We start from the raw sequence: 284,763 nt of genomic DNA, 5'->3' as shown, positions 1-284,763 counted from the left end.
TTATTAAAGTGGCCAGTGATTTCAAGTCTGTATATAGGCAGCAGCCTCTAATGTGCTAGTGATGGCTATTTAACAGTCTGATGGCCTTGAGATAGAAGCTGCTTTTCAGTCTCCCTGTCACAGCTTTGATGCACCTGTTCTGACCTCGCCTTCTGGATGATAGAACAGGCAGTGGCTCGGGTGGTTGTTTCCTTGATGATTTCTTTGGCCTTCTTGTGAAATCGGGTGCTGTAGGTGTCCTGGAGGTAGTTTGTCCCTGGTAATGCGTTGGGCAGACCGCACCACCCTCTGGAGAGCCCTGTGGTTGCGGGCGGTGCAGTTGCTGTACCAGGCGGTGATACAGTCCGACAGGATGCTCTCAATTGTGCATCTGTAGAAGTTTGTGAGGGTTTTAGGTGCCAAGCCAAATTTCTTCAGCCTCTTGAGGTTGAAGAGGTGCTGTTTCGCCTTCTTCACCACACTGTCTGTGTGGGTGGACCATTTCAGTTTGTCAGTGATGTGTACACCGAGGAACTTGAAGCTTTCCACCTTCTCCACTGCGGTCCCGTCGATGTGGATAGGGGGGTGCTCCCTCTGCTGTTTCCTGAAGTCCACAATCAGCTCCTTTGTTTTCTTGACATTAAATGAGAGGTTATTCTCCAGGCACCACACTCCCAGAGTGCTCACCACCTCCCTGTAGGCTGTCTCGTCATTGTTGGTCATCAAGCCTACTACTGTTGTGTGGTATGCAAACTTGATGATTGAGTTGGAGGCATGCGTGGCCACGCAGTCATGGGTGAACGATGAGTACAGGAGGGGGCTGAGCACGCACCCTAGTGTTGGGGATCAACGATGTGGAGGTGTTGTTTCCTACCTTGACCACCTGGGGGCGGCCCGTCAGGAAGTCCAGGAACCAGTTGCACAGGGTGGGGGTCAGATCCAGGGCCTCAAGCTTAATGATGAGCTTTGAGGGTACTATGGTGTTGAATGCTGAGCTATAGTCAATGAACAGCATTACTATATAGGTGTTCCTCTTGTCCAGATGGGATAGGGTAGTGTGCAGTGCGATGGCGGTTGCATCGTCTGTGGATCTATTGGGGTGGAAAGCAAATTGAAGTGAGTCTAGGGTGTCAGGTAAGGTAGAGGTGATATGATCCCTGACTAGTCTCTCAAAGCACTTCATGATGACAGAAGTGAGTGCTATGGGGCGATAGTCATTTAGTTCAGTTACCTTTGCGTTCTTGGGTACAGGAACAATGGTGGCCATCTTGAAGAATGTGGGGACAGAAAGGCTGGGATAGGGAGAATATTTCCGTAAACACTCTAGCTGCAGTGAAATGCTTATGTTTCTATCTCCAACAGTGTATATAATGGTGTGTATAGACAGCATGGACAGTATATGAATAGAAAAGGTGTGGACAGCAGTAGTTATATAGGATGAGCCTTAACTAGAATACAGAATATAAGTATGAAGTGTGTAAAACACAGTAATGGTGCATGGGTAAAATCACTTGGGAAGCCAAGCCAGAAAAGAAGCCATATTACAACCTACTGTATGTGTTGTGATAATTGCATTGTTTGCACTATAACCTGTTAGTTCATATGCCTTGCGACCGTGATATGCCTAAGGCCGAGATAAGAAGAAGACACAGTATACATTTGTTTCATCACATAACCGGTGAGCAACCTCTGTCCGGTGAAGTCCACAAAGCATATACTGTAGCATATAACAAACAGTTACATTACCTATATTATGGTCAAGAAACAATGTTTCCGACCTTTTCGGACTACTAAACAACGATTGATTTAGAACCACGGAGAGTTATTGCAAGTTGCAAAGTTAAACAGGAGCTGCCTCCACTATTCCAGCACCCTTTCAACATCAACATTTCAACATTTCAACATCATGAAATCATCTATGCTTAGTCTATTACAGTGACATCTAAAAGATACCAAAACTATTTAGTCCAATCAACGTAAGCTAAATATGATGTGTGTGTGTGTGTGTGTGTGTGTGTGTGTGTGTGTGTGTGTGTGTGTGTGTGTGTGTGTGTGTGTGTGTGTGTGTGTGTGTGTGTGTGTGTGTGTGTGTGTGTGTGTGTGTGTGTGTGTGTTTTTGTGCAAGTAGAAAAATAATGTTGACTCACCTTACTTGTAGAGAAACTCCAATGCCATCCTCCTCTCTTTCATGTTGACGAAACGGTCTATGACTGTCATACAGTACACACTTACATTTTTTGTTGTCCTTGGCTACCTGGCTAAAATGCCTGCTCAGTAGCCAGTTAACATTAGCCTTCTACATCTAGCTACATATTGAACTTTCATTCTCTCAGTCCAGGGGCACAAGATATTTTATGGTTGGGTCAGAATCGCTGTTATAATCATTGGTCAGTACGGAGAATTAAGTAAATTCACAAATCCAAATCCCTATCTCCATCCATGGCTAATTTAGAAAAGGGACAATTTTAGCTAGCTAGCTAGCCACTGGAGAACAACAACACAACGAGATGCAACAATTCAAGTTGTTTCTTTCAATGATTTATATCTCTGTGATAGGAGTGAAGCCAAATCAAAACTGGCTTCCCTTGACACGTTTTTGGTGCACCAGGACCCTTCACAGTTGAGCTCACTCAGTTTAGCTCAACCCTGATTGGCTACTATTGTATAACTTTTTTATCAAGGGATGCCAAATGCTTTCTGGCTTCATTTGCATTCAATGCTACAGGCAGCAACAACGTCATATTCTTTATGACCAGCCTGCCTCAGATAGATGGCCTACACATACAGAGGGGCGCTGTTTCGCTCACTCGGATGCTTTCTCTGGTGAGATACATTCAGCCTCTTGCAAATTGAAGGATAATTATTAAAACACAAAGACACAAAAGATAAATAATGTAATGTTTTTTTCTTGGTACATTTTGTGGGGAGGCCTGGCTTCCCTTGGCATCCATGAATACACGCCACTGGTAAAACAGTTTGTAAATATTATTAAAGTGTTCAATGACTATGTACATAGGTCAGCAGTCTAAGATGCAAGGTAGAGTACCTCGTGGTAGCCGGCTAGTGACAGTTACTAAATTTAGGGCAGGGTACTGGGCATAGGTGACTATTTAGTGGTGACTATTTAAAGGTGAAATATGCAGTAATCGCTCCTACATTTCCTGGTTGCTTTATATTATGCTAATTAGATTTCAGCGGGGCCGCGGAAATCGACTCTCGGTGACATTTTTTTTTTATAGTTCACCTAACTAAACAAGCATGTATAGTGAATCATTGTGCCAGATAAACCTCTGTGAAATATCTTTTAAATAACCAAAAATATTGTATTTTCAACTGTTTGAAGCTGGTGTAGAAAACAAAAAGACACAAAAATGTAACTTAAGAACGGGAAATATAGAAATATCACACATATACCAGATCTACCGCTTCTTAGACTTGCTTTCAATGAGAAAGACAGATCTATAACTCACATTTCTATGTGAATTTGGTTGGGTCACCCAAAAGGTTACATATTGCAGCTTTAACAGTGTGATGGCCTAGAGATTGAAAAAACGCTTCTATCTCTCAGTCCCAGCGTTGATGCACCTGTACTGTCTCCGCCTTCTAGGTGGTAGCGGGATGAACAGGCCGTGAATCGGGTGGCGGAGGTCCTTGATGATCTTCTTGGCCTTCCTGTGACACCGGGTGCTGTAGATGTCCTGGAGGGCAGGCAGTGTGCCCCCAGTGATGCATTGGGCTGATCGCATCACCCTCTGGAGAGCACTGAGGTTGTGGATGGTGCAATTGCCGTACCAGGTGGTGATACAGCCCGACAGGATGCTCTCAATTGTGCATCTGTTCAAGTTTGAGGGTCTTAGGTGCCAGGCCAAATTTCTTTAGCCTCCTGAGGTTGAAGAGGCGTTGTTGTGCCTTCTTTACCACACTGTCTGTGTGGATGGATAATTTCAGGTTGTCAGTGTTGTGCACAACGAGGAAATTGAAGCTTTTCACCCTTTCCTGTCAATGTGGATCGGGGCGTGCTCTCTCTGCTGTCTCTTAAAGTCCACGATCAACTCCTTCGTTTTGTTGATATTGAGGGAGAAGTTATTTTTCTGCCACCACTCTGCCACGGCCCTTACATCCTCCCTGTAGGCTGTCTTGTTATTGTTGGTAATCGAGTTGGAGACGTGCGTGGGCACGCAGTGGTTCACTGCAGGGATGGTATTGGCCAGGTGATGAGCGGTGCCTGCATTCCTCCAGACGTGGCGATTGGCATTCAGGCCAAAGAGTTCAAACTTTAGGGGCATTTTGGCAAACTCGGAGTGGGCTGTCATGTGCCTTTTACTGAGGACTGGCTTCCGTCTGGCCACTCTACCATAAAGGCCTGATTGGTAGACTGCTGCAGAGATGGTTGTCCCATCTCCACAGATGAACTCTGGAGCTCTGTCAGAGTGACCATCGGGTTCTTGGTCACCTCCCTGATCGAGGCCCTTCTCCCCCGATTGCTCAGTTTGTCCGGGCGGCCAGCTGTAAGAAGGGTTTTGGTGGTTCTAACCTTCTTCCATTTATGAATGATGGAGGACACTGTTCTTGGGGACCTTCAATGCTGCAGAAAGTTTTTGGTACCCTTCCCCAGATCTGTGCCTCGACACAATTCTGTCTCTGAGCTCTACGGACAATTCCTTCGACCTCATACCTTGGTTTCTGCTCTGACAACTGTGGGACCTTATTTAGACAGGTGTGTGCCTATCCAAATCATGTCCAATCAATTGAAATTACCACAGGTGGACTCCAAGTTGTATAAACATGATGATCAATGGAAACAGGATGCACCTGAGGTCAATTTCGAGTCTCATTGCAAAGGGTCTGAATACTTATGTAAATAAGGTATCCTTTTTTATTTTGATTACATTAGCCCCAATTTTTTTTTAACTTTTCGTTATGTCATTATGGGGCATTGTGTGTAGATTGATGAGAAAAAAAAATCTTTAATCAATTTTAGAATAAATCTGTAACATAACAAAATGTGGAAAAAGTGAAGGGGTCTGAATAGTTTCCGAATGCACTGTATATTCCCTCAAGCCGATACCACAACGGCCCTCAAGGAACTACACTGAACTTTGTATCAAACTGGAAACCATATATCCCAAAGCCGCATTTATTGTAGCTTGGGATTTTAACAAAGCAAATGAGGAAAACTCTACCAAAATTTTATCAACACATTGAATATAGTACACGCACTTCAAAATCTCTCAAACATTGTTACTCTCCCTTCTGTCATAGCTACAAGGCCCTCCCACACCTTCCCTTTGGCAAATCAAATCATGACTCCATTCTGTTCCTCCCTTCCTATAGGCAGAAACTCAAACAGGAAGTACCCATGCTAAGGTCTATTCAACGCTGGTCTGACCAATCGGAATCAATGCTTCAAGATTGTTTTGATCACGTGCACTGGTATATGTTCCGGGTTGCCTCTGAGAATACCATTGATGTATACACAGACACAGTGACTGAGTTCATCAGGAAGTGTATAGGGGATGTTGTTCCCACTGTGACTATTAAAACCTACCCAAACCAAAAAATATGGAAAGATAGCAGCATTCGACCCAAAACTGCGAACCACGGCAAGGTGTCTGGGAATTTAGTCAAATACAAACAGTGTAGTTATTCCATCCGCAAAGCAGTCAAACAGGCAAAATGTCAGTACAGAGGAAATGGAGTCACAATTCAACGGCTCAGACACGAGACGTATGTGGCAGGGTCTACAGACAATTTTGAGAAAACAAAGGGAAAACCAACCACTTCATAAACTCCGACATCTTGCTCACGGACAAGTTAAACACCTTCTTCGCCCGCTTTGAGGATAACAGAGTGCCGCTGACGTGGCCCGCTCCCAAGGAGAGCCCGCAGGTTTTGGTAGCGGGCTGTGTTGGTGGCACTGTATTGTCCTCAAAGCGAGCAAAGAAGTTGTTTAGTTTGTCTGGGAGCAAGACATCGTGGTCCGCGATGGGGCTGGTCTTCTTTTTGTAGTCCGTGATTGACTGTAGACCCTGCCACATACCTCTCGTGTCTGAGCCGTTGAATTGCGACTCTACTTTGTCTCTATACTGACGCTTAGCTTGTTTGATTTCCTTGCGGAGGGAATAGCTACACTGTTTGTATTCGGTCATGTTTCCGGTCGCCTTGCCCTGATTAAAAGCAGTGGTTCGCGCTTTCAGTTTTGCGCGAATGCTGCCATCATTCCACATTTTCTGGATGGGGAAGGTTTTAGTTGTCACTATGGGTACAACATCACCGATGCACTTGCCAATAAACTCGCTCACCGAATCAGCGTATTCATCCATGTTATTTTTCGACGCTATGCGGGAACATATCCCAGTCCACGTGATCGAAGCAATCTTGAAGCGTGGAATCCGATAGGTCGGACCAGCGTTGAACAGACCTGAGCACGGGCGTTTCCTGTTTTAGTTTCTGTCTATAGGCTGGGAGCAATAAAATGGAGTCGTGGTCAGATTTTCCGAAAGGAGGGCGGGGCAGGGCTTTGTATGCGTCGCGGAAGTTAGAGTAGCAATTTTTCCAGCCCGGGTCGCGCATTCGATATGCTGATAAAATGTAGGGAGCCTTGTTTTCAGATTAGCCTTATTAAAATCCCCAGCTACAATGAATGAAGCCTCAGGATATATGGTTTCCAGTTTACATAGAGTCCAATGAAGTTCTTTCTGGGCCGTCGATGTGTCTGCTTGGGGGGGGGGATATACACGGCTGTGATTATAATCGAAGAGAATTCTCTTGGTAGATAATGCGGTCGGCATTTGATTGTAAGGAATTCTAGGTCAGGTGAACAAAAGGACTTGAGTTCCTGTATGATGTTATGATCACACCATGATTCGTTAATCATAAGGCATACACCCCCACCCTTCTTCTTACCAGAGAGATGTTTGTTTCTGTCGGCGCGATGCGTGAAGAAACCAGGTGGCTGTACCGACTCTGATAAGGTATCCCGAGTGAGCCATGTTTTCGTGAAACAGAGAATGTTACAATCTCTGATGTCTCTCTGAAAGGCAGCCCTTGCTCGAATTTCATCTACCTTGTTGTCAAGAGACTGGACATCGGCGAGTAGTGTACTCGGGAGCGGTGCGTGATGTGCCCGTCTACGGAGCCTGACCATCTGCCCTTTCTGCAGCGCCGTTGTTTTCAACGATCCAGTCCATTGTCTTGGGTGGTGGTCCAAACAGAGGATCTGCTTCGGGAAAGTCGTATTCCTGGTCGTAATGTTGGTAGTTGACGTTGCTCTTATATCCAATAGTTCTTCCTGGCTGTATGTAATAAGACTTAAGATTTCCTGGGGTAACAGTATAAGAAATAATACATAAAAAAACTAAATACTGCATAGTTTCCTAAGAACGCGAAGCGAGGCGACCATCTCTGTCGGCGCCATCATTCATTTTTGTTGTCTTCTACTTTTACCCGAGCAGATGGGAAAATGGCCACCATTCCTTCTAGTGCCTTTGCATCGTCACAATCACAACTATGTGGGAGAAGCTGGCGAAATCACCACAACACTAGGCAGACAATCTAGCAGCCGCATCACAGGCCACTAACAGGGGCGCAAAAGGCCAACCAGAACTTGCAGTATATGTTAAGTTCGTATAAGAGCACGGCCAACCCGGATGGGAGGCCTAAACAGCATCAGAAGTTCGGGTCGAACACAGTGCGTCTGCTGCGACCCACCACCCTCTGACAGCGTCTACAGGTGAGTAACACACACACATTACATGAACGTGTAATGTAGGCTACAGTGTTTGTTTTGTAGAGCAGTAGCCTAGGCCTACTGTGTGTCAAAGACGATTTTTCCGTCTGGAGGGGACTAAGCAGGGATGCTTGCTTAGACGACAATGAGACAGCCTACAGGTCGTCAGAGACCTGACAATGTGGTGCCAGGACAACAACCTCTCCCTCAACGTCAGCAAGAGAAAAGAGCTGATCGTGGACTACAGGAAACAGAGAGCCAAGCACACCCCCATCCAAATCTGCGGGCTGTAGTGGAGCAGGTCGAGACCTCCAACTTCCTCAGAGTCCACATCACTAAGGAATTATTATGGTCCAAACAAACCAACACAGTGGTGAAGGTGCACAATTGACAGCATATTGACCGGCTATATCAACTCTTGGTATTACAACTGCTTGGCATCCGACCGCAAGGCGCTACAGAGGGTAATGCGTACAGCCCAGTATATCACTGGGCTCGAGATCCCTGCCATCCAGCACCTCTATACCAGGCTGTGTCAAAGGAAGGCCCAAAAAATTGTCTAAGAATCCAGCCACCCAAGTCATAGACTGTTCTCTCTGCATAGCAAGCGGTACCGATGTACCAAGTCTGGAACCAGCAGGACCCTGAACAGCTTGTACCTCCAAGCCATAAGACTGCTAAATAGTTAGTACGGGTAGCTATTGGTTAACAATTTAACTATCTGCATTGACCCTTTTTGCTCTAACGCTGCTGTTACTGTTTATCATCTATCCTGTTGCCTAGTCACGTTATCCCTATCTGTATGTACTGTACATATCTACCTTAATTACCTCGTACCGCTGCACATCGACTCGGTACTGGTATACGTGTATATAGCCAAGTTTTCGTTACTCATTGTGTATTTATTCCTTGTGTTATAATTGTTCTATTATTTCTCTTTTTTTTCTCTCTGCATTATTGGGGAGGGGCCATAAGTAAGCATTTCACTGTTCGTTCAGACCTGTTGTTTACGAAGCATGTGACAAATACAATTTGATTTGATCTCTTTGTACCCGTTCTTTCTCTTTGTCCCTCCCTAACGACTAAGATTATCGTTCTTCCATTTTGCTTATCAATGGACTAAATCACCTCAGTTATGTTCATTGCTCTCTCTCTCTCTATCTCTCTCCTCTGTCTCTCTTTCCTTCTCTCTCTCTCTGTCTTTCTCTTTACAGTTACCTGGCCTAAAGCCCAGAGAGCAAGCAAAGCAGAAGCAAAAGCACTCAGAGAAAACTTCCTGTCCGTTTCTGTTTTGTTAAAAGTACAATATTCAAGCTAGAATAAAGTAATTCAAGTTAAGTCACATTCATTTATTTTCATAGTAGTTGTATTGGTTTTGTACATCCTTTTCTTATTTTTATTTATTTATTTATTTTACAACAATTAGCATGTGCCATGCATGCTTACAGTCAACAGCACAGACAGTTCTGCTTTACAGTAAGTTCGGTTGTTCTTGTATAAACAATTCACTCAAAATATGTCTATTCTGTTCTTCCAAAGGTTGCATATGAAAATACAAAATGTTAAGAGACTGTATGTAGATAGACTACACTACAGGCCGGTGGTACATAAAAACAGAAAATCTGCAGTTGTAATAAAAAAAAAACATGTTTATTTTGTATTGCACATTGTTTCATGTACAGAGAGGATGCAGATATATATGGGTATCTATGGCAACCATGTAGAAGTTTAATACAATAAATAATATATTCTAAGGTATAATGGATTATATGTACCTTCAAAAAGTATTCAGACCCCTTGACTTTTTTCACATTTTCTTGTGTTATAGCCTAAATTTACATTTAGATTTTGTGACACAATACCCCATAATGTCAAAGAGGAATTATGTTTTTAGAAATTGTACAAATAAATTAAATATGAAAAGCTAACATGTCAATAAGTATTCAACTCTTCTGTTATGGCAAGCCTAAATAGGTTTAGGAGTAAAAATGTGTTTAACAAGTTGCATAATAAGGTCCATGGACTTCTGTGTGCAGTAATAGTGTTAAACGACTACCCCATCTCTGTACCCCACACATACAATTATCTGTAAGGTCCCGCAGTCGAGCAGTGAATTTCAAGCACAGATTCAACCACAAAGACCAGGGAGGTTTTCATATCGTTCAATATGGTACACTTTGTATCCAGTCACTACAAAGATACAGGCAATTTTTCTAAATCAGTTGTCGGAGATTTCACCATGAGGCCAATGGTGATTTTAAAACAATTACAGAGTTTAATGGCTGGGATAGGAGATAACTGAGGATGGATCAGAAACACTAACATAAATCCACAATACTAGCATAAATGACAGAATGAAAAGGAAGAAGCCTGTACAGAAAAAAAGTATTTCAAAAGATGTTTGCAAAAACCACTATTAAAGTAATACTGCAAAAAATGTGGCAAAGAAATTAAGTTTTGTCTTGAATGCAAAGCGTTATGTTTGGGGCAAATCCAACACAACACATCACTGAGTACCACTTTTCATATTTTAAAGCATGGTGGTCGCTGCATAATATTATGGGTATGCTTGTTGTCGGCAAGGATTAGGGAGTTTTTGGGGGGATAAAAAGACACGGAATATAGCTAAGCACAGGCAAAATCCTAGAGGAAACCCTTAAGTCTGCTTTTTAGCAGACATTGGGAGACAAATTCACCTTTCAGCAGGACATTAATCTAAAACACAAGGCCAAATATACACTGGTGTTGCTTAACAAGATGACATTTAAGTTCCCGAGTGGCCTAATTACAGTTTGGACTTAAATCAGATTGAAAATCAATGGCAAGACTTGACAATGGCTTTCTAGTAATGATCAACAACCAACTTTTAAAGAATAATGGTTAAATGGTGTACAATCCAGGTGTGGAAAGCTCAGAAAGACTTACCCAGAAAGATTCACAGCTGTAATCACTGCCAAAGATGATTCTAACATGTGTTGACTCAGGGGGTTGACTACTTGTCTAATCAAGATATATTAGTTTAATTTTCCATTAATAAAAATATATAATTTTTCTTCCACTTTGACGTTACAAAGTATTTTGTGTAGATCATTGACAAAAAATGACAATAAATTAAACAAATTAAAAGTCAAGTGGTGTGAATACTTTCTGATGGCACTGTAGGCCTATGCATGATATCAAATAGTATAAAACAAATATTCATTTTGGTGCTGTTTTGTTAAACCACATAATTCCCGAACTTGAGACTGGTTGAACCATTCAAAATATATTTTTTTATATAAATACCTGTTTAACTACATAAACACATACAGTACATCAGTATCTGAAAATGATTTAAATGTGTTTCTATGTCAAATAAAATTAAAACGTGAGCATGTATAAACATGAAGTGGAATAGGCTGTCACAGAAGTGGTCATTGGCAAAGACAGGAGATGAGGTCTCTAGTACATCTCTATGTGCATAAAACATCTGTTCTAGGGTTCAAAGTCAACTTTGCTCCATGTCTGTTCTTTTCATTCTATCTTTCCTTCTTTCCATCTTTCTTTACATTATTCTTTACATTTTAATGTATTTTTTTGCAGAACAGATCTAGTTGACCATGTCATTAGCACTATCAAGTATAATACATGTACTGTAAAAATGTATTGCATTCTGATAAAAAAAACGTGTTGAAATTCAGTCAAAATGATACTGTATATCAGACCAAGTTCATGTACACATTTCTAGATGACAAAGCAAATATAGTCACCATTGCATTAAATGTCCTAGTGTATAAACATTTAGTAAAGCACCTTGGAAGACTATCGCCCTGTAGCACTCACGTCTGTAATTATGAAGTGCTTTGAAAGGCTGGTCATGACACATATTAACACCATCATCCCAGACACTGTAGACCCACTCCAATTAGCATACCACCCCAATAGATCCACAGATGACACAATCTCAATTGCTCTTCACACTGCTCTCTCCCACCTCCTGGACAAGAGGGGAAATAACTATGTGAGAATGCTGCTCATAGAAGACAGCCCAGCGTTCAACACCATAGCCCCTCCAAACTCATTACATTTACATCTACATTTAAGTCATTTAGCAGACGCTCTTATCCAGAGCGACTTACAAATTGGTGCATTCACCTTATGATATCCAGTGGAACAACCACTTTACAATAGTGCATCTAACTCTTTTAAGGGGGGGGGGTTAGAAGGATTACTTTATCCTATCCTAGGTATTCCTTAAAGAGGTGGGGTTTCAGGTGTCTCCGGAAGGTGGTGATTGACTCCGCTGACCTGGCGTCGTGAGGGAGTTTGTTCCACCATTGGGGTGCCAGAGCAGCGAACAGTTTTGACTGGGCTGAGCGGGAACTGTACTTCCTCAGAGGTAGGGAGGCGAGCAGGCCAGAGGTGGATGAACGCAGTGCCCTTGTTTGGGTGTAGGGCCTGATCAGAGCCTGAAGGTACGGAGGTGCCATTCCCCTCACAGCTCCGTAGGCAAGCACCATGGTCTTGTAGCGGATGCGAGCTTCAACTGGAAGCCAGTGGAGAGAGCGGAGGAGCGGGGTGACGTGAGAGAACTTGGGAAAGTTGAACACCAGACGGGCTGCGGCGTTCTGGATGAGTTGTAGGGGTTTAATGGCACAGGCAGGGAGCCCAGCCAACAGCGAGTTGCAGTAATCCAGACGGGAGATGACAAGTGCCTGGATTAGGACCTGCGCCGCTTCCTGCGTGAGGCAGGGTCGTACTCTGCGAATGTTGTAGAGCATGAACCTACAGGAACGGGTCACCGCCTTGATGTTAGTTGAGATATATATGTGTACGGCTTACTCCTCATCATCAAACTAGGTACCCTGGGGCTGAACCCCTCCATCTGCAACTAGATCCTGGACATCCTGATGGGCCAGCCCCAGGTGGTGAGGGTAGGAAACAACACCTCCAGCTTGCGAAAGTATTCACCCCCATTTTTCCTATAGTGTTGCCTTACAACCTGGAATTAAAATAGATTTTTTGGGGGGTGTATCATTTGATTTACACTTCCTGCTGGTGAACCTCCGTCCCAGTCTCAAATCTCTGGAAGACAAACAGGTTTCCCTCAAATTTCCCTATATTTAGCACCATCCATCATTCCTTAAATTCTGACCAGTTTTCCAGTCCTTGCCGATGAAAAACATCCCCACACCATAATGCTGCCACCACCATGCTTCACTATGGGGATGGTGTTCTCTGGGTGATGAGAGGTGTTGGGTTTGTGGTAGACATAGCGTTTTCCTTGATGGCCAAAAAGCTAAATTTTAGTCTCATCTGACCAGGGTACCTTCTTCCATATGTTTGGAGAGTCTCCTACATGCCTTTTGTCGAACACCAAATGTGTTTGCTTATTTTCTTCTATAAGCAATGGCTTTTTTCTGGCCACTCTTCCGTAAAGCCCACCTCTGTGGAGTATACGGCTTAAAGTGGTCCTATGGACAGATACTCCAATCTCTGCTGTGGAGCTTTGCAGCTCCTTCAGTGTTATCTTTGGTCTCTTTGTGGCCTCTAATAATTAATGCCCTCCTTGGATTAGAATGATTTCATTCCAATCCTCCTGGTCCATGAGTTTGTGGGCAGCCTTCTCTTGGCAGGTTTGTTGTGGTGCCATATTCTTTCCCCCAAAAAATCTATGTTTCGGATATTTTTTTATAACCCAAACCTGATCTGTACTTCTCCACAACTTTGTCCCTGACCTGTTTGGAGAGCTCATTGGTCTTCATGGTGCCGCTTGCTTGGTGGTGCCCATTGTTAACTGGTGTTGCAGACTCTGGGCCCTTTCAGAACAGGTGTATATATACTGAGATCATGTGACAGATCATGCGACACACAGATTGCACATAGGTGGACTAATTATGTGACTTCTGAAGGTAATTGGTTGCACCAGATTTTATTTAGGGGCTTCATAGCAAAGGGGGTGAATACTTATGCCAAATGACCATCTCTTTCACATATGCGATTCGCTTCCCAACGTTCACTAAAAAGAGCCATTCAAAAAGAGCTGTTTGTTTGTGAACGACCCATCACTACTGGCTACATGCGAAGTGATAGACGAACGCCCGCACCACACAGAGAAAAGTGGCAATATTGCTGGAAATTAATTGGCAGATATTGTGTTAGGCTTGGCTTTTTAAGCCAATAGTGGCTATCCTGGGGTGGGATAATGTCAATGTTGCATTTGTTAGATAATAGCTGGGAGCTTGCGGTGTCTAATATTCACAAGATTTGTTTATGACAGTTTGCATTGGAACACGTAAAAATTGCATGTACTTTCAGAATTGTTTGGCGAGCTACTGGCCTACAGGGAGGTGGTCAGAGACTTAGCAGTGTGATGCCAGGACAACAACCTCTCCCTCAACGTCAATAAGATCAAGGAGCTGATTGTGTACTATAGAAAAAAGAGAGGAGAGCACGCCCCCATCCACATCGACGGGGCTGATGTGGAGCGGGTCGAGAGTGTCACGCCCTGGCCATAGAGAGGCTTTTATTCTCTATTTTGGTTAGGCCAGGGTGTGACTAGGGTGGGCATTCTAGTTTCTTTATTTCTATGTTTTCTGTTTCTATGTTTTGGCCGGGTATGGTTCTCAATCAGGGACAGCTGTCTATCATTGTCTCTGATTGGGAATCATACTTAGGCAGCCTGTTTTGCCACCTTAGTTGTGGGTAGTTGTCTGTGTTAGTGGCCTGTATAGCCCTAGTAAGCTTCACGTTCGTTTCTGTTGTTTCTTGTTGGCGACATTCATAATAAAGGGAAATGTACGCTCACCACGCTGCACCTTGGTCCGGTCATTTCCACCCTGACGACGATCGTGACAGAGAGCTTCAAGTTCCTTGGTGTCCACAACACTAAGGACTTAACATTGTCCACACACACTCACACTGTTATTAAGAGGGCACAGCAGCACCTCCCCCCCCTCAGGAGGCTGAAAAGATTTGGCATGGGACCTCGGATACTCAAAAGGTTCTACGGCTGCACCATCGAGAGCATCTTGACTGGCTGCATCATCGCTTTGTATGTTAACTGCTTGGCATCCAACCGGAAGATGCTACAGAGGGTAAATCGTACCGCCCAGTATATCACTGGTGCCGAGATCCCAGAGGAAGGCCTGAAATATGTCCAAAGTATCCAGCCACCCAAGCCATAGACTGTTCACTCTGTTGGACAGATGCATCGGCTCGCAGACCAACAGGCTCTACCCCCAAGCCAACAGCTTGTACGCCCAAGCCATAAGACTGCTAAATAGCCAGACAGCTAAATAGTCAATTAATGGTACACAAACTACAGTATCTGCACTGACCCTATCTTGCAGTCTAAGCACACTCACTAGACTATCTATAAACTATCTATATATATATATCTATATATATATAGATATATATATATATACCTTTATATAACTAGGCAAGTCAGGGATCCTCCCGTTTTTAAATTTTCGCCTAAATTGACACACCCAAATCTAACTTCCTGTAGCCCAGGACCTGAAGCAAGGTTATGCATATTCTTGATACCATTTGAAAGAAAACACTTTGAAGTTTGTGGAAATGTGAAATGAATGTAGGAGAATATAACACATACAATCTGGTAAAATATAATACAAAGAAAAAAAACATGCTTTTTTTGGTATTTTTTGAAATGCAAAAGAAAGGCCATAATGCATTACTCCAGCCCAGGTGCAATTTAGATTTTGGCCACTAAATGGCAGCAGTGTATGTGCAAAGTTTTAGACTGATCCAATAAACCATTGTATTTCTGTTCAAAATGTTGTGTCAAGACTGCCCAAATGTGCCTATTTGGTTTATTTATATTTTTTCATGTTCATAACTGTGCACTCTCCTCAAATAGTAGCATGGTATTATTTCACTGTAATAGCTATTGTAAACTGGACAGTGCAGTTAGAATAACAATAATTTAAGCTTTCTGCCAATTTCAGATATGTGTATGTCCTGGGAAATGTTCTTGTTACTTACAACCTCATAATAGTCGCATTAGCCTACGTTAGCTCAACTGTCCCGTGGGGGACCCACCGATCCTGTAGAGGATATTATGCCTACACCGGCCAAATCAGGACGACGCTGGGCCAATTGTGCACCGCCCTATGGGACTCCCAATCACGGCCGGTTGTGATACAGCCTGGATTGGTGTCTGTAGTGACACCTCTAGCACTGAGATGCAATGCCTTAGACCACTGCACCACTCAGCAGCCCATATATATATACTCTACACACTCACTCACACACACTACATTGACACTCCCACACAAAACCCACACACATTCACATACACTACATACGCACACACATAACACACACACGCATACTGACACAACACAAACATTACACACGTACACTTCAACACTCATAATTTGATGGTGCTACGCTGTTCTTTATTTCACTTGTATTATTATCGATCCTGATGCCAAGTCACTTTACCCTGCCTTCATGTACATATCTACCCTTAAATACCTTGTACCACTGCACATTGAACTGGTACTGATACTCCCTGTACATAGCTCCATTCTTGTATTTTATTTTATTCCTCTTGTGTTAATATTACATGTTTTAACTCTTTATTGTTGGGAACGGCTCGTAAGCAAGCATTTCACGGTAAAGTCTACACCAGTTGTATTCGGTGCATGTGACAAATCAAATTTTATTGATTTGATTTGTTTAGGCACTATGATTTGTTGTCACCCATATGAAATCTTAGTAGAAATGTTAGAAACCTCATATGTCACCTGTATGACAAGCAAAAACCCATGTGGATGTGACACTTGTGTGGCATCCATTTTGGTAATGTCAAAAAGCTTACATACAACATCAAGTCAAACCATCACCTTGCATAAGAAAAAGAAAGATAGGTGGATTTTCATTCCAATCCTAATCAAGCGCACCTTATTTTAATAATTAGCTGGTTGATAAGCTGAATTAGGTTAGTTACAACTAGGGTTGGAGCGAAAACCTACAGGAGGGTAGCACTCCAGGGTTGGAGAGTCCTGCTCTAAGGAATATCTTTACGCCTGATTTAAGATATCTCAACCCTTCATATACTAGAGATATACCTTTTGCATATCATCGACTTTGGTGAAGTCAAAAAGCTAATATACAATCTTCCAAACTCATTGCTTATTAAAAATCCTAACCCTTACGCTTGGATGTTTTCTTCAATAGAAACCAGCCATACCATAACTAATAATTGGCTCTGTGGAGGAGAAGGAGGGTTGAGGGGAGCGATGATATATCCCTGGAGAACAAGTCCATGAAGAACTGATTGGGAAAATGTTGAACATGTTTCTCTGTCATCTCTTCTAGGACTTGATGGCTTGGCTGAACATACAGTGACCACGCCTGGAGAAGAGATGAGAGGAGAGGAGATGAGAAGAGAGGAGAGGAAAGGAGAGGGGAGGAAAGGACAGTAGAAGAGAAGAGAGGAGAAGGAAAGGAGGCAATGAGAAGAGAAAAAGAGATGAGAGGAGAGAGTCAAAAAAGTGTTTAGAATGCAACAAGATCTCACAGTCTCACTTCAGTATTCAACGTTTGTCGAGGGGGGATAAACATCTATGGGTGAAGTAAAAGTAGGCAAGGGTTAATGTTAAAACAGAAAAAAACTTGACGTTTAAGTGAAGGCATTAATTCTGACTGGTTAATGTAAGGGTTATGGTTAAAAAAAGAGTGCCTAGCACAGGGATTGAATCTGTGATACTCAGAGCCAAAGCACACAGTTTAAGCCCTTACACTATACCCATCCACAATGCTCTTGCAAGCCGCGAGCCTACTAGATGTAATACAGATTCATGTTGCCCCTAGTGGACGGTATTGAAGGCATCTCCTGATGTCCTGTGGACCTGGATAAAAGCCAAATAGTGACATCTATCTGGTGTGAATAAATCAATTTCATCCATTTGTAGAATAAATCAACTTCATCTATCTGTAGAATTAAACAACTTCGGTTCTCTTCAACTGAAAACGATAAAAGTGGAAACAGACATGCAAGGCAATAATGTAACGTTGTTGAATCGTACTCCAACGTTTTGGCACCTACGTCATACACTGTAGCTAATGATGGAACATTTTGACCCACAGATGTTGCTTAGGTGTGTGTGTGTGTGTGTGTGTGTGTGTGTGTGTGTGTGTGTGTGTGTGTGTGTGTGTGTGTGTGTGTGTGTGTGTGTGTGTGTGTGTGTGTGTGTGTGTGTGTGTGTGTGTGTGTGTGTGTGTGTGTGTGTGTGTGTGTGTGCGTGTCTGCGCGTGTATGTTATTTACCTGCAGTTTCCAGTGGAGCATTCGTAGTAGTTCTGACAGTACGCCCCATAGGGTTTAGTACCCATGGTCCTCCACAGCGGGGTCATACGTGCCGTCCTCCTCAGTACCCTCTGCCCCGGACCCAGCTGGAGCTGACCAGAGTTGGGCTGGACGTCCGCAGAAGGATCAGGGCTAGAAGACACCTGAAAAATATACACAGACATAATCAATGAGCTACGGTTGTTCATACCGTTGTTTGTAAAATAAAATATTAAAGAGAGAATAGGGCTGGCAGACAACTGATACAATAGAAAGTCAGGCTGAGTTTACACAGGCAGTCCAAATATGATCTATGGCCAATAATTGGAGGTAGTTGTAATTGTAAAGGACAAATGTTGTAACTTTACTTTACCGTTGATATGTCATCATGTTGACTGTTTCCATTTTCTACATCGGAATGGCTGCAGGTCCAAAGTTCCATAAACTCGCAAGCATGCAAAATAATGAATAGAAGTTACAGTATAGGAAATGTAAAGGTTTTCAGTCTTACCTGTTGAGCGAGCACCAGACACACCAGACACCATGCAAAGGCTGTCCTGCTACTGAAATAGTGGTGATGGTCCTGCATGTTTGACTGATGAAGTTGAGGTCCGATGATACAGATAGACAGAGCTAGATACAGGCTAGAGACAGGCTAGAGACACAGGCTAGATGCAGCTAAACACAACTAAAACAGGTAGACAGAGCTCGAGACACAACTAGAGACAGGTAGACAGAGGTGCTATACTGGTCTGGTGAAGCCTAGTCTATGTTCAGTAGTTTTACAGAGTCTGTTTAGCTCTGGCCGGCGTCGTCTCTCTCCTCAACTCAGTCTCAGTTAGCAGTGACAGCAGAACTAGACTGTTTCTCCTCCTCCTTATACTCTCCCATCAGGTCCTCAGAGAATTGTGTGTGTGCGCGCACATGCGTGTCAGCTTATCAGTTTGACTCCCTCTCCCTCTCCCTCTCCCTCTCCCTCTCCCTCTCTTTCTCTTTCTGCACTTGGCCTTTTTATGCCCCCTCTATGACATCATGTGTTTGTTCAAAGCTTGAAGATCGTTCTGATCAGCCGTAGCTCTAGACCGTGAGCCAACAGAACAGCAGTCACACACACACATACGCATGCACGCACACATACCTGCTGTGCAGACACTGCTAGCATGAACGTGGCGTGTGAACTTGAGATAGGGGAAGGGGGAAGTTGAAGGGGGAGTGTTGAGGCAGAAGAGAGTTTGAGTCATTCCTTGTCATAAAAGATAAGGCCCTTAAGGGAGGGCATGTGAAAATGACTGTAAATCAGTGTTAAGCTTGGTTGTCTTATAGCACTTTAAAATGTTTAATACAACAGGGAGGCAACCTCCAGGATAGAAGCATAGAAAATGTCTAACTCACTTTCTCTAAGCAAGCGCTTATATTCTTTATCTCACAGCACCAAAGTTCTGTAAACACCCGCCATTCACAATCAGTGTCCTCGGTCCTTTTACCTACAGTCTGGCATGAATCATTATCAACAGATATGAGAACAATCCATAACATTCAGTATCAAGTCTAGTGACCTTCAAACCGTACACAAATGTGTCACAAAATAGAACACAGGAAATAATGTGTATTACAGAAAGGGACAACATGTAAATATAATAGGCATTGTGTTAATTACTCTTAACTGAATATGTACTTTATTCATCTTAAATATCCTCAACAGTAACGGTTTCCAAGCAAGCTGATGCAGTTACGCGAAATTACAGGATATTTTATGAGCACATATGGTATAGATTCCTGGAATGTGTGCATCATAAAAGCATGAGTGAGAATCCATGTGAGTCACCACATCTGCATCATGAAGAAATCATGAGGCGAAAAGACCTCAGAACTCTTTATTAGAACCGGGTCCGATTCCAAAGCCAAACAAAGGTCCTGACTTTCTGTCTTACTAACTCTGTCATCTGGATCGAACATGGAACATGCTATTATTTGTGTTCGTCAAAGGGAAAATTATTTTACCTTTCACATATGTTGGAACAACACAGATTAATTATTCCAGAACATCAACCCATATAGGCCTGCTATTATGTAACTGGATGTAGCTAGGTTTATCTCTTGCATGTTATTGTTTCAGAAACAAAAAAACACGCAATCACATTGATTTTGACATGCTGAATCACATTGATTTTGACATCTCTTGCCAGGACAACAGCATATTTAATTTAAGGAGGTTTCAAAGTATTCACTATAATGATAGTCCATAGTTCTGAGTTATATGTTGTGAGTTCTAATTTCTAAGTTAGTTTATATAAATGTTTTCTTATATTTGTTTTTACCCCTTTTTCTCCCCAATTGGTAGTTACAGACTTGTCCCATCGCTGCAACTCCCATACGGACTCGGAAGAGGCGAAGACTGAGAGCCGTGCGTCCTCCGAAACGCAACCCCGCCAAGTCGTACTGCTTCTTGGCACAATGCTCACTTAACCCAGAAGACAGCCGCACCAATGTGTCAGAGGAAACAGTGTACACCTGGTGACCATGTCAGCGTGCATTGCGCACTGGCCTGCCACAAGAGCCGCTAGAGCACGATGGGACAAGGACAACCAAGCCAGTCAAACCCTCCCCTAATCCAAACAACACTGGGCCAATTGTGCGCTGCCTCATGGGTCTCCCGGTCACAGTCTGGGACCAAACCAAGATCTGTAGTGACACAGCTAGCACTGCGATGCAGTGCCTTAGACCTCTGCGCCAATCGGGAGACCGTTTGTTCTAATTCCTGATGTCTTTCCCAACTGAAAGTGCTTGATTTGCAAAAAACGCACTCAGTAAAGAAGTGACGAATTCGGTACCACTGCAATGTTGGCCTGATTATCGTCAAATGGTTTTTGTTATGCTCTTGGGAGTGATAAATCTAAGGAGTTCAGATTCTTCAGCTGGGGTAGTTTCAACACATCTCTGTTTGAGAGAATGGGAGGAATGGGGACGGAGAGAGAGAGAGAGGAAAGGAGAGCAAAAGTGTAAGAATGAAGAGCGGAGATAATGAAGAGTATGAGGGCACATAAGAGACGAGAGAGAAAATAATGATTTGACACGTGGCTAATAAAGTACTGTTTTGTCCTAAACCCAGATGAGAAAAACATACAGTTCAATACATTTAAGTCACATAGAATGTATTTGCTAAAATGCATGTAATGGCTTAAAATGCATTCCAGAGATTCATGGACATATAGCACAAGTAAAACGTTTGGACACACCTCAGTACGCGGTTTTTCTTTATTTGTACTGTTTTCTACATTGCAGAATAATAGTGCAGACTGTGAAATAACACATATGGAATCATACAGTAACCAAAAAAGTGTTAAACAAATCAAAATATATTTTATATTTGAGATTCTTCAAAGTAGCCACCCTTTGCCTTGATGACAGCTTTGCACACTCTTGGCCTTCTATCCAGGTAGTCACCTGTAATGCATTTCAATTAACAGGTGTGCCTTGTGTGAGCGGACCAAGTAATTGGGCGTCACTCTAAAGCGGGAAGGTGGAACAAACGAGTCAGGAGTAGGTTTTCTTGATTGAACAAAGTTCTATATTGAGGGCATTTGGTCAACACAAACACTCCAACAGAATCAAAGAAACTCTCCAAAGGAAAAAAAACATATATCTTCTTCTCCAGAGCAAAACAGGAACACAATACGATTGTCTTTAAACTACCACAAAAAGTCACGACATTGTCACCGTCTTAATGGTTCTTCCTAGATAGCTCCTCTGTCTCGGTGGCCATCTTCCAGAGATAGTTCCCTTCTTGCTGGTTCCATACTCTCTCTTATAGGGGAAGGAGAATATCTCATTAGTAGTGTCAGCTGTGCTTAATTGCCTCTGGTTCACTTGTCTCCCATGCCTTGTTTGGCTACCATCCGTGAGCCCAGCCTGCCCTCTGGTGGTCCTTCCACACTTGTTAAAAGTTAATTTGTGGAATTTCTTTCCTTCTTAATGCATTTGAGCCAATCAGTTGTGTTGTGACATGGTAGGGGTGGTATACAGAAGATATCCCTATTTGGTGAAAGTCCATATTATGGCGAGAAAGAGAAAGAACAGTCCATCATTACTTTAAGACATGAAGGTCAATCAATGCAGAAAATGTCAAATAACTTTCAACGTTTCTTCAAGTGCAGTTGTAAAAACCATCATGCGCTATGATGAAACTGGCTCTCATGAGAACCGCCACAGGATCTGCAGCAGAGGATATGTTCATTAGAGTTAACTGCACCTCAGATTGCAGCCCAAATATATGCTTCACAGAGTTCAAGTAACAGACACACACAGTACAATTCTGTCCCTCATGTGGTGTGTAGACCGGCCTTAATTTGTGTTCAATGGGGCTCATTTATAATTTCCATAAAATACTGTAAAATGTAAAATGTAAAATGTGTCCTTCCAATTTGTTCAGTTCAAAGCAATAAATATCAATAGTGATGTAACGAGTGCGCTGAGAGTTGGGAAGCAAGTTCTGGGAGTGAGTGTTTAAATAAATAAACGTAACACAATACAAAACAAGAAAACACGAACAATGCACATACTTCACAAAGAAACAGAAACAATAATGCCTGGGGAATGAACCAAAGGGAGTGACATATATAGGGAAGGTAATCAGGCAAGTGATGAAGTCCAGGTGAGTCTGATGCGCGTAACGATGGTGACAGGTGTACGCCATAACGAGCAGCCTGGTGACCTAGAGGCCGGAGAGGGAGCACACATGACAGTACCCCCTCCCCGACTCGCGGCTCCGGCCACAGGACACCGACCAAAATGACGATCCCGGGGATCAGGAGCGGACCAGTCACCTCTGCACCTCTGCACAGGAAACCTGTCAATCCGGCTGAGATGTGGGAGCATGGTGACCGAGAGCGCCGGAGAGAGAGCATACGTGACGGTACACCCTCCCCGGCGCGTTCGGTTCCAGCCGCAGGACACCAACCAAAGGGACGATCTCGGGGATCAGGAGCAGACAGGTCACCCCTGTCGCCGACTGGGGCGCGGGAACCTGTTAGTCAGGCTGAGGCAGGGAAGCCTGGCGATCCGGGTGAGGCATGAGAGCCTGACGAGCCGGTGGAAACAGGAGAACCTGGCGATCCGGCGAAGACATGAAAGCCCGACGAGCCGGCTGAGGCAGGGGAGCCTGGCGATCCGGCTGAGGCATGAGTGCCTGTGGATCTGGCTGAGGCATGAGAGCCATTAGCGGCTCCCGGACCCGAAGTCATTCCCACTGACACACAAAAAAACAAAAAACACTCCCTTAGGTGAGGCGTTATTTTGTAACGAGTGCGCTGAGAGTCGGGAAGCAATTCAGGGAGTGAGTGTTTTAATAAATAAAGGTAACATAATACGAAACAAGAAAACACGAACAACGCACAGACTTGACACAGAACAAAAACAATAACACCTGGGGAAGGAACCAAAGGGAGTGACATATATAGGGAAGGTAATCAGGCAAGTGATGAAAACCTTTATTTATATTTGTTCAAGATAAAAATGATTTATTCCACCCATGTCTTGATGATAATTGATAATAGAAATGATTAGCACTTTTATTTATAAATGTGATCTAGCAGAGGTAAATGGCAAATATTAACCTGTATGCTGTCTATACTGCTTGCAATTGATATAAGTCAACATCTAAGTATTAAGTACTAAGTATTTTATGTAAATGGTTATGGCTGTATTGTTTTATAAACCCAATAATGTTGTGGGTCCATCAGACCCTCGGACATTGGGTGAATTACAAAAACATGAACACCACACAAGGGTTATTAACGTCCTTATAAATCATATTAAATTGAGGCTTCACAAAGAATGTTTAACCCTGTCATGCATCTTGGTACAGATTCAAGGGACCACTCTTACGTAAAAATGTTTAGACGCTTGACTGTAAGTCGCTTTGCATAAAAGCGCCTGCTAAATTTGATATATGATACTGAACAAAATGATAAAACCAACATGCAACAATTTCAATGATTTTACTGAGTTACTGTTCTTCCGGCGCTGACAGAGATGGCCGCCTCGCTTCGCGTTCTCAGGAAACTATGCAGTATTTTGTTTTTTTATGTATTATTTCTTACATTGTTACCCGAGGAAATCTTAAGTTTTATCACATACAGCCGGGAGGAACTATTGGATATAAGAGCAATGTCAACTTACCAACATTACTACCAGGAATACGACTTTCCCGAAGCGTATCCTCTGTTTGGTCCACCACCCAAGACAATGGATCGGATCCCAGCCGGCGACCCAAAACATCGGTGCCGCAGGAGGGGCAGAAGAAGCGTTCTTCTGGTCAGGCTCCGTAGACGGGCACATCACGCACCGCTCCCGAGTTTACTACTCGCCAACGTCCAGTCTTTTGACAACAAGGTAGACGAAATCCAAGCAAGGGTTGCCTTCCAGAGAGACATCAGAGATTGTAATATTCTTTGTTTCACGGAAACGTGAGTCACTCGAGACACGCTATCGGAGTCGGTACAGCCACCTGGTTTCTTCACCGACAGAAACCAACATCTCTCTGGTAAGAAGAAGGGCGGGAGGTTATGCCTTATGATTAACGAGACGTGGTGTGAACATAACAACATACAGGAACTCAAGTCCTTTTGCTCACCTGACGTAGAATTCCTTACAATCAAATGTCGACCGCATTATCTACCAAGAGAATTCTCTTCAATTATAATCACAGCCACATATATCCCCCCCAAGCAGACACATCGATGGCAGTGTTCATTGGACTCTATGTAAACTGGAAACCACATACAGTATCCTGAGGCTGCATTCATTGTAGCTGGGGATTTTAACAAGGCAAATCTGAAAACAAGACTCCATAAATTTTATCAGCATATCGAATGCGCTACCCGGGCTGAAAAAATCCTGGACCATTGTTACTCTATCTTCTGCAACACATACAAAGCCCTGCCCCGCCCACCTTTCGGAAAATCTGACCACGACTCCATTTTGTTTCTCCCAGCCTATAGATTGAAACTAAAACAGGAAACGTCGGTGCTCAGGTCTGTCCAACGCTGGTCAGACCAATCTGATTCCACGCTTCAAGATTGCCTACAGCAACTATTAAAACCTTCCACAACCAGAAACCGTGGATTGATTGCAGCATTCGTGCAAAACTGAAAGCGCGAACCACTGCTTTTAATCAGGGCAAGGCGACCGGAAACATGACCGAATACAAACAGTGTAGCTATTCCCTCCGCAAGGAAATCAAACAAGCTAAGTGTCAGTATAGAGACAAAGTAGAGTCACAATTCAACAGCTCAGACACGAGAGGTATGTGGCAGGGTCTACAGTCAATCACAGACTACAAAAAGAAAACCAGCCCCGTCGCGGACCACGATGTCCTGCTCCCAGAAAAACCAAACAACTTCTTTGCTCGCTTTGAGGACAATACAGTGCCACAGACACGGCCCGTTACCAAAACCTGCGGGCTCTCCTTCACCTCAGCCAACGTGAGTAAAGCATTTAAACGTGTTAAACCTCGCAAGGCTGACGGCACAGACGGCATCCCTAGCCGCGTCCTCAGAGCATGCGCAGACCAGCTGGCTGGTGTGTTTACGGACATATTCAATCAGTCCTTATCCCAGTCTGCTGTTCCCACATGCTTCAAGAGGGCCACCATTGTTCCTGTTCCCAAAAAAGCTAAGGTAACTGAGCTAAATGACTATCGTAGCACTCACTTCTGTCATCATGAGGTGTATTGAGAGACTAGTCAAGGATCATATCACCTCCACCCTACCTGACACCCTAGACCCACTCTAATTTGCTTACCGCCCCAATAGGTCCACAGACGACGCAATCGCAATCACACTGCACACTGCCCTAACCCATCTGGACAAGAGGAATACCTATGTAAGAATGCTGTTCATCGACTACAGCTCAGCATTTAACATCATAGTACCCTCCAAACTCGTCATTAAGCTCGAGGACCTGGGTCTCGACCCCGCCCTGTGCAAATGGGTCCTGGACTTCCTGACGGGCCGCTCCCAGGTGGTGAGGGTAGGAAACAACATCTCCATCCCGCTGATCCCCAACACTGGGGCAAGAGTGGGGCAAGAGTGCGTTCTCAGCCCTCTCCTGTACTCCCTGTTCACCCATGACTGCGTGGCCATGCACGCCTCAAACTCAATCATCAAGTTTGCAGACGACACTACAGTGGTAGGCTTGATTACCAACAACGACGAGACGGCCTACAGGGAGGAGGTGAGGGCCCTTGGAGTGTGGTGTCAGGAAAATAACCTCACACTCAACGTCAATAAAACAAAGGAGATGATCGTGGACTTCAGGAAACAGCAGAGGGAGTAGCCCCTTATCCACGTTGAGGGGACAGTAGTGTAGAAGGTGGAAAGTTTTAAGTTCCTTGAGCGTACACATCACGGCCAAACTGAAATGGTCCACCCACACAGACAGCGTGGCGAAGAAGGCGCAACAGTGACACTTCAACCTCAGGAGGCTGAAGAAATTTCGCTTGTCACCAAAAACACTCACAAACTTTTACAGATGCACAATCGAGGGCATCCTGTTGGGCTGTATCACCGCCTGGTACGGCAACTGCTCCGCCCACAACCGTAGGGCTTTCCAGAGGGTAGTGAGGCACAATGCATCACCGGGTGTAAACTACCTGCCCTCCAGGACACCTACACCATCCGATGTCACAAGAAGGACAAAAAGATCATCAAGGACAACAACCACCCGAGCCACTGCCTGTTCACCCCGCTATCATCCAGAATGCGAGGTCAGTACAGGTGCATCAAAGCGGGGACCGAGAGACTGAAAAACAGCTTCTATCTCAAGGCCATCAGACTGTTAAACAGCCATCACTAACATTGAGTGGCTGCTGCCAACATACTGACTCATCTCTATACACTTGAATAATAAAAAATTGGATGTAATAAATGTATCACTAGTCACTAGTGTGCCACTTTATATAATATGCCACTTTATATAATGTTTACATACCCTACTCTACTCATCTCATATGTATATACTGTACTCTATACCATCTACTGCATCTTGCCTATGCCATTCGGCCATCGTTCATCCATATATATTTTTATGTACATATTTTTATTCATTCCTTTACACTTGTGTGTATAAGGTAGTTGTTGTGAAATTGTTAGATCACTTGTTAGATATTACTGCATGGTCGGAACTAGAAGCACAAGCATTTCGCTACACTCGCATTAACATCTGCTAATCATGTGTATGTGACAAATAACATTTGATTTGATTTATAATGAAATCAGTCAATTGAAATAAATTCATTACTCCCTAATCTATGGATTTCACATGACTTGGCAGCAGCGCAGCCACTGGGGAGCCAGGCCCAGCCAATCAGAATGAGTTTTTCCCCACAAACGGGCTTCTTTACAGACAGAAATACTCCTCAGATTCATCAGCTGTCCGGGTGGCTGGTCTCCGATGATACCACATGTGTGGTTACACATGATCTGCGTTTGTGAGGCTGGTTGGACGTACTGCCAAATTATCTAAAATGGAGTTGGAGGCAGCTTATGGTAGAGGATTCTCTGGCAAGAGTTCTGGTGCACATTCCTGCAGTCAGCATGCCAACTGCATGCTCCCTCAAAACTTGAGACATTTGTGGCATTGTGTTTTGTGACAAAACGGCATATTTTAGAGTGGGCTTTTATTGTACCAAGCACAAGGTTCACCTGTGATCATGCTCAGCTTCTTGATTTGCCACACCTGTCAGGGGGATGGATTATCTTGGCAAAGAAGAAATTCTCAATAACAGGGATGTAAACAAATTTGTGCACAAAATTTGAGAGAAATAAGCATTTTGTGCTATCTGGGATCTTTTATTTCAGCTCATGAAACATTCGACCAACACTTTAAATGTGTATAAATATTTTTGTTCAGTATCTATTATATTTCAATAAAACATTTCTAGGATGTCCCAACCTCTTTTCCTCTTGGGTGCAGAGTCAATATTGGACCTGACCTCAACTTCCCCCAAAATGCTGTGCTGCAGGATGAAACAAAACATTGTTAGGGCCTTTAAAAATCATTTTTTTCCCCAACATTCTGTTTTCTGGGTTTTGTTTTTCCAGGTTTCGGATTTCCCAATTTTTTTCTGGTTTACCACATTTCTTTCAAATAATTTTCAAGCAATTGCAGCTAGCTACAATTTTGCTAGCTAGCAGGCTCAGCTAAATACAAATCCCCCTAGATACAGCCTCTTACGGCAACTGCACCGCCCGCAACGCCCGCAACCGCAAGGCTCTCCAGAGGGTGGTGTGGTCTGCCCAACGCATTACCGGAGGCAAACTACTAGGACACTGTTGGTTCCGTTTTTCTGTGGTCCGTTTTTTTACTTAACAAATAAGGAAGAGTGTTCTTCAGCCCTCTACCCTGTTGTAACAAGGCAATCTTAATTTTGTAGTGAGTTAGCCTAGCTACTATCAGACAGGGCCTTCCCTACCCTCTGCCACCAAAAACGATGAGCCCTTGAAAATCTATTGTTCGTCCGTCATTTTGAGATGACGTTTTTGTAAACCTTGCCTTTCCTCCGTTGGCTGATAGTTTTCATTTAATCTTCCTTTATTCCCATTATGGCAATATCATTCCTCATCCTTCTGCACTTTAGATCAAGTAATTAGTGTGCTATTAGTGTTTTATTATCATACAGTAGCCTCTCCGTAGTGTCTTTTAAAACTTCTTGTGAATAGGGGAGCGCTGTTTTCACTTTGGAAAAAATCGTGCCCAAATTAAATGGCCTCGTACTCTGTTCTAGATCATACAATATGCATATTATTATTACTATTGGATAGAAAACACTCTGAAGTTTCTAAAACTGTTTGAATTATATCTGTGAGTAAAACAGAACTCATTTGGTAGCAAACTTCCATACAGGAAGTGAAAAATCTGAAAACGAGGCTCTGTGTCAGGGCCTGCCTATTCAACTGGCTTTTATTTATGGATCTGTATGCACTTCATACGCCTTCCACTAGATGTCAACAGGCAGTAGAAGGTTGAATGGGGTGTCTAGCTTGAAGTGAGGCCGAATAAGAGCTTTTGGAGTGGCAGGTCAGCTCTTTTGTCAGTTTTCGACGGCGCGCGGGGGAACCTCACATTGTCTTCTGAAAAGCGTTCGGTATACACGGCGAATTGCTCCGGCTCTGATTTTATTTGATACATATGAGAAAAACATCATAAAGTAGGATTTTTTTCAACCGAGTTTGATCAGTTTAATTCAACGTTTATTGGGAATTTTGGAATTTTTCGTTCCATGCGTCAAGAGATGATGGACACGTGAGCTCGACATGGCTAGCCAAAGTTGCTAATTCGACAGAAGAAATGGACATTCTAAAACCAAACAACGATTTATTCTGGACCTAGGACACCTTGCACAACATTCTGATGGAAGAACAGCAAAAGTAAGACAACATTTATGATGTTATTTCGTATTTCTGTGTAATATGTTGACTCCAACACCGCGGAGAATAGGTGAGCGCTGTCTCACAATAACGCATGCTGTATGTTGTGGTAAAGTTATTTAAAAAAATCTAACACAGCGGTTGCATTAAGAACCAGTGTATCTTTCATTTAACATACAACAAGTATTTTTATGTAAAGTTTATGATGAGTTCTTTGGTCAGATTAGGTGAGTGTCCAAAATATCTCCGGACATTCTGGTGAATTGTTGCTACGTATTCACAATGTATAACCACGATTTGCAGCTCTAAATATGCACATTTTCGAACAAAACATAAATGTATTGTATATCTAGATGTTATAAGACTGTCATCTGATGAAGTTGTTCAAGGTTAGTGATTAATTTTATCTCTATTTTGTCGGTTTTGTGAAAGCTATTTTGGCGGGGAGTAAATGGCGTTGTGTTTGGCTATTGTAGTGAGCTAATAGAAATATATATTGTGTTTTCGCTGTGAAACACTTAAACAATTTGAAATATTGTCTGGATTCACAAGATGTTTATCTTTCATTTGCTGTACACCATGTATTTTTCATAAATGTTTTATGATGAGTATTTATGTATTTCACGTTGCTCTCTGTAATTATTCTGGCTGCTTTGGTGCTATTTGTGATTGTGGCTGCAATGTAAAACTATGATTTATACCTCAAATATGATTTATACCTCAAAACATAAATGTATTGTATAACATGAAGTTATAAGATTGTCATCTGATGAAGTTGTTCATGGTTAGTGATTCATTTTATCTCTATTTCTGGGTTTCTAGGATGTGTTATTTTAGTGTTCCCTTAATTTTTTTGAGCAGTGTATTATTTTGATTCTTGTCACGCCCTGACCGTAGAGAGCATTTTATGTCTCTATTTTGGTTTGGTCAGGGTGTGATTTGGGTGGGCATTCTATGTTCTTTTTTCTATGTTTTTGTATTTCTTTGTTTTGGCCGGGTATGGTTCTCAATCAGGGACAGCTGTCTATTGTTGTCTCTGATTGGGAACCATAATTAGGTAGCGTTTTCCAACATGGTTTTTGTGGGTAGTTGTTTTCTGTTTTGTGTCTGCACCAGACAGGACTGTTTCGGTTTTCATTCATTGTCTTTGTTAGTTTTGTTATTAGTGTTCAGTTGTAATAAAAAGCATGAACACTTACCACGCTGCGCTTTGGTTCGATCCTTCTTCAACAGACGAACGTTACAGAACTACCCACCACAAGCGGACCAAGCAGCGTGGTATGGAGGAGCAGAGGGTTCAGGACTCCTGGACATGGGAGGAGATATTGGATGGACAGGGACTCTGGAGACAGACTGGGGAATATTGCCGCCCGAAAGAAGAACTGGAGGCAGCTAAAGCTGAGAGGCGGCGATATGAGGCAAGGCAGCGCAGCAGGCAAGAGAGGAGGGGGGCACTCCCCGTGCTTACCGGAAGCAGCGTGGTACTGGTCAGGCACCGTGTTATGCGGTAAAGCGCACGGTGTCTCCAGTGCGCGCTCATAGCCCGGAGCGCTATATGCCAGCCCCCCGCAAGTGCCATGCGAGAGTGGGCATCCAGCCAGGGCGGATTGTGCCAGCTCAGCGCGCTTGGTCTCCGGTGCGTAGTTTCGGCCCAGGGTATCCTGCGCCGGCTCTGCATACTGTGTCTATGGGGCGCTGGGATGGTTCACTTCGTCCTATGCCTGCGCTCCGCCCGTGCCGGGCTAAAGTGGGCATTGAGCCAAATGGAAAGGTGCGAGTGGTAAGCACCAGATCTCCAGTGCTCCCCAAATCCCGGTTCGACCTGTGCCTGCACTCTGGAGGGGCCGGGCTAAAGTGGGCATTCAGACTGGAGGAGTGGTGCCAAGGCTGCGCACCAGGGCTCCAGTGCTCCCTCACAGCCCGGTTCATCCGGTGCCTCCTCTACGCACCAGGCCTCCTGTAGGTCTCCCCAACCTGGTGGGCCCTGTGGCAGCCCCACGCACCAGGCTGTCTCTGCGTCTCCTCCCTCCAGAGTCGCCCTCCAGTCCGGATCATCCAGCGACGCCCTCCAGTCCGGAGCCTCCAGTGTCGCCCTCCAGTCCGGAGCCTCCAGAGGCGCCCTTCAGTCCGGAGCTTCCAGCGACGCTCTACAGTCCGGAGCCTCCAGAGTCGCCCTCCAATCCGGAGCCTCCAGCGTTGCCCTCCAGTCCGGAGCCTCCAGTGTCACCCTCCAGTCGGGAGCCTCCAGCGACACCCTCCAGTCGGGAGCTCCCAACAAGGGTCCCCAGTCCGGGGCCCGCTACGAGGGTCCCCAGTCCGGAGCGCGCTACGAGGGTCCCCAGTCCGGGGTCGGCGGCGAGGGTCCCCGCTCTAGAGGCGCCACCTAAGTGGGCCGAGCCAGAGGTGGAGCGGGGTCTACGTCCCTCACCAGAGCCGCCACCGCGGAGAAATGCCCACCCAGACCCTCCCCTATGGGTTCAGGTTTTGCGGCCGGAGTCCGCACCTTTGGGGGGGGGGGGGGGTACTGTCACGCCCTGACCGTAGAGAGCTTTTATGTCTCTATTTCAATGTCTCTATGCAAAAACAAGATCCCACAAACTAAGGTGGAAAACAGGCTGCCTAAGTATGATCCCCAATCAGAGACAACGATAGACAGCTGCCTCTGATTGGGAACCATACCCGGCCAACAAAGAAATAGAACACAGATTGCCCACCCAGATCACACCCCGACCTAACCAAAAAGAGAAATTAAAAGGCTCTCTAAGGTCAGGGCGTGACAATTACATCCTGTTGTATTCGACGCTTAAGTACTCTAAAGTGTTACATTTCTAACTCAAGACCTCATGCAACCACAAAATGTCGGACAGCTATATAGATTGCAAAATAGTTGGGAAGAGATTCCATGGCACATGGTTTATTAATTGTTACACAACTCTTCATAGCCCGGCTGCTGTAGGTGAGAACAGTTCTTCATCAACATCTTTATGCTTTAAAAGTGCATTTCCGCTCAGACACAATCTTGTGGATGTGATGGATTTTGATGGATGGATGTGATTTTGATGTGCAGGCAGTCCTCGATTGATTTATGTGAAATCTGGTTCCTGTCGTGAGCCTATATTGCGTTCATAGAGGAAAATGAGGACTCGCAGGTGTCAGCACATAAAACGCAAGTTTCTTTATTGTGCTGTATTGCTCTGAGCAGGCCACCCACAACGCACACAGGGACTCGGCACTCCTGAAGGTATAATTTTCTTAGCAAGGGAGGAGAATTCTCCACCTGGGCGGACTGTGAGAGGATCACGTATTAACGCAATGATATCCTTGGGCATGCTGTAGTTTTCAAATCTGGTGGATAAGTGGTCCCTCAGCTGCTTGATGAAATCTTCCATCACCTCTGTGACAATGCTGCGTCCTGGTCCCTCTGCCTGTCATTTCTTCAGTGTGCTGAAGTGCAGTAGCCTTCCAGATGACAAGTCCAAATCGAACAACTCAAGCTTCCTAGTCAAGGCCTCAAATTTCTCCACCATGTCCACGACTGTTTCCCTCTTCCTTGTAACTGCAGATTTAACCCGTTTAAGTTACGGAATATGTCCGCAAAAAAAGCGGTGTGTGCAGCTTGAAGTTAACGGTTTAATGTTTCTGCGTCAGGGCCTCTATATGGGGCGGGAAGGCCACTGAAAGTTCTATGCTTAGATTCATAATTAGTCTGAGATTGAATTATTTCCAAACAGAGATATTTTCTATGCAAATAAGACTCGGTATTGGGAAAAGATGGAGAGATTTCTCTGTACATTCTTCTCTGAAATTTCGATTTTCATTATCCACCTTTCTTCTTGATACTTTTTGAGAGCCACATTTTATCTTGCTATCAAGCAAATTGTTCTGACCAAATGTTAATGTTACAAAAAGTAGTGTAACCTACAGTAGGCTACGTAAATTAATTGTGCTAATATTATATACTTATTATGTTCTGGCCCGCCGTCATCCAATTGTTATAATAGGATTTGAAGCAATATGTCACGTTCTGACCTTTATTTCCTTTGTTTTTGTCTTTATTTAGTATGGTCAGGGCAGTCTGTTTGTTAATCTATGTTTTTCTATTTCTGTGTTTGGCCTGATATGGTTCTCAATCAGAGGCAGGTGTTAGTCATTGTCTCTGATTGGGAACCATATTTAGGTAGCCTGTTTTGTGTTGGGTTTTGTGGGTGGTTTTTTTCAGTCTTTGTGTGTCTGCACCAGATAGAACTGTTTCGGTTGTCACATTTGTTGTTTTTTTGTATTTTGAGTGTTCACTTTTATTAAATCAAGAAGAACAATTACCACGCTGCACATTGGTCCTCCGATCCTTCTAATTTCTCCTCCTCAGACGAGGAGGAAGACGAAAGCCGTTACAGAACCACCCACCAAAAAAGGACCAAGCAGCGTGGTAACGGGCAGCAGCAGCAGCGATCGGAGGACTCCTGGACCTGGGAGGAGATTCTGGACGGCAAGGGACCTTGGACTCAGGTTGGTGAATATCGCCGCCCCAAAGCTAAGCTGGAGGCAGCGAAAGCGGAGAGGCGGTGGTATGAGGAGGCTGCACATAAGCGCGGATGGAAGCCAGAGAGGCAGCCCCAAACATTTCTTGGGGGGTGGCACACGGGGAGTGTGGCTAAGCCAGGTAGGAGACCTGAGCCAACTACCCGTGCTTACCTTGGAGAGAGAGGGACCGGGCAGGCACCATGTTATGCCGTGAGGCGCACGGTGTCCCCGGAGAGCAGGCATAGCCCGGTGCGGTACATAGCAGCGCCTAGTATCGGCCGGGCTAGAGTGGGCATCGAGCCAGGTGCCATGAAGCCGGCTCAACGCATCTGGTCTCCAGTGCGTCTCCTCGGGCCGGGGTACATGGCACCGGCCCTACGCATGGTGTCCCCGGTTCGCCAGCACAGCCCAGTGCGGCCTATTCCACCTCGCCGCACTGGCTTGGCTACGGGGAACATTCAGCCAGGTAGGGTTGGGCAGGTTCGGTGCTCAAGACCTGCAGTGCGTCTCCATGGTCCGGTCTATCCGGTGCCACCTCCCCGCACCAGCCCTCCGGTGGCAGCCCCCCGCTCCAGGCTGTCTCTCTGTCTCCTCACTACAGGTGCTCCCGTCTGTCCAGCGCCACCTGAGTCTTCCATCTGTCCAGCGCCGCCAGGGTCTTCCATCTGTCCAGCGCCGCCTGAGCTGCCCGTCTGTCCAGCGCCGCCTTAGCTGCCCGTCTGTACAGCGCCGCCTGAGCTGCCCGTCTGTCCAGCGCCGCCTGAGCTGCCCTTCTGTCCAGCGCCGCCTGAGCTGCTCGTCTGTCCAGCGCCGCCAGAGCCGTCCGTCAGGAGCCGCCAGAGCCGTCCGTCAGGAGACGCCAGAGCCATCCGTCAGGAGCCGCCAGGCCGTCCGCCAGTCAGGAGCCGCCAGAGCCGTCCGCCAGTCAGGAGCCGCCAGAGCCGTCCGCCAGTCAGGATCCGCCAGAGCCATCCGCCAGTCAGGAGCCGCCAGAGCCGTCCGCCAGTCAGGAGCCGCCAGAGCCATCCGTCAGTCAGGAGCCGCCAGAGCCGTCCGCCAGTCAGGAGCCGCCAGAGCCGTCCGTTAGTCCGGAGCCGTCCGTCAGTCCGGAGCCGCCCGCCCCTCAGTCCGGAGCCGCCCCTCAGTCCGGAGTTGCCCCTCAGTCCGGAGTTGCCCCTCAGTCCGGAGCTGCCCCTCAGTCCGGAGCTGCCCCTCAGTCCAGAGGCGACCCTCAGTCCAGTGGGGCCATTTAGTAGGGTTGCCAATCCTAGGTCGGCGGCGAGGGTCGCCGTTCCTAGGAGGACACTAAAGCGGACAAAGACTATGGTGGAGTGGGGTCCACGTCCCGCACCAGAGCCGCCACCGTGGACAGATGCCCACCCAGACCCTCCCCTATAGGTTCAGGTTTTGCGGCCGGAGTCCGCACCTTGGGGGGGGGGGGGGGTACTGTCACGTTCTGACCTTTATTTCCTTTGTTTTTGTCTTTATTTAGTATGGTCAGGGCATGAGTTGGGGTGGGCAGTCTATGTTTGTTTATCTATGTTTTTTATCTATGGTTCTCAATCAGAGGCAGGTGTTAGTCATTGTCTCTGATTGGGAACCATATTTAGGTAGCCTGTTTTGTGTTGGGTTTTGTGGGTGGTTGTTTTCAGTCTTTGTGTGTCTGCACCAGATAGAACTGTTTCGGTTGTCACATTTTTATTTTTTTTTGTATTTTGAGTGTTCATTTTTATTAAATCAAGATGAACAATTACCACGCTGCACATTGGTCCTCCGATCCTTCTAATTTCTCCTCCTCAGACGAGGAGGAAGACGAAAGCCGTTACACAATAGCCTATTTCAGCACCTTTTCGCGCTGCTCTGAGACAAGCATGGGGACTGGTCTTGATAAATCAATTAGATTTTTATTTCACTGAATCTTCGTTTGGGTATTGGTTAGCCTACAACTAGGGTGTGGAAACGGTCATGTTGTACAGCGCCATATTTTCCTAATGGTAACCCTGAGGGTTTTGTTTTTCTTGGAATTGAAACAGCATAATATTAATCAAATTAATTAAGCTACACTTCTTAAAATCAATCCCATATACTATGCTCTTACAAAAAAAGGTTTAACCTGTCTAGCCCCGACACCCCCCCACAGTCCACTGAAAAGGCAGCACGCGAAATTCAATTTTTTGGGGGGGGAAATATTTAACTTTCACACATTAACAAGTCCAATACAGCAAATGAAAGTTAAACATCTTGTGAATCCAGCCAACATGTCCGATTTTTTAAATGTTTTATAGCGAAAACACCACGTATATTTATGTTAGCTCACCACCAAATACAAAAAAGCACAGACATTTCTTTCACAGCACAGGTAGCTTGCACAAAACCCCCAAATAGAGATAGAATTAGTCACTAACCAAGAAACAACTTCATCAGATGACAGTCTTATAACATGTTATACAATAAATCTATGTTTTGTTTGAAAAATGTGCATATTTCAGGTATAAATCATAGTTTTACATTGCAGCTACAATCACAAATAGCACCGAAGCAGCAAGAATAACTACAGAGAGCAACGTGAAATACCTAAATACTCATCATAAAACATTTATGAAAAATACATTGTGTACAGCAAATGAAAGATAAACATCTTGTGAATCCAGCCAATATTTCAGATCTTTTAAGTGTTTTACAGCGAAAACACAATATAGCATTATATTAGCGTACCACAATAGCCAACCACACAACCGCATTCATTCACCGCAAAGGTAGCGATCGCAAAAAAACAGCAAAAGATATACAATTATTCACTAACCTTGACAAACTACATCAGATGACAGTCCTATAACATCATGTTACACAATACATATATGTTTTGTTCGAAAATGTGCATATTTAGCGGTACAAATCGTGGTTTTACAATGTGAATACGTAGCCAAACTGCACAAAATTATCCGGATATATTTCTGACACTCACCTAATCTAATCAAAGAACTCATCATAAACTTTACTAAGAAATACATGTTGTACAGCAAATGAAAGATACACTAGTTCTTAATGCAATCGCCGTGTTAGAATTCTAAAAATAACTTTAGTACGACATACAGCTTACGTTATAGCGAGACAGCGCCTGCAATGAGGGCGGAAAATAGTACTAAACATTTTCCACAGAAATACGAAATAACATCATAAATGGTTCCTACTTTTGCTGAGCTTCCATCAGAATCTTGTACAAGGAGTCCTTTGTCCAGAATAATCGTTGTTTGGTGTTAGAATGTCCTCTTCTCCTGTCGAATTAGCAACCAAAGCTAGCCAAGTGGCGCGAAGTTGTCCATCTTCACCAAATGCAGAGAACGGAAAACGCCAAAACTCCCGATAAACGTTCAATAATCTGATAAAACTATATTGAAAAAACATACTTTACGATGATATTATCACATGTATCAAATAAAATCAAAGCCGGAGATATTAGCCGTCTATACCGAAAGCTTTTCAGAAGGCAATCCAGGGTTCCTTCCCGCGCCCCGCTGAACAAAGGAAATTTGGGGTCACGTCATTCCAAGAGCTCTTGTTCGACCTCAGATCAAGCTAGACACCCCATTCCACCTCTCACTGCCTGTTGACATCTAGTGGAAGGCGTATGAAGTGCATGTATATCCATAGATTTCAAGCAAATGAATAGGAAGGCCCTGGAACAGAGCCTCGATTTCAGATTTTTCACTTCTTGACAGGAAGTTTGCTGCAAAATGAGTTCTGTTTTACTCACAGATATAATTCAAACGGTTTTAGAAACTTGAGAGTGTTTTCTATCCAATAGTAATAATAATATGCATATTGTACGATCTAGAATAGAGTACGAGGCCGTTTAAATTGGGCACGATTTTTTCCCAAAGTGAAAATAGCGCCCCCCTATCCCAAATAAGTTAAATTCTCTAGTACAGCCCAAAGATGCCCTCTGGTGATAAAACTAGCACTAACTAGCATTAATGGCAACAATGGCTGACACTTAAATAATGTGCAATAGAATTCTGCGGCAGCCCGCAAGGTGTGCTGCAGTATGACACTTTTACACTAAGAACCACTGTAGATACATTATTTTGTGCGTCATCTCTCAACGCTCCTATCTCTGTTAACGCACCCTCTCTAACTGAAGTGAGTGCTTCTGTTCAATTTTCAAAACAGAGATGTCAGGGCTCTTAGCATGGCTCACTTTTGATGCCTCAAAAGCTGTGCTAGCAAGATCTCTGAGTTCTGAGATTGGCAAACCAATGTGGGCTGTAGGGCCCAAGTAGGTAATAAAGCAGGGGTAGAAAGTTCAACAGAAACATTTTTTTGAATGGCAATTCCTGTTTCAGTGAGTAGGCCAGAGTAAACTGGCAATTCCTTCCATTCCTGTTTCAGTGAGTAGGCCAGAGTAAACTGAACGAAGCCTATGATAATATGCTTTTGGGTGTTCATTCCGAGCTTGTTTGACAGTGTTAGCCAGCGAGCTGTTGTGTATGCGAGTCGCCGAATCACTGAATTCTATTTTCAAAGCCGTGGCAAGTTTTGCCTAGTCGTTTTGCATGTGTTGCTGTTGTAGATGGATGAATCTTGTCACGTGTCTATTCGACATTCGCTTCAACAGCTAAAGCCTGTCAGTACCCGTGGCATTCGGGCAGCCGTCCTCTATGTCTGCTAAGAACGTCTCAGTGTCATTTGGCTTCCCTGGAACGGGGTCAACAGTGTGGAAGTTTTTGACAATTTTGTCAAGGCGTTCCGTGCCAAGTGTGTGAAGAGGGTTATGGGGCCAAATTTCGGCCGAAATTGGGGCCGAAAGGCCAAGAGGAGAAGCCAAGCTTTGGGATTGTTGGCAAGGAGGTGCCAAATTACTCTGTGCCGAATGGCCAAGAGGAGAAGACTGAAACCTTTTGTCGTCTTCACACCTTTGTGTACCGGGGTCCGATTGCGAGCTTGGATGCTTGGTAGGGTAGTCACGAGCGCGTGACTGTTCTGGAATTCCTCCAGACGGTACAGTACCTAAGGGTGGTATTCTGCTGCATAGCAGAGTCCACTTGGGCGCTTAGAGTACTTATTTCAGACACGTGAGTGTCACACTGTCTCCGTTCGGCTTCATGCTTAACTGTCATGGTTTGCAGGTAGAGAGTGTGGAGCGAGAGATTCAGTGATGAGGTTGGAGATACATATTTCCATCTTTCTCACCTGGGTTCTCTCATCAATCATTTGATCAGCCACTTCAATGAGTTCCGCTGTTTTTTCATCCAACTTGGTCATTGTGTTCATAAATGTATCATCTTTGATCTGCAGCATTTGGACTAGAACATTATTGCTTTGAGTAACGTTCATTAAAACTGCATGCATTTTATCAAGTTGCATGCCCCTGTTTGTAGATAACTCGTCAGATTTATCTAGTTTTGCGTGGACTTCGTCGCACTTACAGTTGACCGGGCAGCCATGCAATCTACAAAAACAAACATTAGCCAGAGAATGGCCTTACTGAAGAGCTCAGTGACATTCAATGTGGCACCATCATAGGATGCAACCTTTTCAACAAGTCAGTTCGTCAAATTTTTGCCTCGCTAAAACTGCCCAGTCAACTGTAAGTGCTGTTATTGTGAAATGGAAACGTCTAGGAGCAACAACGACTCAGCCGCGAAGTGGTAGGACACAGAAGCTCACAGAACGGGACCGCAGAGTGCTGAAGCGCGTAGCGTGTCATTCCTCAGTTGTAACACTAACTACCGAGTTCCAAACTGCCTCTGGAAGCAACGTTAACAAAATAACTGTTCGTCAGGAGCTTCATGAACTGGGTTTTTATGGCCGTGCAGCCACAAACAAGCCTAAGCTCACCATGCGCAATGCCAAGCGTCAACGGGAGTGGCGTAAAGCTCACCGTCATTTGACTCTGGCGCAGTGGAAATGCGTTCTCTGGAGTGATGAATCACACTTCACCATCTGGCAGTCTGACGGACAAATCTGGGTTTGGTGGATACCAGGAGAATGGTACCTGCCCGAGTGGATAGTGCCATAACATTTGGTGGAGGAAGAATAATGTTCTGGGGCTGTTTATCATGGCCCCATAGTTCCAGTGAAGGGAAATCTTAATGCTACAGCATACAATGACATTATAGACGATTCTGTGCTTCCAACTTTGCAACAGTTTGGGGAACGCCCTTTGCTGTTTCAGCATGACAATGCCCCTGTGCACAAAGCGAGGTCCATACAGAAATAGTTTGTCGAGATCGGAGTGGAAGAACGTGACTGGCCTGTACAGAGCCCTGACCTCAACCCCATCGAACCTTTGGGATTAATTGGAACACCGACTGCGAGACAGGCCTAATTGCCCAACATCAGTGCCCGACCTTAGTATTGCTCTTGTGGCTGAATGGAAGCAAGTCCCCGCAGCAATGTTCCAACATCTAGTGGAAAGCCTTCCCTGAAGAGTGGAGACTGTTATAGCATCAAAGGGGGGACCAACTCAATATTAATGGCTATGATTTTGAAATGAGATGTTCAACGAGCAGGTGTCCGCATACTTTTGGTCATGTTGTGTATTTTAGAAGCTTTTCACTGACAGCCGCAACTCAATCAGCTAGACCTATTGCCATGCACACCACCCAAATTGCGGACTTTCCAAACATACTTGTGATTTGATCCAATCCACAGCTATTTTTTAAGTAAGCTAATGATCGTCTCTGGCTATGTCATGCTACCGGTTGAAGTATTTTGAATGATTCGATTTAGACAGGAGTAATTATATAATTTTTGGCGAATCAATTTACTGCCAACTATATGTAGCCCATGCATCTGATGCTGTCTGGACAGAAATAGTATGACAAGCCATAATCTTTTGGTCCATACAGCATCAGATACATGGTCTACACATACTGAGACAGAGGGGCGGTCTCGGTCAAATAAATGATCAATATTTAAATATTTTCTTTGAACAGGCAAAGTAGGGCAGGCCAGGCCCCATAAGACCCGCCCGTAACGCCCTGCACACCACACACACACCGCTGGGGTCTGGGAAACTCCTTTCATGGCTAGGCATTCAGTCAACCATTCAGACCTTCAGTCAGCCAACCAGTCAGGGAAATTGATGAGCTTGTTGCTTGTTGTGCTTTCACTGAGGCAGTGATTTCTGAAGCCATCACAATTCTGTCAGTGGCAGTGAACTCAGTATGGCTGGTGGAGGCGAGGGAGGGAGGTAGGGAGGGAAGGAAGGAAGGAAGGAGGGAGGGAGGGAGGAGAGAGGAGAGAGAGAGAGAGAGAGAGAGAGAGAGAGAGAGAGAGAGAGAGAGAGAGAGAGAGAGAGAGAGAGAGAGAGAGAGAGAGAGGGTGGTGCCTCCTCAGAGAAGATCATAGTGCAGAGCGTAACAACACGAGCAGGGTGAGACTCGCACTTGGAAGAGAACGGAGAATACCAACCTTCGCCTCTCTGAAAGGAACAGCTGGGTTTGACTTATTAAACGGAAACAAACAGATTAAATGATTGAAGGAGTCACATCATAAAAAACAATCGCTATTCGCTGTCAAGGAGATATACCTAGATATAAGCTACCGAGAGAGGTTGACTATTGGTAAAAAACAATCGCTATTCCCTGTCAAGGAGATATACCTAGATATAAGCTACCGAGAGAGGTTGACTATTGGTGCGCAGGGTTGTTGGTTGACGGTAGGTTTATAGAGCACGAGCGCTGAATTAAGTCGAAGAGGGAGCGTTTTCAGCACCTTGGATAGAGCACGCGAGCGAGCGGGACCATGGCTCCAATGGTGACGAAAGAAATGCAGTTCGGTAAGTAGCTGGGATGGGAAAACTGTCTTATTTGAGTGGGAGCAGCCAATAGTTGGTGGGAGAACTCGGAAAGCACCTGTCTCTTTTATTTTGGTTGGTAATATTCAGTTGCGTCACAAATAGTATCCTATTCACTATTTATTAAATGTATTTATCCTTTATTTATTTAGGAGTTCATATTGAAAATATCCTGTCATGTCCTAATGCACTGGGGTTGCCTACCCAGTTTGTGCTCTGACACTAAGCTAAGAATATCTATTTGTGTTGCTAACTAACCAAGCACCCTAGTCCCTCATCTGATTAGATTACTATTTGAGATTAGTGATAGTTAATTAATCAGTAATCAGTTAGATAAATCAGTAAGGAAGTGAATGACTTTGTCTTCAAATCGCCATGACATCTAAATGTTTACGTCAAAAAGGCATTTTCTCTAATCATATTCAGTACATCTCATGACTCTATATGGGCCTTGATTAGTCAGTCATGTAATGTAGGAGTCACAGATTGTGCTGTTGTCATATGACACGTGTGATGTGTCTGGCACCCTATTCCCTATATAGGACAATACTTTTGACCAGTGTCCATATGGAATAAGGTGCCATTTGTGACACGCCCCGAGATTGTGCAGTTGTTATGCTGTCTCTGACTCACACAGTGCAATAATCAGCCAGCCAGTCAGTCATTCAGTCTATTAGTAATTAGTATTAAGCAGTGGGTTTCTGACGCAGCTTGTCATTACATTCATCTACCGACCTAGTAAGAAAAAGGAAGCTTCCGCACAGTCACACACACACACACACACACACACACACACACACACACACACACACACACACACACACACACACACACACACACACACACACACACACACACACACACACACACACACACACACACACACACACACACACACACACACACACACAGAGACACACTCAACAGACAGACAATAGAGCAAGAGGAGGGAGGGACAAAAACAAGACAAGAGTATTCATTTATCTTTCTCTCTCTCCCCCCGACTTCTCCCCTACTCTCTCTGTGTCCCCCCCCCCCCCTTCTCCATAGCAGAGGTGCCGGTGAGTGTTGCCGTGGTAAGTGTGTTTGGCCTAGTGTCCTGCGTCTCCATCTTCGCCTGGATCTGCTGCCAACGTAAGAACACCAAGTCCCAGGAGACAACACCCTACAAGTTCATGCACATGCTCAAAGGCATCGACATCTACCCAGAGAGCCTCAGCGACAAGAAGTTAGACAGCAAGATCGACGTGAACGGAAACTGTAATGTCAACAGCAACAATGGTAAACAACAACAACAACAAGTGGCCTCCAGCCCAGCAGGGGGCAGAATGGCCCTCCACCTCGACCTGGAAAAACAACAAGACCTGAACGACAACTTCACCATCACCACCAAACCTCCACACCCCAATGTTCAGATCCACACCAAGGTCCGCAGCTCCCCAGACTTGGATCTTCCCTCGCCCCACCCAGGGTTCACCCAACCTGGGGTTAGAGACCTGGCCCTGGTTTCCCCCACCAGCGGCAGTCTCTCCAGCCAGGCCACCACCCACACCCAAGGGGACGTGGACCAGGACAAACCCCAGGACGGAGGCCCCGATGTCGGCCTTGGGACCCTCCACTTCTCTCTAGAGTACAACTCAGAGAAGAAGGCCTTCGTGGTTCACATTAAGGAGGCCCACGGGCTGACTCCGACCGACGAGCAGTCCCTGACTTCTGACCCCTACATCAAGCTGACCCTGCTGCCTGAGAAGAAGCACCGGGTCAAGACCCGCGTCCTGAGGAAGACTCTGGACCCGGTGTTCGACGAGACCTTCAGCTTCTATGGGATCCCAATGATCCGCGTGCAGGAACTGTCGCTCCACTTCATGGTGCTCAGCTTCGATAGGTTCTCCCGTGATGAGGTTATCGGCGAGATGCTCATCCCATTGGCCGGGATCGACCTGACGGAGGGGCGTGTCCTGATGAGCCGCGAGATCATCAAGAAGAATGTCAGGGTAAGAGATAGTTACTTGGTTCATCATCATCATCATTATTATAATTATCATTATTATAGTCATCATCATCCCCATCATCATATTCATCATTCTCAGCTTTTACACCTTCACTACTATAGAGTACAGTAAAACAACCGCTCTCCATTCTAGCTCTGAGGGAATCATGATCACAATGACGGTGCACTATTAGCGTCTAATAGAAATTCTGCTTGGCATAATAACCCTTAGCATAATATTAATTAAATCCTCTTTGTAGTGAGAGTTTATTCCTACAGTAATATGTAATATGATAATACAGCCTCCTGTAGTTAAATGTTACAGGGTACTAATGGAATAACACAAGGAGAGTCCCAAATGGCACCCTATTCCATATAGTCTTTTCCATATGATAGGTGAGGAGTAGTACTACGGTGAAGGGAGAGAGTTGTAGGCTCTATTGAATTGTATTGTACTGTGTACTGTGTACATTGGCGAGGGAGTGAGAGAGTGAGCCGTATGTCTTTGTGTAGTGTTGTGTGCCAAGCTTCTAGACTCTTCTACGCTGCTGGTAAACCTGACTTCTCTCTCTGCTGCTGCTCTGCTGCTTAGTAAAGGGACTGAGAAAAGGGCTTGGTTGTATTGAGGATTTGTTGTTTCTTGGTTTTATGTTCTCCCTCTTTTCTAATGTTTACAAATGCATGAAGAGTTTATTTCCAAAATGCTATATCCACCAATTTTTCATTATAATTGATTGCTTATGGGTACCTTCATGTTTGTGTAAAATATTACTGTTCTCAAATTTTTTTTATAATAGATTTTAGATGTGTATGAAAATGTTTATTTTTTTTGCTAAATGCTATATAACATCGTTTAGCTGTAATGGAATGTTTGTATCCTGCAAAGTTGACAGTGATATGTGATTGTCTCACATAGATATCTAAAGTTGAATGCACTCACTGTAAGCCGCTCTGGATAAGAGCATCTGCTAAATAATTAAAATGCCAAATGTAAATGTTTTACTTACAAATCTCATGTTACTGTATTGATTTATTTATTTAAAACAAACATATTGATGTCACAAATGTATAATTTCCAAAAAATGTAATACATTAAAAATATAGTTATTTGTTACATTTGACTGTGTGTAACCTAGTAGTACTAATTTCTCTGAAAGTGAGGCGGATATACAGTGACTTCGGAAACTATTCAGACCCCTTTACTTTTTCTACATTTTGTTACTTTACAGCCTTATTCTAAAATGTATTAAAATATACAGTACCAGTCAAAAGTTTGGACACACCTACTCATTCCAGGGTTTTTCTTTATTTTTTATATTTTCCACATTGTGGAATAATAGAGAAGACATCAAAATTATGAAATAACACATATGGAATCATGTAGTAACCAAAAAAGTGTTAAACAAATCAAAACATATTTTATATTTGAGATTCTTCAAAGTAGCCACACTTTGCCTTGATGACAGCTTTGCAATCTCTTAGCATTCACTCAACCAGCTTCATGAAGTAGTCACCTGGAATGCTGTCTTACCGACAACGGCAACGATGAGACAGCCTATAGGGAGGAGGTCAGAGACCTGGTCGTGTGGTGCAAGGACAACAACCTGTCCCTCAATGTGATCAAGACAAAAGAGATGATTGTGGACTACAGGAAAATGAGGACCGAGCACGCCCCCGTTCTCATCGACGGGGCTGTAGTGGAACAGGTTGAGAGCTTCAAGTTCCTTGGTGTCCACATCACCAACAAACTTTCATGGTCCAAACACACTAAGACAGTTGTGAAGAGGGCACGACAAAGCCTATTCCCCCTCAGGAGACTGAAAAGATTTGGCATGGGTCCTCAGAACCTCAAAAGCTTCTACAGCTGCACCATCGAGAGCATCCTGACTGGTTGCATCACTGCCTGGTATGGCAATTGCTCGGCCTCCGACCGCAAGGCACTACAGAGGGTAGTGCGTACGGCCCAGTACATCACTGGAGCCAAGCTTCCTTCCATCCAGGACCTCTATGTCAGACGGTGTCAAGAGAAGGCCCAAAAAATTGTCAAAGACTCCAGCCACCCGAGTCATAGACTGTTCTCTCTGCTACCGCACGGCAAGCGGTACCGGAGCGGCAAATCGAGGTCCAAAATGCTTCTTAACAGCTTCTACCCCCAAGCCATAACACTCCTGAACAGCTAATCAAAGGGCTACCCAGACCCCTCTTTTACACTGCTGCTACTCTCTGTTTATAATCTATTCATAGTCATTTTAACTCTACCTACATGTACTGCTGCGGTTTAATTATTTGTTACTTTTATTTTCTACTTTCAATTTTTACTTATCAATATTTTTCTTAACCTCACCAGGGTATGTGGGACGGTAGCGTTCCACCTCGTCAACAGCCAGTGAAACTGGAGGGCACCAAATTCAAAACAACAGAAATCCCATAATTTAAATTCCTCAAACATACAAGTATTTTACACCATTTTAAAGATACACTTGTTGTAAATCCAGCCAAAGTGTCCGATTTCAAAAAGGTTTTACGACGAAAGCACACCAAACAATTATGTTAGAGATGAGCCAAGTCACAGAAAAAGACAGCCATTTTTCCAGTAACAAAAAGCAGAAATAGAGATAAAATTAATCACTAACCTTTGATGATCTTCATCAGACGACACTCATAGGACTTCATGTTACACAATACATGTATGTTTTGTTCGGTAAAGTTCATATTTATATTAAAAAATCTGAGTTTAGACGGGACGCTACTGTCTCACTTGGCAAAAAGCCTGAGAAAATGAAAATGATGAAAATTACTATAAAATCAAACTTTCATTAAATCACACATGAAAAATACCAAATTAAAGCTACACTGGTTGTGAATCCAGCCAACATGTCAGAATTCAAATAGGCTCTTCAGTGAAAGCATACGATGCTATTATCTGAGCATAGCACCATAGTAAACAAAAGAGAGAAAACATTTCAACTCTGCAGGCGTCGACACAAAACGCAGAAATAAAATATATAATTCATGCTTTACCTTTGACGAGCTTCTGTTGTTGGCACTCCAATATGTCCCATAAACATCACAAATGGTCCTTTTGTTCGATTAATTCCGTCGATATATATCCAAAATGTCCATTTATTTGGCGAGTTTGATCCAGAAAAACACAGGTTCCAACTTGCTCAAATGTGACGACAAAATATCTCAAAGGTTACTTGTAAACTTTGCCCAAAAATGTTCAAACTACTTTTGTAATACAACTTTAGGTATTTTTTAACGTTAATAATCGCTAAAATTGAAGACAGGATGATCTGTGTTCAATACCGGAGGAAAACAATGTGTAGCATGTTTTCTGGTCTCCCACCTCTAACAAACAGGACACGTCGAGTGACTCGACTTCAAGATGGCCGTACTTCTTCATTACACAAAGGAATAACCTCAACCAATTTCTCAAGACTGTTGACATCCAGTGGAAGCCGTAGGAACTGCAAGCAAGTCGCTTAGAAATCTGGTTTCCCAATGAAAACTCATTGAAAAGAGAGTGACCTCAAAAAAAAAATCTGAATGGTTTGTCCTCGGGGTTTCACCTGCTAAATAAGTTCTGTTATACTCACAGACATGATTCAAACAGTTTTCAAAACTTCAGAGTGTTTTCTACCCAAATCTACTAACAATATGCATATCTTATCTCCTGGGGATGAGTAGCTGGCAGTTGCATTTTGGTATGCTTTTCATCCAAACGTGGAAATGCTGCCCCCTACCCTAGAGAAGTTAAACCGATGTATAACACTTGCATATTTTATGAATGTTTATTATGAGTATTTCTGTTTTCTGAATTTGGCGCTCTGCAATTTTACCGGATGTTGGCCAGGTGGGACGTTACCATCCCACCTGCCCATAAAAAGTTTTAACAAACCTCCAATCCAGCTTCAATGCCATACAACACTCCTTCTGTGGCCTCCAACTGCTTTTAAATGGTAGTAAAATTAAATGCATGCTCTTCAACCGATTGCTGCCCACACCCGTCCGTCCGACCAGCATCACTACTCTGGACGGTTCTGACTTAGTATATGTGGACAACTACAAATACCTAGGTGTCTGGTTAGACTGTAAACTCTCCTTTCAGACTCACATGAAGCATATCCAATCCAAAATTACATCTAGAATCGGCTTCCTATTTTGCAACAAAGCCTCCTTCACTCATGCTGCCGAACATACCCTCGTAAAACTGACTATTCTATCGATCCTTGACTTAGGCGATGTTATTTACAAAATAGCCTCCAACACCCTACTCAGCAAACTGGATGTAGTCTATCACAGTGCCATCCAAAATTACATCTAGAATCGGCTTCCTATTTTGCAACAAAGCCTCCTTCACTCATGCTGCCGAACATACCCTCGTAAAACTGACTATTCTATCGATCCTTGACTTAGGCGATGTTATTTACAAAATAGCCTCCAACACCCTACTCAGCAAACTGGATGTAGTCTATCACAGTGCCATCCAAAATTACATCTAGAATCGGCTTCCTATTTTGCAACAAAGCCTCCTTCACTCATGCTGCCGAACATACCCTCGTAAAACTGACTATTCTATCGATCCTTGACTTAGGCGATGTTATTTACAAAATAGCCTCCAACACCCTACTCAGCAAACTGGATGTAGTCTATCACAGTGCCATCCGTTTTGTCACCAAAGCCCCATATACTACCCACCACTGCAACCTGTATCCTCTCGTTGGCTGGCCCTCGCTACATATTCTTCGCCAAACCCACTGGCTCCAGGTCATCTATAAGTCTTTGCTAGGTAAAGCCCCGCCTTATCTTAGCTCACTGGTCACCATAGCAACACCCACCCGTAGCACCCGCTCCAGCAGGTATATTCACTGGTCATCCCCAAAGCCCACACTTCCTTTGGCCGTGTTTCCTTCCAGTTCTCTGCTGCCAATGACTGGAACGAATTGCAAAAATCACTGAAGCTGGAGACTTATATCTCCCTCTCTAACTTTAAGCATCAGCTGTCAGATCAGCTTACCGATCACTGTACCTGTACACAGCCAATCTGTTAATAGTACACCCAACTACCTCATCCCCATATTGTTATTTATCTTCTTTCTCTTTTGCACCCCGGTATTTCTACTTGCACATCATCATCTGCACATCTATCACTCCAGTGTTAATACTAAATTGAATTTTTTCGCCATAACATAGATTTTTCTATGTGTTATTGACTGTACGTTTGTTTAGGTGTTGTGTTGTGTTTTTGTAGCACTGCTTTGCTTTATCTTGGCCAGGTCGCAGTTGTAAATGAGAACTTGTTCTCAACTGGCCTACCTGGTTAAATAAGGTTAAAATAAAATAAAATAAATAAAAAGTCCGGAGACTGAGATGGCCATTGCAAAATGTTGATTCCTTTTTAAAATGACCTGCTCAGTTTTTCACAACAAAACACCAGAAAATGGCCAAAAAGTGTTGTACCACCTCACCTGCGTTTACACTATGTTTTGACTATTTTGTTCAATGTATCTTTTGAAAAAAATATTTTAAAAGGAATCAACATTTTGCAATGACCATCTCAGTCTCCGGACTTGAACCATTTTGAAAATCTGTGGTTTGAATTGAAGAGTCCATAAGCACAGATGAAGGATATCAATGATCTGGAAAGATTTGCTAAAGAGGAATGGTCTAAGATACCTCCCAATGTTTTCTTCTCATAAAACATTTTAGAACAAGGCTCAGTGCCATTTTCCTCGCAAGGTAACATATTGAAAACAGGGGTGCCAATAATTTTGACCCCTTATCTTTTTTTGAAAAAGGTATTACTTGTCACTTTTTCACTTTTTCTATAAAATAATATAATTTCCCCTTTTTTTGCCATACAATATAGCTCAGTAATTGTATTTTTTTGCTCACCTTTTAAGGGTGCCAATCATTTTGGAACTGACTGTATATATCTCTACTTTATAACTTGGTGTAAATATCACAGTTCATCATCATAATGTCAGTGTAAACCCAATCTTCCTCGTCACTAGTCAGTCCCTTGCATGGGTCTCGAAGTTTTGATATTCTGGTGGGGAATTTCTCTCTCACCTCCCTCCATCTGTCCTCCTTCCACCTCTCTCTCTCCCTCTCTCTCTATCCCCCTCCCCCCTCTCCCTCTCTGTTTATAGAGGAGTGCAGGTCGAGGGGAGCTGCTGTTGTCTCTGTGTTACCAGTCTACCACCAGTACTCTAACAGTCGTGGTGCTGAAGGCTCGCCACCTGCTGAAGACCGACAACCACAGGCCCTCAGGTACATGCAGACCCCCCCCCCCCACACACACACACACACACATGCAAATGTAAGTACGTACGCACGCATGCATGCACACACACGCACGCACGCACGCACGCGGGCGCACACACACACACCAATCATGTATACAAATGTCCTCATTGAAATAATGATTCCTGAAAAGTGATGAAATCAAAAGCTATTTTATCATGTATACTTGCATGCCTTTGGTATGTCATAGAATAAAACAAAGAAGCTGTGAAAAGAGATGAATTATTTTTTATTCTACAAAGATATTCTAAAATGGCGCGACACATTTGTTTGTACCCCCTAGAAAAGATAATAAATATTTGGATTATAGTGATATTTCAAACTAATTTGTTTTTTAATCAGTATCACACATGTCTATAATCTTGTAATCAGTCATTCAGCCTATTTAAATGTAGAAAAAGTAGTCGTTGTGCTGTTTGGTATCATTGTGTGCGCGACACTGAACATGGACCAGAGAAAGCAAAGGGGAGATTTGTCTGAGGAGATCAGAAAGAAAATAATAGACAAGCATGGTAAAGGTAAAGGCTACAAGACCATATCCAAGCAGCTTGATGTTCCTGTGACAACAGTTGCAAATATTATTCAGAAGTTTAGGTCCATGGAACTGGAGCCAACCTCCCTGGGCACGGCCGCAAGAGGAAAATCGACCCCAGATTGAACAGAAGGAATGTGCGAATGGTAGAAAAAGAACCAAGGATAACTGCCAAATAGATACAAGCTGAACTCCAAGGTGAAGGTACGTCAGTTCCTGGTCGCACCATCCGTCACGTTTTGAGTGAAAGTGGGCTCCATGGAAGAAGACCCAGGAGGACTCCACTTTTGAAAGAAAAACATAAAAAAGCCAGACTGGAATTTGCTAAAATGCATATTGACAAGCCACAATCCTTCTGGGAGAATGTCCTTTGGACAGATGAGTCAAAACTGGATATTTTTGGCAAGTCACATCCAGCTCTATGTTCACAGATGAAAAAATGAAGCTTTCAAAGAGAAGAACACCATACCTACAGTAAAACATGGAGGAGGCTGGGTTATGTTTTGGGGATATTTTGCTGCGCCTGGCACAGAGTGCCTTGAATCTGTGCAGGGCACAATGAAATCTCAAGACTATCAAGGCATTCTGGAGCGAAATGTACTGCCCAGTGTCAGAAAAGCTCGGTCTCAGTCGCAGGTCATGGGTCCTCCAACAGGATAATGACCCAAAACACACAGCTAAAAGCATCCAAGAATGGATAACAACAAAACATAGGACTATTCTGAAGTGGCCTTCTATGAGTCCTGATCTGAATCTATGGAAAGAGCTGAAACTTGCAGTGCAGAAGTCTCATTGAGAGCTAAAGAAAATGTTTGATTGCAGTGATTGTCTCTAAAGGTTGTGCAACAAAATATTAGGTTAAGGGTCCCATAGTTATTGTCCATGCCATTTTCATTTGTTTTATTATTTACAATAGTATGTTGAATAAAAAAATCTAAAGCAAAGTCTGATTTCTATTAAATATGGAATCAACAATGGTGGATGCCAATTACTTTTGTCAGTTTCAAGTTATTCCATAGATAACTGTGCATTCTTCATTTTTTTGTGGAGGGGTACCAACAAATTTGAGCACATCTGTAAAACTTGGATTGCTGATGTTGTAACGGCAGCCTTCCTCCTCTTCGTCTGAAGAGGAGGTGTAGCAGGGATCGGACCAAGACGCAGCGTAGTTCGTGCTCAACATGTTTAATGACAGACGATAAACGTGAACACTATACAAATACAAAAATAATAAACGTAGCAAAACCGAAACAGTCCTCTCTGGTGAAATGAACACAAAGACAGGAAACAACCACCCACAAACCCCAACACAAAACAAGCCACCTAAATATGATTCCCAATCAGAGACAACACAAAACACCTGCCTCTGATTGAGAACCATATTAGGCCAAACATAGAAACAGACAAACTAGACACACAACATAGAATGCCCACCCAGCTCACGTCCTGACCAACACTAAAACAAGTAAAACACACAAGAACTATGGTCAGAACGTGACAGATGTATTGGCCATTGAGAGGCTTTGAAGTCACAGGTTAGTCATATTGGCACTCCCCAATAGGAGCAGTCCTCCAGATGAACAAATGGAATTCTGCAGTATTTTAATTAAATGTTTCAAGGACAAAATTATACATGTATTAAAGTATATACAGTACCAGTTAAAAGTTTGGACACCTACTCATTTAATGATATTTCTTTATGCTGAAGATTTGTTGGCTGCTTTTCCTTCACTCTTCGGTCCAACTCTTCCCAAACCATTTCAATTGGGTTGAGATCGGGTGATTGTGGAGGCCAGGTCATCTGATGCAGCACTTCATCACTCTCCTTAGTCAAATATCCCGCACACAGCCTGGAGGTGTGTTTTGGGTCATTGTCCTTTTGAAAAACAACATAGAATGCCCACCCAGCTCACGTCCTGACCAACACTAAAACAAGTAAAACACACAAGAACTATGGTCAGAACGTGACAGTACCCCCCTCCTGAGGTGCGGACTCCGAACGCACCACCTAAAACTCTAGGGGAGGGTCTGGGTGGGCATCTGTCCGCGGTGGCGGCTCCGGCGCTGGACGAGGATCCCACTCCACCATTGTCTTTGTCCCCCTCCTTAGCGTCCTTTGAGTGGCGACCCTCGCCGCCGACCTTGGCCTAGGAACCTTCACAAAGGTCCCCACTAGACTGAGGAAACTCCTCCGGACTGAGGGACAGCTCATGACAGAGAGGTAGCTTAAGACAGAGAGGTAGCTTAAGACAGAGAGGTAGCTTAAGACAGAGAGGCAGCTTAAGACAGAGAGGCAGCTTAAGACAGAGAGGCAGCTTAAGACAGAGAGGCAGCTCATGACTGGCGGGCAGCTCATGACTGGCGGGCAGCTCATGACTGGCGGGCAGCTCATGACTGGCGGGCGACTCTGGACGCTCCTGACTGGCGGGCGGCTCCGGCAGCTCCTGACTGGCGGTCGGCTCTGGCAGCTCCTGACTGGCGGGCGGCTCTATCAGCTCCTGACTGGCGGGCGGCTCTAGCAGCTCCTGACTGGCGGGCGGCTCTGGCAGCTCCTGACTGGCGGGCGGCTCTGGCAGCTCCTGACTGACGGACGGCTCTAACGGCTCGGGACAGACGGGCGGCTCTGACGGCTCGGGACAGACGGGCGGCTCAGATGGCGCTGGGCAGACGGACGGCTCAGATGGCGCTGGGCAGGCGGGCAGCTCAGATGGCGCTGGGCAGGCGGGCAGCTCAGACGGCGCTGGGCAGGCGGGCAGCTCAGATGGCGCTGGGCAGGCGGGCAGCGCAGGCGGCGCTGGACAGACGGGCAACGCAGGCGGCGCTGGGCAGACGGGCAGCTCAGGCGGCGCTGGGCAGACGGGCAGACGGGCAGCTCAGGCGGCGCTGGGCAGACGGGCAGCGCTGGGCAGACGGCCGACTCTGACCTGCTGAGGCGCACAGTAGGCCTGGTGCGTGGTGCCGGAACTGGTGGTACCGGACTGGAGACACGCACCACTAGGCGAGTGCGGGGAGCAGGAACAGGGCACACTGGACTCTCAAGGCGCACTATAGGCCTGGTGCGTGGTGCCGGAACTGGTGGTACCGGGCTGTAGGTACGCACCTCAAGGCTAGTGCGGGGAGAAACAACAGTGCGTACAGGGCTCTGGATACGCACAGTAGGCTTGGTGCGTGGTGCCGGAACTGGTGGTACCGGGCTGGAGACACGCGCCACAGGGAGAGTGCGTGGAGGAGGAACAGAGTTCTGGAGACGCACAGGAAGCCTGGTGCGTGGTGTTGGCACTGGTGGTACTGGACTGGAGTGAGGAGGTGGCACCGGATATACCGGACCGTGAAGGCGTACTGGCTCCCTTGAGCACCGAGCCTGTCCAACCTTACCTGGTTGAATGCTCCCCGGGAAGTTGGCGCAGGTCTCCTACCTGACTTCGCCACACTCCCCTTTAGCCCCCCCCCCCCCCCCAAGAAATTTCTGGGGTTTCTTCTCGGGCTTTCAGCCACGCTTCCGTGCTGCCTCCTCATACCACCGCTCCTCGGCTTTAGCTGCCTCCAGCTCTTCACGAGAGCGGCGATATTCTCCAATCTTAGCCCAGTGTCCCTTACCCTCCAGAATCTCCTCCCATGTCCAGGAGTCCTGTGTAATGGGCCGCTGTTGCTGCTGTCGCTGCTGCCCGTTACTATGCTGCTTGGTCTGAGTTTGGTGGGTGGTTCTGTAACGGCATCCTTCCTCCTCTTCGTCTGAAGAGGAGGTGTAGCAGGGATCGGACCAAGACGCAGCGTAGTTCGTGCTCAACATGTTTAATGACAGACGATAAACGTGAACACTATACAAATACAAAAATAATAAACGTGGCAAAACCGAAACAGTCCTCTCTGGTGAAATGAACACAAAGACAGGAAACAACCACCCACAAACCCCAACACAAAACAAGCCACCTAAATATGATTCCCAATCAGAGACAACACAAAACACCTGCCTCTGATTGAGAACCATATTAGGCCAAACATAGAAACAGACAAACTAGACACACAACATAGAATGCCCACCCAGCTCACGTCCTGACCAACACTAAAACAAGTAAAACACACAAGAACTATGGTCAGAACGTGACAGATGTATTGGCCATTGAGAGGCTTTGAAGTCACAGGTTAGTCATATTGGCACTCCCCAATAGGAGCAGTCCTCCAGATGAACAAATGGAATTCTGCAGTATTTTAATTAAATGTTTCAAGGACAAAATTATACATGTATTAAAGTATATACAGTACCAGTTAAAAGTTTGGACACCTACTCATTTAATGATATTTCTTTATGCTGAAGATTTGTTGGCTGCTTTTCCTTCACTCTTCGGTCCAACTCTTCCCAAACCATTTCAATTGGGTTGAGATCGGGTGATTGTGGAGGCCAGGTCATCTGATGCAGCACTTCATCACTCTCCTTAGTCAAATATCCCGCACACAGCCTGGAGGTGTGTTTTGGGTCATTGTCCTTTTGAAAAACAAGTGAAAACCAGATGGGATGGCATATCGCTGCAGAATGTTGTGGTAGCCATACTGGTTAAGTGTGCCTTGAATTCTAAATAAATCACAGACAGTGTCACCAGCAAAGCACCCCCACACCATCACACCTCCTCCTCCAAGCTTCACTATGGGAATCACACATGCGGAGATCATCCGTTCACCTACTCTGCATCTCACAAAGACACGGTGGTTGGAACCAAAAATCTCAAATTTGGACTTATCAGACCAAAGGACAGATTTTCCACTGATGTATTGTCCATTGCTCGTGTTTCTTAGTCCAAGCAAGTCTCTTCTTCTTATTGGTGTCCTTTAGTAGTGGTTTCTCTGCAGCAATTCGACCATGAAGGCTTGATTTACGCAGTCTCCTCTGAACAGTTGATGTTGAGATGTGTCTGCTACTTGAACTCTGTGAAGCATTTATTTGGGCTGCAATCTGAGGTGTAGTTAACTCTAATGAACTTATCCTCTGCAGCAGAGGTAACTCTGGATCTTCCTTTCCTGTGGCGGTCCTCATGAGAGCAATGGTTTTTGCGACTGCACTTGAAGAAACATTAAAAGTTCTTGAAATTTTCCAGATTGACAGACCTATATTTCTCTTTGCTTATTTGAGCTGTTCTTGCCATAATATGGACTTGGTATTTTACCAAATAGAGCTATCTTCTGTATACCACCCCTACCTTGTCACAACACAACATATTTTCTCAAACACATTAAGACGGCAAGAAATTCCACAAATGAACAATTAACAATGCACACCTATTAATTGAAAAGCATTTCAGGTGAATACCTCATGAAGCTGGTTGAGAGAATGCCAAAGGTGTGCAAAGCTGTCATCAAGGCAAAGGGTAGCTACTTTGAAGAATCTCCAATATATTTTGATTTGTTTAACACTTTTTGGTTACTACATGATTTCATATGTGTTATTTCCTAGTTTTGATGTCTTCACTATTATTCTACAATGTAGAAAATAGTAAAAATAAAGAAAAACCCTTCAATAAGTAGATGTGTCCAAACTTTTGACTGGTACTTCACTGGTTTTTATAATGGGGACAGTAACATTATTAATCAAAAATATATGTTTTATTTTATTTGTATGTTTATCTCACATAATATAATTATAAAGTATGCATTAAGGTGTCTGTAATAGAATAATTGTGCCAAGATGGAGGCATGGACTCTTCAACACAACGCCCCCATCTAGCGTATATATAAATAATTGACACACAGCAATTGACACACAGCAATTGACACACAGCAATTACTATATATGAATGGACAAAACCATTGATCACGTGACACCCTTCATTCCTATGTGTAGAATCAATAGCGCATTTGAAGCCAAGAAAGTTGGTTTTAGCATTCTAAAATGTTATCTCATTGGGGAGATGTATGTATGCATCAGAGGAAGCTGGTGGGAGGAGCTATAGGAGGACGGACTCATTGTAATGGCTGGAATGGAATAAATGGAACGGTATCAAACACAAAAATATATAAACTACATGTTTGACTCCATTCCATTAATTCCATTACAATGAGCCCTTCCTCCAATAGCTCATCCCACCAGCTCCCACTGGTAGACATAAAATGTGCAGTATGAGCTACTCCAGGAAGTGACGTTTTAGGCTATCTCAGTGCTGACCCCTCTCATTGAGTAGCTCAAGTTGAAGCCTGATCGGGGTACTACAGGCTGCCATTGTCAACTAAATGATCCTTATAACTTCTGTGTGCGATAATAGGTTCTAATTATTCATTTTTACACGGAAAATTGCCACGAAGATTGCCATTATAGTGAATGGTGAATCTTGTTTTCTGCAAACAATGCCTGCATTACTGCAGTCAGTCTTGAACTTTATGGCTTCAATGAGAGGGCGCAGTCATTCTCCCCTGACACACACGCATACACACATACACAGACACGCAAAAATATAAGTATGCACACAAGTAAGAACGTACTCATACACACAAGAATGTGCACACACAGATACGCACGCGCACACAGAGACATGCACACACAGACCCAGGATACTAGGAGCAAAATGATCCTTCTGTGTAATGAGACACTCAGCCCCTTCAGGAGTACTTATGGGTCGAGTTCCCAAATGGCACCCTATTCCCTACACAGTGCACTACTTTTGTCCAGAGCCAGTGGGCCCTCGTCAAAAGTAGTGCGCTATATAGGGAGTAGGTTGTCATTTGGGACACAGCCCTAATACTCTTATACAGGTTGTAATGACAGAGACTAAGGTAATGTAATCTTGTAATCTTGTAATAAAAACACTTTAGATAAAACAGAGTCTTAGCCATATCACAGTGTTTGGTCACACTTTCTTTGGATAGTCCGGATAGTCCATCTGTAGATGCTCTACAGATGCTCATACTACCAACAAACTGAGCCAGTCAATACCACACACACAAATGTACACACACACACATGTACACGTATACCACCGTATTGATCCATTGTGCCATTTTCAGAGCTGTGATATGAATTCTATTCACTCTGCCTCTCTCTCTCTCTCTCTCCTTCCTCTCATCCCTTCCTACCTCCCTCCTTCCTTCCTTCCCACTCTCCTTCCCTCCAGACCCATATGTGAAAGTCAACCTCTTTAAAGGGAAGAAGCGTGTCAGTAAAAAGAAGACCCATGTGAAAAAGTGTTCCCCCAACCCTGTGTTCAACGAGCTGTTTGTGTTCGACATAGCCTCCCAGGAGGGGCTGAAGGAGACCAGCGTAGAGCTCCTGCTCATGGACTCTGAGTCTCCACCAACCAGGCGGGGGGACTCCTCCCGCTCCCCCAATCCCATCTTGGGGCGCCTGATCCTGGGTACGGCTGCTGCCGGCACCCCCGGGGAGCACTGGAGGGAGATCTGCGACCACCCGCGCCGGCAGATTGCCAAGTGGCACATCCTGTCTGAAGACTAGGGTTTTTGTTGAGGCTTCGCTGTCAAGGTTACAGCGGAGCTACGGTTATTTGGGGGGGGGGGGGGGTCGACATCGACAGGCATTGCCTAACAACAAGTAGATTTTAACGTGACCAACACCCAAGGAACTATTGATAAGTGAAAGGGGGGAGGGGGGTGGAGTTCATTCTAAGTGATGATGTAATTAATCAATCAATCAGTTATTCAATCAATTTATCGATCTTTGAAATTGTTTGGTTATGGTGACCGAGAAACCGAATCATCCGTCTATGATCCCATAGACTGTCAACACAACGACCCCCGGCAATGCAGCTCTCTATCTCCATGGCAACATCATCTGATCGTCACGGCAACCTTGTGCAGTGCAGAATGTCCTAGTAACTGTCGCTAACTTCTACTATTATTACTATAAACATTACTCCGTTGTACAACAAAAAACATTTTAATATTACTACTGATGTATAAAGATGTGGATTATCAAAACTTTATTTTATAAAGATGCTATCTTTTATTTATCAAATGTTATATTTATTTATTTTTTCGTTTTTGTACTCTTCTGGTTGAGTTCCTGAGTATGTTTTGTAAGTAAAAGTGGTATTTCATATCATTGCATCCCAGAGGGGCGAGACTAGCCTAAATTAGGTGACAGGAACGAAGCTTGGAGTGCATAAAGGACATTGTGCATGTGTATTTAGGTCAGAAGGGATGAGAGGCAGTGTGTATTCTGTCTTTACTGTGAGCACAAAGACAGCCTGAAATGTACATGTACCTTACTATAAAACATGGCAAGTTCTGAGAAAAGCACCTCAATCGGTTGTGTGTTTTATTTCAATGCTTCACAAAAACATCCTTAAAATACACATAAGTTTAACATCCTGTACACAAACCATGCACCCTGAACTCCAATTCCCAGTTTGCCTGCGCAGAAAATTATAAAGTTTGAGAATGTAATGAATGTTCTAGAATGAAATGAACATTCTAGAATTTAATGAACGTTCTTGAATCTAATGAACATTCTATAGAATCTAGTCAATATATTCCTTTCAATTCCACTGGCCTGTCCTTAGAAAACCTTGAAGATGACATCACTCCCTCCCTCACTGAGTGGATGATGTAATCAGTGAGAAGGTAGCTACTCTCAGATGATATCATGGCACTGTAGAATTTAATATCAGCTAAGTGCTGCAAGATGAGGTACAGTTGGCACAGCGCCCACACTTGTTCCCTTCCTCCCTCTCGCTCACTCTCTCTCTCATGCTCTGTCTCTGTTTTTGACTCTTTGCTATCCATCCTTGCTCTCTTTATCTCACTCTCTCTCCACAATCCTCTCTCTCGCTCTCCAATTAGCGTCATTAGTGTCAAGACTATACCATATCTAATACTTCTATTACTGTACATTGCATTTTAGTTACACTGTTTATACACACTGCATGTTTATTTAAATACTGGATTCTTGACACAGCTCACTCTAATACACTATATATACAAAAGTATGTGGACACCCCTTCAAATGAGTGGATTTGGTCATTTCATCCACACCCGTTGCTTACAGGTGAACAAAATCAAGCACACAGCCATACAATCCCCATAGACAAACATTGGCAGTAGAATGGCTTTACTGAAGAGCTCAGTGACTTTCAACGTGGCACCATCATAGTACGGCACCTTTCCAACAAGTTAGTTTGTAAAATTTCTGCACTGCTAGAGCTGCCCCGGTCAACTGTAAGTGCTGTTATTGTGAAGTGGAAATGTTTAGGAGCAACAACGGCTCAGCCAGGAAGTGGTAGGCTACACAAGCTCACAGAACAAAGCTCAAAAATCGTCTGTCCTCAGTTGCAGAACTCACTACAGAGTGAGTAATCTCGGCACAAGAACTGTTCCTCGGGAGCTTCATGAAATGGGTTTCCATGGCCGAGCAGCCGCACAGAAACCTAAGATCACCATGCCAAGCGTCAGCAGGAGTGGTGTAAAGCTCACCTCCATTGGACTGAGTGGAAACACATTTTCAGGAGTGATGAATCACGTTTCACCATCTGGCAGTCCGACGGATGAATCTGGGTTTGTCGGTTGCTACGAGAACACTACCTGCCTGAATGCATAGTGCCAACTGTAAAGTGTGGTGGAGGAGGAATAATGATCTGGGGCTGTTTTTCATGGTTTGGGCTAGTCCCCTTAGTTCCAGTGAAGGGAAGTCAACACTACAGCATACAATGACATTCTAGACAATTCTATGTTTCCAACTTTGTGGCAACAGTTTGGGGAAGGCAGTTCCCTGTTTCAGCATGACAACAGACATGGTTTGCCGAGATCGGTGTGGAAGAACTTGACTGGCCTGCACAGAGCCCTGATCTTAACCCCATCAATGAATTGGAACGCCGACTGCGAGCCAGGCCTAACCGCCCAACATCAGTGCCCGACCTCACTAATGCTCGAGGCTGAATGGAAGCAAGTCCCCGCTGCAATGTTCCAACCAACATCTAGTGCAAAGCCTTCCCAGAAGAGTGGAGGCTGTTATAGCAGCAAAGGGGGGACCAACTCCATATTAATGCGCATGATTTTGGAAAGAGATGTTCGACGAGCAGGTGTCTACATATTCTTTTTCATGTAGTGTATATACTGAACTGCTTTACATACAAATCTTAGTATACAGCGCCTTCAGAAAGTATTCCCATCAATTGACTTTTTCCACATTTTGTTGCATTACAGCCTGAATTTAAAATGGATTAAATTGAGATTTTGTGTCACTGGCCTACACACAATAACCTGCTTTCCAATAGACACTGGGAGACAAATTCACTTTCAGCAGGACATTAAAACCTCTACTTCATCACCATCCCTGATCCGGGAGCATCCTCATCAGTAAAAAGCTGACTAGCATAGCCTAGCATAGCGCCACAAGTAAATACTAGCATATAAATATCATGAAATCACAAGTCCAATACAGCAAATGAAAGATACACATCTTGTGAATCCAGCGATCATTTCCGATCTTTAAAATGTTTTACAGCGAAAACACAATATGTATTTAGATTAGCTAACCACAATAGCAAAAGACTCAACCGCATATTTTCACAATTTTTTTACCGCATAGGTAGCTATCACAAAACCGACCAAATAGAGATATAATTAGTCACTAACCAAGAAACAACTTCATCAGATGACAGTCTTATAACATGTTATACAATAAATCTATGTTTTGTTCGAAAATGTGCATATTTGAGGTATAAATCATAGTTCTACATTGCAGCTACAATCACAAATAGCACCAAAGCAGCAAGAATAATTACAGAGAGCAACGTGAAATACATAAATACTCATCATAAGACATTTATGAAAAATACATGGTGTACAGCAAATGAAAGATAAACATCTTGTGAATCCAGCCAATATTTCAGATCTTTTAAGTGTTTTACAGCGAAAACACAATATAGCATTATATTAGCTTACCACAATAGCCAAACACACAACCGCATTCATTCACCGCAAAGGTAGCGATCGCAAAAAAACAGCAAAAGATATAAAATGAATCACTAACCTTGACCAACTTCATCAGATGACAGTCCTATAACATCAGGTTATACAATACACTTATGTTTTGTTCGAAAATGTGCATATTTTGAGCTGCAAACCGTGGTTATACATTGTGAATATGTAGCATCGATTCACCAGAATCTCCGGAGAAATTTTGGACAGTCACCTAATCTAATCAAAGAACTCATCATAAACTTAACTAAAAAATACATGTTGGACAGCAAATGAAAGATACACTAGTTCTTAATGCAATCGCCGTGTTAGATTTTTTAAAATAACTTTACCATAACAAACAGCTTACGTTATAGCGAGACAGCGCCCGCAAAAAGGAAGGAAAATAGGACTAAACATTTTCCACAGAAATACGAAATAACATCATAAATGGTTCTTACTTTTGCTGAGCTTCCATCAGAATCTTGTACAAGGAGTCCTTTGTCCAGAATAAATCGTTGTTTGGTTTTAGAATGTCCTCTTCTCCTGTCGAATTAGCAACCTTAGCTAGCCAAGTGGCGCGAAGATGTCCATCTCACCTAACGCAGAGAACGGAAAACTCCAAAACTCCCGATAAACGTTGAATAATCTGATAAAACTATATTGAAAAAACATACTTTACGATGATATTATCACATGTATCAAATCAAATCAAAGCCGGAGATATTAGCCGTCTATACCGAACGCTTTTCAGAAGCCAATGCTGATGCCAATGCTGTCCTTCCCGCGCCTTGGTAGACAAAGGAAATAGTGGTCACGTCATTCCAAGAGCTCTTGTTCGACCTCAGATCAAGCTAGACACCCCATTCCACCTCCCACTGCCTGTTGACATCTAGTGGAAGGCGTATGAAGTGCATGTATATCCATAGATTTCAAGCAATTGAATAGGAAGGCCCTGGAACAGAGCCTCGATTTCAGATTTTTCACTTCCTGTCAGGAAGTTTGCTGCAAAATGAGTTCTGTTTTACTCACAGATATAATTCAAACGGTTTTAGAAACTTGAGAGTGTTTTCTATCCAATAGTAATAATAATATGCATATTGTACGATCTAGAATAGAGTACGAGGCAGTTAAATTTGGCCACGATTTTTTACAAAGTGAAAACAGCGCCCCCATATTGACAAGAAGTTTTAAACAAGGCCAAATGTACACTGGAGCTGCTTACCAAGACACCATTGAATAACAAGCAAATATTTTACAGTCCAAGTCCAAGCTATTAGAGACTTATTCAGAAAGACTCTGTAATCGCTGCCAAAGGTGATTCTAACATGTTTTGATTCAGGCGTGTGAATCCTTATGTAAATTTTCACTTTGTCATTATGGGGTATTGTGTGTAGATGGGTGAATTTTATTATTATCCATTTTAATTTCAGGCTGTAACAACATGTGGAATAGGTGAAGGGGTATGAATACTTTCTGAACCCACTATTTCTTGTGTATATTCATCATTAGATTCGTTTCCCGACATTTCTTGATTTCTTGATGATTTTATTATTTATTATTTGTGTACTTGTTTGACATTTCACTGCATTGTTAGGAGCTGTGTATGCGACCAATTCACTTTGATTTGATTTACCTGACGTCCCGATACAGATAAAAATATATAATATACAAATTATACATTTTTTTTATTTATTTCAACCTTTATTTAACTTGGCAAGTCAGTTAAGAACAAATTCTTATTTACTGTGACGGCCTACCCCGGGCCAATTGTGCGCCGCCCTAAGGGAATTCCAATCACAGCCGGATGTGATACAGCCTGTAGTGATGCCTCTTGCACTGAGAAGCATTCCCTTAGACCGCAGCGCCACTCGGGAGCCCGAGTGATAGACACAGTCATACTTTTTTGTTCACAGCCTGAAGCTCACAAATACTTCTCCGCTTAGCTGTGTAGAGAGCTCTTTATCTTATTCACTAATGGGCCTATTCAGACGTATGCCTTTCCTATGCACGCTTTTCCTAGGCACTTCTCAGAATTTGGTATTCAGACTTACCTTATTCAGTAACGTAAATGTGCTCTGTTGGTGAGGCTAGACTCTTAAGGACCCGCCCCTTTTTTTCAATTTTGGCCTAAAATGGCATACCCAAATCTAACTCCCTGTAGCTCAGGCCCTGAAGCAAGGATTTGCTTATTCTTGGTACCATTTAAAAGGAAATACTTTAAAGTTTGTGGAAATGTGAAAGGAATGTAGGAGAATATAACACAGTAGATCTGGTAGAAGATAATACAAATTTTAAAAAAATTGTTCTTTTGAATTGTTTTTGTACCATCATCTTTGAAATGCAAGAGAAAGGCCATAATGTATTATTCCAGACCAGGTGCAATTTAGATTTTGGCTACTAGATGGCAGCAGGGTATGTGAAAAGTTTTAGACTGATCCAATGAACCATTGGATTTCTGTTCAAAATGTTCTATCAACACTGACCAAATAAGTCTAATTTAATTAATAACGTTTCATGTTAAAAATTGTGCACTCTCAAACAATAGCATGGTATTTTTTTCACTGTAATAGCTACTGTTAATTGGACACTGCAGTTAGATTAACAAGAATATAAGCTTTCTGCCCATATAAGACATGTGTATGTCCCGGAAAGTTGGCCTATGTATAAAATAAAATAAAATGTTATTTGTCACATGCACCGAATACAACATGTGTAGACCTTACAGTGAAATGCTTACTTACAAGCCCTTAATCAACAATGCTTTAAGAAGTTAAGGAAAAAAACATGTTAAATTAAAAATATATAAGTAAAAAATAGAAAATAGAAAATAAAAGTAACAAATAATTAAACAGCAGCAGAAAAATAACAACACAGAGGCTATATAAAGGGGGTACCAGTACACAGTCAATGTGCGGGGGCACCGGTTAGTCAAGGTAATTGAGGTAATATGTACATGTAAAGGGCAGTGTTGACTGCAATAGAGATTGCATCATCTGTGGATCTGTTGGGGCGGTATGCAAATTGGAGTGGGTCTAGGGTTTCTGGGATAATGGTGTTGATGTTAGCCATGACCTGCCTTTCAAAGCACTTCATGGCTACAGAGGTGAGTGCTATGGGTCGGTAGTCATTTAGGCAGGTTACCTTAGTGTTCTTGGGCACAGGGACTATGGCTGTCTTTTTGAAGCATGTTGGTATTACAGACTCAGTCAGGGACAGGTTGATGTCAGTGAAGACACTTGCCAGTTGGTCAGCACATGCTCGGAGTACATGTCGTGGTTATCCATCTGGCCATGCGACCTTGTGAATGATGACCTGTTTAAAGTTCTTACCCACATCAGCTACGGAGAGCGTGATCACACAGTCATCCGGAACAGCTGATGCTCTCATACATGCTCAGTGTTACTTGCCTCGAAGCGAGTATAGAAATAATTTAGCTGGTCTGGTAGGCTCATTTCACTGAGCAGCTCGCAGCTGTGCTACCCTTTGTAGTCTGTAACAATCATCCTTTATGATATTTTTTTTTTTACTGTTTTTCCATGTATGAATCTGTTATTCAGTGCGTTTCTATGGGCTAATAGCAGTAAGCCTCAGGCTTAAACTCTTAAGTGTATCCTTGATGTTGTGTTATTTTTCTGATGTCTGTGACCTGAAAGTCACACATTTGATTAGCTAGCCAGTTAGCTAGCCAGTTACTTCCTACTAGTGGCATGGAATAGCCATGTTCATTGGAAGAATTGTAAATCCATTGTGAAAGGCCATGGAGTTTGTTGCGAATTATTAGGATTAAATGTGTTCGTATATTGTTGTCCACCTGTAAGTTGTAACTGGATGCTACATCGGTCTACTATGGCAGAGTTGAGCAGTGTGTCATTTTGTCAGATGATAGCTATGAAATATGCTGCCATCAGAAGCGTGTCTCTCTCTCACTCTCAACTGAGGATTTAGCCCTGAGCCCCACTGTCATTTATGTATGTGTATAGTGTTCCAGTTTTATGTGGACCCCAGGAAGAGTAGCAGGTGCATGTGCAATAGCTAATGGGGATCCTTTGTGTACGTATAATGTTCCAGTGTGTGTTTGTCTCTGTACACATGTATGTACAGTACGAGTCAAAAGTTTGGACACACCTACTCATTTCAGGGTTTTTCTTAATTTTGTTCTATTTTCTACATGGTAGAATAATAGTGAAGACATCAAAACTATGAAATCATGTAGTAACCAAAATTGTTCAACAAATCAAAATATATTTGAAAATCTTCAAAGTAGCCACCCTTTGCCTTGACAGCTTTGCATTCTCTCGACCAGCTTCATGAGGTAGTCACCTGGAATGCATTTCAATTAATATGCGTGCCTTGTTAAAAGTTAATTTGTGTAATTTCTTTCCTTCTTAATGCGTTTGAGACAATCAGTTGTGTTGTGACAAGGTAGGGGTGGTATACAGAAGAGAGCACTATTTAGTTAAAAACCAAGTCCATATTATGGCAAGAACAGCTCAAAAAAGCAAAGAGAAATGACCGTCCATCATTATTTGAAGACATGAAGGTCAGTCAATACGGAACATTTGAAGAACTTTGAAAGTTTCTTCAAGTGCAGCCGCAAAAATCAAGCGCTATGATGAAATTAGCTCTCATGAGGACCGCCACAGGAAAGGAAGACCCAGAGTTAACTACATCTCAGATTACAGCCCAAATAAATGCTTCAGAGTTCAAGTAACAGAAACATGTCAACATCAACTGTTCAGAGGAGATCGCGTGAATCAGGCCTTCATGGTCGAATTGCTGCAAAGAAACCACAACTAAAGGACATAAATAAAAAGATGAGGCTTGGCCCAAGAAACACGAGCAATGGATATTAGACCAGTGGAAATCTGTCCTTTGGTCTGATTTTTGGTTCCAACCGCCATGTCTTTGTGAGACGCAGAGTAGGTGAATGGATGATCTGCCATTTGTGGTTCCCATCATGAATCATGGAGGAAGAGGTGTGATGGTGTGGGGGTGCTTTGCTAGTGACACTGTCAGTGATTTATTTAGAATTCAAGGCACACTTAACCAGCATGGCTACCACACCATTCTGCAGCGATACTCCATCCCATCTAGTTTGCGCTTAGTGGGACTATCGTTTGTTTTTCAACAGGACACCTCCAGGCTGTGTTAGTGTTATTTGACCAAGAAGGAGAGTGATTGAGTGCTGCATCAGATGAACTGGCCCCCACAATCACCCGACCTCAACCCAATTGAGATGGTTTGGGATGAGTTGGACCGCAGAGTGAAGGAAAAGCAGCCAACAAGTGCTCAGCATATGTGGGTACTCCTTCAAGACTGTTGGAAAAGTATTCCAGGTAATGCTGGTTGAGAGAATGCCAAGAGTGTGCAAAGCTGTCATCCAAGTCAAAGTTGGCTACTTTGAAGAATTGCAAATATAAAATATATTTTGATTTGTTTAACCCTTGTGTTTTCTTAAGGGTAAAAAAATTACCCGCCACTATGTTTAACAGCAGAGAAAACCCCCTATATTATATTTTCAACTTGAAATTGGACCTTTCCTCGAGTGACCCCAACATGAGAAAAAGCTAAACATCACCTTTGTTCATATTTCCATGAAAGCTGTACACCACCAGGGTACAAAGATTGCCTTAGGGTCATTTTTGACCCGGCAGTTATAAAATAATTTACACACCACAAAAACCACAAAGACACACACACACACACACACACACAATAAGACATTGAGATTGTGTGCTTCTGATTGAACTCAGACAAAACTAAAACGTTCTTGTGCATGTGCAGCATCTCCCCTCCACGACCCCACAAATGACTCAAGTTCACAGACAAAATAAAAACAATTTCAGACAAAACATTTCTTGAAAGCATTGTTTACTAATGCGGAATGCAGTCAGAGGCTATAAAGGTGCTTCAGATGATCCCCCCCCCCCCCCCCCCCCCAGTTCTCTTTGCTGAAGCCATGAGTGGACATTTCAGTGCCCAACAGGTCGTAGATCCGTTTTTTTCAGACGTCCAGGAGGAACAAGAGAACAATGATTTAGAGGAGGAGGTATTAGAAGAAGATGGGGAAGAATACAACCTTGAGCACGATGCATCATCTTCAGATGAAGAAGAAATCCCCCAAGCTGAAAGAGAACAGCAAAATAACATGGTCCTCATCACCATATGACAACCAAGGCAGGAAGGCAGCACAATGTCATAAGGATGACCCCAGGGCCCACAAGACATGCAGTTGCTCAACATTCTACATGTTCATCACACCAGTCATCAAAAATCATCTTGAAGATGACAAATGGAGTGTTTTTGGAGGGTTTTTGTAAATATGGAGACAACTGGAAAAGGATGGATGAGATTGACATGCGTGCCTACATAGGGCTGCTTATCTTAGCGGGTGTGTATAGGTCCCGAGACGAGGCTACATGCAGTCTCTTGGATGCAGAGAGTGGAAGGGCAATTTTTTTTCATGCCACTGAAAGTCTTTCACACTTTCTCAAGAATGCAACGATTTGATAACCGTGAGTCAAGACCTGCAAGACAAACGGGAGGCCGTAAGGGAGGTCTGGGAGAAGTGGGTGGAGCGTCTGCCATACCTCTACACACTGGTTCCATTCAGAGGTACATTTTCATATCTGTAATGTAAGTGATTTTAACTGTTAATTTTATTATGTATTGCTGTAATATCATTGATTTGTTTTCTGTGACACTGATAGATTACTGATAGTAATCTCCTTTGTCAAAAGGTTGCTGTCCTTTCCGGCAGTATATGCCCAGCAAGCCAGCAAAGTATGGCATCAAGATATGGGTGGCCTGTGACGCACAATCCAGCTGCGCTTGGAAGATGCAAATCTACACAGGGAAGCCGACCAGTAGAGGCCTGGAGAAGAACCAGGGGATGCGGGTTGTGCTTGATGTGACAGATGGACTGAGGGGGGCACAATGTCACGTGTGACAATTTCTTAACCTCTTATGAACTCAGCAGCAGCTTCTGAAAAGGAAGATCACCATGGGTGGCACAGTTAGAAAGAACAAGTCTGAGCTCCCCCCTGCAATCCTCACAACAAGGGGGAGAGAGGCCTTCTCATCAAAGTTTTCTTTCACCCCCGTCACCACTGTAGTTTCTTACCTCCCAAAGAGAAACATGAATGTGGTCCTCCTGAGCACACTGCACAAAATAGCTGAGACCAGTGATCGTGAGGACAGGAAGCCAGCCATCATCCTGGACTAGAGCAAAGGAGGTGTGGACAACCTGGACAAGGTGATTGGAACTTACAGTTGCAGGTAGATGACTGCCCGCTGGCCCCTGGTCATCTTCCATAACAACATTGTGTCCTCATACAATGCCTTCGTGATATGGAACAAGATCAACCCTACCTTGATGCCTGATAAGAGCAAGAGGGTGTTCCTGGAGCAGCTGGGAAAGGCACTTGTAACCCCACACATTCAAAGGGAGCGCTTCCCCCGCAAAGTAGCCTCTGCAGCGCTTGGGAGAGCTGTTCAGGGGGCTGAATCTTGTCCTGATCCACCTGAGGCTGCAGCTGGGGCAGGCAAGAGGTGATGCCAATTCTGCCCCCCAAAGGACTGTAAAACAAATACTATGTGCTGCACATGTAAGAGATACATCTGCAAAGTCCATGCGCACACACACTTGCATACTGTCCTACATGTGCTAATTAGAGTTGATTGATTTTTGTTCTTCACGTTTTTGTTTTGTATCTATTATCTTATTCATTGTTGATGTTTATACACCTTGTGGGTGGGGGCAATGGTTAAAAAAATGGGAGAAGACTAGCATTTTGTAGTTGAATTCCTCATTGTACAGTATATAAGAATATCAATACATTGCCCAAAAAGTTCAAGACTGTTATTGTTTCCCTTCAAAACTACTTTCTGCTACTTTCTTAGGCTATACAAGTGCTATCTCTTGCTAAAAAAATTATGTTTACACCAATGCAGTACCTTTAGCAATAATAATAAACCTCTACTTTAGTAAAGAAAACAATTATGACAGGTGTGTTGTAATAAAAACGAGTGGTGTCCACTGATTAAATGCAGTCTTTCTGCATTGTGAAGAGGGAAAACCCAGATATTCAAAGTTTGTGATGACTGACAGGTTGTGTCTCCATGCAAAATATATTTGGGGTTTAAAATTCAATTAAGCTGCTTTATTTTAGGGGTTTAGTGAAGGCGTGTCATTTTTTACCCTTAGGACAAGAGGAGTCTACAGAATGTTAAGACTGCACAAAGGTTAACAATGTTGGTTATTAATACATGATTCCATATGTGTTATTTCATAGTTTTGATGGCTTTACTATTATTCTACAATGTAGTAAAAATAAAGAAAATCCCTTGAATAAGTAGGTGTGTCCAAACTCTTGACAGGTACTGTATGTGTACCTGTTCTATGATCATGACAGCAGTGAGTGTAGAGGCCAGTATTCCCAGGGTGTGTGTACACATTTTACTATAGTTGTGAGTACTAGAAGTCCTCACAAGTATATTAAGACGTGTGTGTGTTTGTAGTTGAAAATATGTACAGTTCCTCTGATCTGTTACCTTGAGACTCCTGTTTCCATGGATACCCAGCACCCTGAGCCTCATCAGATGGAGAGAGAATGAGGGGATGAGATGGAGGGAGGTTGGAAGAGATGATGGGGGAAGGAGGCAGGAGAGGATGGAGAGAGAGGAATGGAAGAGGGTGGGAGGAGGGGATGGAGAGGGAGGGAGGGAGCGGTTGTGACAGTGAGAGTTTTCTAGAGTTCTCCTCTCACTCTGCTTCCCAAATGGCACCCTATTCCATATGTAGTGCATTACTTTTAACCATGGCCCACAGGGCACTATATGTAGGGAATAGGGTACTATTTAGGACGTAGACACAGTTTCTCCAGATGACATGACACAACACATGCACAGACCCAAACTGTAAGATCTTCAGTTGGTCCAGAAACCTATACACCACCCTGTAAGATGTTCCATTTAAGTGCTATTGATTCATAGATCTGTCACTAATCAATGATCTTAAAAGGGTGTTGTAGGTTTCTAAGAGGGAGAGAGAGATGATACACATGGATGAGGAGAACAAAGGAAACTACACAATGGAGGGGAAAATCTCTCCCTCCATCCATCTCAGCGTTCACTCCTGTGCATCTACTTTTACAATTCCCCTCATTTACCACATCACTCTCCTCCAACACATCTCTGGTTACAACCATGCATCCCTCCACTCATTCTTTCTCCCCCCCATAGCTCCTCTCTGATACCATATCGACAGTATTCCCAGTGGAGCTGCAACCTCTCCCGAACACCCATTAGTCATTAGTGTTGGGGAACGTTACTTTTAAAAGTAACTCGTTACGTTACTGACTATGGAAATTAACTTGCTTCATGACATTTTTTTATAGGGGTAGATCAGCGTTAATATTGCAGATTGTGTCTTCTATCAATGTAATTGTCTGCATCCTTTCTAATCCCCCACATATTTTGGGGTAAATATATTTTTTGTATATTTATATATACTTTTTATGGACACACAACAAGTGATCTAATGATTCTGTGTAACGATGTGCGCCGAGAGTCGGGAAGCAAGCACATGGAGTGAGTGTTTTTAATAAATTAATAAATGACCAAACAAACACAAAACACAATCAACGCACCAACATGAATCAGAGTCTATAACACCTGAGGAAAGCACCAAGGGGAGTGACAGATATAGGGAAGATAATCAAGGAGGTGATGGAGTCCAGGTGAGTGTCATGAGGCACGGGTGCGCTTGACGATGGTGATAGGTATGCAGGATAATCAGCAGACTGATGACCTAGAGGCCGGAGAGGGAGTATACATGACATTCTGTCTCCTCGTAGCAAAATCTGTAGAGGTGGGATGGTTGTATCCCCCATATATACAACATTTTATTGGTTGCAAGAATTTTGAATAATCATTTAAATTGAAATACTAAGTTTTGAATCCGGAGTCGTTTTGTATATCAGTTCATAAACCATGCATCACGTAATCGGTACATCGCAAATTTCATCCTAGTTATTTTGCAACCTGTATGGCACAGCTGTCAATGGTATGGTTCTTAAATGAAACTGGTATACTTTTTTTTATTCATCACAATTTTATTTAGCCAATTTTGGTCTTTAATGTAGGGTTGAAAGACACGTTGCTTACCTTTTCCCCTTTCCACTTGCCTCCTCCATTTTTGTGGTAATGGCTCAATCAGTTGCTTGCAATTTTGGATAGAGCAGACATTTCCATATATTTTTGTAAACTGCATGTGACATAGATCCTATTTATGATGTAATTTACAAAGATTATACCGTTTTTAAACACTTCCCCACCCAAAAACATTTTTGTTTGGGTATCAATTAGTATATTTTAGCCATAATATTTGTTCTGTCTTTTCTGGTGTATTAAACTGAAATAGCAACAAACAATCTATTTCTTGTTTTAAAAATAATGAACATTTTGGACATTATTTCATTTTCAAATAACCGAAAATGAGGTTATAATCTGGATAAAGGTAAAAAGGCCATTCTTGAACATGAGGTGAGCCAATCTTACTAACCAGTTCAGATTTAAGTATAGTTTTTATATGACTGAAACCTTTAGTGAGAGGTCTAATGCTTTAATATTTATTAACTTCTGCCCACCCCGAATTCATATTCATTATATATACTGTAAAGTGCCAGTCAAAAGTTCGGACAAATCTACTCATTCAAAGGTTTTTCTTTATTTTTACTATTTTCTACATTGTAGAATAATAGTGAAGACATCAAAACTATGAAATCATGTAGTAACCAAAACAAGTGTTCAACGATTCTTAAAAGTAGCCACCTTATGCCTTGATGACAGCTTTACACACTGTTGGCATTCCCTCGACCAGCTTCATGAGGTACTCACCTGGAAACCATTTCAATTATCAGGTGTGCGTTGTTAAAAGTTAAATAGTGGAATTTTATTCCTTCTTAATGTGATTGAGCCAATCAGTAGTGTTGTGACAAGGTAGGGGTGGTGTACAGATGATAGCCCTATTTGGCAAAATAATAAGTCCATATTATGGCAAGAACAGCTCAAATAAGCAGAGAGAAACGACAGTCATCATTACATTAATAAGATATGAAGGTCAGTCAATACGGAATATTTCAAGAACTTTTACATTTTCTTCAAGTGCAGTCGCAAAAACCATCCAGCGCTATGATGAAACTGGTTCTCATGACGACCGCCACAGGAAAGGAAGACCCAGAGTCACCTCTGCTGCAGAGGAGAAGTTCATTAGAGTTACCAGCTTCAGAAATTGCACCCCAAATAAATGCTTCCCAGAGTTCAAGTAACAGACACATCTCAACATCAACTGTTCAGAGGGGACTGGATGAATCAGGCATTCATGGTCGAATTGCTGCAAAGAAACCACTACAAAAGGACACCAATAAGAAGAAGAAGAGACTTGCTTGGGCCAAGAAACATGAACAATGGACATTAGACTGGTGAAAACTGTCTGATGAATCCAAATTTGAGATTTTTGGTTCCAACTGCTGTGTCTTTGTGAGACGCAGAGTAGGTGAACGGATGATCTCTGCATGTGTGGTTCCCACCGTGAAGCATAGAGGAGGTGTGATGGTGTGGGGTGTTTTGCTGGTGACACTGTCAGTGATTTATTTAGAATTCAAGGCACACTTAACCTGCATGGCTACCACAGCATTCTGCAGCGATAAGCCATCATATCTGGTTTGCGCTTAGTGGGAATATAATTTGTCTTTCAACAGCAAAATGACCCAACACACCTCTAGGCTGTGTAAGGGCTATTTGACCAAGAAGGAGAGTGATGGAGTGCTGCATCAGATGACCTGGCCTCCACAATCATCTGACCTCAACCCAATTGAGATGGTTTGGGATGAGTTGGAGTGCAGAGTGAAGGAAAAGCAGCCAACAAGTGCTCAGCATATGTGGGAACTCCTTCAAGACTGTTGGAAAAGCCATCCAGGTGACACTGGTTGAGAGAATGCAAAAGTTTGCAAGGCTGTCATCAAGGCAAAGGTTGGCTACTTTGAATAATCTCAAATATAACATCTTTTTGTATTTGTTAAAAACTTTTTTGGTTATTACATGATTCCATATGTATTATTTCATAGTTTTGATGTCTTCACTATTATTCTACAGTGTAGAAAATAGAAAACCCTGGAATGAGGTGTTTCCAAACTTTTGACGGGTACTGTATATAAAACCAACTGGGTACAGTAAAAGGAGAGAGCTCACATACAAGGACAAGTGGCTACCAATCTGTTTTACTCACAAAGATACGAACTGGGCAGATGGATTCTATGTAAAACTATATGATCACATTTTGTAATTGTAGTGCCCTTTCCTTTATGTTTTTACGAAGACAGAGCTGGAGAAATGTCAACTCTTATCAACTGAGCCCACAGTGGTTCCTCCTTTAAAAGTTGCGTCATACTGCCACACACCTTGCGGGCTGCCGCAGAATTCTATGGCATGTTATTTTAATTGTCACCCATTGTTACCATTAACGCTAGTTAGTGCTAGTTTGACCCCCAGAGGGTATCTTGGAGAAGCATTTGACTTTTTGTAATATTGGCTGTACTAGAGAATGTAAAACCTTTTTTTGTAAGAACATAGTATATGGGATTGATTTTAAGAAATTTTGCTTAATTAATTTTATTAATATTATACTGTTTCTATTCCAAGAAAAACTTTAGGAAAATATAGCACTGTACAACGTGACTGTTGGGAGTAGGCTACAGTACTAAGACCATAACATTTCCACACCCTAATTGTAGTCTAACGAATACCCAAATGGACATTCAGTGAAAATAAAGAATCTTGTTGATTTATCAAGACCAGTCCCCATGCTTATCTCAGAACAGTCTTGAACTCTGAATTCCAATAATTCCATAAAATTCCATTAATTTTGAAAGAGCATTTTCCAGTAAGCAACAATTTGTTTACCTTCATTAGCCTACTTTGTTACAATATTTCTGTCATTCAGTGATATTTATTCCCATAATAATTTGTTACGGATCCATAACTAAATAAACATCTGCATTTTGAAAGAGTATTTTTATCATTATTATATTAACGAAAGCATAAAGATGCTGATGAAGAAATACAGTACTGTACAGTATATGCTTAATCTGACATTTTGCAGATGCATGAGGTCGCCCACTAGCAATTTAAATATTTGGATAATAAAGCATTTAAAGCATTTTGAAGATAGAAGCCGCCTGCAATTCACCCCGTGCACAAAGCGAGGTCCATACAGAAATTGTTTGTCGAGATCAGTGTGGAAGAACTTGACTGGCCTGCACAGAGCCCTGATCTCAACACCATCGAACACCTTTGGGATGAATTGGAACGCCGACTGCGAGCCAGGCCTAATCGCCCAACATCAGTGCCCGACCTTACTAATGCTCTTGTGGCTGAATGGAAGCAAGTCCCCGCTGCAATGTTCCAACCAACATCTAGTGCAAAGCCTTCCCAGAAGAGTGGAGGCTGTTATAGCAGCAAAGGGGGACCGACTCCATATTAATGCCCATGATTTTGGAAAGAGATGTTCGACGTACAGCTGTCTGCATACCTCTGGTTATGTAGTGTATTTAGCTTACATTGACTGGACTAAATTTGTTTTTGGTATCTTTAAATTGTCACTGTAATAGACTAGCGTAGGTGATTTGATTATGTGGAAATGTTGAAGTTGAAATGGTGCTGGAACAGCGGACGCAGCTCCTGTTTTCTTTGCGACTTTACACATTAACTTCAAGACGAACTCGCTTACCAAGCTGTAGGTCATAAAACAAATGTGTGGTTGAATTTATACCGCCACTGTTTTCTTCTTGTTGTCTCTGATTTTTATATCAGTGGCGTATGAACGAACAGGTTATAGAGCAAACAATGCAATTGTAACAACACAGGCTGTAATATGTTTTTTTCTCTGGGTTCCCCAGTGATTTTACTCACGCACTGCTGCTGGTTATAACTGACAAACAGTGATAATGACATGCTGTAATGTGATAATGACATCCAAAATAATCTATGACATGCTGTGCTTGAAATAAAACAAATTTGTCTGTCTGTATATGTGTGTCTCAGTGGAGGCTGCTAAGGGGAGAACAGCTTATAATAATGGCCCGAACGGAGCAAATGAAATGGCATCAAACACCTGGAAACCATGTATTTGATACCATTCCACTGATTCCGCTCGAGTCATTACCATGAGCCCGTTATCCCCAATTAAGGTGCCAACAACCTCCTGTGGTGTGTCTGTGTGTTATAGTGAGGAGGTATCTGGAGGTCTCCATGGGTTCAATGGTATGCTGGTTGCTCTGTTGATGGGGGTGTTCAGCTCTGAAGGAGACTGGTACTGGTGGCTTCTACTGCCTGTCTGTCTCGGGGAAGCTACCTGGTGAGACACACATGCACGTACGCACGCGCAAGCACGCACACACACGCACCCACATGAGAGCATGCACATGCAAGCACACACACGCACACACTTATTCTAATTTATAACAGATTCGCCTATATCCTCGGTATGTGTTAATGTTTCTCATCCTACATCCTCTCCAACTTTCCTTCTCCAATCTCTTCTTTCTCTCTCTACCGCATCTGTCTGTTCTATTTCTCCTACATCCATTCATTTCTCTTTTCCTCTCTCTGTTATTTAACTCTCTATCCCTTTCTCCATCTCTCCCTCCTCTCCCTCCTCCACCCCTATCCCCTCCGTGGCTTTCTCAAGTCTCCATCCGCCTCTCTCTTTTTCTCTCTCTCTTTTATGGAGGTGACGTGAATCCTATTTATATTTTATGTCTTCATCTCTGATTCTGCTGAACGAGTCTGGTGCACTGGGAGCTTGACGTGCTTAATCTTATTATAGACACACACACACACACACACACACACACACACACACACACACACACACACACACACACACACACACACACACACACACACACACACACACACACACACACACACACACACACACACACACACACACACACACACACACACACACACACACACACACACACACACACACACACAGCCTGCAGCAGTGATATCATTAAGAGAAGTTCATGGCAGACACATTTATCACATCGCCACAGAACAGCTTTTATCTCGCTGTCGGGGTGTGTGTGCCTGCCTATCTGTGTGTGTGCGTTGCTGGCACTCTACTCCCTATATGGTGAACTACTTACACTATGGTCCCTGATCAAAACTAGAGTACTAAATAGGGGAATAGGGTGCCATTTGCGATGCTGACAAAATATTAATAAGATCGACATTATCATCCTGTCATCGCCTGGAGGAGAGGAGAGAAAATGAGAGGAGAAGGAGGGAAGATGGGCGGAGAGGAGGATAGGATGAGGGAGAGGCTGATGAGGAAACAAGAGGAGATGAGAAAAAATAGGGATGATATGAGAAGAGAAGAGAGGAGGGGAGCAGAGAGGAGTAGGAGAAGGAGAGGTTGTGGATCAGATCTGTGTTTAGGAGCGTGTATGTGTGTTTCACTGTAGCACCTTTAGGGGGTGCTGTTGGGTGTGGGTCAGATCTATGACTGTGGGGACCTGGGCCCCACTATGCTCATCCTGGGGGCCACACTCTGCTGGGTTCTGGGGCCGGGACCCTCGCTGGTGAGTTGGCTAGTTTGTGTGTGTGTGTGTGTGTGTGTGTGTGTGTGTGTGTGTGTGTGTGTGTGTGCTATATGGTATGCCTTATGATTAACGAGACGTGGTGTGATCATAACAACATACAGGAACTCAAGTCCTTCTGTTCACCTGACTTAGAATTCCTCACAATCAAATGTCGACCGCATTATCTACCAAGAGAATTCTCTTCGATTATAATCACAGCCGGATATATTCAAGCAGACACATCGATGGCCCTGAACAAACTTTATTTGACTCTATGTAAACTGGAAACCACATATCCTGAGGCTCCATACATTGTAGCTGGGGATTTTAACAAGGCCAATCTGAAAACAAGACTCCCTAAATTCTATCAGCATATCGATTGTGCAATCAGAGCTGGTAAAATCCTGGATCATTGTTATTCTAACTTCCGCGACGCATATAAGGCCCTACCCCGCCCTCCTTTCGGAAAAGCTGACATCGACTCCATTTTGTTGCTTCCAGCCTATAGACAGAAACTAAAACAGGAAGCTCCCGCGCTCAGGTCTGTTCAACGCTGGTCCACCAATCTGATTCCACGCTTCAAGATTGCTTCGATCACGTGGACTGGGATATGTTCCACATTGTGTCAAACAACAACATTGACGAATACGCTGATTTGGTGAGCGAGTTTATTAGCAAGTGCATCGGCAATGTCGTACCCACAGCAACTATTAAAACATTCCCAACCCAGAAACCGTGGATTGATGGCAGCATTCGCGCGAAACTGAAAGCGCGAACCACTGCATTTTCAGGGCAAGGTGACCGGAAACATGACCGAATACAAACAGTGTAGCTATTCCCTCCGCAAGGCAATCAAACAAGCTAAGCGTCAGTATAGAGACAAAGTAGAGTCGCAATTCGACGGCTCAGACACAAGAGGTATGTGGCAGGGTCTACAGTCAAAAACGGATTACAAAAAGAAAACCAGCCCCGTCGCGGACCAGGATGTCTTGCTTCCAGACAGACTAAACAACTTCTTTGCAAGCTTTGAGGACAATACAGTGCCACTGACACGGCCCGCTACCAAAACCTGCGGACTCTCCTTCACTGCAGCCGACGTGAGTAAAACATTTAAACGTGTTAACCCTCCGAAAGCTGCAGGCCCAGACGTCATCCCCAGCCGCATCCTCAGAGCATGCGCAGACCAGCTGGCTGGTGTGTTTACGGACATATTCAATCAATACTTATCCCAGTCTGCTGTTCCCACGTGCTTCAAGAGGGCCACCATTGTTCCTGTTCCCAAGAAAGCTAAGGTAACTGAGCTAAACAACTACCGCCCCGTAGCACTCACTTCCATCATCATGAAGTGCTTTGAGAGACTAGTAAAGGACCACATCACCTCCACCCTACCTGACACCCTAGACCCACTCCAATTTGCTTACCGCCCCAATAGGTCCACAGACGACGCAATCGCAACCACACTGCACAATGCCCTAACCCATCTGGACAAGAGGAATACCTATGTGAGAATGGTGTTCATCGACTACAGCTCAGCATTTAACACCATAGTACCCTCCAAACTCGTCATCAAGCTTGAGACCCTGGGTCTCGACCCCGCCCTGTGCAACTGGGTACTGGACTTCCTGACGGGCCGCCCCCAGGTGGTGAGGGTAGGTAACAACATCTCCACTCCGCTGATCCTCAACACTGGGGCCTCACAAGGGTGCATTCTGAGCCCTCTCCTGTACTCCCTGTTCATCCACGACTGCGTGGCCATGCACGCCTCCAACTCAATCATCAAGTTTGCAGATGACACTACAGTGGCAGGCTTGATTACCAACAACGACGAGACGGCCTACAGGGAGGAGGTGAGGGCCCTCGGAGTGTGGTGTCAGGAAAATAACCTCACACTCAACGTCAACAAAACAAAGGAGATGATCGTGGACTTCAGGAAACAGCAGAGGGAACACCCCCCATCCACATCGACGGGACAGTAGTGGAGAGGGTAGTAAGATTTAAGTTCCTCGGCATACACATCACGGACAAACTGAATTGGTCCACCCACACAGACAGCGTGGTGAAGAAGGCGCAGCAGCGCCTCTTCAACCTCAGGAGGCTGAAGAAACTCGGCTTGTCACCAAAAGCACTCACAAACTTTTACAGATGCACAATCGAGAGCATCCTGTCGGGCTGTATCACCGCCTGGTACGGCAACTGCTCCGCCCACAACCGTAAGGCTCTCCAGAGGGTAGTGAGGTCTGCACAACACATCACCGGGGGCAAACTACCTGCCCTCCAGGACACCTAAACCACCCAATGTCACAGGAAGGCCAAAAAGATCATCAAGGACAACAACAACCCGAGCCACTGCCTGTTCACCTCGTTATCATCCAGAAGGCGAGGTCAGTACAGGTGCATCAAAGCAGGGACCGAGAGACTGAAAAACAGCTTCTATCTCAAGGCCATCAGACTGTTAAACAGCCACCACCAACATTGAGTGGCTGCTGCCAACATACTGACTCAACTCCAGCCACTTTAATAATGAATAAATGTATGAAAAAATGTATCACTAGCCACTTTAAACAATGCCACTTCATATAATGTTTACATACCCTACATTACTCATCTCATATGTATATACCGTACTCGATACCATCTACTGCATCTTGCCTATGCCGTTCTGTACCATCACTCATTCATATATTTTTTATATACATGTTCTTCATTCCTTTAAACTTGTGTGTATAATGTAGTTGTTGTGAAATTGTTAGGTTAGATTACTCGTTGGTTATTACTGCAATGTCGGAACTAGAAGCACAAGCATTTCGCTACACTCGCATTAACATCTGCTAACCATGTGTATGTGACAAATAAAATTTGATTTGATATACAGAGAGAGGAGGGTATGGCAGGGAGGACACTGGTAAAGAGTGATAAAAGGAACAGTTAAAACCAGCTGTCATGCTGGCACATAGGCATGTGGCTGATGGAGTAGAGCAGCTAGCGTGGGCTCTCTGTCTCTTTCTCTCCCTCCCTCTTTCTATCTCTGTTTCTCTTTTTATGAGTAACAAGCACCTCAGAGGGAGGGAGAGAGATTTGTCTCCAGCCCTCAGCTTCTCTCTCTTCCTCCCTCTGTCCCTCCTCCCTCCCTCCATCTGTCCCTCCTCTACCTCCTCTCTCTCTTTTCCACCCATTTGTTTGCCCATCAAATCATGCAGACGGATATAGAGACCCCTAATATTTGAAGGCCTTCAGAACAGACGGGCAGGAAGGCGGATGGACAGACAGAGAGACAGAGAGTCTAGCTCAGCCTTGGTGGATCTGATGAGATTCTAAACATTCAGAGATCTGGTGAAACAAACACACAACTGTCTGACAACTTTATTGAGAGACTGGTCGCCATCTCTATATTACAAGGTCATATTCACAGCCTAACTCGGAGAGAGTGAGTGAGTGAATCATACTGGGCGACTTCAACCTCCTGATGTATGCCTTCGAGTAGCCCTTTCCTCCACCTAGTGGCCTCATGGGTGGAATGTTATTAATATTTTTCATAATTTAACAATGAACAAAAAATATATTTTCACAGCTGAAAATTCAGTGTTTGTATGTCAAACAGTTTTTTTTATATTTCAGTCTCTGCATATAAAGTCTAATATTGGGATGCAAACTCAAAATTAAATACAGTTCAACTTTATCTGACAAGGTGTCTTCTTTTTTTGTAAGCCCAATGTGTGTGATGTGTATACTTATGTTTCAAAGTGGATTTGTTTAAGACTACCAAGACATACTCTTATTTAGCCCACTGCAGTAAAAGTTTAAATTCTTCACACCTCTTTTTTTCCACTCCTTTTCTGGGGTGGAGGAAAGGAAGGATATGAATACACAGAGGGGATTCTGCATTAGTTCCTACCCAGCTAGCACATTTGGTTCCTTGGAAGTTGATTGCTTCTGTGGACAGGTGTCTTTTATACAGGCAACAAACTGAGATTAGGAGCACTCCCTTTAAGAGCGTGCTCCTAATCTCAGCTCGTTGCCTGTATAAAAGACACATGGGAGCCAGAATTCTTTCTGATTGAGAGGGGGTCAAATACTTATTTCCCTCATTAAAATGCAAATCAATTTATAACATTTTTGAGATGCGTTTTTCTGGATTTTTTTTGTTGTTATTCTGTCTCTCACTGTTCAAATAAACCTACCATTAAAATTATAGACTGATAATTTCTTTGTCAGTGGGCAAACGTACAAAATCAGCAGGGGATCAAATACTTTTTCCCCTCACTGTATATCCACAGTAAAATGAGTCCTATATCGACATAACCTGAAAGGCCAATCAGCAAGGAAGAAGCCACTGCTCCAAAACCGCCATAAAAAAGCCAGACTATGGTTTGCAACTGCACATGGGGACAAAGAATGTCCCCTGGTCTGATGAAACAAAAATAGAATTGTTTGGCCATAATGACCATCGTTATGTTTGGAGGAAAAAGGGGGAGCCTTGCAAGCCGAAGAACATCATCCCAACCGTGAAGCACGGGGGTGGCAGAATCATGTTGTGGGGGTGCTTTTCTGCAGGAGGGACTGGTGCACTTCACAAAATAGATGGCATCATTAGGGAGGAAAATTATGTGAATATATTGAAGCAACATCAAGACATCAGTCAGGAACTTTAAAGTTTGGTCGCAAATGGGTCTTCCAAATGGACAATGACCCCAAGCATACTTCCAAAGTTGTGGCAAAATGGCTTAAGGATAACAAAGTCAAGGTATTGTTGGCCATCACAAAGCCCTGACCTCAATCCTATAGGAAATATGTGGGCAGAACTGAAAAAGTGTGTGCGAGCAAGGAGGCCTACATCCTGACTCAGTTACACCAGCTGTCAGGAGGAATTTGCCAAAATTCACCCAACTTATTGTGGGAACTTTTACTAGTATTAAGTGTCAGGAATTTTGAAAAACAGTTCAAATCAAATCAAATGTTATTTGTCACATACACATGGTTAGCAGATGTTAATGCTAGTGTAGCGAAATGCTTGTGCTTCTAGTTCTGACAATGCAGTAATAACCAACGAGTAATCCAACCTAACAATTCCACAACTACTACCTTATACACACAAGTGTAAAGGGATAAAGAATGTACATAAAGATAAATGAATAAGTGATGGTACAGAACGGCATAGGCAAGATGCAATAGATGGTATCGAGTACAGTATATACATATGAGATGAGTAATGTAGGGTATGTAAACATAAAAGTGGCATAGTTTAAAGTGGCTAGTGATACATGTATTACATAAAGATGGCAAGATGCAGTAGATGATATAGAGTACAGTATATACATATACATTATATTAAGTGGCATTGTTTAAAGTGGCTAGTGATACATTTTTGATCAATTCCCACCAATTCCCATTATTAAAGTGAGCTGGAGTTGAGTCAGTATGTTGGCAGCAGCCACTCAATGTTAGTGGTGGCTGTTTAACAGTCTGATGGCCTTGAGATAGAAGCTGTTTTTCAGTCTCTCGGTCCCTGCTTTGATGCACCTGTACTGACCTCGCCTTCTGGATGATAGCGGGGTGAACAGGCAGTGGCTCGGGTGGTTGTTGTCCTTGATGATCTTTATGGCCTTCCTGTGACATCGGGTGGTGTAGGTGTCCTGGAGGGCAGGTAGTTTGCCCCCAGTGATGCGTTGTGCAGACCTCACTACCCTCTGGAGAGCCTTACGGTTGTGGGCGGAACAGTTGCCGTACCAGGCGGTGATACAGCCCGACAGGATGCTCTCGATTGTGCATCTGTAGAAGTTTGTGAGTGCTTTTGGTGACAAGCCGAATTTCTTCAGCCTCCTGAGGCTGCGCCTTCTTCACAACGCTGTCTGTGTGGGTGGACCAATTCAGTTTGTCCGTGATGTGTACGCTGAGGAACGTAAATCTTACTACCCTCTCCATTACTGTCCCATCGATGTGGATGGGGGGTGCTCCCTCTGCTGTTTCCTGAAGTCCACAATCATCTCCTTTGTTTTGTTGACGTTGAGTGTGAGGTTATTTTCCTGACACCACACTCCGAGGGCCCTCACCTCCTCCCTGTAGGCCGTCTCGTCTTTGTTGGTAATCAAGCCTACCACTGTAGTGTCGTCTGCAAACTTGATGATTGAGTTGGAGGCGTGCATTGCCGCGCAGTCGTGGGTGAACAGGGAGTACAGGAGAGGGCTCAGAACGCACCCTTGTGGGGCCCCAGTGTTGAGGATCAGCGGGGTGGAGATGTTGTTGCATACCCTCACCACCTGGGGGCGGCCCGTCAGGAAGTCCAGTACCCAGTTGCACAGGGCGGGGTCGAGACCCAGGGTCTCGAGCTTGATGACGAGTTTGGAGGGTACTATGGTGTTAAATGCTGAGCTGTAGTCGATGAACACCATTCTCACATAGGTATTCCTCTTGTCCAGATGGGTTAGGGCAGTGTGCAGTGTGGTTGTGATTGCGTCGTCTGTGGACCTATTGGGGCGGTAAGCAAATTGGAGTGGGTCTAGGGTGTCAGGTAGGCTGGAGGTGATATGGTCCTTGACTAGTCTCTCAAAGCACTTCATGATTACGGAAGAGAGTGCTTCGGGGCGGTAGTCGTTTAGCTCAGTTACCTTAGCTTTCTTGGGGACAGGAACAATGGTGGCCCTCTTGAAGCATGTGGGAACAGCAGACTGGGATAAGGATTGATTGAATATGTCCATAAACACACCAGCCAGCTGGTCTGCGCATGCTCTGAGGACCGGCTGGGGATGCCGTCTGGGCCTGCAGCCTTGCGAGGGTTAACACGTTTAAATGTTTCACTCATGTCGGCTGCAGTGAAGGAGAGTCCGCAGGTTTTGATAGCGGGCCGTGTCAGTGGCACTGTATTGTCCTCAAAGCGAGCAAAGAAGTTATTTAGTCTGTCTGGGAGCAAGACATCCTGGTCCGTGACGGGGCTGGTTTTCTTTTTGTAATCCGTGATTGACTGTAGACCCTGCCACATACCTCTTGTATCTGAGCCGTTGAATTGCAACTCTACTTTGTCTCTATACTGACGCTTAGCTTGTTTGATTGCCTTGCGGAGGGAATAGCTACACTGTTTGTAATCGGTCAGGTTTCCGGTCACCTTGCCCTGGTTAAAAGCAGTGGTTCGTGATTTCAGTTTCGCGCGAATGCTGCCATCAATCCACAGTTTCTGGTTTGGGAATGTTTTTATAGTTGCTGTGGGTACGACATCGCCGTTGCACTTTCTAATGAACTCGCTCACCGAATCAACGTATTTGTCAATGTTGTTGTTGGATGCAATGCGGAACATATCCCAATCCATGTCATCGAAGCTGTCTTGAAGCGTGGAATCAGATTGGTCGGACCAGCGTTGAACAGACCTGAGCGCGGGAGCTTCTTGTTTTAGTTTCTGTCTGTAGGCTGGAAGCAACAAAATGGAGTCGTGGTCAGCTTTTCCGAAAGGAGGACGGGGGAGGGCCTTATATGCGTCACGGAAGTTAGAATAACAATGATCCAGGGTTTTACCAGCCCTGGTTGCGCAATCGATATGCTGATAGAATTTAGGGAGTCTTGTTTTCAGATTGGCCTTGTTAAAATCCCCAGCTACAATGAATGCAGCCTCAGGATATGTGGTTTCCAGTTTACATAGAGTCAAATAAAGTTTGTTCAGGGCCATTGATGTGTCTGCTTGGGGGGAATATATACGGCTGTGATTATAATCGAAGAGAATTCCCTTGGTAGATAATGCAGTCGAAATTTGATTGTGAGGAATTCTAAGTCAGGTGAACAGAAGGACTTGAGTTCCTGTATGTTGTTATGATCACACCACGTCTCGTTAATCATAAGGCATACCCCCCCACCCCTCTTCTTACCAGAAAGATGCTTGTTTCTGTCGGCGCGATGCGTGAAGAAACCAGCTGGCTGCACCGACTCCAATAGCGTCTCTCGAGTGAGCCATGTTTCCGTGAAGCAAAGAACGTTACAGTCTCTGATGTCTCTCTGGAAGGCAACCCTTCCTCGGATTTCATCAACCTTGTTGTTAAGAGACTGGACATTGGCGAGTAGTATGCTATGGAGTGGTGCGCGATGTGCCCGTCTCCGGAGCCTGACCAGAAGACCACTTCGTTTGCCCCTTTTACTGCGACGTTGTTTAGGTTCGCCAGCTGGGATCAGATCCATTGTCCTGGGTGGAAGGCAAAACACAGGATCCGCTTCGGGAAAGTCATATTCCTGGTCATAATGATGGTGAGTTGACGTTGCTCTTATATTCAGTAGTTCCTCCCAACTGTATGTAATAAACCTAAGATTACCTGGGGTACCAATGTAAGAAATAACACGTAAAAAAAAACAAAATACTGCATAGTTTCCTAGGAACGAGAAAGCGAGGCGGCCATCTCTGTCGGCGCCGGAAGTATTAAGTGTATTTGGCTAAGGTGTATGTAAACTTCCGACTTCAACTGTAGCTAACAAATTGTCAGCCAACATAACGTGTAAGGTAACTTATTTGAAAAGTCTACTTTATTACATTGTGTAGTAAGCTGCCGCGAGGATGCGCTCTATCAAGTCTGCGGCTTGAGCATGCTTTTGGTGCACTGTCGATAGTGCGCTGTACTTGGGGCAAGAAGGTTAGGGTTAGGGTTAGGGTTAGGGTTAGGGTTAGGGTTAGGGTTAGCAACCCTAACCCTGCTTGTTTCATTTGAAGTCCTGCACAATTATCAGTTTATTATTTGGTTTATATTGCCCATTCATTGTCAGTTAGAGACACAGTAGTGCATTGGGACCCAAAAGCATAATCAGTGCTCTAAATCCCCCTTGGTCGTTAGGGCAAATCTGGTCTCTGAAAGGACGGGGGTTTTTCACACCTAGCTCGGTTTTTCACACCTAGCTTTTCACACCTAGCTTTAGTAAAGGTTGAATAGTCTATTGTTCAGCTATTAGCCCCTCTCCCCAACTTGCAACAAATGGATGTCTTTTTGTCAAGAGCAAAACTTTATTTTTCAATCTAAAATAATTGTTCTGAAAGCAAAAGAGGCTTCAAAGTAAAACATTTGCAATCAAATATTTTGTAATAGAGCGCAAAACTTAATGCATTTTATTCCCCAAAAATGTATATGAAAACAAAACTCCTATTTACTGCCTCAGAAACCCGGATCCGGGAGCACCCCCCACCCCCCCCACACTGATTAGCATAGCTAGCATAGCTTCACAAGTAAATAGTAGCATCTAAATATCATTAAATCACAAGTCCAAGACACCAGATGAAAGATACAGATCTTGTGAATAAACCCATCATTTCTGTTTTTTAAAATGTTTTACAGGGAAGACACAATATGTAAATCTATTAGCTAACCACGTTAGCAAAATACACCACTTTTCTTTGTCCACCATTTTTTCTCAACACCACTAGCTATCACCAATTCGGCCAAATAAAGATATTGATAGCCACTAACCAAGAAAAAAACTCATCAGATGACAGTCTGATAACATATTTATGGTATAGGATAGGTTTTGTTAGAAAAATGTGCATATTTCAGGTAGAAATGACAGTTTACAATTGCACCCACCATCACAACTCGACTAGAATTACTACAGAGAGCAACGTGTATGACCAATTTACTCATCATAAAACATTTCATAAAAATAGACAAAGCATAGCAATGGAAAGACACAGTTCTTGTGAATTCAGACAATATTTCAGATTTTCTAAGCGTTTTACAGCGAAAACACAATAAATCGTTATATTAGCATACCACATGTGCAAACGTTACCCGAGCATTGATACAAGCCAAAGAGAGGGATAACGTAATCATCGCCAAAATGTATTAATTTTTTCACTAACCTTCTCAGAATTCTTCCGATGACACTCCTGTAACATCATTTTACAACATACATATACAGTTTGTTCGAAAATGTGCATATTTAGCCACAAAAAAACGTGGTTATAACATAACAATACTAGCAAAACTAGCCTGAAAATGTCGGGGGCCATTTTGGACAGTGATCTGGCGTAATGAATAACTAATCGTAAACTTGACTAAAAAATATAGGGTGGACAGCAATCGAAAGACAAATTAGTTCTTAATGCAATCGCTGAATAACATTTCTAAAATTATCCTTACTGTGCAATACAGGGTTCGCCAAGCGAAGCTATACCAAACAAAATGGCGGAATATGCGTATTAAATTTTTCGACAGAACAACGATTTATCATCATAAATAGTTCTTACTGTGAGCTGTTCTTCCATCAGTATCTTGGGCAATGTATACTTTCTTGGGTCTAATCTTCTTTTGGTCGAAAGCTGTCCTCTTGTCCGTCGAAATGACCACTAACGTTCGACCGGGACCCCGAAACGTGCCCGGTGCTTCAATATGCATCACAAAGCAATGCCTCAAAATCGCACTAAACGGATATAAATTGCTATAAAACGGTTTAAATTAACTACCTTATGATGTTTTTAACACCTATAACGAGTAAAAACATGACCGGCGATATATAAGTGGCTAAACCAACGCTTGGAAAGAGAGCAAATCCGACGTCCATCGCGCGCAAGACGCAGCAGGAAAAGACAGTTCCTTCCGGTCTTTTCTGTTTTATACTGGCCCTGATTGCGCAATCGACTCCATTCAAATTGTCACCTCTTACTGACATCTAGAGGAAGGCATGGGCAGTGTTTGTATCCTCATAGGAATTACAGGGACTTTAAAACTGACCTGGGACCAGAGGCCAAAATTTCTGAAATCTGACTCCATATCAGGAAAAGTGCTGTAGAATGAGTTCTGTTTCACTCAGAAACATAATTCAAACGTCTATAGAAACTAGAGAGTGTTTTCTATCCAATAATAGCAATAATATGCATATTGTACGAGCAAGAATTGAGTACTAGGCAGTTTAATTTGGCAATGTCAAAAAAAAATAAGTGCTAACAGCTCCCCCTATTTTCGCTATCAACCACCCAATACTGTTCAGCCTTTCTTTCCGACACAAAGGAAGTCATAGCGGACACCTACGAAGGACTGTGTGATGATGGTATCTCAGGGAAGCAGCACTGGGCATTCTTCCGCCCAACTTCTACATAGCTAGTAGTTAGCTTCTATGATTCAGTGTCGGTTCATAACATTCTACTATATTACATAGATACATACCATGCAATTATTATTCTCAAGCTAACCAAAAACATTAAGCTATGAACGTCTGTTCTTGACATTTTCAGTTGAATTCATCTAACTTTCTTTCATGGCAACTCATAAGCAGGCCATGTCCTATTTGTTTCATAGTCGATACATAATCATATTTCATGACAGTGTAAACGGTTAGCTTTTTTTACAGAAGGATGAAAGAACACAATATGTCTGTCAGGGAATGCTATTCTGATATGTCAGAAGTCTCCAAGCAATGGGCAATTGTGTACAATGGCAAAGAGTTCGGGAGTTTTTGCAGCATGTAGATGGTGCAGGTATCATTGCCAGAATGATCCAGCTTTGTTGCATTGCTCAGCAAAAATACTCTGTTTCTGCTCCTGTCTCTCGCCCACATTGATACAAATCATAAATTGATAAAGGTACATAAAGATGTATAATGTCTCCAATTCTAAGAAGTTATTTTAACTTTTTTATTCGTATACAAATTGTCAATGTATGTAATTAGAGTTGTTCTTCATCAACTGGCAATACATAAATAATGAAGCAGGTTAATAGGTTAAACATTCCACTTTTAATTCCAATGCTTCTTTCCCCAAGACACATTGTTATCTTTTTCAAGGAAGGTAAGTATTTTATTTTGTATGCATATTGCATATTTCCTATCACCTAATGAACAACCACAATACCAGTCTGGTGTTAAGCTTTCTGTGCTGTATTGACTTATCCTGAAAATGACATCTGCTGCTTTAGATTAAATGGTCATATCTCCGTTATTGTTTTCATATCTACTAAAACAATAAGCTATTTTCTTTACTTTCAGAGTGCTAGCTGATCAAGGGGTCGAAAATGTAGGTATTGCCAGATGTTCACTGTCCGAGGAACAGGCCATGGAAGCTTTATTGCGTGCCCATAACCAAAAGTAATTAAACTGTTCTGTGTTCTTTTTCTCTCTTCCTCTCTGCCTGTCTTGTTGTACATGGAACCTGTCTCACATGCATTAATTTAAAAAAAACGTAAGATGTCAGCTGCTAATTTTAAGATATACACCACATAAACACTCAGCCATTGTCACCTGACTATCAAGCCCCTGTTGCTGCCAAATTTATCACCACTAATACAGATTTGTTTCTTTTGAGCAATCCAGATGCAGGAGGTGGACGACCTACTTTATCAGGAGGATAATCTGGAAACACTGACAATGGGGTCATTGTTCCTGACATCCCATGCCCCGTCTACTGAGCATTTTGCTGTGCTGCAGCGTGTGCTGCAGCGTGAAGTTCATCTTTTGGTCAGGACATATACATGAATGATCTTCTATTAGTTATGAGTCTCCAGCCTTTTAAGGTGCAGTCCTCCCACACTATGTAGGATATTGTTTTTGCCCCAGTGCCACTCTTGATAATTGCAAACATTTGTAGTTTTTGGAGGAGGGTGAAAGGATAGCAGGCCCAGCTGTCAAAGTGAGAGAGTAGGCTACTCTGGATAGAGCAGGTACTTTTGTGTAGTAGTATTTCTTGTGAGGTTTTCTGTCCTCAGATACAGAGAGCTGTGAAAGCCTGTCTGCAGATTAAGAGGACCCAATGAAGAGCAGCGGTTCCCAGTCCTGGGGACTCAAAGGGGTGCACATTTTTGGTTTTGCCTTAGCACTACACAGGTGATTCAAATGACCAAGTCATCATCAAGCTTCAAGTGGTATTTATGTATTCATTTGTGACGATATCCTTGATATGATCCTGCTATTGTCACATGCACATGTCTCTAGCCAATGTTATGATTAGTTATAAGGGATATTATACAGGAAGTATTATTAAAGAGATGCTTTACATTGAAATACAGACGGAGATGGAGAAGTCCCAGAGTTCATGATCAAAGGTCAGTTTCGCATTTCACCGCCTGATTATGACTGACCGTGTTAGAATAAAAAAACAAGGCTTAATCATGCTCTCTATCCATCTGTCTTTCGTCTGCAGGTATCTTTAGATGTGAGAGAGGAAGCCAGTCCCGTCAGCCACCTCATCCGCTCTTTAGATAGCCTTGGGCTTCCAGTCGGCCCAGGTTGAATAGGAGACACCGCTAGAGACACTATGTAATTGTGACAAACTGAGAGAATATTAGGGAGGCACTGGAATTCATGAATCATATGCAGTCTTCCCTGCTTCTCTGTTTTACCTCTCCCCACCTCCTTTATAATGCACACCATATGTGCATTGAGGTACAGCTTGAACTTGTATTTATAACAACTGGATAATGAACTTGTCAATGAAGTGTTTCACGGTCTCCACTTGAATGTAAGCATCTCATTGGAATACGACACCTATCCTGTGTCCTCAGAGTAATGCAGATGTAGGGAGTTAAATATGCATAGGTGTATTTCTGCATATATGAATGAGAAAAATCAGCCTTTACTTAAATCATGTTTCTAGTCTATTGCATAGTTACAATGTGTAATCATTGATGTCCCAGGAGCAGTAAAACACCGTTGAAGTGTATAATTGTAATACATACATGCAGACAAAGCATCATTCAAATAATGGAGCTTGATACTGGATATGACTAAAAAAGAATGTCAGAGATTCGTACATACATACATACAGCACCTTTATTTGCCAAGGAAGAGTACATGATTAGTGAATATATTCAATGTACAGTGTACAATGTGGGGGATCTCATGCATGGTAATAACTACAGTACATCCTTGGCACAATAAAGTTAATATATTTACTCAATCCATAGGCCTCATTAATGCCATTCAGAAGTCGATACAACAACTATGATTGGTATGAATATTAGGTTCAGGACCTAAAGTTTTAGGGTCCATACACAGGTTGGCTACATACTGTAGCTAGTTACAAAATCCATAGGCATGCGGTCATTTTTATCCTCCACAATAAGCAAATAGTTAGCTAGCTATATTATTTCAGCTGTTTTGCATGTCAAATATAAGCAAAGCACGCTAACAATTGTACATTCAATTTCCAGAAAATGCTTTAGCTAGCTAGATTCTTTACATCCACTGTTTCCCAAGATGACAGCCTGGTTTCCTGGTTCTCTCAGGAGTCCCTATTACATTTACATACTTGATTCAATCCAAGATGGCGTAGCAGTCGGACGTGTGTTTGTCTTGTCTTGTCCCGTGTAAATAGTCCTCGTACTTTTCGTATACATTTCGTATATATTTTAATTTCACTTTCCATCTAGGAACTGAATATACATTCCTACATTCCGCCTCACCCAATGTGGTACGGACCTGCTATTTTTTATACTTTAGAACCGTAACCCCAATCAGAAGCTAGCCAGATAACTAGCTACTAGCTAGTAGTCAGTTAGCCACTGCTGCGGTCTTCACCCTTAACTCGGACACAGCCAGCTTCAGCTCGGGCCAATACCTGCCAGTCTGCAAGCGCGATATCAACCCAGAGCATATAGGACAGCTTTTTCTCTACCACATCACCGGATTCCTGACGCAAGCTCTGGACAATTACACCGTATCATCACAGCTAGCTAGCTGCAACCGAGTGGCTACTACTGGCTAACACCTCTGTCCCGAAGCAAGCACCAGTTAGCCTTGAGCTAGCCTCGAGCTAGGCCCATCTGCCGGCTAGCCGAAGAGGTCTACCAGCGAATTCTTGGGCTACAATACCTCTTTTGCCAATTGGACTGGACCTTTTTTTGCCGACACAGAGCCCTGCCAATCCATCACAACTGGTCTAAATCAGCTACAAGCTAATTTAGCCATTTTTTTTGCCGCTGCTAGTAGCTTTTACCTTCTGCACAGACACCAGCCCTGTTATTAGCCTGGATATTACTCACCAATTTACCAGCATCGGACTGTCTCTCGACAACAACGCCGGACTCCTGCCGTAATCCCTGAGCCACTACTTCTGATCCTCACAGCTAGCTTGCAGCTAGCGCAGCTAGCGCCACTGCCACGAAGCTAGCACCAGTTAGCAAACACAATTCTACAATTCACAACCTCTCTTTCGCCATCCGGCTTGGATTCTCTGTCGACACGACCACGTCTGAGCAGACCCCCTCCGTCTGAGCAGACCACCCCCCGGGCTACTAACTTTAAACGCCGCGTGCTAGCTTAGTGGAGGCCTCCCTGCTCCATCTACGGCTGCCCCCTGGACACTATGATCACTTGGCTACATAGCTGATGCATGCTTGACTGTCCATTAATTCACGGTACTCCATTCTGTTTATTTGTGTTTTATCTGTCGGCTCTGTGCTTTAACTCAGGATCTGTGTGTAGTTAATCCGACCCTCTCTGCCTAGTCGTCGCCATTTTTACCTGTTGTTGCTGTGTTAGACTAGCACCCTGTTATTGCTGCTGTTATCTTACCTGTTGTTTTAGCTAGCTCTCCCAATCAAGACCTGCAATCACTTTATGCCTTATTGTATGTCTCTCTCAAATATCAATATGCCTTGCATACTGTTGTTCAGGCTAGTTATCATTATCATTGTTTTGGTTTGCAATGGACCCTGTAGTTCCACTCTCCGTACCTCTGATACCTCCTTTGTCCCACCCCCCACACATGCGGTGACCTCACCCATTGAGACCAGCATGTCCAGAGATACAACCTCTCTTATCATCACCCAGTGCCTGGGCTTGCCTCCGCTGTACCCGCGCCCCACCATACCCCTGTCTGCACATTATGCCCAGAATCTATTCTACCACGCCCATAAATCTGCTCCTTTTATTCTTTGTCCCCAACGCTCTAGGCGACCAGTTTTGATAGCCTTTAGCCGCACCCTCATCCTACTACTCCTCTGTTCCTCGGGTGATGTGGAGGTAAACCCAGGCCCTGCATGTCCCCAGTCACCCTCATTTGTTGACTTCTGTGATCGAAAAAGCCTTGGCCTCATGCATGTCAACATCAGAAGCATCCTCCCTAAGTTTGCCTTACTCACCGCTTTAGCACACTCTGCCAACCCTGATGTCCTTGCCGTGTCCGAATCCTGGCTTAGGAAGGCCACCAAAAATTCTGGGATTTCCATACCCAACTATAACACTTTCCGTCAAGATAGAACTGCCAAAGGGGGAGGAGTTGCAATCTACTGCAGAGATAGCCTGCAAAGTTCTGTCATACTTTCCAGGTCTATGCCCAAACAGTTCGAACTTCTAATTTTAAAAATTAATCTCTCCAGAAATAAGTCTCTCACTGTTGCCGCCTGCTACCGACCCCCCTCAGCTCCCAGCTGTGCCCTGGACACCATCTGTGAATTGATCGCTCCCCATCTAGCTTCAGAGTTTGTTCTGTTAGGTGACCTAAACTGGGATATGCTTAACACCCCGGCAGTCCTACAATCCAAGCTTGATGCCCTCAATCTCACACAAATCATCAAGGAACCCACCAGGTACAACCCTAAATCCGTAAACATGGGCACCCTAATAGACATTATCCTGACCAACCTGCCCTCCAAATACACCTCTGCTGTCTTCAATCAAGATCTCAGCGATCACTGCCTCATTGCCTGTATCCGCCACGGGTCCGCGGTCAAACGACCACCCCTCATCACTGTCAAACGCTCCCTAAAACACTTCTGCGAGCAGGCCTTTCTAATCGACCTGGCCCGGGTACCCTGGAAGGATATTGACCTCATCCCGTCAGTTGAGGATGCCTGGTCATTCTTTAAAAGTTACTTCCTCACCATATTAGACAAGCATGCTCCGTTCAAAAAATGTAGAACCAAGAATAGATATAGCCCTTGGTTCACTCCAGACCTGACTGCCCTCGACCAGCACAAAAACATCCTGTGGCGAACTGCAATAGCATCGAAGAGCCCCCGCGATATGCAACTGTTCAGGGAAGTCAGGAACCAATACACGCAGTCAGTCAGGAAAGCAAAGGCCAGCTTTTTCAAGCAGAAATTTGCATCCTGTAGCTCTAACTCCAAAAAGTTCTGGGATACTGTAAAGTCCATGGAGAACAAGAGCACCTCCTCCCAGCTGCCCACTGCACTGAGGCTAGGTAACACGGTCACCACCGATAAATCCGTGATAATCGAAGACTTCAACAAGCATTTCTCAATGGCTGGCCATGCCTTCCTCCTGGCGACTCCAACCTTGGCCAACAGCCCCGCCCCCCCCGCTGCTACTCGCCCAAGCCTCCCCAGCTTCTCCTTTACCCAAATCCAGATAGCAGATGTTCTGAAAGAGCTGGAAAACCTGGACCCATACAAATCAGCTGGGCTTGACAATCTGGACCCCCTATTTCTGAAACTGTCCGCCGCCATTGTCGCACCCCCTATTACCAGCCTGTTCAACCTCTCCTTCGTATCATCTGAGATCCCCAAGGATTGGAAAGCTGCCGCGGTCATCCCCCTCTTCAAAGGGGGAGACACCCTGGACCCAAACTGTTACAGACCTATATCCATCCTGCCCTGCCTATCTAAGGTCTTCGAAAGCCAAGTCAACAAACAGATCACTGACCATCTCGAATCCCACCGTACCTTCTCCGCTGTGCAATCAGGTTTCCGAGCCGGTCACGGGTGCACCTCAGCCACGCTCAAGGTACTAAACGATATCATAACCGCCATCGATAAAAGACATTACTGTGCAGCCGTCTTCATCGACCTGGCCAAGGCTTTCGACTCTGTCAATCACCATATTCTTATCGGCAGACTCAGTAGCCTCGGTTTTTCTAATGACTGCCTTGCCTGGTTCACCAACTACTTTGCAGACAGAGTTCAGTGTGTCAAATCGGAGGGCATGTTGTCCGGTCCTCTGGCAGTCTCTATGGGGGTACCACAGGGTTCAATTCTCGGGCCGACTCTTTTCTCTGTATACATCAATGATGTTGCTCTTGCTGCGGGCGATTCCCTGATCCACCTCTACGCAGACGACACCATTCTATATACTTCCGGCCCTTCCTTGGACACTGTGCTATCTAACGTCCAAACGAAGTTCAATGCCATACAACACTCCTTCCGTGGCCTCCAACTGCTCTTAAACGCTAGTAAAACCAAATGCATGCTTTTCAACCGTTCGCTGCCTGCACCCGCACGCCCGACTAGCATCACCACCCTGGACGGTTCCGACCTAGAATATGTGGACATCTATAAGTACCTAGGTGTCTGGCTAGACTGCAAACTCTCCTTCCAGACTCATATCAAACATCTCCAATCCAAAATCAAATCAAGAATCGGCTTTCTATTCCGCAACAAAGCCTCCTTCACTCACGCCGCCAAACTTACCCTAGTAAAACTGACTATCCTACCGATCCTCGACTTCGGCGATGTCATCTACAAAATAGCTTCCAATACTCTACTCAGCAAACTGGATGCAGTTTATCACAGTGCCATTCGTTTTGTTACTAAAGCACCTTATACGACCCACCACTGCGACCTGTATGCCCTAGTCGGCTGGCCCTCGCTACATGTTCGTCGTCAGACCCAATGGCTCCAGGTCATCTACAAGGCTATGCTAGGTAAAGTGCCGCCTTATCTCAGTTCACTGGTCACGATGGCTACACCCACCCGCAGCACGCGCTCCAGCAGGTGTATCTCACTGATCATCCCTAAAGCCAAAACCTCATTTGGACGCCTTTCCTTCCAGTTCTCTGCTGCCTGCGACTGGAACGAATTGCAAAAATCTCTGAAGTTGGAGACTTTTATCTCCCTCAACAACTTTAAAAATCTGCTATCCGAGCAGCTAACCGATCGCTGCAGCTGTACATAGTCCATCTGTAAACTACCCACCCAATTTACCTACCTTACCCCCCATACTGCTTTTATTTATTTACTTTTCTGCTCTTTTGCACACCAGTATCTCTATTTGCACATGATCATCTGATGATTTATCACTCCAGTGTTAATCTGCTAAATTGTAATTATTCGATTTATTGCCTACCTCATGCCTTTTGCACACATTGTATATAGATTCTCTTTTTTTTCTACCATGTTATTGACTTGTTTATTGTTTACTCCATGTGTAACTCTGTGTTGTCTGTTCACACTGCTATGCTTTATCTTGGCCAGGTCGCAGTTGCAAATGAGAACTTGTTCTCAACTAGCCTACCTGGTTAAATAAAGGTGAAATAAAAAATAAAATAAATAAAAAAACATTAAACACAAATTCATACTCATGTCATAACACTAGCTAGCTAACTTGATAAATAGTGATTTTCGTAAATTAACTAAGACAAACAAATATGCACAATCGTTTGTCTCTACATTAACTAACATATTCCTCTCAATTGTACATTTTTTGCTTGACTCATTATGACATTATAAAAATGTAAATTTGCTTCCACCATAATGTATTGTCAGCCATCTTCGCTGAAGAAAGTCACCAGGGATGGGTGGTTCGCGTCAAATTCTTAATTGGAAACACTCGATATGATCGGTCATATAAAAACCTTGGAACCCAAATGCATAATGAGTGCTCTAACGCTCTCTTGTGGTGGTCTGGAGCAATGAAGCCGTGACGCTGGGTACCTAAGTCCCGCGGTGTAAGCTCGCAGCTTTTAAAAGGAAGAACCACTGTACACACAATACCCCATAAATGACCAAGTGAAAAACTTTTTTTGTGCAAAAGTATACAAATTTAAAACAGAAATACCTTAATTCCATAAGTATTCTAAACCTTTACCATGAGACGTGAAATTGAGCTCAGGTGCATCCTTGTTTCCATTGGTCATCCTTGAGCTGTTTCTACAACATGATTGGAGTCCACCTGTGGTAAATTAAATTGATTGGACATGATTTGGAAAGGCACACACCTGTCTATATAAAAAGGTCCCACAGTTGACAGTGCATGTCAGAGGAAAAACCAAGCCATGAAGTCGAAGGAATTGTTCGTAGAGCTCCTAGACAGGATTGTGTCGAGGCAGGGATCTGGGGAAGGGTACCAGAAACATTTATGTAGCATTGAACACAGTGGCCTCCATCATTCTTAAATGCAAGAAGTTTGGAACCACGAAGATTACCTAGAGCTGGCCGTCCTGCCAAACTGGGCAAACAGGGTAGAAGGCCTTGGTCAGGAAGGTGACCAAGAACCCGATGGTCACTCTGACAGAGCACCAGAGTTCCTCTGTGGAGATGGGAGAACATTCCAGAAGGGCAATCTCTACAGCACTCCACCAATCAGACCTTAATGGTAGTGGCCAGACCGAAGCCACTCCTCAGTAAAAGGCACATGACAGCCTGGTTGGAGTTTGCCAAAAGGCACCTAAAGGACTCTGACCATGAGAAACAAGATTCTCAGGTCTCATGAAACCAAGCTTGAACTCTTACCTGAATGCCAAGCATCTTGTCTGGAGGAAACCTGGCACCATCTTTAAGGTGAAGCATGGTGGTGGTGGCAGCATCATGCTGTGGGGATGTTTTCCAGCGGCAGGGACTGGGAGACTAGTCATGAGCGAGGGAAAGATGAAAGGAGCAAAGTACAGCGAGATCCTTGATGAAAACCTGTTCCAGAGTGCTCAGGACCTCAGACTGGGGCGAATATTCACCTTACAACAGGACAACAACCCTAAGCCACAGCCAAGACAAGACAGGAGTGGCTTCGGCACAAGCCTCAATGTCCTTGAGTGGCCCAGCCAGAGCCCGGACTTGAACCCGATCGAACATCTCTGGAGAAACCTGAAAATAGCTATGCAGTGTCGCTCCCCATCCAACCTGACAGAGCTTGAGAGGATCTGCGGAGAAGAATGGGACAAAATCCCCAAATAAAGGTGCGCCAAGCTTGAAACATCATGCCCAAGAAGCCTCAAGGCTGGAATCGATGCCAAAGATGCTTCAACAAAGCACTGAGTAAAGGGTCTGAATACTTACGTAAATGGGATATTTCAGTTTTGTAATCCATTTGCAAAAATTTATAAACCCGTTTTTGCTTTGTCATTATGGGGTATTGTGTGTAGATTGAGGGGGGGAAAACGATTTAATACATTTTAGAATAAGGCTGTAACGTAACAAAATGTGGAAGTCAAGGAGTCTGAATACTTTCCGAATGCACTGTATATGAGATTGTTTAATGATAAATGGGGTTAATTCATTATTTTATTACAAGTGTTTCAGATATGAGTTTACCATGCATTAAATCTGTTAGTCAATGCATTTGTATGGGCTAATAGCAGTAAGGCCAAATTTGTTTTATATATTTGATACTTGAAGTAGCAAAATGATCCTTGGTACCTTTTTAAACCAATGCCATACAGTTTAGTAGAACCTCTCCATTGTCTTAGACAGGGCTTAGGTTAAGAGCATATTAGCATTGGAATGAGACACTCATGGCTCATCCATTGATCTATTTATTCACAGGAATTAATATATCCTGTCACTTCTCACTCTACATACAAGAGCAGATACTTATCCACTATTGTTCAGTTGATAAAAAACATGCTCGCAACAGTCTTAGTGCAAGGGATTCTGTTCCTGGCAGCTGACACACCATGGTCTGTAGGAATTCCCATGCTGGGGCACAGTGTGAAAGTTGATATCAAACACATAATAGGACTTGAAGCACACATCCAGTGCATCTTGCTCCAATAATGACTAAAACCTGTGAGCAGTCCCCAAGAACCAACACAAATGGGTAGGGTCTGGTCACCGTCACCTGGTGTTGGTCCATAAAGCAACTATTTCTGTCTTACAATCTCTCTCCACCAGGTTTAGCACTACTCTCATCCTTTAAAAACAAGAAATGGACAGTGACGGGGGTAATGGGGGATACCTAGCCATTTTTTGCGTCATCATTGCATGCGATCATCATTCTCAAAGCCGCTGTTTACTTCTAAGATCACTTTAGCACCGCCCTAAAAACCCGATTCAAATTCGACACCAACCTTCAAATAGGTATGTAATGACACATTATATAAACTCTTTATAGTGTTTTATTTACATTTTAGAGGCGATAAGGTGATAAGTTGGACAGATCGAGTGAAAAAAAGCAATTTTCCCACAAAACATCCCTCCTCCTCACTATCACGCATTAGTTTCGCTTCCCCACCCGCCATTTTTTTTAAGACCCGACGGTGCTCGTTGCCTTCTTGAAAGCAGAAACGGGCCGTGTGGGGGTCATGTAATTGATTCTGTTGGAAAGGGGAGAAATTGTGCTTTACAATGGTATTGACATTACAGTTGATCTGGAAGTATTACGTTTTTGGGGCACTAAAATAAGGTAAATTGTACAGACCAAGGCGATGAACAAAAGTGAGTGAGTTTACGTTATATCTATTTTGTCCCCCCACACCAAACGCGATCATGACACGCAGGTTAAAATATCAAAACAAACTCTGAACCAATTACATTCATTTGGGGACAGTTTGAAAAGCATTAAAACATTTATGGCAATTTAGCTAGCTAGCTTGCACTTGCTAGCTAACTTGTCCTATTTAGCTAGCTTGCTGTTGCTAGCTAATTTGTCCTGGGATATAAATATCGAGTTGTTATTTTACCTGAAATGCACAAGGTCCTTTACTCCAACAATTAAACCACACAAAACTGTCAACCGAATCGTTTCTAGTCATCTCTCCTCCTTCTAGGATTTTTCTTCTCTTGACTTTATATTGCAATTGGCATTTTTCATACATTAGGTGCATTACCGCACTGACCTAGTTCATCTTTCAGTCACCCACATGGGTATAACCAATGAGGAGATGGCACGTGGGTACCTGCTTCTATAAACCAATGAGGAGATGGGAGAGGCAGGATTGCAGCACAATCTGCGTCACAAATATAACTGACTTCTATTTTAGCCCTTGGCAACGCAGACACTCATTGATTGGCACCCAAGTAGTGTGGGTGCAATAATTGAATAATATAGATTTCTAAATTTATTTTGCAACGCTCGCGAGTGGTGTAGTCATCATATTCCCTACTTTTGATTAGGGCCATAGGGAAAAGGGTGCCATTTCAGATGCAGCCATTGATTGATTGATTTACTGATTGATTGGATGGATGAATATGCTAGTAATTGAAATCATATTTGGTCATTTAGAAATAAATACAGTTGAAGTCCGAAGTTTACATATACTTTAGCCAAATACATTTAAACTCAGTTTTTCACAATTCCTGACATTTAATCCTAGTAAAGATTCCCTGTCTTAGACCACTTTATTTTAAGAATGTGAAATGTCAGAATAATAGTTGAGAGAATGATTTATTTCAGCTTTTATTTCTTTCATCACATTCTCAATGGGTCAGAAGTTTACATACACTCAATTAGTATTTTGTAGCATTGACTTTAAATTGTTTAACTTGGGTCAAACGTTTTGGGTAGCCTACCACAAGCTTCTCACAATAAGTTGGGTAAATTTTGGCCCATTCCTCCTGACAGAGCTGGGGTAACTGAGTCAGGTTTGTAGGCCTCTCTGCTTGCACACGCTTTTTCAGTTCTGCCCACAAATTTTCTATAGGATTGAGGTCATGGCTTTGTGGTGGTCACTCCAATTCCTTGACTTTGTTGTCCTTAAGCCATATTGTCACAACTTTGGAAGTATGCTTGGGGTCATTGTCCATTTGGAAGACCCATTTGTGACCAAGCTTTAACTTCCTGACTGATGTCTTGAGATGTTGCTTCAATATATCCACATAATTTTCCTCCCTCATGATGCCATCTATTTTGTGAAGTGCACCAGTCCCTCTTGCAGCATAGCACCCCCACAACATGATGCTGCCACCCCCGTGCTTCACGGTTGGGATGGTGTTCTTCGGCTTGCAAGCCAACCCCCTTTTTCCTCCAAACATAACGATGGTCATTATGGCCAAACAGTTCTATTTTTGTTTCACCAGACCAGAGGACATTTCCCCAAAAAGTAAGATCTTTGTCCCAATGTGGAGTTGCAAACCGTAGTCTGGCTTTTTTATGCAGTTTTGGAGCAGTGGCTTCTTCCTTGCTGAGCGACCTTTCAGGTTATGTCGATATGGGACTCGTTTTACTGTGGATATAGGTACTTTTGTACCTGTTTCCTCCAGCATCTTCACAAGGTCCTTTGCTGTTGTTCTGGGATTGATTTGCACTTTTCGCACCAAAGTACGTTCATCTCTAGGAGACAGAACGTGTCTTCTTCCTGAGCGGTATGACAGCTGCATGGTCCCATGGTGTTTATACTTGCATACTATTGTTTGTACAGATGAACGTGGTACCTTCAGGCATTTGGAAATTGCTCCCAAGGATGAACCAGACTTGTGTAGGTCTACAATTCTTTTTCTGATGTCTTGGCTGATTTCTTTTGATTTTCTCATGATGTCAAGCAAAGAGGCACTGAGTTTGAAGGTAGGCCTTGACATACATCAACAGGTACACCTCCAATTCAAACAAATTATGTAAATTAGCCTATCAGAAGATTCTAAAGCCATGACATTGTTTTCTGGTATTTTCGAAGCAGTTTAAAGGCACAGTCAACTTAGTAAAAATATTTGATGAAACATTTAATTTGGCCTTACTGCTATTAGCCCATTCAACCGCATTGAATAACAGATTCACTACACGGAACAACAGATAGACCCCCCAAAATAATCTAAAGGAAGTTTGTTCTGAAGTGTCTATCCTATATCTGAGAGATATAAGAAATATCAGGAAATATCTATTTATTTATATACAGTACCAGTCAAAAGTTTGGACACAGTTACTCATTGCTGTTTTTTTCTTTATTTTTACTATTTTCTACATTGTAGAATAATAGTGAAGACATCAAAACTATGAAATAACACATATGGAATCATGTAGTAACCAAAAATGAGTTAAACAAATCAAGATTCAAAGTAGCCACCCTTTGCCTTGGATGACAGCTTTGCACACTCTTGGCTTTCTCTCAACCAGCTTCATGAGGTAGTCACTTGGAATGCATTTCAATTAACAGGTGTGCCTTGTTAAAAGTTTTTTTATGGAATTTCTTTCCTTCTTAATTAATGTGTTTGAGCCAATCAGTTGTGTAGGGGTGGTATACAGAATATAGCCCTATTTAGTAAATGACCAAGTCCATATTATGGCAAGAACAGCTCAAATAAGCAAAGAGAAATGACAGTCTATAATTTCTTTAAGACATGACGGTCAGTCAATTTGGAAAATCCCAGAACTTTGAAAGTGCAGTCACAAGAACCATCAAGTGCCATGATGAAACTGGCTCTCATGAGGACCACCACAGGAAAGGAAGACCCAGAATTTTCTCTGCTGCGGAGGATAAGTTCATTAGAGTTACCAGCCTCAGAAATTGCAGCCCAAATAAATGCTTCACAGAGTTCAAGTAACAGACACATCTCAACATCAACTGTTCAGAGGAGACGGTGTGAATCAGGCCTTCATGGTCAAATTGCTGCAAAGAAACCACTACAAAAGGACACCAATAAGAATAGGAGAGTTGCTCGGACCAAGAAACACGAGCAATGGACATTAGACTGATGGAAATCTGTCCTTTGGTCTGATGAGTCCAAATTTGAGATTTTTGGTTCCAAACGCTGCGTCTTTGTGAGACGCAGAGTAGGTGGACGGATGATTTCTGTATGTGTGGTTCCCACCGTGAAGCATGGAGGAGGTGTGATGGTGTGATGGTGTGGGGGTGCTTTGCTGGTGACACTGTCAGTAATTGATTTAGAATTCAATGCACACTTAACCAGCATGGCTACCACAGCATTCTGCAGCGATATGCCATCCCATCTGGTTTGCGCTTAGTGGGACTATCATTTGTTTTTCAACAGGACAATGAGCCAGCATACCTCCAGGCTGTGTACGGGATATTTGACCAAGGAGAGTGATGGGAGTGCTGCATCAGACGACCTGGCCTCCATAATCATCTAACTTCAACCCAATTGAGATGGATTGGGATGAGTTGGACCGCAAGTGCTCAGCGTATGTGGGAACTCCTTCAAGACTGTTGGAAAAGCATTCCAGGTGAAGCTGGTTGAGAGAATGCCAAGTGTGCAAAGCTGTCATCAAGGCAAAGGGTGGCTACTTTTAAGAATCTAAAATATGAAATATATTTTGATTTGTTTAACACTTGTTTTGGTTACTACATGATTCCATAAGCGTTATTTCATAGTTTTTATGTCTTCACTATTATTCTACAATGTGGACACTAAACTTAATCTTATCATATCTTGTGACTACAGCAGCCTCATGGTCCTCCACAAGCTGCTGCCCACTGACCTGCTCCATGTCTGAAGCTTCCTCAAGGCCCAGGGTCACTCCTGCTCAGGATGGACTGATCTTGTCCTCGAGCTAACTGGAGCGGACTCCGCTGGTTGGATCTAGGTCCTGGAACCTCCACCAAGACCCTTGGTGAAGCTGAGATATAAGGAGTAGGATGAAGTTGCCCCTAATGGTTAAGGTTAGAATTGAGAGAGGGGTATCCCAGGCCAGTGGTGTCAAACTCATTTAGCCCCCGCCTTCCAGATTCAGTCTTCACCGAGGTCCGGACATCACATAAAAAATATATATTTCATCTGCATTTTATATGCATTTTATATACCTGACTGTCTAGCTTGACTAGCAAGCTGCTGTACAGAGTGGAGAGACTGTATAAATGTAGGTTTGTAAACCCTGACCTAGGTGAACATTCACACCAGTGTGAGATCTATGATGTTGGGTTTGTCCGACGGGATTAACAGACAGTAGGACTGAAACCACTGAGCTGCATCATAACTGATGGAAGGATCTTGTAATGTGAGTGAGTAAGTGAGAGAGATAGTGTACACATGTGTGAGGAGAGGTTCAATTACTGTGAATCAAAGCTTTAAAATTGCTGTTTACAATCAGATTCTCAGTAGAGATCAGATGTGTATTGGAAATGTGAAAATGTTAGATTTGGTTCACTTCAAACTGCCTGTCTAAACATAGCCTTACTGTATTGTATACCTGCATTTTAAATCATGTGCTATGTTTCAGCAGTTTTGCTTGTGAATTAAAATGCCTTTCTAATGACACTGGATGGAATTCTCTCTCTCCCAGTGCCTTCATAAAGTATTCATACCACTTAACTTTTTCCAAATGTTGTTGAGTTACAGCCTGATTTTGTATCACTGATCTACACACAATACCCCATAATGTCAAAGTGGAATTTTGTTTGTAGAAAATGTAAAACATTTATAGAAAATGAAAAGCTGAAATGTCGAGTCGATAAGTATTCAACCCTTTGCCTAAATACGTTCAGGAGTAAACATATTTTTAACAAATTGCATAATAGTTTGCATGGACTCTATTTCGTGTTCAATAAAAATAAAAATATGTCTACCCCATCTCTGTACCCCACACATACAATTATCTGAAAAGTCCCTCAATTGAGTAGCAGTGGTATAAGTAACAAAGTAAAAATACTTTAAAGTACCACTTCAGTAGTTTTTGGGGGTTTCTGCCAACTTCTACTTTTACTTCACTACATTCCTAAAGAAAATAATGAACTTTTAACTTATTTTACATACATTTTCTCTGACACCCAAAGTACTTGTTACATTTTGACAGGAAAATGGTCCAATTCACACACTTATCAAGAGGCCATCCCTGGTCATTCCTACTGCCTCTGATCTGGCGGACTCACTAACCCCAAATGCTTCGCTTGTAAATTATGTGTTGCGTGTTGGAGTATGCCCCTGGCTATCCGTCACAAAAAAATAAAAATGAAAATTGTGCCTTCTGGCTTGCTTAATATAAGGAATTTGAAATGGTTTATACTTTGATTCTTAAGTACATTTTAGCAATTCCATTTATTTTTGACACTTAAGTGTATTTAAAACGAAATACTTTTAGACTTTTACTCAAGTACTATTTTACCTGGTGACTTTCACTTTTACTTGAGTCATTTTCTATTAAAGTATCTTTACTTTTACTCAAGTATGACAATTGAGTCATACTTGAATATCCCTTTAAGAATAGGGAAGTTATTGGTCTTTGAAAGGTGTGTCAATACACTCAGTCACTACAAAGAGGAAAGAAACTACTCAGAGATTTCACAATGAGGTCTATGGTGATTTTAAAACAGTTACAGAGTTTAATGGTTGTGATATGATAAAACTGAGGATGGATCAACAACATTGTAGTTACTCCACAATACTAACCTAAATGACAGAGTGAAAAGAAAGAAGCCTGTACTGAATGAAAAATATTCCAAAACATGCATCCTGTTTGCAGCAAGTCACTTACATAATACTGCAAAAAATGTGGCAAAGAAATACCCATTTGGTCCTGAATACAAAGCGTTATGTTTGGGGAAAATCCAACACTACACATCACTGAATACCACTTCATATTTTCAAGCATGGTGGTGGCTGAATCATGTTATGGGTATGCTTGTCATCGGCGAGGACTAGGGTGTTTTTCAGGATAAAAAGAAACAGAATACAGCTATAAGCACATGCAAAATCTTAAGAGGAAAACCTGGTTCAGTCTGCTTTCCAGTTTTGACTTAAATTGGCTTGAAAATCTATGGCAAGACTTGATAATTGCTGTCTAGCAATGATCAACAATCAATTTTAAAGAGCTTGAAGAATTTTTCAAAGAATAATGGGCAAATATTGTACAATCCAGGTGTGCAAAGCTCTTAGAGACTTACCCAAAGACTCATTGCTGTAATCGCAGCCAAAAGGTGCTTCTACAAAGTATTGACCCAGGGGTGTGAATACTGAGATATTTCTGTATTTCATTTTCAATACATTTGCAAAAGGCTGTCACACAAAATGTGCAATAAGGGGTATGAAGAATTTGTGAAGGAACTGTAGATGTGAAAAAAATGAAGAATTTTTCTTTTTCTTAAAGAGATAACCTCATGACATGATGAAAGACAAACAGACACTGAAAGGCACAAGGAAAGGAGGAAAACATATTTTAATAGTGTCAACAACAAAAAATATTTTTATAAAATGTTACATTTTAAAACATTGGTATTACTGCAGTAATTTGTAAACACATAGACTTCTTTCTACACAGTAACATGGTAGTTTAACCCTCACACACCCTGAATGAACAGTTAGGCCGGGATTCAGTCCAAAACTGCGTTGTAGCACCCTTGACATTTAAAGGTAATTTCCCATTGAACCAACCTCTGCAGCTTTTACCGTGAATGTGATCTCTGGGAACATTGCCTTTAAAAGGAATGAACACTGGCTATATACATCTAACGACAGACCTCATTACAAAACAACCATTGTTCACTGAAGCAAGCATAGTGAGACAAAGACAAAGGCTCCGTTCCCTATATAGTACACTACTTTTGACCATAGTGCACTAAATATGGAATAGGGTATCATTTGGGACAGAGACAGTGATTCAAGGACAATGAATAGTAAGCGCTGCTGTTCTAGAAAAGTAGTCACACAGATAGGAGACGAATGGTTAGGACGTGATCGAGAGAAAAAAACTGACATGTTTGTAGTTGTCAGGACTTCCACCGAAGTTGTTCCCTCTCCTTGTTCGGGCGGCGTTCGGCGGTCGAGGTCACCAGCTTTCTAGCTACCACCGATCCATTTCATGATTTCATTTTTCCTTTTGTTTTGTCTGTTTACACACCTGGTTCCCATCGCATAATTATGTTTCTTATTTAACCATCTGGTTTCCCTTTCTGTTTTGTGCGTAATTGTCTTTCGTGTGTTGGAGTTCGATGTCCTGTTTTGTCCTTGTTTTAATACGGGATTTTTGTTACGCTCTTGTATTGAGTAAATACAGTGTTTTTTACTCTTACCTGTGTCCTGCGCCTGACTCCTTCGCTATCTTCTAGATAGACACTGACAGTAGTGTTCTCAAGCACTCACCTAGTCAAAGATTTTGATAACTAAATCCCTTCCATCTGTGACCTAACTCTATTCGATTTAATGAGAATAATACACTTTATTTATGAAGGTAAAAGACATAGACCGCTGATAATCTTCTCAACCAAGGCCGGATTCAATCCGAAACCTTGTTGCAGCGTGGTTGTCATTTAAAAGTAATTTCCATGTTGCAGCTTTTTCCTCAAGTTTTTGTCACGTGCACAAGTACAGTAATCAATATCAGCAGTACTATAAAAAAAAGTCAAGTAGAACAAAAACACACAAGAAAGTAATAAAGCTACATATATGGTCAGTTCCAGGGTCCGTGCCAATCCCTTGAATGCGATCTCCGCAAACGTGGGGATATTGCCTTTAAAAGCTGCATTGTCTACAAGCAGGATCGGATTGAATCCCAGCCCAAGTCTCCTCAATAGAAAAGGACATTCTTGGTTTCTAGTGAAGACATGTCTCAGGTATAAAACGTTTAACGGTTGCGTTGTTGTTCTTGTGCTTCTAGAAGATAGAAAGAAAAGGACGTGGTGAATGATGCTATATGTCCTACACTGAGTAGGATTTATCGGTGTGTGTGTGTTTGGGTCTGTGGGCCATCTGATGCACATATTGGTTTTGTGTCCGTCTTCATCATCCATATAACCCTCAGCCTTGTGTATGTTCATATCTGTTTTCGCGTGTGTGTTATGTGTGTTCGTGTGAATGTTTGCCCTCTGTCTTTTCATGCGTTTTCGTGTGTGTATAGACAGCACTGTGTCATCCATTACCCTGTATCACCTGTGTGTGATTAAGCTTACAGTAGTTTTGTTCTATTGTTCCTTTTGTACTACACAGTGTTTATTAGTGCGCATATGAGTATATGTGTGTTTTTGAGCATGTGCTGTGTGTGTGTGTGCGTGCATGCAAATGAATGTGTGTGTGCGTGCATGCAAATGAATGTGTGAGCGCGTGCATGTACGGGTGTGTATTGGGGTGTAACGGTGGCAGTACAGGGACCTCGGGTCGTACTGTGAACTTTGAATGAATACATTTATTTTTATATGCTATGCCTACGCTGCGATGTATGCCTCGAGTAATTCTGTACTGAAAAAAAAACTTTTCAGGCTATTCCCTTAAAACAACTACAGCCTATGCGCACGTTGTAATCACAATTGTGATCTTAATTGGTGCATTTAAAAACTGTCATTTTGTGAGGCGCAGCCGGTAACTAGTTCTGTACAATGGCGGGAGGTGAGGTCGACAAATTAATTAGCCAATTCACACTCTGTTATGCTTACTACAGATGAATGGACCTCCAGGTCTACAGAGCATATTATTATTCATATTGGATAGAAAACACTCTGAAGTTTCTAAAACTGTTTGAATGATGTCTGTGAGTATATTAGAACTCATATGGCAGGCAAAAACCGGAGAAAAATCTAAACAGGAAGTGGGAATTCTGAGGTTGGTCGATTTTCAACCAAGACCCTATTGAATACACAGTGACAGCCCATCACATTACCTCGGAGTGGGAGATGAGAAGTACTGTGCTACAGACATGCTCTCTTTATGAGAGTCACACAAGTGCACATCTTTTTCTCTTTGTAAGAAAAACATTATCAGCATAGGCCTATACAATGTCTGAGCCATTTTTACACATTGATTTCACACGCATATTGCACTTTATTTTAAATGTAGTTTTGATGAGTATTCGTGTGTTTTCCCAATCAGGAATACCAACACCTTGTATTTTCTTAAATAAACAAAAAGTAACTAGAATAGGCTAACTGTTGGCATTTCATTTTCCCGCTGCACCGTAACCGAACTGTGACCTCAAAACTGCAATACATACCGAACCCTGGGTTTGGTGAACCATTACAGCTCTTGTGTGTACATTTCTGTGTGTGTGTGAGCGTGTATGCATGTGTGTGTGTTCAGAGCAGCCTGCCCAGTACCACTCCCTCTCTGTGTCGTGCCTCTCCTCTGATGATCTCCAAGAAGCCTAGTTTAGTCAGGAAGTCCAGCCTCATGCGATCTGTAGGCTGCACCTCACAGAACACACCATGAGCACCTGTAACACACACACACACACACACCACACGTGCGCACACACAGAGAGAGAGACAAAGAGAGTGAATTAGATGATCGTTGATAGACATATGAGAGCGAGCAGAGAAGAGAAACAAGAACACGTGTCAAACTCATTCCACGGAGGAAAAAACAAAAACCTGCATCTCAGCCATCCGTGGAATGAGTTTGACACCCCTGAACTAGAACAACCAGAAAGACAAAGGTTACTTCCCAAATGGCACCCTATTCCCTACATAGTGCACTACTTTTAACCAGTGTGCTTACATTTGTCCTGTTTCACACATGTACAAGTGTGTAACCTGTACAAGTGTGTGGTGTGAAATGGAAATCTGAAATGGAAATCGGCGAGACACACTCGGAGAGTGGGGTCACGGCCAGGAATCAGCCATTATTGACGCTGACCCTGGAGCAATTAGGGTTAAGTGCCTTGCTCAAAGGCAGATCGACATATTTTTCACCTAGTCGGCTCTGGGATTCAAAGTAGCAATCTTTTGGTTACTGTCCAACGGTCTAACCACTAGGCTACCTGCCGCCCTACACTCTAGGTTTTTCGGTTTGTCCCCATAGGGGAACCTTTTTTGGTGCGAGGTTAAACCTTTTGAAGAGTTCTTCCTAGAACCCTCTATAAACGATTCTACCAGGAACCATTTTATCATCTTACGTTTCTTCCTAGAACCTTCTATGAAGGGTTCTACCAAGAACCCTATAATCTTTGAAGGGTTCCTCCTAGAACCCTCTTTGAACGGTTCCACCAGCCTTAGCCTTAACTCTTTATTACAATACATTACATATATCATAAGGCCTTTCTTTGAGGGCCTAGTTATACCCTAACACCCCACATGAAAAAATACTATAGTATACTATGGTATAAATCACTGTAGTGTTTTTGATGACTATTGTAGTATACTGTAGTATTTACAGTGAACTATAGTATAAATATTGTAGTAAAATAAAACTGTAGTATATAATATAGTAATTAATGTAGTGTGTTTGCAGAATGTAGTATACTGTAGTATTTACTGAAGTGTGTTTGCGGACTGTAATATACTGTAGTATTTACAATAGTATTTTTGATTTATTATCTTTGACATAGAAGTGAAGGCTTTCTCCTTGAGGAAACCTACTGGAGAAATACTAAAAGAGCATATTTCCATAACTCGTAGGTAGGTAGGACTGGGGTCAATGCAGATAGTTCGGGTATCTATTTGGTTAACTATTTAACTAAATATTTAGCAGTCTTATGGCTTGGGGGTAGAAGCTGTTCAGGGTCCTGTTGGTTCCTGACTTGTTGCATCGGTAACGCTTACCATGCAGTAACAGAGAAAACAGTCTATGACTTGGGTGGCTGGAGTAGGTCAATTTTTAAGCCCTTATATTTCTATTTGTTTAACACTTTTTTGGTTACTAGATGATTCCATATGTGTTTCTTCATAGTTGTATGTCTTCACTATTATTCTACAATGTAGAAAATAGTACAAATAAAGAAAAACCCTTGAATGAGTAGGTGTGTCCAAACTTTTGACTGGTACTGTAGGTAAGATTAAAAAATCTATTTAATCCATTTTGAATTCAGGTTTTAACAGAACAAAATGTGGAATAAGTTAAGGAGTATGAATACTTTCTGAAGTCACTGTACCTAAAAGTAGGCAGATAGTAAAGTTAAAACACTTGAGAGCTTTCAACAAAAAAAACAGAAAATAATATTTTAAAATGTGATCCTTGTCCTAGGACACAGAGGGGTTAAAATACTAAAGTTAAAGTCCATCCAGTGAAGATAGAACTAGCTAGCATCCGTCAACGAGGGCCAAGCATTCCATGGAATTTAACAGCTGGAAGAAACAACCGGAGGTCCATCGGTGCCGAGCGGTAACTTTTAGGACTGCTGGCAGCCGGTGATGTAGTGGTAGGGCGCTGCTGGTAGAGTAGCTAGCTAGCTAACATTAGCTAGCTGTACAGATGAAGCTTGGCTAGCAAATCAAGTGAACCACAAAATTAAAAGAATAGCGAGCGAAAAGGAGCTGGCTACACTCATACTGCCCCTGACTATTAAACAAAAAGCTAATTGAACAATAAACTTCAGTGTCTCACTCTTAGTGAACTCTGTCGTTGTTCCACAAGATCACCTCAGCCCAACCTACGTGTATCCTGCCAATATCCTTGCAGCCACACTATACGTGGATGCAGACAGTCCTGTACGGGGACGCGGGCAGTTCCAGAACACGGACATGAGCATTGTCACACATAATAAACTAAAACTCTTTACAGGGTGTTACATTCATCCCTCACTAGGAAAACATGATGTCCGGGAAGTTATACATAAAACATAAGATTAAGCATCAGAATTAATTAAACGCATAACACAGTTTACAACACACCTTGAGCTGTAAGCTCACTTAACACTATGCAACAGTAAAGCACAGGCATATAAAAACACCCTCAAACCAAAAAACTCTCAGAAATATGAGATGTGTGTGGTGCAAGAAAACACTCTGTAATGAGGTGAAATTTGTTGCAAAAGAGACTCCTCTGTGTATGACTGATAGCTGAGTGTATTGAGGCATTCGTAGCTGGTCATAAGTGAGTCTAACCATTGGTTTCTCTGAGGGAACTGGGACTAAACTAATCTGAACTAGGACCAAGGGATTGCAAGATTTCTGAACTGGTGCCAGGGACTACTGACTCGTCAGAGCTAGGGTTTGGGGTTAGTGACTCCTCTAAACTAGGGCTTGACACAAGAGACTGTTGCACACTAGGGCCATTTAATTGTCCTCCATATGGTCACTTCACTTTCCTCTTCAGAGGGGCACTCCGGTTCAACTTGCTGAGAGGGAAGGACTTGTGTACTGGCATTGCTCCAGGGAAATTCCAACACGAATTTCAATGGATCCCATTTCCTCTTCCAAGCTTCCTTCAACCTCTCTTATAGCAAAGTCCAGAACTGTCTCCTCATCTTCATCAAATGCCAGGGCAGAAACTGAGACTGGCCATTTATGCTTTTGATGACGGATCTCCATCCTCTTTTTATGTTCTATGGTCTCACCGTCATCTTCACCCGTCAGCAGGCTAATGGGAAGCTTGTGGTCTCAGTGGAGCGTCCTCATAGGTCCTCCTCTCTTGGGATGTACTTGATATGTGAGCATTCCAGGTAGCCACTGCACTATCACATGAGGTTCAGGTTTCCACCGGTTGGCAATTTTGTGCTTTCCTGGGAGTCTCAAGTTCTGTACAAGGACACAATCACCAGGCTGTAGCTCTTGATGTCTCACCCTCTTGTCGTACCTTGTTTTGTTCATCTTGTTCCTGCTTGAAGCTGCGGTGGAGGCTAGTTGATAGGCTTCCTTTAGCTGTTCCCTTCATTTGGAGGTGTACTTGAGGTAGTCTTGGTCAGAGCTGCCATCCGGGGTGACTCCTAAGCACAGATTAATGGGCAGTCTAGCCTCCCTCCCCAAACATCTGGTAGTAAGAGGAGAATCCAGTAGTACTTTTGGTAGACATGGACTAGGTACACCAACTGCTGACTCCATGTGGACATTGTTTGGATCCAAGAGTTCCTATTGAGCAGTGTGCGATTGCATCTCTCTGGCTCTGGGTTTTCTTGAGGATTCTATGGCAATGTGAATGACTTCTTCATCCCAGACAACTGAAGGACCTCCCGGATGAGTCTACTTTCAAAGTCTCTGCCCTGATCAGAGTTGATGCAGGAATTCAGGCCATAATGGACATTTAACAAAGCACCTTGGCCACAGTGCTGGCTTTCTGGTCTTTAGTGGCATAAGCTTGGGCATAGCGAGTGAAGTGATCTGTCATTACAGTGATGTTACTAATGTTCTTCATGTCATTCTCCAGAGAGAGGAAGTCTATACACTCCAACTCTAGTGGGGCACAGTGGTCATTTCCTGTTTTCACAGCTTCCATGACACGAGATATCACAGGATCACTCTGCTTGGCTCTCTCAAGCTCTGCAACATCCAGCTGAGGCAGGTAAGGACTGTGAGGTTCACGTAGGCATTAGGCAATGCTTCTGGGGTGACTCCTAACATCACGGCTGCACAGTTTTGGACGTCAGATGGTGTCACCTCCAAATTGAAAGTTTCAACCATTTAAGACGCGTAGCTCCCACCTCACGTTTCCTGGTCTAAACTCGCTGACCTCACTCGGGGCGTAGCTACTTATTGTTAAAAGTATTCTCAAAATAATTATCTATTTAGAAAACTAAAATCACATTCCTAACAAAAATACGTTCATATTGTCTACACCACGTATTGGATGGAAACTTGACAAATACGTATTCCAAATTACGATATTTTCATTATACCATATTTATACAATTTTTAATGACATCACAAAATAAACATTTGTTTTCCACATCTACCTATTGACCATTTCCCACATTCGGATGTTAGAAATATTTGTTCCAAAGTTCCGAGTTTTTGGCTGGCAAAAGTCTCTCTAGACGAAGACAGTCCGATCAAAATACTGAAGGGTAGAGAGAGAACGTTTCTCCCACAGGACAGTCATGACAGAGGGCCTGTGACTTTGTGAATATGGTGCATGCTTTCAACAGAGTGCAGTTCCCCCATCTTCAGCCAAGGTTGTAGAGTCACAGGCTGCATTCCCTCATTTTTTATTTTGACAGTGACGCACCTGCGTCCCTGGGAAGGCACTGGTCACTATTATTTGACTAGCCATTGCCCGTTTCGTCAAGGGCTCGACCAGGACAGTGAGGCCTTGCTGCCTTGGTGAACTCCATACAGACTTCAATCTTCAAATTCAAGGGCTTCACAGAGGTGTGTTGAATGAACCCCATGGGTCCCTCCTCCCTCAGAGTGTTCGCTTTCCCTCTGGTGGTAGACCTTTAGGCGATTGGAGCTCTGATGGGGTACACCCTCTTGTGTCGCACAGTCCAGCTTCTCACACAGCTTCTCTAGCACAGAGAACATGTTGTATTTTGTTCCCCAGAGCATGAAAGAGTGTGAATGAAAGAGTGTGTAAAGAGGAAAGTATGTGTAAAGGCTTTTGGACACCCACCACTTCAGATGGAAATGTGATGGTGACGTCAATGTAGCTGTCGTAGGGGGAGCTGTTTTCACTCAAACCCCAGAGAGTTAAACCCTTGATACACTGGAGAGACAAGTGACTGAGATCGGTCTCGTAGAATGAGTGGTGGATGATGGTCACTTGGAAGCCGCTGTCTAGGATGGCTTTACATGGCTCTCGACTCCTTCTTACATTCAGACTGGTCTCTGGGGAGGTGAGGTGGAGTTAATTGTGGGTGGGGTTACAGCTCGCTCATTTACTGCCCCCCTGTACCGTTCACTGGTTCTTTGCGGAGGGGAATTAATCACTGGGCTACTTCCTCTGTATTTAGGGGGATGCTCGCACTGTATGGAGGAGTGGGAATCTTCTCCACAGTTGTAGCAGAATAAGTTGTCTCTTGGGTGTTGGCCTCTGACCCCGTAACTCGAGAGAAGGTTGTCTCCGCCACTCTTGGGAATGCCGTCACCGCTCTGGGGAACGCCATCTCTGCCTCTCAGTGGTGGGTCGACAACACATCCGAGGTTCAGCGGGTAGGACACGGACTTTCCTCATGGCTGCCATGGACTGTAGATTACCCACTAGCTTCTGCAGCTCAGCGACGTGGCTGTCAGTCTTCACAGGAAAACCTTTCTGGGGCACAGGTCTCCAGTGCGAGTGCCTCTCAGCTTTTATATTCTCCTCCTCACAGATCTCTTGGAGTAGGGTGGGCAGGGATGGGGGATTGTCCTTCCTCTCTCTCAGCATGAGGTGGATCAGGACCTCACAGCACTCCTCTTATCACTCCTTTTCCACTCTGGCATGGTAGAATCTGGAACGGTCTATTCCTCCCTTCATCACAACCTTTTGCAGAAGCTTCTCCATGCGAAGTAGGGAATATTATCAGCTGGCTTCAGTCTCAGACCTCTAAACTCATAATACAGGTCCACACACCAGTGGTGGCAGTGCCATAGGTGTGTTCCAGTATCTTCAGATAGTCTTTGACCGGCGCATCTGGGCAGTTGGCTCTCAGCGTGGTGACAACTCCTACAGCTGGCGACGTCAAGCTTTCAATTATCTTCTGAACAGTGCCACTAAGGCAGCATCTGGTTGACCTGCTCCATCAATGAGTCAAAGTAATCTTCTCCAAGAGGTGTGGGGACAACTCCTCTGAAATGCCTTAGCCAACTTTAGAGGCTGGATTCATGTTAGGGCTTCATCACCTCCACCAGCACCTTCCCCATTGCTTCAATGAAGGCCTCTGTACTGGAGGTGAAAGCTTGAGAAGAGGTTATGCGAGTCTGACCTCTACTTGCACTCTCACCTGCCATTGAAAGAGGAGTTTCTGCCTCGTGTGGGAGGGGGGGGGGGGGGGGGGGGGGTTGGGCGGACATCGTCGGGAGAGGTATTCATATGTATTCCGCCCAGAGCAGTTAGTAATTAAAATCAAAATTCTATTCGATTCCAGGTATTCCCGAACTGGGGGTACGCGCAATGCCGTCGGGGGTTTTCTTCACATTTTCAAACAGTCCATTTATATTTTTCAACGAGGCTATACATTTGGGTGAGGTTTTTCTCTTGCCTGAGTAGCCTCGTTTCACTGTCAAAAATAAAATGAAACCATCTAGAGTTCAGCGAAATAACAATGTAAAATACAGGTAGCCTAGTCAAATAATTAATATCCAATCGCATTAATAATTCTTATGGCTGCAATCCCGGTAACGGGATCGATATGACAAAAACAAGTGCAGGGCGCCAAATTCAAAAAACAGAAATCTCATAATTAAAATTCCTCAGACATTCATGTGTCTTATATCATTTTAAAGGTAATCTTGTTGTTAATCCCACCAAAGTGTCCGATTTCAAATAGGCTTTTCAGCGAAAGCACTACAAACGATTATGTTAGGTCACCACAAAACCACAATAAACACAGCCATTTTTTCAGCGAAAGATAGCTTTCACAAAAACCAGAAATAGAGATAAAATGAATCACTAACCTTTGATTATCTTCATCAGATGCCACTCATAGGACTTCATGTTACACAATACATGCATGTTTTGTTTGATAAAGTTCATATTTATATAAAAAAATCAGAGTTTACATTGGCGCGTTAGATTCACTAGTTGCAAAAACATCAAGTGATTTTGCATAGCCACATCGTTTCAACAGAAATACTCATCATAAATGTTGATGATAATACAAGTTATACACATGGAATTATAGATATACCTCTCCTTAACCTCTCTGGGATATGTGGGACGCTTGCACCAAATTTAAAAAAAAAAAGATATAAAATCAAACTTTCATTAAATCACACACGTAAGATACCAAATTAAAAGGTACACTCGTTGTGAATCCAGCCAACATGTCAGATTTCAAAAAGGCTTTTCGGCGAAAGCATAAGATGCTATTATCTGATGATAGCACAACAGTAAACAAAGAGAGTGTAGCATATTTCAACTCTGCAGGCGCAACACAAAACGCAGAAATAAAATATAAATCATGCCTTACCTTTGACGAGCTTCTTTTCTTGGCACTCCAATATGTCCCATAAACATCACAAATGGTCCATTTGTTCGACTAATTCCGTCCATATATATCCAAATTGTCAATTTATTTGGCGCATTTGATCCAGAAAAAAACAGCTTCCAATTTGCGCAACGTCACTACAAAATATCTCAAAAATTACCTCTAAACTTTGCCAAAACATTTCAAACTACTTTTGTAATACAACTTTAGGTATTATTAAACGTTAATAAATCGATCAAATTGAAGACGGGTCTATCTGTTTTCAATACAGGAGGACAACAAACTAACACTACTTTTCTAGTCTTGCGCAACTCTCAAACAGTACACATAACGTTACACTGATTCCAGATGGCCGTACTTCTTCATTGCACAAAGGAATAACCTCAACCAATTTCCAACGACTGCTGACATCCAGTGGAAGCGGTAGGAACTGCAAACAGGTTGATTAGAAATCTAGTATCCCAATGAAACCTCATTGAACAGACAGTGACCTAGAAAAAAAAGAAATCTGAATGGTTAGTCCTCGTGGTTTTGCCTGCTACATAAGTTCTGTTATACTCACATACATAATTCAAACAGTGTTTTCTATCCAAATCTACTAATAATATGCATATCCTATATTCTGGGGATGAGTAGAAGGAAGTTGAAATTGGGCACGCTATTTATCCAAAAGTGAAAATGCTGCCCCCTATCCTAGAGAAGTTAATGCAACCGCTGTGTCAGATTTAAAAAAAACTTTACGGAAAAATAAACCATGCAATGATCTGAGACGGAGCTCAGAACAATAGCCAAATTAGCCGCCATGTTGGACTCAACAGAAACCAGAAAATACATGATAAATGTTTCCTTACCTTTGATGAACTTAGGAATCCTAGGACCACAATAAATGCTTGATTTGTTCGACAATGTCCGTTATTTATGTCCAATTAGCTACTTTCGAATTGTTTACCAAACTTCCTAACCAAAGTCTCAAAGCGCGTCCACTATAACGTGACGAAATGTCCAAAAGTTCTGTTACAGTCAGTAGAAATATGTCAAACGATGTACTGAATCAATCTTTAGAATGCTGTTAACATACATCTTGAATAACGTTCCAACCGGAGAATTACATCGACTTCAATTGACCGACGGAACGGAGCTCCCTCTCACATGAACGCACCAGTTCAATGCGTGGGCACCTCATGGAAGTGATTACTCATTCCTGTCTCCTTCGGCCCCCCCTTCACATTAGAGTCATCAGACAAAGTTCTATTGACTGTTGACATCTAGTGGAAGCCGTAGGAAGTGAAAACCCATCCATATCTCTCTGTATTTTCAATGAGAGCTTGGTTGAAAATCTGGTACCCCCAGAATATATCCAAACAGGAAGTGGAACTTCTCAGGTTTTTGCCTGCCATATGAGTTCTGTTATACTCACAGACATAATTCAAACAGTTTTAGAAACTTCAGAGTGTTTTCTATCCAATACTAATAATACTATGCATATATTAGCAACTATGACAAAGGAGCAGGCCGTTTACTCTGGGCACCTCTCATCCAAGCTACTCAATACTGCCCCTTCAGCCATAAGAAGTTAACCGTTACTCTCTCGTGGGAATTCCACTAACGGTCCATATGTACCAAATGTAGCTGTACTGATGGCGCAAAAGCCATGATAGGGAGACATAGTGGAGTGGTAACGCGCGTGCAAGCAGCTGCTCCCAACGCGCCACTTGGGTACACTGCAGCATCCACCGAGAGGCTCTTGCTGCCAAGGGAATGCCTGACAGCTTGAAATATGTTTCATGGCTTCCTCAAGCGGTGACCAGGCTTTGGACATAGTTTCAGGCTTTTATTTTGAAAAATGAGCGAGATTTTTCAAAACTCAGTCAGGTGTCCTTTGATTAGTTAAGTCAGGTGTCCTTTGATTAGTTCCTGCGCGCGAGAGGGGTAGCTCTCCATTTTCTTTCTCTCTTTTATTGAATAGGTTACGGTCCGGTTGAAATATTATCGATTATGTTTGTTAAAAACAACCTGAGGATTGATTATAAAAAACATTTCACATGTTTCTACGAACATTCTGGATACTTTTTGGAATTTTTGTCGAACGGAACGAGGCTGTAGTTTTCTGAACATAACGCGCAACCCAAATGGCGTTTTTTTGGTATAAAAGTAATATTTATCGATCAAAAAGAACATTTTTTGTGTAACTGGGAGTCTCGTGAGTGCAAACATCCAAAGATTATCAAAGGTAAGCGATTCATTTTATTGTTTTTCTGACTTTCGTGACCATGCTAATTTTGGGCTAGCTGTTCTAGCATTGATTGATACACTCACAAAAGCTTGGATTTCTTTCTCTGTAAAGCATATTTTCAAAATCTGACACGATAGGTGGATTAACAACAAGCTAAGCTGTGTTTTGGTATATTTTAGTTGTGATTGCATGATTATAAATATTTTTTGTAATATTTTGCACCCTGCAATTCAGCGGTTGTTTCGGAAAATGATCCCGCTAAAGGGATCCGTAGCGCAGAGAGGTTAGCAAGGACAACACACAGGTCTTTCCATCATTGTATGATATTTTTGCGTGCAAATGAACTCAAGCTTACGGACAATGTCAACTGGGATATAGTGAAGCACCTGAGTGAGTTGGGTGCGCAATTATGCAGGTACCTTCCTGAAACGGATGAAACAAACAACTGGATTTGTTATCCCATTCATGCCCTGTCTCCAGTCCACTTATCGATATCTGAACAAAAGAGCCTCATCGAAATTGCAACAAGAGTGCTTAAAAATCTTAAAACTAACATATTAGACCAGGAAACATGAGGCGGGAGCTACACGTCTTAAATGGTTGAAACTTTCAACACGAGGTGAAGAGGATAACCTCACCTTGAGACCAGAAAAGCGTGGAGCATCTATAAAAGCCTTGATATTCATCAGTCCAAGGTAAGACAATTGTCTATAAATGGAGAAAGTTCAGCACTGTTGCTATTCTCCCTAGGAGTGGTTGTACTGCAAAGATGACTGCAAGAGCACAACGCAGAATGCTCAATGAGGTTAAGAAGAATCACAGAGTGTCAGCTAAAGACTTACAGAAATCTCTGGAACATGATAACATCTCTGGTGACGAGTCTACGATACGTAAAACACTAAACAAGAATGGTGTTCATGGGAGGACACCACAGAACAAACAAATACAAAAAACAGAAATATACAAACAAGAGTAATTTTCAATTTGATAAATACTTGTATGGTGTGTATTGCGTTTTTGTTTTTGCATTTACTGATCATTTCAAAATAATATTTGAATTCTATCTTAAATAATGTGAAGAGGGGTTTGTTCTCTGCCCACTTCATTTTATGGATAAAGAATCTTCCATGAAAGATAAACAAATTACCAATGGAAGTTAAATCAGGGTCCATATCATTTCAATCAAAATAAAACATAATATCAGAGTCTCTCAGATTAACATTAATAGTCATTTCTTTTAAAATAAAATCTCCCAACTCACTCCAAAATCTTCTGACATAAGAACAGTCCCCCCAAAAAATGGTCAAGTTTCTGGGTCACACCCACAAAATGCATATTTGTTATCAACAGCCATTTTAAATCTGTGTGTAATAAAGGTCTTTACAGGGTACATTCTATGAATGAGTTTGTATGATACTTCTTTCACCTTATTAGATATACAATATTTACCAGACAACAACGAAACTTTGTTCCAGTTCACTTGTCCTAGGGCTGCATTCCAGTACATTTTAGCGGAGGGAATAGTAACATATTGACATAGTTTCCTTATATACATGTTATTACATTTACAGTTTAAAATGTAAATTCCTTCTAATTGCATTGAGGCTACAAAATCCTCAACAGTTGCACTTGGAGTATTGTTATATTCTCCTAAAATAAGAATAGCACCTTTAGGGACAACAATATGATTCTCCTCGGGAGTGAATTTAACATAGTGTGTTCTCATAAATTCTTGATAAACATATTGTTGGCCATCATTATTCAATAATTGTTTAACCCAAATAATGTTGTCAAACCAGTTCTGGAAAAATAGAGACTTGTTTTTGTATTTTATGTCTTTATTATTCCATATTGTATACCTATGTGGGGAAAAATTGTGTTTGTACATGGAGGTTCCAAGTTAGAAGTACTTGTTTATGAAGAGAAAGAATTCTAGACCACCAATCTGTTGGAATATTAAATTAGGGATTATATTCCAAATGCAATTCTTATTTCTTAAATAGTTCTGTATCAATTTGATCTTAAATATTATATTAGAGGTTTTAAAATCCAGAGCATTCAACCCTCCCTCACTTTGGGTGTTACATATTACTGCTTTTTATAAATAATGAGGTTTATTCCTCCATATGAAGTTAAATAATTTAGTATCAACCATTTTAGTTACTGACAGAGGAACATCCAAGGCAAGGGAGGTATAAACTAATCTGGACAGACCTTCAGATTTTGATAAAAGTACACATCCAGATAAAGAAAGATCTCTTAATAACCAGGAGTTAAATCTTTTCCCAATAGGAGAGACATTTAAGTTGGCCTTTTCTTTCTGATCTTTGCTAACTTTAATACCAAGATATGTGATCACATCTTTTACAGGGATATTACATACTGAGTTTAAGTCACATCTTTTCAACGCAAATAATTCACATTTCCAAATATTCAGAGATAAACCAGATACATGTGAGAAGGCATTAATACACTCAATATATTTCCTGACTTCATTATGATCTTTCAAAAAGATGTCGTCAGTCAATTGTGAACATTTTATCTCTTTGTCTTGTATCTGAATACTCCTAAAACTATCCTTATTTATATGAATCGCCATAACTTGTGTGACCAATAAAAATAAGAAAGGAGAAATTGGGCATCCTTGTTTATTTCCATGTCTAATACAGTGGGGCAAAAAAGTATTTAGTCAGCCACCAATTGTGCAAGTTCTCCCCCTTAAAAAGATGAGAGAGGCCTGTAATTTTCATCATTTTCAACTATGACAGACAAAATGAGAATTTTTATCTCTCCAGAAAATCACATTGTAGGATTTTTAATGAATTTATTTGCAAATTATGGTGGAAAATAAGTATTTGGTCAATAACAAAAGTTTCTCAATACTTTGTTATATACCCTTTGTTGGCAATGACAGAGGTCAAACGTTTTCTGTAAGTCTTCACAAGGTTTTCACACACTGTTGCTGGTATTTTGGCCCATTCCTCCATGCAGATCTCCTCTAGAGCAGTGATGTTTTGGGGCTGTTGCTGGGCAACACGGACTTTCAACTCCCTCCAAAGATTTTCTATGGGGTTGAGATCTGGAGACCGGCTAGGCCACTCCAGGACCTTGGAATGCTTCTTACGAAGCCACTCCTTCGTTGCCCGAGCGGTGTGTTTGGGATCATTGTCATGCTGAAAGACCCAGCCACGTTTAATCTTCAATGCTCTTGCTGATGGAAGGAGGTTTTCACTCAAAATCTCACGATACATGGCCACATTCATTCTTTCCTTTACACGGATCAGTCGTCCTGGTCCCTTTGCAGAAAAACAGCCCCAAAGCATGATGTTTCCACCCCCATGCTTCACAGTAGGTATGGTGTTCTTTGGATGCAACTCAGCATTCTTTGTCCTCCAAACACAACGAGTTGAGTTTTTACCAAAAAGTTATATTTTGGTTTCATCTGACCATATGACATTCTTCCAATCTTCTTCTGGATCATCCAAATGCCCTCTAGCAAACTTCAGACGGGCCTGGACATGTACTGGTTTAAGCAGGGGGACACGTCTGGCACTGCAGGATTTGAGTCCCTGGCGGCGTAGTGTGTTACTGATGGTAGGCTTTGTTACTTTGGTCCCAGCTCTCTGCAGGTCATTCACTAGGTCCCCCCGTGTGGTTCTGGGATTTTTGCTCACCGTTCTTGTGATCATTTTGACCCCACGGGGTGAGATCTTGCGTGGAGCCCCAGATCGAGGGAGATTATCAGTGGTCTTGTATGTCTTCCATTTCCTAATAATTGCTCCCACAGTTGATTTCTTCAAACCAAGCTGCTTACCTATTGCAGATTCAGTCTTCCCAGCCTGGTGCAGGTCTACAATTTTGTTTCTGGTGTCCTTTGACAGCTCTTTGGTCTTGGCCATAGTGGAATTTGGAGTGTGACTGTTTGAGGTTGTGGACAGGTGTCTTTTATACTGATAACAAGTTCAAACAGGTGCCATTAATACAGGTAATGAGTGGAGGACAGAGGAGCCTCTTAAAGAAGAAGTTACAGGTCTGTGAGAGCCAGAAATCTTGCTTGTTTGTAGGTGACCAAATACTTTTTTCCCACCATAATTTGCAAATAAATTCATAAAAAATCCTACAATGTGATTTTCTGGATTTTCTTTTCTCATTTTGTCTGTCATAGTTGAAGTGTACCTATGATGAAAATTACAGGCCTCTCTCATCTTTTTAAGTGGGAGAACTTGCACAATTGTTGGCTGACTAAATACTTTTTTGCCCCACTGTATCTGTGAAGTTCTATGGGATAATTTAACAGAGCTGTTACTATTATTGTAGTGTCTCAATTACACTTTGAAAATATTGACCAAAACCCAAAAATCGAAGGGTCTCAAAAATAAAATAATGTTAAACTGTATCAAATGCCTTGTAAAAGTCTACAAATAAAATAAAGCTATCTTCCATAATGTGCTCATTGTAGTCTATCAAGTCCAATACTACTCGAATATTATTACATATATGTCTGCCCTTCATAAATCCAGACTGGGTATCATCAATGATTTGGTTTAAGGCATCCATCTTTCTGCAAATATGGATGCAAGTAGCTTTCCATCATTGTTCATTACTGTGATTGGTCTCCAATTTTCTAACATCATAGAATTTTGGTTTGGTTTGGGTATTACAGAAATGAAGCCTTGTGTCATAGAAACAGGCAGGACCCCTAAATCAATTGCCTCCTTAAAAACATTCAATATAAATACAACAATATCCTCCTGAAAATATTTATAGAATTCCCTGGAGATGTGTTCTCTTAACTTGCTGATACATTTTTTTATTTCATTGATAGAAATAATTTAATCAAGACTTTTGGAAGTCTTTAGCTATGAATTTTGCAGTCTTTGACAGAGTCTAGAAAGGCAGATATGTCACTAGTAGGACAGGCATTACTGGTATAAAGGTTACCATAGAATTCTGAAACATATTTTTAAATATCTTTGGGGGTTTTCATTTCCTTTGCCATCTATATTAAGCTTGTGAATAGATGTAAATTCAGATTTTTTTCTCTCTAAATTGTAAAAGTATTTTGTATTTATTTCACCTTCCTCCAACCATCTCCTTCTTCATCTTACAAATGACCCTTTTGCTCTCTCTTCATACATTCAGTCCATTTCTAGTTGTAAAGAGAATAACTGACCCTTTTCTTCTTCATCAAGGTCCTCCATAGAGATTAGGGAAAGTATTTCCTTAAGTTTATCTTCCCTCAATCATTTAAGTTAAGCAATTTCTTTACCTCTCTTCATGGCTGTTTGTCTTATTTCATACTTCATTAATTCCCAATATTTCCCATAAGACTTAAATAGTTGGGCTTTCCTCCAATTGTCTTGTATATTATCTTTGGCATCCATCTTGAAATGATCATCTTCCAACAGTCTACTATTGAGTTTGCAATAACTCCGATTCGGTTTAACTTCAGATCCATTAATATTTAAAGATAAGAATATATGATCAGTAAGAATTGACGGTTCAAATGATACCTTGACAACAGTATTATCTAATGAATTAGAAATCAACCAGAAGTCAATTCTTGACGGTCTGGACATGTCCTTGTTACTCCAAGTAAATTCATTTTTATCAGGATATTTAGATATCCAAATATCGACTAATCCAAGACCAAGATTATTAAACTCAGGATTAGCAATGCTGGATCTGTTAGGAGGAGGATATCTGTCAGTCATCACCACCTAAGATAATTTTGATATCCTGAAATACACCTATAACTCTTCTTCAAATTCTTGAAATAATATGCTGTTGTTTTGTTTGTTGTTGGATGCATAAATATTCCCTAATAAAAACGTTTCACTGTTGAAATTCACTGTCAAAATTAACCAACGTCCAGAGTGGTGAGTCTTACTACTGATGACCTTCGTTTAAATGCACCTCTTAAAACTTCTATACCTGCAGACTGGTTGTTGCCATATGATAACCAGATATCGTTACCCCATTGATTTTTCCAAAAAGATATATCGGAAGAACATGCATGAGTCTCTTGTAGAAAGTAAAAGTCTGCATTTAACCATTTGCAATACAGGAACATAGTCTCACATTTCAGTATATTACGAATACCCCTGACATTAATTGAACAAAGCGATAAAGACCAACTTCAACCAACAACCTTGTTATGCTAATATAAGCTTTTCCTAAGGATATGTAACTCGAAAGTATTTCCATCCCATTATTATCCTCTCCAACAAAAACAAACAAATATAGGTCATAAAGTTACCAAAGAAGTCTTACTCCCACAAGGGGGAGACATTGTGTAGACTTTGCAATAAGCAGTTATTCACCTATAGTTAGTGTTTAGTTTACCAGTTCTCAGGTCAGCCTTTTCTCATTCAAGTGTTTGTGTACATTTTTTATAATAAAAGGCAGCTTTTCACCTGGCATTTAGGCAGTTTTTTGGCCTGCTAGTTCTGTCCGAGTTAGACTGTCTCTCTCTCAAATGTTCTGATTTGGACACATTTCTTTCCCATCGATGATCACTCTTGCACCGATATTTTTTTTAGTTTTCCCTGCCTTTTGAGCTGCAGCCACCATCGGCCACAGTTTCTCTCTTGTCACTTTGTCCGCTGAGGTCAGATCCTCATGAACCTCAATTTTAGCTTGATGAGGAATTCACAATTCTTCGCTCGGCTCCAGAGAAGATCCCGTGTAGATCTGTTGGTGAACTGGATGATGGTTGTCCTCAGTCTATTGTCTTGATCCTTACACAAAGCCATCAACTTCTGGTGTAGAAACCAGAGTGTGGCATTTCTGATTTCCATAGGATACCTGATGATTAACAATATTTCTAGTTTCGAAGTCAGAACCCATCACACAGCATTGTTGAAAACTCGTTTCTGATTGGCTAGAATGCATTCTAGAATGGACATTAAAACCAGATAATGGGAAAGTTGGAAAAGATATCGGGACACCTTGCAATCATGATGCAATATGTGCCTACTCATACAGACTGCACTTGCTATAACGTTACAGAGATCTAAACCAACAACTGCACAAATGCAGGTCCTATGAGGAAACCTGATTCGTGGCCTACGTGAGTAAAACATTTAAACGTGTTAACCCTCGCAAGGATGCCGGCCCAGACGACATCCCTAGCCACGTCCTCAGAGCATGCGCAGACCAGCTGGCTGGTGTGTTTACGGACACATTCAATCAATCACTATCCCAGTCTGCTGTCCCCACATGCTTCAAGATGGCCACCATTGTTCCTGATTCCAAGAAAGCTAAGGTAACTGAACTAAATGACTATCGCCCTGTAGCACTCACTTCTGTCACCATGAAGTGCTTTGAGAGACTAGTCAAGTGTCATATCACCTCCATCCGACCTGTCACCCCAGACCCACTCCAATTTGCTTACCGTACCATTAGGTCCACAGACAATGCAATCGTCATCACACTGCACACTGCCCTATCTCATCTGGACAAGAGGAATACCTATATAAGAATGCTGTTTATTGACTACAGCTCAGCATTCAATACCACAGTACCCTCCAAACTCATCATTAAGCTTGAGACCCTGGGTCTCGACCCCGCCCTGTGCAACTGGGTCCTGGTATTCCTGACGGGCCACCCCCAGGTTGTAAAGGTAGGAAACAAATCTACACTCCACTGATCCTCAACACTGGTGCCCGACAAGGGTGCGTTCTCAGCCCCCTCCTGTACTCCCTGTTCACCTACAACTGCGTGGCCATGCACACCTCCAGCTCAATCATCAAGTTTGCAGACGACACAACAGTGGTAGGCTTGATTACCAACAATGACGAGACAGCCTATTGGGAGGAGGTGAGGGCCCTCTGAGCGTGTTCAGGAAAATAACCTTTCACTCAATATCAGCAAAACAAAAGAGATGATCGTGGACTTCAGGAAACAGCAAATGGAGCACCCCCCTTTCCACATTGATGGGACAACAGTGGAGAAGGTGGAAAGTTTTAAGTTCCTCGGTATACATATCACCGACAAACTGAAATAGTCCACGCACACAGACAGTGTGGTTAAGAAGAACAAAAAATTGGGCTTGTCACTGAAAACACTCACTAACTTTTACAGGTGCACAATTGAGAGCATCCTGTCGGGCTGTATCACCACCTGGCACGGCAACTGCAACGCCCACAACCACAGGGCTCTTCAGAGGGTGATGCGCTCTGCACAACACATCACCGGGGGCAAACTACCTGCCCTCCAAGAAAGCTACAACACCAGATGTCACAGGTAGGCAAAACAAATAATCAAGGACAATAACCACCTGAGCCACTGCCTGTTCACCCCGCTTTCATCCAGAAGGCGAGGTCAGTACAGGTGCATCAAAGCTGGGAGAGAGAGATAGAAGCTGTTTTTCAAACTCAAGGACATCAGATTGTTAAACAGCCACCACTAGCACAGAGAGGCGGCTACCTACAGACTTGATATCAAGTCGGTTAGGACGTCTACTTTGTGCATGACACAAGTAATTTTCCAACAATTGTTTACAGACAGATTATATCACTTATAATTCACTGTATCACAATTCCAGTGGGTCAGAAGTTTACACACACTCATTTAATTGTGCCTTTAAACAACTTGGAAAATTCCAGAAAATTATGTCATGGCTTTAGAAGCTTCTGATAGGCTAAGGAGGTGTACCTGTGGATGAATTTCAAGGCCTACCTTCAAACTCAGTGCCTCTGCTTGACATCATGGGAAAATCAAAAGAAATCAGCCAAGACCTCTGAAAAAACATTGTACCCTATACAAAAGTATCTATAGCCACAGTAAAACGAGTCCTATATCGACATACGCTGAAAGGCCACTCAGCAAAGAAGAAGCCACTGCTTCAAAATCGCCATAAAAAAGACAGACTACGGTTTGCAACTGCACATGGGGACAAAGATCGTACTTTTTGGAGAAATGTCCTCTGGTCTGACGAAACGAAAATAGAACTGTTTGCCATAATAACCATTGTTATGTTTGGAGGAAAAAGGGGGATGCTTGCAAGCCGAATTACACCATCCCAACCGTGAAGAACGGGGGTGGCAGCATCATGTTGTGGGGGTGCTTTGCTGCAGGAGGGTGCACTTCTCAAAATAGATAGCATCATGAGGCAGGAAAAGTATGTGGATATATTGAAGCAACATCTCAAGACATCAGTCAGAAAGTTAAAGCTTGGTCGCAAATGGGTCTTCCAAATGGACAATGACCACCAAGCACACTTCCAAAGTTGTGGCAAAATGGCTTAAGGACAACAAAGTCAAGGTATTGGAGTGGCCATCACAAAGCCCTGACCTCAATCCCATAGAAGATTTGTGGGCAGAACTGAAAAAGCGTGTGCAAGCAAGGAGGCCTACAAACCTGACTCAGTTACACCAGCTCTGTCAGAAGGAATGGGCCAAAATTCACCCAACTTATTGTGGGAAGCTTGTGGTAGGCTATCCAAAACGTGTTACTAGGATTAAATGCCAGGAATTGTGAAAAACTGTGTTTAAATGTATTTGGCTAAGGTGTATGTAAACTTCTGACTTCAACTGTGTATACTGTATCCTTCACTATCTATTCTTTACTATTATTGCATCTTAGCCACTCTGTCACTGCTCATCCACATATTTTATACTTATATATTCCTTTACTAGATTGTGTGTATTAGGTTTTGTTGTGTTATTTGTTAGATATTAGGTTTTGTTGTGAAATTGTTAGATATTACCTGTTAGATACTGCTGCACTGTCAGATCTAGAAGCATAAGCATTTCGCTACACTCTCTATAACATCTGCTAACCATGTGTATGTGACCAATAAAATTTGATTTGATTTGAAAAACGTAGCTAGCCAGCATTTATTTGTTTTTGAGCATCTGATGATCTAAGATAGTGAGTGATGAACATGAATTTCTCTGGTCCCTACTGTTGCAGTCATGATGCAAGTGACACTTTGCTGTCAAATATTCCCAAATGTTTCTAGTTTGACCAGCTGTTTTCAGCAACTAGTATTTGTTTTTTTTAATTTGGCAGTCATATTGGCAGTTTTGCTAGCAACAAACTATTTAGCTAGCTTCTAGCATAGTGTTTGATATGCAATGTGATCTCCTCATCATGAACAGTGTTGAGTGTCCTGACGAGAATTTAAAAAAATTATAGCTATGCCAGGCAAAATCAAGCATCATCAGCTCATTGTTATGGATGTATCCAAATTAATGTCAATAGAAAACAGCTTAAACAAACTCAAATGCAGCTACTTCGCTTTAATTCTGGCTGTAGAGGTGACTGTGTTAGCCGTAGCTAGTTGGCTAGCTAGGAGGCAAGGGACAAGAACGTTTCCACCAAGCATGGCAACAGAACATATAGAACGAACAACTGGGTTGCGACCATAAATATCAAAAGGCTGGGTCGCTTCTCTAGCAACCAAAATATGAAGTAGTATGAATTATCTTTTAAAAATGTAAATATCAACACAAAATGTTTATTTCTACCCCTAAATGTGTGCTTCAGTATTATTTTCTTTGCCAACTGTGGTATAAGCGGGACAAACGCCTCCGTTATGCACATTACCTTGGAAAAATTTACTCCGCAAAGGGACCCGCTGACCTTGTGCCGCTACGTCGTCCATTATTTCGTCCATTATTTCCAAGGTAATGTACAGAATGTCTGCATTTATCCCTTACATAAGTGAATTTGAACTGATAACACCTTCAAATAGGGGGACTAGATACATAAAGTGCTTTCATTTCTAAATAGTCAAACAGATTTGTATGAAAATATCCTAAAATAAAAAGGTGCTAATATGAAACATTTTATCTCAAATCCAAAATGCTGGAGTATAGAGCCAAATTATAAGTTTTAGCTTCACTGTCCAAATATATACGTGGGGGAGTTAATAACCAATAAATAATTTCATAAATCCTTGTAACTTTTTATACCTGGGCCTAAACCATCGAGGACAGACAGTTGTCCTCAAAAGGCAATGTCTGCATGCACCACACACATCACACTCACCCACACACGTGCACCTGCACACCACACACACACATACACACACCCCCCGTGGGCTTTCAGTGCAGTAAATAAAGCTGTCAGCAGGCAGCGGTTCACACTGACGTCCACTTACACACACCACACTCACTCAACCCATCGCCACACACACACTCTCACCATTGGCTTTAAGTGCAGTGAGGAGTGCGGTTAGCAGGCAGCGGGTCACACTGACGTCCACCAGGTCAGGCAAAGCGTCCAGACGGAGCTGGGAGGGAAAGTGGTAGAGAAGAGAGTCTGGGTATTCCCCTTGGTCCTCCTCTATCTGCTGCAACACCTCCTACAGGACAGGAGGGGAACTGGAGTTAGATAATACATAAGAAAGAGGGATGGGGATGGGGTGGAGAGCGGGATGGAGAGAGAGATGGATTGAGTGAAGGGGAGAGGGATAGAGAGCGGGATGGGGGAGAGTGAGTGTGTGTGTGTGTGTGTTATGTGTGTGTTCTTACCTGCATGTGTGTGTGTGTGTGTTTGTTTGTTCTAACCTGTGAGTTGGCATGTCCGGTGCGAGGTGGGTATTTATCTCTCATGGCGGGCATCCAGCAGGCCTGGCAGCGCTTGGCGAAGGAACGAACATCTACAACGCCCAACACACACCCACACACACCCAGCTCATCCTCCAGCACCATGCTGTACTCAGGACACAAAGCCAGGCAGGGCCCCAGACACCTGCAGGGACACACACACACACACACATAGGCACAACATGCATATAAATACACAGGCACACAAACTGTTGATCATTTGTCCTCAAGCTCGCACACTCAGAGACACATACCCTTTTCACACTATTCTGCCGACCTGAACAATGCGTAACAAAACCAGCTTAGTACAGCTTGGTTCGACTCATAGCATAGGAACGAACACACACACACACACACACACACACACACACACACACACACACACACACACACACACACACACACACACACACACACACACACACACACACACACACACACACACACACACACACACACACACACACACACACACACACACACACACACACACACACACACACACACACACCTGTCTCCAATGAGGTCAGGATGTGCTGGGCTGGAATCAGGGCTCCCCTGGGCTCTCTGTTGAAGCTGGCGCACCATACAATACAGCTCCACCTAGGGGACAGGAGGTATAATACAATAATATATAACAAAAATAATGTATACACACAGAAAGTCACCATACAATAAAGAGTTTGTCAGCTGACAGAACGACGTGTGTGTGTGTGTGTGTGAAAATGTCCTCTCACCTTGTCCTTGTTGTGGTAGGGTCGTATGTTGTAGAGTCGTGAGGTGGGGAAGAGAGGAGGAGGGTGGCTGAACAGTTCACTGTTACTACCTATAGGGAGAAGCATCTGTAGGACAGACAGAAAATGCCAAACAAGCTGGTGAAAGTAAGCAAGACACAATATATGGAAATTAAATGTATTTTAAATTAATATATTTTCTTATACATGCGCTTACATTAAACAACATAATACACACAGACTGGACTTTTTGCAAACTGGAAACCACATATCCTGAGGCCAAATTGATTGTAGCTGGGGATTTTAAGAAAGCAAATTTGAGGAAAACATTACCGAAGTTCTATCAACACATTGACTGTAGTACTCGTGCTGCTAAAACACTCAACCACTGCTACTACAACTTCCGGGATATCTACAAGGCCCTCCCCCGCCCTCCCTTTGGCAAATCTGATCACGACTCCATTTTACTCCACCCTTCCTACAGGCAGAAACTCATACAGGAAGTACCCGTGCTAAGGACTATTCAACGCTGGTCTGACCAATCGGAATCCATGCTTCAAGAATGTTTTGATCACACGGACTGGGATATGTTCCCGGTAGCCTCCGAGAACAACATAGACGAATACACTGATATGGTGACTGAGTTTATCAAGAAGTGTGTAGGAGCTGTTGTGCCCACTGTGACTATTAAAACCTACCCTAACCAGAAACTGTGGATAGATGGCAGCATTCGTGAAAAACTGAAAGCGCGAACCATCGCATGGCAAGGTGAGTGGGAATATGGCCGAATACAAATAGTGTAGTTATTCCCTCCGTAAGGCAATCAAACAGGCAAAGCATCAGTATATAGACAAAGTGGAGTCGCAATTCAACGGCTCAGACACTAGACATGTGTGGCAGTGTCTACAGACAATCACAGACTACAAAGGGAAAACCAGCCACGTCGCAGACACTGATGTCTTGCTTCCGGAGAAGCTAAACACCTTCTTCGCCCGTTTTGAGGATAATACAGTGGCACCGACGCGGCCTGCTACCTAGGACTGTGGGCTCTCCTTCGCCGTTGCCGACGTGAGAAAGATATTTAAGCGTGTTAAACCCTCGCAAGGCTGCCGGCCCAGACGGAATCCCTAGCCGCGTCCTCAGAGCATGCGCAGACCAGCTGGCTGGAGTGTTTACGGACATATTCAAATCTCTGCCTATCCCAGTCCCCACACGCTTCAAGATGTCCACCATTGTTCCTGTACCCAAGAAAGCAAAGGTAACTGAACAAAGTGACTATCGCCCGCAGCACTCACTTCTGTCATCATGAAGTGCTTTGAGAGACTAGTCAGTCAAGGATCATATTACCTTACCTGACACCCTAGACCCAATTTGCTTATCGTGCCAATAGATCCACAGACGATGCAATCGCCATCGCATTGCACACTGCCCTATCCCATCTGGACAAGAGGAATACCTACTGTATGTAAGAATGCTGTTCATTGACTATAGCTCAGCATTCAACATCATAATACCCTCCAAGCTCATCATTAAGCTCAAGGCCCTGGATCTGAACCGCGCCCTGTGCAACAGGGTCCTGGACTTCCTGACGGGCCCCAGGTGGTGAAGGTAGGAAACAACACCTCTACTGTGCTGATCCTCAAAACAAGGATGTGTGCTCAGCCCCCTCCTGTACTCCCTGTTCACTCATGACTGCGTGGCCACACACGCCTCCAACTCAATCATCGAGTTTGCAGACGACACAACAGTAGTAGTCCTGATTTACCAAAAATGACGAGACCTGGGAGTGTGGTGCCAGGAAAATAACCTCTCACCCAACAGCAACAAAACTAAGGAGTGAATCGTGGACTTCGGGAAACAGCAGAAGGAGCACCCCCCATCCACATCAACGGGACCACAGCATAAAAGGTGGAAAGCTTCAAGTTCCTCGGCATACACATCACTGACAAACTGAAATAGTCCACCCACACAGACAGTGTGGTGAAAAAGGCTGAATCACAACCGGCTGTGATTGAGAGTCCCATAGGGCGGCGCACAATTGTCCCAGCGTCGTCCGGGTTTTGCCGGTGTAGGCCTCATTGTAAATATGAATGTGTTCTTAATGATTTGCCTACTTAAATAAAGGTTAAAAAAATGTATAAAATAAAACAGGAGGCTGAAGAATTTTGGCTTGGAACCTAAAACCCTCAAACTTTTACAGATGCACAATTGAGAGCATCCTGTCGGGCTGTATCACCGCCTGGTACGGCAACTGCAACGCACGCAACCGCAGGGCTCTCCAGAGGGTGGTGCGGTCTGCCCAACACATCACCGGGGGCAAGCTACCTGCCCTCCGGGACACCTACAGCACCCACTGTCACAGGAAGGCCAAAAAGATCATCAAGGACAACAACCACCCGAGCCACTGCCTGTTCAACCCGCTATCATCCAGAAGGCGAGGTCAGTACAGGCGCATCAAAACTGAGAGACTGAAAAACAGCTTCTATCTCAAGGCCATCAGAATGTTAAATAGCCATCACTAGCACATTAGAGGCTGCTGCCCTATATACATAGTCTTGAAATCAATGGCCACTTTAATAATGTTTACATATTTTGCATTAGTCATCTCATATGTATATACTGTATCCTATTTCACTATATCTTAGTCTATGCCGCTCTGACATTGTCGGTCATGCTGGAGGATGTTGCAGGCAGCAGAACGTTCTCCACGGCGTCTCCAGACTCTGTCACGTCTGTCACATGTGCTCATGTGCTCAGTGTGAACCTGCTTTCATCTGTGAAGAGCACAGGGCGCCAGTGGCGAATTTGCCAATCTTGGTGTTCTCTGGCAAATGCCAAACGTCCTGCACGGTGTTGGGCTGTAAGCACAACCCCCACCTGTGGACATCGGGCCCTCATACCACCCTCATGGAGTCTGTTTCTGACCGTTTGAGCAGACACATGCACATTTGTGGCCTGCTGGAGGTCATTTTGCAGGGCTCTGGCAGTGCTCCTCCTAATCCTCCTTGCACAAAGGCGGAGGTAGCGGTCCTGCTGCTGGGTTGTTGCCCTCCTACGGCCTCCTCCACGTCTCCTGATGTACTGGCCTGTCTCCTGGTAGCGCCTCCATGCTCTGGACACTACGCTGACAGACACAGCAAACCTTCTTGCCACAGCTCGCATTGATGTGCCATCCTGGATGAGCTGCACTACCTGAGCCACTTATGTGGGTTGTAGACTCCGTCTCATGCTACCACTAGAGTGAAAGCACCGCCAGCATACAAAAGTGACCAAAACATCAGCCAGGAAGCATAGGAACTGAGAAGTGGTCTGTGGTCACCACCTGCAGAACCACTCCTTTATTGGGGGTGTCTTGCTAATTGCCTATAATTTCCACCTTTTGTCTATTCCATTTGCACAACAGCATGTGAAATTTATTGTCAATCAGTGTTGCTTCCTAAGTGGACAGTTTGATTTCACAGAAGTGTGATTGACTTGGAGTTACATTGTGTTGTTTAAGTGTTCCCTTTATTTTTTTGAGCAGTGTATATTCTTAATTCCATTCCTTTACATTGTGTGTATTGTTAGATATTACTTGTTAGATATTACTGCACTGTTGGAGCTAGAAACACAAGCATTTTGCTACACCCACAATAACATCTGCTAAACACGTTCATGTGACATATAAGATTTGTTTGACACATACACACACACACTGTCCTACCTGCAACTCTCCGGACACTCCCCCTTTGAACACCCAGGGTTCTGACTCCACCCCCAGTAACTCTGCCCCCGTGGTCGTCCCGCACCCTATCAGAGATGAGAACCCGCCTGTCAATCACACAACATTTAAGGAAGACCATGCCCAATTTCATAACGACCCAATGAGGGTTCAGGGTTGAAGGATCAGGGGTCAGAGACAGTGGAGGGGTCAGTGGTTGGGGTTGAGGGATCAGGGTTGAGGGGTCAGGGGTCACCTCTACTCACAGTGGAAGCAGTTCCTCCAGGAACCCAACGGAGAGCTGTCACTCAACACACGCCCATCTTAGACAGAAAGAGAAAGAGGGGGGAGGACAGATAAAGGGAGAGGTGGAGAGAAAGAAGAGTATAGAGTACAACTTTATCCAAGTTGAAATGTTTTTTCTGTCCTTAGCCCCTCTCTCTCTCTCTCTCTCTCTCGCTCTCCTTCTCCCTCCCTCCCCCCTCTACTCACCAAGCCAGCAGATGAAGGCCTTGGCCACCAGTGCAGTGTTTCTGAGGTCCCATACGTAAGGGTAAAGGTCATACAGCACGGCCTTGCTCACTCCACTCACTACACTACTGTGCAGCGCTGCAATCTCCTCACACACACCTAGGAACCCGGCCGCTCGGCCACGCCACTCCTCCGCCTGCAACACACACACACACACACACACACTGACACATGAATGCACACACAAGCATGAAGGCACACACACACACAAACATGCAGACACACACACGCATGCGCACACACATTACCTCGTACCCTTGCACATCGACTCGGTACTGGTATACCGTGTATATAGCCATGTTATCGTTACTCATTGTGTATTTATTCCCAGTTATTATCTTTCTATTATTTTCTATTTTTCTCTCTGCATTGTTGGGAACGCCCCTTCAGTAAGCATCACTGTTAGTCTACACCTGTTGTTTGCGATGCATGTGACGCATAATTATGCGATGCATAATTATTATAATTTTTTTGTCAGTTAAGAAGTTAGTTCTTATTTACAACGACGCTGGGCCAATTGTGCGCCGCCCTATGGGACTCCCAATCACGGCCAGTTGTGATACAGCCTGGATTCGAACCAGGGTGTCTGTAGTGACGCCTCTAGCACTGAGATGCAGTACCTTAGACCGCTGTGCCACAAATGCAATATAATTTTTTTGACATATTGTACATACACACACATACATACAGTTGAGATGCCATCACAGATACAGTAAATGGGCACACACAAACACACACACAGACCTTCTGCAGCGGCCCCTTCTTGTCATTAGCGCTGACCAGGTGGCAGTGTTCTTTGAGCCAGGTGAGGTCCTGTAACAGTCTCTGGGCTGACGGGCCGTGCTCATGGGGAAGGTAGTGGAGACCTACCAGCAGCCGGATTTGGGACTCGCTTAGAGGAGCCTTCCCAACACACAGCACCCCCCCTGGACCCATTGGCTGGCCTGGCCCTTGTTGGAACTGGTTGTTGTGGAGTTTCTTCTCTCTCTCCTCTCTGTCTCCTGCCTCACTCCTTCCTTCTTTCTCCCCCCTCCACACCCCTTCCTCTCCCTCAGGGCTGGAGGGGGGAGGGCTGTCCCCCTGCGGAGGTTCTCTAGGGGGTTTGGGGCGACCTTCTCTGGTGGTGGGGTGACAGTTTTCACTCTCTAGGGTCCCCGACTTTTGACCCGATGACCTCTGGTCTGCCTGTCTGCTCTGGCGACCTGTGGAGAAGTCACACATATAGAACTAGAATGAGTAGAACTTTAGAATTTGAATGATTCAAATTATAAAACTAGAATGAGTAGAATTATAGAATTACAATAAGAATAATTAAAATGAGAATTATAGAATTAGAATGAGTAGATTGATAGAATTAGAATTGACACAGATCTGAATCCACATCAACATCAGGATGAACAGTTGAGATCAGCTTCTGTGTCTTTTCAGTACCTGACACACACACACACACACACACACACACACACACTACCTGGCTGCAGTGGTTGGCTGAGCTCTCCCATCCAGTCGTGCAGTGCAGTAGACAGCGCCATCTCTGGACAGTACTGGTACTCCTCATCTACACACATATGTACACACACCATGGTTAGGAACACAGAAAACCATGGTGAAGAATACACCACTCACACACACACCATTGTTAGAAACACATACACACACACTATGGTGAGAAATACACATTCACTCACACAAAACAACAAACACTAATGGATCACTAGTCACTTTCATAATGCCACTTAAATAATGTTTACATATCTTGCATTACTCATCTCATATGTATATACTGTATCTTATACCATATATTGCATCTTTCCTATGCTGCTCGGTCATTGCTCATCCATATATGATGATACACAAATCCTTTACTTAGATTTGTGTGTATTAGGTAGTTGTTGTGGAATTGTTAGATTACTTGTTAGATATTGCTGCACTGTCGGAACTAGAATCACAAGGATTTCGCTACACTGCTAACCATTTTGATTTGATATGACACACATGGTTTGTCAAAATGTATGTGAAAAGTAGTTCAGTCAGAACTTGAGTAAAATGTATATATGATGATGTCATACTATTTTTTGCAAAGCAAATATAATGAGCCAGTCAGATCATTTATCACACTGGCCTCACCCCCAACCTTCTATCGTAACCCTGGTGATAGCAGTTAACCTCCATGTAACCATGGTGATAGTGGTTACCCCTAGGGGTGTGGAGGCACTGAGTGTTCTGATTCTCAGCCCACTCACATGCTCCAGTCCTCTCTTTATCTCTCACTCCTTCTTTCCCTCTCCCTCTCTCTCCTTCCCACTCCCACTCCCTCTTTCCCTCCCACTCCCTCCATTGTCTCTTTATCCGTTCTCTTTCTCCGTTACTGTCCATCACTCTTCCATCCTTCCTTTCTGACCTCACTCGCTTCATGTCTTCTTTTCTACACCCCTTACTTGTCTTTTTGATCTCATGCTTTTGAGCTTAATTTCTCTTTCCTCTCTTGAATGCCTCCGTCTTTCCTTCCCTCTCCCTTCCCTCTCTCTCCCAAATCCCTCTATGATGTTGTCACTGTGGATAACGTCAGTCTAAGGGTCTACTGCTCTGATAGTGTCAGTGGACCCTGTGTGTGTGTGTGTTTATCTATAACACCCTGTCGCTTATCTGTCCAAAAATATTTAGTTGACATCAACCTTCCTCCTCTCTCGCATCTATCCTTCCTCCCTGCCTCCTTCCTCACTCATCCACTATCCATCCCTCTCCCTCCTCTCGCCCCCCTCCCTTCCTCCCCCCAATCCCTCTATGATGTTGTCACTGTGGATAACGCTAGTCTAAGGGTCTGCTGCTCTGATAGTGTCAGTGTACCCAGTGTGTGTGTGTGTGTGTGTGTGTGTGTGTGTGTGTGTGTGTGTGTGTGTGTGTGTGTGTGTGTGTGTGTGTGTGTTTTTCTTTAACACCCTGTCTGTCCAAAATTATCCTTCCTCCCTGCCTCCTCCCTCCCTCACCCACTATCATCCCTCTCCCTCCTTCCCCCTCCTCTCTTCCCTCTCCCTTCCCTCACCCCTTTTCTTACCCTTCTTCTCCTCCCTCCCAGTGCGGTACCAAGTCCCCAGCGTGTGCAGGGGTATGTAGTTGGCCTCGAACTCGCAGTTGGGGTTAAGCAGCAAGCCCCGGAGTTGGGTGGCAAGCTGGGGGTAGCGACCCTTGAAGGGACCCAGGAAGAGACGTCTGGAATCAGAATCACAATAAGAGTCAACCTTATTCACCAAGTACATTTGCATGCACCAATAATTTGATCTGGTGAAATGGTGCTGACAATGTCTTACAATAAACAAAATATACAAGACCTTATATTATCTTCTCATCTCAATTTATCTTATCCTACCTGGAGTCGTAGTCATTTGCGTGCAGGTTGTCCCACACCAGAGGAGGGCGCTGTAGGACAGACTGTACTTCAGACAGACCCTCTACACTCAGCTCTCTAGAGATTACCTTACTACCTGAGGGGAGAGAAGCAAAATGACATATATTATATATTATAATATATATTACATATACAGCCAGGTCCATAATTAGTGGCACCCTTGATAAAGATTAGCAAAAAAGATGATAAAATAAATAATACAAATAGTGAGCTATATTCTATGCCCCCCAAAGTTGGTAAACAATAAAAAGTTATATTTTTTATAAAAAAGATGGTCAAAAGTATTGACACCTCAGTTTCAATACATTTCAGTACCTTTCAAATACCCCACCTTGCGAGGATAATGGCACTTTTTCTAGAATGTTTTTTTGAGATTGGAGAACACACTGAGCGATCTAAGAGGTCAGACACACCGAAAAATCTCACTGCTGATAGGTACTTAGCACAGTAGGAGGCCGTTCCTTCTCTTGTTAGAACAAAAGACGTACTGTGCTGCGTACCAACCTGGTACCGACGAACCTGTCGTTTCTACTTGCAGAATCGCAATGCTCGTCAGTGGCGGATAAATTGACTTTGAGCCAATCAAAGAGCAAAAACCTCCACGTGAGAGAGTCGACAGGAGTGACAACAAAAAGGGGGAAAAAGGACACTTTTCTCAGTGTAATCCCACCCATTTCATCAGAAGGATAGGTAGTTAATGAACACCCCCAAAGTATAGATATACTGTAGAACAGCTAATGTAATGAAGCAGAGCCAGACGGAATACCTGCCTAGCGCAGGGATGCGAGTGCATCATTGCACCTAATTGAGTGGTTTTGCACACCCGTGACCCATTATTTGCTCTTATGATTCAGAGGCATATTAAAACACTGAAACTGGAAATGCATTTCTCTCAGTAACATATTCAAACAACAAAGAAAATCTTTCTATTTCAAGCCCAGATTGAAGTAGAATTCATTTAACTGTGATCAATCCATGATAAGGACATTCGCATTAATAAATTGAGGGAACACATTTTTATATTGAGAGCCTGGTTTTTATATTGGGGGAATACATTTTTATATTGAGGAAAAAAAGGGAACGGAAGAAAAATAACGAAGGAATGGATTAGCCTGGCCTGTTTTTTTTCTTTCACTGACGGTGCTCCGTACAATTGCTAAAACTAAAACAATAAATCTGCATAATACATATATTTTTTCTAGAGCAATTCTTTACATCTAGCTAAGGATTTTAGTGCTTGAAGAAGGATTTTTTTGTCAGGTTTGATAAATGTGCACTAGTTCATTAGTTAGCTAGCAAGCCACACTTCAAATGAAACGAATGGGGTGGCAAATCCAGCACAATGCACACAACCAGTTTGCTTGCTAGCTAATGTTAGCATCGCCATTTGCCAGTTAGCACAACATAGCTAGCTAGGACCGACAACTGCTTCATTCAAAAACGAATGATCGTTCCTGTATATTTCCCCTCAAGCAGACACAGTGATGGCTCTCAAGGAACTACACTGTAAATTCTAACTGAAAACTGTATATCCTGAGGCTGCATTTATTGTAGCTGGAGACTTTAATAAAGAAAATCTGAGGGGGAAAAAGGCTACCAAAATTGTATCAATATCTCCTGTGCTAATCGCTCATCAAGCACTCTTGACCATTGCTACACCCGCTTCCGGGATGGCTACAAGGCAAATTAGACCATGCCTCCCTTTTCCTCCTCCCCTCCTATAAGTACTGAGCGGACAAACTTCTCTCTTCAACGTGAGCCCAAGCACTTCGCCAGTGTTTCACCAGATCAAGTATGAAGACATTACGCATCTCTAGTCAAAACAGGCCTTGCACAAACATTTTCCCCCAGCACATTTTCTGGCTGGTGCCCGCAATGCCTTCTTAGTTTTTTGTCTTACAAATTGGACTTTGGACATGTGTGCGTTCCTATCAAAGTAAGTGGCTTATTTTCTGTATATCGTGTTGTCGTTTCTGCTGTAGCACACCATATGTATATATGGATCATAATGTATTTACTGTTTTATTAACATTTTCTAGTTTTGGTGACGTTTTCTAGTTTTGGTGACAAATCATGCATTCCGATTCTTGCATAGATTGTAATGGACACATATGACGTGTGCAAAATACTTGAATGTTGTACTGATTAGAATGAGCTAATGCTAAGCTATTTGCCGGATATGTGTGGCACCATGTTTGTTGACATACAATGCATTGTGTTTGTCACGTTAGCGTCTGTCAGACCAAAGATGTTATAACAAGGGATAGTTCACTCGTCTGACTTATGGTGCTTTCAAGACAACTGTGAACTCGGGAAAAAATACTAGGTAAAATCATGACGTCAATGATCTTCAGGTCGGAAAGTCGGAGCTCTAGAAAGAGGCCAGAGTTCCCGAGTTGGAATTCCGAATTGGATGACCGTTTCTCCCCCTACGGTTAGGCTAGGCAGCAGGCTTGTATTTGATGTGATGATCTGTAAGGTGAAAACATTTGATTTGCTTTGTGATTTGTCAAAAACGGTAACAACAATGGTGTTTAGACGTGTTTGTTGTGTTATACGTTCTGTTGCTACTGTTCCAAATCCCGTTATTTGAGATCGTACGCTGCAGGGACCACTCAACAATGATCACAAATATGTGATTGTACGCATCAAAGGGTTAAACAGCAGGTACCCATGGTAAGGACTGTTTGAAGTTGGTCTGACCAATTGGAATCTATGCTTCAAGATTGTTTTGATCACGCGGACTGGGATATGTTCCGGTTTGCCTCTGGGAATAGTAAACTGAAAGCGCGAACCACCACATTTAACCACAGCTAGGTGACTGGGAGCATGGACGTACAAACAGCCCAGCTATGCCCTCAAATGCAATCAAACAGGCAAAATGACAGTACAGGGACAAAGTGTAGTCGCAATTCAACAACTTAGACATGAAAAGTATGTGGCAGGGACTCCAGACAATCACAGATTATAAAGGGAAAGCCAGTCACATTGAAGACATCATCCCCTTGGTCCCGGACAAGCTAAACGCCTTCTACGCCTACTTCAAAGAAAACAGTGGCACCAACGCAGGCCACTGCCGCTCATGAGGACTGTGAGCTCTCGTTCTCCATGACCAATGTGAGTAAGATATTTAAGCATGTTAGTCCTCGCAATGCTGCTGGCCCAGACGGCATCCCAAGCCATGTCCTCAAAGCTTGTGCAGACCAGCTGGCTGGCTGGAGTGTTCAAACATATTCAATCTTTTTTGATTATGGACATATTCAATCTCTCCCTATACCAGTCCGTTGTCCCCACTTGCTTAGTATTTATATTTAGGCAGCGATTACTCTTCCCGGGGTACAAACAGGAAACAAAACACAACAAATAAAATACATAATACAATATATAATACAGTGCAAAACAAAATGTATAAAAATGTCTCTCCACAGACCCCGTCGTGCCATAAGGTGTTCTTTTATCTGTTTTTTGAATCTGGTTTATTGCTAGCTTGAGTTACCTGGGGTGGCAGAGAGTTCCATGTAGTCATGGCTCTATTTAATACTGTGCATTTCCCAGCCTCTGTTCTGGACCTGGGGACTGTGAAGAGACCTCTGGCTGCATGTCTTGTGTGGTACTGATGAGTGTCCGGACTGTGTGCCAACTGCTTGAACAGACAGTTTGGTACCTTTAACCTATCAACACCTCGCACACAAGACCAATAGTGATGCAGTCAATCTCTCCTCAACTTTGAGCCAGGAGAGATTGACATGCATACCACTGACATTCACCCTCCGTGTACATCTAAGTGCAATACGTGATGCTCTGTTCTGGACCAACGGCAATTTTACTATGTCCTTCTTTGCCTCACATGACCACACAACTGGACAGTAGTCCATGTGTGACAAAACTAGGTCCTGTAGGACATGCCTGGTTGATTTAGATGTTAAGAAAGCAGAGCAAAGCCTTATCATGGACAGACCTCTTCCCATTTTAGCAACCATTGAGTCTATATGTTTTGACCATGGTAGCTTGCTATCTAGGGTTACACTCAGGAGTTTAGTCTCCTCAACTTGCTCAATAGCCACGGGTCAGTGGAGGGTCATTAGTAAAAACAGAAAACCACCCTGCGGTACACCCCACTCAACCGAATTTGCAATAGAGAAGCTTTTTTCAAAAAGTTTTCCAAGCACCGGCAAGAGGCTGTTTGGTTGGCTGTTTGAACTATTAAAGGGTGCTTTGCTATTCTTGGGCAGCGCAATGACCTTTGCCTTCCCCCAGGCCTGAGGTCACACACCATATTCTAGGCTTAAATTGAAGATGTGGCAAAAAGGAGTCGCAATGTATTCCACTACCAACTTCAGAAATGTACCATCCAGATTGTCGGTACTAGGTGGCTTGTAAGTATTTATAGATAACAACAATTTCTTCAAGTCTTCCACACCAACTTCGCAGAACTCAAAACTACAGTGCGTGTATATCATTATTTTGTTCGTTTTGCATGAATATGAAGGCTCAGCTTTTTTTGCTTGCATGTCATGCTTAAGTCCGCAAATCTTGTCAACAAATAAAGTTATTCAAGTGGTTGGCAATATCAAAGGGTTTTGTTATGAACAAGTCTGCCTCAATGGAAGACGGAGCCAAGTTCGCTTATTTGCCTAGAATTTAATTTAAGGTACTCCAAAGCTTTTTACTATCATTCTTTATATAATTTCTTTGTTCCATAGAATACTTTCTTCTTCTTTTTGTTTAGTTACAATGCCATCAAAAACTATTCATACCCTTTGACTTACAGCGCATTCGGAAAGTATTCAGATCCCTTCCCCTTTTCCACATTTTGTTGTGTTACAGCCATTTTTCAACATGAAAACATGTTTAGACATTTTTGCATATGGCCTCCCGAGTGGTGCAGCGGTCTAAGTCATTGCATCGCAGTGCTTGAGGCGTCACTACAGACCCCTGGTTTGATCCCAGGCTGTGTCACAACTGGCAGTGACTGGGAGTCCCATAGGCATAGTGAGGGTTTGGCCGGGGGGGGGGCTTTACTTGGCTCATCGTGCTCTAGCGACTCCTTGTGGTGGGCCGGGCGCCTGCAGGCTGACTTTGGTCGTCAGTTGAATGATGTTTCGTCCGACACATTGGTGCAGCTGGCTTCCGGGTTAAGTGGGCGGGTGTTAAGAAGCGCAGTTTGGCGGGTGATGTTTTGGAGGATGCATGACTCAACCTTCGCCTCTCCCAAGCCTGTTGGGGAGTTGCAGCGATGAGACAGGATTGCAATTGGACATCACAAAATTGGGTAAAAAAATAAATAAAAACGAGTTTTATTAAATTTTAAAAAAAAGTTGCCACGTTTATGAGAAATTAAATACAGAAATCGAATTTACATAAGTATTCACACCTGAGTCAATACTTTGCAGAAGCACCTTTGGCATCGATTACAGCTGTGACTCTTTCTGGTTAAATCTCAAAGAGCTTTCCACACTTGGTTTGTGCAACATTTGCCAATTATTATTTTCAAATTCTTCAAGCTATGTCAAATGAGTTTTTAACCATTGCTAGACAACCATTTTCAGGTCTTGCCATAGATTTTTAAGTAGATTTAAGTCAAAACTGTAACTCGGCCACACAGGAACATTCACCGTCTTCTTGGTATGCAACTCCAGTGTATATTTGGCCTTGTGTTTTAGGTTATTGTCCTAGTGTCTAGTGGAAAGCAGACTGAACCAGTTCTTCCTCTAGGATTTTGCCTGTACTTAGTTCCATTTATTTTTTATCCTGAAAAACTCCCCAGTCCTTAACGATTACAAGCATACCCTCTCATAGCAAAGGGTCTGAATACCTCTGTAAATAAGGTTCTGTTTTAATTTTTTCTAAATTGACAAAATATATATATTTTTAACTGTATTTACTTTGTCATTATGGGGTATTGTGTGTAGATTGATGATGATTTTTTTTTATTGAATCCAATTTAGAATAAGGCTGAAAAAGTTGTGGGGTCTGAATACTTTGAATGCACTGTATTAATATGGGAAATATTTTGTATATTTCTGGTTTGCTTGTTTGTTTTTAGTACCATTCGGAGAGGCTGATCCAAGGTAAACACGTGTGATAGAAAAATTACCCGATTTGTTTGATATTAATAATTAGCTATTAATACAAATAGGAGGATATTTCTGTCCTGTTACACCGTACCCAAACCGGCCGCGCGCCATCGTAAGCAAATTGATTTTGTCCCCCTACACCAAACGCGATCAAGACACGCAGGTTAAAATACCAAAACAAACTCCGAAACAATTATATTAATTTGGTGACAGGTAGCATTAAACATCTATGGCAATTTAGCTAGCTAGCTTGCAGTTGCTAGCTAATTTGTCCAATTTAGCTAGCTTGCTGTTGCTAGCTAATTTGTCCTGGGATATAAATGTTGAGTTGTTATTTTAACTGAAATGCACAAGGTCCTCTACTCCGACAATTAATCCACACATAAAACGGTCAACCGAATCGTTTCTAGTCATCTCTCCTCCTTCCAGGCTTTTTCTTCTTTGGACTTCTATGGCGATTGGCAACTAACTTTCATAAAAGGTCTATTACCACCACCAACCTCCGTTCGTCTTTCAGTCACCCACGTGGGTATAACCAATGAGGAGATGGCACGTGGGTATCTGCTTCAATAAACAAATGAGGAGATGGGAGAGGCAGGACTTGCAGCGCGATCAGCGTCAAAAATAGAACTGACTTCTATTTTAGCCCTCAGGCAACGCAGACGCTCGTGGGTGCAATAATTGAATAACATGTAAGTCTAAATGTATTTTGCAGCGCACGCGATGCGAGCGGTGTAGTCAGCATGCTAGTGTCTGTGTTTTTATGGTCTCCACTCTAGTTCCCTGCACCTAATCTGGGCGTATGGTCACAAGAGATGGCTTGAGCTGACAAATGAGTTAAAGACTGCATTACATAGACAAGATGTGGTGGGTGTAACCGAGATAGCCAGGAGTTTAGAACAATTCCTCATTGTCTCTAAATTATCCTTGCATCTGGGAAACTAAACCAGGGTGGGGTTAAGACAACCCACGTGCAGATAACAACATGATGAACCCAGAGTGGCTTATGATGCTCCTTGGTCTGCATGAGGGGGGTTGAACCAACCATGACTGAGCATTGTTAGTGTCAGCTATATATAGTACTCTACATTTGTGTAAAGGTTTGGTTACTCGGTCCAACACTCAAGGGTGGGAGGTGGGGTGGGTCGACCAGCCTCATTATTGCAATAATTAAATCGATATTAAATAAAGATGATTGTTTGAAGAAATGACCAAATCTTTTTCGGTCCTGAATTTCCACGACACGTCAGTGACATTTACATTTGAGCCAATGGTACTGAGTGGGCTGCTCACATTGGACCTCTTCCTAAGGTAGATCGTTTCAGTGCAAACAGTGGAATTAAATTCTATGGGCATATGATTATTGCTGACAATACCCTTTGAGCTCACAGTTAAAATAACATAGATTAGGTTACTTACATTTACTGCAGTTCCAATTCTCCAGGATATAATATGATTTCCATGTCCTCTGCTGCTTATTATGACAGGGAGGACTGGAGCGCTACCAAACCCAGACAGTTAGTCTCTTGAGCAGTTCGCTATGTTGATGTTAAAATCTGGGAACCCCTTCATTTAGGATGAATCCTGACTCTTTTAAAATAGTGTTGGTTGCCCCCACAGCAAGTCACTGGAGTGTTTATGGACATATTCAGTATTTTTGGTTAATGGACATATTCAATCTCTCCCTATCCTAGTCTGTTTTCCTCACTTGCTTCGTTGTACACCACTATTCCTGTACCCAAGAAAGCAAAGACAACGGAAGTGCTTTGAGAGACTAGTTAAGGATCAAATCATTGCCACCCTAGCCCAGACCCACTACAATTTGAGGTGGGTCTGATCCTCAACATAGGGGCCCCACAATGATGCATAGTCAGCCCCCCTGTACTCCCTGTTCACCCATGAATGTATGGCAACGCACGTCTCCAACTCAATCATCAAGTTTGCAGACGACACAAAAGTGGTAGGCCTGATTACGAAAAACGATGAGACAGCCTACAGGGAGGAGGTGAGGGCCCTGGCAGAACGGTGCCAGGAAAATAACCTCCCCTTCAACGTCAACAAAACGAAATAACTGATTGTGGACCTCAGGAGAGAGCAGAGAGAGCACGCTCCACCCACATTGATGAGGCCGCAGTGGAGAGGTGAAACAGTTCAAGTTCCTTGGTGTGCACATCACAGACAACCTGAAATGGTCCATCCACACATTGTGGTGAAGAAGGTGCAACAGTGTCTCTTCAACCTCAAGAGGCTTAAGAAATTTGGCTTGACCCCTAAGACCCTCAAAAAGTTCTACTTATCCACCATTGAGAGCATTCTGTCAGGCTGTATCACCGCCTGGTACACAGGGTGGTGCGGTCAGCCCAAAGAATCACCAGGGGTACACTGCCTGCCCTCCAGGACATCTACAGCACCCGGTGTCACAGGAAGGCCAAGAAGATGATCAAGGACCTGTCACCCGAGCCACGGCCTGTTCACCCTGCTACCATCTAGAAAGCGGAGACAGTACAGGTGCATCAAAGCTGGGAACAAGAGACTGAAAAACATGTACACTACATAATCATTGAACACTGGTATCTTCAGTAATGTTTATATACTGTTTAACCCACTTTATATGTATATTCTGTATTCTAGTCAAGGCTCATCCTAGACAACTACCACTGTACACACCTTTTCTATTCATATGCTGTACATTCTGTCTATACACACAATCATATACAGTTGAAGTCAGAAGTTTATATACACCCTGGCCAAATACATTTAAACTCAGTTTTTCACAATTCCTGACATTTAATCCTAGTAACAATTCCCTGTCTTAGGTCAGTTAGCATCACCACTTTATTTTAAGAATGTGAAATGTCAGAATAATAGTAGAGAGAATTATTTATTTCAGCTTTTATTTCTATCATCACATTCCCAGTTGGTCAGAAGTTTACATACACTCAATTAGTATTTGGTAGCATTGCCTTTAAATTGTTTAACTTGGGTCAAACAAGTTGGGTGGCCTTCCACAAGCTTCCCACAATAAGTTGGGTGAATTTTGTCCCATTCCTCCTGACAGAGCTGGGGTAACTGAGTCAGGTTTGTAGGCCTCCCTGCTAGCAAACACTTTTTCAGTTCTGCCCACAAATATTCTATAGGATTGAGGTCAGGGCTTTGTGATGGCCACTCCAATACCTTGACTTTGTTGTCCTTAAGCCATTTGCCACAACTTTGGAAGTATGCTTGGGGTCATTGTCCATTTGGAAGACCCATTTGCGACCAAGCTTTAACTTCCTGACTGATGTCTTGAGATGTTGCTTCAATATATCCACATAATTTTCCTCCCTCATGATGCCATCTATTTTGGGAAGTGCACCAGTCCCTCCTGCAGCATAGCACCCCCACAACATGATGCTGCCACCCCCGTGCTTCACGGTTGGGATGGTGTTCTTCGGCTTGCAAGCCTCCCCTTTATCATCTAAACATAACGATGGGCATTATGGCCAAACAGTTCTATTTTTGTTTCATCAGACCAGAGGACATTTCTCCAAAAAGTACAATCTTTGTCCTCATGTGCAGTTGCAAACCGTAGTCTGGCTTTTTTATGGCAGTTTTGGAGCAGTGGCTTCTTCCTTGCTGAGCGGCCTTTCAGGTTATGTTGATAACGGACTTGTTTTACTGTGGACATAGATACTTTGTACCTGTTTCCTCCAGCATCTTCACAAAGTCCTTTGCTGCTGTTCTGGGATTGATTTACTTTTTGAACCAAAGTACGTTCATCTCTAGGAGACAGAACGCGTCTCCCTCCTGAGCAGTATGACGGCTGCGTGGTCCCATGGTGTTTATACTTGCGTACTATTGTTTGTAAAGATGAACGTGGTACCTTCAGGCATTTGGAAATAGCTCCCAATGATGAACCAGACTTGTGGAGGTCTACAATTTTTTTCTGAGGTCTTGGCTGATTTCTTTTGATTTTCCCATGATGTCAAGCAAAGAGGCACTGAGTTTGAAGGTAGGCCTTGAAATACATCCACAGGTACACCTCCAATTGACTCAAATGATGTCAATTAGCCTATCAGAAGCTTCTAAAGCCATGACACCATGTTCTGGAATTTTACAAGCTGTTTAAAGGCACAGTCAGCTTAGTGCATGTAAACTTCTGACCCACTGGAATTGTGATACAGTGAATTATAAGTGAAATAATCTGTCTGTAAACAATTGTTGGAAAAATTACTTGTGTCATGCACAAAGTAGATGTCCTAACCGACTTGCCAAAACTATAGTTTGTTAACAAGAAATTTGTGGAGTGGTTGAAAAACAAGTTTTAATGACTCCAATTTAAGTGTATGTAAACTTCCGACTTCAACTGTTTGTGATGAGTCAAAAAAGTTTAAAAAAAGGGTTAATGCAGACAGTTAAATAGTTAACCAAATAGCTACAGACCAAATATTTAGCAGGCTTATGACTTGGGGGTAGAAGCTTTTCAGAGTCCTGTTGTTTCCAGACTTTGTGCATCAGTACCACTTGCTGTGTGGTAGCAAAGAGAACAGTCTATGACTTGGGTGGCTGGAGTCTGACAATTTTTATGGCCTTCCTCTGACACAGCCTTTGTATAGAGGTCCTGAAGGGCAGGGAGCTCGGCCCAGTACGCACTACCCTCTGTAGCGCCTTGAAGTCGGACGTCAAGCGGTTGCCATACCAAGCGGTGAAGCATCCAGTCAAGATGCTTTCAATTGTGCAGTTGTAGAACTTTGAGGATATGAGGGCCCATGACAAATATTTTTAGCCTCATTTGGGGGAAGAGGAATTGCCATGACCTCTTCACAACTGTGTTGGTGTGTATGGAACATGATAGATCCTTAGTTATGTGGACACCGAAGATCTTGAAGCTCTCAACCCGCTCAACTTCAGCTCCGTCAATGTAGATTGGGGTGTGCCCGGGCCTCCGTTACCTGTAGTCCATGATCCGCTCCTTTGTCTTGCTGACGTTGAGGGTGAGGTTGTTTTTTTGGCACCACACTGCCAGGCCTCCTCCCTATAGGCTGTCCATCGTAGTCGGTGATCAGGCCTAGCATCGTCGTGTATTCGGCAAACTTAATGATGGTGTTGGAGTCATGCTCGGCCACGCAGTGATGGGTGAACAGGAAGTACAGGAGTGGACTAAGTATCGAAGGTCAGCGTGGTGAATGTATTGTTGCCTACACTCACAACATGGGGGCGTCGCATTAGGAATTACAGGATCCTGTTCCCGAGGGAGGTGTTCAGTCCCAGGGTCCTTAGCTTAGTGATGAGCTGGGAGGGCACTATGGTGTTGAAAGCTGAGCTGTAGTCAATGAACAGCATTCTCACATAGGTGTTCCTTTTGTCCAAGGCAAGGACAGTGTGGAATGCAATAGAGATTGTGTTATCTGTGGTTCTGTAGGGGCAGCATGCGAATTGGAGTGGGTCTAGGGTATCCGGGAGGTTACTGCTGATGTGAGCCATGACCAGCCTTTCAAAGCCCTTCATGGCTACTGATGTGAGTGCTACGGGGCTGTAATCATTTAGGCAGGTTACCTTCGCTTCCTTAGGCACAGGGACTATGGTGGTCTGCTTGAAACATGTCGGTATTACAGACTCGGTCAGGGAGAGGTTGAAAATGACAGTGAAGACACTTGCCAGTTGGTCCTCGCATGCTTTGAGTACACGTCTTGGTAATCCGTCTGGCTTTGTGAATGTTGACCTGTTTAAAGGTCTTGCTCACCTCGGATACAGAAAGCGTTATCACACAGTCGTCCAGAACAGCTGGTGCTCTCGTGCATGCTTCAGTGGTGCTTGCCTCGAAGCGAGCGTAAAAAGGCATTTAGCTCGTCTGGTAGGCTTGCGTCCCTGGGCAGCTTGTGGCTGGGTTTCCCTTTGTAATCCGTAATAGCCCTGCTACATCCGACGAGCGTCAGAGCCAGTGTAGTAGGATTCAATTTTAATCCTGTATTGACGCTTTGTTTGTTTGATGGTTCGTCTGAGGGCACAGCAATATTTCTTATAAGCGTCTGGATTAGTGTCCCGCTCCTTGAAAGAGGCAGCTCTAGCCTTTAGCTCGATGCGGATGTTGCCTGTAATCCATGGTTTCTGGTTGGGATATGTATGTACGGTCATTGTGGGGATGATGACGTCGATGCACTTATTGATGAAGCCGGTGACTGAGATGGTATACTCCTCAATGCCATTGGATGAATCCCAGAACATATTCCAGTCTGTGCTAGCAAAACAGTCCTGTAGCATAGCATCCGCGTCATCTGACCACTTCCGTATTGAGCAAGTCACTGGTACCTCCTGCTTTAGTTTTTGCTTGTAAGCAGGAATCAGGAGGATAGCATTTCGGTCAGATTTGCCATGGAGGGCGGGGGAGAGCTTTGTATGCATCTCTGTGTGTGGAGTAAGGGTGGTCTCAAGTTTGTTTTTCTCCTCTGGTTGCACATGTGACATGCTGGTAGAAATGAGGTAAAACGGATTTAAGTTTGCCTACATTAAAGTCCCCGGCCACTAGGAGTGACGCTTCTGGATGAGCATTTTCTTGTTTGCTTATGGCCTTATAGAGTTGGTCGAGTGGGGTCTTAGTGCTAGTATCGGTTTGTGGTGGTAAATAGGTGGCTACAAATAATATAGATGGACTCGGACTCATGGACTCGTTAAAGAAAAAAGCTTCTTCCAGTTCAAGGTGAGTAGTCGCTGTTCTGATGTCCAGAAGTTATTTTCGGTCATAAGAGACGGTAGCAGCAACATGATGTACAAAATAAGTAAAAAAATAAGTTACAAACAACGCAAAAAAAAAACGAACAAAATAGCACAGTTGGTTAGGAGCATGTAAAACGTCATCCTTCCTCGCCGGTGCGATTTTGCTGCTAGCTTACAACTGAAGCCATCATCAACTCACTACCCTGGGCTACAATTCACTACCCAGTAATGACGTCATTCCTCGTTAAAGAGACAGCGCACACGTTTATAAAATAAGCTACTTCTATGCAGCCAAAACAAGCTCAATAATGCAATGCATGCACACACTCATGTGTGCAGTCATGTGAATAGGCCGAGGCTACATCTTGATTTACCCACTTTATCAGTAGAGATTTATCATTACATTTACGTCACGTAGCAAACACTTATGTAGAGCGACTTCCAGTTAGTGCATTCATCTGAAGACAGCTAGGTGAGACAACCACCTACCACAGTAAGTAAATTGTTCCTCAATAAGGTAGCTATCAGCAAAGTCAGAGCTAGCAAGAAGGAAAAGATTCAAGTGCGAGTGTTAGTTCACGAAAGGCTTTTATTTAAAGAAAATCATAAATTATTACCATTATGTTGTTATATAGTTAGATTTGTACAATCAGACTTTTTTTTTACCATTGTATAATTGATTCATTAATGCATAAATGTTGACATAAAAAATGTCAAATGTAATGATAATGAACTCATTAGCTGCCCAACGATTGAACAGAGCTGTAGCTGAGTTTCTGTTTGGATCAAGTGCCATTCTGTGACTTTGGTTAATGTGCCTTCTTGCAGTGGTACCGTTTCGGTATCATTTTGGTATCGAGTATCGTTATGGTAACAAGAATCACGATACTAATCCTGGTATCGGTATCCAAGTCTAAATTCTGGTATCGTGACAAGACTACATCTAAGTTCCTCTCGGCATTCAGTATCCTTGGTATGTCTGATCCTTTAGATCATTCCTCCATAAAGATTATTTCCTGCCCACGACTGGAGTTTGCTAAATGGCATTGGCACTTGGATTTTAACCGGTGCTATGGTCAGATCACATGAATATAGAGCTCTTTGGCCACGCACACCAGTGGTGGGTTTAGCGTTGAAATAAGGATGCATAAGTAAAGAGGAAGCCCATTTTTACTGTAAAATATGGTGGAGGATCTTTTATGTTATGCAGCCTTTTTGCTTCCACTGATCCTGTGGCTTTTTGTAAAATGTGTAGAGCACGTTGTGAGGGATCTTAGACTATTCCTCCATACAGATTCTTTCCAGATCCTTGATATCCTTTGTCTGCTCTTATGCAATTCAAAACACAGGGTTTCAATGGGGTTCATGTCTGGAGACTGAGTGGTCAATTAACAATTTCTTTGCGGATTTTGATTAATGCTTGGGGTTATTGTCTTGCTGGAAGATACAACTGCAGCCAAGTGCCAGCCACATGCCAGAGGAAACCAGGTTTTTGGGCTAAAATGTCCTGCTACTTGGTAAAGTTAATGACACCGTTGACCTTAACAAGCGCCCCAGGACCAGTGGAAGCAAAATAGCCCCATAATATCAAAGATCCACCACCATATTTTACCATAGGTATGAGGTACTTTTCTGCATATGCTTCTGTTTTTCAACACCAAACCCACCACTGGTGTGCATGGCCAAAGCCCTTTTTCATGTCATCTGACCATAGAGGGAGGGATAGCGAGAGAGGGAAGGTATCATTGTAATTGCCATATCATTGTAATTTACAGAATTTAATATTTTTTTTTAAATCTAAAGAATAGAAAGCCTGTCTGTCTCACCGGTCCATATGATAGAGATGTTAGGCAGCAGGTCCTCTCCAACAGTCATCAAATATGGAGACTTAGATACACTGGGAGAACATAGAGATCCACAGTACTCTAGAGAGAGGAGTAGAGAGAGAAAGGAAGGAGGGAGGGTGAGCGAGGGAAAGAGGAGAGTAACATAATATCAGTATGCAATTACTTAATTAGAAGAGAAGCAGTGGAGACTCCTCAGAGGATGTCAGCAAATAATTGATTAAAACACTATGTTTTGCAATGAAAGTCTACAGTAGCCTCAACAGCACTCTGTAGGGTAGCACCATGGTGTATCCTCCTCTGGGTACATTGACTTCAATACAAAACCTAGGAGGCTCATGGTTCTTACCCACTTCCATAGACTTCCATAGTAATTATGATAACTTCCCGAGGACATCCTCCAACCTATCAGAGCTCTTGCAACATGAACTGAGATGTTGTCCATCCAATCAAAGGTTCAGAGAATGAATCTAGTACTGAAAGAATAATTTCTTTCAAAATGAAGGAAAAGCAAGAGATTGTCATTTTTTTCACGTTCAGTTTCACTTACTTAGCTAGCAAATGCAGCAAGCTAGTTTAGCCTACTCAAACACCCTGATCAAACAGAGGGATACTATGTTAGCTAGCTGGCTATGACTATCCAACACAACACTGGAACCCTTCCAAGTCAAGGTAACCTTTTGGTTTTAATAACTTATTGCCACGGGGCCCGCCGGTGTAAGTGCTAAACTGCTTACTGACTGTACAGTAACGTTACTGCATGATTATAGCGGTTTTACTAACGTGTTAGTTCTATTAGCTATGTTGACTATGATGTTACTTCAGCTAATGTGGTGACAATGATGTAGGCTGTGTGTAGCGGTTATGATACGGTTTGGCTTGGAAAGTTTTTTTTGCCTGGTCACATATAGCTAATGAGTTGTGCATTGAAGTCTAAAAGTGAAGGTAAAAGGTAAGAGGAGAAAAGTGCATAGATGCGAGAAGGAATACAAAGAGATTTGGAGTTAGATAAACTTGGATTCTTAGGCAGGGACATATTTAGGATGCTACCCTCCACAGCATGGCCTTCGCTCCAGATCAAAACACCAAACCTACAACCTAATTTTGGCCAAAATTACCCAGAGGGATTACTGCTACCAAGGTTTCCTTTTTCCAAGCTTGTTCTAGCAAACAAACAGCAGAGACCCGAGGACACCATCCAACCTGGAACTGAGTGAGTAATGTTTGGTCTGATGCTATTTTGAAAGCCAAGAAAAAAAAAAAAAAAAAAAGTACATTACAATTATATATTTTACTTTATGGGGATGGGATGCTGAGTTAAGGCTGCCAGGCTTGCTAGGACAGACCAGATACAACTTCAAATAGCACTGAGGTTTGAAGTAAGAGGTGTTAAGGCCTTTGGGCCCAACAAGTGGCAGGAGTCTTTGAAGCCCCCTCCCGCTGTTCAAAGACCATCCACTGGCATTTTCTATAAGAAATCAGCCTCCAGAAATGACTTATGACTCGTTCATGACTTTCAGCCTCCCATCCTATTCTAACCACCTCTCGCTGGCTTTGTATTCATGTTACCTGATGAAATTGCTGTACAATATGATCTTGTTGCCATCTAGTGCACATTCAGATGTCATAAATCAGCAATGCAGAGCTCTCCCTGTCCTATGCCGTGCCTTGATTGTATTACTGTTGATAATATCTGTAAATGTGCATGTACATCATCTACTGTTGCTAGGCCCAATTCTGACTTGTGCTCTGATATCTGCTTCACTGATTTCTTCTCTCGTAAAATACTGGGTTTTCTGCACGTTAACACTAGAAGCGTATTACCTAAAATGGATCATTTGAAAGTGTGGGTTCACAGCTCCAATTCAGATGTGTTGTTCATTACTGAGACATGGTTAAGAAAGAGTGTTTGGAATACTGATGTTAACCTTTCTGCTGACACTTTTGAACGGTAGGCTGTCATTTACAATTTACCAAAAGGCCTCCTGCGGGAATCCCCGCAGTTCCTTTGGAACTTTTGTTTGTTTGTTTGTTTGTTTGTTTGTTTGTTTGTGTGAGAAAGTGAAAGTGAGAGAGGATACTACACACATCTCAACTACACACCTGTTGGACAAAACAGGAAGACGGGCGGCTCTCCCAGGAATCGGTAGATCTCATTGGCAACTGAAACCTGGGCGTGAGCGAATGAGGAGAAGGCTTGACTGTCAGCCTGACACAGGGAGTGGTCGATGTCATCAAAAAGGATCGCAAATGCCTGGCAACCCAACTTTGACACCTACAGAGAGGAGAGATAGTAAGGCAGGGGTGTAGGTATGCGTGCGCATGCCTGTGTGCGCATGCAAGTGTGTGTAGGTGCGTGTATGTACCTGTCGTAGCTTGCGTTTAAGCAGGGAGAGGTCGCAGGAAGAAGAGAAGACAATGTCTTGACCAGGAGAGAGAGAGTACACAAACCTCAGACCTCTCTTCTCTGACTCTACTATCAAAGTACGCAACTGACCTGCAAGAGAGGAGCGAGGATTGAGAGATGGAGGGAAAAGGACAGAGTGAGGAGAGAAGGTGAGATGAGGGTATGGGGAGATGGAGGGGTGGGAAGGTGGACTAAAAGAGAGATGTAAACAAATAAATGAAGGGATGAAGAGATGGATGAGTGAGGGATGGGGAATTCCCTTACCCTCCTCTTCAGGGGAGTAGACCTCTCTCCAGAGTAGTCTGTGTTTCAGATCATCTTTAGGACCGTACAGATAGGTGTTCAACTCCCACCTCTGCATCCTAACAGAGAGAAAGGGAAAGAGTCCTTTACAGTGATATTGATCCAGTGTCAGTTACGGTCAAGTCCTTGCACCAATAGCTCCGTCTATACATTTGAGAGTTGATACATTTCTCCAGGCCCATCCCTCAGCTTTTTACCAAAACAAAGTCAACCACCGCTTTGTTTTTGTTTCAACTGCGGATCATACTCACTCCCTCCTTATCCCTTTCCATGTCCTCCTATGTCAACTATACAGATTTAGGATCTTACTTTGAGCCAGTTTGCTACAGAAGGAAAATAATCCTTCAGCAACCGGAAATGTTAATTATGTGGATAAAATTAAAATTGACATTTTTGTATGGGTTGATAAAAGTCTGACATTACAATCTTCAGAAGCCTTTTTAAACCTCTAGTACACAGCACGTTTAAAATGTCATGCATTGCAGGAAAGTTCTCCTGCAACAGGGTGATCAAATTAAGATCCTACATCTATCTGTATGTTACCTTTCTGTTTGTCATCAAGTACTCACCACTGGAAAAGGACCTTCCTCTGCTCCATAGACCAGGGCCTCCCATAGAACCCTGAGACACAGACAAGCACACGAAAGAGAGAGAAATTAATGCTAGTGTACAATTAAGCAGTTTTGCCATTCAGACCTATATTCATATTAGTACATGCACAGTATTTGTTCACGGACACGCATTGGTGAAGTGGCCATATAGATTCTTACCCTGGTGGAACCACCCTGATCGCTGCATTCACCATTCTATTTCACTTGACGTATCTGTCTGGCCTTTCTCCAATAGATGGGGGTTTGGAATAAGTTAGAAAATGACCGGTCCAATCAGCATCCTCAGAAACAATGGGTTTAGGACAAAATCCCACATGGCCAATCACTGTGCTTTGAATTAGGTTATTCATCCTGTGATTGGTTAAAGGTGATCCGATCGCAGATAAGTTAGTTTTGAATAGTGTCCCTCATTACAGACCGTTTCAATGAGGAGGAATGCCAGACTGGTGAAGTGAAATGGAATGGTGAACACAGCGTTCAGGCCAGTTCCACCACACTAACAAATTCCTGCCTATGAGGCAACCCCTCATCTGCAAATACAGCACAGAGCATGCCATACAATTGTTCATATAGAAATGGGAGCATCACCATTGTCCATAGCAAGCTAGCACATAACATTCTGAGAACCTCCGGTGTCAACTAATACAGTTGCTTTTTCTGGCGAGTGGGAGTAACTTATCGTCGTCACATAAACCACCAAAGGCACACCCATTTCTGTTTCAAAATTGAGAAAGAGGCGGAGTTTGACAGTTTTGGTATCTCATTACTTTAACAGAACGTTTCCTAAAAGTTCAAGTATGGATACATTTCATTTCTATGTTGGTAATGTTCTAAGAACGTTCTCCAACTGGTTTGACATTGGGAATGTTCTCAAATAGTTCAGAGAATGTTAAGAAACAACGTTCTTCTCTGGGAATTTCAGTACTTCATGATAAAAGGTTCCTACTCGTTCGTCATGGTTCTTATTAAGGTCATGTTCTCAAATTGTTCAGAGAACATTAAGAAACAACATTCTTCGTGGGAATTTCAGTACTTCCACAAGTTCCCATGTGGTTCTTATTTAATGTCACATTTATATTAGATTCTGGGAACGTAAAAAAAAAAAAAAAAGTGTGACTTGATCGATGTTCTCAGAATGTATGGTTCTCTTTAATATTCTGTGAATAATTTTTTTTTTTTTAATTGTACACATTACATCAACAAGCTCTAAATTACCTTCTAATAACATGAAGAAAACATTCCATGAACATTCTAAGACTGACGTATACATTCCGTTCTCAGCGTCAACAAAACTCTCTCTATCCTCTGTCTTGTTCAAATGAAAAACTCACAAGAAGCGGGCGAGCGGAGCAAGCAGAGTGAGGCAGGTGGAAAGGACCAGCCAGGCGGAGCAGTAACTTTTTGCTAGCAGGATAGTCCATATCTCCAATCATTTTTGCTGATAGCGATGTTGTGTTTCCATAAGTGGATGAATTGGTTCATTTTAGCATGTATGTAAAGCCTCAACCCATAGCTACCTCTTCCAATTCAAATGAGCTAGAAATAAAAATAAATATGACAACATTTAGATTATTTTGTGTGACTACAGCACCAGCATTAAAATGCAAAAATAGAAACATGTTCTAATTGAACGATAGGTAAAAGCGGACAACCCTCCGCCCAGCTTCGGTTGGGTCATTATAATTCAAAACAATGTATTCTAAAATAAAATCACTTGCACGCTCGCCTATGGTGAGTTTAGGCCATAAGTGTGTTCATCTGTGTTGGCCACGCCCACTATTTAGCCATACCTGATCTTAAGGAGTGCTTGTTTCTTTGAAATGGGGTCTGTGAATAGACTAAAATTAACAGCTTTGTATGCATGAAAACCTGGTGGCGCAGTGGACTAATTCCATGGATATTGAACAGAAGATCAGGGGCTCGAATCTCACTGATGCCGTGTCAAAATAAAAAAGACATGTGTTCGAATGAATAATGTTTCCCATCTGTGCTTGGAGTTTAAAAAAGTTAATCGATATTAAGATAGTAACATGCTAAAAGTCTTACTGAAACATTCAGTTAATGTTAAGAAAGCATTAAAAGTAACCTATATTTTCTGTAGTCAGAGCGTTAATAAAACCTCCCAGGAAAACATAAGGAACCGGAGTAAAACGGTCTCAGAACCTCCCTGCAACCTAAAAATAAACGTTTCCAGAACAGACAAAATTTTCACTTCTGTTCTCGTAACATTTTTAAAAAGTTACGTTTTACCGGTCAGGAAATGTATGACTTCGTTCTCACAACCAATGTGAAACCAAAAACATACCTTCATATATCTTCAAAATAACCAAATGTGCTAGCTGGGTAGTGTGATTATAAGAGCCAATTTATGCTTGATCCAAAATTGTGGTCGGAGGCGCCATATGGATGGTGTGACGCAATTGCGGAGCCTCCGGAGGCATGCAGAGGCCAAATTAAGCTCAGTAACGCATTGCTGTGCGCCTCTCAAATATTGTAACAATGCTGAGGGCGCCGTATAGCTCAGCATGAACATGATTGGTTGATGGTAGGTGAGGGCGGGAAGACCTGTATAAACACAAACTCACTTCCTTGAGAAGTTTCTTCACAACAGCCATGCGCTGCTCTGCGAAGCGAAAGAAGTAGGAATGCCCTGACTTCTGCAGAGGCCAGATCACAGTAAATGCTGCAAGGACAATGCAGATGGCGGATTGACCATGCAGCACCTTTAAGAGTGTATTCACTGCTTTAGCACACTCTGCCAACACGGATGTCCTAGCCGTGTCTGAATCCTGGCTTAGGAAGGCCACCAAAAACCCTGAAATTTCCATCCTTAACTATAACATTTTCCGACAAGATAGAACTGCCAAAGGCGGCGGAGTTGCAATCTACTGCAGAGATAGCCTGCAGAGTTCTGTCTTATCATCCAGGTCTGTTCCCAAACAATTTGAGCTTCTACTTTTAAAAATCCACTTTCCAGAAACAAGTCTCTCACCGTTGCAGCTTGCTATAGACCATCTTCTGCCCCCAGCTGTGCCCTGGACACCATATGTGAATTGATTGCCCCCCCCCCCCCAATCTATCTTCAGAGCTTGTGCTGTTTGGTTGCCTAAACTGGGACATGCTTAACACCCCGGCCATCCTACAATCTAAGCTTGATGCCCTCAATCTCACACAAATGATCAATGAACCTACCAGGTACAACCCCAAATCCGTAAACACGGGCACCCTCATAGATATCATCCTAACCAACCTGCGCTCAAAATACACCTCTGCTGTCTTCAACAAGGATGTCCGTAATGGGTCTGCGGTCAAACAACCACCCCTCATCACTGTCAAACGCTCCCTAAATCACTTCAGCGAGCAGGCCTTTCTAATCGACCTGGCCCGGGTATCCTGGAAGGATATTGCCCTCATTCCGTCAGTAGAGGATGCCTGATTGTTCTTTAAAAAGTGCTTTCCTCACCATCTTAAATAAGCTTGCCCCATTAAAAAAAAATTGAACCAGCAACAGATATTGCCCTTGGTTCACTCCAGACCGGACTGCCCTTGACCAGCACAAAAACATCCTGTGGCGTACTGCATTAACATCGAATAGCCCCCGCGATATGCAACTTTTGAGGGAAGTTAGGAACCAATATACACAGGCAGTTAGGAAAGCAAAGGCTAGCTTTTTCAAATAGAAATTTGCATCCTGCAGCACAAACTCAAAGGTTCTGGGACATTGTAAAGTCCATGGAGAATAAGAGCACCTCCTCCCAGCTGCCCACTGCAATGAGGCTAGGAAACACTGTCACCACCGATAAATCCACAATAATTGAGAATTTCAATAAGCATTTTTCTACGGCTGGCCATGCTTTCCACCTGGCTACCCCTACCCCGATCAACAGCCCTGTACCCCCCACAGCAAGTTACCCAAGCCTCCCCCATTTCTCCTTCACTCAAATCCAGAAAGCTGATGTTCTGAAAGAGCTGAAAAATCTGAACCCCTACAAATCAGCCGGGCTAGACAATCTGGTCCCTCTCTTACTAAAATGATCCGCCAAAATTGTTGCAACCCCTATTACTAGCCTGTTCAACCTCACTTTCGTATCGTCTGAGATCCCCAAAGATTGGAAATCTGCCGCGGTCATCCCCCTCTTCAAAAGGGGGTGACACTCTAGACCCAAACTGCTACAGACCTATATCTATCCTACCCTGCCTTTCTAAGGTCTTCGAAAGCCAGGTTAACAAACAGATCACTGACCATTTCGAATCCCACCGTACCTTCTCCACTATGCAATCTGGTTTCAGAGCTGGTCATGGGTGCACTTCAGCCACACTCAAGGTCCTAAACGATACAATAACCGCCATCGATAAGAGACAATACTGTGCAGCTGTATTCATTGACCCAGCCAAGGCTTTCGACTCTGTCAATCACCACATTCTTATCGGCAGACTAAACAACCGTGGTTTCTCAAATGACTGCCTCACCTGGTTCACCAACTACTTCTCTGATAGAGTTCAGTGTGTCAAATCGGAGGGCCTGTTGTCCGGACCTCTGGCAGTCTCTATGGGGGTGCCACAGGGTTCAATTCTCGGGCCGACTCTCTTCTCTGTATACATCAATGATGTCGCTCTCGCTGCTGGTGATTCTTTGATCCACCTCTATGTAGATGACACCATTCTGTATATCTTTGGCCCTTCTTTGGACACTGTGTTAACTAACCTCCAAATGAGCTTCAATGCCATACAACTCTCCTTCCGTGGCCTCCAACTGCTCTTAAATGCTACTAAAACTAAAATGCATGCTCTTCAACCGATTGCTGCCCGCACCCGCCCGCCCGTCCAGCATCATCTACTCTGGACGGTTCTGACTTAGAATATGTGGACAACTACAAATACCTAGGTGTTTGCTGCCAATGACTGGAACGAACTGCAAAAATCACTAAAGCTGGAGACTTATCTCCCTCACAAGCTTTAAGCACCAGCTGTCAGAGCAGCTCACAGATCACTGCACCTGTACATAGCCCATCTGTAAATAGCCCATCCAAATACCTCATCCCCATACTGTTATTTAGTTATTTTATTTTTTGCTCCTTTGCACCCCAGTATCTCTACTTGTACATTTATCTTCTGCACATCTATCACTCCAGTGTTTAATTGCTACATTGTAATTATTTCGCCACTATGGCCCATTTATTGCCTTACCTCCCTTATCTTACCTCATTTGCACCGCACCCACTGTATATAGACTTTTTCTATTGCGTTATTGACTGTATGTTTGCTTATTCCATGTGTAACTGTTGTTGTTTGTCGCACTGCTTTGCTTAATCTTGACCAGGTCGCAGTTGTAAATGAGAACTTGTTTTAAACTAGCCTACCTGGTTAAATAAAGGTTAAATTAATTAATTAATTAAAAGCAGAGGTTATATTAATGATGTTGAAATTGAAATGGTGCTGGAATAGTGGAAGCAGGTCCTGTTTTTCTTTGCGACTTGAAGTAACTGTGGTTCTAAATCTCTGTGGTTCCACAGTGATTTTACCCACGCACCTCTAATGGTCAGTAGTGAGGAGGGGGTATTCTGGATCCAGCTGTGTGTGCAGTCACATCATTATCTTTTCTATCAATGTTTTTCTCCATGCTCCTTTCAGATTGTCTCGTTATCTCTCGCCTTAGAACCAAAGAGAGAGACTGACTGACTAGCTCAGTGGTTCCCAACTCCAGTCCTCAAGTACCCCCAACAGTACATATTTTTAACCCTGGACAAGCACACCCGATTCAACTTGTCAAAAAATCATTAGGCCCACAATGAATTGAATCAGGGCTGCGTTCAGTACGTTTTTAGGTTATGGAACATTCAATTGAATGGAAAAGGTGCTGTACTGAATGATCAATTGAAAATTGGGGAGGAGTTGGTTTGTGGGTTGAGGTAGGCTGTCAGCATGGCCACTGCCTTTTAAATACGTCACTCATTGCTTTAAGACACACCCACCAAACGGGAGCAAACGTACATCAAAGCCTGTTCAAGAACGTTTTGGATAAACGTGTCTGTCAGTACAAACCGTTCTGCAAGGTAGCAAACGTTCAAGTGAACTGAACGCACCTCGGGTGTTTTTTTTTTGTCAGAGGCTACAACAAAAATGTGTGCTTTTGGTGATACTCGAGGACTGGAGTTGTAAACCACTGGACTAGCAGGCTTGATAGATGGCAAACTAACTGGGACACCAATGATGAGAATAAAGATGAATGTGAGGTTATGCCTGATTGATCAGAGGGCTACAATAGCTACCACATCTCAAAGCTTTACAAACAATGAATATATTGTGTTTTTTATGCATGGTATTTCATATGAACTTCTCCATGAAAATTACAAGATCAGATAACCAGACGACCGTTGTCCTTACCTTCCACAACCCCGCAAAGGAACTCGCTTCTCCCGTCCATCTTCTCTGTCGCCAGCTGCTTTCACCGTGCGCCTCGCCTCTCTCCAGCAATCCAACCGACCGGAGCAGTAGCCTAGCCTACCGAACGATTCCCAGTACAGTCTCAGGTCAGACGCCGGAGTGGTTCTCCATTTCCATCCTTTCCATCGGTGCCACCACGGCTGGCTCAGCTAGCTCAACCCTCGCACAGGCGCACTCACCTCCTCCACGCAAATGCAAGGTGTGAGGAATGGAGGATACTATTTCCTCGTCTGTGTCGATATGAAACGTATAATTTTCAAAATGCCGCGCTATTTGTTATTTATATGAGATATGTTTAATTTATACAAACGAGCTGTATGTAATACAAATTGCGACGTTTATTGCCTAAGTAAACGGCAGTCAGGCAAGGCAAAGCCGCCCGCTGGAGACTTGATAGTAGGGCGATTGTCTGTCCGTTGCCCTTTTGAGCGGATCTTTACGGTAATGCAATGTGAAATCAGATCACCGAACGGTGGTAATGATGGGTCAAGTTCTGCAGCAGGGCAAATGCGGTCAGTGGAACATTTGTAACATTGTAACTCCAGGCTCGGACTGAACCGTGTTTTTATATTGTATAATGCGGTCTTTACGACCTTGATTATTTTCATTTTTAGGGAACGTGACTTTCCTGTAGAAATGTGTTGTCTGTGTAGTTGTCTTGGCAACAAGGGAGCGTTTTAAACAAACGTGGAGGTGAGACATAACTAGATGTTTGCTACTTTTGGAGCTATCAAATTACACTTTATAACTAGAGATGTATTCAAAACTATATTTACACCCAATGGAAAGTTGATAGAGAGCTGAGCCAACAAATGCGAACAGCACAGCCAGCGTTGAGTGTAGTCTGATCAGTGATCATTACTGATGCGGTTAGCTAGCTAACTAACTTGCAGCGTTTTCGGTGCCCCAGTGCTCTCTTGTAACGGGTTTGTTAACGGGCGTGGGCAGCGGTATGGTGGGCTCATGCTTGGCTAAGGTTACATAGGCTACTGGTGAGATGTGGTGGGCGGTAAAGCATCGATATGGAACATGATGATGCCATTCAATCAAATGTCACTGTTTCTGCAAAGAATGGTCCCTATAGATGACGTGTGTGTGTGTGTGTGTGTGTGTGTGTGTGTGTGTATGTAGGCTACTAGAATGCCCCCTAAGAAGAAAGGAGAGTCTGCCCTTAAGCAGGATACATCTGGACAAGGAGTAGAGGACTCAGAACACCCTGGGTCTGACAGAGAGGCTCTGCTACAGAGAGAGTGAGACCTGTCTGTCTGTCTGCTAGCCTATCTGTCTGTCTCTGTCTCTCTCTCTATGCCTACCTGTCTGTCTGCTTGCCTGTCATCATGTGACTCTGTACTTCACTTCCTGTAACCTACAGGTACGACAAGCTAACCGACACCTTGAACAACCTCAAGAGGAAAGTGGAAAAGTTGTATCCTTTATTAAATCCCAGACTTCACAACAGTGACAGAGTGGAACCAGAAATCGGCCCAGGCATTACTAACACGTCTGACGATTCAATTTAGACAGGCCCACTGGGCAAATGATAACCAGAACATGTGGCATTTGCTTGAACTGCATTTGCCTTTATGGCCAGTCTGTTTCTGCCTAACTAGAACAGGCACTGATAAAGCCACATAATGAACACTATTCCTGGAAGTTGTCCGCACAAGACCACCTGTTCAGAAAGTCTGGCAGATGGCGTCCCAGTCCAGGACGATTCCCAAAGCTTTCACTTTGCACACTGCAGGTAGACAGCCAGGATTTAGTTGTCACAGTCACACACAGGACCGCTAAATTGTAAACTGTTGTGGATTAATCTGCATCCATTTTTGTTTAAGTGAAGGGCCCTTTAAAATAGTTACCCTCCGTTCCAGGATTTGGGTCAATTCGAATTGAAATCATTTAAAAATCAGGAAGTAGTCTGAATTAAAAACTTTTTAAATAAATAGCTTCTACATTTCAGTTATCATTGAAAATAATTATAAAAATGCCCTTCTTTAATAATGGAATTGGAATTTAATTTTACTTCCTGAATTAACTGCCTTCAATTAGAGTTGACCCACCCCTGTTTATGTGATAGCTTCTCAAGAATACTTTCCTCACTTCCCTTAACTGCGGCTGCTGTACCAGACGGCGTGAGAATGAGTTCCTACAAAATGAGGCCAACCAGACTCGCATGGAGAGCGTGAGTGACAGTAAAGGCTGACACTCTTTCTCCCCATCTCTCTCTTTCCCATCTCCCTCCCTATAAAATCTAATCAAATTGTATTTGTCACATGTGCCGAATACCACAGGTGTAGACCTTACTGTGAAATTCTTACTTACAAGCCCTTAACCAACAATGCAGTTCAAGAAATAGAGTTAAGAAAATATTTACTAAATAAACTAAACTAAAAAGTAACACAATAAAATGACAATAACGAGGCTATATACAGGGGGTACCGGTTAGTTGAGGTAATTTGTACATGTAGGTAGGGGTAAAGTGACAATGCATATAATTCCTTATCCCTCTCCTCCTGACCCCATCTCTCGCCTTCTCAGCAAGAGTACATGTCGTACATGTCCAAGCGGACCCAGAAGCGTCAGAGTGCCATCGTCACCCTTAGCGACCAAAACCACCAGGCGCTGGAGGCCCTGAAGAGGCAGAGGGAGGAGACTCTGGACAAATACCAGGAACAGGCCAATGGTGAGTCAGCAGGAAGTGCCAGGGGCCAATGGGGGAGAGAGCAGGAAGCTAACTCTAATCTAACCTATCCTAACAGAGCTGAAAAAGGAGATTCTGGAGAAGGAGAATGAACTGGCGCTGTTAAATATTGAGATTGCTGAGCTCCGAGAATTTAAAGTATGACACTTCCTCACCCTTTCCTTCTACCCCCCACCCCTCTTCTCATTCTCTCCTCTGCCTTCTCATCTCCTCTTACTTCTCCTTTCCTCTCCTCACACACCACCACTTAGTGTGCCGAATATATGATCTACTAATATTACACATCTTATTATAATCTTATTTTAGATTAGTACCCTTTGCATGGCTGTATGCATATGTGAGTGTGTGTATACTGTATAGACATGGCTGTTCATGTGTGTGCTTTAATATTGTGTGTGTAACAGAGCCTGCAGCAGCAGCAGCTGGGGCGTATAGCAGAGCTAGAGAGGGAGGTGACCAGTATGCACTGTCGTCACTCTGAATCCCTGCAGGCCCTGAAGGCTGGCTTCCTCAGTGAGAAGGAGAGGTAAATGGGAAAAGTGTGTGTGCATGACTGTAAATTCCTTTGTTTAAATGTATTATTATTATTATTATTATTATTATTATAGGTACAAAGCACAGGCCAAACAAAAAATACAGGCCCTGGGCCTCGCCGCTAATAGGGTGAGTAACACAAACATGCACGCATGCATACGCACATCCACAAGAACACGTGTATACAAACACACACCTCCATACCCACCTTTACCCACCCCCTCTCCTCTCCTCCCCCTAGGAGGCATCTCGCTGCCTACTATCCCACACTAGAGCTGTGTCCCTGGAAAACCAGCATCTGAGGGAAGAGCTGCAGCAGCTGATCCAGGTATAGCCAAAAGATGTATGCATTGATTCATTGATTGATTGGTTTGATTCATTGATGGATTGATTGATTGGTTTGATTCATTGATGGATTGATTCATTGGTTTGATTCATTGGTTGGTTGGTTGGTTGATTGATTGATCCAGAGAGCCCACTCCCTGAGGGGCCTCCAGGACCAGCTCCAGGCCCAGAGGCAGCAGCTCCTACTGGAGAGGGAGTACGTCAGGGAGCTGAGGCGCCTCCGAGCCACCCCGGGGCCGACCCCACCAGGGTCCCACACTCGGCCACTGGGGGTGGACAGAGGGAGAGAAGACACAAGACACCACCGCACGGCAGATACCTGAGAGATAATACATATGGAATCATGTAGTAACCAAAAAAGTGTTACATCAAAATATATTAGAGATTCTTCAAAGCAGCCACCCTTTGCCTTGATGACAGCTTTGCACACTCTTGGCATTCTCTTAACCAGCACCTGGAATGCATTTCAATTAACAGGTGTGCCTTGTTAAAAGTTAATTTGTGGAATTTCTTTCCTTATTGCTTTTGAAGGTGCCTTCAAACCTGTTAATTGAAATGCATTCCTCATGATGCTGGCTGAGAGAATGCCAATAGTGCAAAGCTGTCATCAAGGCAAAGTGTGGCTACTTTGAATATATTTTGATTTGTTTAACACATTTTTGGTTACTACGTGATTCCACATGTGTTATTTCATAGTTTTGATGTCTTCACTATTATTCTACAATGTAGAAAATAGTAAAAATTAAGAAAAACCCTTGAATGAGTAGGTGTGTCCAAACTTTTGACTGGTACTGTATATAGATAGATAGATAGATCTGTGTGTATGTATGGATGTATGAAGGCAACATGTAAATTGTTGGTTCCATGTTTCATGAGCTGAAATAAAAGATCCCAGAAATGTTCCATAAGCACAAAAGCTTATTTCTCTCAAATGTTGTGCACAAATTTGTTTACATCCCTGTTAGTAAATATTTCTCCTTTGCCAAGAAAATGCATCCACATGACATGAGTGGCATATCAACAAGCTTATTTAAACAGTATGATCAGTGCACATTGTGCTGGGGACAATAAAAGGCCTTTCTAAAATGTGCAGTTTTGCAATTGGCATGCTGACTGCAGGAATATCCCCCACCATAAGCCGCTTCCAATGTAATTTTAGAGAATTTGGCAGTAAGTCCAACAGGCTTCACAACCGCAGATGACTTACGTGTATGGTGTTGTGTGGGCGAGCAGTTTGCTGATGCCAACGTTGTGAACAAAGTGCACCATGGTGGCGGTGTGGTTAAGGTATGAGCAGGCATAAGCTACGTACAACGAACATAATTGCATTTTATTGATGGCAATTTGAATGTACAGAGATACCTTGAGATCCCCCATTGTCGTGCCATTCATCCGCCGCCATTACCTCATGTTTCAGCATGATAATGCATGATGATAATATCCAGCAACTTCGAACATCCATCAAAGAGGATGGGACAATGTTCCACAGCCCACAATCAACAGCCTGATCAACTCTATGCGAAAGAGATGTGTCGTGCTGCATGAGGCAAATTGTGGTCACACCAGATACTGACTGGTTTTCTGATCCACGCCCCTACAGTAGAATGGCCTTACTGAAGACCTCAGTGACTATCAACGTGGCACCTTCAAAGGATGCCACCTTTCCAACAAGTCAGTTCGTCAAGTTTCTGTCCTGTTAGAGCTGCCCCGTTCAACTCTAAGTGTTGTTAATGTGAAGTGGAAATGTCCAGGAGCAAAAAACGGCTCAGCCACGAAGTGGTAGGCCACACAAGCTCACAGAATGGGACCACAGTGCTGAAGCGCATAGAGTGTACAAATCGCCTGTCCTCAGTTGCAACACTCACTACTGAGTTCCAATCTGCTTCTGGAAGCAACGTCAGCACAATAACTGTTCATCTGGAGCTTCATGAAATGGGTTTCCATGGCCAAGCAGCTGCACACAAGCCTAAGATTAACATGCGCAATGCCAAGCGTCGACCTGAGGGGTGTAAAGCTCGCCGCCATTGGACTCTGGATCAGTGGAAACGCATTTTCTGGAGTGATGATTCATGCTTCACCATCTGGTAGTCCGACGAACAAATCTGGGTTTGGCAGATGCCAGGAGAACGCTACCTGCCCGAATTCATAGTGCCAACTGTAAAGTGGAGGAGGAATAGTGGTCTGGGTCTGTTTTTCATGGTTTGGTCTAGACCCCTTAGTTCCGGTGAAGGGAAATCTTCACGCTACAGCCTACAATGACATTCTAGATGATTCTGTGATCCCAACTTTGTGGCAACAGTTTGGGGAAGGCCATTTCCTGTTTCAGCATGACAATGCCCCCGTGCACAAAGCGAGGTCCATATAGAAATGGTTTGTCGAAATCGGTGTGGAAGAACTTGACTGGCCTGCACAGAGCCCTGACCTCAACACCATCAAATACCTTTGGGATGAATTGGAACGCCGACAGCGAGCCAGGCCTAATCGTCCAACATCAGTGCCCGACCTCACTAACGCTTTTGTGGCTGAATGGAAGCAAGTCCCCTCAGCAATGTTCCAACATCTTGTGGAAAGCCTTCCCAGAAGAGTGGAAGCTGTTATAGCAGCAAAGGGGGACCAACTCCATATTAATGCCCATAATTTTGGAATGAGCAGGTGTCCACATACTTTCGATCATGTAGTGTATAAACAGTTAATTCTGGAAAGTATTCAGACCCATTCACTTTTTACACATTTTGCTACGTTACAGCCTTATTATAAAATGTATTAAATTGTTGTTTTTCCTCATTAATCTACAAACAATACCCCATAATGACCAACAGGTTTTTGAAAATGTAGCAAACAAATTAAATATAAAAACAGAAATATCAAATTGACATAAGTATTCAGATCCTTTGCTAAGTACTTTGTTGAAGCAACTTTGACAGCGATTACAGCCTTGATTATTTAAAATAATCCATCTTCATTGCGGATCTGTTTGCACAGTTTGCACAATCGGATGAAAAATTGTATTAATTAGTATAATCACCCCTTTTGAGTTTCTTTGCCCATGACAAAAAATATTTCTCCCTCCCAGTCCTTTTTACACCAAACCTCATCTATATTTGTGGAATGAGTTTCCTGTAAACAATAGATATTATATGATTTCTCTTTTTGCCATGTAAACATTTCCTCTTTTTTAGGATCTGCTAAGCCATTACAATTAAAACTTGCTATACTTATTTCCCAACTTACCATAATGGTACCTACGTTTCAATTATACCTACCACAACCAATGTTTGTTAACTTACCATTAAAAAGCACCATGATGATTAAGTGTCCATATAGCTAATAATTTGCACTGTTAAGCACACTGCAACTTTGTAAACCTCCAAATGTCCTAATATTCCCCCCACTAAAACACGCTGCAACTTTGTAAACCTCCAAATGTCCTAATATTCCACCCACTAAAACCCCCCCATATCTAGGTCTGTTGTCACTAAGACCATCAGATCATCTCCCTGACTCATGACGCACCTTTGCGTCCTAAGGCAAACCCTTGGCCGCCAATTGCCGTTGGCCAGAGGGAAATATGGGCAGTCCCATGATAAGATAAATTCACATCGGCGAACAAGGGACGCACTATATAACAGCTTTTAAGTCATAATATACCCGACCTCTACAATTAGGCCATATCATATTAAAACCTCTTCAGAATCTGCCCTTTTTTTAAAAATTTGCCTAAAATGACATACCCAAATCTAACTGCCTGTAGCTCAGGACCTGAAGCAAGAATATGCATATTATTGATACTATTTGAAAGGAAACACTTTGAAGTTAGTGTAAATGTTAAATTAATGTTGGGGAATATAACACATTAAATCTGTTAAAAGATAAAACAAATAAAAAAGCATGCATTTTTTTGTATTTATTTTGTACCGTCATCTTTGAAATGCAAGAGAAAGGCCATAATGTATTATTCCAGCCCAGGTGCAATTTAGATTTTGGCCACTACATAGCAGCCGTGTATGTCCAACGTTTTAGACTGATCCAATGAACCATTGCATTTCTGTTCAAAATCTTGTATCAAGACTGCTCAAATGTGCTTAATTGGTTTATTAATACATTGTCAAGTTCATAACTGTGCAATCTCATCAAACAATAGCATGGTATTATTTTACTGTAATAGCTACTGTAAATAGGACAGTACCGTTATATTAACAAGATTTAAGCTTTCTGCCAATATCAGATATGTCTATGTCCTGGGAAATTTTCTTAAACTAATATTAGCCTACTTTAGCTCTAACCGTCCCGAGGGGGAACCACTGATCCAGTAACTAAAACAACTACCTTGGTATTTCTGATTTACAATCTTCAAATTAAATAAATACAAAATCATAAAGAAAAAAGGTCAGCCTTACCCATCTTCGCCTTACCCTAAATCAAAACCTGATATTATGTCCATATAGTCCAAAGTTCCTTATTGCCTAAATAGAAAAAGGGTAAGTTCATCATTCCCATTCTGCATTACCATAAGTCCAACCTTATTTTAAGTCCACGGTTCCATACTGCATGAATAAAAATACATTTAAAAATTGTTAATGCAAAAAAAATGTTTTGTAAAAAACGAATTAAACCATATTTGTACTGTGTAATACAATGCAAATATGTATCGGGGACTACTTCAAGAGTAGGTAGCTATCACTCACAGCCACATTGTAATCTTTGAGTCCTTGAACATTTGGTTGTTTACCCCGCTCCTCCGCTCTCTCCACTGGCTTCCAGTTGAAGCTCGCATCCGCTACAAGACCATGGTGCTTGCCTACGGAGCTGTGAGGGGAACGGCACCTCCGTACCTTCAGGCTCTGATCAGGCCCTACACCCAAACAAGGGCACTGCGTTCATCCACCTCTGGCCTGCTCGCCTCCCTACCTCTGAGGAAGTACAGTTCCCGCTCAGCCCAGTCAAAACTGTTCGCTGCTCTGGCACCCCAATGGTGGAACAAACTCCCTCACGACGCCAGGTCAGCGGAGTCAATCACCACCTTCCGGAGACACCTGAAACCCCACCTCTTTAAGGAATACCTAGGATAGGATAAAGTAATCCTTCTAACCCCCCCCCCCCTTAAAAGAGTTAGATGCACTATTGTAAAGTGGTTGTTCCACTGGATATCATAAGGTGAATGCACCAATTTGTAAGTCGCTCTGGATAAGAGCGTCTGCTAAATGACTTAAATGTAAATGTAAATATAATTTATTGACCACAAGACGAACATTCTGCTTCTCTGCTCAGAGCCTTTTGAAAGTGGGGTACAGGGCACGTCATATATCCACTATTTCATGAGGAAATTGTTCCTTAATAGAGAATGGAGTGTTCTTATATTCCCTATCCTGATTTAACAAGGCAATTTTAATTTTGTAGTGGGTTAGCATAGCTACGATCGGACGGGGCCTTCCCTCTGCTCTGACACCGAAACGGTGAGCTCTTTGAAAATCAATTGTTTCCACCTGTTCATACGTCATCTTGAGATTACGTTTTGTGAACACCTTGACTTTTTCCTCCGTTGACTGATAGTTTTCATTTTCATCCTCCTTTATTCCTATTATAACAATATTATTTTTCATACTTCTGCGCTTTAGATCAAGTAATTTGAGTTTTATTGTTTTATTATCATACCGTAGCCTCTCTGTAGTGTCTTTTAGGGAGTCCACGGTAGTTTTCAATATCTTATTTTCCGCTTGTATTTCTTCCATCATTTTATTATTGTGATCTATTCCTGTTTTTAAGGCCTCAACCTCCCCCAGTAGCCCAGGCTATAGATCCATCTTTTTTAACTGCTCGCTCATGCGTGTAAGCCATGCTCTATCTTATGGAAACATAGTTATAAAAACGTCCCCCTTCAATGTTACATTTGGAATTTTAGTCGGCGGCTTCCCTCCCGTTTCGCTTGCAGAACTCAAGGAAAGGTCTTCTCTTGTTCACTTCGATGTATCCGTTTCTTTTTCGAGCATATCAAAATGCTGATCAATAAATAGTTCCAGATTCTTTATATTATCCAGAATGTTTGTTTCGTAGTTATCAGCTAATCTTCAATTTTTGTGATTAATTCATGGGACAAGCTGTGCCTACCTCTCAGGTGTTTGTGTGAGTGTGTGTTTATTCTGTACAAGCTTCCTTCTTTTCACTCTGTCAATTAGGTTAGTAATGTGGATTACAATGTTGTTGTTGATCCATCCTCAGTTTTCTCCAATCACAGCCATTAAACTCTGTGACTGTTTAAAGTCACCATTGGCCACATGGTGAAATCCCTGAGCAGTTTCCTTCCTCTCCAGCAACTGAGTTAGGAAGGTTGCACTGATAATACAGTTTTGTATAGAATTGCCATGAAAAAAAAAATACAGTTTTGTATTGAATTGCCATAAAAAAAATGTTTTACCAAAGTGTAACTAATAAGTTCACCATGCTCAAAGGGATATTCAATGTCTGCTTTCTTTTATTTTCCCCCATCTACCAAGAGGTGCCCTTCTTTGCGAGGCATTGGAAAACCTTCCTGGTCTGTGGTTGAATCTGTGTTTGAAATTCATTGCTCGACTGAGGGGCCTTACAGAAAATTTAATATATAGGGTACAGAGATGAGGTAGTCATTCAAAAATGATATTAAACACTATTATTGTACGCAACTTATGTGACCTGTTTAGCACATTTTTAATCCTGAACTTATTTAGGCTTGCCATAACAAAATGGTTGAATACGTACTGACTCCAGACATTTCAGCTTATAATTTTTTATTATTTAACTTTGAAGTTATGGGGTATTGTGTGCAGGCCAGTGACAAAAAAACTACATTTAATCAATTTTAAATTTGGCTGTAACAAAACAAAATATGGAAAAAGTCCAGGGATGTGAATACTTTCTGAAGGCATAGGCATTCCTTTTGTCCAGGTGGGTGAGGACAGTGTGGAGTGCAATAGAGTTTGGGTGATCTGTGGATCTGTTGGGTCGGTATGCAAATTAAGTGGGTCTAGGGTGTTTGGGATAATGGTGTTGATATGAACCCTGACTAGCCTTTCAAAGCATTTCATGGCTATAGATGTGAGTGCTATGAGGAAATAGTCATTTAGGCATGTTACCGTGGCATTATTGGGCACGGGAACTATGGTGGTGGTCTGCATGAAACAAGTTGGTATTACAGACAGGTTGAAAATGTCAGTGAAGACACTTGTAAATTTTGAGTCTGATAAAGCCTCCTACTGACCCCTGGTGGTAAAAATGAAGGATTTACATAATCTTATACTCCTTTTTCTAGTTTATATTTTATTTTATGCACTTTTAGATTATTTTCGTAGGAAAAGTGCTAGTACTACTACTACTCTCTGCTTCCGGACGGCAAGCGGTAATGGTGCATCAAGTTTGACACCAACAGAATCCTGAACAGCTTCTATTCCCATGGCATAAGACTGCTAAATAGCTAACTAAATAGCTAACAAAATGGCTACATGGACTATCTGAGTTGACCTTCATATTTTATTCTTAATTTTGCACTGGCTTTATGCACACTCACAGAGCCCTACACACTACACACACTGATACTCTAACACACATATAAACACTCACTCCATAATTTGCTCACATACACACGTAATATGCACATACATTTATACTGACTCCATATCTACCTCTATCGATCCAGTATCCCTGCACATTGTATGGTACTGGAACTGACCCTGTATATAGTATCCTTACCTACTTTATTGTGGTGTTCATGTTTTTATATATTGTGTTTACGTTCTACCTTGTTATTTTAGTATTACATTGTTATTGATTACTGCATTGTTGGGGTTAGAGCTTGCAAGAAAGGCATTTATTTCACTGTACTTGTGCATGTGACATTAAAACGTGAAACTTGAGTAGTAACTATTTATTACCAAGAGAAGAACAAAAACAAAGGATGAAAATGAAAAGCTATTTGTTGTCTATGATTTGATCGAACATGGCGTCAATCAGTGACAAATCTTTTTTTTTTTTTGTAAAAATACAGAGAACATTTATGACGATTCTTCTGTACTTTGACTTAGGTGGGGTAAGTACATCACTGAAGTAAAAGTTAAGTGGAGAAAGCATCCTTCAGTTTGTTGAACCTGCTCCTCGATCCACACCATTCCACTGACTCTCCTATTCTTGTGAGCCGGATTAATCCTAAAAACAACCAGGTGAGCACACACACACACACACAACTCCTATGGACATATTTTGCCATTGGAAATGTGCTTTTTAAAGAAAATATTCCTGACGTTTGCTGAGATCACATTCATGGTATTTAATGCCAGCTCAAACTTAAATTACCTTTGAAAGTCAAGTGCAGTGCACTTTTCAACGATGCACCTTTGATTGAATACCAGCCTAGGGATCCTTTGAAATCTAGGGGTGGATTGCAGACATCACAACAACAATACATTTTGTCTTTGTTCTTCTGGCTGCCACCAGAAGCCTCCTGTCTGAAGATTAGTTTCAGTGCTCCATCTGTCTGGATGTGTTCCCTGAGCCAGTCACCATCCCATGTGGACACACCTTTCGCAAGAACTGTATCAGTGAAAACTGGGACAGCAGTGACCAGTACAAATGTTCACTGTGTCGGGACTCAAATTGCATGTCAACATAGCATTCAGAGATGTTGTTGATCAATTGAAAGCAAGACACATTGCTCAATACCCAGACCTGGCCCCTGTCCCCACCCTGCCCCCAGGGGGTGTGATGTGTACTGAACAAAAATATAAACCCAACAGGAAACAATTTCAAAGATTTTACAGAGTTACAGTTCATCGAAGGAAATCATTCAATTGAAATAAATTCATTAGGCCCTAATCTATGGATTTCACATGACTGGGCAGGCGCACAGCCATGGGTGAGCCTGGGAGGGCATAGGCCCACCCACTGGGGACCCAGGCCCAACCAATCAGAATTCGTTTTTCCACATAAAAGGGCTTCATTACAAACAGAAATACTCCTCAGGAAAATTTCTGTGATCTTTTATTTCAGCTCATGAAACATGGGACCAACACTTGTCATGTTGTGTTAATATTTTTGTTCAGTGTACTTTGCCTTGCCTTATATTCTCACAATACACTGTGGAGTGATTCGATTGAACACCTTTGGATGGCATTGTTTGTCACTCAAAAGTAGCCGACCAATGGCTGTTTCTAACTGAGTGCTGCTGCAGCCGGTACTGTACTACTGCACCGCCATAGCTCTGCGTGTGATTGATTGAGACTGATCACGTGGACTTCGGAGATCAGTCTGTTTTAATGTATCAGAGTCCTCTGATGAACAAAACACTGTGTCATGACTTTTGTTTATTACATCTAACTTGTCTGAAGACAACCGAAAAAGCATGCCTACCTCTCACAGTGCATCAAAATGATTTGAGCATGAGCACGCAGGGTGAAAACGTAAGTATGCGCTCCCCTATTGGGGCTGCATACTATCAAATCAACATTCTATATGAATATATGAACCTGGTGAAATTCAAAGTATTTTAAGAACTGTTACATTAACCGCTCTTGAATTTCACCAACCTTCTAAAACAAAACATAGAGAGTCTACCAGGCTGAAGGCATAATTCTGAATTCAGCTCAAAGCTACCCATAGGGTTCAGGGCAAGTGAAGGATGGTCCTCAATTGCCCCTATATGCATAGTGCATCTTACACTATATCTACATGTAAAAGGTCAAAAGGTATTTCTGTACTATGTTAAACTTGCACCTTCTGTGGGGATTAACTCAATTAGTCTTTTGACTGGTTTAACTACCTCCCCGCCCTTGTGTGATCCCCTGCCACTGGACTGCTTTATCAGGTGCATTACAGTGGACTGGACTAGGAGCCATGGTGACTAATGGTGGTGCTGGGCATAGATTAGTACTCAATAGAGGGTTTGAAGGAGTCAGCCCCAGGATCTCGGAGGTGCTTTCCAAGTTATTTTCCTCAGGCATGGGAGATTCTTCTGGTCCTGTATTTCCATCTGATGTCCAGAGCTCGGAGAAGTCACTCTACTGCATCTACGTTGACCAAAGGTACTGCAGAATCACTGTCATCGAAGTGCGCTCTAATCATTGATTTCAAATGGCAGGAAGTTCACCTGCAGCAGTAGATTTCTTTGAACACCTTCTCTCTGCCATCGTGGTCTTGGATTCTATACGTGTGAGTTTGTGGATTGACTCAAGTCACTGTGAATATCTCAGGATTCCACTTGTCAGCCAACTTGCGGCGGCCCCTTTCACCCTTGTTGTCGATGAGGACACGATCCCCAATGGACAAGCTGATGCCTCTAACACTCTTATCGTACTCTCCAGCTTGTCGTCTCTGTTGCTCGCTAGTGTGTCTTTAGGCAACACTCATAGCTTCATCCCATTGATCAGAGTCTCTGTATACTGTTGCAATCCACAACAATGGAGTCATCCAAAACATTGCGAAACATCACATCCACTGGTAACCGAGGGGCCCCACCAAACATGAGAAAGAATGGAGTAAAACTGTAGTCTCGTGAACAGCGGCATTTTAGGCAAATGTCAATGACTGCATTTTTTCAGGCCAGCCTTCTTTGGCTTTCAGGGATAGACTGCTGAGCATGCTGCCTAGTCCTGTTGAAGCATTCGTGGGGTGATACGCCATGGTTCTTGACTTTTGGACATCGGAGAGCTTAAGCAGTTCTGATTTTAGCTCGCTCTCGAAGTTCGCACCCTTATCTAGGCATAAATAACAGCATATCGAATGCGTGACCCGGGCTGGCAAATCCTGGATCATTGTTACACTAACTTCCGCGACGCATACAAAGCCCTCCACCGCTTTCCATTCGGCAAATCTGACCACGACTCCATTTTGTTGCTCCCAGCCTATAGACAGAAACTAAAACGTGCTCAGGTCTGTTCAACGCTGGTCCGACCAATCTGATTCCATGCTTCAAGATTGATTCGATCACGTGGACTGGGATATGTTCCGGATAGCGTCGAACAACAACATGGATGTATGCGCTGATTCGGTGAGCGAATTTATTAGCAAGTGCATCGGTGGTGTTGTACCTACTACTATTAAAACCTTCCCCAACCAAAAACCGTGGATTGATGGCAGCATTCGCGCAAAACTGAAAGCACGAACCACTGCTTTTAATCAGGGCAAGGCGACCGGAAACATGACCGAATACAAACAGTGTAGCTATTCCCTCCGCAAGGCAATCAAACAAGCTAAGCGTCAGTATAGAGACAAAGTAGAGCCGCAATTCAATGGCTCAGACACGAGCGGTATGTGGCAGGGTCTACAGTCAATCACGGACTACAAAAAGAAAACCAGCCTAGTCGCGGACCCCAATGTCTTGCTCCCAGACAAACTAAACAGCTTCTTTGCTCGCTTTGAGGACAATACAGTGCCACGACACGGCCCGCTACCAAAACCTGTGGGCTCTCCTTCACCGCAGCAAACGTGAGTAAAACATTTAAACGTGTTAACCCTCGCAAGGCTGCCGGCCCAGACGGCATTCCTAGCCGCATCCTCAGAGCATGTGCAGACCAGCTGGCTAGTGTGTTTACAGACATATTCAATCAATCCCTATCCCAGTCTGCTGTTCCCACATGCTTCAAGAGGGCCACCATTGTTCCTGTTCCCAAGAAAGGTTAGGTAACTGAGCTAAACGACTATCGCCCCACCTCCTCACCTCACCTCCATCATCATGAAGTGCTTTAAGGGTGCATTCACAAGGGTGCATTCTCAGCCCTCTCCTGTACTCCCTGTTCACCCATGACTGCATGGCCATGCACGCCTCCAACTCAATCATCACGTTTGCAGACGACACTACAGTGGTAGGCTTGATTACCAACAACGACGAGACGGCCTACGGGGAGGAGGTGAGGGCCCTCAGAGTGTGGCGTCAGGAAAATAACCTCACACTCAATATCAACAAAACAAAGGAGATGATCGTGGACTTCAGGAAACAGCAGAGGGAACACCCCCCTATCCACATCGACGGGACAGTAGTGGAGAAGGTGGAAAGTTTTATGTTCCTCAGGGTACACATTACGGACAAACTGAAATGTTCCACACACAGAGACAGCGTGGGGAAGAAGGCGCAACAGCGCCTCTTCAACCTCAGGAGGCTGAAGAAATTTGGCTTGTCACCTAAAACACTCACAAACTTTTACAGATGCACAATCATGAGCATCCTGTCGGGCTGTATCACCGCCTGGTATGGCAACTGCTCTGCCCACAACTGTAAGGCTCTCCAGAGGGTAGTGAGGTCTGCAAAACGCATCACCGGGGGCAAACTACCTGCCCTCCATGACACCTACACCACCCGATGTCACAGGAAGGCCAAAATGATCATCAAGGACAACAACCACCCGAGCCACTGCCTGTTCACCCCGCTATCATCCAGAAGGCGAGGTCAGTACAGGTGCATCAAAGCTGGGACCGAGAGACTGAAAAACAGCTTCTATCTCAAGGCCATCAGACTGTTGAACAGCAATCACTAACATTGAGTGGCTGCTGCTGAAGTGATAGCTATACTGTATGTCAGCACCGACTGGGAATGCTCAACTGAGATGCAAACAATCCAGCTTTGTTCCATCATCCAACAGCTGCTTCCTCCTGGTATTGATACTTTGCCTGAACATGAGGAACTTTGAGATCTCCAGCTGCACGACCCTGTGATATAAGATAACCTCTTTCATCTTCAACAAGAAACGGCCCACTAGACGAGACCGATATGCTGTTTCTTCCAAAGTATTGTTACTGATGAAGCAGTGGGACCGCTTGATCCTAAGAGAGGGAGCTCTGCACCGTGTCATTAGGGAGAGCCACACAACTGGATACATTTCCAGTACATCTTAACAGAGGCATTGAGACTCAAAGCAACCTTGCAGAACAACAAGGCCAAGCTAGAACTCTAGCCCAAGCCAGACAGACGTTTTTCTGGCCTGCAATGGAGAGAGACATCAAGGAGTATGTACGATGCTGCCAGAGATGCGTTCTAACAAAGACTCCAGAGCCAGCGGCCAGACCCCGTCAGAGATCATCAATACCTGCTCTCCCATGGAGTTGGTGTGTTTGGATTTTTGGACAGTGGAAGACAGTAAGAAGAACTCAGTTTATGTTCTGGTGGTGACTGACCGCTTCACTAAACTTGCCCAGCAGTGGTCAAGGAGGTTATCTCCTGGGGATATGGAACTCACCAGAAGGCATCTTGGACATCATCATTCACCATTCCAACAGCCTCACGCAGAAGTGCTTGGTACGACTCCCTCATCAGTCTCTGGGCGACCGTTATTGCGACGAGGTCGCGGCTCAGAGCATCTGCTACTGTATTCTTGCTGCCTGGGATGCGATTCAGATCAAAGTTTGCTCAAAAGCATCCAGTTTGGGTTTTTTCATCATGATGTATGTTAACAAGTTACTATCTGTCCAGACAGTGAACTCGTGCCCCTTAAGCCAGTGACTGAATATCTCACACACACTCCATTTCAGTGCTAGAAATTCAAGTCTGTGTACTGGATAACTTCTCTGCTACTTGCTCAGGGTCTTGCTAACGAATGGTACTGTATGGGACTTGCTTTATCTTCAGCTCCAGGCACTTGACAAAGCACAGCTTCGAGACCATCCAAAGAGGTGTCCCTGAAGAGAATGAACAGCCTCTCAAAATCAGGGTGAAGCAGCATGACAGTTCAGAAGAAAATTGCGGTTGAAAATTAGCCGGCTGGCTAAAACCGGCACTTTTACTGAAACGTTGATTAATGTGCACTGTCCCTGTAAAAATAAAAATAAACTCAAACTCAAGAGCATCCTTCAGCTTCTGGAATGTAACAACACACTCCTGTCCAATCCGATTGTTAACTTGCGGAAAATCCCACTGTTGCCCTTCTTCCCATCTCTTCTGCTTCTCTTTTGACCCCCATTGAGTGCAAACAAGGGCATGGCTATGGCAGAACAGTTAGGAATAAAATGCTGGTAATATAATACTATACTCAAGAAGGATTTCAGGCTCTGCGCAGAGTGAGTGCATCAGTCCACTTTCATCAGCTGAGCTTGGCTCATCTTGGTAATGGCCTCCACCTTTTCAGGGTCCACCGGCACACTGTTCTCGTTAATGATATGTCCAAGTAATTTCACTGTGGAATTTCTTGGGTGTTAGTTTGAGATTGTTGGCACGTAGACGGCTAAACACAACTTCAAGATGCTGCAGAGCCATTTCCTCAGTGGGTGCAAAGACCAAGTTGTCCAGGTAGCAAAGAAGACTTGAGCAATGTAGACACTGAACAAAAACAAAAACAGTCAACAATTTCAAAGATTTAGCTGAGTTACAGTTCATATAAGAATACATTGCAAGTTGAGGGATTTTCACAACAGTAGCCTGGTTATAAAAAGTCTATTGTCCTGCTAATAGGAAATGTAGACAATAGTAAAAATATCCTTGAATGAGTAGTCCAAACTTTTGACTGGTACTTGCTTAATTAATTAGATTAATATTATCATGTTTCTATTCCATGAATAACCAAAAACCCTCTGAGTTTCTGCTAGGATGGAACGGAAAATGTGGAGCTGTACAATGTGATGTCTGGCAGTACAGTACTGGGCTATTAAGCTAAAGAATCAGAGTGTCGTGCTTGTCTCAGAGCAGCACGAAACAGTGCTAAAATAGTTGTAGGCTTTTGCTTCTAACTTCAATATTCTCCTTAAATAAATAAGACCTACACCATTTTTAACAGTATATCTAAAAATAGTTGATGTGACTCTCCGGCAATAATTACATTTAGAGGATTGGAGGACTATATGAATATCTAAGGGGCATTTTCCATTAGATATTCTCAGATATTTTCACAGATCCTAAGGGGCTTTTATATCATTCTAAATTAATTAATAATAAATCGCTTTGTTCAAAAAGTAACAACATTTTGGAGATTTCGTTTTCATTTAACCTAGTGTGAGAGAAAAAGGCAATTCTTGAACATGGGGTGAGACATTCTCACTAATTTGTAAATAAAGCCTAGCTCGGCTATTATACAATTCTTTAGTAAAGGTTGAATAGTCTATTGTTCAGCTAATAGCCCATCCTGCTATGCTTGTGAAAAACTAATAATAATACTTTTTCCTCTTTCCACGTTAAAGATTCCAATAGACAAAGTGTTTTTAGCCATAATCGGCCCCAACCCCAATTAATACATTTGGGCACAGTCGATAGCGTGCTGAACTTTGGGCTAGTGTAACGCGCCTCCTCCTTCTCTTCATCCGAAGAGGAGTAGCAAGGATTGGACCAACGTGCAGCGGGTTGTGAATACATAATGAACTTTATTAAACAAGACGAAACTAAACACACGAAGAACACTTGATAATTTTACAAAACAACAAAACGAAGTAGACAGACCTGAACGAGAGAACTTACATAAAACATGAAGAACGCACGAACAGGAACAGACTACATATACTAACGACAACGAAACAGTCCCGTGTGGTGCGAACATACACTGACACGGAAGACACTCACCCACAAACAAACAGTGAGAACAACCTACCTTAATATGACTCTCAATCAGAGGAAACGTCAAACACCTGCCTCTAATTGAGAGCCATACCAGGCAACCCAAAACCAACATAGAAACAGAAAACATAGACTGCCCACCCAAAACTCACGCCCTGACCATCAAACACATACAAAACAACAGAAAACAGGTCAGGAACGTGACAGAACCCCCCCCTCAAGGTGCGAACTCCGGGCGCACCCCTAAAACTCAAGGGGAGGGTCTGGGTGGGCATCTGTCCGCGGTGGCGGCTCCGGCGGTGGACGAGGACACCACTCCACCATTGTCTTTGTCCCCCTCCTTAGCGTCCTTTGAGTGGCGACCCTCGCCCCCGACCATGGTCCAGGAACCTTCACTAAGGCCCCTCCTACATAGAGGAGACAGCTCAGGACAGAGAGGTAGCTCAGGACAGAGAGGTAGCTCAGGACAGAGAGGTAGCTCAGGACAGAGAGGTAGCTCAGGACAGAGAGGTAGCTCAGGACAGAGAGGTAGCTCCGGACAGAGAGGTAGCTCCGGACAGAGAGGTAGCTCCGGACAGAGGGATAGCTTAGGACAGAGGGACAACTCCGTACTAATGGCAGCTCCGGACTGGGTGGCAGCTCCGGACTGAGTGGCAGCTCCGGACTGAGTGGCAGCTCCGGACTGAGTGGCAGCTCCGGACTGAGTGGCAGCTCCGGACTGAGTGGCAGCTCCGGACTGTAGGGCAGCTCATGACTGTAGGGCAGCTCATGACTGTAGGGCAGCTCATGACTGTAGGGCAGCTCATGACTGTAGGGCCGCTCATGACTGTAGGGCCGCTCATGACTGTAGGGCAGCTCATGACTGTAGGGCAGCTCATGACTGTAGGGCAGCTCATGACTGTAGGGCAGCTCATGACTGTAGGGCAGCTCCTGACTGTAGGGCAGCTCCTGACTGGCTGGCGGCTCTGGCAGCTCCTGACTGGCTGGCGGCTCTGGCAGCTCCTGACTGGCTGGCGGCTCTGGCAGCTCCTGACTGGCTGGCGGCTCTGGCAGCTCCTGACTGGCTGGCGGCTCTGGCAGCTCCTGACTGGCTGGCGGCTCTGGCAGCTCCTGACTGGCTGGCGGCTCTGGCAGCTCCTGACTGACGGACGGCTCTAATGGCTCGGGACAGACGGGCGGCTCTAATGGCTCGTGGCAGACAGATGGGTCAGAAGGCGCTGGGCAGACGGATGGCTCAGAAGGCGCTGGGCAGACGGATGGCTCAGAAGGCGCTGGGCAGACGGATGGCTCAGACGGCGCTGGGCAGACGGATGGCTCAGACGGCGCTGGGCAGACAGATGGCTCAGACGGAGCTGGGCAGACAGGCAGTGCAGAAGGCGTTGGGCAGACGGCCGACTCTGCCCTGCTGAGGCGCACAGTAGGCCTGGTGCGTGGTGCCGGAACTGGAGGTACCGGGATGACGGCACGCACTTCAAGGCTAGTGCGGGGAGCAGGGACAGGGCACACTGACCTCTCGAAGCGCACTATAGGCCTGGTGCGTGGTACCGGAACTGGAGGTACCGGGCTGAGGGCACGCACCTCAGGGCGAGTGCGGGGAGAAGGAACAGTGCGTACAGGGCTCTGGAGACGCACAGGTGGCTTAGTGCGTGGTGCCGGAACTGGAGGCACTGGGCTGGAGACACGCACCATAGGGAGAGTGCGTGAAGGAGGAACAGGGCTCTGGAAACGCACCGGATGCCTGGTGCGTGGTGTAGGCACTGGTGGTACTGGGCTGGGGCGGGGAGGTAGCGCCGGAAATACCGGACCGTGTAGGCGTACTGGCTCCCTTGAGCACTGAACCTGCCCAACCTTACCTGGTTGTATGCTCCCCGTCGCCTGACCAGTGCGGGGAGGTGGAATAACCCGCACCGGGCTATGTAGGCGAACCGGGGACACCATGCTTAAGGCTGGTGCCATGTAAGCCGGCCCAAGGAGACGTACTGGTGGCCAGATATGTAGAGCCGGCTTCATGGCACTTGGCTCAATGCTCAATCTAGCCCTACCAGTGCGGGGAGGTGGAATAACCCGCACCGGGCTATGCACACGTACAGGAGACACCGTGCGCTCTACTGCGTAACACGGTGTCTGCCCGTACTCCCGCTCTCCACGGTTAGCCTGGGAAGTGGGCGCAGGTCTCCTACCTGCCCTAGACCCACTACCTCTTAGCCTCCCCCCAAGAAATTTTTGGGTTGTACTTGCGGGCTTTTCGGGCTTCCGTGCTAGACGCGTCCCCTCGTAACGCCGGTTCCTCTCTCCGGTTTCCTCCGCTCTCCGAGCTGCCTCCAGCTGTTCCCATGGGCGGCGATTCACTTCAACTTTAGCCCATGGTCCTTTTCCTTCCATGATTTCCTCCCAAGACCATAAATCCTGCTTCGTGCGCTGTCCGTTAACCCGCTGCTTGATCTGGGTTTGGTGGGTGATTCTGTAACGCGCCTCCTCCTTCTCTTCATCCGAAGAGGAGTAGCAAGGATTGGACCAACGTGCAGCGGGTTGTGAATACATAATGAACTTTATTAAACAAGACGAAACTAAACACACGAAGAACACTTGATAATTTTACAAAACAACAAAACGAAGTAGACAGACCTGAACGAGAGAACTTACATAAAACATGAAGAACGCACGAACAGGAACAGACTACATATACTAACGACAACGAAACAGTCCCGTGTGGTGCGAACATACACTGACACGGAAGACACTCACCCACAAACAAACAGTGAGAACAACCTACCTTAATATGACTCTCAATCAGAGGAAACGTCAAACACCTGCCTCTAATTGAGAGCCATACCAGGCAACCCAAAACCAACATAGAAACAGAAAACATAGACTGCCCACCCAAAACTCACGCCCTGACCATCAAACACATACAAAACAACAGAAAACAGGTCAGGAACGTGACAGCTAGAATGTTGAGGATTCGAAACCTGCTCCCTGTCTGCTATAATGAATGAGTTTGATACACCTGGTATTGGATGTGGCTGAAAAAAACTTGCTAAATAGCGATTTTCGTAAATAAAACTTTGACAAAAAAAAAAAGCACAATCGTTTGGCTCTACATTAACTAACATATTCCTCTTAATGGTAATGTTTTTGCATGACTCGTTATGCCGTTATAACTACATACATTTGCTTCCCCGTAATGTTTTGTTAGCCATCTTTGCTGAAGTCACCAGGGACGGGTGGCCCGCGTCAAATTTGTCATTGGAACCACTTTATATGATTGGTCATATAAACACCTTGAGACACAAATGCATAATGAGTGCTCTAACTCCCCCTTGTGGTGGTCTGGAGCAATGAAGCTGGGTACCTCTATGTCGCGGGGTGTAAATTCGCAACTTTTACAGGATGAACCACTGTAGAACGCTTCTGTCTATTTGAGCTGGTCAATATATGTAGGTAATCCTGTCTAACGTGGCTTTAAAAGAAAATATGTATTGGATAGTAAAACATAAGACTCTATGCAAGTATCCATTTCAATAGAATGTTACCACAACAACTGTTTCAGAGCACCCGTCTGAATGTGCCAGAGCGCAGAATAACTGATGAATTTACGAAAGCTCAACACCCGTTGAATATGGCCGGTGTCAGTAAATGTCAGCAAAAAAGCACAATTCAATTGTTGCCAGGAGCACAGTTACAGTCACCAACGCTCTAGATAACATGAAAACAGCCTAACCAGCTCTGCTAGGGTGTGTAAAATGGTCAGAGTTTGTGTGGGGGCTAAAGCTTAAGATGATTCTTATGGCATTACACACAGTCAGTGTGAACCAGAGTAACTTGACACAACTCAAATCAAATCAAATCAAATTTTATTAGTCACATACACATGGTTAGCAGATGTTAATGCGAGTGTAGCGAAATGCTTGTGCTTCTAGTTCCGACAATGCAGTAATAACCAACAAGTAATCTAACCTAACAATTCCACAACTACTACCTTATACACACACACAAGTGTAAAGGGATAAAGAATATGTACATAAAGATATATGAATGAGTGGTGGTACAGAACGGCATGGCAAGATGCAGTAGATGGTATAGAGTACGGTATATACATATGAGATGAGTACTGTAGGGTATGTAAACATAAAGTGGCATAGTTTAAAGTGGCTAGTGGTACATGTATTACATAAAGATGGCAAGATGCAGTAGATGATATAGAGTACAGTATATACATATGAGATGGGTAATGTAGGGTATGTAAACATTATATTAAGTGGCATTGTTTAAAGTGGCTAGTGGTACATTTTTACATAATTTCCATCAATTCCCATTTTTAAAGTGGCTGGAGTTGAGTCAGTATGTTGGCAGCGGCCGCTAAATGTTAGTGGTGGCTGTTTAACAGTCTGATGGCCTTGAGATAGAAGCTGTTTTTCAGTCTCTCGGTCCCTGCTTTGATGCACCTGTACTGACCTCGCCTTCTGGATGATAGCGGGGTGAACAGGCAGTGGCTTGGGTGGTTGTTGTCCTTGATGATCTTTATGGCCTTCCTGTGACATCGGGTGGTGTAGGTGTCCTGGAGGGCAGGTAGTTTGTCCCCGGTGGTGCGTTCTGCAGACCTCACTACCCTCTGGAGAGCCTTACGGTTGTGGGCGGAGCAGTTGCCGTACCAGGCGGTGATACAGCCCGACAGGATGCTCTCGATTGTGCATCTGTAGAAGTTTGTGAGTGCTTTTGGTGACAAGCCGAATTTCTTCAGCCTCCTGAGGTTGAAGAGGCGCTGCTGCGCCTTCTTCACAACGCTGTCTGTGTGGGTGGACCAATTCAGTTTGTCCGTGATGTGTACACCGAGGAACTTAAAACTTTCCACCTTCTCCACTACTGACCCGTCGATGTGGATAGGGGGGTGCTCCCTCTGCTGTTTCCTGAAGTCCACAATCATCTCCTTTGTTTTGTTGACGTTGAGTGTGAGGTTATTTTCCTGACACCACACTCCGAGGGCCCTCACCTCCTCCCTGTAGGCCGTCTCGTCGTTGTTGGTAATCAAGCCTACCACTGTAGTGTCATCCGCAAACTTGATGATTGAGTTGGAGGCGTGCATGGCCACGCAGTCGTGGGTGAACAGGGAGTACAGGAGAGGGCTCAGAACGCACCCTTGTGGGGCCCCAGTGTTGAGGATCAGCGGGGTGGAGATGTTGTTACCTACCCTCACCACCTGGGGGCGGCCCGTCAGGAAGTCCAGGACCCAGTTGCACAGGGCGGGGTCGAGACCCAGGGTCTCGAGCTTGATGACGAGTTTGGAGGGTACTATGGTGTTAAATGCTGAGCTGTAATCGATGAACAGCATTCTCACATGGGTATTCCTCTTGTCCAGATGGGTTAGGGCAGTGTGCAGTGTGGTTGCGATTGCGTCGTCTGTGGACCTATTGGGTCGGTAAGCAAATTGGAGTGGGTCTAGGGTGTCCGGTAGGGTGGAGGTGATATGGTCCTTGACTAGTCTCTCAAAGCACTTCATGATGACGGAAGTGAGTGCTACGGGGCGGTAGTCGTTTAGCTCAGTTACCTTAGCTTTCTTGGGAACAGGAACAATGGTGGCCCTCTTGAAGCATGTGGGAACAGCAGACTGGGATAAGGATTGATTGAATATGTCCGTAAACACACCAGCCAGCTGGTCTGCGCATGCTCTGAGGACGCGGCTGGGAATGCCGTCTGGGCCTGCAGCCTTGCGAGGGTTAACACGTTTAAATGTTTTACTCACCTCGGCTGCAGTGAAGGAGAGCCCGCAGGTTTTGGTAGGGGGCCGTGTCAGTGGCACTGTATTGTCCTCAAAGCGGGCAAAAAAGTTGTTTAGCCTGTCTGGGAGCAAGACATCCTGGTCCGCGACGGGGCTGGTTTTCTTTTTGTAATCCGTGATTGACTGTAGACCCTGCCACATACCTCTTGTGTCTGAGCTGTTGAATTGCGACTCGATTTTGTCTCTGTACTGGGACTTAGCCTGTTTGATTGCCTTGCGGAGAGAATAGCTACACTGTTTGTATTCGGTCATGCTTCCGGTCACCTTGCCCTGGTTAAAAGCAGTGGTTCGCGCTTTCAGTTTCACGCGAATGCTGCCGTCAATCCACGGTTTCTGGTTTGGGAATGTTTTAATCGTTGCTGTGGGTACGACATCGTCAATGCACTTCCTAATGAACTCGCTCACCGAATCAGCATATTCGTCAATATTGTTGTTGGACGCAATGCGGAACATATTCCAATCCGCGTGATCGAAGCAGTCTTGAAGCGTGGATTCAGATTGGTCGGACCAGCGTTGAACAGACCTGAGCGCGGGAGCTTGTTGTTTTAGTTTCTGTTTGTAGGCTGGAATCAACAAAATGGAGTCGTGGTCAGCTTTTCCGAAAGGGGGGCGGGGGAGGGCCTTATATGCGTCGCGGAAATTAGTATAACAATGATCTAGGATTTTTCCAGCCCTGGTAGCACAATCGATATGCTGATAGAATTTAGGGAGTTTTGTTTTTAGATTAGCCTTGTTAAAATCCCCAGCTACGATGAATGCAGCCTCAGGGTGTGTGGTTTCCAGTTTACAAAGAGTCAGATAAAGTTCGTTCAGGGCCATCGATGTGTCTGCTTGGGGGGGAATATATACGGCTGTGATTATGATTGAAGAGAATTCCCTTGGTAGATAATGCGGTCGACATTTGATTGTGAGGAGTTCTAGATCAGGTGAACAGAATGACTTGAGTTCCTTGTGTGTTGTTATGATGATCACACCACGTCTCGTTAATCATAAGGCATACCCCCCCGCCCCTCTTCTTACCAGAAAGATGTTTGTTTCTGTCGGCGCGATGCATGAAGAAACCAGCTGGCTGCACCGACTCCGTTAGCGTCTCTTGAGTTAGCCATGTTTCCGTGAAGCAGAGCACGTTGCAATCCCTGATGTCTCTCTGGAATGCTACCCGTGCTCGGATTTCATCAACCTTATTGTCAAGAGACTGGACATTGGCGAGTAGTATGCTAGGGAGTGGAGCGCGATGTGCCCGTCTCCGAAGCCTGACCACGAGACCGCCTCGTTTGCCCCTTTTACGGCGTCGCACAGGGTCGCCGGCTGGGATCAGATCCATTGTATTGGGTGGAAGGCAAAACACTGGATCCGTTTCGGGAAAGTCATATTCCTGGTAGGAACGATGATGAGTTGACGTTAATCGTATATTCAGTAGTTCCTCCCGACTGTATGTAATGAAACCTAAGATTACCTGGGGTACCGATGTAAGAAATAACACATAAAAAAACAAAATACTGCATATTTTCCAAGGAACGCGAAGCGAGGCGGCCATCTCTTTTCGGCGCCGGAAGTGTGTATGTGGGCCAACGGGCCAAGCAAGCTGTACAAACAAAACGGTTACGACACAGAACTTCTTATCTCATGAAAGGGGTTGCAGTCTGTCGTGAAGCATTCATCCATGTATATGGGAAAGAGTATAGCTACAGTTTCAGATATTATATGTTTCTAATTTTGCCAAAGTTGTTTTCATTTCAAGTTGAAGCTTACTGTTAGCTAGCTAGCTAAGCAGAGAAATGTGAATTCCTTCGCTCCACCATCCCCTTCCTTAGTTACATCATCACTGCAGGGAATGTACAGATGGATCCCGGAAAGGTGAGAGCGGTGGGTGGATTGGCCCCAGCCTATGTCCAGAGTGCAGCTGCAACTTTTCCTGGGATTTGCCAACTTCTATCGCCACTTTATCTGGGGTTACAGCGCCCTGGCTTCCCCCGTCTGTACTGACCTCTCCCAAGATTCAGTTCACAGCTGCTGACCGGGTGTTCCAGGACCTCAAGCACCGCTTCACCATTGCTCCCATATTGGTTCATTCTGACCCGTCCCGTCAGTTCGTGGTAGAGGCCGATGCTTTGGATGTCGGAGTGGGGGCTGTCCTGTCCCAGCGTTCTGCCCTGGAACTCAATTTACATCCCTGCGCCTTCTTCTCCCATCACCTCAACGCCCCGGAGAGGAACTACGATGTGGGGAATCGTGAGCTTCTCGCGGTGACGATAGCGTTGGAGGAGTGGAGACACTGGTTGGAGGGGGCGGAACATAAGTTCATTGTGTGGATGGACCACAAGAACCTGGAATATCTCCGCACCGCCAAGCATCTCAATTCCAGGCAAGCTAGATGGGCCCTGCTTTCCACCTGGTTTAACTTCTCCCTCTCCTACCGACCAGGATCCAAGTACATAAAGCTGGATGCGCTGTCAGGCCGCTATATCCCTGCAACTTCACCCTCGGATCCGAGACCATCCGTCCCAACTCATTTCTGGCGACGGCACTCATCTGGGGAATAGGGAAGCAGGACCGTGAGGCACAGCGTTCCCAGCCGAATCCCGAGTGGGGGCCCAGATAACCGGATGTTTGTGCCTGACGCTGTCCACTTCTCGGCCCTGGAGTGGGCCCGTCTCCGCATTCGTCACCGCCTGCACGGTCTGTGTGCAGAACAAGATTCCTTGGCAAGCTCCGGCTGGTCTTCTTCAACCACTGCCTGTCCCTCACTGTCCCTGGTCTCACATATCCCTGGACTTCATCACTGGTCTTGCCCAGTCTGAGGGCAACACTGCCCTCCTAACAATAGTGGACCGGTTTTCCAAAGCCGCCCACCTCATTCCTCTCCCCAAGCTACCCTCCACCAAAGAGACTTCCAGCTCATGGTGCAGCATGTCTTCCGGATCTACGGACACCCGGTGCACATGGTCTCAGACCGAGGCCCTCAGTTTTCGTAATGGTTCTGGAAGGCGTTATGCACGCTCATTTGGTCGTCGGCCAGCCTGTCCTCCGGGTCCCACCCTCAGTCGGAGCGAGCCAATCAAGACCTGGACACGACTCTTCGATGCCTTGTCTCCTCCAACCCCACCACCTGCAGCCAGCAACTCATGTGGGTTGAATACGCCCGCAACACCTCCCCTGCTCTGCCACTGAGCTCTCGGCTTTTGAGTGTTCCCTGGGTTATCAGCCCCTGTTCTACCCGGAGCAAGAGGAAGAGGTCGGAATACCCTTGGCCCAGATGTTTGTCCACCGCTGTTGCGGGACCTGGAAGAGAGCCCGGTCGGCTCTTCTCAAGACCACCTCCAGGTATCGATGACAAATGGACCACCACCGGACCCCGGCTCCCCTGTATCGTCTCGGGCAAAGGGTATGGCTGTCCAGTCATGACCTGCCCCTTCCGGTGTAGTCCCGCAAACTTTCCCCCCGCTTTATCGGCCCTGTGTTATACCTGTGTTCTCTGTTTGTCTTGTCAGGTATTATCAGTGTGTTTTCCAGTCTCCCTGCTTTCTCAATTTCTGTTTCCCCGGCTCAGACCATTCTGCCTGCCCTGACCCAGAGGCTGCCTGCCGTTCTGTACCTGCCTGACTCTGACCGTTTACGGACTTCTGCCTGTTCTGAGCCCGAGCCTGCCTGCTGTTCTGTATCCTTATTGACTTTGCTATTGATTACGGACCTCTGTCTGCCTTTGACCTGTCTTTTGCCTGCACCGTTTGGGTCAATAAACATCTATGACTCTAGCTGTCTGCATCTGGGTCTTATCCTGAGTTCTGATATGACCCACCAATTTAGACAAATGTCTGGGTGAACATAATCTAATACTTAAACAAATATTTTTAATTTGGACACTTTCTGTTTATCTGGAATTTTTCCTTATTGTAGGCTACTACTTTTAGTCTTAATCTTTACTACACTACTCACTGTTTAGCACATGACCTCAGATATGAATTCTTAAAGAGATGGGTTGGGCTGGCTGAAGAGGGTGTGAACAATGCCGAATGGGTGTAGATAAAGGAGAGCTCTCCAGTAGGTACCAAAACATTAAAAGGCAATTTTCTCAAAAATGAGGTTACAAGTTTATCAATTTTCACAGCAGAATTACTTTCCCATTGTTCCCCAAATGCAGTGTATGCTTCTGTCTCTGCTTTTAGCCAATGTAAAAAACAATTTCAAATTTTGCTACTTAAGACCGAATCAAGGCCGTCATTCACAAATGTTGCACAATCCAGGTGTGGAAAGCTCTTTTAAGAGACTTACCCAGAAAGGACTCACAGCTTTAATTGCTGCCAAAGGTATTTCTACAAAGTATTGACTTGGGTGGAAATACTTATTTAAATTAGATAGTGCTGTATTTCATTATTATTATTATTTTTTCACTTTTACATTATGAGGTATTCTGTGTAGCTGAGTGAGACCAAAAAATTATACATTTTTAATCCAGGCTGTAACGCAACAAAATGTGGAATAAGTCAAAGTAAATTAATACTTTCTGAAGGCACTATAGAATCGTGAGAATTGCAATACATATCGTATCGGCACCTAAATATCACAATAATATCATATCGGGGAAAATAAGCGATGCCTGGAGGGGGTGGAGACAATCACAAGGACAGGTGAAACAGGGCGTGACAGAAAGTGCACAAGATAAATGATCAATATGCCTATGCATCATAATTACCTGGAGAAATCTGACCTTCAATTTGTAAACAAAGCTGCTGTACTTATAATTAGTAAAACCTTAATTTGTCACTTTGAAGGGACCCAAATGATAAATTACTCTTTCATCTATACATTTTGAGATATATTAAACCAGATAAAATATTACATTTTATTTGGGACTTACTGAGTCTGGCTTTAAAGATGCATCGTAAAAATAACAGCTGAAGATGTCACACCCATTTCTCAAAACACCACGCAGCGCACTCGTTACAAAGTTCAACTTAACTGTGTCGTTACAGGAGCTGTCCTGTGCTGAAAATTATTCCAGAATATAGGCTAAAGAGCTCGCTGTAGGTCTTAAATTATTGATGGCTATTGTCATCTTTTTAAAAATCCCTTTTTTTACACAATACAGTTTTTCCATCAACAGAAGAAATGTTTTGTAGCCTATTATGTACAGTGCCTTCAGAAAGTTTTCATACCCCTTGACTTATTACACATTTTATTGTGTTAGTCTGAATTCAAAATGGATTAACTACATAGATTTTTTTCTCACTCATCAACACCCCATAATGACAAAGTGAAAACATGTTTTTGGAAATGTTTGCAAATTTACTGAAAATGAAATACAGATATGAGTCAATACTTTGTAGAAGCACCTTTGGTGGCGATTACAGCTTTGAGTCTTTTTGGGAAAGTCTCTAAGAGCGTTGCACAACTGGATTGTACAATTTTTAATTGTTTTATTCTTCAAGCTGTCAAGTTGATTGTTGATCATTGCTAGACAGCCATTATCAAGTCTTGTCATAGATTTTCAGTCAAAACCGTAACTATGCAACTCAGGAACATTCAATATCGTCTTGGTAAGTACTCCAGTGTAGATTTGGCCTTGTATTTTAGGTTATTGTCCTACTGAAAGGTAAATGTGTCTCCCAGTGTCTGTTGGAAAGCAGACTGCATCAGGTTTTCCTCTAGGATTTTGCCTGTGCTTATAGCTGTATTCCGTTTCTTTTTACCCTAAAAAACTCCCCAGTCCTTGCCGATGACAAGCATACCCATAACATGATGCAGCCACCACCATGCTTGAAAATATGAAGAGTGGTACTCAGTGATGTGTTGGATTTGCCCCAAAATAATGCTTTGTATTCAGGAAAAAAAGTGTATTTCTTTGCCACATCTTTTGCAGTATTACTTGTTATTTTACCTGAAATGCACAAGGTCCTCTACTCCAACAATTAATCCACAGATAAAAGGGTAAACCGAGTTTATTTCTAGTAATCTCTCCTCCAGGCTTCTTCTTCTTCTTCTTTGGACTTTATATGGCAGTTGGCAACCAACTTTAAGGTGCATTACCACTAACAACTGGACTGGAGTATGGATCTCAGTTCATCTTTCAATCACCCACGTGGGTATATGCTCCTAAAAAACAATTAGGAGATGGGAGAGGCGGGACTTGCAGCGCCTCAAGCATCACAAATAGAACCAGCGAGCGGTGTGGTCAGCATGTGAATATTGTGGAGCAAATACAATGTCGTTAATCCATCCTCAATTCTCCTATAACAACCATTAAACTGCAGTCAGAGCTTCAGGGAGAGGAGATGGACACACAGGGATCAGTCATGTTATACAACACAAGTATTATTATTATTTTTTACACTTGATCATTCTAAGACTGACAGTTATTGTGTGTGAGTCATGTGTTAGTATCCAAGATGGCGTAGCAGTGCAGATGTGGTTTGTGTTCCTCTCGTTTACTTTTTGTCACGTCTTTTTTGTATATATTCCAATTTATTTTTCAATCTCTTTTTCCATTTTTTTATTAAATATACCTTCCGGTCACCCGCCTCACTCAATGTGACACGGATCCGCTATTTTTTTAAGACCCTATAGCCAAAACTTTCATCAGAAGGTAGCCAGCTAATTAGCTAAGTTACTAGCCATTTAGTCATTGTTAGCCACTGCTAGCGACCTTTACCCTCTGCTCAGGCACCAGCCATTTTTTTTTGCCTGGATAATACCTGCCAGCCTCGGACTGTTTTTCTCCACTACAACGCCAGATTCCTGCCGTAAACCCCTGGACCATTGATCATCACAGCTAGCTATCTTCAACTGAGTGACCCAGCCCCGAAGCTAGCCCTGAGCCAGGCGTATCTCCTGGCTAGTAAACGAAATTCCCACAACTACAATAGCTCTTTCGCCATCTGGCCCGGTACCTTCGTCGACACGGCGCCCCGCCGTACCACCACGACCGGTCCGCATTCCATCAGCTGTGCCTTCAACCAGCCTTTGCCGGACGACGGAGCAGACGCTTCTACTTACCCCGGACTGCTAACTTTAAACGCTGTGTCTCCCGCATGCTAGCGTAGTAACGACTACCTAGCGGTTTCCCTGTTTCATCTATTGCTGTACACTATGATCACTTGGCTACATAGCTGATGCCTGCTGGACTGTTCATTTATCACGGTACTCCACTTTGTTTACCTTTGTTTATCTGTCGCCCTAGCCCCGAACTCAGGCCCTGTGTGTAGTTAACCGACCCTCCCTGCCCATTCATCGCCATTTTACCTGTTGTTGTTGACTTAGCTGATTAGCTGTTGTTGTCTTATCCGTTGTTGACTTAGCTAGCTCTCCCAATCAACACCTGTGATTGCGTTATGCCTCACTTTATGTGTCTCTCAAATGTCAATATGCCTTGTATACTGTTTAGGATAATTATCATTGTTTTAGTTTACTGCGGAGCACCTAGTACCACTGTACATGCCTTAGATACCTCCTTTGTCCCACCTCCCAGACATGCGGTGACCTCACCCAGTATAACCAGCATGTCCAGAGATGCAACCTCTCTTATCATCACTCAGTGCCTGGGCTTACCTCCACTGTACCCGCACCCCACCATACCCCTGTCTGCACATTATGCCCTGAATCTATTCTACCACGCCCAGAAATCTGCTCCTTTTATTCTCTGTCCCCAACGCACTAGACGACCAGTTTTGCTAGCCTTTAGCCATACCCTCATCCTACTCCTCCTCTGTTCCTCGGGTGATGTGGAGGCTAACCCAGGCCCTGCGTGTCCCCAGGCACTCTCATTTGTTGACTTCTGTAATCGAAAAAGCCTTGGTTTCATGCATTTTAACATCAGAAGCCTCCTCCCTAAGTTTGTTTTACTCACTGCTTTAGCACACTCCGCCAACCCCGATGTCCTTGCCGTGTCTGAATCCTGGTTTAGGAAGGCCACCAAAAATTCTGAGATTTCCATACCCAACTACAACATTTTCCGTCAAGATAGAACTGCCAAAGGGGGAGGAGTTGCAATCTACTGCAGAGATAGCTTGCAAAGTTCTGTCATACTTTCCAGGTCTATGCCCAAAAAGTTCAAGCTTCTAATTAAAAAAATGAATCTCTCCAGAAATAAGTCTCTCACTGTTGCCACCCGTTATAGACCCCCCTCAGCTCCCAGCTGTGCCCTGGACACCATATGTGAATTGATTGCCCCCCCATCTATCTTCAGAGTTCATTATGTTAGGTGACCTAAACTGGGATATGCTTAACACCCCAGCAGTCCTACAATCTAAACTAGATGCCCTCAATCTCACACAAATGATCAAGGAAACCACCAGGTACAACCCTAAATCCGTAAACATGGGCACCCTCATAGATATTATCATGACCAACTTGCCCTACAAATACACCTCTGCTGTTTTCAATCAGGATCTCAGTGATCACTGCCTCATTGCCTGCATCCGCTATGGGTCTGCGGTCAAACGACCACCCCTCATCACTGTCAAACGCTCCCTTAAACACTTCTGCGAGCAGGCCTTTCTAATCGATCTGGCCCAGGTATCCTGGAAGGATATTGACCTCATCCCGTCTGTCGAGGATGCCTGGTCGTTCTTTAAAAGTAATTTCCTCACCATCTTAAATAAGCATGGAGAGTGATGGAGTGCTGCATCAGATGACCTGGCCTCCACAATCACCCAACCTCTACCCAACTGAGATGGTTTGGAATGAGTTGAATTGCAGAGTGAAGGAAAAGCAGCCAAAAAGTGCTCAGCAGATGTGGGAACACCTTCAACACTGTTGGTGAAGCTAGATGAGAGAATGCCAAGTGTGCAAAGCTGTCATCGAGGCAAAGGGTGGCTTCTTTGAAGAATCTAAAATCTATTTTGATTTATTTAACACTTTTTTGGTTACTACATGATTCCATGTGTGTTATTTTATAGTTTATGTCTTCACTATTATTCTACAATGTAGAAAATAGTAAAAATAAAGAAAAACCCTTGAATGAGTAGGTGTGTCCAAACTTTTGACTGGTACTGTATGTGGAGTCCCAAAAACCAAGGCATTAACGTTATAGGGAATGGGGAGAGCGGAATGGAATGTGACTGGAGCGGAGATCTGTGTGGTTCATAAATTAAGGAAGGGGGTAGTAGAATCTGGGGAACAATACCACTCCGCTGTGTATAGTGATATCAGGAAATAGCTAGTTGGAGAGGAAGGACAGCTGTGTACAATATAGAGACTACTATGAAGTTAAATTGAACGTCACACACCCAGATCATGGTGGGAGTAGCAGAGATAGTGTGGTCATTTCAGACACTATTGTCAACTTTCAGTGAGGGGTTCATCAAAGAAGGTACGATTGAAGGATGCTATAGTAACAGCAAGGAACTGGACTAGAGCGCAAATGAGGGGATTTTGAGGTATGCATCATGGGCAGTGTTAGTAGTAGCAGGGGTTACCTTAGTAGCATTGTTAGGATATCATCTTCTGAGGGCATTGATGTGAAACGTATATACAGTGCTGAGTTACCTCAAGATGTAAATAAGAATTTGTTCTTAAGTTACTTGCCTAGTTACATTGCAATGTCTGAATACCAAATAATGCATAGGAAAGATGTGCGTAGGAAATGGGTACATTTCCTTAGTCTGAGTCGGCCCCATGTTGAACAGGGCTGTAGTAAATAGCTACATAGGTAGTATTATACCCTGTTCCCAGTAACACACCATGGCTGCGTTTGAAATGGCACCCTATTCCCTACATAGTGCACAAACATATGTGGTCCAAAGTAGTGCACTATCTAGTGAATAAGGTGCCTTTTCAGATGCAGCACATCAGTTTCTTATTCATCCTCTTCCTCACCAGCCACTCATGTCCCGCCCAGTGTACTACCAGTATAACAGTCGCTGACTAGCCACCATCATCATAATTAACTTTATTATCATCTTTCAAGTCAAATCTATATTGTATATTTATTTTTTATCTTCTATTGCAAATTAAAAACCTCTAGATACACCCTTCATCTGTCATTTCAAATTCCACAATTTTGCTGAAGTTATACATGCATTATTTCAATAAACACTGCACTTTCTGAATTAAAAAATATATAACTATGCTAATGAGGGCTGTTCTACAATACATTTCTCCATAAACCTTAGGAATAGTAACTTCTTAACATTCTCTCAAGTAGGGTGTAGAAGGTCCATGTATCGAATGATGTGATAATAGCAGTGATGATGTAGAACAGAGCAGCCTCATATAAACCAATCTCACTGAAAGACGTTCAAGGAAACCTTCCCACTGTGTGCGCGTGGGTCTCAGATGAATGGGAAGGTCAAAGCAACTTTAGACTATTTTTGACCTTGGTCCTGGTTGAGATCTGCATACCTTTTTTCCCCAATACCTCTTTTCCCCACTCCCTTCTTTACCTCCATCCTTTCATTGAGATTAACAACCTTATTCTATCAAATCACTGATTTTAACAAGTTCACATTTTATTTTATTAAGACCACCAGACATAACTGCAGTTTCACATTTTTATTAATCTTTTTGTATTGAAATTCGTACTTTGGGTAGTTAGGACTTTTTCCAACGCAAAATCCATTATTTTCATGTAAATCCAACTGGCAGACAATTCCTATTGGTTGACCCAGGGTGCACGTGGCCTGTGGTTGGTCAACCCTAGCTCAAGTCCCACCCATTCATTTTAAACCTCCGAGACACTAATCTAGCGTTTCCCCCCCCCCCCCACCATAACAGTTAAGATTAGTGTGATTCATAAATGGTACCCAACTGTAGTGCACCACTTTTAACCTTTGAGAGCTCATAGGGAGTGCTATGGGCCCTAGTTAAAAGTAGGGCACTATGACAGAAGAGCAAGAGGCTGCACTGCAGTACCTGGTTCGAATCCAGGCTGCATCACATCCGGCCGTGATTGGGAGTCCCATAGGGCGGCGCACAATTGGCTCAGCGTCGTCCGGGTTTGGCCATGGTAGGACGCCATTGTAAATAAGAATTTGTTCTTAACTGACTTGCCTATTTAAATAAAGGTTCAATTAAAAAAATAAGGGCATAGGGTGCTATTTGGGGGACACATCCATTCCCGTTTTGACCACAGGCTACGGAAACCCAAGAGACAAACACCTTGCTCCTCTAAAAACGAGATTGATTAACAGATAAACCTGATAATGTATTGATCAACATTATTGATCCAACAAAGTTAAACATGATGCTTCCATTCCGTCAGTACTGCGAGAGGCAATGGCACCCTATTCCCCATTGAGTAAACTACTTTTGACCAGAGCACAGGTCAAAAGTAGTGCACTATAAAGGGAATAGGGTGCCATTTGAGACGTATCCCAGGGAACGGCCTAGTTACAAACCAAACACCAATACCCTAACCCATGCACTCTGGTTCCCCATCACGTGACACCTCAAATTATGCACTTCTTTAGATCAGGACGCCAGGTTCTGATTAAAAGTAGGACTATATTGCGGTGTTTACACAGGCAGCCCAATTCTGATAATTTTCACTAATTGGTCTTCTGACCAATCAGAACAGCTCAAAAATATTTGATTGGAAAAGATCTGATGTAATTGGTCAAAAGACCAATTAGTGGGGAAAAAAATACCCGAACTTGGGTGACTGTGTAAACGCAGCCTATGGGGAATAAAACGTTTCACCCACAAGGAGGTAGTGAACAATGGTGTAGGGCAGGGGTATTCAACTCTTACCATACAAGGGTCAGAGCCTGCTGGTTTTCTGTTCTACCTGATAATTAATTGCACTCATCTGGTGTCCCAGTTCTAAAATCAGTTCCTGATTAGAGGGAAAGATAAAAAATGCAGCGGAACTGGCTTCGAGGTCAAGAGTTGAGTTTAAAGGGTGTAGGGGATAGGAAAGATGAGTAATTGGTTTGGAACCGGGCTCATGAGAAATAAAAACAGCTCTACACAGAGTGAGTCTGTATGATGATGATGTCATAACAGGAAATGAGACAGAAGAGTAATGTCATATTGTGACCAGAGGTACGTCGTAACAGAAATCTAGAACGGCCAACTGTGTCGTCCAAGTTGGCTCCAGTCGTCGTTCATTAACAATAATTACATTCGTAGTTGGATTCCAATTAGAATGGTAACGTTGTGGAACATTCTGGCGCCAACAAGGCTGCCATGAAACGTATAAATGCAGATCTCAAAATGGCACCCTATTTTTACTAGGTAGTGCACTGTATGGTGGAACAGGGTATCATTTGCAATTCGCTTGTTGTATTAGCATGGAACTTTTAGGTGCCAACATGGCAACCATGAAAAGTAAAAAATAAAGTCGGAAAATCTCAAGAGTTTGCAATTTCTCTGTATATGTATGCCTTTATATGCGTCCGAAAAAGCACCCATTTTCTTATGGAGTGCACTACTTTAGATCAGGGCCCACAATGGTAGGGCCCTGGGCCCAGATTCACAAAACCTTAAATCTATATTTAAGAAGAAATGTCTTAAGGAAAAAAATTGTTAAGAAAGTTAAGCAAAGTTGCTATTCCTCAAAAAGGTTATTGGAAATGTTATTGCACATTTTCTCCCTAAGTAAAAATTAAAGACTTTATTTTCAAGTATCTAATTTCATTAATTTCATCATAAATAATATTTAAAGCAATTGAACATGTTTATTTCACAAACTTCATCTAAAAGTTTCAGTATTGATAATTTTAAACCCAAGTTTTAGAACAGTAATAAATATGCTAACATGATTGCCATTGCTTGCTAAAACGGTTGCCTAGCAACAAACATCTTAAGAAGATTGAGAAGTTCATAAGAAAATCATTAAATCTTAAGATAATGCACTTAAGAATAAAAACAAGTAAGTTTTTGCGTTTAGAAGTGTTTTGTGAATCTGGTCCCTGGTCAAAAGTAGTGCACTACATAGGGAATAGGGTACTATTTGGGATATATCCCTTGAATGCAGCAGCAGCACCCTCTATAGGGCTCTGTTGATACTGATACCCCACCCCTGTCCTTTAATAAACAAGTTGAAACAAATAAAATAAAAATCTTAAAGAAAATAAGTTCCCCCACCCCCTTACAGGTTTCTACCTACACACCCTGGACCTGTGTGTGTTTTGCGGTCAAGGCCGCCAGAGTCTCTGCAAGGTTATGTGAACGTGAGTGTTTGTGCTCCCTGGGGTTGAGGGGGACTCCTAGTATTTCACTCCCGGAACGAACTCCTTCGCATCAGGGTTCAAGTTGCTTTTCCTCTGCAGAGATAGATAGATGGAGTGGGGGGGGGGGGAGATTGAGGGACGGAGGAGTGGAGTGATTAAGGAGAGAGAGAAAGTGTGAGAACCCTCAAATTGTACAAACTAATTTACATTTTACAACGACAAGACCATTGTTGTACAGAATATGGTGTGTGTAAGTGAATGGGTTTTCCTTAAAGTGTGTGTGTTCCATGCAGAAGCATCACCACAACGCATAATATTGTGGAGAATTTGGTAGTATGTCCAACAGGCCTCACAACCGCAGAGCGGTTTGCTGATGTCAACGTTGTGAACAGAGTGCCCCATGGTGGAGGTGGGGTTATGGTATGGGCGGGCATAAGCTACAGACAACAAACACAATTGCATTTTATTAATGGCAATTTGAATGCAGAGATACCATGACGAGTTCTTGAGGCCCATTGTCGTGCCATTTATCCGCCGCGATCACCTCAGGTTTCAGCATGATAATGCATTGCTCCATGTCGCAAGGAACTGTACACAATTCCTGGAAGCTGAAAATGTCCCAGTTTTTCCATGGCCTGCATACTCAGACATGTCACCTATTGAACATGTTTGGGATGCTCTGGATCAACATGTACGACAGCTTGTTCCTGAGAGAGGAGTGGGACAACATTCCACAATCAACAGCCTGATCAACTATGCGAAGATGTCGTGCTGCATGAGGCAAATGGTGGTCACATCAGATAATTTTTCTGATCCACGCACCTACCTTTAAAAAAAATGGGCCGAAATTCGCCCAACTTATTGTGGGAAGCTTGTGGAAGGCTACCTGAAACGTTTGACCCAAGTTAAACAATTTAAAGGCAATGCTACCAAATACTAATTGTGTGTATGTAAACTTCTGACCCACAGGGAATGTGATGAAAGAAATAAAAGCTGAAATAAAGCATTCTCTACTATTATTCTGACAATTCACATTCAAAAAAAAAAATGCTGATCCTAACTGCCCTAAAACAGGGAATTTTTACTTGGATTAAATGTCAGGAATTGTAAAAATGTATTTGGCTAAGGTGTATGTAAACTTCCAACTTCAACTGTCCATACACATACAAAATATCGATATGCATGTATATCATACAGAAATTGGTTCAAATATCGCCAAAAAGAAATTCGCAGAATACTGTAGCCTAGGCCTATATAAATATTTGCTCATATGGGCAGAATATTTTATATAAATTCATTCATATGGTTATATAAAAGGCTGAAGGCTAAAAACAGACTATACTATATCTATACAAAAGGAGGGGGTTGTCTTGAATATTCCATCTGTAAACCAGTACTTAAGAGTTGCACAGGGGCTCCAAGTTGCATGTGGTTGTAAAGATCTGAATTTTGGCTTGCTGGAGGAACAGCTCTCCATTGTAGCCCTTATAGCTGTCAGGGATGACGAGTTCAGAGAGGGATGTAGGTACAGGGGCCATGCCGGTTAGTTCTTTTGTACCAGGCCTGTATTATAACTTCATGTTTTTCCAGAGAGAGCATTTCTCCCCAAATAGACACAGGCCATCCATGTGTACCACAGTCCACAACTTGGTTGGTTTCTTCCTGGGTCTCCATGCTTCTCTCCTTCAGGACATTCACCTTTCGGATCTGAAGCCGAGCATTCTCTAGATAACCATCAGTGAGGATTAGGCAACTTCGGCATAGGAAAGCATCATACTCGGTGCACTTCCAAAAGGACATGTATGTATATACACAAAAGTATGTGGATACCCCTTCAAATTAGTGGATTCTGCAATTTCAGCAATACCGGTTGCTGACAAATGTATAAAATCGAGCACACAGCCATGCAATCTCCATAAAAAAAACATTGGCAGTACAATGACCTTACTGAAGCGCTCAGGGACTTTAAAACGTGGCAGTCATAGGATGCCACCTTTCCAAAAAGTCAGTTCATGTCAAATTTCTGCTAGAGCTGCGCCGGTCAACTGTAAGTGCTGTTATTGTGTAGTGGAAACGTCGAGGAGCAACAACAGCTCAGACGCAAAGTGGTAGACCACACAAGCTCACAGAACGGGACCGCCGAGGGCTGTAGTGCGTAAAAATAGTCTGTCCTCAGTCACAACACTCACTACAGAGTTCCAAACTGCCTCTGGAAGCAACAACTGTTCGTCTGTAGATTCATGAAAAACGGGTTTCCATGACCAATTAGCCGCACAAAAGCCAAAGACTACCATGCACAATGTCAAGCGTCGGCTGGAGTGGTGTAAAGCTCATCCCAATTGGAACATTTGGGATGAGCAGTGGAAACTCGTTCTATGGAGTGATGAATCACGCTTCACCATCTGGCAGTCCGATGGACTAATCTGGGTTTGGCGGATGACAGGAGAACGCTACCTTCCCCAATGTAGAGTGCCGAAAATAAAGTTTGGTGGAGGAGGAATGATGTGTGGGGCTGTTTTTCATGGTTCGGACTAGGCCCCTTAGTTCCCAGTGAAGAGAAATCTTTACACTACAGAATACAATGACATTCTAGACCTTTTTCAGGTCTGTGCTTCCAACTTTGTGGCAACAGTCTGGGAAAGGCTCTTTCCTATTTCAGCATGACCATTCCCCCGTGCACAAAGCAAGGTCTATACAGAAATGGTTTGTTGAGATCGGTGTGGAAGAACTTGACTGGCCTGCAAAGAGCCCTGACCTCAACACCATCAAACACCTTTGGAATGTATTGGAACGCCGACTGCGAGCCAGGCCTACAGCCCACAATCAGTGCCCGACCTCCTTAAAGCTCTAGTAGCTGAATGGAAGCAAGTCCCACAGCAATGTTCTACTGGAAAGCCTTCCCAGAAGAGTAGAGGCTGTTATAGCAGCAAAAGGGGGACTAATGCCATATTTAATGCCCAGGATTTTGAAATGAGATTTGACGAGCAGGTGCCCACATACTTTTGGACATGTCTGTCAGTGTTCCCCTTCATGCACCAGGATATTTTTTTCCATGCACAGAGGAAGAATTCAGGTTCCATTGCTTGTTCTGACCTCCTCTAAAAATAATGAATGCTGAGGGTAGTAGTGCAAGATCTTTTTAACCACACTAATTTGGATTATTAACATGAACAACTTGCAATTCAATTGCTGGAATATTCAAAGCCATCTATCCAACCCTTCTACTCAGATCCGGCAGTTCAGAGGATAGTTTCAAAGGTAATCAACTAGGCCTAATTATTGTTCATTAGCAGCATACTTTAGTTTGTGTGCCTATTATTTTACATTTAAGTATGACCTAAAGAGAAACGTATTCTGTTGTCATGGGAATGTAACACATTCCCCCCCAAAATGTACTTGTCCAACATCGTGCATAAAAAAAAATGTGTACCTTGTATGGCAGTGTTTTGTCTATCAATATAAAGCATTTATCTGTGAAATTAGACAATGAACTTGAACCCTGTTTCAACAAATAAAAAAAGCTTTATTTCCTTGTAATTTTATTACAATGTTATAGTCTTGTGAATCTCATGCATATTTTTTGATTGAAAATGGGATCAATGGGAGAGATTGACAAATACTGATTTCAAAACAAATGGACTACATTCTCATTGGACACATGGTCCAAGGTGGCTTAGCAGTTCAGACGTCTTTTTCTGTTCCGTATTGTTCGTGTCCTGTATATATATATATTTACACCTTTCTTCGCATATCTTTTATCTATTTTATTATCCAAGAACTCAACTACAAAAGCTTTCCTGCAAAAGCTTTCCTGCAACCCGCTTCACCAATTACAAAAAGTATTATTTACCTCAATCTGAAAATCCATCGTGGAAGCTAGCCAGGGGCTAATTCAGAAGCTAGCCTGAAAGCTAACCAGAAGCTACTCCGATAGCTAGCCAGAAGCTAATCTGTAGCTGCCCCGAAATTAGCCGGTTTGCTGGCTAGCGTTGGTGTTTCAGCTGCCCACGTTTAGTGGTCATCAGCTATTCCTTTAGCTCGGTAATCTACCGGCACTTTTGTGCAACGCGACTCGGACCGGAGCATTCCGGGACTCTTTTTCTCTCAGTTTCCCCGGATTCCAGCCGCAGGCTCTGGACACTTGCACCTTGATTTCGCAGCTAGCTAGCTGCAAACCGTGTGACTATTGGCTTACGTCGACCCCGGAGCAAACTCAAATCATTCTGGAGCTAGCCAGCTGAGGAGTTCCATCACCATCCGGACCCGTTTCTTTTGTTGCTGCTGCAGATACGGAACCCCACCGGGCCTTCACGACTGACTGCCGACGTTATCTGCCCGAGGGATTTATCCAACTGGCACCTCCGTCCCGACGTTACCTGAACGCTCATCTGAGGCCCGCTAATCGTTAGCTGTCTTATCGGCTGCTATTTGAACAAGTATATCGGACAACTATTATTATTATTATTATTTATTTATTTTATTTTTTCCTTGGGTCACTATATCTATTTTGCCAATTTGGATTGATCCCCTCTACCACACGGAACCCCACTACACGGAACCCCACTAACCTACCGACGGAAACGCACGAGGTATCTACAAACAGACCTCCATCCTATGCTGCTACCGATAGCCATATACCCGGCCAGCTGTCTGGATCGCCACGACCCCAACCAACCTCTACTCACTGGACCCTTATTGATCACTCGATTAGCATGCCTCTCCTTAATGTAAATATGCCTTGTCCATTGCTGTTCTGGTTAGTGTTTATTGGCTTATTTCACTGTAGAGATTCTAGCCCTGCTCTCTATACCATATCCAACCTCTCAGTTCCACCACCCACATATGCGATGACATCACCTGGTTTCAATGATGTTTCTAGAGACAATATCTCTCTCATCATCACTCAATACCTAGGTTTACCTCCACTGTATTCACATCCTACCATACCTTTGTCTGTACATTATTCCTTTAAACTATTTTATCGCCCCCAGAAACCTCCTTTTACTCTCTGCTCTAGTAGCTCTAGGCGACCAATTCTCATAGCTTTTAGCCGTACCCTTATCCTACTCCTCCTCTGTTCCTCTGGTGATGTAGAGGTGAATCCAGGCCCTGCAGTACCTGGCTCCACTCCTATTCCCCAGGCGCTCTCTTTTGATGACTTCTGTAACCGTAATAGCCTTGGCTTCATGCATGTTAACATTAGAAGCCTCCTCCCTAAGTTTGTTTTGTTCACTGCTTTAGCACACTCTGCCAACCCGGATGTTTTAGCCGTGTCTGAATCCTGGCTTAGAAAGACCACCAAAAATTCAGACATTTTCATCCCCAATTACAAGATTTTCAGACAAGATAGAACGGCCAAAGGGGGCGGTGTTGCAATCTACTGCAAAGACTGCCTGCAGAGTTCTGTTATACTATCCAGGTCTGTTCCCAAACAATTTGAACTTCTACTTTTAAAAATCCACCTCTCTAAAAACAAGTCTCTCACCGTTGCCGCCTGCTATAGACCACCCTCTGCCCCCAGCTGTGCTCTGGACACTATATGTGAACTGATTGCCCCCCATCTATCTTCAGAGCTCGTGCTGCTAGGCGACCTAAATTTGAACATGCTCAACACCCCAGCCACCCTACAATCTAAGCTTGATGCCCTCAATCTCACACAAATTATCAATGAACCTACCAGGTACCACCCCAATTCCGTAAACACGGGTACCCTCATAGATATCATCCTAACAAACTTGCCCTCCAAATACACCTCTGCTGTTTTCAACCAAGATCTCAGCGATCACTGCCTCATTGCCTGCATCCGTAATGGGTCAGCGGTCAAACGACCTCCACTCATCACTGTCAAACGCTCCCTGAAACACTTCAGCGAGCAGGCCTTTCTAATCGACCTGGCCGGGGTATCCTGGAAGGATATTGATCTCATCCCGTCAGTAGAGGATGCCTGGTCATTTAAAAAAAATGCCTTCCTCACTATCTTGAATAAGCAAGCCCCATTCAAGAAATTTAGAACCAGGAACAGATATAGCCCTTGGTTCTCTCCTGACCTGACTGCCCTTAACCAACAGAAAAACATCCTATGGCGTTCTGCATTAGCATCGAACAGCCCCCGTGATATGCAACTTTTCAGGGAAGCCAGAAACCAATACACAGGCAGTTAGAACAGCCAAGGCTAGCTTTTTCAAGCAGATATTTGCTTCCTGCAACACAAATTCAAAAAAGTTCTGGGACACCGTAAAGTCCATGGAGAATAAGAACACCTCCTCCCAGCTTCCAACCGCTCTGAAGATAGGAAACACTGTCACCACCGACAAATCCACTATAATTGAGAATTTCAATAAGCATTTTTCTACGGCTGGCCATGCTTTCCACCTGGCTACCCCTACCCCGGACAACAGCACTGCCCTCCCCTCTGCTACTCGCCCAAGCCTTCCCCATTTCTCTTTCTCCCAAATACAGTCAGCTGATGTTCTAAATGAGCTGCAAAATCTGGACCCTTACAAATCAGCCGGGCTAGATAATCTGGACCCTTTCTTTCTAAAACTATCTGCTGAAATTGTTGCCACCCCTATTACTAGCCTCTTCAACCTCTCTTTCGTGTCGTCTGAGATCCCCAAAGATTGGAAAGCAGCTGCGGTTATCCCCCTCTTCAAAGGGGGGGACACCCTTGACCCTAACTGCTACAGACCTATATCTATCCTACCCTGCCTTTCTAAGGTCTTCGAAAGCCAAGTCAACAAACAGATTACCGACCATTTCGAATCCCACCACACCTTCTCCGCAATGCAATCTGGTTTCAGAGCTGGTCATGGGTGCACCTCAGCCACGCTCAAGGTCATAAACGATATCGTAACCGCCATCGATAGGAAACAATACTGTGCAGCCGTATTCATTGACCTGGCCAAGGCCTTTGACTCTGTCAATCACCACATCCTCATTGGCAGACTCGACAGCCTTGGTTTCTCTAATGATTGCCTCGCCTGGTTCACCAACTACTTCTCTGATCGAGTTCAGTGTGTCAAATCGGAGGGTCTGTTGTCCGGGCCTCTGGCAGTCTCTATGGGGGTGCCACAGGGTTCAATTCTTGGACCGACTCTCTTCTCTGTTTACATCAATGATGTCGCTCTTGCTGCTGGTGATTCTCTGATCCACCTCTACGCAGACGACACTATTCTGTATACTTCTGGCCCTTCTTTTGACACTGTGTTAACAACCCTCCAGGCGAGCTTCAATGCCATACAACTCTCCTTCCGTGGCCTCCAACTGCTCTTAAATACAAGTAAAACCAAATGCATGCTCTTCAACCGATCGCTGCCTGCTCCTGCCCGCCTGTCCAACATCACTACTTTGGACGGCTCTGACTTAGAATATGTGGACAACTACAAATACCTAGGTGTCTGGTTAGACTGTAAACTCTCCTTCCAGACTCACATCAAACATCTCCAATCCAAAGTCAAATCTAGAATTGGCTTCCTATTCCGCAACAAAGCATCCTTTACTCATGCTGCCAAACATACCCTTGTAAAACTGACCATCCTACCAATCCTCGACTTCGGTGATGTCATTTACAAAATAGCCTCCAAAACCCTACTCAATAAATTGGATGCAGTCTATCACAGTGCCATCCGTTTTGTCACCAAAGCCCCATATACTACCCACCACTGCGACCTGTACACTCTCGTTGGCTGGCCCTCGCTTCATACTCGTCGCCAAACCCACTGGTTCCAGGTCATCTACAAGACCCTGCTAGGTAAAGTCCCCCCTTATCTCAGCTCGCTGGTCACCATAGCAGCACCTACCTGTAGCACGCGCTCCAGCAGGTATATCTCTCTAGTCACCCCCAAAACCAATTCTTCCTTTGGACACCTCTCCTTCCAGTTCTCTGCTGCCAATGACTGGAACAAACTACAAAAATCTCTGAAACTGGAAACACCTATCTCCCTCACTAGCTTTAAGCACCAGCTGTCAGAGCAGCTCATAGATTACTGCACCTGTACATAACCCATCTACAATTTAGCCCAAACAACTACCTCTTTACCTACTGTATTTATTTATTAATTTATTTTGCTCCTTTGCACCCCATTATTTCTGTCTCTACTTTGCACTTTCTTCCACTGCAAACCAACCATTCCAGTGTTTTTTTTTTTACTTTTTTTTTTTTAACTTGCTGTGTTGTACTCACTTCGCCTCCATGGCCTTTTATATTTTTATTTATTTATACATATATTTGTTTGCCTTCACCTCCCTTATCTCACCTCACTTGCTCACATTGTATATAGACTTATTTTTTTTCACTGTATTATTGACTATATGTTTGTTTTACTCCATGTGTAACTATGTGTTGTTGTATGTGTCGAACTGCTTTGCTTTATCTTGGCCAGGTCGCAATTGTAAATGAGAACGTGTTCTCAATTTGCCTACCTGGTTAAATAAAGGTTAAATAAATAAATAAATAAAAATCATATTTGCAAGACATGAGGTGAGTATCAAAACGTTTTTAAAAGATGCCCTTGCCTTCAAAGTTGAACCTCAGACAGATCTTTAGTATAATAGCCGTTAAGGTCAACTCATTAAGGGAGTCTGTTCTTTTGAAATAGCCTACATTTTCCGTATCATAATGAAACGACATAGGCCATTACAAAATCCATTTGACCTATGGGTCATTCTTGGGCTGCGGTAATATATTTTAGAAGTATACTATTTTTTAAAAGATAAAATACATTTTCTGAACACCCCACAACATTAAGTACATATTAAACCTTCAAGAAAACATTCCCCAACTCCGGCATTAAAGCCCTTTTATTGTCAATTTGTCTGATATGGACACAATTATCTTCAACCCTGTCACAGACAATATGGACGTCGTCTGAATATAATTATAAAAAGATACTTGTTATAAAAGCAACATTTACCTAATTCTCATGTGTTCCCCAAACCAACTATTATAATATACAATTCATGTAAAACCTCAAATTTACTATATTAAACCCTGAAATACACATCGTCAGCGAGCTCATTTAAATAAAAAAATGCTTTCAATTCAGAATTAACTAATCTTCTTCAGATTGTGCTTAACATTTCAGACTGAGCTCAGAAAGCATTAAATTCATATTCTTCTTTGCCATTTTATTTACCAAATATTGTCATTTGACGGGGTTGAGACTAGGGTTGAAAACTGTGAAAGGGTTAAAGAGACATCAGTTTCCATATAAATTAGTTTACTATCAAAATCCCTCTAAGATTTACCCCAAAACATTGCATTTCATTGTATGCAACCACGTAATAAGGACATTAGATATATTTAGAATACTCTGGGTTTTATTAACCAAACTGCAGTAAATATCTAAACAAATAAAAACCATCACGCATTAGAGTAATTAACATTCAACAGGTTATCAGAAAAGTTCAACGTGTCAAACTGTAGGAACATTTTCCAAGGGCGTTTAGAATGCTAGAACAGCTAACTACAGCACTACTGTCAGCATGACTATCCTTCTCTGGAGCACCATATTCATTAATTCATGGTTTTCTTCCTGAGAGTCTGGCCCACACATCTCTCTCAACGAGGCGGGATGTCACACGCTGTGGGGGTGGAATCGTCGACACCGGTGCCGCCCATTGACTCTGTACCGGCAACCCCTGTATATATATATCCCCGTTATTGTTATTTACTGCTGCTCTTCAAATTATTTTTCCTCACCTCTTTTTTTTTTTTTTTTTAGGGGGGCATTTTCTTAACTGCATTGTTGGTTAAGGGCTTGTAAGTAAGTAAGCAATTCACTGTAAGGTCTACACTTGTTGTATTCGGCGCATGTGACAAATTTGATGAAGGACTTCATCCAATTGACACCAGTGGATGTCGTCTTGAGAAGGCCAGAAAAATTTGTTTGGTCCTACACGACGCAAACATTTCACTTATACACTCATTCCATCCGTGCCGAGAATGATGCGTGCCTGAATACAGGTTATCATATTCCACTACCCAAAAAGACTTGGATTTGTCTACAGCTTGTGGATTTTCCTCATTGGCTGGCTGTTCTGGAGCAGCCAGGACCTTCTGCCTGAAATTGAAGTGATGCGTGTTAAAGCATGTACAGCTTAGGTCCTTCTTTGTTGAACAAAGGCAGCTGACATCACGAAACATCAGCTCACCAGGAGCAAGGATGATGACCTGGTGTACTCTCATGGTGGAGGGCAACGCTTTCAATCGGGTTTGGCATCATCTCCATCGCACATGCTCATTTCCTCTCCTTGCTTCTTTTGTATGCTGTTCCACTGGTCTCGTTCACTTAAAACACTGATATTTATCTTTTTCCCTGCCTCAACATTTCTTTCCCATCTGACGCGCTCTCTCAAGGTATTGTTCCCTTTTTTCTGGGTCAGCATTTTGACGTGCTCGACACTGCCTTTGTCTTTCTGCTGCTGATGTGGGCGCCATCATTCCCTAGACGTTTCAATGGATAATGTTAAAGCAAAGATTCTTAGAATATATACACTATAATCCTTGAGTAATTTAGGATCTAGAGTGACTTAAAGGAACAACCGAAGTTAAGTCTTGCCCAACTCTCCTACCACCAGGCTACATGCCTTAAAATATATTTTGTTCACATGGAACACATTACAACATGTTTATAAGTGAATATAAACAATATGTATAATTCATTTGTTTAGATGCAATATCCATAAATAACTCAACCCTGTCACAGGTTTACAACCCTGTTACAATGAAACGTGACAGTTGAGTTTTTTGGCTCAAATGGCCTCTGCTCCTCACGTGGAGAAAAACAGGATACACCATGTGTGCATGATATTGATAGATTTATACTTCAACCCATGAAATGAATATACTTTATACTTCAACCCATGAATACACATTGATAAGTACTAGTTTTCCATCTTTATTTCATCTAATGGGGTTGAGTTGGTCAGCTCGACGATCCCCACCGGACTTAAAAAAAACAGATGTGATTACTTGCCCGTTTCTATACCATTCAGTTGAAAAAAAATGTCACTTCCTGTTAATGATTGCACATAAGGGTGGATTGACCATTTTTATTCGTGGAGTTTGGTTGGCGTGACGGGGTTGAGTGTAGACTGAGGGACAGAGCTAAAATTGTGTGATTTTAATTCAATAATCATTAAAGTATTTTTTTTATCAAATAAATGCAACAAAACAAATGTTTGCATTAATGGCAAAAGTTAATTATGTGCACATTTTAATATTCATTTCCCAAGTAAAAATGAAGTGAACCGCTTAGGGGACATGACAATTGTCAATTGTTAAATCCACTTCAAAGCAGTGTAGATCAGTGATTCCCAAACAGTCCTCAGGACCCCAATGTGATTACAAACGTAATTAGTTGATTATTTGAGTCAGCTGTGTAGTGATAGTTTTTTGTCCTAAAAGCTGCACCCCTTGTGGTCCCGAGGATCGAGTTTGGGAAACACTGATGTAGATGAAGGGGAGGAAAATTATTTTTAAAACCACGGATTGTGTGCCAGAGGGTGAATGGGCAAGACAAAATATTTAAGTGCCTTTGAATAGGGTATAGTGTAAGGTGCCATGCGCACCAGTTTGAGTGTTTCAAACTGCAACGCTGCTGGGTTTATCCACAGTTACCTGTGTGTATCAAGAATGGTACACCACCCAAAGTACATTGAGCCAACTTGAACTGTGGGAAGCATTGGAGTCAAAATGGGCCAGTATCCCTGTGGAACGCTTTCGACACCTTGTAGAGTCCATGCCCCTACGAAATTGAGGCTGTGCTGGGGGCAGAAGGGGGTGCATTAGGTGGTCGAATGTTTAGAGTAGATAATATTCTGCCCATATGAACACATTTATTTTAAGCAATATAAACAGCTATGCATGATTTAACAGAAAGCAGCAAACAGAAACATTGTTTAACATGCTTTAACTTCTTTGGGACGGGGGCAGTATTGAGTAGCTTGGATTAAAAGGTGCCCATAGTAAACTGCCTGGTACTCTGTCCTAAAAGCTAGAATATGCATATAATTAGTAGATTTAGATAGAAAACACTCTGAAGTTTCTAAAACTGTTTGAATGATGTATGTGAGTATAACAGAACTCATATGGCAGGCTTTTTTAGTGTTTCAACTCTTTGCCTGTCCAAGATACAATGGAAATGGGGCCATGTTGCACTTCCTAGGGCTTCCACTAGATGTCAGTCTATAGAACCTTGTTTGATGCTTCTACTATAAAGGAGATTGAATCAGAGGTCTGGCAGAGGGCCACAAGCTAGTCACACGCATTCACATGAGGTCGCTTGCGTTTCATAGCATTTCTGAAGACAAAGGAATTCTCCGGTTGGAAACTTATTGAAGATTTATGATAAAAACATCCTAAAGATTGATTCTATACTTAGTTTGACATGTTTCTACGGACTGTAATATGACTTTGTCTGAACTTTCGCCTGGACCTGCCAGCGCGTCGTCAGTTTGGATTGTGTACTAAACGAGCGAACAAAAGGAGGTGTTTGGACATAAATGATGGACTTTATGGAACAAATCAAACATTTATTGTGGAACTGGGATTCCTGGGAGTGCATTATGATGAAGATCAAAGGTAAGTAAATATTTATAATGCTATTTCTGACTTCTGTTGACTCCAACATGGAGGATATCTCTTTGGGTTGATTGGGCTCTGAGCGCTGTACTCAGATTATTGCATGGTGTGCTTTTTCGGTATTACATGGTGTGCTTTTTCGGTAAAGCTTTTTCGAAATCTGACACAGCGGTTGCATTAAGGAGAAGTGTATCTAAAGTTCCATGCATAACACCTGTATTTATCATCATTTATGAGTATTTCTGTAAATTGATGTGGCTCTCTGCAAAAATCACAGGATGTTTTGGAAGCAAAACATTACTGAATGTAACGCGCCAAAGTCAACTGAGATTTTTGCATATAAATATGAACTTTATAGTCCTATGAGTGTCATCTGATGAAGATCAAAGGTTAGTGATTAATTTTATCTCTATTTATGCTTTTTGTGACTCCTCTCTTTGGCCGGAAAAATGGCTGTGTTTTTCTGTGGCTATGTACTGACCTAACATAATCGTTTGGTGTGCTTTCGTCGTAAAGCCTTTTTGAAATCAGACACGTTGGCTGGACTCACAACAAGTGTAGCTTTAATTTGGTGTATTGCATGTGTGATTTCATGAAAGTTAAATGTTTATTGCTAGCGTCCCACATATCCCAGAGAGGTTAATAAAAGACGCAGACAGGATATAAAGCTGACTTCACATTTTATAACGCTATATGGAAACTCAACACATCTTGGCGAAGTTGATTGCGTGAGGAGGGTCTGTAAGCTGCGTAGTACCTTCCACGGAAAATTTTGCTGTTTGTGTGTTCAGCACTTCCCTCTACCGCCATATTGTCTGCGTTTCCCCCATTACCAACTGACAGGCCTTTAAGCTGTTGCTGGATCTGGCTGACGTGTGTGTGTGTCTGCGTGCATGTTCCACGCTGTGTGTGTTCCATGCTCACCGCCATCTCCTCTGCGTTTCCTCTGTCACTGACTGACAAGCCATTGAGCTGTTGCTGGATCTGCCCCAACCCTGAGGGGAGGTCTCTGGCCGGGATGAACCAATCCTGGTCCTCCTCATCTAACATCTCCTGGAAACAACGCTCCAAGAACTCCTGCTCCAAAAATTCCTCTTCAACCTAACAGTGACAAAGGAGAGAGGGTTTAGTATCTACACTGGACAAATATAAAAACATGCAACAATAAGACTTTACTGAGTTACAGTTCATAGAAAAGGAAATCTGTCAATTAAAATAAAATGTATTAAACCCTAATCTTTGGATTTCAAATTACTGAGAATACAGATATGCATCAGCTGATGAAAACAGCTTGTCTGTCAAAATGTTGGTTATTAGGTTAAATTATTGCATCTGAGCTCCTAGTGCGGCTCGCCTTTTCTTTTTCAATTGGTCACAGATCCCGTACCTTTAAAAAAAATGTTTAAAAAAAAGGTAGGGGCGTAGATCAGAAAACCAGTCAGTATCTTGTGTGACCACCATTTGCCTCATGCAGAGTGACACATCTCCTTCACAGAGTTGATCAGGCTGTTGATTGTGGCCTGTGGAATGTTGTCCCACTCCTCTTCAATGTCTGTGCAAAGTTGCTGGATATTGGCGGGAACTGGAACACACTGTTGTACACGTCGAACCAGAGCATCAAAACATTCTTCATGGGTGACATGTCTGGTGAGTATGCAGGCCATGGAAGGACTAGGACATTTTCAGCTTCCAAGAATTGTGTACAGATCATTATGCTGAAACATAAGGCGATGGCAGCGAATTAATGGCATGTCAATGGGCATCAGGAACTCGTCACAGTATCTCTGCCCATTCAAATTTCCATCGATATGCAATAGTGTTCGTTGTCCGTAGCTTATGCATGCCCATACCATAACCCCACCACCACAAGGAACTCTGATTTGCTGATGTCAACAGTGTGAACACTCGCCCACACGACACCATGCACATCTACAATCTGCCCAGTACAGTTGAAACTGGGATTTGTCTGTGAAGAGCACTTCTGGGTTCTTTTATTTCAGCTCATTAAACCAACACTTTATATGTTGCATTTCTCTTCAATATATATGGAGGGAGACAGAAGCAACGCTCCAGGAACCCCTGCTCTGAAAATTCCTCCAAGAGAGCGGAGGAGGATATAGTTAATATGCACTCAGTGACCAGTTTATTAGGTAACCCACCCTGTTCACGAAAATGGTTCGCTCTTACAGACAGTGAGTCACGTGGCCATGGATTGCTATATAAAGCAGGCATTCAGTTGCTGTTCGATTGAACATTAGAAGAATGGGCAAAATGAGTGACCTAAGAGACCGAGTGTGGTAGGATCGTCGATGCCAGGCGCGCCATTTCCAGTATCTCAGAAACGGCGGGCCTCCTGGGCTTTTCACACACGTCTAGGGTTTACAGAGAATGTCACGAAACCAAATCTATTTTTTAAGTTTGGTTTATTTCGACTTTATTTAACCAGGTAGGCCAGTTGAGAACAAGTTCTCATTTACAACTGCGACCGGGCCAAGATAAAGCAAAGCAGTGCGACAAAAACAGAGTTAAACAAACGTACAGTCAATAGAAAAATCTGTATACAGTGTGTGCAAATGAAGTAAGGAGGCAAGGCAATAAACAGGCCATAGTGGCAAAGTAATTACAACTTAGCAATTAACACTGGAGTGATAGAGGTGCAATTAGAAATACTGGTGTGCAAAAGAGCAGAAAAGACCCAGAGTCACCTCTGCTGCAGAGGATACGTTCATTAGAGTTAAAAGCCTCAGAAATTGCAGCCCAAATAAATGCTTCACAGAATTCAAGTAACAGACACATCTCAACATCAACTGTTCAGAGGAGACAGTGTGAATCAGGCCTTTGTGGTCAAATTGCTACAAAGAAACCACTACTAAAGGACACCAATAAGAAGAGACTTGCTTGGGCCAAGAAACACGAGCAATGGACACTACACCGGTGGAAATCTGTCCTTTGGTCTGATGAGTCCAAATGACATGTTTGGTTCCAATCGGCGTGTCATTGTGAGACACAGTAGGTGAACGGATGATCTCCGCATGTGTGGTTCCCACCGTGAAGCCTGGAGGTGTGATGTGTCGCGGTGCTTTGCTGGGGACACTGATTTATATAAAATTCAAGGCACACTTAACCAGCATGGCTACCACAGCACTCTGCAGCAATAGACCATCCCTTCTAGTTTAGTGGGACTATCATTTGTTTTTCAACAGGACAATTGCCCAACACACCTCCAGGCTGTGTAAGTGCTATTTCACCAAGAAGGAGAGTGATGAGTGCTGCATCAGATGACCTGGCCTCCAATCACCCGACCTCTACCCAACTGAGATGGTTTGGGATGAGTTGGACCGCAGAGTGAAGGAAAAGCAGCCAACAAGTGCTCAGCATATGTGGGAACTCCTTCAAGACTGTTGGAAAATAATTCCAGGTGAAGCTGGTTGAGAAAATGCCAAGCATGTGCAAAGCTGTCAAGGCAAAGGGTGGCTTCTTTGAAGAAGCTCAAATATATTTTGATTTGTTTTACACTGTGTTACTACATGATTGTGTTATTTCATAGTTTGACTTCACTATTATTCTACAATGTAGGAAATAGTAAAAATAAATGAGTAGGTGTCCAAACTTTTGACTAGTACTGTACATAAATAAGGTAACAGTTTATTTAATACATTTGCAAACATTTCAACAAAAAAAAAACTATTTTCGATTTGTCATTATGGGGTATTGTGAGGAGAAACTATTTATTAAAATCAATTTTAGAATAAGGCTGTAACTTAAATTGTGGAAAGTCAGGGGGTCCGAATACTTTCCCGAATGCACTGTGCGTATGTATCACACACAAAAATATATGGGGGATTGGAAATGCAGACTATTACATTGATGGAATCCACAATATTGAAGCTGATCTAGCCCCCCCCCCCCAAAAATAAAAATAGGAAAACGTTTGTCTCAAACTGCTGTCAGAAGCATTGGCCTAGCATTAATATTGTGTGTCACTTCAGTGTGTGTATGTATCAAGTATTCACCCCCCCTTGGATTTCTTCACATTTTACAGTGTTACAAAGTGCGATTAAAATGCATTTGGCAATTTAGGCAACAATCTACACAAAGTGTTGGAGGAAATCCACAATTTCTTTAAAAGTTATCAAATTAAAACACCTTCATTAGAAAAGTATTCACCCCCTAGTCAGTACATGTTAGAAACACCTTTGGCAGCGATTACAGCGGTGTCTTTCTGGGTAAATCTCTAAAAGCTTTACAGAACTGGAATGTGCAATATTCTTCAAGCTCTGGCAAGGTGTTGCGGGTCATTTAAAGTCTAGCCATAGATTTTCAAGCAATTTATGTCAAAACTAAACTTGGCCACTCAGGAACATTCACGGTCTTCTTGGCAAGCAACTCAAATTTGGCCTTGTTGTAGGTTACTGTCCTGCTGAAAGGTGAACTCCTCTCTCAGTGCCTGGTGTAAAGCAGACTGAAGCAGGTTTTTCTCTAGGATTTTGCCTGTGCTTAGCTTCATCCTGTTTATCCTGAAAAACTAATCTTTCCCAATGTCAAGCATACCCATACCATGATGCAGCCATGCATGAAAATAAGGAGTCAGTTGTGTTGTTTGCCCCAAACAAGGCTTTGCATTTAAGCCAAAAAGTTCATTCTTGCAGTATAACAGTACCTCGTTGCATACATGCACGTTTTGTAATATTAGTATTATTGTGGAGTAACTACAATGTTGATCCTTTCGTAGCTCTCTCCCATCACAGCCATTTGACTCCGTAGTCTTTTTTTAAATCCCCAATGGCCTCATGGTGACATCCCTGAGCAGTTTCCTTTCTGTCCCGCAGCTCAGTTCAGGAGGACGACTAACATCCACAGAATAATTATTAACTTGAGCATGCTTAAAAGACATATTACGTTACCCATCTACCAATCACTGCCCTTTATGAGGCTTTCGAAAAGCTCCCTGGTCTTTGTAGTTTTATCTGTGATTTAACCTTTCTGGTGCAGGGGTCCCGCTAGCGACCCACCGACAACATCCTGTGAAATTGTAGAGCACCAAATTCAAAATACAGAAAATTTAATATTAAACCTTCATGATAATACAAGTGTCATACATGATTCTTTAGCTTAGAATCTTGGCAATCTAACCGCATCGTCGGATTTCAAAAAGGCTTTACGGCGAAAGCACAGCATTCGATCATCTGAGGTCAGCGCCCCACAACAGCATATTATTCAAACAAGCACAGGCGTCACAAAATCCCAAATAGCGATAAAATAAGTCACTTACCTTTGAAGATCTTCCTCTGATCGCAATCACAAGATTCCCAGGAACACAATGAATAGTCGTTTTGTTTGATAAATTCCTTCTTTATATCCCAAATAGTCCGTTTAGTAGGTGTCATGGAGTTCAGTAATCCACCCGTTCAGAATGCAGACATAGGAGTTCCAAAAGTTTCCAGTAAAGTTTATGCTAACAAATCAAACAACGTTTCTAATTCATTATTAGGTACTCTAATATCTAAATAAACAATAATATTTCATACGGAGCAAACTATTTTCAATAGGAAAGGAAAAGAATGCAGCGCACGCCCTCGGTCACGCGCTCAATGAGACTAGTTTTGCCATAGGACTTCCTGAGGATAAACAACTATTCCTCGTTGGTTTTTCAGAATACAAGCCTGAAACCATGTATAAAGACTTGACATCTAGTGGAAGCCATAAGAACAGCAATTTGGGAGGCGGAAGTCTTTGGTTTCAATAGCTTAAACTTGGAATTGCCTGGCAGGTCAACAGAAAAAAATTGGTCCTCGGGTTTGCGCCTGCCAAATCAGTTCTGTTATACTCAGACATAATTATAACAGTTTTAGAAACTTTAGTGTCTTCTATCCAATACTACCATGCATATCCTAGCTTCTGGGCCTGAGTAACAGGCAGTTTACTTTGGACCGCAGTCATCCAAAATTCCAAATACTGCCCCCTCTCCCTAACAAGTTTCACATTCAATACTTGACTGAGGGAGCTTACAGATGTCTATGGGGGACAGAGGAAGGGGAAGTCATTCATTTCAAACAGAGCAAGTCCATGTAACCTTTGATTTGTTGCCACATTTTAATTTAGGATTGCCTAAAGGGGTGAACACTTATACAACAATTATATTTTACTGTGTGTACCAACCTGTCTGTTGTACGCATCCTCGTTCTCCATCCACATGTACTCAGCGAAGGGATCGTCTCCTGCCTGTTCACCCTCTCCTGCATGGCCATTGGCTACAGCCTCCATGCCTTCCTTCCCCGGCGTCTTCGCTACCTCGGGACCACTCATCTCCGACGGCTCTGATTGGGCGGGATAGATAGATGAATGTTTTTTTGCTGGCTACTCACTAGCATGTGGGCTTGTGCTTGAGAGATTGTTTATGAGACCTGTGTTAATTTTCTATAATGCCTGCTACAATAAGTTACTCATTATTAGTGAATGTGCATGATTGAGAGAAATGCCACAAAATATTTAACCATTCATTAAGCAATGAAATAATGCAAGTCTTGGCACTATAGGCTCTGCTCCTTCAGGGTAGCTCACTGCCCAAGCACAGACCCATTGACTTTCCACACTTTCACATTACAGCCTTATTCTGAAAATTATAAAGTAAAAATATTTCAGCAATCTACACACAATACCCCATGATGACAAAGTGAAAACAGGTTTAAGTCTGGTCTCTGGCTGGGCCACTCAAGGACATTCAGACTTGTCCCGAAGCCACTCCTGCTTGGTCTTGTTGCTGTGTGCTTAGGGTCATTGTCCTGTTGGAAGGTGTACCTTCTCCCCATTCTGAGGTCCTGAGTGCTCTGGAGCAGGTTTTCATCAAGAATCTCTCTGTACTTTGCTCTGTTCATCTTTGCCCAGTCCCTGCCGCTGATAAACATCCCCACACCATGATGCTGCTGCCACCACGCTTCACAGTAGGGATGGTGCCTGGTTTCATCCAGATGTGACGCTTGGCATTCAGGCCAAAGAGTTCAATCTTGGTTTCGTCAGACCAGAGAATCTTTCTCATGGTCCGAGTCATTAGGTGCCTCCAAGTGGGCTGTCATGTGCCTTTTACTGAGGAGTGGCTTCCATCTGGCCACTATCATAAAGGCCTAATTAGTGTGGTTCTGCAGAGATAGTTGTCCCTCTGGAAGATTCTCCCATCTCCATAGAGGAACTCTGGAGCTCTGTCAGAATGACCATCGGGTGACCAAGGGGTCTGAATACTTACCGAATGCACTGTATAAGCCTCGGATCTCCCGAGTGGTGCAGCAGTCTAAGGCACTGCGTCACTGTTGACCCAGGTTCGATCCCAGGCTGTCACAACCAGCCGTTACAGGGAGTCCCATAGGGCGGCGCAGAATTGGCCCAGCGTCATCTGGGTTAGGGGACGGTTTGGCTGGGGGGGTGCTTAACTTGCGCTCTAGCGACTCCTTGTGGCGGGCCGTACGCCTGCAGGCTGACTTCAGTCATCAAGTATGAACGGTGTTTCCTCTGACACATTGGTGCAGCTGGCTTCCTGGTTAAGCGGGCAGGTGTTAAGGAGTGCAGTTGGCGGATCATGTTTTGGAGGACGCATGACTTAACCTTCGCCTCTCCCATTGGAGAGTTGCAGCGATGAGACAAGATCGTAATTTGGAGAAAGAGGTAATATACAAAAAAAACACATAAAAAAAAATTACATATGGGCTAGGCTACATGAGATGTTTTATGATTTGAAAAAGTCACCAAAAAAAGGCATGCGCTGTTGCTTGCACACACTGGGCATCATTCACAAGTGCTAAGTTAATATTGTCACCCATCAGACTAATCTAATTAAATATGGTCTTTATATAGTCAATAATATGTGTGAACTTAGTTTTGATTTAGAATGTACCGTTATCATGCACCTGTCTCGGAACAGGAGCGTGGGGGAAAACAATATGTAATCTATGCACTTAAATAGCGAATGGATGACGCTTTCCCGTGGTTAATTTTCATGCCAGCCTGATGTGCTTTGCAACAGCAATATAGCCTTTAATATTAGGAAAGTTAATAAATAAGTAGGCTAAGCCTATAGAAAGCTGATGGGATCTGCTTTTTAATGGGCCATCAAAACACTGTTCTCACGCAAATCCATAGCCTACAGCAGTGGTTCTTAACCTTGTTGGAGGTACTGAACACCACCAGTTTCATATGCGCATTCACCGAACCCTTCTTAATTGGAAAAATAAAATATGATTTTTTCAAATTCAAAACATAGGTATATATTTTACTGGTGCACAAAATGAACCGTGCATCAAGATCAACACCGTGTGTTCAAAGAACAAAATCATCAAAACATGATTTTCAAACAAAAACATAATAATGAATATTTACTGCAAATCAGTGTGACTTCTGCTGTTGCCTTTCAGAGACCAGTTCAGAAATGCGCGGCTTCACCTTGGCAAGTGCCACTCTCATGACATTTTCGCAACAAAGTCTGTTCCTTTTCTTCGTTTTTATGTCCAGCATCCTCGAAAAGGATTGCTCGCAAAGATATGTTGTAACAAACGGTATGAAAATCTCCAGAGCTTTCTTAGCAATAACAGGGTACGTTACCATTTGTTGACACCAAAACGTTGAAAGCGTTGTTGTTCTGAAGAGTTGCTGTTGAACCTGGCTCTGCTGAATTTCAATGATTTCATCGAGGTATTCATCATTGACATCTGTTGTCTCAACACTAAACGTGAACGGCTGTCTCACCCATGCTGGATATGACTCTTGTAGGGAAGTATCCGTCGAGAGACTTTGCAAGCTCATCTAAGTGCGTGGCAATTGCTTGCTTCAGTTCCGCAGGTACAGAAATGTCTCCGATTTCAGATACATCTTCGATCTTACTTACACAGTCGTCCAGCAGGGGAAAGTTTGCGAAGTTATCGTTCTCTGTTCGTCGTTTCCATAACGGTAGCTTTTTTTGAAAAGCCTTCAGGTTTTCCTCCGCTTCGATGATGTTGACTCCACCGCCTTGCATCTTTTGATTGAGATGATTGAGAGCTGCGAAGATATCAGCCATGTACGCTAAAATGAGAATGAACTCAGAATTTTTGAAGCAATCTGCATGACAATGTTGGTGCTTTTGCAAAAACAGGGCTAATTCCACACGCACTGCAAAAACACGATTCAGCACCTGTCCCCGGGATAACCACCGAACGTTAGAATGGTACAGAAGTACCTCGAATTCAGAGCCCATTTCTTTACACAGCTCACTGAAGATGCGGTGCCTCAGAGCACTAGTTCGCACATAGTTCACGCATTCCACTACAATTTTTAATAATTCTGCCAGTTGGAGGCAAGGTTTTTGTTGCCAACGCATGCCTGTGCAGAATACAATGCGTAACAATGTGTGGTGCATCGGCTTTCACTAGCGCACCAAAACCAGACTTTCTTCCCAGCATGACTGGAGCTCCGTCCGAACAAACTGCAGAAACCATATCCCACGAAAGATTGTCATCCACAAGTTTCTTCACATCGGCTGCCTTAGTTGTTGTTGTAAGAGGCTTACAAAATAAAAAAATCTTCCTTTATCACGTCGTCTTTCACATAGCGCACGAATACAGCAAGCTGGCTTAGATTGGAAACGTCTGTGGTCTCGTCGAAGGCTGAATTTTGCCGGGCTTGAAATCAGATCTGCAACTACTTGAGCCAAGATGTCTTTGCTCATGTCCTCTATTCTGTCGCTGATGGTGTCATTTGAAAGAGGAATTTGGGATAACTTAACTTCAGCCTCTTTTCCCAGCATGATATTCGCCATCTTCAACACAGCTGGTTTTATGAGTGTTTCACCAATGGTGTGTGGTTTGCCCTGCTTTGCGATCAGGTAAGCAACTTCGTACGATGCTGTGAGGATCGGTTTGTTGATGGGTACAAAGCCGAGAACAGGCAGAGTAGCCTTTTCATCGAATCTGGCTCTCTTCACCTTGAATTCAGCGAGCGTTGTGTTCTTGTATTTTCCATCTCCATGCAGCTTAAGGAAGTGTTCTCTTAGTTTTGCCGGTGCTAGACTAGAATTGCTCAACTTGGCATTGCAAATCATGCAGTTGTGATGGGAGTCAGCGTCCTGTTCCGTTATACATGTGAATCCATATTGTACATATTCGTCCGACCACTTTCTTTTTTTGCTCGACATAGTAATAAGTATGAAGGGATTAAAATATTAAGAAAGAAATCACAAGACGTACCATCACGACAGTCACAAGTCGACTACTGAGCACACCAAATTCCCTGCAGCACAGATAGGCCAAGCGCTGTAGCGTGATCACCTGCAGCCAATGATGGCCAAGCGGGGCGTGTCATCACGAATCATATGAGTCGGATGTGTGTCTTGACCTCCGCCGAACCCCTGAGACTGACTCACCGAACCCCTGGGGTTCGATCGAACCCAGGTTAAGAACCACTGGCCTACAGAAATGTTGCAGAACATGAGCTCATTAAGCATTTGATTTGATTTTTCAAAACATTGATGTCAGAGTGATTAGAGGGACAATAGTGCTGAGTACAAGGCAGTTAGCAAGTGTGGTAGTCCACTAACGACCATCGGCAGCACCAGAGCTCAGAGAAGCCTAGTTACAGTGATTAAATGGTCACAGAATTTGACTGCAGCCATGACTCATTACCGCCTCATAGGCGGTCACACGGTCACCGTAACAGCCCTGAGCATGACCTTTGCTTAGCTGCAGTTGATAACCACTGGAGTGGAGTCTTGTCAGTTTTTTCTTGTAGGCCTAGATGTTGGTGTGTGTGATAAGAGACAGGCCATCGGTGAGGCCAAGGTCTCTTGCCTGATCTTCTGTTGTTCACTGGATGACCTAGTCTATTGCCAGGTTGAAGAGTAAGGCAGATAACACACAACCTTGACGAACTCCAGACTTCACAGCAAAGCTTGTGTTGTTTGTTCCCAGTGTGCATGAAAACTTGCTGTAGAACTGTTTTGTCTGGATTCCATCTGCAACACATTTCATCAGCCTTTTGAAAAGACTTGATTCAAAGAAAGTTTACTCAACTCTCACACAATATCCTCCAACAGCAGCCGACCAATCATGATAAAATATGTGTTGCGGAAAAAATCCAGACATTAAAAGAGATTTCAACCATAAAAAATAAAAAAAGTATTAAACTTATTAGAAAAATCATAAGACATGAACAAAACGCATCAGTGATTTGTATTTTCCTGCAAATTTCTGAAACGACACAGGAATGCCCCGGCGTGCATGTGCGCAAATATGTCTACACTTTGTGTAGCCATTACCGATGATGCTAATGATAACCTTCTAGTAGATGGAAAGGCTTTCCCAAAAACCTTCTCAATTAAATGTTAACTACAAAGTAGTGTATGCCTACCTGTCAGAAAATCATGATTATTTGCATCACTACAATGGCGCTGGAGGAGATGGCTGACGTTTTACGGTCCCCTAACCAATTGTGCTATTGTGTTTTTTTATTGTTGCGTTATTTGTAACTTATTTTGTACATAATGTCTCTGCCATTGTCGCTTATGTACTGTAATGTTTGTCTTAACTGCATTGTTGGTTAAGGGCTTGTAAGTAAGCATTTCACTGTAAGGTCTACCTACACCTGTTGTAGTTGGCGCAAGTGACAAATAAAATTTGATATTGTAGTTTATTTACATTCAAACCGTCAACAACCACTCCAAGAGGGAAGAAACAATACTAACACCATATGTCTGCACTTTAAACACTGTGATGAAACTAGATAAACAAGGTGTGTGTAGCTTTGTCAATGTTGTTGTAAGAGTTCCATTAACCCCGATAATGACAAATTGAATACATTTCGATAAATGTATTTTGTTTAAGATCACTCCAATCATAAAGGGCTACACACAGGTCAAAAGTAGTGCACTAGCCTATAAAGGGAATAGGTTGTCATTTGAGACAAACACATATAGGCCTAATTTTAGCAGCTTGTTAGTTTAGAGGGAGGTAACACCTGTGCAGGGCCGAATTAACACCCTAGAGCCGATGTCCGCGCCCCGTGGAAATCTAACTACCATAATAAAACATCTCCATCAAACTGTATTTGTCACATACACGTGATTAGTGTAATGGATGTGAAATGGCTAGCTAGTTAGCGGGTACGCGCTAATAGCGTTTCAATCAGTTACGTCACTTGCTCTGAAACCTAGAAGTAGTGTTGCCCCTTGCTCTGCAAGGGCCGCGGCTTTTGTGGAGCGATGGGTAACGACGCTTCGTGGGTGTCAGTTGTTGATGTGTGCAGAGGGTCCCTGGTTCGCGCCCGAGGTCGGGGCGAGGGGACGTACTAAAGTTATACTGTTACATTAGCAGATGTTATTTATTGTGGGTGTAGCAAAATGCTTGTGCTTCTAGCTCCAACAGTGCAGTAATAGCAAACAAATTGCACATATAGCCAATACACACAAATCTAAGTAGGAATGAATTACGACTATATACATATGGACGAGCGATGTCAGAGCGGAACGGACGAAGATACAGTAGAATAGTATAGAATACAGTATACATATGAGTAATGCAAGATAAATATTAAGTGAATGAGACATCATTGAATAGCATAGAAAACAGTATATACATACGAGATTAAATGCGGTGAAAGAGCTAGACGGAGATAGAGTGGTGTTTGTCAGACCATGAGTGTTCTGATAGGACAATATAATACTTTGTACAGCTGTGTTGTCATCTAGTGGCGAAGTTGGGTACTGTAGCTTTAAATTTTCTAACTCGGTGCAGAGCTATTTCCTGTCAGAACAACAGAGATAGTCTATCTTACTAGTCCTTCTTACTAGGCCTTGGTTAAAGATACGTCTAAGTACTTTGAGTTAATAGGACATGCGTTTCCTAATTCAAATTGTGTTTCTAGAATTTATGTCATTTACATGTTTATTCTAGTTTTCTAAGTTCCGATTATGCTAAGCTAATTGCGCTAACTATCGTCCATCCACTTAACATTATGTGTTAGCATGCTAGCTAAAGTTGTGCGACGGAATTTAGCTTCTTTGGGTTTTGGACGTATATAACTATTTTAAGTGTTCAAATATCTCGTGACAGAGTTAAAGTATAGTTATTAAGCTATATGGACACTTAGATTGTGTGTATATGTTGTGTGTGTATATGTTTTGTGGCACCTTTCCTGTGATGTAAATTGTCATAATTTCTGCAGCCATGTTGGCTAGCTAGGCTTATTTTCTTGTTGCTAGCTCATGATAGAAACGCTGTTCTTTATTTGTATGAATGTATATAGTGATTTTTCTAATACATTTTCTCCTTTCTGTTACAAACCAAATATATTTTACTAAAGATACTTAATGGTACCAGTGCCTCCCTGAGTCTTTACTGGAAGAGTGTATGCTGTCTGCCAAGCTTTGTACCCTACACATTGTGAGGGCAGAACAATGAGACATCTAACATTAGGTCTTCTCACAAAATCGTCTGTAGAGTCCGGACAGTTTGGCCTACAAACTATAATGACCCCTCTGTGGAAAGGTGAGACTCTCACGAACACATCGGTTGTTTTGCTCTAGGAAGGTCCCAGGTACCAGCTGAACATTTTGATGGAAGTATATATGGAGACAGTTTAGTGCCAAAAATAAGGGGTTAAATACATTATATCTCAGATATAAGACAGACACTTCAGAACAAGCCTAATTTCGAGTATTTTTTTGGGGGGGGGGGGGGCAATGGCAAGGCCAAATGAAATTAACAAAATATATATATATACACACTAAGAGGTCTTAATTTTGAAAATAGCATAAGGATCCTTGGTATTACCTTCTTAAAACAATTCCATATAGCTTAGATGAAGGGGTGTTAAGAATTCATAGGCCAAAGGAAACTATTGATCCTCTGTGGCTATATTATGCTCTCTGGTGTATTTTGAACATTGAGAGCAGGCTCCTGTGGTTGGAATGTTTGGCCTCCTGGGCCCAGGGGATTCAGCCCCTGCATTATTTTGGCCCTGCACCTGTGGCACAAGTAGTTTTTAATTAGCCATCTACCCACAGTGAGAGAGTGTGTCTCAAGACTCAGGTGAGAAAACTGGCAGGTGCTTTTTCCCTTGCTACATGCTGCTACTAAATAAAGAATGTCACATAATAGCAAGCAACATATACCTACTACTGCAACTGTAGCAGGCTAGCTACATTTTTCATCCGAGTAGTCTTATATCCAAGTCTAAATCTGTATCCCATGCAGGTGTGATAAAATACATACGGTGCAATTTAATCCCACTAAATTATGCAAATAAACCCATAGACTGATTAGCATTACCTGTCCAATGTATTTCCATCAATGAATAGGCAAAAAAGCATTTTGCAAATGAGATTTGTTTTTCGCTCCCAGACAACTGGACGGGGAAAACTGTATTAATTGGCTTTTCTAAAAATAAAAAAAACAATGGCAAAAAGTGACATGGCCAAAGGAAAAAAATCTGGCCTATGATGTCAACACAGCGGGCCATGTAATGGTGCTTATGTAATTTTACCCTTATTTAACTAGGCAAGTCAGTTAAGAACACATTATTATTTTCAATGACGGCCTAGGAACAGTGGGTTAACTGCCTTGTTCAGGGGCAGAACAACAGATGTTTACCATGTCAGCTCGAGGGATTCGGTCTTGCAACCTTTCAGTTACTAGTCCAATGTAGCTAGCTGGGACACACTTTTCACACCACCTCAAAACAAAGTGATTTTCGTAGCAGGTTAGGAGAGAATTTTTTAAAGGCTAACGTAGTCTCCTAACCTACTACGTTAATTCTCCTAACCTGCTATGAAAAATTTACTTCGGAATCGAAGTGGCATGGAAAGTGTGTTCCCCATAGCTAGCCAGCTAGAGACTTGCATGAGTGTAGCAATTGCATAAGATTGCATTCAAATCTAAATCAAATGAATTGGTCACATACAGATGTTATTGCAGGTGTAGCAAAATGCCTGTGTTTCTAGCGCCGACAGTGCAGTAATATCTATCAATTTCACAACATATACCCAATACACACAAATCTAAGTAAATGAAGCTGATATATATATATATATAAAATAGGCAGTTATATTAGAGATCTAGCGTGCTACAGTAGCTAGGCTACTCAGCTACAACACGGGCAAGCCTATATGCTAGTCATGACACCCACCCAACGTTTGCTTGGTGCTGTTGAATACATCAACATCAGTCCTAACAGACGGTTACATTTCCAGTTCTCGTGCCTTAGTTAGTAATATCATGCTAATGAAGTGCAGGACAATGAGCTAGAGCTAGCTAACGTCACAAATGAAACCACGTGTTGTATTAATTTTACAATCAACAATGCCAGGATTACACCTGTAGGTTGCTACTGGCTTTCTATCTGATTATCCACATTTGTTTTACTAGTCTGGTGTATTCATTAGGGAAACAGTTTACGATTTAAGAACCAAAACGTCAGGTTTCTATTGGACAAATGTATTTAGACCACTGCTCAATCGGCGGTATTAATACACCACTGGGTTTTTCTCTGCCTTGTGAAATGCTTAATTCTCGACTAAGACTTTGGCTAAATCTTCTAAATTCGTGGTGGTGGATTAAATGCTAGCTAGTTATATTACCCTGCCTCCCATTGCTAGTTTATAATAAACCAGTGTCACAGCTTGTTAAAAAGGCTAGTTAGCTACATTTGTCTCAAAGGGCTAACATCACGGTTGGTTACAACACACAGGTCGTACATTAAGTTATAACATAATAGTTACATGAAATTAGCGAACTGTTAGTTAAAAAGAGAGGGTTTATCTAGGTAATACTAGCGGGCTACACCATGACCATGCGACCACCACCACGGATGGGCCTACAAGGAAAACATAACGGAACGCTAGCTAGGGGTTAACTAGCTAGCTAAATTTCACAAAACATTGACAGTGAACATGTTTTGGAAAATGGAACAGCAATATTAAATTATAGAACTCCACAAAGCAATGTAACAACGCGTCGGATTCCATTCACATGGCACAATGGATTGATGCGTCAGAGACGCAACTAGTTAGGAAAACTAGCAATGCTAGCTGGCTAGTTAAGTGAATGGGATTTAGAAAGGAAACCGCTCAAAACGCAAGATTCAGCGTCCAACTGCGTGGCTGTGAAATCCACGTACAAACTGACAGTGGGTGTTCGGAAGTAGTACCTGGCATCTCGTGCTTTCGCGTTACTTCAAGCAGACAAATTAACGTATTTCCAACAACACACTTTCCAGGCGAGGCTAGTTAACGACATTAGGAACACCGTGGTCGGTATGCTTGAACAAACATCAAACACGCGCCCCCTCCAGTCTCTTTCACCAAAAACACACGCGCGTGTAGCGGAGTGGTAAGAAAAGGTAAGTATAAAGGGCTTTATTTGTTGAATATTGTAATAGAAACAAAAATATACCAGACTGTTACTAAACAGTTGTTGCTTGTGACACAGTGGATAGCTCCAGTTCAAAGCAATGCTAGTTTTGAAAAAAAATAGCACTTTGTTGGCTAGCAGAGTAAACAACGTTATGTTAGCTAGCTAACGGACAATGCAAAGTGTGTTTTCAGAAAACCACTAACGTTATATCCTTTATAGTTACATACTTAGCTTTGTTTTGATATTCAACTGTCAAGCAAAACGAACAATGCGGGCATTCTGAATAAAAATAAACAGGCACAGCGACTTACCAATAACTACTCACCAACCAAGTTGAGATGTGATAAACAAAACCCGTCTTAAAAACTAAACAACGGCGTCTCCTGTCTTCCCGGAAATGCGAAAGAACCGCACGACAAAACAATTGAATACATCCGATTTAAGCCTCGTAAATATGCGTCTTTGTCAGTTTTCTCCCATTATTGGCCATAAGAGAGACTCGAAAATCACGATTTGTCCCACAAAGGCGAGCCAGGAAAACGGTCACGTGGTACCGATTGTCCAACTGTACACACAGAACCTTCGTTAAGCCCCGCCTCCTTTGTTACTGTTGCAACCTCAGACAACATTTTCCTGGGAAGCTCAATTTCCATAGCCGTGGGAAGTAGGGGTGCTGACAGGGTTGGGTAGGTTACTTTCTAAGTGTAATCCGTTACTGTTACATGTCCAAAAATTGTAATCAGTAACGTACCTTTTGGATTACCGCATACTCAGTAAAGTAAGATGATTATATTCCGTTACTTTTAGATTACTTTCCCCCTTAAGAGGCATTAGCGGAAGACAACAATGTATGTTACCAATTGAACAACATCTATTGCAGGATAAATCAATGTTAAAGTTTACATAGCTGGCCATATATCGATGTTACATTTTACTTTATGGGTTGGTTATGTAGGCTTCTTCTAACCCATTGCTTTCTACTACATATAATAATACGATTAAATTATATATTTACATTAGAAACCAAAGTCTATCAGAATTCCAGTCATTCCAATTCATGTTATACCCCTTGATCTTCAAGAATAGGACTTGGAAATATGGAAGTATAGATTAACCAAATTGTTTTACCTGAGCATGACCCCAAAACTAAGGATTTATTAGCCAGCCCTACTCTACTCAAATTGACTCTTTGATTCAAGTTGAAAAATAAATGCTGCGCTCATGGACTGGCATGCTTTAAGCACTACTGAAAAGTGCTATTTACATGTGAAAAATGAATGCCATATGCTGCATTTGCTATAGGCCTATTGTTTACCTTTTTGTTGGTGACACTAATATGCAGCTGTTTAAAGGGCAAATCCATGAAACAATAACAAAACGGTTGCCCCACCTCTGTTTTGGTAAAAAGCTGAGGGGTGGGCCTGGAGAAATGTAACCACTCAGATTAATAGACAGAGCTATGTATGCAAGGACTGACTATCCATGATGTAAAAATTGTTGTGTTAACCATGTTATGAGGCTATACAGTGTTTGTTTACATTTACAATGTTTGCAAACATTGGAGTAAAAGACGCTTATATTTTGGGTTCGCATGGAGTGTGACAGTTGAACTAAGCTCATGAGGCATTTATAAGTTATATTCTTCAAGAATCAATCGATACATATATGCGCTACCGTTCAAAAGTTTGCGGTCACATAGAAATGTCCTTGTTTTCCATGAAAACATACATGAAATGAGTTGGAAATTGAATAGGAAATATAGTCAAGACGTTGACAAGGTTATAAATAATGATTTTTAATTGAAATAATAATTGTTTCCTTCAAACTTTGCTTTCGTCAAGGAATCCTCCATTTGCAGCAATTACAGCCTTGCAGACCTTTGGCATTCTAGTTGTCAATTTGTTGAAGTAATCTGAAGAGATTTCACCCATGCTTCCTGAAGCACCTCCCACAAAGTGGATTGGCTTGATGGGCACTTCTTACGTACCATACGGTCAAGCTGCTCCCACAACAGCTCAATAGGCTTGAGATCCGGTGACTGTACTACTCCATTATAGACAGAATACCAGATGACTGCTTCTTCCCTAAATAGTTCTTGCATAGTTTGGTGCTGTGCTTTGGGTCATTGTCAAATCTTTTCAGTCTCCTGAGGGGGAATAGTTTTTGTCGTGCCCTCTTCACGACTGTCTTGGTGTGCTTGGACCATGTTAATCAATGCCTTGATTACCCCCCTTAGATTTTTGTTCAGGGGGCTATATGTATCTCTTCAACCAGTGAATCAAGCACAAGGATATACACCCTTAACATAGAGCTCCAGTCAGCTTTAGAATGGGTAACTAGGGTAAATAGCAATAGGCATCCTTTTTGGGACAAATCACTCCGAAACCTCATCTAGATCTATTATCGAATAATGCAGCGATTGAGCGAGTTGAAGAGACTAAACTCCTGGTTGTAACCCTAGATAGCAAGCTGTCATGGTCAAAACATATATACTCAATGGTTGCTAAAATGGGAAGAGGTCTCTCCATGATAAGCGTTGCTCTGCTTTCTTGACATCGCAATCAACAGGTCCTAGTTTTGTCGCACCTGGACTAGTGCCCGGTAGTGTGGTCAGGTGCAGCAAAGAAGGACATAGGCAAATTGCAGTTGGTCCAGAACAGAACAGCACGTATTGCACTTAGATGTACACAGAGGGCGACTGTCAACATGCCTGTCAATCTCTCCTGGCTCAAAGTTGAAGAGAGAGTGACTGCATCACTATTGGTCTTTGTGCCAGATGTTGACGTGTTGAAGGTACTAAACTGTCTGTTCAAGCAGTTGGCATACTGTTCGGACACTCATCGGTACCACACAAGACATGAGGTTTCTTCACAGTCCCCAGGTCCAGAACAGAGGCTGAGAAATGCACAGTATTAAATATTAAAGACTACATGGAACTCTCTGCCACCCCAGGTAACTAAAGCTAGCAATTAAACCAGATTTTAAAACTGTGAAGAGACACACAGACATTTATATGTATTTGGTATTGTATTATGCATTGTATTAAGTATTGTATTATGTAGTGCTATGTGATACATGGTTGTGAAACGGCTGTGATATGTGGTTGTCTCGCCTGGCTATCTTGAGATGAATGCACTAGCTGAGAGTCACACTGGATGGGAGTGTCTGCTAAATGACTAAATTGGAATGTACCAATCAAAAGTTTGGACACATCTACTCACTCAAGGGTTTTTCTTTATTTTTACAATTTTCTACATTGTAGAATAATAGTGAAGACATCAAAACTATGAAATAACACAAATGGAATCATGTAGTAACCAAAAAAAGTGTTAAGAAAATATTTGCCAAATAAACTAGTTTTAAAAATATATAAAAAGTAACAGTTTTACACACTCTTAGCATTCTCTCAACCACCTTCATGAGGTAGTCACCTGGAATTAATTTAAATGAACAGGTGTGCCTTGTTAAAAGTTAATTTGTGGAATGTCTATTTTTCCTTTCCAATCAGTTGTTGTGACAACGTAGGGGTTGTATACAGAAGATAGCCCTATTTGTTAAAAGACCAAGTCCATATTATAGCAAGAAAAGCTCAAATAAGCAAAGGGAAACAACAGTGCATCATTACTTTAAAACATGAAGGTCAGTCAATCCTAAAAATGTCAAGAACTTTGAAAGTTTCTTCAAGTGCAGTCGCAAAAACCATCAAGCACTATGATGAAACTGGCTCTCATGAGTACCGCCACAGGAAAGGAAGACCCAGAGTTACCTCTGCTGCAAAGGATAAGTTAATTAGAGTTAACTGCTCCTCAGATTGCAGCCCAAATAAATGCTTCACAGAGTTCAAGTAACAGACACATCTCAACATCAACTGTTCAGAGGAGACTGCGTGAATCAGGCGTTCATCGTTGAATTCCTGCAAAGAAACCACTACTAAAGGACACAAATAATAAGAAGAGACTTGCTTGGGCCAAGAAACATGAGCAATGGACATTAGACCGGTGGAAATCTGTCCTTTGGTCTCATGAGTCCAAATGTGAGAGTTTTGGTTCCAACCGCTGTGTCTTTGAAAGACGCAGAGTAGGCGAACGGATGATCTCTGCATGTGTGGTTCCCACCGTGAAGCATGGAGGAGGACGTGTGATGGTGTGGGGGTGCTTTGCTGGTGACACTGTCTATGATTTATTTAGAATTCAAGGCACACTTAACCAGCATGGCTACCACAGCATTCTGCAGCGATATGCCATCCCATCAGGTTTGCGCTTAGTGGGACTATCATTTGTTTTTCAACAGGACAATGACCCAACACACCTCCAGGCTGTGTAAGAAATATTTTACCAAGAATGGGAGTGATGGAGTGCTGCATCAGATGACCGGGCTTCCACAATCACCCGACCTTAACCCAATTGAGATGGTTTGGGATGAATTGGACCGCAGAGTGAAGGAAAAGCATTCCAGGTTAAGCTGGTTGAGAGAGTGCCAACAGTGTGCAAAGCTGTCATCAAGGCAAAAGGTGGCTACTTTGAAGAATCTTAAATATGAAATATATTTTGATTTGTTAACACTTTTTTGATTACTACATGATTCCATATGTGTTATTTCATAGTTTTGATGTCTTCCCTATTATTCTACAATGTAGAAAATAGTGAAAATAAAGAAAACCCCTGGAACGAGTTGGTGTGTCCAAACTTTTGACTGGTACTGTATATATATTTGCGCATTCAGTAAGCTTAAAATAAATGAGTCACTCAGAAAAACATCATGACTTTTGAGTCAGTAAAAAGAGTAATTCAAAAAGAACGAATCGTTCACGAACTGCACATCACTACTGCCTATTGAATGTTGAGATTCCCGAAAGGCTAATCTTTTTGGCAAATGGAGTGGCAAGGAGTGGAATGTTATCTAAAACAACCAACCTGTACCCAGACTTTAGCAAAGGGTCACATTTTGCTGAAGACGCTTTCAGACTGTCGATATAATACAGTGGTTGATGCAGTGTGATAAGATAACTCCCGACCGGAGAGACGGCTTCCAAGCACACATTGCAAAGAGCGCTTTGTAAACCATTCCCCAGTGGGCAGAGGCTTGTTGCTTGTTCACTGGGGCAGTTCTGTGCAGTTATGCTAATATATTTGAGACAAGTGTATTGCAGTGAATTTTATCCATGACTTAAAACCCCCTAGAGTCGATTGACGCACCCATGCATCACATGGTGATGTCATTTTGTATATTGAATATCTCCCTATGTGTTTTATGCTAGAGACTTACCGTTGTGGCTGCAGCGTAATCTGGCAAAATAAAGTTTGTGCCTTTTCCATAACATGGAGCTTGTGAAAGTGACCTTTTTGTACACATGAGAGGATCCGGACAAGAAAATCATCACGTAATCGTCTGTAAAACCGGAACTGTGTGAGCTACAAAACTAATATCTTATCAATATTGAAAGGGGAGACTCACAATCCACACATGCTTCAGGGGAGTAGTCTGAAGGTAACCCAGTACCAGCTGTAATAAGCAAAGGGAAACAACAGTGCATCATTACTTTAAAACATGAAGGTCAGTCAATCCTAAAAATGTCAAGAACTTTGAAAGTTTCTTCAAGTGCAGTCGCAAAAACCATCAAGCACTATGATGAAACTGGCTCTCATGAGTACCGCCACAGGAAAGGAAGACCCAGAGTTACCTCTGCTGCAAAGGATAAGTTAATTAGAGTTAACTGCTCCTCAGATTGCAGCCCAAATAAATGCTTCACAGAGTTAAAGTAACAGACACATCTCAACATCAACTGTTCAGAGGAGACTGCGTGAATCAGGCCTTCATGGTTGAATTCCTGCAAAGAAACCACTACTAAAGGACACAAATAATAAGAAGAGACTTGCTTGGGCCAAGAAACATGAGCAATGGACATTAGACCGGTGGAAATCTGTCCTTTGGTCTCATGAGTCCAAATGTGAGAGTTTTGGTTCCAACCGCTGTGTCTTTGAAAGACGCAGAGTAGGCGAACGGATGATCTCTGCATGTGTGGTTCCCACCGTGAAGCATGGAGGAGGACGTGTGATGGTGTGGGGGTGCTTTGCTGGTGACACTGTCTATGATTTATTTAGAATTCAAGGCACACTTAACCAGCATGGCTACCACAGCATTCTGCAGCGATACGCCATCCCATCAGGTTTGCGCTTAGTGGGACTATCATTTGTTTTTCAACAGGACAATGACCCAACACACCTCCAGGCTGTGTAAGAAATATTTTACCAAGAATGGGAGTGATGGAGTGCTGCATCAGATGACCTGGCTTCCACAATCACCCGACCTTAACCCAATTGAGATGGTTTGGGATGAATTGGACCGCAGAGTGAAGGAAAAGCATTCCAGGTTAAGCTGGTTGAGAGAGTGCCAACAGTGTGCAAAGCTGTCATCAAGGCAAAAGGTGGCTACTTTGAAGAATCTTAAATAGGAAATATATTTTGATTTGTTAACACTTTTTTGATTACTACATGATTCCATATGTGTTATTTCATAGTTTTGATGTCTTCCCTATTATTCTACAATGTAGAAAATTGTGAAAATAAAGTACACTAAGTACACTAGAAATAAAAAATGTTCTTCAATATACAATGCCTTCAGAAATTATTTACAACTCTTGACTTTTTCAACATTCTGTTGTGTTAAACAGCCTGAATTTTAAATTGATTAAATTTAGGTTTTGTGCCCATTGATTCTTGAAGAATGTAACTTATAAATGCCTCATGAGCTTAATTAAAAATATAAGCTTGTTTTACTCCAACGTTTGTAAACAACGTAAATGTAAACAAATAGCCTCGTAATTTCAAAGTGGAATTATGGTTTTCAAAATGTTTACAAATGAATACAAAATGATAAGCTGAAATGTCTTGAGTCAATAAGTATTCAAGTAAAAAGTATTCAAGTAAAAATTTGCTTAACAAGCTACATAATAAGTTGCATGGACTTACTCTGTGCAATAATAGTGTTTAACATGATTTTTGAATGACTACCTCATCTCTGTACCCCACACATACACTTATCTGTAAGGTCCCTCAGTTGAGCAGAGAATTTCAAACACAGATTCAACCACAAAGACCAGGGAGGTTTTCCAATGCCTCGCAAAGAAAGCCATCTATTGGTAGATGGGTAAAAAGGAAAAAAAGCAGACATTGAATATCCCTTTGTTGGTAAGCGTTTCATGGTAAGGTAAGGTCTGTTGTATACACCTGTTGTATTCGGCGCATGTGACAAATAAAATTTGGTTTGAAGTTATTAATTACACTTTAGATGCTGTATGAATACACCCAGTCACTAAAAACATACAGGCGTCCTTCCTAACTCAGTTGCCGGAGAGGAAGGAAAACGCTCAGGGATTTCACCATGAGGCCAATGGTGACTTTAAAACAGTTACAGAGTTTAATTGCTGTGATAGGAGAAAACAGAGGATGGATCAACAACATTGTAGTTACTCCACAATACTACAGACTGTACCTCCACATGCCCCTGCCATCTGTGCGGGAAAGGGGGCCACTTCTTCAGAACCTGCCCCAGTTTCTATGCCGGGCCAACAACACCAACCCCAAATAACCCAAAGCCCCAACCCCCTCCACCAGACAACAGCAACGAAGACCCAGACCTTTCCTTAGGCATAGACATTTTTTAGAGAGGCCATACAACCGGAAGAGCACTCACCTCACAACTCCAGTTCTTAGACGACCCAAACTGGATACAAATTACAAAATGGAAAAGACCAGACAAACAACAGACCAGAGCAGAAGACCACCCCAGAACCCAAACTCCGACACCAACAAACACGACCCGCCAACCCCACTACCCCCTTTGAGAAACCGTCTCCCCCTCCAAGACCCCTCACCATACCCCCTCCTGCCCCTTACTGTCCCTGATTCCCCACACCCACCACCAACTGCCCCTGGCTCCACTACCATACTTCCTACTGCCTCTGACTGCTCCCCCCTGCCCCTTAGCGACCCAGATCCACACCCTTAGCACTCCCTGCCCCTGATCCCGCACAGCAGCACGCCAGCCTCAGTCCAGACCCCCAGGACCTTCTGAAACATTTTCGCCACCCTCACCCCTCCTATCACCCTACATTCCTCCATCCGGGCAGGTTAAGGGGCCACCGGGGAGGCACGTCATGATCCAGCACCACTGATCCGCTAGAAGCCCTCATCCAAATCTGCAATGACATAGCCAACATCAGACCCGGACCATCTTCATAACCCATTATGCCCCTGACAATATCCACCCTCAACACCAGAAGCAGACACCGGTGGCTCCTCCCCTCCAACACCAACGTGGGTGAGTTCCTCCATGAATCCATGATTGACATGTTCTTGCTCTCGCCAGGTCTGAAAATGTAATCCCTGACAAGCAAGGCAGTGCACTTCTCAGACCACAGGAAGCTGACCGTGTCCGTAGATTGGGAAGGCCTAATGAGAGTAGGTAGGGAGGCTAGTGAGAGTGAGAGTAGGTCTTGGAGAATGAATAGATCTATCCTTCAGGACCCAGCAGTCAAGCTCACCTTCTCCAGATGCTACCTGGAGTGGAGAACTTTGAAAGAGCTATTTGACTCCCTGATAGAGTGGTGGGAAATGGTCAAGGTCAGGACCAAGGGCTAATTCGGGGGAATAGGGCAGAGGAAATCTAGGGAAAAGAGAGCAAGTTTTGACCACAACAAGGCCCTCCAACGTCTTAGACTCATCCAGCTAAAGGGGTAGGATATGGCCAGAGAGCTGGCAAAAACCAAAGAACACATTTCCACCCTCTAGCACGAAGAACAGAAGAAGATCCAGCACAAATCCAAACTCCAGGGTCTGGAGGAGGAGGAGAAATGCACCTGCTTCTTCTTTTGCAGGGCACGGTCAAAGCAAAAACCCATGCTGTCCCTATACACAACCAAGGGATCTCTGTGACCAATAGTGAGGACATGGTACTGGGGGTGGCCCATGAGTTCAACGGTAGGCTGTATGACAAAGCTCTAATGGCCACCTTCCTAGATGAGCTACACTGAGTCACTGAGAGTGGCGAGAGTGAGAACCCTGACCTAAGCGCCAAGGAGCTCACCTGGGTCGTGCACTCCCTGAACAAACACGAGGTGATGAGAGTTTGGGGTCACCTTCACAATGACGGGTAAGATCCTGGTCCTGAAGGCCATCATTCTCCCCATTCTCCTGTACCTAGGCAGAGTGTTTCCCCCAGACAGAGCGACCAGCAAGAAGATAGAATGCATGATGTTTACATTTGTGTGGGGGAGCCAGATGGAGCGACTCAAGCTCAGCACCATGTAAAAAGCAGTTGAGAACAGGGGGAAGGGGGTCCCAGACATCCTTAACATCATTAGGGCAAAGGGACTATCCAACTTGGTCACCAACATCCACAAGACAGGCAGGAAAGCCAGCTACTTCGAACGGTACTTTGCCACCCCCATCCTCAGAACCCTCAGACTCAGCACCATCGACCACACTGTCCTAACGGCTGGGCAGGCTGGGCAGGCATCCTGAAAGTACAAGGACATCATGGCCCACATCTGCTCCAAGGACACCATTGCCCACCTGAGAGCCAGATCAGCCGTACAACTAACAGGTATGGTTAAACGTCAAACACCACGGCATCACAAACAAACAGAAAGACGTCTCATGGATGGCTGTTCATGGTTGCCTCCCCATTATGGAATTAACGTATAGACGGCACATAGGACGTACAGAAAGCTGCCCCCACGGATGCACTAACACTGAAAATATCTATCACCTGTTTGTTGAGTGCACCATGGCCAGGCGGGTCTGGGCCTTGTTTGTTCCCTCATTTCCACCAAACAGGTTGCTAACCCTACCTTGCTTGACGGCGGAGAATATCCTGAACGGTCCTCCCGGCGGTTGTAGCACCACACAGCTCCACCAGCAGTAGAGGATCATCGGCACTGTCAAGTAGGTCCTGTGGGAGACAACGAACATCAGGGTCTACCAACAACCAACCGTGGAACGAACAACGATGAGGAGGAGGATCACCCAGGGGGGACCAAACACCAGACCTGTGGGAAACAAGAAACATCAGGGTCTACCAACCATGAGGATCATGGTTGTTGGTTGTTGGTAGACCCTGATGCGTACCACAGGGGAGTACCATCACTTGTGGGCTACCTTGTGTGCCTGCTTGCTGCACAGGTTGTCCTTCTTCCCCTCTGCAGATCCAGCACCAGTACTAGCACCAATCTAGATCCCATTGGCCAGTCCCAGCACCAGACCACCAGACGTGGCGCAGAGGACGGACCAAACACCAGACCTTCACCTGGAGCGAGCGGACCACAGGGAGTGCCACAATTGAACTACGGGTCTAGGGCTCCCTTGCAGGTCTGCTTACTCTTCAGGTTGTCTTTCCTCCCCTCTACATATCAGCACCAGCCACAGCAGGGCCGGTGTTATGGGCGGGCCTTAAGGGCCCTGGCCCGCTCTACCGTACCTCCTTGCCCGTCCAAATAAAATATTGAAATATTATTCATTTGACCAAGACGTGCACTGACAGAAAGACGCATCAATCTCAGTTAAAGCATCCTAACGAGTGAAACAGTGCCCATCTGTCTCAGTATGTGTAGACCATGTACTGTATCTGGCATTGTTTGAATTGTTTATTGTTTTTGAAGGTTAACTAAATTTGATTTGAAATGTTTTTTCTTTTTTTAAATAACCATCCCCCACAAATTTTTGCCCTCTGAACAGACTAAATTCATTTGGGCATGAAATCTATAAGGCGTCGAAAGCGTTCCACAGGGATGCTGGCCCATGTTGACTCCAATGCTTCCTACAGTTGTGTCAAGTTTTATATATTTTATTTTATTTAACCTTTATTTAGTTAGGCAAGTCAGTTAAGAACAAATTCTTATTTACAATGACGGCCTACCAAAAGGCAAAAGACCACCTGCGGGGACGGGGGCTGGGATGTCCTTCGGGTGGTGGACCATTCTTGATACACACGTAAAACTGTTGAGTGTGACAAACCCAGCAGTGTTGCAGTTCTTGACACAAACCGGTGCGCCTGACACCTAATACCATACCCCTTTCAAATGTACTTACATTTTTTTGTCTTTTCCATTCACCCTCTGAATGGCACATGTACACAATCCATGTATCAATTGTCTCAAGGCTTAAAAATGCTTATTTAACCTGTCTCCTCCCCTTCATATACACTGCCTGAAGTGGATTTAACAAGTGACATCAATAAGGGATCATAGCTTTCACCTGGATTCACCTGGTCAGTCTACTGTATGTCATGGAACGAGCAGATGTTTTTAATGTTTTATATTTGTATATTTGCCATACATTTTTTTAAACAATACAGTCCATACTGTATATTACAAATATATTTTAAAATACACTGGACAAAAATATAAACGCAACATGCAACAATTTCAAGGATTTTACTGAGTTACAGTTCATATAAGGAAATCAGTCAATTGAAATAAATTCATTAGGCCCCAATCTATGGATTTCACATGACTGGGAATACAGATATGCATCTGTTGGTCACAGATACAGTACCTTTAAAAAAAAGTAGGGGCGTGGTCAGAAAACCAGTCAGTATCTGGTGTGACCACGATTTGCCTCATTCAGCGCGACACATCTCCTTTGATAAGCCCTTAAATTGAATTGAATGTTGAATTGAATGTTGTCCTACTCCTCTTCAATGGCTGTGTGATTAATTTGCATTGATGTCAGAGTGGTTAGAGGGACAACAGAGCCCTGAGTACCAGGCCATTAGTGATGGTTAGGGTACTACCAACGCATGTCCTGAGTGCATAAGAGGAGATTACCGTGACTCAACAGTCAGGTGGAATTTTACATGACTTCCGGCGTGGCATTAATACGGTCACCACAACAGCCCTATGTGTGAAGTTGCTGGATATTGGCGGGAACTGGTACACGCTATCGTGCACCTCGATCCAGAGCATCCCAAACATGCTCAATGGGTGACATTTCTGTTGAGTATGCAGGCCATGGAGGAACTGAGACATTTCACATTCTGGCATCTGCCCGGTACAGTTGAAACCGTGATTTATCCATGAAGAGCACACTTTTCCAGAATGCTAGTGACCATCGAAGGTGAGCATTTGCCCACTGAAGTCGGTGACGATGCCAAACTGCAGTCAGGTTAAGACCCTGGTGAGGATGATGAGCACGCAGATAAGCTTCCCTGAGACGGTTTCTGACAGTTTGTGCAGAAATTCTTCACTTGTGCAAACCCAAAGTTTCATCAGCTGTCCGGGTGGCTGGTCTTAGAGTAAGCCTGTGTTTCGTGTAGGCTCACTCTGGTGTGTGATGTTTTGATAACTATGTAAATCTCTCTTGGACAAGGTTACTTTTATCAATATATTTGGGTCTATTTACTCTCGGATTTGAAAATGCTAATTACAATCAGAGTAGACATCATGCAATACTACAAATCCCTGAAAGCTACTGCATGTCACCTCTAATTATACCTTTGCTAACAGGTACAGTATTGTGTCGATTTAAAACTTCCAGAAGACAGTTCACAGAATTGTCCATTTAAAGAAATGTATCCTATTTATTCATTACTTCATTTAGCTAACATTAGATAGTTAATCCAGAGATTCTTACCTTTGCCTTGATTCGGCAGTCTCATCCAGATCATCATGCCATTTGTAGTTCTTCATGGTAGCCACATTAGCAGCTAATACAGGCGAATATATTGATAAAAGTCACGTTGTCCTAGAGAGGTTTACACGGTTATCAAAACGTCACATCAGGACAAGCCTACAAGAAACGCATCCCCTATTTTAAGTGTTTCTAATGTTGCAATATTGTTATATTGTGGTATTATACATTTTGTATTGTAGATATGTAGTGGTAGAGTAGTGGTGTAATAATGTGTTAAGATGTACTGTTTTATTGGTATGTTTTTGTGATATAATTGCCTTAATCTTTTTGGACCCCAGGAATGCTAATGGGGAACTTTAATAAATACAAATACCTGTCTTAATCACTCCATTCTGCTGCTCTCTCTCTCACTCTCTCTCTACTCTTCTCATTGTCTCTCTCTCCCAACCTTCCTCTCTCTTACACAATGGCCAGACTCCATGTCAGACTCTATGTCAGGGGGCAGTGGTGTGTGTGTGTTGGGGGGAGACAGAGAGGGGGGAAAGGCTGGGACGCAAGACACACACACACACCCAAGCAGACTCAGGACAAGAAGGCACCCATTAACACAAAAGTATTCATACCCCTTGGCTTATTCCATATGTTGTTGTTACAGCCTAAATTCAAAATGTATTAAATATATATTTTTTCCTCACCCATCTACACACAATACCTCTTAATGACAAAGTGAAAAAGTGTTTTTAGAAAGTCTTTCAAATCTATTGAAAATGAAATACAGAAATATCTCATGTACATAAGTATTCATACCCCTGAGTCAATACTTTGTAGATGCACCTTTGGCAGCAATTACAGCTGTAAGTTTTTCTAGGTAAGTCTCTACGAGCTTTCCACACCTGGATTGTGCTATATTTGCCCACAATTATTTTCAAAATTCTTCAAGCTCTATCAAATCGGTTGTTGATCATTGCTAGGCAACCATTTGCAGGTCTTGCCATAGATTTAAGTTTAAACTCGGCCACTTAGGAATATTCACTCTTCTTGGTAAGCAAATCCAGTGTAGATTTGGCCTTGTGTTTAAGGTTATTGAAAGGTGAATTTATCTCCCAGTGTCTGGTGGAAAGAAGACTTACCCAGGTTTTCCTCTAGGATTTCGCCTGTGTTTAGCTCAGTTCCGTTTCTTTTCTATCCTGAAAAACTCCCCAGTCTTTAACTATTACAAGCATATGTTACAGGGTTGGTTATGTTTCCACTTGACACTGCAGAAATATGTATTCAATGTTTATGTATTCCTATTGGTTGATTGAATTTACATATCAATAAGGTGTTATGCCGCTTGCAGATAGGGGGAGATCGCAAATGTAATTTCTTCCCAGTCTGATATTAACATCCAAGCGGTAGGGCACGCTCTGAAATACTGTATTCTATTTTCATATTTACAATGTGTACGAGTTCACTATGTACATGTCCTGATGTGTGTGTATATATACAGGTCATTCAGAAAGTATTCAGACCGCTTCACTTTTCCCACATGTTATGTTACAGCCTTATTTTTAAATCATTATTTAAATCATTATTCACTCTTTGCTATGAGACTCGAAATTGAGCTCAGGTGCATCCTGTTTCCATTGATCATCCTTAAGATATTTTTATAACTTGATTGGAGTCCACCTGGGGTCAATTCAATTGATTGGACATGATTTGGAAAGGCACACACCTGTCTATATTAATGTAACAGGGTTATATTGGTGATTCCCCTTGCCACTTTATTGTTAAGCCAATGGGTTTTTGGTTTTAGTTTTGTCTTGCCTTCACCTACTCAACATGGCATCTTATTGGCTGGTTTGCGTAGCTTGCTTACGAGGGGGGATGTTTCAGTTAGAATCGTCCCAGTGAACAAGCACCAAACCAGCGGTAAGTTGTTGGTTGCAAAGCACTGTACGTCAAAAGTGATTTTTATACTCCCAAGTGATGATTTAAATGTACAATTTATATCAATCGGTTTGTAAATGTTATTCGAACATCACACATAAGATGCAGTGTTTTTTGGAGAATATTGGTTGTGCATTTTGTTGTAAAGAATTCCCGCCAGTACTAGCTAGCAACTTACTGTGTCTGGTGGGGGGGGTTCATATATTTTGTACAGTGCGTGAGTGCAGAGTTTGGATGGTGAGCCGTGCATTGCATGACGTGCAATTTTGTGCTGTTCCTATCAGGTACATTGTTAAAGATATTATATTGTATATTGTAATTGTATTATTTTGGTAACTACGCCCCAGTGAACAAGCACCAAACCAGCGTGCGTGAGTGCAGAGTTTGGATGGTGAGCCGTGCATTGCATGACGTGCAATTTTGTGCTGTTCCTATCAGAATAAATCTCCATGACTGGTGCTACACGTTGGAGTTCGTGTCGAGGATTGATTGTACACAACGCAAGAAGAGTACTGTTACATTAAGTCCCACAGTTGACAGTGCATGTCAGAGCAAAAACCAAGCCATGAGGTCAAAGGAATTGTCCGCAGAGCTCCGAGGCAGGATTGTGTCGAGGCACAGATCTGGGGAAGGTACCAAAAAATGTCTGCAGCATTGAAGGTCCCCAAGAACACAGTGGCCTCCATCATTCTTAAATGGAAGAAGTTTTGAACCACGAAGACTCTTCCTAGAGCTGGCCACCCGACCAAACTGAGCAATCGGGGTAAAAGGGCTTTGGTCAGGGATGTGACCAAGAACCCGATGGTCAGTCTGACAGAGCTCCAGAGTTCCTCTGTGGAGATGGGAGAACTTTCCAGAAGGACAACCATCTCTGCAGCACTCCACCAATCAGGCCTTTATGGTAGAGTGGCCAGATGGAAGCCACTCCTCAGTAAAACGCCCATGACAGCCCGCTTGGAGTTTGCCAAAAGGCACCTAAAGGACTCTCAGACCATGAGAAACAAGATTATCTGGTCTGATGAAACCAAGATTGAACCATCTAACCTGACAGAGTTTGAGAGGATCTGCAAAGAAGAATGGGAGAAACTCCCCAAATACAGGTGTGCCAAGCTTGTAGCGTCATAGCCAAGAAGACACAAGGCTGTAATCACTACCAAATGTGCTTCAACAAAGTACCGAGTAAAGGGTTTGGATACTTTTTATTTTTAATCAATCAGCAAACATTTCTAAAAACCTGTTTTTGCTTTGTAATTATGGGGTATTGTGTGAGGGAGGGGAAAAAACAATTGAATCCATTTTAGGATAAGGTTGTAACGTAACAAAAGTGGAAAAAGTGAAGGGGTCTAAATACTTTCCGAATGCAGTGTATGTGTAAGGTACCTGCTAGATATTGGGGGCATCCTGGGATGTGCTTTTGTATGTTATTTCTGTAAGGGCGATTTAGCTATCATGTTCTAATTGTAATAGTCACATTTAGCTCCCTGCTAATTCACAGTTATTTCCTTGCTAACAGACAAATCCTGAGTCTACAGCCATCAACATACTGTTGTCCTGCACATTTAATGTGCTTCATTGTGTCTATCATCAGAATAAACACCAATCAACTGAGACCGCTGGCTAGGACTTTCTTTAAAAACACAACGCAAGAGATTTATGAAGTACGATCACATCTGTTACACTGGTGCCGAGACCAGTCTTCGCTGGAGAGCTGTTAAACATACCCATAACATGATGCAGCCACCACTATGCTTGAAAATATGGTGAGTGGTACTCAGTAATGTATTGAATTTTCCCTAAGCATAACACTTTGTATTCAGGACAACAAGTGAACTGCTTTGCCACATTTTTTGCAGTATTACTTCAGTGCCTTGTTGCAAACATGATGCATGTTTTGGAATATTTTTGTTCTGTACAGGCTTCCTTCTTTTCACTCTGTCAATTAGGTTAGTATTGTGGAGTAACTACAATACTGTTGTTGATCTATCCTCAGTTTTCTCCTATCACAGCCATTAACTTCTCTAGGGTAGGGGGCAGCATTTTCACTGGCTTCCACTGGATGTCAACAGTCCTGAGAAATTGGTTGAGGTTATTACTTTGTGTAATGAAGAAGTACGGCCATCTTGAAGTCGAGTCACTCGACGTGTCCTGTTTGTTAGAGGCTCGAGACCAGAAAGCATGCTACAGTTGGTTTTAATCCTGTATTGAACACAGATTATCCCGTCTTCAATTTTATCGATTATTAACGTTAAAAAATACCTAACGTTGTATTACAAAAGTAGTTTGACATTTTTTGGCAAAGTTTGAGCAAGTTGGAACCTGTGTTTTTCTGGATCAAACGTGCCAAATAAATGGACATTTTGGATATATATCGACGGAATTAATCGAACAAAAGGACCATTTGTGATGTTTATTTATACATATTGGAGTGCCAACAACAGAAGCTCGTCAAAGGTAAAGCATGAATTATATTTTTTATTTCTGCGTTTTGTGTCGACGCCTGCAGAGTTGAAATGTTTTCTCTCTTTTGTTTACTATGGTGCTATGCTCAGATAATAGCATCGTATGCTTTCACTGAAAAGCCTATTTGAATTCTGACATGTTGGCTGGATTCACAACCAGTGTAGCTTTAATTTGGTATCTTTCATGTGTGATTTAATGAAAGTTTGATTTATAGTAATTTTCATAGTAATTAATTTTAATTTGTCGCTCTGCATTTTCTCAGGCTTTTTGCCAAGTGAGACAGTAGCGTCCCGTCTAAACTCAGATTTTTTAATATAAATATGAACTTTACCGAACAAAACATACATGTATTGTGTAACATGAAGTCCTATGAGTGTCGTCTGATGAAGATCATCAAAGGTTAGTGATTAATTTTATCTCTATTTCTGCTTTTTGTTACTGCTCTCTTTGGCTGGAAAAATGGCTGTCTTTTTCTGTGACTTGGCTCATCCCTAACATAATCGTTTGGTGTGCTTTCGTCGTAAAACCTTTTTGAAATCGGACACTTTGGCTGGATTTACAACAAGTGTATCTTTAAAATGGTGTAAAATACTTGTATGTTTGAGGAATTTAAATGATGGTATTTCTGTTGTTTTGAATTTGGCGCCCTGCAGTTTCACTGGCTGTTGACGAGGTGGGACGCTACCATCCCACATACCCTAGAGAAGTTTAAACTCTGTTTTAATGGCCTCATGGTGAAATTCCTGAGCTCTTTCCTTGCTCTCCGGCAACTGAGTTAGGAAGGACGCCTGTATCTTTGTAGGGACTGAACGTATTCATACAGCATCTAAAGTGTAATTAATAACTTCATTATGCTCAAAGGGACATTCAATGTCTGCTTTTTTATTTTTACCCATCTACCAATTGGTGCTTTTGTTTCCGAGGCATGGAAACCTCCCTGGTCTTTGTGGTTGAATCTTTGTTTAAAATTCACTGTCGAATTTATCTTTAAGGGACATTACAGATAATTGTATCTGTGGGGTACAGATTTGAGGTAGTCATTCAAAAATTATGTTAACCCTCCCGTTGTCTCGGCGGGTCAGAGTGACCCCGTGCAGTTCCGAGTTGATTGCCCGTGTCTGTGTGGGTCAGAGTGACCCTGGCAGCGTTAGCAAGGTGTATGTTGTAACCCTCCTACCCCTGTGTGGGCCGGGTCATAGTGACCCAACACTACCACCTGCTGGATACTAGTCAAAGGTCCTGCCCCAAAATTGACACGCGCCACATTCCAGGCAAGGGCCCTGTGTGAATACGGCCCTCTGTCCCCAAACGGGCCCTTGGGCCCCGTGTGAGTTTGGATATTGATTCTAAAAACGCCCCCCTCCAAACTACCTTCCCTTGGTTGTGGATATTGTGCCTTTTGGGTATGGCTGTTGTTACACAACCTTCCCCTTGCCTCGGCGGGTCAGAGTGACCCCCGGCCAGCATTACGAGTAGATTCCCCGTGTCTGTGTGGGTCAGAGAGACCCTGGCAGCGTTAGCAAGGTGTATGTTGTAACCCTCCTACCCCTGTCTGGGCCGGGTCATAGTGACCCGGGCCCTGTTGTAGGCCCTGTGTTATGAGTTGTTCCCCTCTGTCCCGGGGGCTTGGGTCAGAGTGACCCTGGCAGCGTTAGCAAGGTGTATGTTGTAACCCTCCTACCCCTGTCTGGGCTGGGTCAGAGTGACCCTGTCACCACTTGTCCCCAAGAACTCAGTGCACGACCTCGGTGCTATCACACAGGGAGGCCAGCCGAGCGTACCGGATGGGCCGAAGGAGCAGGCAGGGCCGACCACGCGCCTCGTCCATTCGCGTGCCTCGTCCCATTCACGTGGCCACCGTAAGCAGGGCGTAGAGAGGCTACTAATATTGTCAGGAAGAAGAAGATGAGGACGATGATGAGGACGAGGACGACGAGGAATACGACCCCGCCGAGCATGAGCCCTCCGCCTACGACGCCTCGCAGTCCTGGTTTCAGCGCGGCTCAGGTCCTGGAACAGATATCCTCCAGCGTCGACCAAGAAGACGAAGAAGACTACTGCGATTCCGAAGAGGAGGACATTTCGGAAGATGAAGACGGTGACGCGGACGACTACGAAGACGACTCGGCCTCGCGGTCGTGCTCCTCTTCGGAGGGAGAGCGAGAGGGAGACACAGAGCCAGACAGAGAGCGAGACAGAGCGAGAAAGGGAGACGTTGCTGTCAAAAAACGGCAAAATCAAATGGTCCTCCGTGGCCTATCGCGGCCCGGACCGGCCCCGCGCCATCCGCCGGCCCGGTGACGCCGGGCCCCACGGCCTACGCCGCGTCGCGAGCGCTCGACATCGCGTCCACCTTCCAGCTGTTTGTCACACCGGCGATAGAAAGGCCGGCGTCTACAGGTCCCGAGGTGAGGCCGCGGCCAGCCTGTGGGACGCCGAGAGCTGCAGGCCCGTGTTCCGCGCCACCATGCCGCTCAAGGTGTTTCACAAGTACTCGAGGCTGCTGCGATTCGACGACCGAGACCCGCCACCGACAGACTGGCGGCCGTAAGAGAGGTGTGGGACCTGTGGGAGGAGCGGCTGTCGGCCCTCTACAACCCGGGGCCCGACGTGACGGTGGACGAACAACTGGTCCCGTTCAGAGGTACCGTCTATGTATCTGTGTATGTACGTGTAGCATAGAGAGCGGTAGCAGTCTATGTATCTGTGTATGTACGTGTAGCATAGAGAGCAGTAGCAGTCTATGTATCTGTGTATGTACGTGTAGCATAGAGAGCAGTAGCAGTCTGTGTAGCATAGAGAGCAGTAGCAGTAGTAGCAATCGGCAGTAGTAGCATCGGCAGTAGCATGGGCGGCGGCGGCTGCGTGTAACGTAAACGCAGTGCGCCCCGATGGTGAGCCAGTAACGATGACGCTGCTAATCTCCTCTCCCTCCCCTCTCCCCACCGAAAGGACGCTGTCCTTTCCGACAGTACATTCCCAGCAAGCCGGCCAAATACGGCATCAAGTCGTGGGTGGCCTGCGACGCCAAGTCCAGCTACGCTTGGAAGATGCAAGTGTACACCGGCAAGGCGGCCGGCGGAGGCCCCGAGAAGAACCAGGGCGCGCACGTCGTCCTCGATCTGACCGAGGGACTGCCGGGCGGTCACAACGTCACGTGTGACAATTTCTTCACCTCCTACGAACTCGGGCAGCGGCTCCTCGAGAGGGACCTCACCATGGTTGGCACGGTGCGAAAGAACAAGCCCGAGCTCCCTCCCGCGCTGCTCCAGTCCAAGGGCAGACAAAAATACTTGTATGTTTGAGGAATTTTAATTATGGGATTTCTGTTGTTTTGAATTTGGCGCCCTGCACTTTCACTGGCTGTTGAAGAGGTGGGACGCTAACGTCTCACGTAACCTAGAGAGGTTAAGCTAGAAATGCCTTTCCAATTTCAAAAATTCAGCAATGGTCTCGATTGGTTGTTTATATAGAATTTTTGATATCTGTTATACTTTTTCTGTTATTCACTTTCTCGTCCTCTTTTTGTCCTCCATCCGCTTTCATTGGATTTCTCAAGATACTAAAGTGCCCCCTTGTGACATCATCACTTCCAACTGACATTCTCTGTAAGTGAAATCAAGCTACTTTTGACACAAATCAGCTAATAACTCCACTTTGCAACCACTTAGACGAAATATGTCAGGTTTTCCAGCTAAGTCTACTTTGCTACTTAAATCTGGAGTTTGGAGAAAAAAATGATATACGCATCAAAAGTTACAGCAGTTTAAGTAACAGCACCAACATCATTTTCTGTACCATTTTGGCAAACAATGTCCTTTTTGACCAGTACTGCAACATGTTAGACAAAAAGTTAGAGTGTATGGGATATTCGTCTTCTTCTCTGCTATTCATAGCTGTGTGCAGAATCAAAATATTCCATACGGAACTTACGGTACAGCTGTTTTTGTAACTGCATTACCTGTGTTTTTCAAACTTTCCCAAACAATGTTCGTTTTGACCACTTTCGGAACGTTTTTGAGGAAAAAAGTCACACAACATAAAATCTTCCCCTGTTTCTCTGCTCTTCATAGACGAAGTCGGATTTCAAATCGGGGTACCAATCTGTAACTATAGCCGTTTTCGTAACCCATCGCCTCTCTTTCAAGTGTCTGTAAATCATGTCAGCAGCAAGGCAATTCATTACTTTCCAAACAACTATCGGTGTGACCACTAAACAAACATAGTTTGGCTTAAAATCTTCCTCTACTTCTCTGCTTCTCAAAGGCGGAAACACTTTTTAAGTTGGGTCTACCGTTCTCGAGGGAGAGCGACTTAAGCAACCCCTCACCTGCTCTTCACTAACAGCTCTCTGTATCAATACTGATATTCCAAAACGGAACCGTTGGCTAGGATACTCGCAGACGCTGCAGGGCCAAGAGTGTCATGAGGAGACACTCCTCCTACACCGTTTAAGCTAGAAATGCCGTTCCAATTTCAAAAATTCCGCAACGGTCTCGATCGAGATGTTTGTATAGAATTTTTGATATCTGTTATACTTTTTCCATTATTCACTTTCTTGTCCTCTTTTTGTCCTCCATCCGCTTTCATTGGATTTCTCAAAATACTAAAGTGCCCCATTGTGACATCATCACTTCCAACTGACATTCTCTGTAAGTGAAATCAAGCAACTTTTGAAACAAATCAGCTATTAACTCCACTTTGCAACCACTTAGACAAAATATGTCAAGTTTTCCAGCTTCGTCTACTTCTCTGCTACTCAAATCTGGAATTTGGAGAGAAAAATTATATTCGCATCAAAAGTTACAGCAAATTAAGTAACAGCACCAACATCATTTTCTGTAACATTTTGGCAAACAATGTCCATTTTGACCAATACTGCAACCAGTTAGACAAAAAGTTAGTGTGTATGGGATATTCGTCTACTTCTCTGCTATTCATAGCTGTGTGCGGAATCAAAATATTTCGTACGGATCTTACGTTACAGCTGTTTTTGTAACTGCATTACCACGTGTTTTTCAAACTTTCCCAAACTTTGTCCCAAACTTTCCAAAACAATTATCGTTTTGACCACTTTCGGAACGTTTTTGAGGAAAAAAGTCCCACAACCTTAAAATCTTCCCCTGCTTCTCTGCTCTTCATAGACGCTTCATAGACGCTTTTGTTACTCAAAATGTAGCCACTAGCCAGCTAGCAGTTAGATAGTGGCATCTGTCATTTGTATTTATTAAAGATTCCCGTTAGCTGCTGCCTTGGCACTCTTTCAGCCACATTAAGGCAGTTATTTAAAATTTAAAAAAATCCATGACATTAAATTTCATAACACTTTACGCAATACATTTAGTGTGATCCCTCAGGCCACTATTCCACTACCATATATTTACAGCACAACATCCATGTGCACGTGTGTGTAAATTGCGCATCTTGTGTCTCTTCACAGTCCCCTCTTCACAAAATACAAGGTGTATTTTTATCTGTTTTTTTTATCTGCTTGCATCAGTTACCTGATGTGGAATATAGTTCCATGTAGCCATAGCTCTATGTAGTACTGTGCACCTCCCATAGTCTGTGCTTGACTTGGGGATTGTGAAGAGACCTCTGGTGGCATGTCTTGTGGGGTATGCATAGGTTTCTGAGCTGTGTGCTAGTAGTTTAAAAACAGAGTAGTGATGAAGTCCTCCACTTTCAGCCATGAGAGATTTACATGCATATTATTAATGTTAGCTCTCCATGCACATTTAAGGGCAAGCTGTGCTGCCTTGTTCTGAGCCAATTGTAATTTTCCGAAGTCCCTCTTTGTGGCACCTGACTACTTGACTGAACAGTAGTCCAGGTGTGACAAAACTAGAGCCTGTAAGACCTGCCTTGTTGATAGTGTTGTTAAGAAGGCAGAGCAGCACTTTATTATGGACAGACTTCTCCCCATGTTAGCTACTGTTTTATCAATATGTTTTGACCATGACAGTTTACAATCCAGGGTTATTCCAAGCAGTTTAGTGTCCTCAACTTCCACATTATTCATTACAAGATTTAGTTGAGGTTTACGGTTTAGTGAATGATGTCTCAAATACAATGCTTTTAGTTTTAGAAATAATTATGCACTAACTTATTCCTTGTCACCCATTCTGAAACTAACTGCAGCTCTTTAAGTGTTGCTGACATGTACAGTGTTGAGTCATCTGCATACATCGACACACTGGCTTTACTCAAAGCCAGTGGAATGCCGTTAGTAAAGATTGAATAAAGTAAGGGGCCTAGACAGCTGCCTTGGGGAATTCCTGATTCTACCTGGATTATGTTGGAGAGGCTTCCATTAAAGAACACCCTCTGTGTTCTGTTAGACAGGTAACTCTTTATCCACAATATAGCAGGGGGTGTAAAGCCATAACACAAGTTTTTCCATCAGTGGACGATGATCGATAATGCCAAAAGCCGCACTGAAGTCTAACAATACAGCTCCCACAATATTTTTATCAATTTCTCTAGGCCAATCATCAGTAATTTATTTGTGTAAGTGCTGTGCTTGTTGAATGTCCTTCCCTAGAAGCGTGCTGAAATTCTTTGCCTTATGCCACTTGCCATAAGGTTTGGATGAACTGCCGTCCATTTGAGTGGTATTTGCGATTGTGTATATGTTTCGCCCAATGGCAATGTTGCCATTCATTTTTGTCCATTTCATGGGGGTCTTCCCTTACCTATAAGTGTGCTGAAAGTCTGTTGTCAATTTGTTTATAGTAAAATAGCATTGTATCTGGTTAACTTCTTGACGCACGGATCCCTTTAGCGGGATCATTTTTGTAAACAACCGCTGAATTGCAGAGCGCCAAATAAAAAAAAAGTGAAATATACCAAAACACAGCGTAGCCTGTTGTTAATCCACCTATCGTGTCAGATTTTGAAAATATGCTTTACAGCGAAAGCAATCCAAGCGTTTGTGAGTTTATCAATCACTAGACAAAACAGTAAGAACAGCTAGCTGCAAATTAGCTTGGTCACGAAAGTCAGAAAAGCAATAAAATTAATCGCTTACCTTTGATGATCTTCGGATGTTTGCACTCACGAGACTCCCAGTTACACAATAAATGTTATTTTTGTTTGCGCGTTATGTTCAGAAAACCACAGGCTCGTTCCGGTCCTGAAGAGCAGACGAAAATTCGTAGAAACATGATAATGATAATGTTCGTAGAAACATGTCAAAGATTTTTTATAATCAAGCCTCAGGTTGTTTTTAACATACATAATCGATAATATTTCAACCGAACGGTAAACTATTCAATACTACAGAGAAAGAAAATGTCGAGCTACAACACTCGGGCGCGTGAACTAATCAAAGGACACCTGACACGTTTTGATAAATCTCGCTCATTTTTCAAAATAAAAGCTTGAAACTATGTCTAAAGCCTGGTCACAGCCTGAGGAAGCCATTAGAAAATCTGGTTGATACCCCTTTAAATGGAGGATGGGCAATGGAACAGGGATTTTTCCAAATAAAAGGCACTTCCGGGTTGGATTTCCTGAGGTTTTCGCCTGCAAAATCAGTTCTGTTTTACTCACAGACAATATTTTGACAGTTTTGGAAACGTCAGAGTGTTTTCTAACCTAATCTGTCATTTATATGCATATTCTAGCATCTGGGCCTGAGAAATGGTCCGTTTACCTTGGGAACGTTATTTTTCCAAACATAAAAATAGTGCCCCCTAGCTGAAAGAGGTTAAACAATTTTTCCCCAAAAAAGATTACTAAGGGTTGGTAACAGGCTGATTGGTCGGCTATATGAGCCAGTAAAGGGGGCTTTACTGTTCTTGGGTAGCGGAATTACTTTTGCTTCCCTCCAGGCGTGAGGGCACACGCTTTCTAGTAGGCAACAATAATTTTTTCACTTCTTCCACACTCACTTTACAGAATTCAGAAATACAATGCTTGTCTTTCATAATTTGATCAGTTATACTTGGATGTTGTGTCAGCGTTTGTTGTTGGCATGTCACGCCTAAAGTTTGCTAATCTTGCCAATTAAAGTAATTGGCAATATCAGTGGGTTTTGTGATGAATGAGCCATCTGATTCAATGATTTTTAAGGTACTCCAAAAGGTTTTTACTATCATTCATCTTTGTTTCATAGTATAGTTTCTTATTTTTATTCAGTTTAGTCACATGATTTCTCAATTTGCAGTACGTTTGCCAATCGGTTGTGCATCAAGACTTATTTGACATTCCTTTTGCATCATCCCTCTCAACCATTCAATTCCTCAATCAACGAGGATTTAACAGATTGTACAGTCATTTTCTTAATGGGTGCATGCTTGTTAGTAACTGGAATAAGCAATTTCATCAGGTCTGGGACCTGTTGAATCGGAGGGTGAGGGCTAGGGCCATTCCCCCCAGAAATGTCTGGGAGCTTGCAGGTGCCTTGGTGGAAGAGTGGGGTAACATCTCACAGCAAAACTGGCAAATCTCGTGCAGTCCATGAGGAGGAGATGCAGCTGGTGGCCACACCAGATACTGACTGTTACTTTTGATTCTGAGCCCCCCCTTTGTTCAGGGACACATTATTCCATTTCTGTTAGTCACATATCTGTGGAACTTGTTCAGTTTATGTCTCAGTTGTTGAATCTTGTTATGTTCATACAAATATTTACACATGTTAAGTTTGCTGAAAATTAACACAGTTGACAGTGAAGACGTTTCTTTTTTGCTGAGTTTATGTTAAGGGAGTGTTACTTTCACAGATAATGTCACCCATCTAAATTATTTATTTATTTCAAATAATTAAGTAAATGTATGGTGTTAATATAAGTTTCATTGTTTGTTATGGTTTAAATGGTTATTTTATGGTTGTAAGTGATAAAATGAGCTAGAAAATTGTATATTTTGCAATTCTGAGTAATTACTACTTTAGTAAAGATTACAATTTATTCAGTACTACTGCAGATGCTAAATAATTCCAATAGATGGCAGCATAAAATCACAAATGACATTTCTGAAGATTAGTTCTCTCCCTGGATGCACCACTCCCCTCACAGGAAAACTCCTGCGCAGGCCTTTTTATGTCCCTTTACACACTGCTAACGCAAGAGGAAGGGCTGAAAAGGCATTTAACAGATGACCGAAGCAATATAATGATGATTTATGTTTATTATTACCTGTTTTTATGCTCATGTTTTGAAATTATACTTCATTACTACAACGATTATCAATAAGCCTGAACATTAATTCAGTCACCTCTGGTCGACAAAAACGTATTTTCCTAGTACATTCATTGTCAAATTTATCAACCAGCATCGACCAGCTCTGCCTTCTCGCAAAAGTTGCCAACTTGACAAGCCCCGCCAAAAGATTGTGCTGTCAGCGGCAGCGAGCACTCTGCCTTCTCGCGCAAGCAAAGGGCACGTTGAGGTAAATTTGCTAACCGCGAGGGTTGCATTGCATGATGTAATTTATTGGCGGGCTGGAAGAAGCACTCGTCTTTTTTATATGAGGCGGTTTACTCATAATATGATACGTTAACAGAGTTTTTGGTAATGCATGTCTACTAGGGTCGTGGTTAGTGCACCTGTCTAGTGATTACTTGGCCAGGGTTCAATACCTGCTATAGTCACTATTTTTTTGCACTCCCAAAAGCAACACAGGCCTAATACGAGATAAATAGCTACCTGTAAAGTAATGAGTGACCATTTTAGAAAATCATAGGACAAATAGTCTTTGGTTGCATGCCATTTTATGTCAATAATATTGCTGCTGTAGCCTATAATTGATGCTTCGTGGTCTTATGCTGCCATCTATTGGAAATATTTCACAATTAACAGTTATTAATTCACATAAAGACATTTGTGAAACAGCTGGAAAATGAAGTGTATTTTTCTTATTAATTCCTGAGATCAGTCTCAAACCTGCCCCACCTATCCCAGCCAATTGCTGGACTTTCACAAATAGGTTACTAGGTCACACCCAGTTAAACCACATTTGAAAAATAAAATGTGGCTTGTTTAAAACTTCTTGTCAATAGGGGAGCGCTGTTTTCACTTTGGAAAAAATCGTGCCCAAATGAAACGGCCTCGTACTCTTTTCTAGATCATACAATATGCATATTATTATTACTATTGGATAGAAAACACTCAAGTTTCTAAAACTGTTTGAATTATATCTGTGAGAAAAACAGAACTCATTTTGCAGCAAACTTCCATACAGGAAGTGAAAAATCTGAAAACGAGGCTCTGTTTCAGGGCCTGCCTATTCAACTGGCTTTTATTTATCGATATGCATGCACTTCATACGCCTTCCACTAGATGTCAACAGGCAGTGGAAGGTGGAATGGGGTGTCTAGCTTGATCTGAGGCCGAACAAGAGCTTTTGGAGTGACAGGTCCGGAATTTTCTTTGTCTTCTCAGGCGCGCGGCGGAGCTCGACATTGTGTTCTGAAAAGCGTTCGGTATACACGGCGAATATCTCCGGCTCTGATTTTATTTGATACATATGATAATAACATCATAAAGTAGGTTTTTTTCAACCGAGTTTTATCAGTTTATTCAACGTTTATTGGGACTTTTGGAGTTTTCCGTTCTTTGCGTCAAGAGAGGATGGGAATGTTAGCAACCTTGGCTAGCATTGTGGTGCGAATTCGACAGAAGAAATGGACATTCTAAAACTAAACAACGATTTATTCTGGACCAAGGACTCCTTGTACAACATTCTGATGGAAGCTCAGCAAAAGTAAGAAAAAATGTATGATGTTATTTCGTATTTCTGTGTAAAATGTTGAGTCCTATTCTCCGCCGTTTTGGTGAGCGCTGTCTCGCAATAACGCAAGCTGTATGTTATGGTAAAGTTATTTTAAAAAATCTAACACAGCGGTTGCATTAAGAACCAGTGTATCTTTCATTTGCCATACAACAAGTATTTTTATGTAAAGTTTATGATGAGTTCTTTGGTCAGATTAGGTGTGTCCAAAATATCTCCATAGATTCTGGTGAATCGATGCTACGTATTCACAATGTATAATCAGGATTTGTAGCTCTAAATATGCACATTTTCGAACAAAACATAATTGTATTGTATAACATGATGTTATAAGACTATCATCTGATGAATTTGTTCAAGGTTAGTGATTAATTTTATCTCTTGTCGGTTTTGTGCAAGCTATTTTTTGCGGGGAGTAAATTGCGTTGTGTGTTTGGCTACTGTAGTGAGCTAATAGAAATATATATTGTGTTTTCGCTGTAAAACACTTAAAAAATCGGAAATATTGTCTGGATTCACAAGATGTTTATCTTTCATTTGCTGTACACCATGTATTTTTCATAAATGTTTTATGATGAGTATTTATGTATTTCACGTTGCTCTCTGTAATTATTCTGGCTGCTTTGGTGCTATTTGTGATTGTGGCTGCAATGTAAAACTATGATTTATACCTCAAATATGCACATTTTCGAACAAAACATAAATGTATTGTATAACATGATGTTATAAGACTGTCATCTGACGAAGTTGTTTCTTGGTTAGTGACTAATTTTATCTCTATTTTGTCGGTTTTGTGAAAGCTACCTATGCGGTGGAAACATGGTGAAAATATGCGGTTGTGTGTTTGGCTATTGTGGTTAGCTAATAGAAATACATATTGTGTTTTCGCTGTAAAACATTTTAAAAATCGGAAATGATGGCTGGATTCACAAGATGTTTATCTTTCATTTGCTGTATTGGACTTGTGATTTCATGAAAATTATATTATATGATATCCCTGTCCCGTTAGGCTAGGCTATGCTAGTCATTTTTTTTGATGAGGAGGATCCCGGATCCATTTCACATTGCCAACAACAGCGAAGTAGACATTGTGACGTAGAACAATGGGCTGGGAATAGAACGTTTGGAAGGCGAGTTGGTGCCACGGTGCTCAATAGAACTAATAGGAGCTGGCAGAATGAAAAATGCCCTAAAATAAGGCGTTTTTTCGTGATTACTTCAAAACTACGGCAAGCAGCTGGGACAGATGGTAATATGAAACTGCGCTGTACGGTGGATGCAATTAACTCATTCTCGACTGTTCCATCTAAACCTGTGAATCTGATGCGACACAGTCAGGACAAGACCTAGGCTAGGTAGCCTAGCTAGCGTAGGCACAAATTGTTAATAGAACAGGATTTACATTTCAAACCTAACACTATCAAACCACAAGTTTGTTTTGGCTTAGCTTTCTATGAACTAACGATACAGGAGTCACAGCTAGTTAGCTAGCAAGTAATACGCCCATTTGATCCTAATAGACCCTAGCTAGGTACTTGTTAACATCATAACGGTGGACTTTGTAACGTCTTTTATTTGAAAGATAGAATGTTTCCATCTGGGTAGACAGAGCCTACAATGTACAATACATGTGATTCGGTAACACATATCCCTTGATAACTAGAAAGATGAAGGTGGATTTCTCAATGAGTGAAACATGACGGTTACTCAACATCATCTTTGAGGTTCTTTATAAAAAAACGACACTGGATTTATATCCATTAATGCCGTTCGACTTTTCATCACCCCGCCGGCGCGTCGTCTTTGTATTGGCAGATCGCAACCAACTGAAAAGTGCATATACCGCCACCTACTGTACTGGAGTGTGAGGCCGGTCCCTATTCATCTATTAAAGTCACAATATGCTACTTTTTTTGCAAGAATGGGTAACTTTAACTGCATACTTGGAGCATGTCTGAAAGTGGGCGTGTCAACAGAAGTGGAAGGATCAAATTATACCAGCGCTTAGATGGTTTGATTGTGCTTGTTGTTTTTCCGTTTCTTAACACGTTTTTATTGGTCAGTTCCCAACCATGTGAAATAAGACTGGGAAAAGGCACTCTATTCTTGTCAGAGAATCATACTATGCCATTTGAATGTTAACTAAACACACAACAAACACCTAAGATATATAGCCTGACTCTGAAAATATAAGTTATTTTGATGTCAGTTATTAGTCTACCAGTTTTTTATTTATTACCAATACATTTTCATTATTAGGCCTATAACTCATTATGACATCTGTTCGGCTCTCTGATGATGACAATACAACATGTATTTTGTGAATAAGGCTCATTATAATTACTCTTGTATAATTAGGAATCAAAATACCTACCGATTTTTCATTTACCAATAAATCTATGTTTGATTATTATAACCTATGGCAACTATTTGACTATCATCAGATGATGACAATAAAATTGTGTTTGGCTCAATATAATTACTCTTGTAGAATTGGGCAGCAATCCAGCTTAGAATGAAGAGTATTCAAGAACAAGGGTTAACAATAAAATATCACTAATATGACTCCCACCAGAAAACCACTGTACACAACAGACGAAAAGACAATGGCAAATTAACTTAATGACTTCTACATAAAGTTTGGCTGACATTACTTCTCTGCTAAGTGTGTTAACATGCTCAACACCAAGTTAGATTTTAACCCTAGAGAGGCCACAAGAGTCTTTAAAAGCAAACAGGCAACAGGCCCTGATGGTGTCTCTGCTTTGAGCAGAGGAACTTCCACCAGCCTGGGTCCCTGTCTTTCAGAGGTCTATACATTCCCATACAGTTCCACCTCGTTGGAAGAAGGCAGTCATCACCCCCCTTCCCAAAAAGCCTTCTCCCAAAAAAAACAAAGACTGTAGACATGTTGCTCTGACCTCCATTGTAATGTTGTGTCTTGAAAAGATCATGGCGTGTAAGCTTCAGTCAGACTAAACACACTGTTGGACCCGTATCAATTTGCTTACAAATACAAACGTGTCACTGATGAAGCAATCCTCAGCATAGTGCATCTCATCCTGCAACATCTGGAGAACCCCAAGGCATATGCTTGAATGCTATTTGCGGATTTTAGTTCAGCATTTAACATATTGGAGCCACACATCCTCCTCAGTAAGCTCAGACAGATGCCAGTCAAACCCTATATCATCAGGTGGTATCACTCATTTCTGACCAACAAGACCCAGCAGGTCCAAATGAACAAGACCCTGCCTGAACCCAAGGTCATTATGTTTCCCACCAAGGCTGAGAGTTCACCAACCTATTTGCACTGTATACAAATGAATGTACAAGTAGACACCCTGATATTGTCCAGTCTGATGATACTGCCATTCTAGGTCTAATGTTTAGACACTGACATTACTTTGAATAGGTCAGAGAACAACCACAAGATCAACAACCAATCTTAGCCAGAGCGAGATGAGATAAAATCTAACGAGGGAACATCAGGTAAACCCTCTTAACATTGCACTGATAAACAATGTGGAATAGTAGCCTGCTCGCCATTCTGCAGCTTGTCTGCCAATGCATGCGTGTCCCAACCCACGTTTTGACAACTACATGGGAACGGGCCTGCCTGCCCACCCATTTGACCGATGGGAGATAAGAGATATGCTAACTGTGGATAACAGTCGTTTAAGTGCAGCATAGCTAGCTAGCAAAGTGAAACACATTTCCTGCTATCTAACAAAATTACACCTGCATCTCTAGCTGTAGCCACCGAAAAACAATGTGAGGGGAAAAAGTCGCCCACTCACCCACTCGTCCAATGACAACATCCTCCCAGCAGCTAGCTAACTAGCTAGTGTTAGGCTCTGTGTCTTTAGCTTGCTAAATAAATAACTAACTAAATAGATAAGCTAGCCTATTAGCCACATTATGACTGACTTGTGATCATGGCCTGGTTACATTAGTTACATTTGTCTGTTATTGTCCAAATTATTGAGTCATTGAAACTGAAACAGTGCATCCCGAATGGCTGGAGGAAGCAAACCATGTACCAGGCCAGCTGTGATTTACAACCTGATAGCAATATTTGTTGGACTACCAATACATTTATTGGTTAATTATATTAATCATCCATTCAACTGCATCCATCTATTCTGCCAACAATGTCTTACTCTGTGTCATGGAGTCGAATAGAACCTCTTTTTAAAACGTCTTATAAAGTTAGTTTTGTAGCACAAACTGGGAATTTGATATGTTTGACTGATATTATGATTGTCTGTTTGTTTTATAGCTGCAAATTAGTTAAAACGCTGTCTGTTTCACTTTAAGATGTGGGATGTATGTATTTTGTTTTGATGACAAAACAAAGTAGCCTACACACCTGTGGAAGTTTGTCACTTTCAGGGTCGAACTCCAGCTCCAAGTAAGGTGGTGGGCTCTAAATGATTCTATCAGCCAATCAGGGCTGTATGTAACTATTTTCCAGTTTGTATCCCCACACAGTCGGACTGAGCATTTCAGTGGCCCAAGGGGGCTCAGGGAAATACATTTTCAAAAATGATTTATTAAATATAAACTGATGATTTAAAAATAAAATAAAAAGACTGCATGGGGCTTTTACATTACTATTTTTTAACACACAAAAAAAAAAAAAAAGACCTATTTATACTATACTATATATGTTTTCTGTATTATTTTGGTCAGGTCAGGGAGTGACATGGGTGAGTATGCATGTGTTGTGTTGTCTAGGTTTTTTTGTAGATCTATGGGGTTTTTGTAAGTCTAGGTTATTGTAGGTCTATGGTGGCCTGAATTGGTTCCCAATCAGAGGCAGCTGTTTATCGTTGTCTCTGATTGGGGATCCTATTTAGGTTCCCATTTTCCATTTAGGTTTTGTGGGTTATTGTGTATGTGTAGTTGCATGTCAGCACTTGTTTGATTAGCTTCACGCTATTTTGTTAGTTTAAGTGTTCTTTTTTAATAAAAGAAGAACGTATTCAAATCACGCTGTACCTTGGTCTCCTCACTACGACGAACGTGACAGTAGGTCCCATTCTATACTATCGTACAATATTGTGCAGTGTATACTATAGCCACAGTAATATAACACTGTTGGCTTCATTTTCCAGTATTAGGCTGAGTTTATATTAGCCCAACAATAGTGAGATTACACTGTTGTTTTTTCACAGTTGCTGGGTTGCGATAGTTTTTGTTACACTATTTTAGAGTACAGACAGTAACTATCATAGTTTCCCTTGGAAACTCACATCTCAGCTCTATTTCACTGAGAGTTTCAGTGTGTAGCTGCGTTTACTACAGTTCTGTTGCACTATTTTACAGTACAGACAGTAACTATCCCTTCATTGGAAACTGACAGCTCTATTACAATATTGTTTTTTTCACATAGTGTGTAGCTGGGTTTACTATAGTTTTTCTGTTGCAGTACTTACAGTAGGCTACATACAGTAACTATGCTAGTGTCCAGTGACTATTCTAGTTTCCCTTGGAAACTCACTTTTCAGCTATTACGCTGTGGTCTTGCACAGTGTGTAGCTGGGGTTACTAGTTTTCTGTTGTACTTACGGTTAAGACAGTAACTGTCCTAGTTCCCCCTGGAAACTCACATCTCAGATCTATTACACTGAGGGTGTCACGTCCTGACCTTAGAGATTTGTTTTATGTCTCTGTTTTGGTTGGTCAAGGCGTGAGTTTGGGTGGGCATTCTATGTCTGGTGTTCTATGTTGTCCTTCTGTTGTATTTCTATGTCTGGCCTGATATGGTTCTCAATCAGAGGCAGCTGTCATTCATTGTCTCTGATTGAGAATCATATTTAGGTAGCCTGCTCCCACCTGTGTTTGTGGGTGGTTGTTTCCGGTTTAGTGTTTGTTTCACTTTCTGGACTGTTCGTTTGTCGTGTTTGTTGTTTTGGTTTAGTGTTACGTATTTTAATTACAGAATATGAACACTTACCACGCTGCACCTTGGTCCTCTTCTTCTCCTCCAGACGACAAGCGTTAGAGGGTTTCAGTATATAGCTGGGTTTACTATAGTTTTGTTACATTAGTTTACAGTACAGACTGTAACTATCCTAGTTTCCCTTAGAAACTAACATAACAGCTGATCTTACGCAGCGTGTAGCTGGAGTTGCCATATTATTTTGTTATACTGCAGGGTATATACCACCCATCTCTTCTTCCCACGAAGAGAAACAACCATTTCCAGAATGGCTTTTCACCTTGAGAAATGTGAGGTGTCTCTGCCCACAGGCAGCAGACTACGTCTAAGAAGGGTGGCAGTCTGCCGTCACCCTGAGGTGTTTGCCATTGGCAGGTTCTCACAGGCCCAAAGGCCAAACAGAGAGGCAAGTGGAGTCCCCATGGGCACTGAATACAGTGAAGGAAGGCTACGAACAAAAAATTCCGATGCTAGCCACCGCTATAATTCTGGCGCCTCAAATGTCTCAGGGTCTTCTAGTGTTGACACCCTGGTTGACCTAATGTTTCCGAATGAGTTCAGATGGAGTGTCAACCTATAGTAGTCTGCCCCATCCAGTGAACAGGCCACAACGGACACGAGGACCCTCTTGAACCACATTTGAATTTTGGGCCACACCCTAAATGAGAAGAGTCATCTGACCTCCTCACGGAAGGTGATCTACCTCGGGATGTCCATAGACTCGACTCTCATGAGGGCAAGTCTCCCTCAGGTGAGAGTAACAAAATCCTATCCTACCTCAACCGTTTCCGGCTCGGACGAGCCATGTCGGTGTTAGAGTACCAACAGTTACTCGACCTACTGACAGTGGCTTCACTGTTGGTTCCGCTGGGCATTCTCCATCATCCAGCGATGGTTCAACTCCCATGGCCAGCACCCAAAACAGACACCGTCAACTGTTGGTGATGAGTGCATGTTTGAGGACCCTATCAAAGTATCCCACTCCTTGCTGTTAAGGGGGGTGAGCCTGATCAGAGTCCACGGCAGAGAGCTGGTGTGCACTGAAGCCTCTCTGACGGGTTGAGGTACCATGTTCAGAGGCAGCTGACCGCTGGATCTCCCCATGGAGTGGTCAACACATCAATGTGCTGGAGCTCAGGGTCATCTAGCTCTTCAACAGTTCCAGTTCTACCTGGTAGGACAACATTTCCTGATCCAATGGCTCGGGAGCTCTTTCCTTGGGCCCAGATCTGATTGGCATCGCTGCTCGACATAACCCCGGGGTCCTGAACAATGCAGCCAACATGCTCTCGAGAGGTGGCCCGTTGTGGTGGGGGGGGGGTTAGAGTCTGCACCCTCAGCTGGTGCTACAGCTTTGGGACAGGTTCGGGGGAGAGCACAGGTGGACCTGTTTGCATTTCAGGAGAACACTCATTGCCACAGCTGGTTCTCAATGTCAGAGCCTATGTGTCTGGACACCCTCACTCACGATTGGCCGGCAACGCCGCTTTATGCTTTCCCACCAATACCAACAGCTATGCTAGACAGGGTCATCTTGATTGGCCACCAGCTGCTCTTGATAGCCCCTTAAGGTTTTCACAGTCACTGCTCGATGCGGGCCGAGTGCCATCCACATTGAGTGTATTTAGCTGCTATCTTGGCATCCAAGATGGCGTAGCAGTGTAGGCGTGTTTTGTCCGTCCTCCCGTGTACTTTTGTATTTTTCGTATTTTTTGTATATATATATTTTTTTAACGTTTTTTTTTTTCTATCTCTTTTCGATTTTTAATTCGATTATACCTTCCGGTAACCTGCCTCACCCAATGTGATACGGAATCGCTATTATTTTTAACTTTGGAACACATTCAAGAACCTCCAGTAGCTAACCAGCTAATCAGCTACAAGCTATTTAGTCACTTTTACCTTCTGCACAGACACCAGCCCTGTTCTTAGCCTGGATAATACTCGCCAATCTACCAGCATCGGACTGTCTCTCCACAACAACGCCGGATTCCTGCCGTAATCCCTGAGCCACTACTTCTGATCCTCACAGCTAGCTTGCAGCTAGCAGCTAGCTAGCTAGCAGCTAGCTAGCTCACAGCTAGCTTGCACCCTCCGTGGCACCCAGTACCGAAGCTATCCCCTAACGCCACTGCCACGAAGCTAGCACCAGTTAGCAAAGAAAATTCTACAATACCTCTTTCGCCATCTGGCTTGGATTCTCTGTCGACACGGCACCCCGCCGCACCACCACGTCTGGTCTGCCGACGAATACTCCATCCGCTGTGCCCTCAACCGGCCTCCGTCTAAGCAGACCACCCCCGGGCTACTAACTTTAAACGCCGCGTGCTAGCGTGGTGACGGCTTCCCTGCTCCGTCCACTGCTCCGACCCTCTCTGCCTAGTCATCGCCATTTTACCTGCTGTTGTTGTGTTAGCTGACTAGCTGCTGTTGTCTCACCTGTTGTTTTAGCCAGCTCTCCCAATCAAGACCTGCGATTACTTTATGCCTTACTATATGTCTCTTTCGAATATCAATATGCCTTGTATACTGTTGTTCGGGTTAGTTATCATTGTTTCAGTTCACAATGGAGCCCGTAGTTCCACTCCTAATACCTCTGATCTCTCCTTTGTCCCACCTCCCACACATGCGGTGACCTCACCCATTATAACCAGCATGTCCAGAGATACAACCTCTCTTATCATCACCCAGTGCCTGGGCTTACCTCCGCTGTACCCGCACCCCACCATACCCCTGTCTGCACATTATGCCCTGAATATATTCTACCACGCCCATAAATCTGCTCCTTTTGTTCCCTGCTCCTTTTGTTCCTTGTTCCATACCCAACTACAACATTTTCCGTCAAGATAGAACTGCCAAAGGGGGAGGAGTTGCAATCTACTGCAGAGATGGCCTGAAAAGTTCTGTCATACTTTCCAGGTCTATGCCCAAACAGTTGGAACTTCTAATTTTAAAAATTAATCTCTCCAGAAATAAGTCTCTCACTGTTGCCGCCTGCTACCGACCCCCCTCAGCTCCCAGCTGTGCCCTGGACACCATCTGTGAATTGATCGCCCCCCATCTAGCTTCAGAGTTTGTTCTGTTAGGTGACCTAAACTGGGATATGCTTAACACCCCGGCAGTCCTACAATCTAAGCTAGATGCCCTCAATCTCACACAAATCATCAAGGAACCCACCAGGTACAACCCTAAATCCGTAAACATGGGCACCCTAATAGACATTATCCTGACCAACTTGCCCTCCAAATACACCTCTGCTGTCTTCAATCAGGATCTCAGCGATCACTGCCTCATTGCCTGTATCCGCTACGGGTCCGCGGTCAAACGACCACCCCTCATCACTGTCAAACGCTCCCTAAAACACTTCTGCGAGCAGGCCTTTCTAATCGACCTGGCCCGGGTATCCTGGAAGGATATTGACCTCATCCCGTCAGTTGAGGATGCCTGGTCATTCTTTAAAAGTAACTTCCTCACCATATTAGACAAGCATGCTCCGTTCAAAAAATGCAGAACTAAGAACAGATATAGCCCTTGGTTCACTCCAGACCTGACTGCACTCGACCAGCACAAAAACATCCTGTGGCGAACTGCAATAGCATCGAATAGTCCCCGCGATATGCAACTGTTCAGGGAAGTCAGGAACCAAAACACGCAGTCAGTCAGGAAAGCAAAGGCCAGCTTTTTCAAGCAGAAATTTGCATCCTGTAGCTCTAACTCCAAAAAGTTCTGGGACATGGAGAAGTCTGGGACAAGTCCATGGAGAACAAGAGCACCTCCTCCCAGCTGCCCACTGCACTGAGGCTAGGTAACACGGTCACCACCGATAAATCCGTGATAATCGAAGACTTCAACAAGCATTTCTCAACGGCTGGCCATGCCTTCCTCCTGGCTACTCCAACCCTGGCCAACAGCTCCGCCCCCCCCCGCTGCTACTCGCCCAAGCCTCCCCAGCTTCTCCTTTACCCAAATCCAGATAGCAGATGTTCTGAAAGAGCTGCAAAACCTGGACCCATACAAATCAGCTGGGCTTGACAATCTGGACCCCCTATTTCTGAAACTGTCCGCCGCCATTGTCGCACCCCCTATTTCCAGCCTGTTCAACCTCTCCTTCGTATCATCTGAGATCCCCAAGGATTGGAAAGCTGCCGCGGTCATCCCCCTCTTCAAATGGGGAGACACCCTGGACCCAAACTGTTACAGACCTATATCCATCCTGCCCTGCCTATCTAAGGTCTTCGAAAGCCAAGTCAACAAACAGATCACTGACCATCTCGAATCCCACCGTAGCTTCTCCGCTGTGCAATCCGGTTTCCGAGCCGGTCACGGGTGCACCTCAGCCACGCTCAAGGTACTAAACGATATCATAACCGCCATCGATAAAAGACAGTACTGTGCAGCCGTCTTCATCGACCTGGCCAAGGCTTTCGACTCTGTCAATCACCATATTCTTATCGGCAGACTCAGTAGCCTCGGTTTTTCTAATGACTGCCTTGCCTGGTTCACCAACTACTTCGCAGACACAGTTCAGTGTGTCAAATCGGAGGGCATGTTGTCCGGTCCTCTGGCAGTCTCTATGGGGGTACCACAGGGTTCAATTCTCGGGCCGACACTTTTCTCTGTATATATCAATGATGTTGCTCTTGCTGCGGGCGATTCCCTGATCCACCTCTACGCAGACGACACCATTCTGTATACCTCTGGCCCTTCCTTGGACACTGTGCTATCTAACCTCCAAACGAGCTTCAATGCCATACAACACTCCTTCCGTGGCCTCCAACTGCTCTTAACCCTTTCATGCGTGAGTTCCAAATATCTCTAACGGTCGCCCCAGCGTGAGTTTTTTTTATGCACGTGATATTAGAAAGTTCTCTCCATTCCAGAATGTGTTTGTTATGTAACAGTACATTTCATCCGCGCTGCCCTCAAACAAAAGCACGCAGCCTGTTTTTATTTGCCAATTTTAAATTATTTTCTAATAACAGTTTGAAATGAGGTGTGTTCCGCCTCATTCATTCACATAAAAGTAGTCATTTTTACTTTTGCGGTACAATTAATTTTTTTGACATTTCTGACCCGGACAAAATTCCCCAAACACTTCTCAATTGTTTGTGCAGGACATTTACTCATCTGCCGTCCTGCAAACACGTGTTCATATTATTCCACCTGTCGCCTGCATCGAAATCAAAGTTGTTTTCGTTACCAATAATACCTTTGGAAATGTGTGCGTTTCTATCAAAGTGCCTTATTACATTATAATAGTTTCTGCATGTCGTGTTATGTCGTTTCTACTGTAGCATCATGTTTTTGTGTATATTCCTTATAACCGCGGACACACGATGTAACGTTACTCATTTCATAACATTTATGGTGTTATACTCAATGCTTAGGTAGCTAGCTACATTCTCCTATTAGCTCTGGAAAACAATGCTAATTGCGTCAGGGAAGTATTAGCATGTGTTGTATTTTGAAGCTACCCTGGCCTTATGACTCCCAAGTGGCACAGCGTCTCAGTGCTAGAGGCGACACCCATCTTCAAATCAAGACTGCGTTTCTATCAAAGTAAGTGCCTAATTACGTTATTGTGTCGTGTTATACCGTTTCTACTATAGCTCACTGTGTGAGTGGAGCATAATATATTTGTATATATTCCTTATAACCGCGGACACGCGAGGTAACGTTACTCATGTTACTCACCTTTTATGGTGTTATATTCAATCGTGCTTATGTAGCTAGTTACATTATTCTATTAGTTCTGTAAAACAATGCTAAATGCGTCAGAAGTATTGGCATGTTGTATTTTGACGCTACCCTGGAAAAATTGAAAAATATCTTATACCACTTGGTCGTTTTCTGAGTGCATTCCACAAAGCTGTTTATCATCCACTGCCCCCATTTTGAGGTAATAGTCAAGCACGCAGTCTGGTTTCATGTTTCTCTGTCTGGTTTGTTTCTCTCTCCCGTCAGGTGGTCCACCTTCCCTGTGGCCGACATGGTTGCTGTATGGACAGTGGAGAGGACATGGACGTCTCGTTTGTCATTCCACTTTACTGCCAGCTGTTAACATTTCTTATTTTGTATAACGGGTCATTTAGGATGGTAGTAGCGTTGATGAAATGCAGTCATAGCAGCAGAACTAGAAAGCAGTCTTTACTGTCACCAGGAATGTATACATTTCACTAATTGTGGTTGTCCCCCACTCCTGGCTCTCTCTTATCCTGTAGCTCCAAGGCATAGCGATTGGTCTCTACCCGTGTGATGGTACGTGTGAAAGGGTTAAACGCTAGTAAAACCAAATGCATGCTTTTCAACCGTTCGCTGCCTGCACCCGCACGCCCGACTAGCATCACCACCCTGGATGGTTCCGACCTAGAATATGTGGACATCTATAAGTACCTAGGTGTCTGGCTAGACTGCAAACTCTCCTTCCAGACTCATATCAAACATCCAATCCAAAATCAAATCGAGAGTCGGCTTTCTATTTTGCAACAAAGCCTCCTTCACTCACGCCGCCAAACTTACCCTAGTAAAACTGACTATCCTACCGATCCTCGACTTCGGCGATGTCATCGACAAAATAGCTTCCAATACTCTACTCAGCAAACTGGATGCAGTTTATCACAGTGCCATCCGTTTTGTTACTAAAGCACCTTATACCACCCACCACTGCGACCTGTATGCTCTAGTCGGCTGGCCCTCGCTGCATGTTCGTCGTCAGACCCACTGGCTCCAGGTCATCTACAAGGCTATGCTAGGTAAAGCGCCGCCTTATCTCAGTTCACTGGTCACGATGGCAACACCCACCCGTAGTACGCGCTCCAGCAGGTGTATCTCACTGATCATCCCTAAAGCCAAAACCTCATTTGGCTGCCTTTCCTTCCAGTTCTCTGCTGCCTGCGACTGGAACGAATTGCAAAAATCTCTGAAGTTGGAGACTTTTATCTCCCTCAACAACTTTAAACATCTGCTATCTGAGCTAACCGATCGCTGCAGCTGTACATAGTCCATCGGTATATAGCCCACCCAATTTACCTACCTCATCCCCATACTGTTTTCATTTATTTACTTTTCTGCTCTTTTGCACACCAGTATCTCTATTTGCACATGATCATCTGATGATTTATCACCCCAGTGTTAATCTGCTAAATTGTAATTATTCGCTTCTATGGCCTATTTATTTTCTACCTCCTCATGCCTTTTGCACACATTGTATATAGATTCCCTTTTTTATTTTATTTTTTATTTTATTTTTTCCTACTATGTTATTGACTTGTTTATTGTTTACTCCATGTGTAACTCTGTGTTGTCTGTTCACACTGCTATGCTTTATCTTGGCCAGGTCGCAGTTGCAAATGAGAACTTGTTCTCAACTAGCCTACCTGGTTAAATAAAGGTGAAATAAATAAAATTAAATAAATGCCATGATGAAGGCCAAGAGGGACCCATGGCTGGCTTCCCATTGCTCTCCAAATTTATGAAGGGAGTTAGACGTGCCAAACTGGAACGTTGATGTGGTGCTGTCAGCACTCGCTAAGCTGCCCTCGAGCCCCAAGAGTCAATGACTTTGAAGCACTTATCCATGAAGGTGGCATTCCTGTTGGCTATTACTTCCACTAAGAGGGTGAGTGAACTTCATGCCTTTTCGGTGAGCTCCTCATTCTTGCCATACGTCCTGTTTGACAGATGTGAACCGGCCCATTTGTTCGCATGTGCTCCTCCCGCGGCTGCTGGTGAGCTGGGTGTTTTTCCCCCCAAGTGTGCTCTGCCCAGGTCAGGGACACTTACATTACAAAGACACAGGCAATACGACAGTATGATCGGCTAATCGTTTGCTATGGCGAGAGTTCTGGGCCAGAGCCTATCGATACAAAGACTCTCACATTGGATTATGGACACTATTTCTGCATCGTATCGGCTGGTCAGCCGGCCTCTGCCGTCTGCTGTAGTGGTGCATTCTACTAGAGTAGCTACATCGTGGGCACTGCTCCGAGGAGTTCCCCTCAATGACATTTGCGCCTCGGCCAGGTGGGGATCAACTAGCACCTTTTTTCTAGGTACTGTTAACATGGGGCTGTACAACGTGACCAGTCGGGAGTAGGCTACTAAGTGACTGCGATTGAAGAGCAAAATAATCTAAAATAATCCTAACAGCACGAAATGGTGCTGAAATAGTTGACCACAATTTGGGTGTTCCAGTAAGCAACTATTTGTTGCCTACATTATTCTTAATAGAACTCCAGCACAGAGAAGAAAAAGGAGCCTGAAATAATTAAACAATAAATTGATTGAATTCACAAATATAATCGACTGTTTCTAATATTGGCCATCAACCAAAAACACAGCATCTGCCCCGGTACATTTTTTTTCTCCAAATATATATTTTAGGCTACTGTGCAGTCTGACAAGTGAACATAGCCTACAGTATATAGTAAACATGGTAAAGCCACACAAATGCACAAACGCACAAAATCTGCAGAAATACAACACACGCCTCACAAATCCTCAACTGACAGCTTCATTAAATAGTACCCGCAAAACTCCAGTCTCCACGTCAAAAGTGAAGAGGCGACTCCGGGATGCTGGCCTTCTAGGCAGAGTTCCTCTGTCCAGTGTCTGTGTTCTTTTGCCCTTAATTTTTTCTTTTTATTGGACAGTCTGAGATATGTATTTTTCTTTGCAACTCTGCCTAGAAGGCCAGCATCCCGGAGTCGCCTCTTCACTGTTGACGTTGAGACTGGTGTTTTGCGGGTACTATTTAATAAAGCTGCCAGTTGAGGACTTGTGAGCTATCTGTTTCTCAAACTAGACACTCTAATGTACTTGTCCTCTTGCTCAGTTGTGCACCGGGGCCTCCCATTCCTCTTTCTTTTCTGGTTAGAGCCAGTTTGCGCTGTTCTGTGAAGGGAGTAGTGCATAGCGTTGTACGAGATCTTCAGTTTCTTGGCAATTTCTCACATGGAATAGCCTTCATTTCTCAGAACAAGAATAGACTGACGAGTTTCAGAAGAAATGTCTTTGTTTCTGATCATTTTGAGCCTGTAATCGAACCTACAAATGCTGATGCTCCAGATACTCAACTAGTCTAAAGAAGGCCAGTTTTATTGCTTTTTTAAAACTTCTTGTCAATATGGGGGCGCTGTTTTCACTTTGTAAAAAATCGTGCCCAAATTAAACTGCCTCGTACTCTATTCTAGATCGTACAATATGCATATTATTATTACTATTGGATAGAAAACCCTCTCAAGTTTCTAAAACCGTTTGAATTATATCTGTGAGTAAAACAGAACTCATTTTGCAGCAAACTTCCTGACAGGAAGTGAAAAATCTGAAATCGAGGCTCTGTTCCAGGGCCTTCCTATTCAATTGCTTGAAATCTATGGATATACATGCACTTCATACGCCTTCCACTAGATGTCAACAGGCAGTGGGAGGTGGAATGGGGTGTCTAGCTTGATCTGAGGTCGAACAAGAGCTCTTGGAATGACGTGACCACTATTTCCTTTGTCTACCAAGGCGCGGGAAGGACATCAGCATTGGCTTCTGAAAAGCGTTCGGTATAGACGGCTAATATCTCCGGCTTTGATTTTATTTGATACATGTGATAATATCATCGTAAAGTATGTTTTTTCAATATAGTTATCAGATTATTCAACGTTTATCGGGAGTTTTGGAGTTTTCCGTTCTCTGCGTTAGGTGAAGATGGACATCTTCGCGCCACTTGGCTAGCTAAGGTTGCTAATTCGACAGGAGAAAAGGACATTCTAAAACCAAACAACGATTTATTTCGGACAAAGGACTCCTTGTACAAGATTCTGATGGAAGCTCAGCAAAAGTAAGAACCATTTATGATGTTATTTCGTATTTCTGTGGAAAATGTTTAGTCCTATTTTCCTTCCTTTTTGCGGGCGCTGTCTCGCTATAACGTAAGCTGTTTGTTATGGTAAAGTTATTTTTCTAAATCTAACACGGCGATTGCATTAAGAACTAGTGTATCTTTCATTTGCTGTCCAACATGTATTTTTTAGTAAAGTTTATGATGAGTTCTTTGGTCAGATTAGGTGACTGTCCAAAATATCTCTGGATAATTTGGTGAATCGATGCTACATATTCACAACGTATAACCACGGTTTGCAGCTCAAAATATGCACATTTTCGAACAAAACATAAGTGTATTGTGTAACATGATGTTATAAGACTGTCATCTGATGAAGTTGGTCATGGTTAGTGATTAATGTTATATCTTTTGCTGGTTTATGCGAATGCTATCTATGCGGTGAATAAATGCGGTTGTGTGTCTGACTATTGTGGTAATCTAATATAATGCTATATTGTGTTTTCGCTGTAAAACACTTAAAAAATCTGAAATATTGGCTGGATTCACAAGATGTTTATCTTTCATTTGCTGTACACCATGTATTTTTCATAAATGTTTTATGATGAGTATTTAGGTATTTCACGTTGCTCTCTAATTATTCTTGCTGCTTCGGTGCTATTTGTGATTGTAGCTGCAATGTAAAACTATGATTTATACCTCAAATATGCACATTTTCGAACAAAACATAGATTTATTGTATAACATGTTATAAGACTGTCATCTGATGAAGTTGTTTCTTGGTTAGTGACTAATTATATCTCTATTTGGTCGGTTTTGTGATAGCTACCTATGCGGTAAAAAAATGGTGAAAATATGCGGTTGAGTCTTTTGCTATTGTGGTTAGCTAATAAGAAATGATGGCTGGATTCACAAGATGTGTATCTTTCATTTGCTGTATTTGACTTGTGATTTCATGATATTTATATGCTAGTATTTACTTGTGGCGCTATGCTAGGCTATGCTAGTCAGCTTTTTACTGATGAGGATGCTCCCGGATCAGGGATGGTGATGAAGTAGAGGTTAATCAGCACAACAGTTTCAGCTGTGCTAACATAATTTCAAATGGGTTTTCTAATGATCAGTTAACCTTTTAAAATGATAAACTTGGATTAGCTAACACAACATCCCATTGTAACACATGAATGGTGGTTGCTGATAATGGGGCTCTGTATGCCTATGTAGATATTCCTTAAAAAATCTGCCGTTTCCAGCTACAATAGTCATTTACAACATTAGCAATGTCTACACTGCATTTCTGATAAATTTGTTGTTATTTTAATGGACAAAAAAATTGCTTTTCTTTCAAAAACAAGTACATTTCTAAGTGACCCCAAACATACAGTGGCAAGAAAAAGTATGTGAACCCTTTGGAATTACCTGGATTTCTGTATAAAATGGCAGCAAATTTGATCTGATCTTCATCTACGTCACAACAACAGACAAACATGGTGTGCTTAAACTAATAACACACAAATTATTGTATTTTTCTTGTCTATATTGAATACATACATCCTACACTGTGAATATATAAGTTATGTGAACCCCGAGGCTAATAACTTCTCCAAAAGCTAACTGGAGTCAGGAGTCAGCTCACCTGGAGTCCACTCAATGAGACAAGATTGGAGATGTTGGTTAGAGCTGCCTTGCCTTTATAAAAAACACTAAACATTTTTTCGTTTGCTATTCACAAGAGGCATTGCCTGACATGAACCATGCCTCAAACAAAGATCTCAGAAGACCCATAGCTGTATATTGGTCTTGTCTTGCATAAAGCTGGAAAAGGTTACAAAAGTTTCTCTAAAATCCTTGATGTTCATCAGTCCATGATAAGACAAATTGTCTATAAATGGAGAAAGTTCAGCACTGTTGCTATTCTCCCAAAGAGTGGCCGTCCTGCAAAGATGACTGCAAGAGCACAGTGCAGAATGCTCAATGAGGGTAAGAAGAATCCTTGAGTGTCAGCTAAAGACTTGCAGAAATCTCTGGAACATGCTAACATCTCTGTTGACGAGTCTACGATACGTAAAACACTAAATAAGAACAGTGTTCATGGGAGGACACTGCTGTCCCCCAAAAAACATTGCTGCACATCTGAAGTTTGCAAAAGTGCACCTGGATGTTCCACAGCGCTACTGGCAAAATATTCTGTGGACAGATGAAACTACAGTTGAGTTGTTTGGAAGGAACACACAACACTGTGCGGAGAGAAAAAAGGCACAGCACACCAACATCAAAATCTCATCCCAACTGTTTCATATGATGGAGGGAGTATCATGGTTTGGGGCTGCTTTGCTGCCTCAGTGCCTGGATAGCTTGCTGTCATTGATGGAAAAATGAATTCCCAAGTTTAGCCTAACATTCTCTTGCAAAATGTCTTTATCTGTGTGTGTGTGTGTGAGTGTGAGAGAGAGAGTCCAGTCTTCCAAGTATGAGAAGGCCATTGTGGTGTATGTGTGTGCGTCAGGGGGCTGGTGCACTGTTCAAGGTAGGAGAGAGAGGATTGTTGCGATATGAAGTGTGTGTCAGGATTGGAGTAAATTTGGAAAGGTCTTTTATCTCAATATCAAATCCTTTCTGGGGAACAATTAAGTACCTTACTGTGATTGTTTTCAATTAAAATGGTCAAAAGAAACAAAAATAGCTTCTAAGCAAAGAGCAATTCCTCAAGCAAAGATTTTGCTAGGACTATTTGGGAGTAGTTTGAATGGGAGGGGAAAACTAGCTGTTATTGGCAGAGGTTGTTATTAGTCTATGTCAAAATTCCATCCCACCAAATCGGGCTGAAATTTCAGGCGGCCTTTTCAAACAGATCTCAAACTAAAATGTTTACAATTTTACAGTATTATTCCAACCTCAGAGTCTGGAAATATATATAAAAAACAGGAAAATCTAGTTTTTGAATGCACTGGGTCTATTTTAATTCAATAGCCACTATGCAAATTCCATGCTCTACCATTTCCCGGCCTCCTCTTATGGGGGAGCCTTTTCCGGTGTATCGTCAGGCATTGCCAACAGGGAAGATTTGTCATAAAAAAAAAAAATGAAATTTGTTAAAATTACAAAATTACATTAATATAAATAGACAGCTACAGCAACGTGCTGGTGAGCTAGCTAGCTAGCCTCTTCAATAGACTTGATTTGGCTGGTTTGCTAGCTAGCATCAGAGCCTTCTGGCCTTTATCATAGCTAGACTGTATCTAACGTTGTTAAGCAGAGAAATATGTCTAAGTACATTTCATGTTAGTTGAGGCTAGTATTCGTTTACAAAAATCTTGTGTGATCGGGTGTATATTTGGTTGGCTTTGCTATTTAGCTAGCAAGCTAAGATCTTGTGGTTCAAGTTAGTAATCCAATATTTTGAGGAGAACAGCATAGCTAGCCCCCTGTCCAGAATAGATATAGCACATCACATGCAATATCTGATGTTATACTAATATTACAACACTGCACTGTTCTGTCATTGATAGGCTCTACTTTTACCTGCCTATTCCCTGACGTTGTCCATATGTTCTTCTACGGATGCCCTCCGTTTATGCAACTACAAGATGTTTACTCAATAATTCTCTCTTCCTCCGATGTGTTCCATACTACCCAATTCCTCACCAGGCAGTAGTAAAAGGAAAATTAGCAAATTAATTGGTAGAAAGCGCTAATAACTCAACATTTTAGTAAGGGTAGTAGACATGTACAGATCACAGTCTAGCCCAAAACTAATGAGACTGTTTAAAACTTCTTAGGGATAGCCCCCTTTTTTTCAATTTTCGCCTAAATGACATACCAAAATCTAACTGCCTGTAGCTCAGGCCCTGAAGCAAGGATATGCATATTCTTGCCACCATTTGAAAGGAAACACTTTGAAGTTTGTGGAAATGTGAATTGAATGTAGGAGAATATAACACAATAGATCTGGTAAAAGAAAATACAAAGAAAAAAACAACATTTTTTCTACCACCATCTTTGAGATGCAAGAGAAAAGTGCCAGTTTCTGCCATCACTCTGGTTGTAATTCCGATGGTGTCCACAAGATGGAAGCAGTGTATGTGCAAAGTTTCAGACAGATAACTTGAAGTATGAGTGAGCTACAGGACATTTAGTGTGAAGTCACCCAGGTACATATGGGCAAATCGTGAAAGAGACATTTGCATTCATATGACATTTTTCGGCAAGAATATCGTCAGATCTGTATACTTGGACTTTGATTTAGCTTTTCCAGTATTAGTTGCCATATTATAAGTTCAACATTTGCAAACAACCAGTTTTCAGAACTTCATAACTCAGAATATTCTTATAATTTTTGTCCAAAAGATAAGGCATACTGTCACAATAGGTTAGCACCTACATTTTGTGACAGACACAGGGTTTCCGTAAAGCCCAGCTCATTGGCTATCTAGTTAGCTTTGTTTGACCCCGATTGGTGCTTATTTGACAAAGAGAGTTGATCAAATGAAGACCGGCCTGGGTCATCGGCGTGCCATGAAGGCGTCGCTCTCCGACCACATTTGCTGTCCTATAGGATATACTACACCCCTAATGATATAGTGACGTCTCATTACGTTCTGGGATCTCTGAGGAATACATACGAACGCGATTTGACTGGTTGAAGCAACGTTTAGGGTGAGATTTTCACCGATTCCTTTCTTTGCAAATTGAACGAGTAGAAATACAAAATCGATCGTGCATGCTATATGGACCTTTTTAGAATATGAAAAAGGATTTTATCTAACGAAATGACACTTCATGTTATCTCTGGGACCCTTTGGATGATAAATCAGAGAAAGAGTTCAGAATATAAGTACACATTTCACCTTCAGAGGTGACTTTATCAAACCTATCACGGTGAAAAAATGGTTTTGTTAGGAGCTCTCCTCAAACAATAGCATGGCATTTTTTTCGAAGTAATAGCTACTGTAAATTGGACAGTGCAGTTATATTAAGAAGAATTTAAGCTTTCAGCAAATATAAGACACTTATATGTACCGACATTCTTTGTTTCTCTAAAATCTGCGATGGAGACAAAAGCCGCTGCATGATTTCACACTGTCCCGTTGACGGAACACCCATACATAGAATAATCCAAGAGACTTGTGACTGAATATATATTTAATACATATTTTAAAACAATACATTATAAACTCAGCAAAAAATGAAATCATCCTCTCACTGTCAACTGTGTTTATTTTCAGCAAACTTAACATGTGTAAATATTTGTATGAACATAACAAGATTCAACAACTTAGACATACACTGAACATGTTCCACAGACATGTGACTAACAGAAATAGAATAATGTGTCCCTGAACAAATGGGGGGTCAAAATCAAAAGTAACAGTCAGTATCTGGTGTGGCCATCAGCTGCATTAAGTACTGCAGTGCATCTCCTCCTCATGGACTGCACCAGATTTGACAGTTCTTGCTGTGAGATGTTATCCCACTCTTCCACTAAGGCACCTGCAAGTTCCCGGACATTTCTGGGGGAGATGGCCCTAGCCCTCACCCTCCAATCCAACAGGTCCCAGACGTGCTCAATGGGATTGAGATCCGGGCTCTTCGCTGGCCATGGCAGAACACTGACGTTCCTGTCTTGCAGGAAATCACGCACAGAACGAGCAGTATGGCTGGTCATGTAAGGATGAGCCTGCAGGAAGGGTACCACATGAGGGAGGAGGATGTCTTCCCTGTAACGTACAGCGTTGAGATTGCCTGCAATGACAACAAGCTCAGTCTGATGATGCTGTGACACACCGCCCCAGACCATGACGGACCCTCCACCTCCAAATCGATCCCGCTCCAGAGTACAGGTCTCGGTGTAACGCTCATTCCTTCGATGATAAACGTGAATCCGACCATCACCCCTGGTGAGACAAAACCGTGACTTGTCAGTGAAGAGCACTTTTTGCCAGTCCAGTCTGGTCTAGCAACGGTGGGTTTGTGCCCATACGCAACGTTGTTGCCGATGTCTGGTGAGGACCTGCCTTACAACAGGCCTACAAGCCCTCAGTCCAGTCTCTCTCAGCCTATTGGAGACAGTCTGAGTACTGATGGAGGGACTGTGCATTCAAATCAAATCAAATTTTATTTGTCACATACACATGGTTAGCAGATGTTAATGCTAGTGTAGCGAAATGGTTGTGCTTCTAGTTCTGACAATGCAGTAATAACCAACGAGTAATCCAACCTAACAATTCCACAACTACTACCTTACACACACAAGTGTAAAGGGATAAAGAATATGTAACATAAAGATATATGAATGAGTGATGGTACAGAACGGCATAGGCAAGATGCAGTAGATGGTATAGAGTACAGTATATACATATGAGATGAGTACTGTAGGGTATGTAAACATAAAGTGGCATAGTTTAAAGTGGCTAGTGATACATGTATTACATAAAGATGGCAAGATGCAGTAGATGATATAGAGTACAGTATATACATATACATATGAGATGAGTAATGTAGGGTATGTAAACATTATATTAAGTGGCATTGTTTAAAGTGGCTAGTGGTACATTTTTACATAATTTCCATCAATTCCCATTATTAAAGTGGCTGGAGTTGAGTCAGTATGTTGGCAGCGGCCGCTAAATGTTAGTGGTGGCTGTTTAACAGTCTGATGGCCTTGAGATAGAAGCTGTTTTTCAGTCTCTCGGTCCCTGCTTTGATGCACCTGTACTGACCTCGCCTTCTGGATGATAGCGGGGTGAACAGGCAGTGGCTTGGGTGGTTGTTGTCCTTGATGATCTTTATGGCCTTCCTGTGACATCGGGTGGTGTAGGTGTCCTGGAGGGCAGGTAGTTTGCCCCCGGTGATGCGTTCTGCAGACCTCACTACCCTCTGGAGAGCCTTGCGGTTGTGGGCGGAGCAGTTGCCGTACCAGGCGGTGATACAGCCCGACAGGATGCTCTCGATTGTGCATCTGTAGAAGTTTGTGAGTGCTTTTGGTGACAAGCCGAATTTCTTCAGCCTCCTGAGGTTGAAGAGGCGCTGCTCCGCCTTCTTCACAACGCTGTCTGTGTGGGTGGACCAATTCAGTTTGTCCGTGATGTGTACACCGAGGAACTTAAAACTTTCCACCTTCTCCACTACTGACCCGTCGATGTGGATAGGGGGGTGCTCCCTCTGCTGTTTCCTGAAGTCCACAATCATCTCCTTTGTTTTGTTGACGTTGAGTGTGAGGTTATTTTCCTGACACCACACTCCGAGGGCCCTCACCTCCTCCCTGTAGGCCGTCTCGTCGTTGTTGGTAATCAAGCCTACCACTGTAGTGTCATCCGCAAACTTGATGATTGAGTTGGAGGCGTGCATGGCCACGCAATCGTGGGTGAACAGGGAGTACAGGAGAGGGCTCAGAACGCACCCTTGTGGGGCCCCAGTGTTGAGGATCAGCGGGGTGGAGATGTTGTTACCTACCCTCACCACCTGGGGGCGGCCCGTCAGGAAGTCCAGGACCCAGTTGCACAGGGCGGGGTCGAGACCCAGGGTCTCGAGCTTGATGACGAGTTTGGAGGGTACTATGGTGTTAAATGCTGAGCTGTAGTCGATGAACAGCATTCTCACATAGGTATTCCTCTTGTCCAGATGGGTTAGGGCAGTGTGCAGTGTGGTTGCGTCTGTGGACCTATTGGGTCGGTAAGCAAATTGGAGTGGGTCTAGGGTGTCCGGTAGGGTGGAGGTGATATGGTCCTTGACTAGTCTCTCAAAGCACTTCATGATGACGGAAGTGAGTGCTACGGGGCGGTAGTCGTTTAGCTCAGTTACCTTAGCTTTCTTGGGAACAGGAACAATGGTGGCCCTCTTGAAGCATGTGGGAACAGCAGACTGGGATAAGGATTGATTGAATATGTCCGTAAACACACCAGCCAGCTGGTCTGCGCATGCTCTGAGGACGCGGCTGGGAATGCCGTCTGGGCCTGCAGCCTTGCGAGGGTTAACACGTTTAAATGTTTTACTCACCTCGGCTGCAGTGAAGGAGAGCCCGCAGGGTTTGGTAGCGGGCCGTGTCAGTGGCACTGTATTGTCCTCAAAGCGAGCAAAAAAGTTATTTAGCCTGTCTGGGAGCAAGACATCCTGGTCCGCGACGGGGCTGGTTTTCTTTTTGTAATCCGTGATTGACTGTAGACCCTGCCACATACCTCTTGTGTCTGAGCTGTTGAATTGCGACTCTATTTTGTCTCTGTACTGGGACTTAGCTTGTTTGATTGCCTTGCGGAGAGAATAGCTACACTGTTTGTATTCGGTCATGTTTCTGGTCACCTTGCCCTGGTTAAAAGCAGTGGTTCGCGCTTTCAGTTTCACGCGAATGCTGCCGTCAATCCACGGTTTCTGGTTTGGGAATGTTTTAATCGTTGCTGTGGGTACGACATCGTCAATGCACTTCCTAATGAACTCGCTCACCGAATCAGCATATTCGTCAATGTTGTTGTTGGACGCAATGCGGAACATATTCCAATCCGCGTGATCGAAGCAGTCTTGAAGCGTGGAATCAGATTGGTCGGACCAGCGTTGAACAGACCTGAGCGCGGGAGCTTGTTGTTTTAGTTTCTGTTTGTAGGCTGGAATCAACAAAATGGAGTCGTGGTCAGCTTTTCCGAAAGGAGGGCGGGGGAGGGCCTTATATGCGTCGCGGAAGTTAGTATAACAATGATCCAAGGTTTTACCAGCCCTGGTAGCACAATCGATATGCTGATAGAATTTAGGGAGTTTTGTTTTTAGATTAGCCTTGTTAAAATCCCCAGCTACGATGAATGCAGCCTCAGGGTGTGTGGTTTCCAGTTTACAAAGAGTCAGATAAAGTTCGTTCAGGGCCATCGATGTGTCTGCTTGGGGGGGAATATATACGGCTGTGATTATAATCGAAGAGAATTCCCTTGGTAGATAATGCGGTCGACATTTGATTGTGAGGAGTTCTAGATCAGGTGAACAGAATGACTTGAGTTCCTGTATGTTGTTATGATCACACCACGTCTCGTTAATCATAAGGCATACACCCCCGCCCCTCTTCTTACCAGAAAGATGTATGTTTCTGTCGGCGCGATGCGTGAAGAAATCAGCTGGCTGCACCGACTCCGTTAGCGTCTCTTGAGTTAGCCATGTTTCCGTGAAGCAGAGAACGTTACAATCCCTGATGTCTCTCTGGAATGTTACCCGTGCTCGGATTTCATCAACCTTATTGTCAAGAGACTGGACATTGGCGAGTAGTATGCTAGGGAGTGGAGCGCGATGTGCCCGTCTCCGAAGCCTGACCAGGAGACCGCTACGTTTGCCCCCTTTACGGCGTCGCATAGGGTCGCCGGCTGGGATCAGATCCATTGTATTGGGTGGAAGGCAAAACACTGGATCCGTTTCGGGAAAGTCATATTCCTGGTAGGAACGATGGTGAGTTGACGTTAATCTTATATTCAGTAGTTCCTCCCGACTGTATGTAATGAAACCTAAGATTACCTGGGGTACCAATGTAAGGAATAACACACAAAAAAACTAAATACTGCATATTTTCCAAGGAACGCGAAGCGAGGCGGCCATCTTGGTCGGCGCCGGAAGGAGTGAATTCTTGGTGTAACTCGGGCAGTTGTTGTTGCCATCCTGTACCTGTCCCGCAGGTGTGATGTTCGAATGTACCGATCCTGTGCAGGTGTTGTTACACGTGGTCTGCCACTGCGAGGACAATCAGCTGTCCTTCCTGTCTCCCTGTAGCGCTGTCTTCGGCATCTCACAGTACGGGCATTGCAATTTATTGCCCTGTCCACATCTGCAGTCCTCATGCCTCCTTGCAGCATGCCTAAGGCACGTTCACGCAGATGAGCAGGGACCCTGGGCATCTTTCTTTTGGTGTTTTCAGAGTCAGTAGAAAGGCCTCTTTAGTGTTCTAAGTTTTCATAACTGTGACCTTAATTGCCTACCGTCTGGAAGCTGTTCGTGTCTTAACGACCGTTCCACAGGTGCATGTTCTTTAATTGTTTATGGTTCATTGAACAAGCATGGGAAACAGTGTTTAAACCCTTTACAATGAAGATCTGTGAAGTTATTTGGATTTTTACGAATTATCTTTGAAAGACAGGGTCCTGAAAAACGGACGTTTCTTTTTTTGCTGAGTTTACTATGGACCTGCTAAATTACTCACATCTAGCATAAAAAAAGCAACAGAATAGAAAAAAGTAATGGTATATTTGGTGAATGTGTGGTAGAGAGAAGCTATCTGTTTCCCTCCCCTGCATCGGTTGTGCTTGTTCAACTATGGCATATGGAGAGTCCTGTGACTCCTGTGGTACTGTGCCATTCTGAACAGTACCATTTCCTAATTGACAACTTTGACATATTGGCATAATATATTACATCTGATGGGCAACCCCCCCCCCCCCCCCATAACCTAAAAGTCTGTAGACATGTTTAAAGATTTTCAGTCAAGCATGTTGGCCATGATGTGTAGAAGCTGTTATTGACAAAAGGGAACATTAATCATAAATACATAGAAAATGTACAATATGCTGATTGAGGAGTGGTGTTCATTAGAAAAGTGGTGGTGGATTGCATGTGGATGGTAGTCATGGATAATGATAGATTTCAGTCACCCTAGAGAATAATTCAAATGTAGTCCAGATCAGCTAATCAGCTAACAGTCACATTTTCAAAATACTGATAAATAGCACCAACATAACACTCACTCTTCTTGTTACAAATGCATGACTTTTGTTATGGTTTCATGATGACACTTGAATAAACACATGGTGGTAGGTACTCACACTGATGTGAGGGGCTGGCAAGATGTGGGTAGCTTATACAGATCCATTGCGCACAGAGAAATGCTCCTGGGCCACCCACCAAGCTGCAACAACAGAAAGAAGTGGACATCACGTTAATCAGGACAGGTACACATAGCACATAGGCCTACAAACACTGTGTGCATGTTTTGTGAACATCAGCAGTCACAAAGTACTTTACAGATACCCAGCCTAAAACCCCAAAGAGCAAGCAGTGCAGAGGTAAAAGACAGGGGCCTGGGACAAGGCAGCACAATATGGTTAGTATGTCTGATATTAATTTTAATTACTTCTGAGTATTTTGTGTAATTTGAATTACACTGGGCTGAACTATACTCCAATGTATTTTGTATTTTCAAAATACTGTAATTTGCATTTTCAAAATGTAAAAAATTTGCTCTTTGTGTGCTACCGTATGATAGTGTCATTCCAGCTTAT

At 43.1% G+C, this 284,763-nt stretch overlaps 5 protein-coding genes and 1 non-coding gene across 21 annotated transcripts; 2 read left to right on the top strand and 4 right to left on the bottom strand.

Moving 5' to 3' along the window:
* Nucleotides 1-16,091: 16,091 nt before the first annotated feature.
* On the bottom strand, nt 16,092-18,992 carry LOC139534269 (liver-expressed antimicrobial peptide 2-like). Its single transcript, XM_071333296.1, has 3 exons — nt 18,519-18,992; nt 17,990-18,171; nt 16,092-17,074 (listed from the first exon to the last, which is right to left on the bottom strand). The coding sequence occupies exons 1-3, from the start codon at nt 18,594-18,596 to the stop codon at nt 17,035-17,037; spliced, it is 300 nt and encodes a 99-aa protein (XP_071189397.1). The 5' UTR covers nt 18,597-18,992; the 3' UTR covers nt 16,092-17,034.
* Nucleotides 18,993-41,272: 22,280 nt separating this feature from the next.
* LOC139534268 (synaptotagmin-4-like) lies at nt 41,273-58,824 on the top strand. 2 transcript variants are annotated; one of them, XM_071333295.1, is made up of 4 exons: nt 41,273-41,737; nt 42,809-43,749; nt 49,901-50,021; nt 57,684-58,824. In XM_071333295.1, exons 1-4 carry the CDS (start codon nt 41,704-41,706, stop codon nt 58,019-58,021), a joined length of 1,434 nt encoding a protein of 477 aa, XP_071189396.1. In that variant the 5' UTR covers nt 41,273-41,703; the 3' UTR covers nt 58,022-58,824. The 2 variants fall into 2 exon arrangements, with proteins under 2 accessions (XP_071189396.1, XP_071189395.1); XM_071333294.1 differs by having other exon boundaries at nt 42,806-43,749.
* A 47,164-nt stretch (nt 58,825-105,988) lies between these two features.
* On the bottom strand, nt 105,989-163,166 carry LOC139534265 (protein O-GlcNAcase). The gene is made up of 18 exons (XM_071333288.1): nt 163,034-163,166; nt 156,608-156,659; nt 156,000-156,097; nt 155,695-155,825; nt 155,432-155,603; nt 153,311-153,409; nt 138,676-138,790; nt 138,364-138,518; nt 136,780-136,866; nt 136,053-136,510; nt 135,270-135,444; nt 135,044-135,100; nt 134,781-134,866; nt 131,081-131,185; nt 130,855-130,946; nt 130,305-130,488; nt 129,940-130,099; nt 105,989-108,989 (listed from the first exon to the last, which is right to left on the bottom strand). The coding sequence occupies exons 1-18, from the start codon at nt 163,071-163,073 to the stop codon at nt 108,853-108,855; spliced, it is 2,403 nt and encodes an 800-aa protein (XP_071189389.1). The 5' UTR covers nt 163,074-163,166; the 3' UTR covers nt 105,989-108,852.
* LOC139534968 (U7 small nuclear RNA) lies at nt 110,107-110,159 on the bottom strand. Its single transcript, XR_011667054.1, has one exon. It is a non-coding gene; the product is annotated as a U7 small nuclear RNA (small nuclear RNA).
* ccdc166 (coiled-coil domain containing 166) lies at nt 162,650-167,594 on the top strand. 5 transcript variants are annotated; one of them, XM_071333293.1, is made up of 11 exons: nt 163,535-163,605; nt 163,708-163,786; nt 164,225-164,343; nt 164,466-164,519; nt 165,221-165,275; nt 165,632-165,776; nt 165,853-165,932; nt 166,199-166,320; nt 166,403-166,457; nt 166,570-166,656; nt 166,799-167,594. In XM_071333293.1, the coding sequence occupies exons 3-11, from the start codon at nt 164,234-164,236 to the stop codon at nt 166,994-166,996; spliced, it is 906 nt and encodes a 301-aa protein (XP_071189394.1). In that variant the 5' UTR covers nt 163,535-163,605; nt 163,708-163,786; nt 164,225-164,233; the 3' UTR covers nt 166,997-167,594. The 5 variants fall into 5 exon arrangements, 4 of the variants coding, with proteins under 4 accessions (XP_071189391.1, XP_071189392.1, XP_071189394.1 ...); XM_071333290.1 differs by lacking the exons at nt 163,535-163,605; nt 163,708-163,786 and adding an exon at nt 162,652-163,292; XM_071333291.1 differs by lacking the exon at nt 163,708-163,786 and having other exon boundaries at nt 163,315-163,605.
* Nucleotides 167,595-198,412: 30,818 nt separating this feature from the next.
* LOC139534264 (polyadenylate-binding protein-interacting protein 2B-like) lies at nt 198,413-230,575 on the bottom strand. 11 transcript variants are annotated; one of them, XM_071333285.1, is made up of 4 exons: nt 229,793-229,947; nt 219,791-219,948; nt 214,556-214,732; nt 198,413-201,141 (listed from the first exon to the last, which is right to left on the bottom strand). In XM_071333285.1, exons 1-4 carry the CDS (start codon nt 229,797-229,799, stop codon nt 201,085-201,087), a joined length of 399 nt encoding a protein of 132 aa, XP_071189386.1. In that variant the 5' UTR covers nt 229,800-229,947; the 3' UTR covers nt 198,413-201,084. The 11 variants fall into 11 exon arrangements, with proteins under 11 accessions (XP_071189386.1, XP_071189387.1, XP_071189388.1 ...); XM_071333286.1 differs by lacking the exon at nt 229,793-229,947 and adding an exon at nt 230,310-230,575 and having other exon boundaries at nt 199,749-201,141; XM_071333287.1 differs by lacking the exon at nt 229,793-229,947 and adding an exon at nt 230,324-230,462 and having other exon boundaries at nt 199,749-201,141.
* Nucleotides 230,576-284,763: the final 54,188 nt, after the last annotated feature.

This window comes from Salvelinus alpinus, chromosome 11, assembly GCF_045679555.1.
Source record: "Salvelinus alpinus chromosome 11, SLU_Salpinus.1, whole genome shotgun sequence".
Lineage (NCBI taxonomy): Eukaryota > Metazoa > Chordata > Actinopteri > Salmoniformes > Salmonidae > Salvelinus > Salvelinus alpinus.
Note: the sequence above shows the minus strand (reverse complement) of the source record. Positions and strands in the feature narration are given on the sequence as shown.

Coding starts and splice junctions, on each gene's coding strand:
- LOC139534269 (XM_071333296.1), bottom strand. CDS start 18,596: ATGCAGGACCATCACCACTATTTCAGTAGCAGGACAGCCTTTGCATGG. Junction 18,172..18,518: donor GTCTGGTGCTCGCTCAACAG/GTAAGACTGAAA, acceptor TATATTTTTCAG/GTGTCTTCTAGCCCTGATCC. Junction 17,075..17,989: donor TGCTCCACTGGAAACTGCAG/GTAAATAACATA, acceptor TCTCTTCTCCAG/GCGTGGTCACTGTATGTTCA.
- LOC139534268 (XM_071333294.1), top strand. CDS start 41,704: ATGGCTCCAATGGTGACGAAAGAAATGCAGTTCG. Junction 43,750..49,900: donor TCATCAAGAAGAATGTCAGG/GTAAGAGATAGT, acceptor CTCTGTTTATAG/AGGAGTGCAGGTCGAGGGGA. Junction 50,022..57,683: donor CGACAACCACAGGCCCTCAG/GTACATGCAGAC, acceptor CCTTCCCTCCAG/ACCCATATGTGAAAGTCAAC.
- ccdc166 (XM_071333290.1), top strand. CDS start 162,942: ATGAATATATTGTGTTTTTTATGCATGGTATTTCATATGAACTTCTCC. Junction 165,276..165,631: donor ACCAGACTCGCATGGAGAGC/GTGAGTGACAGT, acceptor TCGCCTTCTCAG/CAAGAGTACATGTCGTACAT. Junction 166,458..166,569: donor TGGGCCTCGCCGCTAATAGG/GTGAGTAACACA, acceptor TCCTCCCCCTAG/GAGGCATCTCGCTGCCTACT.
- LOC139534265 (XM_071333288.1), bottom strand. CDS start 163,073: ATGGACGGGAGAAGCGAGTTCCTTTGCGGGGTTGTGGAAG. Junction 138,791..153,310: donor CATCTCTATCATATGGACCG/GTGAGACAGACA, acceptor CTCTCCCCTCAG/GTAGTAAGGTAATCTCTAGA. Junction 138,519..138,675: donor GCAAATGACTACGACTCCAG/GTAGGATAAGAT, acceptor TTCTGATTCCAG/ACGTCTCTTCCTGGGTCCCT.
- LOC139534264 (XM_071333276.1), bottom strand. Junction 214,733..219,790: donor AGGATGCGTACAACAGACAG/GTTGGTACACAC, acceptor TGTCACTGTTAG/GTTGAAGAGGAATTTTTGGA. Junction 212,815..214,555: donor GAAACGCAGAGGAGATGGCG/GTGAGCATGGAA, acceptor TTCTGCCCCCAG/CACAGCCTCAATTTCGTAGG.